The sequence below is a fragment of the Stylophora pistillata genome, chromosome 1 (genome assembly GCF_964205215.1).
Source record: "Stylophora pistillata chromosome 1, jaStyPist1.2, whole genome shotgun sequence".
In the NCBI taxonomy this organism is placed as follows: domain Eukaryota; kingdom Metazoa; phylum Cnidaria; class Anthozoa; order Scleractinia; family Pocilloporidae; genus Stylophora; species Stylophora pistillata.
The window spans coordinates 9,170,322-9,452,274 of NC_142519.1; the positions used below are offsets into that span (position 1 = coordinate 9,170,322).

The 281,953-nt window shown below is 38.7% G+C and overlaps 23 protein-coding genes, 2 long non-coding RNA genes, 2 other non-coding genes and 3 pseudogenes across 48 annotated transcripts in view; 20 read left to right on the top strand and 10 right to left on the bottom strand.

The window, feature by feature from the left end:
• Window positions 1-9,946, bottom strand: part of LOC111326743 (gamma-aminobutyric acid type B receptor subunit 1) — a 20,728-nt gene extending 10,782 nt beyond the window's left edge. The window contains exons 1-4 of the mRNA XM_088734571.1: window positions 9,818-9,946; window positions 7,099-7,165; window positions 6,650-6,684; window positions 1,165-4,086 (exon numbers count right to left, since the gene is read on the bottom strand). The gene's annotated coding sequence lies outside the window, so the exon portion shown is untranslated. The remainder of the gene's footprint in view (window positions 1-1,164; window positions 4,087-6,649; window positions 6,685-7,098; window positions 7,166-9,817) is intronic.
• Window positions 9,947-19,859: 9,913 nt separating this feature from the next.
• LOC111326738 (uncharacterized) lies at window positions 19,860-22,376 on the top strand. 4 transcript variants are annotated; one of them, XM_088734594.1, is made up of 4 exons: window positions 19,880-19,935; window positions 20,026-20,085; window positions 21,281-21,308; window positions 21,417-22,376. In XM_088734594.1, exons 2-4 carry the CDS (start codon window positions 20,075-20,077, stop codon window positions 22,245-22,247), a joined length of 870 nt encoding a protein of 289 aa, XP_088590720.1. In that variant the 5' UTR covers window positions 19,880-19,935; window positions 20,026-20,074; the 3' UTR covers window positions 22,248-22,376. The 4 variants fall into 4 exon arrangements, with proteins under 4 accessions (XP_022786545.2, XP_088590723.1, XP_088590714.1 ...); XM_022930810.2 differs by having other exon boundaries at window positions 19,860-19,935; window positions 21,281-22,376; XM_088734597.1 differs by having other exon boundaries at window positions 19,876-20,085; window positions 21,287-21,308.
• A 158-nt stretch (window positions 22,377-22,534) lies between these two features.
• On the top strand, window positions 22,535-61,573 carry LOC111326703 (small subunit processome component 20 homolog). 4 transcript variants are annotated; one of them, XM_088734573.1, is made up of 40 exons: window positions 22,535-23,160; window positions 24,559-24,856; window positions 25,046-25,294; window positions 29,530-30,044; window positions 30,945-31,151; window positions 31,934-32,153; window positions 32,745-33,042; window positions 33,738-33,999; window positions 34,642-35,130; window positions 35,450-35,616; window positions 36,047-36,249; window positions 36,712-36,852; window positions 37,414-37,697; window positions 38,203-38,983; window positions 39,475-39,609; window positions 40,142-40,413; window positions 40,983-41,062; window positions 41,777-42,042; window positions 42,544-42,683; window positions 43,270-43,426; window positions 43,734-43,832; window positions 50,797-50,964; window positions 51,606-51,772; window positions 52,262-52,409; window positions 52,615-52,731; window positions 53,032-53,202; window positions 53,684-53,815; window positions 54,621-54,731; window positions 54,941-55,020; window positions 55,112-55,181; window positions 55,439-55,558; window positions 55,751-55,813; window positions 55,996-56,127; window positions 56,351-56,513; window positions 57,372-57,535; window positions 57,625-57,696; window positions 57,933-58,133; window positions 59,223-59,349; window positions 59,740-59,885; window positions 61,221-61,573. In XM_088734573.1, exons 1-40 carry the CDS (start codon window positions 22,652-22,654, stop codon window positions 61,353-61,355), a joined length of 8,259 nt encoding a protein of 2,752 aa, XP_088590699.1. In that variant the 5' UTR covers window positions 22,535-22,651; the 3' UTR covers window positions 61,356-61,573. The 4 variants fall into 4 exon arrangements, with proteins under 4 accessions (XP_088590699.1, XP_088590701.1, XP_088590700.1 ...); XM_088734575.1 differs by having other exon boundaries at window positions 36,050-36,249; XM_088734574.1 differs by having other exon boundaries at window positions 32,748-33,042.
• Window positions 43,842-48,175, top strand: LOC111326704 (QRFP-like peptide receptor). The gene has a single exon (XM_022930759.2). The coding sequence runs from the start codon at window positions 46,403-46,405 to the stop codon at window positions 47,519-47,521; it is 1,119 nt and encodes a 372-aa protein (XP_022786494.2). The 5' UTR covers window positions 43,842-46,402; the 3' UTR covers window positions 47,522-48,175.
• A 429-nt stretch (window positions 61,574-62,002) lies between the features above and the next one.
• LOC111326705 (adenosine receptor A2a) lies at window positions 62,003-63,782 on the bottom strand. The gene has a single exon (XM_022930760.2). It carries the CDS (start codon window positions 63,137-63,139, stop codon window positions 62,123-62,125), a length of 1,017 nt encoding a protein of 338 aa, XP_022786495.1. The 5' UTR covers window positions 63,140-63,782; the 3' UTR covers window positions 62,003-62,122.
• Window positions 63,783-64,047: 265 nt separating this feature from the next.
• LOC148741148 (uncharacterized) lies at window positions 64,048-64,537 on the bottom strand. The gene is made up of 2 exons (XR_015992101.1): window positions 64,421-64,537; window positions 64,048-64,252 (listed from the first exon to the last, which is right to left on the bottom strand). It is a non-coding gene; the product is annotated as an uncharacterized LOC148741148 (long non-coding RNA).
• Window positions 64,538-64,541: 4 nt separating this feature from the next.
• On the top strand, window positions 64,542-66,003 carry LOC111326706 (bifunctional arginine demethylase and lysyl-hydroxylase JMJD6-A). Its single transcript, XM_088734606.1, has one exon. It carries the CDS (start codon window positions 64,630-64,632, stop codon window positions 65,698-65,700), a length of 1,071 nt encoding a protein of 356 aa, XP_088590732.1. The 5' UTR covers window positions 64,542-64,629; the 3' UTR covers window positions 65,701-66,003.
• Window positions 66,004-67,808: 1,805 nt separating this feature from the next.
• LOC111326701 (inositol 1,4,5-triphosphate receptor associated 2) lies at window positions 67,809-93,401 on the top strand. Its single transcript, XM_088734577.1, has 39 exons — window positions 67,809-68,165; window positions 68,336-68,494; window positions 70,095-70,216; window positions 70,851-70,902; window positions 71,482-71,530; window positions 72,378-72,447; window positions 73,077-73,161; window positions 73,773-73,843; window positions 73,950-74,014; window positions 74,218-74,270; window positions 74,720-74,770; window positions 75,422-75,499; window positions 75,723-75,779; window positions 76,537-76,587; window positions 77,028-77,092; window positions 77,300-77,417; window positions 78,129-78,317; window positions 78,559-78,654; window positions 79,224-79,312; window positions 79,635-79,672; window positions 80,257-80,344; window positions 80,917-81,001; window positions 81,187-81,221; window positions 81,701-81,740; window positions 82,260-82,306; window positions 82,850-82,890; window positions 82,972-83,054; window positions 84,056-84,157; window positions 84,818-84,913; window positions 86,525-87,189; window positions 87,925-87,952; window positions 88,192-88,263; window positions 89,034-89,102; window positions 89,327-89,362; window positions 89,821-89,916; window positions 90,658-90,826; window positions 91,267-91,316; window positions 91,607-92,049; window positions 92,387-93,401. The coding sequence occupies exons 1-39, from the start codon at window positions 68,151-68,153 to the stop codon at window positions 92,598-92,600; spliced, it is 4,032 nt and encodes a 1,343-aa protein (XP_088590703.1). The 5' UTR covers window positions 67,809-68,150; the 3' UTR covers window positions 92,601-93,401.
• Window positions 92,923-107,702, bottom strand: LOC111326750 (cartilage intermediate layer protein 1). Its single transcript, XM_022930826.2, has 13 exons — window positions 107,539-107,702; window positions 105,417-105,459; window positions 104,438-104,668; window positions 103,444-103,568; window positions 102,635-102,821; window positions 101,385-102,059; window positions 101,144-101,167; window positions 99,984-100,157; window positions 99,340-99,615; window positions 98,878-98,983; window positions 98,258-98,415; window positions 96,694-96,984; window positions 92,923-96,273 (listed from the first exon to the last, which is right to left on the bottom strand). Exons 1-13 carry the CDS (start codon window positions 107,587-107,589, stop codon window positions 94,592-94,594), a joined length of 4,023 nt encoding a protein of 1,340 aa, XP_022786561.2. The 5' UTR covers window positions 107,590-107,702; the 3' UTR covers window positions 92,923-94,591.
• A 6,814-nt stretch (window positions 107,703-114,516) lies between these two features.
• LOC111326735 (kelch-like protein 12) lies at window positions 114,517-117,470 on the bottom strand. The gene has a single exon (XM_022930807.2). The coding sequence runs from the start codon at window positions 117,333-117,335 to the stop codon at window positions 115,599-115,601; it is 1,737 nt and encodes a 578-aa protein (XP_022786542.2). The 5' UTR covers window positions 117,336-117,470; the 3' UTR covers window positions 114,517-115,598.
• A 5-nt stretch (window positions 117,471-117,475) lies between these two features.
• On the top strand, window positions 117,476-121,633 carry LOC111326753 (small nuclear ribonucleoprotein E). The gene is made up of 5 exons (XM_022930829.2): window positions 117,476-117,628; window positions 119,512-119,538; window positions 119,739-119,801; window positions 120,220-120,298; window positions 120,886-121,633. Exons 1-5 carry the CDS (start codon window positions 117,581-117,583, stop codon window positions 120,942-120,944), a joined length of 276 nt encoding a protein of 91 aa, XP_022786564.1. The 5' UTR covers window positions 117,476-117,580; the 3' UTR covers window positions 120,945-121,633.
• Window positions 121,634-126,664: 5,031 nt separating this feature from the next.
• Window positions 126,665-129,460, top strand: LOC111326755 (nucleoside diphosphate kinase 5). The gene is made up of 5 exons (XM_022930831.2): window positions 126,665-126,893; window positions 127,140-127,345; window positions 128,076-128,176; window positions 128,307-128,425; window positions 128,757-129,460. Exons 1-5 carry the CDS (start codon window positions 126,750-126,752, stop codon window positions 128,844-128,846), a joined length of 660 nt encoding a protein of 219 aa, XP_022786566.1. The 5' UTR covers window positions 126,665-126,749; the 3' UTR covers window positions 128,847-129,460.
• Window positions 128,654-131,723, bottom strand: LOC111326754 (uncharacterized). The gene has a single exon (XM_022930830.2). It carries the CDS (start codon window positions 131,066-131,068, stop codon window positions 130,316-130,318), a length of 753 nt encoding a protein of 250 aa, XP_022786565.2. The 5' UTR covers window positions 131,069-131,723; the 3' UTR covers window positions 128,654-130,315.
• Window positions 131,724-133,246: 1,523 nt separating this feature from the next.
• LOC111326716 (uncharacterized) lies at window positions 133,247-153,576 on the bottom strand. Its single transcript, XM_088734631.1, has 22 exons — window positions 152,348-153,576; window positions 151,835-151,906; window positions 151,176-151,668; window positions 149,247-149,407; window positions 147,719-148,004; window positions 147,320-147,428; window positions 146,125-146,523; window positions 145,201-145,293; window positions 144,391-144,471; window positions 143,747-143,969; window positions 143,309-143,471; window positions 142,751-143,024; window positions 142,249-142,433; window positions 141,906-142,123; window positions 141,133-141,380; window positions 140,573-140,782; window positions 138,752-138,818; window positions 138,369-138,449; window positions 137,219-137,302; window positions 135,201-136,006; window positions 134,586-134,784; window positions 133,247-133,973 (listed from the first exon to the last, which is right to left on the bottom strand). Exons 1-22 carry the CDS (start codon window positions 153,093-153,095, stop codon window positions 133,327-133,329), a joined length of 5,847 nt encoding a protein of 1,948 aa, XP_088590757.1. The 5' UTR covers window positions 153,096-153,576; the 3' UTR covers window positions 133,247-133,326.
• Trnaq-cug (transfer RNA glutamine (anticodon CUG)) lies at window positions 149,982-150,053 on the top strand. The gene has a single exon. It is a non-coding gene; the product is annotated as a tRNA-Gln (tRNA).
• On the top strand, window positions 150,752-150,823 carry Trnag-ucc (transfer RNA glycine (anticodon UCC)). Its single transcript has one exon. It is a non-coding gene; the product is annotated as a tRNA-Gly (tRNA).
• An 823-nt stretch (window positions 153,577-154,399) lies between the features above and the next one.
• On the top strand, window positions 154,400-172,786 carry LOC111326720 (shaker-related potassium channel tsha2). Of its 7 annotated transcripts, none has more exons than XM_088734661.1 (2): window positions 154,400-154,844; window positions 169,928-172,786. In XM_088734661.1, the coding sequence occupies exons 1-2, from the start codon at window positions 154,832-154,834 to the stop codon at window positions 171,646-171,648; spliced, it is 1,734 nt and encodes a 577-aa protein (XP_088590787.1). In that variant the 5' UTR covers window positions 154,400-154,831; the 3' UTR covers window positions 171,649-172,786. The 7 variants fall into 7 exon arrangements, with proteins under 7 accessions (XP_088590787.1, XP_088590775.1, XP_022786512.2 ...); XM_088734649.1 differs by lacking the exon at window positions 154,400-154,844 and adding an exon at window positions 158,424-158,469; XM_022930777.2 differs by lacking the exon at window positions 154,400-154,844 and adding an exon at window positions 161,150-161,306.
• On the bottom strand, window positions 156,121-161,078 carry LOC148741149 (uncharacterized). Its single transcript, XR_015992124.1, has 3 exons — window positions 160,364-161,078; window positions 157,414-158,462; window positions 156,121-156,377 (listed from the first exon to the last, which is right to left on the bottom strand). It is a non-coding gene; the product is annotated as an uncharacterized LOC148741149 (long non-coding RNA).
• Window positions 172,787-173,483: 697 nt separating the features above from the next.
• Window positions 173,484-184,815, bottom strand: LOC111326722 (protein lin-54 homolog). Its single transcript, XM_088734679.1, has 15 exons — window positions 184,657-184,815; window positions 182,924-183,212; window positions 181,471-181,973; window positions 180,964-181,131; window positions 179,740-179,831; window positions 179,463-179,537; window positions 179,055-179,157; window positions 178,406-178,459; window positions 177,681-177,708; window positions 177,537-177,589; window positions 177,224-177,323; window positions 176,460-176,559; window positions 175,842-175,923; window positions 174,771-174,864; window positions 173,484-173,937 (listed from the first exon to the last, which is right to left on the bottom strand). The coding sequence occupies exons 2-15, from the start codon at window positions 183,195-183,197 to the stop codon at window positions 173,933-173,935; spliced, it is 1,731 nt and encodes a 576-aa protein (XP_088590805.1). The 5' UTR covers window positions 183,198-183,212; window positions 184,657-184,815; the 3' UTR covers window positions 173,484-173,932.
• An 81-nt stretch (window positions 184,816-184,896) lies between these two features.
• LOC111326764 (peroxiredoxin-like 2A) lies at window positions 184,897-189,734 on the top strand (annotated as a pseudogene). 2 transcript variants are annotated; one of them, XR_015992123.1, is made up of 6 exons: window positions 184,918-185,054; window positions 185,579-185,694; window positions 186,227-186,472; window positions 186,751-186,885; window positions 188,197-188,239; window positions 188,888-189,734. The product of XR_015992123.1 is annotated as a peroxiredoxin-like 2A, transcript variant X2 (transcript). The 2 variants fall into 2 exon arrangements; XR_015992119.1 differs by lacking the exon at window positions 185,579-185,694 and having other exon boundaries at window positions 184,897-185,054.
• A 656-nt stretch (window positions 189,735-190,390) lies between these two features.
• On the top strand, window positions 190,391-201,359 carry LOC111326760 (actin-related protein 6). Its single transcript, XM_022930838.2, has 15 exons — window positions 190,391-190,492; window positions 190,577-190,763; window positions 190,954-191,016; window positions 191,659-191,719; window positions 194,048-194,186; window positions 195,380-195,436; window positions 195,834-195,873; window positions 196,638-196,696; window positions 197,097-197,175; window positions 197,639-197,683; window positions 197,795-197,858; window positions 198,490-198,549; window positions 199,208-199,283; window positions 200,172-200,234; window positions 200,688-201,359. The coding sequence occupies exons 1-15, from the start codon at window positions 190,422-190,424 to the stop codon at window positions 200,818-200,820; spliced, it is 1,197 nt and encodes a 398-aa protein (XP_022786573.2). The 5' UTR covers window positions 190,391-190,421; the 3' UTR covers window positions 200,821-201,359.
• Window positions 201,360-201,495: 136 nt separating this feature from the next.
• On the top strand, window positions 201,496-203,955 carry LOC111326717 (uncharacterized). The gene is made up of 2 exons (XM_088734862.1): window positions 201,496-203,542; window positions 203,661-203,955. The coding sequence occupies exon 1, from the start codon at window positions 202,332-202,334 to the stop codon at window positions 203,496-203,498; it is 1,167 nt and encodes a 388-aa protein (XP_088590988.1). The 5' UTR covers window positions 201,496-202,331; the 3' UTR covers window positions 203,499-203,542; window positions 203,661-203,955.
• Window positions 203,956-205,670: 1,715 nt separating this feature from the next.
• LOC111318828 (uncharacterized) lies at window positions 205,671-220,416 on the top strand. The gene is made up of 18 exons (XM_088734823.1): window positions 205,671-205,829; window positions 206,016-206,374; window positions 206,731-206,895; window positions 207,138-207,245; window positions 207,395-207,520; window positions 207,856-207,952; window positions 208,487-208,705; window positions 209,006-209,385; window positions 209,684-209,851; window positions 210,533-210,643; window positions 211,268-211,384; window positions 211,575-211,665; window positions 212,030-212,404; window positions 212,821-212,931; window positions 214,922-215,032; window positions 215,553-215,663; window positions 216,007-216,098; window positions 218,304-220,416. Exons 1-18 carry the CDS (start codon window positions 205,757-205,759, stop codon window positions 218,958-218,960), a joined length of 3,471 nt encoding a protein of 1,156 aa, XP_088590949.1. The 5' UTR covers window positions 205,671-205,756; the 3' UTR covers window positions 218,961-220,416.
• A 125-nt stretch (window positions 220,417-220,541) lies between these two features.
• Window positions 220,542-225,929, top strand: LOC148741150 (uncharacterized). 2 transcript variants are annotated; one of them, XM_088734912.1, is made up of 4 exons: window positions 220,542-222,606; window positions 223,587-224,203; window positions 224,839-224,995; window positions 225,309-225,929. In XM_088734912.1, the coding sequence occupies exons 2-4, from the start codon at window positions 224,116-224,118 to the stop codon at window positions 225,919-225,921; spliced, it is 858 nt and encodes a 285-aa protein (XP_088591038.1). In that variant the 5' UTR covers window positions 220,542-222,606; window positions 223,587-224,115; the 3' UTR covers window positions 225,922-225,929. The 2 variants fall into 2 exon arrangements, with proteins under 2 accessions (XP_088591038.1, XP_088591035.1); XM_088734909.1 differs by having other exon boundaries at window positions 224,129-224,203.
• Window positions 225,930-226,144: 215 nt separating this feature from the next.
• On the top strand, window positions 226,145-228,587 carry LOC148741151 (uncharacterized). Its single transcript, XM_088734839.1, has 2 exons — window positions 226,145-226,277; window positions 226,636-228,587. The coding sequence occupies exons 1-2, from the start codon at window positions 226,156-226,158 to the stop codon at window positions 227,918-227,920; spliced, it is 1,407 nt and encodes a 468-aa protein (XP_088590965.1). The 5' UTR covers window positions 226,145-226,155; the 3' UTR covers window positions 227,921-228,587.
• A 162-nt stretch (window positions 228,588-228,749) lies between these two features.
• LOC148741152 (uncharacterized) lies at window positions 228,750-230,163 on the bottom strand. Its single transcript, XM_088734843.1, has 2 exons — window positions 229,966-230,163; window positions 228,750-229,826 (listed from the first exon to the last, which is right to left on the bottom strand). Exons 1-2 carry the CDS (start codon window positions 230,137-230,139, stop codon window positions 228,750-228,752), a joined length of 1,251 nt encoding a protein of 416 aa, XP_088590969.1. The 5' UTR covers window positions 230,140-230,163.
• Window positions 230,164-246,943: 16,780 nt separating this feature from the next.
• On the top strand, window positions 246,944-255,273 carry LOC111346614 (uncharacterized; annotated as a pseudogene). Its single transcript, XR_015992146.1, has 13 exons — window positions 246,944-247,098; window positions 247,293-247,654; window positions 248,110-248,274; window positions 248,487-248,594; window positions 248,739-248,864; window positions 249,588-249,684; window positions 250,247-250,465; window positions 250,763-251,142; window positions 251,667-251,834; window positions 252,051-252,161; window positions 252,837-252,952; window positions 253,155-253,245; window positions 255,226-255,273. The product of XR_015992146.1 is annotated as an uncharacterized LOC111346614 (transcript).
• On the top strand, window positions 253,159-261,486 carry LOC148741153 (uncharacterized). 5 transcript variants are annotated; one of them, XM_088734872.1, is made up of 5 exons: window positions 255,478-255,618; window positions 256,071-256,181; window positions 256,771-256,881; window positions 258,193-258,284; window positions 259,068-261,486. In XM_088734872.1, the coding sequence occupies exons 1-5, from the start codon at window positions 255,567-255,569 to the stop codon at window positions 259,716-259,718; spliced, it is 1,017 nt and encodes a 338-aa protein (XP_088590998.1). In that variant the 5' UTR covers window positions 255,478-255,566; the 3' UTR covers window positions 259,719-261,486. The 5 variants fall into 5 exon arrangements, with proteins under 5 accessions (XP_088591013.1, XP_088590998.1, XP_088591016.1 ...); XM_088734890.1 differs by lacking the exon at window positions 255,478-255,618 and adding an exon at window positions 257,722-257,963 and having other exon boundaries at window positions 256,164-256,181; XM_088734894.1 differs by lacking the exon at window positions 255,478-255,618 and adding an exon at window positions 257,722-257,920 and having other exon boundaries at window positions 256,164-256,181.
• Window positions 261,487-261,554: 68 nt separating this feature from the next.
• Window positions 261,555-262,342, top strand: LOC148741154 (uncharacterized; annotated as a pseudogene).
• A 589-nt stretch (window positions 262,343-262,931) lies between these two features.
• Window positions 262,932-281,275, top strand: LOC111346613 (uncharacterized). Of its 2 annotated transcripts, XM_088734810.1 has the most exons (18): window positions 262,933-263,154; window positions 263,342-263,700; window positions 264,207-264,371; window positions 264,625-264,732; window positions 264,883-265,008; window positions 268,597-268,693; window positions 269,128-269,346; window positions 269,773-270,152; window positions 271,571-271,738; window positions 271,949-272,059; window positions 272,622-272,738; window positions 272,940-273,030; window positions 273,402-273,776; window positions 274,193-274,303; window positions 276,481-276,591; window positions 277,113-277,223; window positions 277,567-277,658; window positions 279,835-281,275. In XM_088734810.1, exons 1-18 carry the CDS (start codon window positions 262,956-262,958, stop codon window positions 280,489-280,491), a joined length of 3,597 nt encoding a protein of 1,198 aa, XP_088590936.1. In that variant the 5' UTR covers window positions 262,933-262,955; the 3' UTR covers window positions 280,492-281,275. The 2 variants fall into 2 exon arrangements, with proteins under 2 accessions (XP_088590941.1, XP_088590936.1); XM_088734815.1 differs by lacking the exon at window positions 269,128-269,346 and having other exon boundaries at window positions 262,932-263,154.
• The last annotated feature ends 678 nt before the right edge of the window (window positions 281,276-281,953 follow it).

Below are 281,953 nucleotides of genomic sequence, written 5' to 3' on the forward strand. Positions count from 1 at the left end.
GTGAGAGGCTACTCATTCCAGAACAATGGCAATTCAAATTGGACTCCATATTTGCATTCGGTGTATAATATAGAATTTTCTAGACGAGACAGAAAGACCTTGTCAATACATTCGATACTAATATTACTTAATCATCAGTAATGGTTTTTGCGAAATTGAAAGCTATTCTCAATAGTATCACGAATTTTCTATCAACAAGTACACAAATATGCATGTTCACACATTTTAAATTTTGAATCATGGTTAAAATTTCAACCCCACACATGTCGAAAAAGTCGTGGAAATATCGGTAGGCAATATCCAGTTAAGAGCTGGAAAATCAAAAATAACCTGATTTTAGCGGCTGCCATGCTCCTTGGCACTTGCTTTACGTGCACGGAAAGGGAAATGATATTTTTTCGAAGAGTTTTTTCAACTGGAAAAAATTTATACTTGAAATAATATGGAAGCTGTAAAATGCGTTCTGTTTGTCCATGAATTTAAGTACGAGCTGTTAAGAAGTTTCTACGACGGCATACAGAGTCAAAACGTTGAGTTTAGTCATTGATGTGATTTGCTGTGTCACATCGTAGTTCCCACAGTTATGTATTTATGTATTTACGAATATTTATACAGGGTAGCCCAGTTTAGCAGATAGCTAGTTTAAATGGGGCCCTGTGAACACCCACCCATCCCACCGCAGGGGAGGACATCCACCACACAGTAGTTCTCGTGAGTGGGAAATTAAAGGTTTAGACAAAACAAAACAGATAAATTATTTATAATCAGACCCAAGTGCATCTAAGGCTAGCCGGCTTTCATAAAAGCAGAGATCATTAAGGTGAATTATGGAGTTCGCCTGGTTTTATTCTAACGATCTTACTGGGTATCTTTTGTAATGACAGCCAATCAGTTCTGCACGAAAAAACGGATTTACATCATATTTGCGCAGTGCAAATCTGGGCAAATTTGGTGCAAACATATATAGCAAATACAGAGCAATGGTGGTAAATGCCACATTTGCTCATACATTTGGTACCCGGTGCAAATGTATGGGCAAATGTGGCATTTACCACCCTCGCTTTATATTTGCTATATGTTTGCACCAAATTTTTTTAGATTTGCACTGAGCAAATATGGTGAAAATCCATTTTTTCGTGCAGCGGCCGCATTTGCATGACTCACCTGCGCTCCAAGACTCCTCTAATGGAAATTGGCGTTGCTTTATAAAGTTAGGATTGACGCGGGTAAAATTGTGTGATTCTTGAGTTATGGCAGTAGTAGTTTTGTTATCAATGGAGTATTTAAAGTAGAACATCAGACGCTGTGAAATATATACCCGAGTTGCTAAAAGAGAAAGTTATTATCGAAGTCAAAGCACAATCAAGATCAAAAGCACTTAAAGTGTCTATAGCCCTCTCAATATTATATCAAACTCTGAGCAGAAAATTGATTATTTGCTTTGCTACAATTTTCAGAGTTTATGAATATTAATTTCCGATCACAAACAGGTTTCTTGGGATAAGGCGGTGTGGAAATCCGAATTTTACCACCCGTTTCCTTTCACGTACAGTTTATAACTTCACAAAAACGTTCGTGTCATGTACGCTTTCTCATAAGGGATCAAAATACTCCCACAGGAAACGTTTTAATATTGCTTAAGCGGGAAAATGATTCGTGAGTCCTTGCCTCTTATCAACTGCGTCAAAAATGGGTTGTTGTGACTGTTCCGGAGGGCTGAAATAAACTCGTTTATGGTCGAAAATAAGTGGAAAAAAAAAGTGGTGGTATAGGCTGTTTGAATGCGAAAATTCTGATGACGTCATAAGCATATCATGTAGCCATAACCATCATTGACTTTCTGTAGAATGAAATAGTTGTTGTTTTTCCTTCTTCTCCTTTCCGTATAATCTTCTCCGCCCGATTTCTTTGTTCTACCAATTACAAACAACTTTATGGAAAGATTGTGCTCAAAGCTTTCTTTCTGGGAGACTCTAGTAGTTACTTACGATGCATCTCTTTCAGCCCAAGAGCGTACCGGGTACCCAAACAAGATGTAGACTTGTCGGAGGGAGTAATGGAAAAACTTTCAAGGAAACATTTATGTAAAGTTTTAATGCTTTTCCATGACCACTAATGCGTTAATTAATAAATAGACATCACAACAACTCGGGCATCGAATCGAGTATCGTTTCAGCCAATGGTGAGTAAACCCAAGGGCTCAGCCAAAAAAAGATGTATTGCCGAAGGCTTCTAAATTTGCTACACTCGTAAGAGTTTGCTTTCTTCAAAAATGCCTGTAGATAAATTATACCTCATGTATTTTGAAAGGTTCATCATTAGTGTTATCGGAAAAAAGAGTTATCTATCTAATTTGGAAGCTTTTACCCACCGAATATTATATTTTTAAAAATAATATCCTACCTTTCGTTCCGATTTAAACTTTTGATTGACAGCCTAAATCTTCTTTGCTAATTTAATAGGTTTGTTTGATGGCGTTGGGAGACCAACGAGGTGTTTGAAAAAAGGTAAAAATTCTAATTTCTCCCATGGAGTACCGCACCGAAAACGTCATGTACTTATTTGCAACTTATAAATTATTGAATTTCATTCTAGAAATTTAGGTGTAGAAGATGTGATGAAATTCAAAGTCAAACAAAAAAAAAGCAGACTTGAACACAAATTTGAGGAAAGTGTATAATGAGGGACAGATGTTTTTGATGTCATCTCTTAGAGAAAAGCGATCCGCGTTTACGTCAGAAAAACATATTTTCGCAAATAATATATATTGATGACAGCTCTGTTTCAACCTTTAAAAATATTGCTTTCTTATATAGTCAATCTGAAACGCAATGCAATTAAGCTTTTAAAGGAGTCTTTAGAAGAAGAACCTTGTCGAATTCTCTTCATTCTTTAAACGTGGCAGGTCAGGCTTTAAAATGTAAAAAGAACGTCAGCTTGCATGGTTATTTTTCGTATTTGGACGTAATCTGGAAATTAGTTGACTCTATAGTTGTGCGACGTTACCTTAGATTGCCAATTTTACCAGGCCATCATAGAAAATGAATTCCTGAATTTAACGATCGCTAGTTTATACGTATACTAGACCAGAAAACTTACCTTTATAAACCCCAATTTTAAACCAAAAAATCCAACGAGTATAAATGAAATATTGGGGATTGAAAGCACGCATGCACTTTGTCTGCTGGTTCTACTTCTCCCTGCTCCTCGTTTGGTCGTACTTTTACTCAGTTTGTTTCTCCTAGCATTGTTCGGTTGCTGCTGTTTGCGTTGCCCGGTTGACATATAGGCATCTCAGGTGAGGTGTAAAATTAAAGCTTTCACGTTATGAAATATTAGTTCGGATAAGATAAACGCACATGCAAATAAGCGTGACGTTCATTAGATTTTATTGCTACTACCCGGACAAGTGGCTCAAATTTAATAGGAAGTTTTGAGTCGAATTTCCGTTCAAGTAAATAGTCTTTGCAGAAAATTAGCGAACTCCTGTCAATCAAACAGAAACAATTGACAATGGAAACGGAAAATACAATCACTTTAATCAGAGAATAACCAGCATTTCCCATTTTACAGAGAGGTGAAGCCGTCTTTTTCGTGAATTTACGTCAAGGCAGAGTAATTGATCTGGTGTGGAAACGCTAGTAATATGAGACGAATACCGTGTACCAAATACATCAATCAGATGTTTGAGGTCTACAAAGCCTGGTAATGATTTACAGGCTGGTTCTTGAATTCGGCAATCTTAATCCCTAAATTTGTTCATTATGTATTGAGGAAGGAAATCCGTTTGCTCTTAACTTAAAACTTGCTTATCGCAAAATGAAAATAACACAACGAGCGTTGTGCTTATTTACTACGTACCGGTCAATAACTGGGAACATTTAAAGTGAGGGTTGGTCATTTGCATGATAGACTAAGAAAAGAAACTTGGTTACTTTGAGCCTGCGTGCTACAAGGGTGTGAGTCGTGACCATTTGACTATATATGTTTGGTCATTAAACTATTTTTCTGGTTTCTGAGTTATTTATACGTCTTACCTAAGCCTGCCTTAAAGTGTTTGGTTTGTTTCTCAAAATTGACCAGCTCCTGCGAGTGAAATGGACAAGGTAATTAACTTGAAAACTCAGTTTTGATACATCAAAAATATTGAGAGAAGAACGATTTACAAGACAATAAACGGCTGGGCGGACCCTGATTGTCTTGTCTATTGTGTTGTCATAATTCGCATAGCTTTTACTTTTGAAGGGTGCACGTTCTATCGAGAAATTCGTGACTATTAGAAATATCTTGTATTCTAGAATATTAATGTTTCGTGTTAACCTTATTTTGTATGAGATAGTTTTAGTTGAGAGCGAAGTTTGCGCAGAAGAGAAAGCTTTTCGATGGTACGTGTTTAGCGAAGTTCGTTGAATAGAAGTTTTTCAGAGAATTTCTAAGTTCAATTCGTGATATTTATTAGAAAATTGGAAGTCTGAGAATTAAAAGTCTGAGGAAGTCTTTGTACTTATCAATGAAGCGTGCAAACTTCTGTAAATTTACTTCCACGGGTATCTCGTATTTATCATTGCTACCGCTTGTGTGTGAGCCAAATTCAAACCCCTTGTCTTTCACCCGGTGTTTATCCGAAACAATTAATCGACTGAAAGGATTTATCAATCTCCTTTCAAAAACTCACCTCAATAAGCTCATGCTTCTTGTAACACAGGATATTTACATCTTTGTTAAATTTAGTTCTTACAAAGGCAACAACTGAACCCAGTCACAAACTTAGATAAGACGAAGTAAAACAGTTATTGCACCTGCCGTTGCCATGTGCAAATAATAATAAATGGCTTGTTCCCGCCTTGAAAGAGTGAAATTTGTCATAGATTCAAATGATATCTCTAAATGAATCACTATTATAAAAACAAACGCTAACGTATCAACGAGGTTTTTTTTTATATTTCTTAATTCAATAGTACCTGCCCTCGGTGGCTTAAACGTGTTTTCCATCTGTTATTTGGTAAAGGCAAAAATCCAAAAACGATAGCTAGGTGAGAGGTTGACTTAATTCATCAACAAACTGTTGATGTTTGTTGTTTGATTTATCATCTACGGGTTTATGTCGAATTAATTTGATGGCCTGCTCCCAGTTGGCTTGTTAGCTCAATTGGTAGAGCGCTGCACTAGTATCGCAGAGGTCAGTGGTTCGAATCCCGTACAGGCCTGAAATTTTTTTCAGGTCTGATTTTCACTATTGCTCAAATAGTGCTTTACTGCGAAGGATCGTTCACATATACGTCTCATAACCGCAGTTCATACATATGTTTCATACGTTTGTTGTTGTTAAACTGAATATTCCATCTCTTAGTGAATTTTCAGTCAAATATAGAGTTAAACGATAAGAATAGCGCATTTGAACGATACCCTGGCCAAAAATACCAGACAAGTCACTCTAACACTCTACAAAATGCATTAAATTTTAAATGCTTTAAAGGCTTTTCAAAGGCGAGAGCGGCAAAAGCTTGTAAATTGATAATGTCAAGCCCTTGAAGTAGGATCCTGTTATAACAAATACTTTCAATGAGTTATCCTCTGCCTAGAAACATTTTTTTTTTGCTGATATCATGCTCTAAGTAAAGGAAGTTATTTTGCTTTTTAGCTTTGTTGTTAAGCTAGTAAGCATTTAAGACCAGATGAAATCATTTTGCTTTGAAGTATATATCCGATGAAAATAATAAGTGAACATGTATTATTTTTCACTTATCTGTTATGGCCTTGTCTATCAACTGCATCCTTAAACTGTGTTAACTGACAGTTAGCAGTTGCTCTGTAGGGAAGCCGGAGGATGAACCGAAGTAAACATGGCTCTTACAAGTATCTTTAGCTTGTCCTTTTTAATATCAGCTTCTTATCTCTAATTCAGTGAATTCAAGAGGTTCTTGGTTAGAGATTGGTAGAGATGGTCCAATCAGATAGTCGGCGTGTTCGAAAGTAAATTTTACCACAATTGGCAATAATGTCGCAATCTGATTGGCCAATCTGCCGTTGTCGATAACAGTACAGACAAAGCTGCTCACGTCAACTTGTCTTAGTCACGCACTGAAAGAATCGTTTTATTTGACGTGGAAGTTGTGGTAATACAAATTGACAGTGGTTTAGCGTGTACTCACTCACGAGACAAGTTTGATTGTGAACATAAATCCGACAACGAAAAAATTACATTCTACAGTTAAACGATTTACAACTGTTTCGAGATGAATATATTTGGGTTGTTTTTAATGACCGTTTGTCTGATAAAAATGAAACCGGTTTGTCAGTTTTAGAAATTAGCTTTTTTAATTTGAGATGTAGGAAATTAGAACATTAAATTTATTCGATGGTCACCCAACAAGTATTTTCATGGAAAATTTTTTGATTTAAGTGCAGCAAAAATCTGGGCGAAGGGCAAAGATACTACCCAGCGTTTAAACCGCTTACAAAACGCTTTGTTTTTCAGACGAAGGAAAATCTTTCCGTTTCATTCATTTACGTGCGGGTTTCTTCAGTAACTCGTATACCAAATTCTCCGAATATTTTGTTCCGTAAAAAGATAGAGTCAATTTTATTCATTGAAAATGAAACCATGAAAGCAATAAAATGCAGAAATTAAAAAACACGAACAGCTCACCTTTGAAAACAGAACATAACCTCTTTCGTCAGATCCTGATGGTGTGATTAATGAAAACAAAAGACAAAGTATGAAAATGAAATGATACTTTCCCAGACAAACAAACATGAACGCAAATAGCTGGTGTAAGGACGTTTTACTTACACGGTTGGTCAGAAGAAATCATCAAAATATGAAATAAAAAAAAACCCAAGATGAAAGAAAAATTGTATCTCAAGTTGCTCATAAGATTAATCAAATAACGTACGGGATCTTCTTAGTTCAATCATCACAGAAGTGATGGGCATGTAGTTTCTCCTTACCATATCAACATACCATACAGCAATCAAAATGGTGAGGGTAAACAGACTCATCATTCAGAGGGTGTCATTTCTGTGATCAGTAAGTTTCAAAACAAAACATTTTAACGCATAACTTGTCGTTTCTTAGATGAATTTTTAGCTGCTCACCTTTGAAATCGGAAAGATGTCTGGATAGTTAGGACACCAAAATCAAGAAAATGATTTCAAATTTTTCCTGCAAATTAACCAAGAATGCAAAGAGATAGTGTAAGACTGAATGAGAAAATTGTCAGTAAAAAAAAAGGGATCATCGTAAAAACCCAAGAAGGATGGAATTACCCATAAGATATATCAACAAATACTGCATTATGTCGCATATCGTTGCTAAGAGTTTGGTGGTTTAAATTGCACTTTGTCCGCCGGATTTTTTCAAACATTCAACTTAGAATTACAGATGTGAGAAACGTGTTGGTCCTCTTTCCAATCTGAAACATATTATTCAGTCAACAAGGGGAGAGAATGCTTATCAGCTGAGGCTGTTTTTATACAACACAAAAGTTCTCTCTATTTACTAACAAGGTAACGTGATGGAACTACAAGGAAGAATTTCTGATGAGATCACGAATTCAAAGGGTTACTGAAAATGATGCAGACCTTAAATATTTTGCAATCAAATCAAAAATATATTCGAATTGGAAGGTCTGCACATACATCATCAGATTTTGTGAAATAAGAACTCTTTTATCTCCGAATCTCCTTAAATTTTAACCTGAAATAATTTTTTTACAGCGGTGAAATAATAATTGTAACTAGATATAGTTTTTCATAAGCTAGCCTTTTTAAAAATAAACGCGCTTCCTAACTCAGTATTTGAGTGATGAGACCGAAAGCCGGAAGAAAGAAAGATAAAGGCGAGAACAGACAGCTACTTTCGTTCGGTTAGAAAATATCCGTCACCTTAAAAGTCTGAGACAAGAAATGAAAAACTGCAGTTAATAATCTTTTGGTCTGAGATAACTCGACATGACTTTCCAGTTCGTCCATGAGGTGCACTGAACAACATTCTGGCGCTACTCTTTTTACATAAGAATTCGTCATTTATTCTTGAATTTGATTTCCGTTGCACCTGATTTGAGGAGGCGAAAAAGGGAAAGGACTGTAAGCTACTGTTTTCTTTATTTCTGCTGCTTTACCTTGAACAAGGAAGTGTTTCTTGTTCAATTAGTGTTCCGATCATATGAATGAGGAAGCCAGGAGTACTGAAGAAACTGAAATAACGCCGCTTTCCTTGCATGCGAAACAGAGATGAATGGCAATTAAAAGTGTAACAAAAAGCTTGATCAATGAAACAAAAAATCTTTTAAAAACCTAATACAGAATTACTTCGCTTTCCACATTCCCCGTAATTTAAGTAAAAAACATGGCATCTTTGTTCTTTTTAAACCAGAATTTCCCGTTCATGCATCTTGTGTCTGCTTTTACTCTTTCACTCTCAGACTCTGACACTTAAGAATTGATTAACGTGCAATTTCTCCCTATAATAGCCTTATATTCTTTAGCTAACAATTTTGGAGAAGAACGAAACTTATCAGCTGGACGGTGTTAAATTGACACAACATTTCATTCTCTAAAAACATTTACAGTGACTTTTATAACATTTAAAAAGGAGACTTAGTAAGATCATGGGCCTAAAGGTCTAGAGTTGAGTTAATCATATTGTTTTGGAGACAATGATGAGTTTGAGTCAAGTTTTAACGACAAATATTTGCCAAAACCTAAGATTATTTCGAGGATTAAGCCCTTTGCCTTTGAATTGTTCAGTCCGCAACATGAGAGGGAAAAGATGTTTTCCAGGCAAAACATATTTTTTTACTACTAATCTTTCACAAAAGAAGTTCGTCTTGTTTGATATTCTAGTCGTATGACTGATGAAACCGAAGCTAAGAAACTAAAATGAAACTTTCTCTGCAAAACAAAGATAAACTGATGCAAATAGTTACTGCAAGAAAGAAGTGAAAAAATAAAAAAAAAAAAATTGATGAATCGAAAAGAACAACGGATACCAAGTATAAAGATTTGTAGGAGGAAAAAAAGCCGTTTATAAACCTAAAAATCAATCGCTCTTCATCTTCCCCATAAATTAAGCGCACAAGATAGAGTTACCAAACAGAACAGATTTGCCCGCCTTGATTTAATTTGAAATTTAGCAATACTGTGTGATCTGTGTATACTTTGCGTTTGCATCGAAATTGAAAGGCCTTAAGCTACCAAGGAAGGCCATGACACAACAACATTAGTCGGAACCAAACGAATATTTTATGAGAAGAATCTCTGCTCATGTGATGAACGAGTCCTATCAAAAAATAAATTATTCAATTTCGAATGGCTGTTTTTTTACCCAATTTTTTTACGTTGGGAACACCAACAACGTTTACAGTCTTTCTGAATCTGAACATTTGTTTTGTCGAAGGTAATTGACACCACGACTGAAACACAGTAGGTACATAATGTTTAACATCTGTAAACTTCTCATGACATTTTTTAGCACCGATAAGGCATGTCTATTGGATTGAATCCATACTGGCGTTCTGAGTGTTATCCCACCGCTGGATAGGTTTGAATGAAATGAATTTGACTCAACACGGCAGAAGCACCGATTTTAATGCGCAAGAGATTTTCTCTCCTTAGGATATGAAGAAAATTGTAAAAAAAAAAGAGGGAATTTATTCCTTCTTTGGCAATTCATTTTGTGTCAGTACATGTATTATAATCAATATAGTAATGGTCTATACAAGAGCAGCTCCGATTATAAAGGCGTTGAAATATGTATTGGAAAATTGATGAGAAGTCTCATTAACACATCAGCATAATTAAATATCGCACTTACCACAACTCTAACTATGAGCACTTTGTTGCTTTGAACAGCGACGTAGCCAAACCTCGAATTAGATCAGTAGCATTTGTGATACGTCTATGGTTATAGAGGCGTGGCGAATATCAACCCACCCCAAACGGGACCGATATAGTGTATGCGTTGTGACACAAGCCGGAGAGAGGTTTGCTGGGGATTTGGCACTAGTTATCAGTGCTATATCCCGGACAGACCTTTCGGAGGGTGGCAAAGGGGGGTTTCCAATCACACATCACGCTGAATTTTTCTTTTAAGTCACGCATCAAGGAGAATTTTTTTTTATCAAACACGCGTCACGTAAAAAGAAGTAAGTACGCTAAGCTAGTACTGTAAGATTTCAATCTATCGGATGTATTGTTTAAAATTATATTGCGCTTTCCACCTTTTTTATTCTGGAGTGAATTCCCTTTTACTAGTCATATTGCTATTTGTTAGAAAATTAACGACTTACCTGTTGAAACTAGACGCTAGGAGAGCGTTTACTCGGGCTTCATATCGCAGTAAATAAATAAATAAATAAATATATATCCCCCGTGGGTCAGGGAGAGAGGACGACTGACATTCATACTACCTTATAGATTTCCGACAAAGGGAATGTGCATGGCTCTCAAAGAATGTTATCGTATGAGCTATATCCTGAAGAAAATTATCACTTCTGGTTGTCATCTTTTCAAAATTGATCACCCTTCAAAGAGGACTACTCGACGTAACTACAAACATATACCTCAAATTGTGTGCATATCATCCAGATTCCGAGCGCTGCACCTTCTTTCATGGGGACTTGAACAATCCCAAATCCTCCGACGATACACTGCTATACTTCTATGTCATTTGCAACATGTTAAGATTACTTCCCACCTTCAGAGGCCGAAAATATCGTTTTTTCTTTTATTGGATTAGATCGAAGTTAGAAATCATATCAAACTCACGGGGTACAAATAGTCTCTTACTGAATTTCATGACCACGCCCACTTCATCAGCCCACTCAAATCGAGTGCGATTTTTGGATGTTATATCATCTTGCCCACTCTCTGTATAAAAAGTTAACAATGTACCACCGAAATATCGAACTATAATATCATGGCTTTCCATTTTGTGTATTTTTGTACTACAAAGTAAAGTTTTTCCCTCGTCATTTTCACCTTTTCCTGAGCGGGTCCGTCAAAATTAAGAAGGCGTTCGTGGTCAAAACAAGACCGAGCAAGGAGTCTTGGGCTATTTCTCTCTTACGCAAGCGCAAATTGAAAATGTACCGCCAAAATCAAAGAGAGGAACAAATTTCGTTTGTTTTGATATGTAAATTGTCGAACAAGGAGCAGATTGAACCTCGTGAAATGGCTATTCAAAACAGCCACACCTTCCTCCTTTTGCTCGTTTCCTGTTTTATAAGCGTGAAAGCAGTGGGAGAAGAATCGGGTAGCTCGGAAAGCGCTTCACCATCGTTTACTTACGAGATAAACAAGTAAGATTTGTAAAGTTATTTTCCGAAAGAGTCGGAATAAATACATTTTTTTCAGGTTAGATTGCTGTTTTTAACCCTAAACGTCGTCCAATAAATTTTTGTTGCAGCCTACTAATCTATACAATTTCGAAAGAAAATATTCAGATGCTTCACCGTCCCCGAAGGGGGTTCTGTCCTGGTGTACCGGTTCACAAGGGAATTACCATTGTTCTTGCTTTGTTTAGGAGTTATCGGTTAGCTATTGTGTATTGTTTGGTCTTTTCTATTGGCTCTTGTGAACCGGTACACGAGGACAGAACCCCGAAGGGTCTCCACTCATCGAAGCGTGTACTGTAGCCAATGTAGTGAATTTTCAGTCTCTTGTTGGGTTTGTCAACCTCCGTGACTTCAATATCATACAATTTTGTATCTTTCTCTGTGAAATGACCTTTTTAACAGGGGTGTATGCTGATTATTCGTTGCAGAATCGCTTTGGTTCTCTTATCTCTCTCTTTGGCTTGTCCGCCATTTTGAAAATTTGCTCAGGAGGGCATCTGTGTTAGCGGCCGCGCCAGGCTGGAACCGACAAAAACAAATGTCCATCGCAGTGGGGAAACAGTTTGATATGTTTACCAAACGTTTGCAAAAAGGAAAATTTTAAAACCTCAAAAAGCATTCGACTTATTTAGGAAAACGTCTTTTCAAATAAAAGTTAATAAATCAGGAGGGTGTCATAATCTCGTTTATCATCTTAGGGGCAAAATTACTGAATTGTGATTGGTCAAGACAGAGGGCATTTTTTCTTAATTTTCGTATTTTCCCCGGGCAAAATTACTTGAAAATGATTGGCTAAAATTCGCTTAGCAACGGCTGCCAAGGCAAAGAAATATCTGTTTGTTTTGTAACAATGGCGTTCCGTTTTGCGCGAGATCAGTAAGAAAACATTTTGCCCCTTATATCATAAACAAGTAATCACATGGTTCCTCGTAAAATTAAGGATTAATATCACTTGTGTTTTGGGAAGTTGCAGAAATTGCCCGAGTCGCGCAGCGACTCGGGCAATTTCAGCAACTTCCGAAAACACGCGTGATATTAATCTTTAATGCTATTCGGCCCCATGCGATTACCTATACAAATGGGCGAACCCCCATTCACGGCAATTTCATGTCCTTTGCATATTTTGTTTACATCGCGCACATGACAAAATTAACACGTGAAAGTTCTCTGCTGGTAGAAAGTCTTTCCTCATTGATAAAAAAACAGAAATAAAAATTATAGAGGAGCCCCTTGGCAAAGAAAAAGAAAATAACAGGCCCAAAGAAGAGAGAGATGGCATCATTTTTTCTGGAAAAAAAACCAGTCCTGGCACACCTCTCCGCACTGGCATCTGAATTACGAAAAACGAAGTCGCCATCAAATCTACATTTGTCGTACATATGGTTAAAAACGAAGTTCCCTTTCAATAGGCAAGTATCGGCCTTAATACAAAACATGAGCAATCGCCTCGATTCACAAAAAAAATGAAATCATGAATAAACCTACCCGTGAAAATTCATTTCAGGGATAAGGGTATTACTTAAGCTGTCTGTCGATTTACTGTTTTGATTTTAGTAGTTTCTCCAGCTTTACCTTTTTCGCCGCGGGTTTTTTCTTTGCCGATTTTGCCCATTACTTAACGTTCAAAAGAGCTAGATAAAAGAACATAATTGCTATGCGATACTTTTCCCGGGAAAATCTGAATGCATTGGCATTGACGCAAGGAGGTTCCGTCTTCTCATTGGTTCGCAGTTTCAGGCGGCGAGATAATCTCTTGGTGTGGCCCTAGTTGTTTACAAACCTTTAGGAGTTAAAATCTCGCATTTGATTTTGAGAGGAATACATCCCCCTTGAGAAAATCTATAGGGTATGTAGGTTTGACCGATTTTCGTGAAATTTTGCCAAAACATTCCGCGGATAATGACAAACGAAAGCGTGTCTGGAAATTTTGATAATTGAAATATTTTTCACTTTGTGTCCATTTACGCAACACGTTTCGCATATTGTAGGCTACTCTAACTTTAGATGCGGATATCTAGACAACCAGTCAGAATAACGGAAAAGCCTGCTACACTTTTGTTGATTGATGCCTCGTAAATAGGACTGTGCAGCCATTTTGCTCGTGCTCCGGGATCCGAAACCCGATAAATTCAATAAAAAGACCCTTGGTATTATTACGCCTTACTGGATACTGGTACTTCCTAAATGAAAAAAATCGCCTAAATTATATTTTTCATTGTCAACTGCATTTATTAAGCTTTGTTTTGATGTATAGTTTGTTAGGGTTTTCTTGAAACTAGCGCGCGTATGAAATTTTTCCCGAAGGACACCCGCGAAGGTAGGAGGTAACCTTAAAATGGGCTGATATACCGACCATTTGTCAATAAACTTGTACATTATCCCGATAGCGTAACGTTGTCTTTGTCCACGAAGTTTTCATCGGTTGCTCCAGAGAAGACGAGAAACTAATGATTTAAATTAATCGTCTGTTTGTTTCTTTCGTGGTATCCTGAGTACCGATATAACGACCTCATGTAATCCATCTTCTGAGTCATGATAACAATCACACCTGGGGAACAATATGCAAATTCATTAGAGGACACTGACGGTACTTGTGGGAAACTGGGGATGAGAATCACAAGCTTTCCCTGAAAGGTTTGCCGCTGTCCCCAACTTTTGCTCAAAGATCTTGATATGAAAACCGACATTTTTGTTTGAGTACATTGAATTAAGGACTCTCAAACGCTCCCCAAACAAAACCACCAGCTAAGCACAGTAGCTATTAGGAGATCGCATGTAAAACTACTTATTCATTACACAACAAATTTCCTAGCAAGCTCAAGTTAATGCTTCAATAGCGTCTTGTTCTTCTGATTTTGTCTCCAAATCTACGCAGGCAGGAAATATATTGTCAGACCGCACATTTAAATCATCAACGACGGTGGTTTTACAGTCTTGTGAATCTTACCGTGATCAGGATTTTAAAGCGCAGTAAAACTTAATTCCTTGATTTGGCACAGTTTTAATTTTTTTTGTCATCACTCTACGATATTTGTTTCTGTTAAAAGATACAGATCCTAAGAAATGGTGGGCACAGTGCAGACGTATTTGCGGCATGGGAAAAACACCATCTGACTTATCTAACAAGCTATTAATTGATAAGCCTTTTACTGATAATAATATTAAACGCCTCGCAAACGTCATCAATCAAGCCTTTACGCCCACAACCCTGAGGATTTTCGGCCATGGATACATTCCTGATGACTATCACGTTAGCACATATGGTTATGAGGCTCCGACTATTTCACTTGAACAGTGTTTTAAATGGCTTAGCACAGTTGTCGCCTCTAAAGCTAGCAGGAGGCCTATATGACATCCCAACTGGGTTTTACGTGAGTTTGCTCTTGAACTCAGTGTTCAGCCAGTTTTTTCGATTTTAAATACATTCTTCATTACTGGCTCTATGCCTGAAATTTGGAAATGCGCTAACGTCACTCCTCTAGCTAAAGTAAACAACATAGAGGATATCGAGAAAGACCTATTTTGCTTACCCTACCTTATCGAAAATTGCAGAACATTTTGTTGTCCAAGAGCATGTGAAGCCTGCTGTTCTGAAAAGGCTACGCTCAGACCAGTTTGGATGTATCCCGGGTTCCTCTACTACGCATGCCGCCTTAATTGGCATGTTCATAATTGGACTCGCGCTCTTGATGGAACTGGGAACTGTGTAAGGGCCTTTATTCTAGATTACAAGAAGGCGTTCAACTTGATAGATCATAGTCTGATACAATGAATATATGAAGTTCATATCTTTTGAACTGCGGTATTAAATACGTATGATGCACGATCCTTCGCAGTAGATAGCGCTATTTATGCAATAGCGAAAACCTGATTTTCGCTATTGCATAAATAGCGCTATCTACTGCGAAGGATCGTGCATCATACGTATTTAATACCGTGGTTCAAAATATATGAACTTCATATATTCATTGTATCTGATTTATCATCACGGGTTTATTACGAATCAACTTAACGGCCTGCACCCAGTTGGCTTGTTAGCTCAATTGGTAGAGCGCTGCACTAGTATCGCAGAGGTCAGTGGTTCGAATCCCGTACAGGCCTGATTTTTTTCAGGTCTGATTTTCGCTATTGCATAAATGGCGCTATCTACTGCGAAGGATCGTGCATCATACGTAGATCATAGTCTGTTGATGACCAAGCTTTTGCGATATGATATTAACCCTTACATCATGAATTGGACTGTATCCTTTCTCTCCAAAAGGCAGCAAAGAGTCAAACTAGGGAACGGCTGCTTTTCCGAATGGCGTTCAGTTCGTGCAGGGGCTCCTCAGAGTACCAAACTGGGCCCCAGGCTGTTCCTCGTTATGCTAAACGATCTTAGTGCAGATACCTCGAACGGTCTTTTTAAGTACGTGGACGATACTACAGTCTACGAGATAGTGGAGAAAAAAGGGTCTAGCCATGCACAGTCCATCCTCGATGAGGTACCTACATAGTAAATGTAATGAGCTAAGAATAACTTTCGCGCACTCTCCGACAAATTATGAACTTGTGGAAATCGCTAGTTGTAAAGTTCACACTGAGTACAAGTAGTTAGGTTGTTGGGCGTTTATGTTCAAGAAGACCTTAAGTCGAATTCTTATGTATGAGAAATGACAAAAAAAGCTGCCAAACGCCTGTGTTTTTCAGCGCAACTAAAGCTTGCAAAAGTTCCACTTGAAGAATTAGCCTCAGTTCTATGTTGCTTGCATCCAATCTGTTTTACTTTATGGTTGTCAGGTTTTTCATTTTAGTCTTCCACGATATCTAACCTTAAGTTTTGAACGAATACAGAAACGTGCTCTTAGGATAATTTTCGGTTACGAAGTGCATTACGCAGATGCCCTGGTACGTTCAGGCCTCGTTACGTTAGAGCAAAGAAGGACGGAACTATGTAAAAAAAACTTTTCAACAAAATTGTAGATAACCCCCCTTGATGTCCTGCACCCTCTTATTCCTTTCAACGAGAAACCAACTAAGGACCTCAGGAATGCTAGACCGTGCCGTGTAAATAATTTGAATATATCAACAAAGTTGAAATGGTAAATTGGTCACCGTTACGATTATGAAAGCTGACGTTTCGAGCGTTAGCCCTTCGTCGGAGCTAATAGAGGAATTGTGGGTTGTGTGTGCTTTTAAAGGCAACGAGAAAAACACGAATAAATTAGTGGAATGAAAAGCGTTCGTTGATCCTTGTGGGACTTAGACTGCCGGTTTGAAAGATGAGCTACCGTCTAAAGCCATGTAAGACCAGTCTGAGGTATCGTGACAGTTCTTTTTTAGTACTTCAACTGCGCTAATCCTAAAATTTTATATTCGTAGTCGTAGGATTCTTATTGCATGCAAGTAATTATATTTATATAATTTCCTCCTCTATGCATCGTAAACCTTAGCAATTCAGTCCATGCTGCCATTAAGGTATTGAATAAACCATTCTTCTTCAGTTCCCTTCTTCCTCTTTCGTCAATTTATCTGGCTTTTTGAATAAAAGTTGTCTTTGTTTGTTGTTATTTCTTATATGGATTACTTTTAATGCTACGGTTGGCGCTTTTAAAGTTACTAAACAACTGGCCAGCTAAGGTCACGCAATAATAAAAGGAGAGAAAGCAGATTGTTAAAGTTGGTAGCTCCACGGAGCCTTCTTATTTGATTGCCAAACTCGCATCATGGTGGTCCCCGGTGTTCCTTGTGTAACTGAGGTAATTGTCGAGACAAGCACTATCTTTTCGCAGCCTCCGCTCATTTCATTCAAACGCGACAAAAACATAGGCAATGTTTTGGTCAGAAGTTCTTTTCAGACTAATGACCAACCACGCACTTTTAAATGCGCTCGTGCACGCTGCAAAACGTGTCCTTTCATTCACAACACTGATAAAATATCGGGACCTAAACGACCATTAAGATCACCGATCACTTCACGTGCACCTCCGCCAATGTAATCTATTGCATAACTTGCACTTATCGCAAAAAGATATACATCGGCAAAACAGGCAGAAGACTAGGTGACCGATTCCGAGAACACCTTCGAGACGTGGAAAGGAATGACAAGGACACATCGAAACCAGTCGCTAGACATTTTAATTTACCTAACCATTCTAAGCAACATATGGCAATCTACGGTCTTTCCTTGCACTTAGGTGGCACGGAAAGCCGTAAAAATCTTGAACAAAAGTTCATCTTTCAAACCGGCAGTCTAAATCCCACAGGGATCAACGAACGCTTTTCATTCCACTAATTTATTCATGTTTTTCTCGTTGCCATGTTCCCACCAATAACGTAGCTCCATTTTCTGCCTTTAAAAGCACACACAACCCACAATTCCTCTATTCGCTCCGACGAAGGGCTAACGCTCGAAACGTCAGCTTTTTGTAATCATTACGGTGGCCAATTTACCATTTCAACTTTGTTGATATATCCAAATTATTTCGTCACTCCCACCGACGCAGCCCCAAACAGTTTCTTTCGAAACTATCAGCCTTTATTCATGAGGTAATTGTCTTTTGTCTTTGAGAAGACTAAAATACTGCCTTTTGTTTTAGAAAGCTTAGGAAATAAGAATGCCTCACAAGCTCCCCCTCTCACAGTTGACAGACATACACACCATTCAGTAATGGTAGGCCTACGGCTAAAAGGTGTCCAGCGTTTTTAGTACGGATCAGTCCACGAATTCTATGACTTTAATTTGAAAGCGTTGAAAACTTGGAAAACGACTGGAATTTCTCAGACGTTGAAAGAATTCAGCAAGCTTCCTGATCATGAGCAGAACTTCGATGAAATGGCACTCAACAACAAGCAAATAGCCATGAGCGGAACTATTTTTTCACTGGAAAGGAAGGAAACTCTTTATTCGTGCTATTTCAATATGTTACTACAGATTATAAAAGTCAGAATATATAAAAAGCAGTGAATTACATCAATAATCAAAAGTAAAATGTGCACAGTGACCAAAGTAGCATAGCTTTCGAGTTGGCCACTGTCACGTATAATTAACTGGCGTATCTTAACATTTACACAAGACTTACTTTAGGCAGGGGTCGCACTTAACGCTTTTGGTTCATGTTTACATTGGACATAAAATCTGTCATCGCGTGCTTGCGACAAGTGCGACCCTTTTGTCGCAACCAGACATAACTATGTACGAAGGACCTAACGATAAAAAAAGCCGATGTCTTGCCTCGAGACAGGCCATATCTCGTCTTATCGCCTTAAAATAACAATTTTTGTTTTTCTTCCGTCGCAACGTCGATCAAATCTGAAATACTAGCAAAACTTTTTCGCAATTCTGCAAAGACAACACGTGTGCACAGCTAGCTATCGGTTCAATATTTTAGTCGCAGGTTTTCTCGGCACACGTTTTATCTGGTCCCTATGGCGAATTTCAACCCAGACCAATTTACAAATTTGCACTATTCACCTGATTTTTTTCAGTATGGGAATGGCTTCTTTTCACCCTTTGGCTCGCAGATATTTTCCCATTTTTTTCGCATCCGTCGACGTCGGTTTAAAGCGGCAAGAGCCAACCTTTGCCGTTGGCGAGTGTTGTACAATGCGTACAAATCAGTAAGGTTTTGTACATTGAACAAATTAAACAGAGAATGAAGAAATGTCGCTAATAAAACTAGCACCAGCTTCATGTCTACAAAGTTTTATTTGGTGCTCTTTTTTCACGCGTGAAATATCAAGAGTTGACAGTCTGGTTTCAAATATCAATTATGTCGCACAAGTGCGACCTCCACGACTCCCGTGGTGTAAATGTCGCGACATATTTGTAGGACAACTTATGAAGTGACATAAAAAAAAATAAGGCCAAAGTGCGACCCCTGCCTTACTTTAATTCTTTATTTACACTAACCAAGGTATTTATACGCAATTAGTATTATAAACAAAGAGAATAGAGAAGTGAGTAAATAAGTAAATAAATAACTAAATAAAAATTTAATTAAGTTGAAAGAAGGAGAATTAATTTTTTTTTTAATATTGAATCAAAAGAACAAAGAATAAGAACAAAGAAACTAAAGTAAACGAAAAAGCGCTGGCTATCTTTGGATTTTTTTTTCATTTTGAAGGTTTTGTTTACACGCGTGCCAACAAAAAGATTTCGGTTTCATAAATGGCTGCCGGATTAATATTCTTTTGTTTAAATTTAAATTAACCCTTCTGGCCTCGTTCTCCAGTACAAAATTCAAAAGATTACTCTATCTCAAGCGAGGCCAGAAGGGCTAATTTAAATTTAAACAAAAGAATATTAATCCGGCAGCCATTTATGAAAGTGGTCTATGACTTCGACTTGCATTGGCATCCAGTTTTCGTGCAGCTTTGTTACGATCTTTCTGGTAAGAAATTTTTGAAGAATTCAACGATTGTCTTGGTTTATAGCAGATCAAAGCTTACCACTGACAGGAATCTCACCAAGGTTACGTAACGCTTCTTGAAAAAGGGGTAACGCAATTCGAGTGATTGATATGTCACGCCTGAGGTCCTGCTTTTAAATAATGCAAATTATTCTGATTGCATAAGTCGTAAGTTTCTTTCAAATGAGATGGAAAAGAAATAGCTGGTCTGTACTATCCATAAATACTCTCGTTGATTTTTTTAAGAACCGACGATGTGACTTTTGTCGATATTACTGACATTTTTAATTTCACAGCTTCACATCGAACGATTACCTTCCATCTTCGGGATTGGCTTTGTGAAAAATGAACTCGCAGTAAGTACGGGTAATCGTTATTGTTATTTTCTGTCATGCTTTATTTCATTAGATCTGAGTTTTCGCTGCAGTGTAGACATTCTATTAAGGAATTTTTCGTGTCTGGCTAGCTTTTTATTTACCGTTTCGTCGGTCGAATTAAGTGCAGTAAATCTGTGTTACATGTCAGATATTCAAGCACCGAACTGGCGTTGTGCAACGTTAACAAACGCCGATATTATTGGAAAATCTTTCGCTAACGGTAAGCTGAAAGGAATCAGAGAATACAACTTTTGTAGACTATGAAAAATCGTTCCCCAATTTGATGATTTTACGCCATGTTATGATGTACTCCACGCAACCGCACTCATTTCATCTCATCGACTTCTGTCTTGGTAGAGCGTCAACAATGATTTCTATGTACAAATATTCTTTGCAATATTACCTGTGTTATCAAAATACCATAAAATTTGCCTATTTGTTCCTACAAGCAAGACGGGATTCGAAGCTATTTGATGTACTTTTCGATCCTCGAAATGCATAATTGAAACTGCTTTGTTGTAATTTTTTAAATAAGATTCACCTACATAAACCAATAAAACAATTTTTTAAAATTTAAGATCTTTAATAACGCTCTTGAATTAATGTAGCTAGTCGTTCAAGGTCTGGTCCATTAACATTTCTTTCAAGCGAACGAATAGTTTAAGCTTATCGCAACTCGCTAACTTTATTTTTATTTAAACACTATGAACGTGGCAGGTACTTTGCAGTCTGTTGTGTATTTCACTAGTCACGCGCATATCGTTTCTTAATATCGAAATTTCAACAAGTCAATTGTACTTGCTTCTTGTTTAGATCTTTTAATAGCGAAATTTTCGGGAAAAATTTATCGTTTGGACCTTGGAATTTTGATTTGTGCGGTGCGAAATATTTTCGGAAAAAGTTAACGGCTGCTGTGTCCACATGCAAATCTCGTTCTCATAGCAAGAGAGACCCTGGGAGCGAGTATGTCATCGTATGCGAACTTAGTCCTAACGATGTACAACCCTCCCTCGACTCTTTGTCTTACCAATCTAACATTACGAGGATTCTCCTACTTTGAAGGAATTTGGCTTGATAAAGAAAAACGACCCAAGATTCTTTTACGTAGATCTAATAATTAGCGTTGTTGCCAGTTGTGCCAGACGTGGATTGATTTTTTTTTCTGTTTTGTAAGTTGCAGAAATTCACCTTGGAGGACACATGTGAGGCTTTCCTTTGCCATTTTAGTTTGTGCCGTGATAGTATTTTTGTTTGCTTCAAATATCGTAACTGGAGGACTGGATGATGATTCACGGCTTTTGTTCCATCAGATTATTCAGGACAATGTTACGAGAAGCCAACACAGAACTTTCAGCGAGGAAGCGCCCCTGCGCCTAATTTCTTACAATTTATGGTGCGACTTTTTGAAGCCTCATGTGATGTGGGACGTCTCCGAAAGAATTGAGGGTCTTGCAGAAGGCATTAAAGATTTTGACGTTGCACTCATTCAGGAGGCTTACATCTTGAATACAGGAGTGGCTGTTGTCTCAAAATGCGCATCACTTATGGTTAAAGCGATGGAAAAGCGTGGATTTCATTACAGGACGTCGATTGCAGATTTTTTAGCGCCTTATGTAGGACAAAGTGGTGGTATTGTCATCTTTAGTCGGATCCAGCTAATAAATGCAACGTCAACACGATACCGCCACTATTCAGCCGCTCAAGTGGCAGACTTCAGGGGATTTGTCATAGGCGAGTTTTTACACAAATCTCAGCATCTTTACATCATAAACACCCACTTAGACCCTCATGGAGTTGATGCCAGAGTTTCGCAAGCGAAGGAAATCGCCGAAGCCGTCCAAAACTTCAAGACAGGGTCGCACATCGTTCTGGCTGGAGACTTCAATATTGACAATCATCATCCCACCGTTAGTGACAGCAGCGAGGAGTATAAGAAGCTGTTAGAAACTATGCGTATGGCTGGCCTACAGTCTGTTTTTCAAGTTAGAATGGAAACTAGCATCGAACACGGAAACTTTGATGCAATTTTCACCAGCTCTAATTTCGAGGTGGTGAAGAAAGAAATCGTAAAGCTGAGGACGAAAAGAAACGTGTTGGTTTCAGATCATTTTGGACTCGCGGTAGAATTAAAACTTCTATGAAAAATTCTCGTGGATTAGCTTTATTTCAACATACTTGCATTAGATCATTTATCCATTTAATTTGCGCTATATAAATAATAAAGTTATCACTATGTACTTTAAAGTAAAGAACGTTTTAATTTTTTTTAATCCATCCTTTATCTTTCCGGACTTTTGTTTGCAAAAAATAAAATTGCCCCTTCCCCAACCGTATTTATCTCGTGAGTCGTAGGCCGTCGGCAAATTGGCCAGCGGTGAACTGGAGAAAAAGAAAAACACTGGGTTCTAATTTTAATCATTGGAATCCAGTCTCTCTCGGAAAAAAGTCAACATGGCCGTTCAATGTGGAAGTCACATGGCGATTATTTCATAGAGGTTTATTGGTTTCAGACGGTGATTCTTGGTCTTTAAACAAATCAAAAATCATGGTTAGGAGAAAAGAAACAAATACGCACAGGTTTAAGGGATTTTCCGATCGTATTGCAGCTATAAAAATCGATGTCACTCACCGAATCCAAAGAAGTACTGAGATCCCAGAGGATGAAGACACGTTCTTTTATGAAGGGCTTGCTAAATGGACGGAGCTAAACTGCACTTTACACTTCCAAGAATTTTCTTCGGAGGTAAAAAAATATGCTCATAGTCTAGCTCAGCTTGTTCACCACAAGAACGAAGTCATAGAGCTGCTAAAAACTCATCTACAAGTGAATGGAAGTCTCGCTTTGGAGCCCCTCTTGGATCTGGTCGTTCAGGTGGCCAGAGACTTGCAGAGCGACTTCTATCCTTACTTCAGTAGTTTCTTTAATGTATTTATATCACTACTGAACCGATGTTGGCAAGATACTCACGTACTGGAGTGTATATTTACGACTCTGAGCTATCTTTTTAAGTTTCTTTGGAGGTATATGGTAAAAGACATTCAAGATGTCCTCAGGTAAGTGACGACTACTGTATAGGGTGGTTCTGCTTACTGAAAACATCAGTTCTGTTAGCCATTGTTTAATGTATGTGAACCATTCTGGTCAGCTTTTATAGAATCGAAAAACACTTATAAATCTAAGTTCGTTTAGGCGTAGTTTGTTGAACAATTTTTTTCTTCTGAGTTCTAAACCTGATTTCAATCGATTAACTAATTCACTATAGTCAGTGAGAGTAAAAATACAAATGAATAAAGGGTGATAGTTTCTAAAGAAACTGTTTGGGGCTGCGTCGATGGGGGTAACGAAGTAATATAGATATATCAACAAAGTTGAAATGGTAAATTGGCCACTGTAATGATTACAAAAGCTGACATTTCGAGCGTTAGCCCTTCGTCGGAGCGAATAGAGGAATTGTGGGTTGTGTGTGCTTTTAAAGTCTTTCCAGTTTCATTCCTGTTTGTGGGATCAGAGTGTCATATGAGAAAAATTTCCAGCCTAATTATTAGCTTGCCAATAAAAACATTGGTGAGATGAGATCTCAGAAATGTAAAGCCATGTGTGTAGCTCAGACAAATCTGTAAATGGTCAGCCAGCAGGTTCTTAGCAGTCATTTTAACACTTGCTAGTGTAATTTGATAGCTCTGAGTGATTATTGATGCCTATTATTTTCCCTGTTATGTGTTTTACTTGTTTATGTTGACCATAATTATGGATCAATGTGATGCATTTTTCAAATGAATAAAGGCTGATAGTTTCGAAAGAAACTGTTTGGGGCTGTGTTGGTGCGAGTAACGAAATAATTTGTATATATCAACAAAGTCAAAATGGTAAATTGGCCACCGTAACGATTACAAAAGCTGACGTTTTGAGTGTTAGCCCTTCGTCGGAGCGAATAGAGGAATTGTGGGTTGTGTGTGCTTTTAAAGGCAGAAAATGGAGCTATGTTATTGGTGGGAACATGGCAACAAGAAAAACATGAATAAATTAGTGGAATGAAAAGCGTTCGTTGATCCCTGTGGGATTTAGACTGCCTGTTTGAAAGATGAGCTTTTGTTCAAGATTTTTTATGGCTTTCCGTTCTACCTAAGTGCAAGGAAAGACCGCAGATTGCCATATGTTGCTTAGAATGATTAGGTAAATTAAAATGTCTAGCAACTGGTTTCGATGTGATCCCACAGGGATCAACAAACGCTTTTCATTCCACTAATTTATTCATGTTTTTCTTGTTGCCATGTTCCCACCAATAACGTAGCTCCATTTTCTGCCTTTAAAAGTGCACACAACCCACAATTCCTCTATTCGCTCTGATAAAGGGCTAACGCTTGAAACGTCAGCTTTTGTAATCGTTACCGAGGCCAATTTACCATTTCAACTTTGTTGATATATCCAAATTATTATGATGCATTTTTCAGTTTGTACAGTCCACTACTTATGGGTGAACAAAAGAACTACATCCGGCAGTTCGCAGCAGAGAGTTTTTCATTCCTCATGAGAAAAAGCAGAGACTTGAGCAAACTCTTTGACATAATATTTAGCACACTTGAAGTACAGCCAGACTTATGCCAAGGACTTGGATTCTTGTGTTTTGAAATGATGAAAGGAGTCAAAAGACAGCTTCATTCCACCACAGATTCTGTTTTACCTGTCTTGCTTTCAAAAACTGGAGTATTTCAAAGCAAGTCAGTTGACACTAGTTTGAAATGGGAACTGGTAGGTACAGCTAAACTTCAAAATAAAAGGTGGTTTGTTAGGTCTTTATTTGAAGGAAATCTATGCTGTCAACTCTCTTCGAAATTTTGGCATTAGAGGACCAAACTTGCTGTAAACCTCTTATCTTCATGTAGGAAATCATGTGATTGATTGAATCTTTTGTCCTCTCTCTTCTTTTCTCCTGGACAGGTCTATCAGTCAGTTGTGCACATGCTTGACAGAATGGCACAATACACTGTAAAGGAACATTGCCAGGTTGTGGAAAAATCTATGGTTCTGGAGTTGGAAAGGCTGTGGAGCATTTGGAATGAGAAACGGTTGAATATTGATCAAGGAGGGTCCCTGAAGAATCACATAAGTTTCATTCTACAGCTGACTAATGTTTGGGTTTCCTACAAGTCTGGTAGTTTGATTTCTGACCCAATAAAGATATGTAATGTAAGTACATATAATTGTAATGCCATGTCATTTTCTTGTGTTGCAAGGCAAGCCACCTATGGATTTAGGTAATCACATTGTACAGTACAGCTCAGAGGTACTTGGCCAATGCAAATGCAAAACCTTTGCAAGTTTTTATTAGCAAATTGTCAGGAGAAACTTCACAAAATGCTGGAAGGCTACTTGAGATGGCTTGGCATCCCATCCAAAAGGACTAGCAGTATAACTGTTGCTTACAATGTGCACAGTTCTGCTGAGAGATAAGGGAGCCAAAATGCTCAAGCAGAATACTCCTATTGTACCTGTAGTGGTATTCCCATACAGTGTACAGGTATGCACGTATACTATAATATATTTATACTTGTACCTGCCACTGGTATGTATGAGCTAGCCAATTGTTTTCTATATTGTGCAGTAGTCATTGTTGTTTTCACTGGGCATACATACATACATACATACATACATACATACATACATACATACATACATACATACATACATAAACTTTATTTATCCTCGGATTTTAGATTAGCTTATAAGCTAGTATCTCCGATCCTAATTACTACTTTAAAATTACAGCAAGAACAGGTTAAAAGATAAAAATAATTCATAATATAATAATATAATAATCGTTAATATAATAATATGTGATATAAATGTAATATTAACAGAAATTGTGCACTGACAGTTTGCTCTTAAATTCGCTATAGTCTACAGTCTTTCTAAAGTGGTCAGGGAGGGAGTTCCAATACTTAACAGATGAATAGCTAAAAGAATTTAGACCATATGTGGTTGTAAACGGCTTAGGAAGTGATAAAATATTCGTGCCCCTTAGGGAGTAAGCAGTAGATCTTAGCTTGATTAGTTGTTTCAGATAGCACGCATATTTACCAAGATGGAGACAGTTGAATATACAAATCATCATATTTTGTATCCTCCTGTTGGCTAAACCACACACCTGCCTTGTCTAAAAGATCATCGTAGTTCGAGTCCCAGTCCTTTAAAACAAATCTTAAAATACGTCTATTTAAGGTGTCCAGTTTAACAGAGTCCTCTGAGTTACAAAAGTGCCATATCATTGAACAGTAGTGAAAATTGGGTAACATAAACGTTTTATAAAGGCGAAGCATATTTTCGGTAGAAATAAGTTTGCCAAATCTTTTGAGGACCTGAACTGATTATTTATTTTTTTTACATACAGAGGATATGTGTTCCTTGAGGTTAAGTTCATTATCAAGAATTATTCCAAAAAGTGTAAGGCATCTTGTGGTTGAGAAGGAGAAAGGGTAATCGGTTTTGCCAAGAACCATCCCTTGGTGTTTAGTGGGGTTGGCTTTCATCCCATTGTCTTCGAACCATTTGTTTGCTATTTGTACATCATGATTGATCTGCTGTTCCAAGGCTACTGGGTCTACGTCAGATGTGTGCAGTTGGCAGTCATCAGCATATGTGTTTAGTTTTACAGACTTAATGTGAAAGATGAGGTCATTGAGGAACATGTTGAAAAACATGGGTCCCAGGACGCTGCCTTGGGGCACGCCACGCTTCACGCTCATCCAATCCGAATAAGTATCACCAATTTTCACTTGCTGCATTCTATCCATCAAGTAGTCACCGATAAGGGCACAGCTGGATTCATGCAAACCATACACTTTCAGTTTTGCCAGTAGCAAAGCATGAGGTACAGTGTCGAAAGCTTTTGACAAATCCATTGATATAACCGCCACGATCTCTTTATTATCTAGACTACGCCTCCAGCCCTCAGTCATCCTAAGCAAAGATGTCTCACAGCTATGGTGCCTTCTGTACGCAGATACGTATTCAGACAATATGTTTTGGTAAAAGTCGCGCATTTGAGCTGAAAGCAACCTCTTGAAAACATTATTAAGCGCAGGTAGAACGGTCACTGGTCGGTAATTGCTTTTATTCAGTTCATTGTCCTTTTTAAATAAAGGAGCAACTTGACCTAATTTCCAGCGCGACGGATACTGTCCTGTCCTGATCGAGTGATTCATTATTGCAGCAATAGGACCAGCAATCGCGTTGGCAGACTCTTTTACCAGTCGCGGTGGTATTCTGTCATGACCACCGGTTTTGCGGGAGTTGATTTTGAGTAACAACGTTTCCACTTGGGTTTTATTAGTATATTGAAAAGCAAATTTGTTTCTCACAGCAAGCTGTTCATTGTTGTCGAAAATCGCCTGAATGCTAGGGTGCGCAACCAACTCTTTTCCATAACTCTGTTCAGTTATCTCTGGCACGCCGTCCGCGATGTTGACAAAATAACTATTAAAAAGCTCCGCCATTTGTTTTTTGTCTGTTATCACGACATCATGTTCTTTTAATATTATGTCATTTGCTTGCGTGCTTTTCCTTGAATGCAAAAATGGGCGGTATGTGTCCCGAAACTCCCTTGGGTTTTCCGACTCACTTTTCTTGTCGAAGAAAGTTTTAATAGCTTTACGTCTTAGAGAAGTGCAGATGTTCCTTTGTCTCTTGTACAGTTCATAATTAGTATCAGTTCTTTCGCGGATGAAACGTTTCCACAAACGGTTTTTCTGACGAATGGCTTTGCGCCATTGTTCATTCATAAAGGGAACTTGATTTCCCCTTATGCGGACCTGTTTCAAAGGTGTGTGCTCATCAAGAATGTCCTCGTATAGACAATCAAACACGTAGAGTTTATCGTTGACGTCATCAAACATTTCAGCTATTTGGAAAGGAACATTATGCAAATCATGTAGAAAATGCTGTTTATCAAAATTCTTAAGGCTTCTGAATTGTATTTTGCGAGATCGTATTCTCGGTTCCGATGCCCTGAGCATGGCAAACACAAGAGAGTGATCGCTTATGTCAACATGGACTATGCCCGATGACTGTATTTTTCTCAAGTTGTCAGTGAGAAAAAGGTCCAGTAGGGTTTCTGATGTCTTGGTAATACGGGTGGCTTCATGTATCATATTCTTTAAGTCGGAAATATCAAGTAGGTAGGGCATTTCCAGTGTAGTTAAAACTGGGACTTCAAGAGAAGCTGGGAATTAGTTAGGGCTGGATACACCATATGCCTTTCTTAGATGTACACATGTTGCTTTATGACACATCTGCTTTCATGTGGAATGTGAGAGTGTCTTTTTGTGTTGTTTTGTTTTTATATTTTTTTTTGACTACTGCCTTTTATGGAGGCAAAGCCATGATGTTGTCCTGTTGAGTGAGTGTAACAATAGTGTATTTTCAGTTCTTGCTATGACACCACAAAAGATGATAAACATCTCAAAATAATTTCACTGCAGTGTCTGAAGAAAGACTTTTCCTCTCAGAAATATCTAAACAGGTTTGATCTGCACACAGTGGATACTTTGAAGAAAAATTGTATTTATTTGAAAAGAGAACACCTTACCATTTCAATCAGCATCAAATGCTCAAAAGAGCTGTGAATTTGTGAAGGGGGGAAAGGTCCAAAATATGATACCTTGAGTTTACAGTGACCCACAACATGGATTGTCTTGTTGTATGAAACAAAGTCTCACAAAAATGGAATTGCAATGAAATTATTATAAGAAAATAATTTATAATTAACTGGAAAAATCAAAGTTAAAATGAAAAGGAACCTAGTTTATTTATTTATATATTAACTTTGCCAAAAAACAACACTCGAGATGAAAAAGAAAAAAAGAAAGAAAAGAAAAACTGACAGTCAATAAAAAAAAAAAGGCAGGGACGCTGCAACAGCGTAGCCAATTACAACAGGCCCAGCAGGCCTAGTTAATCATTATTGGAGCCTAATTGATAAGGAACTAGCGAGATTTTGGGATTAGAGTGTTTTAATATTCCGGCTTCACATTTAGGATTAGTAGGGGCTTTGGAATCGGTTGTGAACTAGCAAGATTTTAGGAGTAGAACTTTTAATATCCTTCGCATTATTCTTCACATTTCTATTGTTAATTTCTTTTTTTTTATCTTCTCCTTCTTTAAAGTTTTTTTTTTTTTAGAAAAAAAAACCATTGTTATCATTATTATGATTATTATTGGTAATACGATTATTTGTTACCATTTAATTATTGGTAGAGTGTGAATTAGTCACTATGTTCTTGAATCATCTTTCCCTTGTGAAACAAGACTGACTCCTAAATGTGTGGAAATTATGTGGCAGCAGTAGTCATATGCAGTCTTAACTGCTTATTTTCATTTCAGGTTGTCCATACTGTGATTCTTATTTCCATCCATGTCTTTTCTAGGTTGTTCTGATGATGATTGTTCAGGATTTCATGTCAGATGACATTGCCTCTCCATTGTTTGAACTTATATCAACACTTCTGCAAACATCCTTCACAGATATCTCCAGAGAGAGACACCAGAAACAACTGACGTTGAAAGTTTTTAAGACGATAGACAGTCAAGAACAATTGTTTATGTTTTGTAGACGTTTGTTAAAGTGGGAACATTTCCAGAGAGATGTGTTACCTTCTTTGTTGAACTTTTGTCAAGAAGAGCTGATGAAAGGTTCATCTAAAATTCAAGATATTTTACTTATTCTTACAGAGGTCATCTTTCAAAATGCTTCTGCAGATAGTAGTGGACTTGATTTGGCAAGCTTGAAAGGGTTGCTTTTTTTTCCAAAATGTGGCACCAGGCAAGGTGCAAAGATTTTGACAACCATTGTTGATGCCTTATCAATAGACAACAACACTGCTGTAGATAAAAGCAAGCTTTCCTTAACATGGAGTTCTCTTGTGTGCATTCCCTGCATAAGGTATGGCTATTCAGATCTAGATACTTTTACCAGCTTTGTTTATTAGTGAGGTAAGGTCAGACAAACAACCTTGGAAAATTGTAAACAAATTAATAATTTACAGATTAGTCCCTCAGTGGTGTCAATTGTTTTTCATTGTTGGGAAAAGTTTAACACTTCTGGGTTTTTTAATCCTTGTCTGAACTTAGCACAGCTTGATTTTTTCTGCTAGATCAGTGGATAAGTGGGTGAATAAAACAAGAGCTGAAGAGAGCATGCAGTGCAGTACACTGTGTGAATGTGAATTCAAGGGTGGTGGGGTGGGGAGGGGGTGAGGGTTCTTACAAAATTAACAAATGGTAAACACCACAGCGTGCACTATTGAGTTATGGATGCACGTGGGAGGTTGCAAAGCATGAAAGAAGCGTAAGAGTCATGTGAAGCGATAGCTGAGAGTGACCCTAGCTTCTTGAGTGCTTAGCAAACCTCCCAAGTGCATTCATAACTCAATAGTGTACACTGTGGCATTTACCATTTGTTTTATAACATGACATTGATACACTGTAGCAAAAGAGTTTTCTAGTCTTTGCATTTGGTCACGTCAGCAGCGTACACCCATGGGCAAGTGGTGGATGCTGAACTGACCAATCAGGGCTCGCGCTTTACTTTGGTTATGTTATAATGTACTTTGTAGCTCCTCCCATACCTAAGAATGTCCATAAAGTATCAAACAATGTAGTTGTGGTCAGACTATCCTACATTTACTCCAAGTCAAAACATTCTTTCAGAAATACAATGTTGGTTTGCAAGCTTTTTCATTGTAAGACCTTTGTGCTGTAGAGATGAACTCCATCTGATAGACTGTAGTCCAGTATTTAATGACTGTTTCGTTGAGGTGACAACCTTGTTCTTGCTGTTTAGTCCCTTAGATGTTGTTCAGTGTTGTGACAAGTTCTTGAGTTTCATTCGCATCTTCAGTAAAGACTTGCTGGCAAATGTGAGTGCAGAGGGCACTGCACAGCGCTTGAGTGTTTTAGGACAGGCAATTCAGTCGTACAGTTTAATTGTGGCTGATGCAGAGGACATTGGGAAGAATTTGACCTTGGAGTTCATAGAAACACTTCTCAGGTAAACGTTACTTGTCCTCCCAAATCCCTGCCGTATTGTAGTATTGTATTTTTGTTCTTTAGTACATCCATATACTTCTACATGTGGTTTGAAAGAGATAATGGAGCCTAATATTCACCGCCATAAGTAAGGACGTATGTTTAAAATATGGATCTATCAACAAAGTTGAAATGGTAAAATGGCCACCGTAACGATTACAAAAGCTGACGTTTCGAGCTTTAGCCCTTCGTCGGAGCGAATAGAGGAATTGTGGGTTGTGTGTGCTTTTAAAGGCAGAAAATGGAGCTACGTGATTGGTGAGAACATGGCAACGAGAAAAACACGAGTAAATTAGTGGAATTTATTCGCTTTTCATTCCACTAATTTATTCGTATTTTTCTCGTTGCCATGTTCCCACCAATCCCTTAGCTCCATTTTCTGCCTTTAAAAGCACACACAACCCACAATTCCTCTATTCGCTTCGACGAAGGGCTAACGCTCGAAACGTCGGCCAATTTACCATTGGTAAAACGGTGGCCAATTTACCATTTCAACTTTGTTGATATATCCTAATTTCGTTGCCCCCACTGACGCAGCCCCAAACAGTTTCTTTAGAAACTATCAGCCTTTATGTTTAAAATGCACTAGTTAACATAGCACATTCAGGCCCAGGCTTGTGCATTTGTTTTAAATTGTATTTTCTCTGGGATATTCCAATTCTTGACTTGTATATTTGTTGATCCCCGGTATGTTTTGAATTATAAGACTATGAAGTACCTTCTAACCAGTGGCTCTTTGTCCAGATCATGGCCCAACAATGTTCACATTCTGCAAGCTTGTCACAAACTTACAGCAGCCTTGACGCAGCATGGCCTGGAAAGGATCCTAGTTGAACAAAATCTTCAGCAGATATTTCCTTACCTCCGGCTCAATCTGTGCTCTTCAAGTCACCTTGTGCGTCTTCTCACTCTTAAGATTTTGGCAAGTTTTGAGCAGCTTGAAAGGAGTTCATCAAGCAACAAGGTTCAGTACCCCATCAACATTTGATGAATATCATTTTAGTACCTATAGCTAGCTGTTTTACTTTAACTCTTGAAAGGTCCTGTCAGAAGCATGCTACAACTCTGTAATTGGAGAGGGATTGTGGGTGAATAATCTTTCGATAGACAGAAGAGCATTTAATCCAGTGAAAGTAGGGATAAAAGTGTACGTACTCCCAGTGACTGAGTCGAAGGGTTTTGAGGACAAGTTTCCCAAAAGGCATCTCGCCCGAAGTCACTAGCGAGATACTCTGGTTTCGGGCGAGATGACTTTCGGGCGACTGGACCGGTAACTAGATGTAGACGTACACCTGTAACCTCATAATATGTTGGGACGTTTTTTCTTGAATAAATTATTACCTTAAATTACAAGGAAATCGTGAAACAGTAGTAAAGTAGGTAGAGAAAACAACAACAAGGTGAACGCAGACAATTAAGGAACAAGGTTGATTGACAGTGGAGACGGTGAACAGTGGTTTCCCATAGCGAACTTGAATAATCTTTCAACGGCAACAAGTATGTGCGTCCCACAAAGAACTTCTGTTTTTCTTTTCGTTTGCTCCCTGACTCTTAGAAGCCCTCGTTATTTAAAATGTGTCTCGCCTCTGAGGAACTTCCAACACGTTTGGAAACGTACAGAGACAAGCTGGTGTGTCTGCAGAAAATCCGTTTCTCCTCGGCGTTTTACGATGAGCTGGCAGATTTCTACAGAGATGCTGCTGTGCTTTACTTGTGCGGAATGCTTTCTGTGAACTTCAGTCCCCTATGGGATCCAGTGATCGACATTATATCAAGTTTTGCTCAAGGCTCGAATGTAAAACACTTCTGGAGAATATACAGTGAGCTGCTTCACACAGCGTCTGACCAAACAGGTGCGTGTTTTACGTACAGTGTAGAATTGCAGGTGTATTTTTATTGAACCTTTAACTCTCTGTGAAGTTGTCGTTTTGTGGCAAGATTTTTGTGTCAAGACGGTGAATTACGTCTGGTGACGTTAGATGAGAGCTAATGACGGTGATTGATGTGTACTAAAGGTAAAGTATGTTTTTTAACGATGAAACATGTATGATGAATGATAAGTGAATGATGTTTAGTGACGTTCAATGATGTTTAGGGACGTTTAATGATGTTCAGTGCTAATGAATGACGTCTAATGGCGGTATGTAATGTGACGATGCGCGATGTCTAATAAAGGTGAATAATTTGTAGTGAGGGTGATAGATGTGCAATAACAGTAAATCGAGTCAAGTGACGGTGAATGGTAACGAATGATAATGAATGATGGCTTGTGACGTTGTAAGATGCAAAGTTGCGCTCTTGTGGCAGTGCGTGGTGTGAGATAACTGTGATTTATGTCTAGTGACGGCGTTTGGTCTGTGATGATAAGGAATGATGTCCAGTGCGTTTAAAGATGCCAAGTGACGCTTAGTGAGGTGTTTAGAGAGAAAAAAATGTTCTTTTCCTTCTTGACTCTGCAGTCTCTCTGTACTTTCCCTTCACTGAGCTTCCTCTGCCTATGTACATGTACATTGTAACAACGATAACAACGAAATAATTTACTTTTCAGAAGAAAAGCTTGAAGAAGAAATGGTTACAGGTAGCAGTGAACAACTAGAAATTGAGAATGGTGAACAAGAGGACAGTAATTCGAAGAAGTGCCTTGATGAAATATTTGAGAACCACAACAAGGCCTCACTGGGTTCACGAGAGGAGAACAGAGGAGAGCCTGTTAACTTCCGTCATCTGCTGTGGAAAGCAATGGCTTCATTTCCGGAAGTCGCCGAGCGGAAGTCACGGGATGTGGTACCGCTGTTTCTTCGATTTGTTAGGTAAATACTTCTTTTTTCAGAGAAGGATGAAGAATGAATCTAGTGGGTGGCAGTTCATCAATTGTTTTCAGTCTCGACGATTATTTTGGGTGGTCGTATATTTCAGTTGTTTATAAGCTACAGGTAATCAATGATTTTAGATAAATTGTTCCAGAGTTTCACTTAGAGTTTCTCCTGTCTTCTCTGAACCCACAGAAATAAACTTCGTTTCATGATGCCCTATCGATGGTGTAGAACTGTTTTCATAGAATTTAACTGGTCTGGACCCTGACTTCGGTCACTATCTATACATCGAATGGGTCCGTCCTAAGAACTAACCGAGCTAGTTTCGCCGAACTTGCCCTTTTCATTTTAGTACCCCGAGTCATATGAAATACTCGCAAAATACACAGGAGCTAAAGGTCCGGTTTATACATGTAGTAGACAAAGTTGCCAAAGACTGAATCCTAATCCTTTTGGCAATGAATACACGAAGGACAACATAACTCGTGCACACTGGCTGGTAAAAAATGGGCTTTCGCTTTCTGTTTTTAGCAGGAAGAACCAGTTTAACCAAACAGCACATTTAGTCCCTTATGCAAGTGTCCGTTTTTGCTGTATTGTAAGACTTATTAAGTTGGTTTATTTTCCGCTCTATCACAGCAACGAATATTTTGTGGCGATGGAAAACGTTGCTCCTTTGCAAGACATCCGAGTTCAGCACCTTTCTGAACCACCAGGCACCGCGGCAGAGTTTGATCGGACAGACTCCATGGAGACGGAAGCAAATCTCACTAATTCCGAACCACAAGGAAATTTGCACAAAAAGAGACACAAGGCAGCCACAAAGTCTCTTTGTATTCATCTGAGCCTCTTCACAGCTTTCAAGAACCCGAAAGCTCTTTTCAAAGAACCCCAGTTGAGGGAGTTTTACTTGAGATTCTTAACTCACAGGGAGGCTGAAGTACAAAAGCTTGCAGTGCAGTGCCTGTGGACTTATAAGTTTGATTATCTTGAGCCATACAAAGAGGCTATCGAGCGCTTATTAGGCGATGAGAACTTTCGTGATGAGATGGCACACTTTTCAGTGGACGAGGATAGCGGCATTGTGATGAAAAGTCATCGAGAAGGACTAATGCCAGTTCTTATAAGGTTCGTAGTTTCAAGTTTTGGTAGCCAAATGCTTATGTTTCGCTTTTCGTTTAAAGCCATGGTGTGTACGCACCGTTTACTCTTAACCACCCGTCAGGGAATTTCGCTCTTTTTCCCCTGTCGAAGAGCCACACTTGTTGACAACAGTAAATATTTAATGATGAATCTCACGTTGATAACAAAACATGCGCTGTTTTTTCCCTCTGAAGCTGCAAAACAGCTTTAGTCACTATATCTCATGTATTTTACGGTAGGCGATACTTTTTACGCGCTCTTTTTAGCAAACGCTTGACTGCGACACGCTTTTTCTCATACCCAGGCTCTTGTACGGCAAGATGCAAAGACTGACTGGTACAGGAAGTGGCGGACGAGCAGGCGTGGGAGTGAGGCGAGCTGTCGTGCTGAGGTTCCTGGCGTCTTGTCCTCAGCAAGAGATAAAAATTTTCATGGACCTGATTTTTGCTCCATTTAAACACCTTTGTAGTGGTAAATAGATCGAATCTCTTTATCATAGGCCTAGATGTAGGTGGCTTTATGTATTTACCAGACCTGCTCATGTCGCAAGTTTTGGTCTGAAGATGAGCTTATTGGTTCTACTCCTTTGTCGCACTAAGGTGGGAAAAAAATTTGTTTTGGCGAAGGGCAAGCTTTTGAAAATTCGCTACGGTAGTGTATCGACATTTATTGTGTAGTTATTTATGAAATACCAGAACTCCTGTTTCAAAATCATGATATCTTCCCCACGCAATTTACTGTTTCAATATCTGCTATCTGTTCTCTTTTGACTGATAGTCAAGTCGGCGTTCGATATTATAGTCTCTTTCAACTTTAAAATAGCTTGGCATTTCGCCAAGATTGCCCCAACATATCAAAATATTTCCAGAGTTACTTGTTTACTTTTGATTGTTTATTTCAGAAGATGATGCAAGTGCGATTGTTACCGTGTCAACAGAACTCTCGCGTGTTGTTCCTCTAAAGAAACAGCAAGGTTTTCTGGGAATGGTGTCACAAATCCTGGATAAACTGGGTAACCTGGCGACGTCATTTCTTCCTTCCATTCTGAAAATTATCCTCTCGCTGCTCTCGACGTGTGTATTTGCTCTGGAACATCGTGAAAAGGTTTGTTGCCCCTAGGGAATAAAGGAAACAATGTGTAGTTTCTAGCAAGGAAGTTGCTTCTTGGGGGTAAAGACGCTCTTGAATAAGGGTATAAAACCGTTAAACTACACTTACGTTGATCTCTGGCAGTAAGCACTCTTGCCAGTTTGCGTGACAATTTGATTCCGTGTTGCCAGCCGAACTTTGAAGCCTATTTTGTAGCGTTTTGATCCATATGTTTAAAAGAAATACCAAAGATAGCTAAGTATGCGGCAAGTAATCAGTTTTCAGTGAGGAAGCCATTCCAAAACTATCGAGAAGCACTTTACCCTCAATCGAACCCAGTTCCCTCTCCATTCATGACCATTCTGCCACTTTCTGAATCTGCATCACTTGGCGCTGCCTTAAGATAGTTTACTAATACAGTTTATAAGGGGCCAGGTATACAAGTTTTTTTCTCACTTAGCTTTTCCTATCTTTTAGGTACAACCATCGTTTATCTCGCAGCTGAAAACAATTCGACAGATGGCCATCATGCGCTTGACGGAATTTTTTGAATCTATGGCCGATTATGACTTCAAACCCATTTGTGATGCGTTATTCTCGTCTGCCGTATGGCCTCAGGTAGAGTCTTGCTCAAGGCACAAATAAAATGCTATTGACTTCGCACTTTTTAAATGTTTGGGGGGAGGGGCACTTCAGCATTGGTTTTCTCTTGCGCTTCATATCTGTAGTTTCACCCCTTTGCAAGTTCGACTCCCATTACGTAGAGTTCGCCCCCAAATATTTTAATTCCTCTCTTTACGATAGAGTATGTCCCTTTACTAACAAAGCATAATTTATGAACTTCATATTCATAATATAACTTCACATTCATAATATATGAACTTCATATATTCATTGTATCTAAAGCATAATTTATCGCCATCAAAATGCAAATTGATTATGAAACTACGGGAAAGTTCGCTTTGCTAAGTCATGCGCGACTGCACAAGGAATTCGAAGCCTTTATAAGACACCGGCCTTTATTGAAGTGGTTTGACGTCATTCCCACTAGTCCCTTCTCTAACGTGAGCTGGAAAACCGGTCGGTTGTAGGAAACCTCAAAGCTTGATGCAGTCAGTTTTCAAGCGGACTACAGGGCGTACAAATTGACAGTTTCTACAACATCGATTTCTTTTTCAGATAGAGAAATTAAATCAAGAGAGCATTCAACACCCAACTCCATTGCTCAAGCTCTTATTCGCTTGGTCCAAGAGTAATCGTTTGTTTCCCTTGCTGTCAAGAAAACCAGTCGAGAAGCCCCACCTTTCCATCATGTCATGTGTGTTTGCGTGTCTACGCGTCCCGTCAGTATCAGCAGAAGTAGTTGCCATGGTAATGGAAATGACGGACAATCTTCTTGTCGCTAGACAACCAGATGCGGATGATGAAGAGAGTGATTTGATGGATTGTGGCTCTGAAGTGGGGTGAGATCGATATTATTAGTCAGTTTTTATTATTTTAATCTTTCTGACCAACCTATCCTAGCGTACGGAACAGTCTCTTCTTTTTTCCTTTCTCCACACGCGCGAAACGCTAGCTGAAAATTTTTCCTGAAGGAAAAAAGCGAGAGGGCACACTTCTCATTTTTTGTGTGTGTGTGTGTTTTTTTGGCTCGTGCCCACAGAAGACTCTCGCTTAGGTAAAGGGAAACCAAAAAGACTGCTACCCGGGGCTAAAACTAGTTTCGCAAAACAGGTCTCTTGTGGGTTTTAGAATAACTCAATGGCTTTGTCAAAGTGAGTTAGTACCGGAATCATTTTCAGCAAGAAGTTAACCAATTGAATGAAAAAAAATCAACTGCTTTAACTTTTTAAGCTGGAAATTTGCTCCTTACTCCAAGCATTTCCTACTACGGCTAACTTTCTACTAAATCTTTGTGCCGGTTTGGAGTCAAGTGTAGCTTTAACCTCCTCCACTTCCCTCTTTCAGAAAACTTTCGAGCTACGAGTTTGTCGAAAGAAGGCCCAGTTACGGAACACTGTTGGTTCTCCCACACCTCTCGGTGCTCTTGGAATATTTGAGCCGATCCGTACAACAAGCCATCGACAGTTCTAAAGTAAAGAATCGAGGAAAAGATATGCTTCCCCAAAGAGAGCTTTCAGTGTTGTCTAAAATAAGTCCGTTTGTGAAAGACGCCAACGAATCTTGTATTCTGATAGAGGTGCTTCTGCCTTTCATGAGTAGCTATCAAAAAGAAGAGACGGCAAACAATATTCTAAAAACTGTTAAAAGTCTTTTGGCGAACGTTGGCACTTCAAGAAACTTTGTTTCGTCGTTATCGAAGCTTTTCTCGCAAATAAACGTTCGTAGTACGAGGCAGTGTCTATGTGAATTGTTCCTTGAACTGGGTAACATCGATTCAACTTTCTCTTCCGAGAGTTGCGACATTCTTGCTGATTTAAACTCCTGGAATCCTCAACGCCTCGAGGAGCCTGATTATGATAGAAGACTCACCGGCTTTGCAAATGCAAAGCGTTTGATTGGACAAGATGCCCTGAAAACTGAGGAGATTTTACCAATACTACACAACTGCATTTACTTTGTTTTATGCAGCGATGATATGTCTATTAGAGACAGTGCTGGCAGCTGTATGAGCTGCATCATTCATAATGTTGTCCAGCGGAGTGGAGTAGACGATGAGCGATTTCATGGTCTTATTATCAAGTGTCTGCTACCCGCTCTCAAAAGGGTTCTTGCATCAAAGAAAGAGGTAGATTGGTTGAACTTTCTCACTTGTTATTTTTGAAACCATGGGAAACACAGTGGTGTTATGGTTAGCGCACTGTATTCCAGTCGACAGATCTTTCGCAGGTTGGAGCTATGAACGGTGTCCTTGTCCTCGTACGTTTTCTGGGCTAGACCCTTTACTCGCGCTCTATTCCTCTCTCTCCCCCTCTACCCCCCTCCCCCAGAATTTTGGGCTGTCAGTAAAAGTAAGTTAAAGTGAAGAAGTTCTATAAAAACAGGAATGGGGAAATCTAACACGGATTAGCATCCCTTCCACTGTCAATATTAGTAGTCATAGTTGCTATGGAAAGTACGTTAAATTCTAGTATTGTGGGCTGCCAGGCTTGTTTGGAAGACCTAGCTATTATTTAAAATCTAATTCTTCATAATTTTTTTCAACAATTTTCTTTCTTTTAATATTAACAGTAAGTATCCAACTGAAACTAAACGTTTAATGTAATTCTCTGTCCTTAGCTTGCCAGAAACGAATTTCTAAGCGTACTTTCAACGATGGTCCGTCAATTTGAACACGATTCCTTCTCAGACCTTAAGGTTCTCTTGGACGATGATCTCGAGAAAGACTTTTTTGAAAACATCAAACACATTCAGGTGAGGGAAAATGTAAAGTAGGACCTCTCCACTTGGACACCTATTTTGAGTCCTCGGCATGCACTAAACGAAGGACACATTCCTTGTTGTTTCGGACTGTTTTCTTATCCTCAGATTCGTTTTGGTGTATAGTACGTTATGTCTCACATCAATTGAAAGATTACAAGGAACAGACCATTTTAAATGAAATTTGGGACGTGTGTGCACTGTGTATCAAAACCTTTTTGCTTACCTTTCGTTTAGAATCTCGTTGAGGACTGGCATTCTGTGAGAGTGTTTTGATTTTGAAAGGAGGGATGAGCAGTAATTGCTATGAACTCATCTTCGCTTCTGTATCTTTGGCATTCGAGAGATCCAGGGATAAAACAAATGACATTACAGTTCGGTCTTTGAGAGAGTAAGTGTTCAAGAGCAGAACACTGAAATCTATTTCTGATTTGAACTGAAAATTGAGGGGGAAAGGCTTATTTAAAGGTGAAAATGATCTGTTGAGATTTGAAGATGTATTGCTGCCGTGTTTCTTGTTTTTCAGCTTCATCGTCGTATTCGTGCCCTACGTCGCCTGCAGTCACATTGTCAGCAGCATAGCCTCAGAACCACAACCCTAACAGCTTTCCTGTTGCCATTAGTAACACACTGTGTTTTTGATCACACCGCTGCGAAGGAGCATAATCTTGTGACCGAGGCTGTCACCACTATTGGAACAATATCGGCCAGTTTACCCTGGTCCAAGTATAGCTCCCTCCTAAGACACTATCTGAAACTGTTACCTGTTGAAAAAACTTTTCAGAAAGTGATTGTCAGGTAAGCAGTGTATATTTTAGGATTTATGTCATTATCTCTTAGCAGCAACGCACGTATCCCTCACCTGACCCAACAACAGTCAACTGAGGTTAACAAGTGAGGTCTAATGTTGGCTCAGGGGAGGGGAGGAGAGGGGAGGGGAGGGGAGGAAAGAGGAGGGGAGGAGAGGGGAGGGGAGGGGAGGAGAGAGGAGGAGAGGGGAGGAGAGGGGAGGGGAGGAGAGAGGAGGAGAGGGGAGGGGAGGAGAGGGGAGGAGAGGGGGAGGGGAGGGGAGGAAAGAGGAGGGGAGGAGAGGGGAGAGGAGGAGAGGGGAGGGGAGGAGAGGGGAGGAGAGGGGAGGAGAGGGGGAGGGGAGGGGTATGTCCACACTCTCTCAGATACTAACATTGGACTATATTTTCATACATAAAAACCATTCGAAAATAAGTTGTCTTTTGTCAAAGGATGTAAGTCTTTAATCACATGATTTTATTGATAAGGGAAAGAACTTAGGAATGTGACGTCAAAGATGATAATAATTGATTTGCCATAGGTGCATCAAAATATTTATGTTAGATATCTTTTTGCAGGATTGTGGTGATCATTCTGAACAATTTTCACTTTGACCTCAGTGGTGTTCCGAAACAGTTGGAGACAGAACTTTCGAAAGGTGTGTTAATCAACAGAAGTTGTAACAGTACAATGTTTCGTATTTTAAACTTGCTTTTCGGTAAGAGTTAACAAACAGCAACTTAAAAATAATTTGGATATATCAACAAAGTTAAAATGGTAAATTGGCCACCGTAACGATATACAAAAGCTGACGTTTCGAGCGTTAGCCCTTCGTCGGAGCGAATAGAGGAATTATTCAAAGCACACACAACCCACAATTCCTCTATTTGCTCCGACGAAGGGCTAACGCTCGAAACGTCAGCTTTTGTAATCGTTACGGTGGCCAATTTACCATTTTAACTTTGTTGATTTATCCAAACTATTTCGTTACCCCCACCGACGCAGCCCCAAACAGTTTCTTTAGAAACTATCAGCCTTTATTCATTTTTAGCAACTTAAAAAGTTGAGGCGCTCGAGGAACTTAAAATACATAAAAACTGGTCTCATTTTTGTTGGCCTACACGTTGGAATCCTTGTGCTTTAGAAAAAACGACAAATTAATACAACAACATAAAGAAGCAACTTTGTGGTATTTTCATTTCCATCGACTTTTAGATTACTATAAACTCTTGCCTAAAACAGTTTTCTTGAGCATACTTTGAATCCTCATGGGTTGTTCAGGGTATTTACAAAATTTCTCCATTCTCTATTCTTCTAATCTTCATTTATTTTATTCGTTTGACACCAACTGCTTCTACCTTGGTTGCTGTAGAAAGAAATAAAACCGCTGAAAGAATAAAAACCAACCTCGAAGATGAAAAAACCGGACCTGGTAGAAGTAAGGAAGTGGATGATGGAGATAGTGCTGTTAATAATGATGACGATGATAAAGAAGGAGAAGACGACGATATCGGTGAAGCAGAAGACACAGGAAAGAATGGAACACTAGATCTCTCCAAAGAAGAACTTGCTATGCGTATCTACAACACAATTACCTCCAGTATATTACCTCAATTGCAAAAATGTGTGACCAAAAAGGTGAGGATGTAGTCGTGAAGCCGCGATAATACACGCATAAGGCCGAAAGTAGTTTAATTGCCCTGCTTTCTTTAAATAAACAAACAAACAAACAAACAAACAAAAAACAAGTCAGAGGCAAAAGTAAATCCCACCATCAATGTTAATATTGAAGAGCTTTCTCTACTTTGAGGACGAACTTCTTTCTTGCTCCACGGGTTGGACTGTTATTTTGAACGTCTTCCTCCCAACTTGCCTGAGAAAAAAGAAATCGTTGTCTCCCGTGATGATTCAAATTCGACCAGCCCCGCTTCATCGAAAGATGTCAAGATATGTGCTCGGTAATGAAATATAGAGGGATTTTTTTTCGTCTTGTCACGAGCGTGGGAAAAAGATACAGAGATTTTCGGCGAGTAATGCCTCATAAGGTTTGTAAAGAAGTTTAAAAAAGGAGTTTGCCTGAAGGAGCGCGTCTTTTCGTCATCTACAAACGTAACCGTATAATTTCGTTTCATTACTTAGAACAAGTCGGCTAATTTTCACCGACTGAGTCATCAGAAGGCTGAAGACGAAGAGGATATATTACGTGTTCCTGTCATTCTCGCAATCATTAAACTACTTCAATCCTTACCTGAGCATGCGCTGCACTTACATCTGCCCGGGTGAGTAAATAAACAATGTGCTCTTGAGTTCATCTTTCTCTCGCATTGTTCGTTCGGCGTTCTCCTTCCGTTCGGTCGGTTGATCGGTCGGTCGTTCGGTCTGTTCGGTAGGTCGGTCGGTCGGTCGGTCGGTTGGACAGTCGGTCGGTCGGTCGGTCGTTCGGTCTGTTCGGTAGGTCGGTCGGTCGGTCGGTCGGTTGGACAGTCGGTCGGTCGTTCGGTCTGTTCGGTAGGTCGGTCGGTCGGTTGGACAGTCGGTCGGTCGGTCGGTCGTTCGGTCTGTTCGGTGGGTCGGTCGGTCGGTCGGTTGGACAGTCGGTCGGTCGGTCGGTCGTTCGTTGATTTGTCTTTCCATTCCTTCGTCCATATGTTTGTCTGTTCAATCGATCGTGTCATTATTCCTCCGAAGTAACTTTTTCATTTCGTTCATCGCTCCTTGGTACTATCAACCTTTTATTCTTCACACTTTCATAACCTTATAATTTTGCGTCTTCCTCAATTATCTTTACTTTTCTACTGTGTGTGGTTTATTTCGGAGTTTAGCCAGTTCTTTGTTGCTAAGACTTGCTGTCTTTTCTTCTTGTAGACTCCTTCTCCGTGTTTGTCACACATTGAGGAGCAGAGCACGGGAGGTCCGTGATGCAGCGCGGGATACGCTTTCAAAAATCACCATTTCTCTTGGAACCCAGTACTTCCCTTTCGTACTAAAGGAGCTCAGGAGTTCATTGACAAGGGGATACCAGGTAAGCCATGATTCATACACAGATTCTGTTTCACACTGTTTACTTGTTTGAAGAGATATACGTGGGAGAGCATACGTAGGGTGTTGTAACGGGAGAACCGGAGAACATGAAGAGTAAAAATTGGACGAGAGCCAACAAACTCCACGCTAGTTATGAAGATTGATGACAGGTCTCAGCGAGCATCACTTCGCCATTATTGCCGTTGCTGTTTTTGTTGTTTGTTTGTTTGTTTTTTTGTTGTTGTTGTTCTTTTTTTTTCTATCAATAATCGTAGAAAAAAGATATTAATATCCAATTTTTTTTTCAGCTCCATGTACTCGGTTTCACCATTCATACATTACTGGACAAAATGAGCGACAATCTGGCAGCTGGAGAACTGGACACGTGTCTTCCAGGATTAGTGGAGGTGACACATGGTTTCTTTCGTTATTCAGCTTTAAGGACGCTATCCCTTTTGAGATCTCTATCTTACATTTAACTTTTGTTTATGTTTTATCTTAAAACTGCTCAAATCGAGGGTGCAAATGCTAGTTTCTCTATAGGGTCCAGCTTGAGTCACATGTGTGTAAAGACTCACTAGTCTGAAATCCGGCTGCTAAAAGGCGTGCATTTGGCAAAAAGACTGGAGTATTTAGAATACTCAGCATTTTTTCACCTTCTTTTAACTCTCAGAATTGACCAATCAATGATTTCTCCGCACAATTTCAATACATTTTCAAACAGACGAGTGGTGAGAAAATAAGAAGTCTCAAAAATATGAAAATCTGTCGATTAAACATCAATTTATCAAACGTAGAATAGTCACTAACGAAAATTTCGATAGAGATCTTGGTATCAAAATAGTGAGGTGAGGTTGAAGAAGACCTCACTGATGTTCGATCTCTAGTTACCGCGGTCTGTTGCGATTTCAAGAAAATCGTTTTGTTTTAGACTGGCGTGACCTATACTGACTTCCATGTTAACGTTAATTTAATCCCTAAATCATTTATATTTTTTAGTGCGCTAAATCTTAAAAGGACTATCTTCGCTGAAAAATCAGATCATTACTTGTTCAAAGTTGGCTGATTTTCTTGAGAGAGGACTAAATATTGCGTTTGACCGAAACCTTTCTTGATGAGACGTTTTCCAGAGGCATTTTTTGTTTTAGTTCGTGTCCAAACATGCTGTAATCTTCTTCAGGGAAACCTCCGGCAATTAGAGTTAACTCGCTTTTACTCAAGATTCTGCCCTGGCGGCGACTCCGTTTACAGTTACGCGATTAAATTGCGGTTAAAACTAAAACACAAAGTTACAAAATAAAGCTAGAGAAAAGAAAGAATTTTACGAATGATAGTTACATTTGTTATTATGTTTTTTCGGAAGCACTTGTGAGATTTGCTAGAACGAACTACTTCCTCCAATGAGTGAAACGAACTAGCTGAAAAATTTTCTCTATGAACTGAAAACAAATAATGGTAGCTTCAAATACTAATACGCATTAATTTCCCGACATTTTTCGCCGATGAACGGTCCACACGGGCGATAAAACATCATAACGACATTCTTAAACGAAACAACGTACAAAGGAAAAACAAAAGAAAACTGCAAGCGCTAATGAACAGAATGGACTTGTGTTTGGATCCTACACAGGGAGTGCTGAGATATGCTATATTTTGAGCTGCAATATGTATTTCGTACATTTGCGTTTACCTGTTAAAGGAAAGGCAAAACTTTTTTTATTTAATTCCTGCAGCTTGTTTGAAGTTTACATCTCATTTTAGACATTATGTCAGTGTTCGAGATAAAAGTAATGTCGGCGAAGAATGAGAAAACTCAAGTGAATAGCTATCCGTTGACGTGAAGTGATCTGTGATGTCGAACTTTGCAGCTGCAGCTTAACTTAATATCACATCTTTTGAGACTATTGTTATTCTTTTTTTGTTTAAAGAAATTGTTTAGCGTCGCCGAGTATTACTGCTAACGAGGTATGTTGGCCAATTGTTGGAAGAGTTTTTCAAACTGCTGCCGGAGTTTATTTGTCTTTTTATGAAGCCATGATTACAATTCAGAGGAAAAATTGTCCAATTTTACACCATTAAGCTTTTATTCACAAGGCGACGTGTTTACTGAAGGGCTTTGAATGTCACCGGTAGTCAACAAACCCTTTTCATCATCTTTCTTTTACAACTAAATCCTTACAACATGGTGTCAAAGACAGTTTACTCACATAAGTGAAGAATTTTGTTCAACATTGCGCTTCTTAAAATTTCAAACATTTCCAGTGATTTTGAACAAAGAACTCTGCTGATTTGTGTTTCTGGAATGCTTTTCGAAGAATTCCGTCACCTGTCTAAATATTCATCAGCTGCCCATAGTGTTTAACAGTCACACGATTTGACGTTTCCCGTTCCGGAGTTCAAGTCGGATTACGCCTCCTCAAAAAGTATTACTTTTTGAAACCGTAAGCCAGAGAAGAAGCTGTTTCTGTCAGGATTATTTCACCAGAAACCCTGAAACTTGTCTCTTTGGAAAGCTGTTTAGGAGATGATGGAACTATTCTGAGGTTTTCCGTGCAATTTCAAGTTAGCAGAGTTTTTAAACAAATTGGATTTCAATGTTTTGGAGAATTTCGGATATTTATTATTAGTGCGCCATTATTCCCCGGTCTTCTGTAACTATAGTGATCAAGACCCATCTGCAGAACGCTTTACTAGATGTGTGAAGGCATCGATGCAATAATCAGCAGAAATTAAACGGATGTTACTACACACCCGAAGGCTCAGAATTTCGGTCTTCTGCGGTTTTACGCTCTGTATCTCTAGCTCTCGCGCTAAACAAATCTGCGTTGAAAGAGGCAGTGTCAATCTTCCGTTGGCAGCTTTGGGACGTTTACGAACTTACGTTTTCTACCCCTAAATCCAGGATAGAAGTATTAGACAGAAGAGGATTGCCACTTTTCTGTTCTGCAAGTCAAGATTTTCTTTTGAAAAGAAAAAAATGTCAAATGCAGCAAACGCTACAAATCTTTTCTGTGGCGCAGATACCTCCACATTGTCTCTGGTAGCTCAAGTGTCATTGTATGTTATAGTAATGCTGGTATCATTGATCGGGAACTCCCTTGTTTTCGCCGTCGTTTTGAAGAACCGCAGAATGCGAACGCCGGTAAATTTCTTTGTCATTAACATGGCTGCTGCGGACATTCTCATAACGGTCTTCTACATGCCCAGGATGATTTCACGCATTTTTCTCGGCTCTGAATGGGGAATAAGCGGCGGCCTCGGACATTTTCTTTGCAAAATTGCTCCGATAACCCAAGAACTTTCTGCATCAGTTTCTGTCTTAACTCTCATTGTGATGGCTGTGGATCGGTTCTTTGCTGTTTTGTTTCCTTTAAAACGAATCATCACTAACCTGGTCGCGAAGGCGTCTATCGCGTTGGTGTGGATAATCGCCGCGGCCGTCCGCTCGCCGATGTTCTACGCTTTACGCCTCACGCAAAGGGAGGACGGCAAAACGTTCTGTGTACTTCAAATGGAATCTCAAACGGCGTCGGATTTTTACTCAAAGTTCGCATTTGTTCTGTTCTATGTAATCCCCTTGTTTGTTCTTACTGTACTTTACAGCGCTATACTGGTGACTCTCAAGAAGCAGAAGCTCGTGGGAGAAGATTTAACAAATACACAGAAAAGATACAAGAATCGTTTGAAACGAACACGGAAAGTGATGAACATGGTGTTTACTATCGTGTTTGTTTTTGCATTTGGCTGGTGCCTTCACTTCTTCTTTCCGATCCTTTCAAATCGTTACGGTTTAAAGGTGTGCAAGTTAGTGTTTCCAGCTTTCTTTTTGGGGCATGCCACTAGTGCAATTAATCCCTGCATCTACCTGATTTTTATAGAAAATTATCGGCGCGGCTTCCGCGAGATTTTAAATCCTCTTTGTCTAACGTGCTTTAACCGAGTGATTCTGAACTCAAGAGTTGGGACACAGGATTGTACCGATTTTACTGTGAGACGCAGGGAAAGTCACAATGAGAGTTTCACTCTAGGTACACTGGATTGTGAACGCACAGTAAGGTCAAGAACGGTCCAAGTTCTTCCAGCATCCACTTCTTAGCTTGACAGAGCAACACTTCTATGGCCAGTTGCTTAAACAGAGTTAGGCTGTTTATCTCTTAAAACTACACGATAGCTAGATCGGATTTAGCCAAGGATCGTAGCTAAACAATAGTTTTGTTAACAGGGTAAAAAAAAAAAAAAAAAAAGCCTGTGCACTGGAGAAACCTCTGTTTTCCCCAATTATGATCAAGAAATTTCCAAGTTCCACACTTGTCTGAACCGTCTCCCAAGTTGGAATTCGTTCCAGTAACCTGCTCTTATTACTCTACCTTGAGTCCTTTTGCGGTTATAAGAAATATCCTGTATAAACGAGAAATTTATTTCTGTTATTTTTTCGTTTGTGGAACGGTTTAATGATATTTGATGATAAGAAGAAAAGCGAACGGAATCAAAGGTACATTTTCCGCCCGCGTTTTATGTATAGACGTAGCTCTAAACATATCTAACCTATTACCAATACGTTTTCGATGCTCACTTTTTTCAGTTCCACTTTAGGACTTTGTCACTGTACGTGTAAATCAATGAGTGAAACCTTTCAGGTTAAAGGCAGTCACGCCGAAAAATGGAAAAATATAGTAGAAACACAAATTTGAGAAGCATCGCCGCAAAATGTAATGCTAACATAGAATGTAATAAAGTTTTTAAGCCAAAATGCAATTGTTTTTGGAAACAAAATTCAATATCTTTTCTAATCCAAAAATGTAATGAAATATTTAACGCAAAATGCTATTAGCTTTGAGAACAACATTCAATAACTTCTGTTACGCAAATATGCAATGAAGTGCTTAACGCAAAATTTCGTGGGAAATGTTCTCTGATGCACACTGATTAAAAATGTAATAACTCGCGAAGAACATAGATGTTAGCAGAAATCAGTTTCACGGCTCAACGTGAATGGAGTAATGAACGTTCAGGTTTTGTCTCTCGAGGGATTGATGCGATTTTGTCGTATTTCATCATTGCAGCGCTAGTTAAGTCTGTGGACTTTCTAGTGGAATCACAATTGAACAAAATCTCGCATTCTGATTGGTTAACGAAGCGAGGTATTTAGCGTGGAATTGCGAGTTGAAAACGAAGCTAAGTGATATTGTTTCGCATCTCTGGGTTCAAGCTCAGGATAAAAACAAACAATATTATTGCTGTTTCTTTTTTTCTCACTTTTACTAAATCATGCGATTCAAGGAAAACGTTTTACCTGATTCGTGAATTCCGCGTTAAATTGCACTTAAAAACCGATATCTCGCTCATCGCTTCGCGATTCATGCGATATCCGTTTCCGCGTGTAATTTAAAGCGGAGTATACGCATGTACGTGTCATATGACTGGAACAGATAGATCGCTACAACGTTGAAAGAGTATGATTTTTCAAGTCTTGTATTTGGTCTTGAGTAGGATGTTATTTGTGGTTATGTTGAGTTACTGTGAAATGGGGCAAAGTGAATGATAAATGATGAAATTTGTACCAAATACATTTTAATGCTAAGTGGTATTGCAATAAGTTGGAATGTAATCTTTATAGCAATTCAAACTCGACCATATGAAAGGTTGATTGATAATATCTTCATCTTTTGACTACTTCTTTGAAGAAATCTAACTAAGCACAGGAATGAGAAAGGATAAAAGAGAAGATAGCACTGCCTGTTCCCAGTTTTTTGAAACAGTGACAAGATCCAGAACTTTCTAAATGTCTTAGTTTTTGTTGATTGCTCGCCCTCTCACCCCAGCCTCAACTCCTCCAATGCAAAAGTATGCATGCTTTGTGTACTTAATTTTGCTGTGGACCTCTGATTTTCGTTCTTTGACTGTTTGAACCGACTTGCATCATATTTTACTTTATAATCCTGTGTTATTAAAGTTATTAAATTAGCGTCGAATACTTCGTCGATGTTATTGTAATTGCCCATTTCCGAATTACCTTTGACCTCTTTTTGAAAGCGAGTACTGGTGCTCATCCTTTTAAATGGTTATAAGTTTTCACTCGCACGCAAATTAAACCCATTTCCGTACGAATGGCTCAGCACCAGGCCCCATTTTGTAAAAGAGGCCAAAAGTAATTCGGAAATGGCCCATTTTGCGATAGTATTGTGCTCTAGCATTATCAATCACTTCGTGACAATTTTCATATTTTGTGGCGTAGTACCAGCAGCCGTTCTCTAAAAAATAATGAAATTGAAACTTAGGTAATACACGTGATTGATGTTTGTGGAAATTGAGTGTCCAGTTTACATCGCTGGTCCATGTTTTGTTACATCGCAAGACCTGTTTCATGAGCATTTACCTGCTTCGGCAATGAGTAGTTTTATCAAGCAGTGTTGACCTGGAATCAGTTACGTTCTTTTTGTTCTTTGGTACAAAACACGCCCTCTGATTGGATGATGCACTTGTCAATTTTCAGTACATACATGATATTTAGCCTGCTCCGTCGCTGTCGAGGAAACGGTGTTGCGTCAGTAAACACTTAGGTAAAATGGGATTCTGCGGGGATACAATAGTTGGTTTCTTTAGATATCAAGAGTGATAAGGTTTTTGATTGTGAACCAGTGCATGTAATACCCGGAGAAACATTTATTTCCTTCAATTATCTTACTCATAAGAAATGAAGAAATCTCTAGGTCCATTATTTGTCCAAGACCTCCGCCCAAGTTGAAGAAAAATTTCTGTTAAAGTGTCGAAAGTATTAAAGTTTTGCGTTGGTTTTGTTTTCTTTTGCTTTGTGATTAGTCCAGAAAGGTCCCAGCGCCCTCTCAACCAGTCATTTAAAAAGCTGACTTGGTCACTTGAGTTTTCCAGTTCTTCAAGCGGTTTGCTTACTTTTACCCTTGCGTTTTCATTGGCGTATGATAATGTTCACCCTTGTTCTTATACTGGTTGCTGTGAGTACTTGAGTTTTGGTTTTTCGAAACTCATCTGAAAACTGCTCCTTTCAGCCTACAAAACTGCTTGGCTTTGGAGTAGAAATACACCTGAAGGGTACCGCTGACTGCCTTAGGTTGGTATGCAAGGCTTTTAGCGAGACTGGTAATGATCCTAAACAGAAGGAACTTCAAGCTTTCATTCCGCGAGTTCAATAAAGATTGAGAGTCGTTGAAAACTCTCTCTTTATCTCTCTCTCCCTCTGTTATAATCATGCCTTTGGTTTTGCTGATCACTGATATATTTTGCTTAGTTTTGCAAAGCTAAGGGGAAAACTGGACAAATAGTCAAAATATTTACTATGTTAGATTTGGTACTGATAGTTCTTTTTTATGTTTTCTTTCTCTTTTTTTCTCAAAGGTGCTCATTGAGGATTTGTTCGGAGAAGTTGCTAAAGAGCGTGAGGTGGAAAAGATTGTCAACAAACTTCCTGAAGCAAAAACATGCAAAAGTTTTGACACTTTTGAGATGCTTGCAAAATTTGCTGGAACTCGGTCGCTGACTCTTTTAATATCCCCTTTGAAAGAAGTGGGTGAAACCTTTTTGCTTTTGGTTTGGTGTATCTTAAATTAGTTACTTTATGATATTTTTAGTGACTTTTTGCAGCGCATAAATGTACCTTCAACTTGAAGAATTCTAAAACAATGAAGCTCTTAGAGAAGTAATGACACAAAAGAGGGCTATTAGAAGTCAGTTATGGTCAAGGATAGCTATACGAATGGTGAAGAGTAAACCGTTGACCCCTGAAAATGACTAGCAGCCAGTATCTTCTCACAAAATCATGCTCTTATCACGTTTTAAGGTCACGAGAATACAGGTATGATCCCAAACTAAAGCAGCTCTTGATTGTTCAACAAATTCTCCTTTCTAGCAAATTAAGAAATGTATTGGGAAATTCAAATTCAGATGATTCGTATCCCCTTTATGTCGGTTCGTACCCAACCCGCGCAATTCCGAAGTGACAGTTACGGTTTTGTAAGATTTTTTCTCTTGGTTCTGAGCGTAGTGGAAGTCAAATTGTACTAAGAACGAAGAAGTGGCACACAAAGAGCTGTTCCCAACAGAGAATATTCAAACTGTTGTTAGGGTGTATAGTGTTAAACGGATCGTAACATTACCGAACAATCAACTCGAATTTGATGAAATGCCTGGTGGTTGATTTTTTTTAGGTTCTTGACTCCACTCAAATTCACAAAACTGCTCGTCGAGCAGAAGAAGTCCTCCGAAGAATCAGTGTTGGACTGCAAGCGAACGGAAGCATCACTCCGCAGATACTCCTTATGTTTATTCACGGAATAACTGGTGAAAATGTGCGGTTGCTGAAAAAGAAGCAAGAGTGAGTGATAGAAACAGTTCAGTATTAGTGTAGAGAGCTTAAGGAAGTGAAATCTCTCTTTTTCTTTTATTTTGTTTTATTATTATTTTTTTTTTTGGGGGGGGGGGGAAGGGAAAGGGAAAAAAATCTCTGTCGAACGAACCTAATAGGCATGCAAAGCCTTTGCAAGCTCGTTAAGTCGTTTAAAGGATTCGCTTCTTATGAATGTCATAGATTACGTACGTGAAAGTCTGCTTGACTCTTTAACTCTAATACGTCTTTAACTGTAACTTTTCCTTACAATATTAATTCATTATTGTAGAAAAACATGACGACAAAAGAGAAACTTGACAGCCAGATGGTGTCATCTAGATTAAGCAACAAATTCTTTGTCTAATTTACAAGGAAATCCTGTAGCAGCCAGATTTTGCTCAGCGGAAGGCTCCTCACTGACCTCAGTTGAAAAGTTTTTTTATCTGTGAAGCTCATTTTTTGATTTTTCAAATGTAGGGAGAAGAAAGCAACTTCAACACCAGCCGATCCCAGGCTCCACTCGAGTAGCTCGTTGTTGCTACCACCCAACCCTGTTCGTGGAGGAAATGTCCCTCAGAACAGCAACAAGACAAATCATCACATTCTGGTTGAGTTTGGCCTTCAGGTGAGTGAAGCAAGCTGTGTTAGTCTCAGCCAGCGAAAGAGGTGATTGAAGTCTGTAAAATTATATGTTTACGCGAGGCTTTACCGTGAAGTTATTTAATTTAATGCAGAGCGTCCGATCTTTGACAAATATGATTGATTTCATTTTGGAAATAAAGACGAAGTGTAAATAGGAAGATCCCCCCTGCTTCTTTTCAATCTTCTAGTTGCTGTATACGCTGCTTAAACACGGAAAACTCTCGCCCTCAGACCAGGAACATCAACAAATGTTGGATCCTTTTGTGTTGCTTATTACGGACTGCCTCAAATCCAAATACAACAAGGTACAGTTTGTCGTCTTTATGGAACGCAGAAACGTGTTTATGCTCATTGTCCTGTTAGTTTCCGTGCACAGTTAATAGATGAGCAACGACACCTATCACTATCTTTGAATTTTCGCTGTAAAGGAGAAGTCTATTTCACTTTTTCCTTCTTGCATCTTTTTCTCTATCTGCTATGCTGAGGGACGTTTTCGGACCCTTTCCATTGCTTAAAATGCCTAAAATTTAACTTGGTGCATATTAACAAATTCAGAGACTTACTTTTTCGCTGTAATCCTCTGATCAACTATATTTTATATCCAGGTTGTAACGATCTCTCTCCGATGTGTTAGCTGGCTCGTTAAGTTTCCACTGCCGTCGTTGAACAAGCATGTTCCCACAGTGGGAAAACTCCTCTTCAACATACTCAAAAACTATGCAAAAGCAGGTGCAAAAGTTGGAGAGAACTTTGAAATGCTCCTCTCGGCATTTAAGGTAAGTACGAATGTGTGCAATAATATTTAGGTTCTTTCTTATGAAAAATGTACTCAGAGGTTACTTTGCCATCAGACGAAAAGGTTAAAATACCCGTATGGCTCAGTAAAGTAAGCATCAATGTACCGAATATATATCAGCATTGAACAAGGAAAACATATTTTATTTTTTTAAAGATACGTTGTAGGGAGAAAAATATTATGATCACAAATCCTCTTGGAGTGCATTTTTGCGAGTCCAGATCAATAAAACGATACCTTGTTTTAAAAACCTTTGGGGTGGTTATTGAAAAATATAACTTTTCTCCCGACTACTTCAACTTTTAGACTTGCTTTGAGTTGCCCTACCGATTTTGTTTGTTGGATGATGACTTGTACGTTGTAAGTTTTTGAATGGAGGATTAGTGATACAAATCAATTGTTGCCTTTGTTGTGGTTTTTTTTACACATCCTTACAGTCGCATTTATATTGTCATTTCCAGGCCATGACCGTTATCATACGGGACTTCAAGCAATTTACAGTCGCTGAGAAGCACCTGCAGGTGTTGCTGGGATTTGTGGAGGAAGACATTCACGATCACACCAAGCAAGGAACAGCTTTTCCCCTTCTTAAGGTGAGTATATATATCTTATTAACCAAGCGCGAGGGCCGTACTGGGAGAATATCGGCCCGAGGTCTTGACAGTACGGACCGAGCGCAGCGAAGTCCGTAAAAAAAGAAGGCCGAGGGCCGATATTCTTTCAGTACGGTCCCGAGCAAGCTTGGTTAATAAGAGATTTATTATACGACTGAAGTTCAAAGGGACACAAGTGCGGTATCATTCGGGACCATTCGGGACAGTGCCCGGTCCAATACTGGAGAATATTGGACCGGCAATACAGCATTTTGAATGGTTGATTTTAGTTGGCCCTCTGACTGCCCGAGTCGTGTAATAATTTATCTTATTACACGACTCGGGAAGTCAGAGGGCCAATAACTAAAATCAACCAATCAAAATGCTCTATTGCCGGTCAATATTCTCTCAGTATTGGACCGGGCACTGTCCCGAATGGTCCCGAATGATACCGCACTTGTGTCCCTTTGAACTTCAGTCGTGTAATAAATCTCTTATTAACCAAGCTTTCTCGGGACCGTACTGGAAGAATATCGGCCCTCGTTCTTTTTTGTACGGACCTCGCTGCGCTCGGTCCGTACTGTCAAGACCTCGGGCTGATATTCTCCCAGTACGGCCCTCGCGCTTGGTTAATAAGATATATTTATTTTGAGGGTTTCTCTTGTAAACGTACAAACACTGTACTCATTAACATCGTGAGTGAGTGACCCTGATGAACACCACCTGACATTCTTTAATACAATTAAAACGCAGTTTCTCAGGAAGATTGTTTTTTTGTTTATTTATTTATTTGTTGTTTTCGCAGGCGATTCTCTCCAGAAAGCTCATTGTTCCTGAAATCTACGACGTCATGTGGAAGGTTGGGCAGCTGTCCATCACCGGTAGTTCACCTTCTGTTCAGCTTCAGTCTAGACAGGTAATTCCTGGATATTTACTCAACCACTTTGTTGCCTACCTACCTACCTTCCTACCGTAAATATTGTTAATTTATCATAGTGTTATGAAATAGAAGAAGGCCGCACCTTCTCACGGATAGTTTCTTGTGGACACTTCATCTGTTGTCGTTGTTATTGTTGTTGAAAGTTTTATCAATAGGTGTTTGCAATCCTAAATTTTGCTTTACAGGTCATGCTACAGTTTCTCCTTGATTACCCGCTGGGGACCAAACTACAAAGATATCTAGAGTTTTATGTTTCTCAGCTGAGGTAAGTACCACAGTTTTGAACTCTGAGCCAGGTCACCTAACACAGTTTCCCCTAATCTTGTACTTCTGAATTTCTCTTAATTTCACTCTAGCTATGAATACGAAACTGGTCGGGAATCGGCGCTGGAGATGTTGGAATCTATGTTTTCTTCTTTTCCTAAGGTGAGATGATAAAAACTCCATCGAACAAATAACTAGTTAGGGTAGTCTAACCAGTAATCCTTGCTTTTGGCAAAAAGGCAAAGCTCAGTCTGTGGGGAACAACATATTCCCAAACATAGATAAACAGTACCTTACACTTTCGTTTGTTTGGCCTAAGGGTAGTGGTATATTTATCTTCTTTTCCATCTTGTACGAATGATACCGTTTCAAGATGCATCCCTTATGCCTAAGTCAATAGTTGTTCTTTTCTTTTTCAGTCAATCTTGTTTGACTACGCTGGTTTTTTCTTTGTACCGCTGTCCTCCCGCCTGGTCAACGATGACTCAGCCAGTTGCCGTAAGCTGACTGCACTTGCTATCAAGTCACTTCTTGGGAAGGTACTCTCCCCTTTGAGATAACAATGTCCTTAGTATATGTCTGTGTAGTCCCAGATAAGTAAGATTCGTTAGCAGAAAGATTACTTATTCAAGCCTTAATCTCTCCATTAAAGGAATTCTTTTCACGGTTTGCTGTTCTTTGAAAAGTTAACTCAAGCCACTTTACGTGACATTTTCACTTTGTTTCCTAAGCTTGACGCCGATCAGCGACAGAAGCTATTTTCCATTGTACTCTTATGGTTCAAAGATAAAAAGGTAAAATAGGGCAGTTTAAGTACGGTTATGTTCCGCGGCCGTTCTTAGCATTTCTTCCTGCTGTGACATCATGGAAAGATTTATTTATCATTCATTAATTTACTGAAAGAAACCTCATTTTATTGTTGCTCATAGCATATAAATTAAGACTTTTCCAACCGCAGTGTTTTTCTGTTTTGTAGATCGCTCTTCACCGTCTTGCTGCTCAAGTTAGTGGTCTGTTTGTTGAGGTGGAAGAAAAAGGCTTTGAGAAAAGACTTGGATCTCTGTTACCACTTGTTAGCTCTCTTATAGCTCCAGATCAGTTTGAAAAGGTAGCTACATTTTTTTGCAGAAAACCTACTTCTCGTGTATGAGCTTCCAAGTTCCGCTTTTTATCCTTTACTCTCTCTCCTAGAGGCGCAACTATGTCTGCCGCATCGGTCGCGGTTCCAGATTTAGTTTTAAATTCCCCCTACCCCCTCCCCCCATTTAAAATTACTTTCCACACAACTTTTATAATTACTCGCTAGAATGGTTATTCTTTCCCCTTTTTAGGAGGAGCGTGCTGAGGAAGGCGAGGAACTTGACACTTCCGAGGGTCTCCACCGGGTCAAGGATCACCTCCTTTTTAATACTCTCTCGTTTTTGGCGAAGGTTATTCAACATTGTCAAGTCAATAAGAATCCGAGCAGACAACAGGATATGACGAAAATATGGGGTGAGTAGTGTCTCTCAACAGAATGCATGATATACTATTCTTATACGACTCGGGCATTCAGAGGGCCAATAACTAAAATCAACCAATCAAAATGCTGTATTGCCGGTCAATATTTTCTCAGTATTGGACCGAATGGTCTCTAATGATCCCGAATGATACCGCACTTGTGTCCCATTGAACTTCAGTCGTATAATAAATCTCTTATTAACCAAGCTTGCTCGGGACCGTACTGGAAGAATATCGGCCCTCGGTCTTTTTTGTACGGACCGAGCGCAGCTCGGTCCCTACTGTCAAAACCTCGGGCCGATATTCTCCCAGAACGGCCCTCGCGCTTGGTTAATAAGATATATTTATTACTGGCCTGACAGCAAGAAATTATGGCAACGACAAACGTCACAAGTGAAGTGTAATTTGACTCACTTCTCCTGTAACCTTTTGATAAACCCTGTAGACAAATAACGAAAAAACAAAAATGGACTAAGGGAATCATTTTAATTGTTGTGCACAAACGACTGAAAGCAGACAGCAAGGAGTTAATTTTTTTCTGTTTGCCTTTTAACCTCACTTTCGTTCGTGAAATATAACATGCAGTCCGCGAATGTCCCCTTGGACTCTCCCGTCTCTGGGTAGTTGTGCCTCGTTTACCAAAGCAAACTTACTCAGGCACATCCTGGACGAGGTTCCTCATGAACAATTGAGGGAGGGGCTGGTAAATGGTTTGGATTTTGAATGAAAATTCGTTATCAGTAGGTGACCACCGACGTGAAAACTCTCATAAGCTTACCAAAGCTAACTTGTTTATATATTGTAGTATGTCTAGCTATATCCTTATCTATCTGTTTTGTTCTATCTAAACAGAATCTGTAGAAGTGCACCTGCTTCATCCTCACTCTTGGGTACGACTGGTGTCCAGTCGATTATTTGGTCTGTTACTTGCCGCGTGGAAACCCGAGGACCTGGTAACTGCTTATCAGAGGGGAAGTTCGTTAAACTCTTATCTAACAAATGATCTACCGGGAAAGGTAATTGGAACTCTAGCATTTGAAACATCTTTTGAATTTTTGCATTTTTTTTTTTATTATCATGTAACTATGTTTCCTTCCTCCTGTAGGTATCCAAGCTTTGCGATGACTTCTGCACTCAACTTCACTCTCCGCTCTTGGAAAACGAGTTAGGAGAGCAGGTAAAGTGAATTTCTGCCGCCGGCAGTCTGGAAAAGTCCCCCGCACAGTGTTGTAAAGCGCATTAGAGCATTTATATGGAAATGCGCTATAGAAATCGATGTATATTATTTTTATTATTATTATTATTATTATTATTATTATTATTATTATTTCTCGTTACATTTTTCTGTTCCACGCTTAACATTTTATCCATACATGGAAGAATAAATTTATTGTTATGGTTTCGCCTTAACAGATTGTCAAAAACTTGGTATTCCTGGCCAAAACACTGCAACTCTTGGAGCTTAAAAACGACGGGGGAGGTGAAAATGGACAAGAAAACGAAGAATGCATCAGCGCTGGTGATAGAACCTCTTTCTCGCTGGCAATCCTTCTCAGTAACATGAACAAGCTTGCAACTCAAGAAGCCTCTCAAACCCCAAAACAGACACAAAAGGTTAGTATGAAGAAAAGTTTCTCGTTTTATTGATGTAAAGCAGTAGTATAGTTTTGCCGGTCTGTGTTTTCTTTTCTTGGTAAGCGAGTTTTAAAACTATGGTAAGGTGGGTTTTTCATTCCGTTGGTAAAGAGGTTTTGTCGAAGAAGGAGCGATTTAGAAAAGCATTTGACGATAAAAAAATTGCGATGAAGTATTTCTAAAACTATAAAAATACATCAGTAAAAAAAGGCTTAAAAAAGCTAGTCGACGACGTTTCGACGTTCACACAACGTCATTATCAAGTCAAGAAGAATGTGAGTTGAAGAGGCTTAAAGAATTAAATAACAATAGGTACTGATTTAAAACATTAAAACAATTAATAACTGAAAAAAAAAAACCAAAAAACTAAACAAAAGTTTTGCACGCATGGAGTCCGCTTGCACGTTCAACTTCAGTTTGAGTTTCTTGATAAAGAGCATTCCAAATACCAAGCAATCAGACCTAGTTTGACAATTTCTAAGAATCTTAAAAGAGGCATTTCTCAAGACCGCCTCTACCGAGCGCCCTAGTGTAATGTTTGCCAATGGCCGAATTCTTGTGTTCAGTAACGCGTTGAAGTAGGTGTCGGGACGTTTAGCAGACATAATCTACATCGCACAGATGCAGAGGGGTTTGTTCCCAACAAACAACAGGGTGGCTTATTTCTTCATGTGACCTATCAAACCTAACCATTTTCGCTCCCATGCAAGAAGAATATGGTGTAATATGGTGGGCGGGATTGTGGTATTCACCCCAAAATTCTTCGAATTAATTGGGATACATCCCCTCCAGATCGCTCAAGACAGACATAAAATGGTAGAGAATGAGCTAGACCTTTGCAAAGAGCAGCGAAGGATTCAAATCTCAACTGTTTGCGTTCTACTTTCAGTCGTTTAAACACTTTTTATAGCCTAAGTAAGCTTAGCATATAAAAAGTTTCATACGGCCGTTTTGTTGTGGCTGGAAACATCCACCGTGAACTCACTTAAGTTTTCTTTTTTCTGTTTGGTAGTTAGAAGAAGCTGGTTAGGGCTCATCCATTCGCTGGTGTTGTTGATTAATTTTCAGAGATCCTGTGTTTTGAGATGGCTCGCTGCAGTGTCTATAAATTTAGGAAAAGATGCCATTGAATCACATCTAGTGGATATCCTAGGTCCAGTTTACCGAGAGTTGGAATTAGTCACTAGTTATAAAGGTAACTGGCTCGCTGGTAATCGTTTACATCATTGAGTCCAAGGCATAACTATCTACCGCGAAGTTTTCAAACATTTTGCAACTTTCAAAGTGATGTTCAATGCAAATTAAGAACGTGAAACAATGAGAAATGTGATTCCTTAAGGGAGATTTGCCAACCCTACAATTTGCGAGTTTGCGTTGGAGCGATCTTTCACTGAGACACATTGAAGTTTTTTTTTTTTTGCGACGAAGGCCAATATTCCCAGTGGAGGAACTTTGTAGTAGATTGTCAAAGAAATCTAGGATTGCAGTGGTTTTGCTTTACTTTGACTTGTGTTTGGTCCCTAAAACCCGCGCCAGTTTCTCAACCGATTGGATGCATAACTGCATATCTCATTCCTTTCTACAGATTCCGATTTGGTGAAACTTGCTCAGGAAGTGCTGGAACTCATCAAAAGTCTTGTCGAACGGGAAACATTCTCGTGGGCCTACGCCAATCTTCAGCAAACCGCCACCGAAGCGCGGGAAACGAGAAAGAGAAAGACTGCGCTTGAGGTAAGTTGCGCGAGGAAAATTTACTACTTTACAAACTTATTGAGAAACGCGTGAATTTTGTCTTTTCTTTTCCTTTGATGGACCCGTTTCCGTGTGATGTGCAGTTAAGTCAAATTCAAATGAGCAGATACAACAAAACAGAGGCGAACGACGACGAGTTTGAATGCAAGAGTGGCATGATATTTGCATTGATCTCTAATGGTAATTGAAATGAGTGGAGTGCAATTTGTATAGGTAATCACATGATTTCGAGTGCAATTCGGAATAAATAAGCACAAGTAAAAATTTTTTGAGACTCACAAAATTGCATGAGCCCGTAGGGCGAGTGCAATTTGTGGTCTTTGAAAAAATTTACAATTTTTTATTTTTCCCAAATTGCACGAGAAAATCATGCTATTACGTATTAATAATCTACATGAAAAAATAAGAGGAAGCTTCTCATAACTATGCAGTAGAAAAGCGCGCGCATCACGTGCAAAAATAGTTTATTCAAACCCTGCAAGTGACATTGACCTTGACATTGACCAATCATTCTGACCAATCAGAATGTCTGGTTTGTTTCTTTCTTTGCACTGAATTAACCCTCTTCTGCACTGAATTAACTCTCTTCTGCACTGAATTAACTGAAAGCTGCATTCATCTTAACCAATCAGAGCTGAGAAGTGTTTTCTTGTATATTATTAGGGCTGAAATCATACGCGTGATTTGAAAACACAAGTATGATTTCAGACCAAAATTGCACGACACGAGGTTCAATCACCACTTTATTGCATCCATTTTGAAATCGCCCAAATACAGGACTTGGTCAATTCAAATATTTCATTGATGCAGTACTGAGCCGGTTTTGAAATGAAAAGCGGAACCGAAAATGCTTTTACATCTTTTTTATGCAAAACAGAAAGACTTTGATGTTATATGTCAAAAACTCAGTCAAGCGTAAAATAATGCGATTTAGAGCAAAAAATGGTGCGATTCGTGAATAAATCGCACAAATTAGAGCCAATCAGATTACAGGGACCACCAGTGATTTCAAAATGCACGTAATAAAGTGGAAAACAAAGACGTAATTATCTTTGGTCAGAATATCTCATTTTTATTGTGAGCTCGGATTTGTCATATTCACATCTTTTTCTTATTCGCTTTAAATTCGTACATTTCTCTAATATTCGGTAATATTCCAATGAATAGTGAAACATTTACACCAGGATGTAAATAGTGAAATTGTAACTTCAGCTAAAAGCATCAAAGCAGTTGGACATTTCTCTGTCTCAAAATATCATGCTCTCTACTCATCTATTGATTTATATTTACATCTTCATTATTTTGGTTTTTTAGGCAGTGGCCGATCCAGTAAAGAGTGCTCGTAGAAAGCTTAAGAAGAATTTGGCGAAGAAGGTGACAAGGAAAAGGAAAATTGATGCTCACAAGCCGGAAAGGAAGATAAAAGCGCCCCGAATGCAGGAACTTTGACTCGTACAAACGCAGCATTATTTTTTACCTTGCGCGGACCCATGAGCTGCAAGCTCCTTGCCAATTACTGAAACAAAATCATTTTAAAATTTGACGAAATCATTTCATGTCATATAGTTTTGCGGTCAAGTGTTTCAGAAATTACTGTAGCTCTGCTGTCACATAAAATGAATTAAATAAAACGCCTGTCCGCAGGTTGTCAGTTTGCTAAAAGAAAACCTCATTAGTTCGATGCAGCTGGAATTTAGCACTATCTTTGTTTTCCTTGCGTTGATTTAATTTTCGCCAATTTCAAGTTAACATTTATTATTGGGAGATGGGTTAAACTTGATATCCGTAAAACAGTGCTCGATACATATGGTAGAGCGAGTATAACGTGTTTTAGGCAGAAAAAATCAATCAACTACATTTCATCCTGCAGACCTATTTCGTGGTTGCCCACTCATTATTATTCTGAGATGTGTAGATTCATGCGTTTTTAAGTTTTTCGCGATTCTTGCAAACAACAACTGAACGGAAAACGAAACACAATCAATGTCTTCGTTTTGTCAGTTGTCTTCGTCAAATTATTCATACTATGATAACCACTATTATTGTTACCTTAAAAATTGTTTTAATAATTACATTTCTCTATTTCTCCCCCCCCCCCCCCCCTTTTTTTTTGTGGTTTCATAAAATGTCGGAAATTTTAAACCAAGACTTGCATTAGAATCGGAAGCTGGAGGACAGTTCCCAGCTTTTGGTCAGTTATTGCTTATTCTACCTCGCTACAATTTTGTATCGAAGCTCTGGTTCCGTTTGAATCTTTTCTTGATCTTAGTGCAACCCTGAAAAATCCTTTCAACAAAACATTTCCACACTTGCTTGTACTTCTCGAGTCGCCAACAAAACATAAAGGGATTCATAACAGAGTTCAAATAAGTAAATGTTGACTCCAATACCATCGCCGAGATTAACACCTTTGGTTCAGAGTAACAAGGGATACAGAAATACACTAAGCCTGTCAACACACAAAATGGGGTTATGACGAACAGCGATGCAGCAATTACAATCATTAATCTTTTCGCAAGATTCATTTCTTTATCGGTGAAACTTCTATGACAGACTCGTACGCTGTTGCCCATGATCCTCCTTTTCCACAGTTTGTTGTATTTATAAAGTTGATACAGAATAAAAATGTATAGATCAAAAGTGATATTTAGAAGGACTACCATTTGAATCCCAAATACAAGGCTTATTATGAAGAACTTGTTTTCAAACAAGAAGGCTGCGATTCCAAAGCAGATAAAGTAACACCACACAAGAAACAATGCCTGGTTGACTCGTCGACAGGTAATGATGGCTTTGTACCTCAGAGGCGTTACAACTGCGCAAAACCTGTCCATCGACAAAAGCATAAGATGTGCCAGCGATGCTCCGACTAGGGTAGTTCCAAGGGAATTTGTTACGTGTAATGGAAACGCGAGCTTTTTATCGACGGCTATTGTCAAAATCCAGTATGCGTTGAGCGGGGACAAAACCAAACCAACAAATAAGTCGGCGACAGCCATCGATTGAAGAATGAAATTCGAAGGTGATGAGCGCAACTTTCTCAATGGATCTTTCCATACTGCAAAGACCACAAACGCATTCCCAAAGGTGATTAGAGGCGACATTGCGCATAAAATGATACCTTGAATCCAAGCCAAAATAACTACTAAATTCTGTTGATTCTTGAGAAGTATGTTTGCTGCAGCGTTGCCGCTTAAGTGCCAGAAGTCAGTGTGGTTGAATATTGACGCCATATATTTTTTTCTATGTTACAGTTTTGATCTGGACGTGAAGGTGATTCATTTCAATTGATTCCGCCTTAGTTTGCATCGAGAAAGGGGAAACGCGTGTTTTAAAGGGGCACCCAATTACAGATAAAGCAATCAAGGTTTCGCTTTTTGTTTACTTAGAGTTGTTTTAACTACAAGCCCAATTTAGTAGTCTATAGGTAATTTGTTCAAGAGAGAATCCGTGACAGCTTACGACAATAATCAGACACCAGTTTTTGTACTTGGGCAAATTCCACTTTTCTGACCATTACGTTAAGTTGTCCTGGCCTCGATTCAGTATACTTTCTATTCGTAGACGCGCATTCATCACAAAAGATTATGCCAATTTTGCCAGTTGCACTTAAAATCACCGGATATTAATTGTTCAGGCGGAGGACATTCAGGAAATTAAAACTCCCTCGGTTGAATTTTAATTTATAAAGGGGGTAAGTTTCTAAAGAAACTGTGGTGCTACGTCGGTGGTAATTTGGTAATATCAACTAAGTTGATAACAAGGTAATTTGGTAATATCAACTAAGTTGAAATTGTAAAGTTGGCCACCGTAAAGAGTTAAAAGCTGGCGTTTCGAGCGTTAGCCCTTCGTCACTAAAAAGCTAACGCTCGAAACGGCTGCCTTTTAGCTCTTTACGGTGGCCAATTTACAATTTCAACTCAGTTGATATTACCAAATTACCTTGAATTTTAATTTACCTTATGTTCAATATATAAAAAAACAAAACAAAACAAAACAAAACAAAACAAAACAAGCCAATCAGCTCCTCTGAGGAATAGGGGCTTATAAGTACGCCATCATGGCGACGTGGGTTCAGTTTATATTAAAATTTTTCATTAAGAAGGAAGGATCTAGAACACCAAAAAGAAATAACAGCAAATGCTTAAAAAGCCGTGTATTATGTCACTGAATGCCAGAAAGAGAAGAGCAAACCTCACGCTCTTTTTTTCCTCAACTTCAAACTCACCGGACTTGACGGATATGTTCGTTCTGCCTTTTCATCAGGAACAGCTGGTTTTAGAATTTCTTAGTTAAACATGTGGTTCAAGAACTTTTCCGGATTCTGTGCGGCAAACACAATTCACCTGCAATGGCAAAAAACATTGAAGGATTTATGGTGAATTCGCCTCATTGCAAGTTCGCCCCCTATCACCTTTGCGAGTTCATGAAGTAGTTCGCCCCCTCCGTTACCAACTCGTTTTACTTTAGGAGGTGAACTTGCAAAAGTGATATTGGGCGAATTCATCAGTTACCTTATGGATGTCCAAGGACGGTTTTGTATGAATTGTGATGGCTAGGTACACCCTGTGACGGTTACAGATGTCTACTGTACGGTTGCTCAGGATCAGGAGTGACTGGCGACGGCGAATGGGGGACAACCGAGAAAGCCTGGACAAGATTGTTATTTCTTCCAGTCTCTTCTCGCGAATTTGGACTGCAATGGCGGACGACTGTATCAAACATGAGACGGTATCGCAAACTCTATCATTTACTCAGGAATTTCGACCGTGTAAAAGTGAAAGTGCGCCCTCACTTAAAAATGAAAGAATGCTATGAAGTTTCACAACACAGGAAAGAAGTAGCGTCGATAGTCGAGGGATTACGCTTTATTTGGAGCGCTAACAAGTTCAAATGCAATGTGGATAACATCTTCACGAACGACGTTTCTTTGAAAGAATTTCGGGATCGCTTTGAAAAAGGTAATATTCCAGTGGTGATAAGTGAACGTCATGGTGATCATGCTAATTTACCACGGTATTCTTTCCCAGCTTCGGTACGATTGTACAGTTTCTTCAAGCTATTTAAAGATAGATACTTTGAATGTGGGGAAGATAGCGATGGTTATTCAATAGAGATCAAATTGAAAGATTTTCTTACCTACACGAGACGATGCAAAGACCGATTTCCGCTATATATTTTTGATGCTTGGATACCCCACTGGAAAGGTGCACCAAGGAAACGAATTTTGATCGAAAAATTGTTTCAGAAACCCAGGTTTTTCAAACAGGATTATATGGCGTGCCTGAGGAAAGAAGAACGCCCGCCTTGGAAGTGGTTGTTGATAGGTCCGAAGTATTCAGGAACGGTAGTTCATGTTGATCCTCTTGGGACGAGTGCGTGGAACAGACTGTTATTCGGAGAGAAACTTTGGCTTTTTTTTCCACCAGAAACACCAGCTGACATGCTTAAAGGGAATCAAAATGGCTCATGCTGTGAAGAAGCTAGTGATTGGCTCATAAATATCTACCCCAGAATGCAAAGCAACTCCTGGTCCCAGGAATATAAACCATTGGTCACACTTCAATACCCTGGAGATGTTATTTTTGTCCCTGCTGGATGGTGGCATGTTGTACTTAATTTAAGAACCAGTGTAGCAGTGACCCAAAATTTTGTTAGTAAGGATAATTTTACAGTGGCGTGGGAACTTACTTCCAAGGAAAAGCCAGATCTAGCATTACTCTGGTCAGAAGCTCTACTGAAGTGTAACCCAGCAAGTGTTACACCATTCCAATTGAGTTCAGATTTGATATGATTCTAATTGATGTCATATTGCTGTATGGGAATTTCGATATATGGGGGAGGGGGGTGTTTTGAGAAGTTCAGGGGTGCACTCCTTATTTGGTGTTGTCCATTTCCACAAATGTGAAGTTGTTAACAAACATGGAATCTGTTAGTCCCCTTTAGAAGCTTTTAATTTCTTCTGAAATCATACTATACTGAAATGTACATGCTGCAAGTTAACACAAGAAGGAGTCAAGACTGTTATAAACAGGATTATTGTTTTATATCCATGGCATGAAAATGGATTTTCAATAAAGGCCCATCGAGTCTCTTATGTCAAGTCACATCTCTTTTATAGGCAACAGATTATTTCTGCTTGCTTGTGTGTTTCCCCATTTCATTTTATTCAGGATGTTTGCTAAAGAATTTGAGTGCCCTTGCAAATAATTATTTCTTGGAGAGCAATGTTCCTTTAGAATATTCTATACCTACTATAGGATTTTTGATTCAAAGGTGAAAATTGTTTTTATATGAGTAGATCATCCTGAGAAGATCTTAAGATTTCTGAAAAATTCAAGACATTCTAAGGAGTTTCCAACACAACCTTGTAATGCTTTTGGAGATTTAAGGGAAATGAGGACTGTCGACAAAGCCAGGTGTTTCTTTGGATTGTTGCAAGCTTGTTGCTTTGCACAACCAAAAAATCATTTAAAAAAGATAACAGCCAAGAGGTGTTAGTAGTACAAGAATTTTAATCAGGTATGAGAAACTGGAGAACAGACATGAGTCTGTAAAGGAGCCCTGGTCTGCATGATATCGGCAGTCAACTGTCTGTGGACAGGCATTACACTTACTCCAAAGTTCTCAAAGCTGACAGGTGTACATTAAACTGGATTTTATAAGTCCTGGATTAGAGATCAGTTGGAAAGTGTGTTGCAGGCTCCAGGCTTCATTAACTGCATCCTGAGCTTTACATTTTTGCAAACAATATATTACAAAGAAACTGATACCATTTAGGTTAGGCACTTTCTTTTGACAGGAGGAGATAATTAACTTGAAAAAAGAAAATCTTTCTAAATGTTTTGTCCTGACTCAGATGAGATATGATATTTGCAATCTAGATGAAAACAAGGCAATGAAATGTATTTTGGATATATCAACAAAGTTGAAATGGTAAATTGGCCACCGTAACGATTACAAAAGCTGACGTTTCGAGCGTTAGCCCTTTGTCCATTTCAACTTTGTTGATATATCCAAATTATTCTGTTACCCCCACCGACGCAGCCCCAAACAGTTTCTTTCGAAACTATCAGCCTTTATTCAATGAAATGTATTGCAAACTACTGGTGTAGGAAAAAAACCTAGCAAAGTACCAGTTTTTGGAACACAAGCCAAAATTCTTTGAAAACAATGTCTTGGATTTACCTCATATCACCTGCCTCACTAAAATCGTTTCAGGTGAGCGGTAACCACTCATGAAGGAGAATTTGAAGTTGTCACATCCATCCCAGGGGAAGAGCATAGACATGTAGCTGCCTACAGAGACAGAGCCATTGTTTATGAAGTATGCAGAGTCAATGATGCTAAATATATATAATCATGTTCCATGAAAACTTAAGCCGTGATTAGATGATTTTTTTTCAAAGTTTGTCATGTTTGTTACCACCAACATATAAATTACTTCAGAGAAAAAATAATTCTTTAATATTATCAGTTTGCATATTTAACTGGTTAGAGTATATTTTCAAGAAAATGTTATTTTCATATATATGCTTTCTTCGAATTATATATTGGCTCAATGTTAATCAACAACACATGAAGTCATTTCTTGATATGAGATTTAATTGTTTGTAGCGAGTGTTGAAGAGATATTATACCTTTACATACATATAATTTTTTATATGTCTAATAATAGATATATATTTTTTTCCAGTGTGACGTAATCTGTGGTCACGGGTCGTTTATATGAGCAACGTAATCAGCATCGCGCTTAAGACGCGGTCGAGGCTTAGCTTCGACGAAGTGTGAGCGCCAACTGCGGCAAAAGTAAGCGCTGGAAAGACAGACATCTATTCGCGCGCTTTCTACGTTCAAGATAGTTACCATATTTGGTGATGTAGACAATCAAATGCCAAATTTGGCACGAGTCAACAAATGGCGCGCTTTCCTTTAGTTTTGTTTAACTTTCGTCTTTGTTCGTTTGCCTTTAAGGACGAGTTATTCGTATTGTATTTTTTTTTTCGGTCCAAAATGTCAAGGTTCTCCAATAGTTTAGCAGATACCTTTTTAAACCACAAACAAGAAACACCTCGGACCAAGAAACTAGAATTGAAAGGCATTGCCGTGACAACGCTGGGACACAAGTGCGGTGTAACTGCATGCATTGAAGAGATCGCCTAAAGCCAATTTTATTATTACCGATAAACAGATAAACATCAGCAGTGATATTCCCAATAGTATCTGTTAAATGCCTTCCAATTCATGATGGACACAGCGGTAAGATAGTGTATTGGGTTGCGGTGAAAAACCTCAATTTAGCTTGATTTTTTCCAACTCACTTAGCTCGCCGTAGGTTGTTTCGCAGTTTCGTTTGCTTCTCTAGAGTGAGAAGGTATCCCTTGGTTGCAATAATGGTTTTTTTTGTTTTTACGGTTTCCTATTTCCAGGGGCCAGAAAAGGACGATGACCCGTCTAAGATTTCCGACGATGCCGATGCTGTTCTCGATAATTTTTTCTACGATTGTGACAAGGATAATACGGGTCGAGTTTCCGTATCGAAACTTATCGAATATCTCCGTAACGCAATTTCCAGTGGCACCGAAGAGGTATTTAACGTCCCGTAATAATATTTTCGTTATCTTTTACCGCAAATTACGGTAATTTATGTACTGATGATGAGTTCAACGTTTTGAAAATTTCAGTTAAAATTTGAAATAGTCCCCAAAGCTCGGTACAATTCTTTATCACACCTACACGCAAAATGTCTTCCGCTTTTCAATCTGTTCGTTGATTTTCACCATCTTAGTTTTATTCAAGGGTTACAAATTCCTCGGTAGCAGCGTTTGAATTGTTCCGCAAAAGTCTTTTTAAACCTAGCTGAACACGAACAGCTCGATTTTGTCTGTTTTCAGTACGTTTTGCTAAAGTTCCGAGGGCTGTTACGGTCGGGAGATGCGTTTCATATTTAACCGTCCATTTGTTTACCTGTGGTAAATTTAATTTAACATATCTTTGTAGCTCGACAATCATGCGATAAGCAGATTACGTTTCTGCTCAACCAACTGGAGAGTACAGTACTCTTGAAACTGCAATATAATATTTTGCTACTGTTTTTTAAGCATATGTTTGTAATGCATCCAAAATCAATAATCATAGTGTTCAATCTAATTTCTAAATATGTGCGAGCTTGTATTTATTTACATATCAACTGGAAAGAAGTCAGCGAGATGTTCAAACGAGGAGGCTATGTTTATGCAAGAAAAAGCTACCGATTACTAATTACTTATATGATAGCAGTTTGTGTCGATAAGTTGTTTTTACAAGTCCTAATTTTCTTCGAGAACGTAGATTGTTATAACACTTGAATCCTACACAGCTGTCCTGTCTCTCGACACGTACAATGTACAATGCCTTAAACATTTCGTAAGAAACCTTTTTGTCTTCATGAATTACCGTTTAGTTGTATGGTAACACTAATGCATTATTAACTGTAATATGGCGGTGAAGATCGAAATTTAAACATTACCTTCTCAAGGGTTCGTGCTACAGATCACATGCAAAATACTAGTTAACATGCAAATGCTAACTTCCATCTGATTGAAATGACATTTGAAAATTGATGGTACTGTCCAGTTGGTCTCGTAATGTTTTGATGGCTCCATGCAGCAGATGCTGAAGGCAAATTTGATAAAATTTTTCAAACAAATAAGGTGCAAAGATGACTTGTGCAGTCTGCTTTCCAAGATTTAAATTTCCAAGTGCAACTAAAACCTTGGTGCCAGACATCTTGTTTTTACTTATTAAAACCATATATGTCATTAGATAACTAATGAATGTATTTTGCCAAAAGGGCAAAGTTTTGGTTGTGTCTTTATAAGCTATAACTGTGTTTATAATTATTTTAAAAACAATTTTCTTGAATTAATTGTTTTCTTAATCCATGTGATCACAACACTGTTAAATGCTTCAGTGGTTGTTCTGCCTGATTACTTTGTAGACAGCCCAAATCAAACTGATTGCTCGCTACAAGAGCTGTAAATCTTGTGAACAAAAATATGACATAATGATGGGCAGGTATTTTCTTGCTTTAATTATTAGCTAGGAATAATATCGTGGCCAATATTTCTCCACATGTGCACAACACACTGGTGGTTTCTACAAGGAAGTTGCCTACATTTACTGAGAAATTTTCATTTCCCTTGATAGTTTGCAGGTAGTCTGGATGATTTGTCACTAATTTTGGATCCAGATGGAAAGGATATGGAAATTGGTTTGACTTCTTTCCAAGAGGGCATCAAAGAGTGGATTTCTGAGATTAGAAGACAAAGGTTTGAGGAGGTTCTTTGATTGTATAGATGTAATTGTGTGCACACAATACTGTAATCTAGACCGGAGACAATTTAAGCTGATACAGCTGTATTATACAAGGCATCCTTGCCTCTAAATTGTGAATCCAGTTAGGCTGTATCAGATGTCTACATCAGCAGTGATGTTACTAAGTTTTAGTTTTCAATACAATAGAGGTTTACACCTGGATTGTTATGCCATGCCCAGAAAATTGATAAGGTCAATAACGACTGCAAAGGGTTGTAAAATTTTGTAACTTTAGGAAAAAAATCAATTGAGTGAATCCTTTTTAATTTCATTAAATATACAAACATAATTTTTTATGTGTAAAATTGCATTGAGAGGGTGTTTTCATTTAGATGTACAAAAACTTTCATATATTTAGCCATTCAGTCTCAGTGCACTAGAGGTTTACTTCACATTAAATTTCAGGTCAAAATGATTGCAAACTAATCAAAATCACTCAAGGCATGTCATATGTAAAGTCCTTACAGTCAAGGACAGAAATACAAGTCAAATTAGTTTGGAATAATTTTACTTAGTTTTGAATATTTATAAATTACAATGTGTAAACTTTTTAAGTCTTGAATTTTTATTTTCCTTGGTATTCCCTAGCTATGTAAATGCTGATGATGAATGCCCCTCTCCTGTTGCTGTAAACTGTATGGTAAGTTACATCAAGATTTCATGTGGTTTTTATAAAGATTTGCAGATTTAAACTTAACTTTATAATATTTTACTTTGATTGTGTGTCGTGCACCTTTGTATTTTGTATTTATTTTTTCCTCCATTTCAACAGACTAGAGTCTAATGAATAATTACAAGTGAGATAAGAGGATAGAGAAGGGCATAATATAGCAAGCTAGTTAGATGAAATCAGTTTTCTTGTTCAGAGTGCTCAAGGGCAAAAAAACTTTCACTGAAGTCAATAATTTTGCTTAATGGTTTTTTGTTTGGTTTCCCGCTTAAAGTTTAGAAAAATTATTCAGTCCAGCAAAATACAGACTGAGGAATGTATATGCAATCTTTTGCAGGATCTGTATCTTATTTGGTGACTTAATTGGTTGTTTACTACTAATAGAAAACTTCAAGATAATGGATGGAAAATGCAAACAGCTTATAATTATACAGCGTTGTTGGGTTATACAGAGATTCAGCTTTGAATATGAGTAAACAGCATGCTGGAGATGTAGTCAGCCCCCATTATTTTGGTGGGCAATATAGTAATTTTTTTTTTGTTTCTAAGGATTCACCAGAGGCAAGATCTTATGGCAGCCCCAAGAGATTCAATCATGGTAGGTGATATTTGTTGTTCCTACTACATGGAAAAATGTTTCCTGATATGGCAATCTTTAAACTAACCTACTCCGAATTTAGGGTTTTCACTATTTTTCTCCACCAGGAGAGAGGTAGTTTTCTAAAAAGTAAAATTTACAGTATCTGATAATTGATTTTCAAGAACTCTAAGTATTTTTAGGGGGCAATATTAGTGCTACATGTATAAAAAAATGCAGATTTAACTTGACACATACTACTGACACTACAAAAGCTCAAACTCCCAGTCCACAAATCCATAGATCTGTCCATAACCTTTTGCAGTTTCAAATAATATTTTTTTAGCATTTTTATGCACTCTAAAGTCTTTAGTCTATATATATCCTTGTTTAAAAAATGTACTAACATGTGAAAGAAAGTGATCCTATTTAGTTGTAGTCTTAGAGAGGGCAAAAAAGAGGGAAAAAACCCTTTGGAACACCAGGGCAAGTAGATTCTCATGCTGCATAGGCAAATCTTCTCCTCCTTCTGCCCCATGGAGGTGGACTTGGGCATGCAAGCCACAATTTAGTTAACCCTTACACTTCCAAGATCTGATTGTTTATTCTCCCCTCTAGCTGCTATGCATTTCCTTGCAAATGAGTGGCAAGAATTTGGTGTCTGATCAAGATAATTTGTACCTGATAAGTTCGAGTATTCTCATTACCTGTGTGTGGGATACTCGTTATGAATATCGTATGGAAAAGTTACATCTCAATCACTTTTGGGAATAAAGGGTTAAATCTTAATGTCAAGCTGGATTTAATTTGTTTAGTCTATAGTGTTAATCATGGTAACTGATGTTTTTACTTCAAAATTTGAATAAAGTACCAGATATACCAAATGCTAGTTCAGACAGTGTCGAGGGCCTTGGAGGAACTTCTCCCGTCAAAGACTGGTTAGTTTTCACTATTTAACAATTATTCGCGGAAGGTGAGGTGAATATCGTTGAATAATCCCCGAGATGAAGTCAAGGAGATTATTCGACAATATTCACCAAACCTGAGGCGAATAATTGTTTTAGTATAATTTCAGAGCTGAACAACAGAGAAATTTCTAAAATCATAACATTTTAGTAACATTTATTAACATTTTATTTTAACATTTTATACAAACCGCGTGGAGTGGTTTATATAGCGTCATATAAGGAACCGCTCGACCAATCAGATTGCTGGAAACTCTTTGCTCAGCTCTGAAATTATACTAATCACAGATAGGGATTGGTAATTAGTACAAATTCACCAACTAAATGAGCCATCATATGGTTACTTAAGAGGTTATTTTTGACTTGATGTTTTGACTTTGTTGCCAAGGGGTTTTGGTATGTCACATCTATAGGCAAAGCAGATCTGAATATTTTTCCACTTTTTTTGACCAACATCATTACTTTTCTTGGACTTCTAAATTATTTGAAATTGGTAAGGAAATTGGTTGAGGCACTTACTGCTTGTACATGTAGTGTGTGGATTTTTGCCAGGCCTGTAATATGATTAATGACATTTTCTAAATGATAATGTTTTTTTGCAGGGATAGTGAATTGATGAGCACCATTGAAACTCTTCAGCTTAATAATAAGCGTCTCATTGAACAGCAAAGTGCCATACAGGCACAGGTAATTTTGAGATAATCAATCAACTTTTCAATGTTGTTGGATTTCTATTTTGCTTGAAATATTCTGAATATTTTATGATTCAAATCTTTCTGGTTAACCTACTTCCTCACATAAAGAGGAAGTGGGTATTGGAGTACCTAGGACCTCTCTCTATGTTCAGCCAGCCCCCAGGTAAAATACTTGAAATGCACCTATAGCAGCTGTAACCCAGCTGTAAGTCCCCATTCCAGGTAACAATGATTGAGTCAGTTGAAGAATATAAGAAGTTTAAGAAGTTGGTGTGGGATAAGCTGGGGAACACCCTCAAAACAACTGCTACATTGTCATTAACCTCTCATTACTGCTAAGAAACAACTGCTACCAAACTGTTCAAGATCCTGTAGATCTAGTTATTTGAAAATTGTCAACATGCCATATGAACCTGCAGTTCTGTGATTGACTGCTGAATGGAGGTGTCTGCTATACTCAGTTTTGTAGTTGCCAACTTTGTTGAACTGTCATTTGAATAACTAAAAAATTTATAAACTAGTTGATTTTCTTGTTCTCTAGTAGCAAGGTAAGAGATCTGAGACAAAGAAAATATGGCTGACACTCTTTCCTCTCTTTTCAAGATGGAGAACACAGAAGAAGGAAACAACCTACTTATGGCAGAAGTTGAGAGTCTAAGGAAGCAACTGAGAAGGTACAGTGAACTGCTGGGCATCTTCATAGAGAAAATGTGTAGATAACTAATTGTTGTGATTAAATATGATGGTAAAGGTAAAATTGGCTTTATTTTTCCAATTTAGTGCTCAGCTTACCATCGAAAAGAATAAAGGGAAGGAGAAGGAAAATGCTGAGTTGAGGCAAGCAGGTGTGTTACATGTAGGAATTTTACTTAATATGACATGAAACATTTATTTTTAGAGTTGACAGTGGAAAGGTTACATTGGTCTACCTGCATTGTTACTTACTAGGTATTGTTTGAGTTCTGTACTCAGTTATAGTTCAATCTGTAAATGTTTTGATATGTAAAGGATGTTGATAAAACTATGCATTTTTCCATTGTCTCACCAGTTGCTGATGCCATGGAAGCAAATCAATGTCTGCAAACAAAAATTACACAGCTGGTTAGTGCAATCCTAACCACTGCAATCAGGACTTAATCTCTTTAATATAAACAGACATCACTAGTGTTCTGCTCTGAAAGTCTTGACTAACATGTGTGTTTGCCCAATTCAGCCAATGTCGATACATCAATGTTCAGAACTGCACTAAGCCAGTGATTTGAGCTACGTACATTCTCACCATATTGTTATGGCTGAGAAGAAAAATGGAGGTTGGCCTTTGGATTTTTTACATACATCACATATACCCACACCAACTGTTCTATAATTATATTAATTCAGAGCTGATACAATGTGCAGCACATCTCCATTCGTGAAGGGTTCAAGGAGTGCCTAAGATATTTTCAATCACTTATTTGTTTCCATAGAAGTATGTTAGAATATCCAAGTACCTTTTTCTATTTATAAGTTTCTGAAATGTTCCTGCTCACCCTTTTTTTAATTTTCATCAGGAAAAAGAGCGGACCCTACATGAAAGCAATCTAAAGAACATAGATGAAAAGGTAACTATTGGTTTTTACATATGTCATGTGAATTTGTTAGTTATAAGTAATTTGCACATTGTTAGGGTGTCTACCAAAATTTCTGCCACATTCAAGAAGAAAACCACTGTAAGTTGAGTAAAGGTGAACTAATGTTTTGTAAAGGAAACCAATATCCTCCGACCAAAGTCTTTATTGGTGCATAATTGTACATAATATTTCACCTTGTGTCACATACATGTACAATTAACAGAGCTCAGCTCAGGGGTAATTAATTGACTACCATTTATTTTTTCTAAAGATTTGTACATTGTACAGGTGGAAGAACAATAGGACACTTAGTCCCCTACCAGGTTCATCCACCTAAACCCAACCCACCCATCCCACCCCGGGGAAGGACATCCATCACACAGTAATCTCGTGCATGGCAAATTAACGTCTCCTACCCCTCCTGCAAGAGATGGGACCTCCATTTATTTGTTCCTATCCAAGAAGACTAGAATATCTAACCATTTCTTGATGTTATAGAAAGGCAGCAAATTCTTCTCAATTATTTTAAGACCTTGAGTGTTGGTCTGGCTGGGGCTCGATCCCTTGACCTCCTACACAACACTCGAGCGCTCTATCCATTGAGCTAACTGAGAGGCGGTTTTAATTTATTTTACTTTTTAGCTCCTTGAAACTCAGGCACAAGTAGAACTTCTTGAAGAAGAAAGAAAGAGACTTGTTAATGATCTAGCAGAGCAAAAGGTACAATTGTAGCATGTTCATTTTTGAGTATTTGATTATTTTTAAGTTGGGAAATTTCTCATCAGTTAGATATGCACCTTTAGAATCTACCTTCTGCTCACATTAAAGTAATATTTTAAATTGTCTTTTTGAACCAAAATGATCAAAACAAATGATTCATGACTGGTATCTGTGCCTGTATATTGCAACACAATGTTGTTATCTCAATTATTTGTCTCGACAGCAATATTGTACTGATCTTGAAGAAATTCAAGGAGTTAAGAATGACATGATTGCAAAGGTATTTTTGGTATTTCTCTAGTTCTTTGCCTGAATTAATGCTCAGCTTGTTTTGGTGAAGGATTTCTTTTTTTTATGGTTGCATGGTGTAAGATGTGTGGTGGTGATTACCTCACAAACATTTAAAGTGGTGGAAGCAGGTTCCCCAGTTAATGTACAGCTTTGATGCTTAAGAAAACAAAGGAAATATGATTGCAGTAAAACAAATAAAAAAATTTGCTCAAGGGTGCTTGTATTTTGGTGATTCAGGTGTAAGTATTTTGGATAGTTATATGTTTACCTATTATAATAACAAATATTGGGTAAGATTGCACAAGGGTAAATTAGAAAAATGAATGGGTGTGCTTGTTAACTATTTTAGGTGGGCTAGTCTGATATATCCACTAATGTTGGCTCAACATATGTGCCAATTAAATTACTGACTGATAATGTACTTGCAGCAGTTGATAAGTTTATTTTCAGAACTGATCTTTGAACCAATTGGTGTATCTATTTGGTCACGTCTTTGTATGGCTTGCATAAATGTATACATTTACATCTAGTACTAAATGGGGGGAGAATTAACCAACATTTTCCATTATCGGTCAACTTTCTGGTTTTCAGTAAGAAAAAACACCCCATCTTGACTATTCTAGCTGTGGATCAACTCTGATCCTGAATTATCAACAGACATTCAGCTGATTATCACCAAGCATCAAGTGCATGTTAGGCAGTATGCCCATTGTGAACATTATCTTGTATCTCTCTTATTCCTTTAGGAGTCTTCAACAAATTCTCAAATGATGGCAGGTTTTGCATCACAAAATGAGGTATGGGATAAATATATTTATTAAAAACTGGATCATTGTATAATGCAATTCAAGACTTTTTATTGACTTAACCATTATGGTATATGAGCCAATATGCCATAATCTACAATTATGATAAGCATATGCATTGGGTTAAAATTAAAAGGGAGCTAAAAAATTTAAGACTTGGTAAGATTTGTCTAATATCTTGGGGGCATTTTTAATAAAACAATTATTCCACTCGCGTCTGTTGGATGTGAGATGATTATAGCCAACTCAGCGCTAAGTGCCTCGGCTATCTATCATCTCATATCCAACGCGCGCTCATGGAATAATTGTTAAATATTGAACAGGAAGTAATAATAGTCATAACTAAGAACCTTTTGTTGATATGGAAATCAAGGCCACTTTACTGTCTTAAATTTACAGAATCTTTTTTTTTTTTTTAATCTTTTCTCCAGGCCTTAAAAAGGGAGAAAGGCAGATTAGAACATCGTGTTTTGGAACTTGAGGACAACCTGCTTAGGTATAACCTTGATTTAACAACTCTTAGGAGCCTTTTGACAATTTTATTTTATGGTCAAAGTGCCAAGAGGCTTCTTCCCAGACCCAACCTGTTCCAAGTTAATTGTAAACAAATTATTTTTCATCTTCAATCAAAAGCTCACATCCTATTTATAGAAGTATAAGTGCTGAAGTGGAATGTCATTTTGACAATTTTGCCTTTTTACAGACTTAAAAGGAGTGAATTATCAGCAGAAAAGAACAGTTTGGTTCAAAATGGACCAGCAGCGAGCAGCACGCCATTTGTGCGCCAGTCCTCTCTGCAGCAGGAGATCCTGGACCAGGAGGTCTAGTGTGTGCATTAATTTAGATACTCTACTGTATGAGTGATAGGGAATGCCTATCCAGCAATCTGGTTTGTGTATCATATGTATCTACTGGTACTCTGTTTAAAATGTCTAAATTATCAGGACATGAGTCAATTATAAAAATAATAGTCATCATGATACAAGTAAGGTAATGATCACTGCTGGTGAGCTGCTGCAAGAAAATTTGCAGCAAGAAGCTGGCATAGTTTTTGGCCTCTCTTCTGTAACTTTTGTTATTGCAGGCCCGTTAATTATACAAGGTTAATTTTTTTATTAGCAGGTCATCCACAGGTCAAAATTACTGATTTATTTTGTTTTATTGCAAATAAACATGGTATGATTACGGCATACTATGATAATTTTCAATTGGTTGACTAAAGTAATTAATCCTTCAAGGCATTAATGTTGCTTTGGAAAGAATGAAGATGCAGGAGCAGTTTGTATTGATGTAAATCGTTATTTTTATCGTAGACTAGTGAAACTATAGGTCTTCCTTCTTCAATGGTGGGCAGTGGACTCAGTTTAAATGACAGTCTTCATGTCGATGATATAGACACGTCTCTGACTGACTTGAATTAAATCTTAATTAATCCTTGTAATTAATCCTTCATGGCATTTAAATGTTGCTTTGGAAAGAATGAAGATGCAGGAGCAGTTTGTATTGATGTAAATCGTTATTTTTTATCGTAGACTAGTGAAACTATAGGTCTTCCTTCTCCAATGGTGGGCAGTGGACTCAGTTTAAATGACAGTCTTCATGTCGATGATATAGACACGTCTCTGACTGACTTGAATCAGTCATGGATGTCTGGAGTATCGCTTGATTCAACTGGAACAACTGCTTCTTTTGAGAAATACAGTCTTACTGCAAGACAGCTGGTATGTGTGTCAGCATTTGTGTCTTCATGCTCATTACAAAACCCACTGTAAATAAACGTTTGCCGTTTTCCAAGTTTCTTCGATTATTAATCGTCCATTAGATCAAAAGATTCACAAGATTAGCTTCTCCCTGACCACAACCTTAACCCTAACCCCACACTTCAGCAGAGTTAAACGCTAGAAATTTGCACAAAATAGTTTAAAATTACCGTATGTATTTTTTTGTCTGTACTGATTTAAGGCCGGTGAATTCAATTTAAAGAAAGAAAAAACCTTACAACATCTCGATGAGCTGACAGCACTGAACAGAAGTGTGGATGTTAGAGAAAAGCGGGAGGTACACATTGAAATTGCTTTTTCATCAAGCATTACAGTACTGTAATTCAAATAAAAAAAATGCCCGAGGACAACGATTTCTTTTAGAGCATGCAATAAAATTAGTGTAAACTTTCATAATACAAAGTGTGAAAGGTATACTCCCTGTTTATCAACATCAAGTTCTTTAAGTAACATTAAACCTAGGTTTGTGAATGGTTTATTGAATGTAGGCTGAAAGTTGAGTCATCTGAAGTGAGCGGGCATATAGATACACCATGCCGGCATAGTAGTAAATTGTAAGGAAAAATAAACCTCTGAGATCTGTGATGTCCTTTACATGTATTTCCTATCGCTAAAATAATGCCTTTGTTAGAACGCAACTCAGTCTGCTGTACTAAAAATTTTAAAGGATCTCTTTTTTACTCTGGTGCTAAATTCGAACTAGTCAGTTTTGTGAAGAAAGGTGTTTTTTTGTCCTGTCCAACCCAGTTATTGTCTAGCAGTTCTTGAATCAAAACCAAGGAGAAAATGAAACGATGATAATAAAAAAAAATATGTCCAACTCCACTTTCCTTTTTAAACTGTTAGATTATAAGAGAACACCTTGCACGAGAGATGGATACATTTGCAGAAAAAACATCTTCTCTTTATATGAAGAAAAAAGCCGCAGAAAAGAGGTACATTCTAGTGAGTTAGGCCTCAACTGGTAAAAATTCCTGTTTAGTGCAGATCAATGTACATCCTTGAATAGATCGTTTTCGCGTGACATCAAATTCCCATCTTTATTTATCTCTTTTGATGACGTCATCTCTTGATTTCATCTTCTGAAAGGATATCAATGAAACATTTACTGCGTCCCGTGGTTTCATCTGCCAAACATTTTATATTCCTTTGCTGGAGCTTTTTAAGTCTCTGTATAAAAAGTTTAAGGACACTGTTGCTGGAGCTACTGCTGCACTTGTTAACCCTCGTACATTCTTGCTGTCTTTTTAACTTCAGGACTGTTAAACTTCTTGCCATTGTGAAAAAGCTGAAAGGTATGTACAGTGTTTGTGAGCTCGAGAAGAAAAAAGAAACTTATTGGCGAGTGTGAGTGCATGGTGTTGCTATTTAATTTAGCACTGTCCTTGTAGTCAACTGATTACGCCGTCAACCTTTATATTTCAAGGTTTTGGTTAATTGCCTAGGTTTAAGGCAGATCATAGAAGATCAAACTTGTTTAGGATTAAAAAAAAATGAAAGAAATAAAAAAATCCTTGTCCCCAACAAGGGTTCGTACGGCTCTTAAAAAAACCTGGTAGCGCTCATGGAATTCTTCATTAACTTTTTCTAAACCTTGAAAGTTGTAGAATATGAGTATGGATAGTGTGGGGTATGAAAACTGACCGAGAGTAACATTTGAGAACAACAAACCGAGAATTGCTGTGATTGAGTGACCGTTTTTACGTTTATCTTTAAAACCACCTTCATCGTAGGTGATAGAAAATGTGCAAATAAAAGTTCCTGAATTGTTGTGAATTTTTAAGGCTGGAGTGGTAGTCTTGGTTAACTTTTTTCGGTGCTTAAACTTTATATCCTAGATTTTTGTTTTTTTAACGTAGCTTCTGCTTTTAACTCGCAGAGGAGAACAAAGAGTTTCTCGAAGAACGTAACGAGGCACATCAAAAGCTGCGGCAGTTGGCTCTCCTAAATGACGAAAACAGTGCAAAGTAGGTGTATTCTGTTCTCAGAGCAGTTTTCAATGGGTTCGAAAGTAGTCAAGGTTGCATTGGTTTTGCATTGCTGGTCCACCGCACTCGTTCCATCTTTTCAACCCGCCAGTTGCAAAACTCTAACACTGGTCGTCACCTGGCCACTTATGTTTTCACGCATTTGATCCCTACTTGTGTTTACTTTGGGAAGTCATTGGCTTCCTCTGGTATTTTCCTTTGTGCTCATTGGTCGGGTTAATTACTTTGGGCGTAGTTTTACGCCACAATTAAAAGGAACTCTGACCTCAGGATGTCAGTCTGTAACTTTCACATGCTGACCGGGCCCATTGATCTCTGATTGTATATGCAACCACCGCGAATTTTAGAGCCAAATGTCCATTCATAGATTAGATTTTACACAAACCTTTTATAAGCTTTCTACGTTAAGTTTGATGGAGAAAACTAAGCTTTCTGCATCACTAGTTCAAAGATGTCAGGATAGGTTTTTAATCCTGTCGTCGCATAAACATGTACATGTATGGTACGCCATCTTACATATGTCCGTAAGTGGTTTTCACTTTTTTTTTCAGGCTTTTAGAACTTGAGGGGAAACATGAACAGGATAGGAAAACGGTTACAGAACAGAATGAAAAGCTGGAATCTCTTGAGCAGCAGGTACACGATGCTGTGCGTTTCTTGTACTTTTTTCTTTAATTTTAAAGACAAGATTCGTAACAACGATGTCTCTGAGGACATAGGTACAGGTCATGCACTGCAACATCGGTTTGTCAGTTCCTTCGTGATCCGTATAATCTAATGCTGAAAGCATGTTTATCTTACTTTGGTATTTCCCCCCATAGCTATCAACCGTCAGCTTGGATTTCTTCAAGGCCAGGTAGGTTATGTTTTCGTTTTTTAAAGCATGAGCCTTGGAGACTTTCAAATAAAATGGATGATACGGTACAACCTATGTACGTTTCTCAACTGGTAGATGTAGTTGTTTCTTCGTTATTAGAGGGCAGTGGTTTCAATAAAATATGGCACAAATGGATAGTTTAGAATGGAAGGCGGGTATTTTTTGAAGGCCTGGAGAGCCTCTTGTTCCTAGGGAGGTCAGGGCTCCCTGGGAAACTTTGAAGATTTAGACTCATGCAGTTACACTTTCCTACTTTTTTGAGGTCTATTTCAATTTGTGTTGCTTTTTTGTTCCCCGGAGTCAACCAATTTGTATAAATTTGAAGAGGATTATAGAAGGGGTACAGTGACATCTGTGAGAGGCTAGAAGCGGGTATCTAGCGCATTACAAGCAGGCAGATCTACCCGCGACCCCGTAGGGCTAACTTTTCTTAGTTAAGGGTTTTTTCCTTTTCACAGGGTTGAGAAGGAAAGTCTTTCAAGATGTCTTGAAAATGAGGTGAATTGCTCATAAATCATAACTTTTCTGTGTTACTGTATATATGTTGTGATTCATATTTTTTGCAAGGTTCAAAATTGTTCGTACCAGTCTGACTTTTTACTTTGCTTTAGTTTATGATACTGAATATTAAACAAAGAATAAAGCTAATTCTGATTTTAAAAGTGTTCAAGCAAGAAAAATTTCATCACAGCACATATTTTACTGTGAAAATATGATTGAAGCTGACTTCCACAAGTTGGCGGGTGACAATGAAACTAGTTATAAGGGGAAATCCGTAAACTTCTGCTATTCTTTTTTAATAGTTTTTTACAATTTAGATAAGGTTTTTATTAGTTTTGTAAGTTTGATAAGGGTCTTATTGTAGTTTATTATCTGATGTAATTTTTATATTCTATAATTGTTATGCGCATTTGATCATATGCAAATGCAATTTGCGTACTACAAATATTAAACTCTTATTATTCAAGTGATATAATTTCCTACATTTTTCTTGTTTTGTTGTTTATTTTTTTTAAGAAACGTGTTACCACAAGACTTGAAGATAAAGTTGGGCAACTTGAAAAGTAAGGTCTTGATTCTTGTCTTCAGCTTACAGAATTACTTATTGAGTGGGTGAGCCAGTTACTGATAACAGCTTGTAAGTCCAGCTGGTATCGTTTATCGCAGGGCTCGACACTAACGGTAGCCAACTAACCACAGACTAGTAGAAATTCAGTTTTGGTAGTGGTTTTCGATTTCCACTGGCCAGTTTGGCTTGTAAACAAACTGAAATTGTTGTAACATTTAAGTTGTCACTTGCCGCTTGGCTGGTAAGTTGAAAGGTTGGCGTGGAGCCCTGTATCGCATCGCATATATGCAGGAAATACATTATTCTGCTTAACCCTGTACACCTCGACATCAGTATACAAATTCTCCACACTTATCTCTAATCATTACCTGTGTTATTAACAAAGAGAATTTACAGTTAAACAATCAAAAAGCTTTTTAAGTTAGCGATAATTTCCTTTATTCTCGTGACCTTACTGAGTGGTACAGAGGATAAATTAGATAAGATCACTCTGAATTGTTAAGTGGTTGGTACACCTTGTTGTGGTTTTTATTTTCAGAAATCAAGATGAGTTGGAAAGCCAGCAAACAAATCTGCTAGGTAGGACGGTTTTTTTTTTTTCTAAATAGTGGCAACAGTTAGAAGTGTTTTCCAAGGGTGGTTGTATTTTCATTTCTTTAGTACAAATAAAGGAGCTGGAAAGCGAATTGGTGAAAGCAACGTCGCAGCTTAGTATGGAGAAAAGAAGAACGTCGTCATTAGAGGTTAGTTTTGGTCTGTATACAACTCTTTATTCGCTAGAAAAAAGTCATTTAAAGCCGGTTTCCTTATCTCATTATGTCTGAGTAATTTTCTGGCTCCAATGCCCTGTTTTTGTGCAATGGGATCTATTGTTCACATTTTTATTACAGTCCTAATGAATGTTCTAGAATTTCTTGCGCTTGGAATGACTAACGATTGGTCAAGAACCCATCGTTTATTGCACTGATAAACCCATGGGGATTTCATACAAACAAAATACCCACACTTTTTATCGGGTTCTTGGCATAACCCACGCGCGATTTGTGTTGGACACTCGAAAGGTTTAGCTTTCGGCTCGGTACTTTACAAACGTTCTCGTTATCTCCAAAGAACCCGCAAGGGTTTTTTTGCTGGAAAAGGGATAGAAAGTGCAGTCTAAGTGGATCATAGGAACTTCCCCCAGCGTCACAACGCTCGACATGGGCGCGTGCGCGTTAAATTTTATGACATCAATATTGATGAAAATGACGGCGAATCTCCCTATCTGCGCGTGTGGTCTCCAACCGCTGCAATAATAGCTCAACGATACATTTTCTTTCGCAGAAAAAATCGCGTAGCTTGCTCTAGTTAAACCAAAACATTCCCAGGGTAAGAATGGAAAGTATTTGGTAGTGAAGTTCTCTCCAAACCAGCTCATCGTGTTCTAATTATTCTCGTTTTCTTATACAAAAACTCCTATGCATCTAGCTCCACCATCAGCGTAACTTATTATATTAGTAACCTGAAGTCATGATGAAATACCACAACAGCACCCTAAGATCCCCAGACCTTTGCAACGAAAATGCCTCCTTACTGCGTATAGTTCGACTGGGGCTCCTATGTCTTTTGTGTCGTAGTTTTTATGATCTTTTAGAATGCTGACAATGGAATATTAAGTCGATTGTTACGTCGTTTTCTTCACCCGAAATTATTTTGGTCAGTAGCGAGTCGTTTAGTTGTCTTGAAATTCTTCATTCACAAACAGGAATCCATTCAGATGTCAATTTCAAGACACTCAGATGAGCTGAAGGACATTTTTGAAGCAATTCCTCATTCAGATTCAGAGCTTTTCAATAGAAGTAGACAGGTAACCATAGCTGATGTCTCATTGACAACAAGCGTCGTTTAATTAATTCAGAACTTCTTACAAAAAAAAAATTCACGTTTGGGCTTCAAAATTCTACTTAAACAATAGTGTTTCTGTCGAGGAACTATCGGCTGATATTTGCCCCGCGGAAATTTGATGTTCTTAAAACAAATATGCTAGTTTTAAGAACATCAAATTTCCAAGGGGGAACTATCAGACCGATAGTTCCGAGACATAAACACTATTGTTTTTACTGTTTACCACTAAATTTTCTTCCGCGCCTACAGCTTGTCACAAATGTCAATAATTCGCAACCGTACCTTGGCTAAATAATACGTTATACCTGTCAGAATTGAAAAGTCACTGTTTTTCCGATCTGCCTAACTTCGCGGCCGTCAAACTATTCAAAACTTTTCACGGATGAGTACTATCAATCCAGGTATTTTCCGCGGACGGGCACTATCCATCCGGGTATTTTCCGCGGGCGGGCACTATGGGCTGGTAGTGTCTCTCCACGGATGAACACTATCGCGTCACGTAATCGATTTAAACCAATAAGAACCGGAGAAAATTTAGTGGTGAACTATAACGTGTTATTTTTTCATTCTCAGGCTCTATATGTTGTCTTAACCGCGGCATATGTCACCTATTTGTTTTTAGTCACCTCGCTGTTCTTCCCCGTGTATCACCAGCTACATGGTGAGAACAAGACTGTACGATTTTGTTTCAAAGTGTGATGGAAGCAAACGGATGCAGGTATTTCATGGTCAATTTGTATTTACAATGTAAAATATCTTTGCTGTTACTTCTCTCAATGAGGTTCGTATTTCCGGACGACTCTAGCTTCAAGATTGTTCGGTTTAATCAACTTGATAATGTAACGTGAACATCGAAAAGAGTTTCTAAAGCTGACATTTCGAGCATTAGCCCTTCGTGAGAACGAATGGCTTCAGTTTGTAACGATTTTGAGACAGAAGACGTCATGATTTCTTCCCCGCAAATCGAACCAATTAGCTTCCACGAGCCTTTCGGTTGCTTTTTAGCTTTTGCTAGTATTTTTTTTTAAGTAGGCTCAATAGAGTTAAAGCCTCTCAATCAATCAATCAATTAATAATCTTTATTTGTACACGATAAGTATTTAAAGCGACACTTCGCTTGTGAGGTCGTGTCTAAATAATTAAGTAAGATAACTAATGAATTAGAGAATAAATAGGATATACACCAGCTAAAATCATATCGCTACTTACTACTTACAAGTCTAAAACGGTAAAAGCTTAAAATTCTAAAAACAAGGTGTTACTCTAATATCGTCTAATTATTAACACTAATTATACTTAAAATCTTCCTCCCTTCTGGTTAATGTTTGAGGGGAGATACAGTCAAAATCAAGGTGTGTAGCAAAGCCTTAGATCGTCTTGCCATAATCGCATAGTTCTTAACGTTGTCTATATCGTCATTAAGTTGAGGAACCAACGTGTTCCAAACTATTGCTCCTCGACGAGCTACAGAGTTCCTCATGTAGTAGGTGTTAAAACGAGGGACATCAATTTTAGGTTAGGAACTACTAGGTCGACGGGAACGTTTTAACTTTTAGGTTTCTGCAGTGCTTGGCAAGAAGCCTGAAGGAGATGTCCATCGCTTTAGTCTCTTGTTTTGTCTTTTTCTTACACTTTATCTTCTCTTTGCGAAGAACTTTAACACCTCACTTATTTGTCTGTTAATATGTGCTCACAAATTTTTGCCATGTTGTACATGTGCATTTTGGTATGATTTTGTTGTCTTGAAGTTTCTGTTTGTTATTTTTATTTTGGTTACAATGAAATATATGAAGTTCATATATTTTGAACTGCGGTATTAGATACGTATGATCCACGATCCTCGCAGTAGATAGCGCTATTTAAGCAATAGCGAAAATCAGACCTGAAAAAAATCAGGCCTGTACGAGATTCGAACCACTGACCTCTGCGATACTAGTGCAGCGCTCTACCAATTGAGCTAACAAGCCAACTGGGAGCAGGCCGTTAAGTTGATTCGTAATAAACCCGTGAAAGTGATAAATCAGATACAATTAAATATAATTGTATAATACCGCAGTTCAAAATATATGAACTTCATATATTTCATTGTATCACATTTATCACTTTTACGGGTTTATTACGAATCAACTTAACGGCCAGCTCCCAGTTGGCTTGTTAGCTCAATTGGTAGAGCGCTGCACTAGTATCGCAGAGGTCAGTGGTTCGAATCCCGTACAGGCCTGATTTTTTTTCAGGTCTGATTTTCGCTATTTTGCTTGTTTTCTCTCTGCTTGGATTACGTATATGATTTGATGGATACGTTTGATTTCCTTTGCATCCACCCCTCTAGGGCGTCGGAAGCGACTATCCAGATCAGGAGACCACAAAAACTCTTCAAAAAGAAGAAGCTCTTGAAACTTTTGAGGATAACGACTTATTTAGGTTGCGATCGCCGTCTTTATCAAGTGACTCATTAAGCCCACAAATTGATAGACACGAGTCAGACGATACGTGTGAATCGCCCAGCGGTAAATTTGTACAACTTGTCGAAAATGACGATCGAGAATTATTAACAACGAGTTGTCAAACAGACCTTAAGGAATTGGTATCAACGGGTTCGCAAACAGAACTTCTGAGAGAACTTCAGAGGTTCGAGAGGGAACTTGGTGTTGTTGATAAAGGAACATGTACTGAAGAAGATCATTTTGAAAATGAGAAGCAACGGCGACGGAGATCAGGGATCATAGAATCTCCAGGCCCAGAAGTAAGAACGTTAGGAACAACACCTAAGTCTAGTGAAGAGACTCCAACTAAAATCACAGGGGGGGATTCTAGTTCTGGCAAAGCAACTCTGTCAGTGGAAAAAGACAAGACGGCTACAAACTTATGGAGAAAGAAACTCTCTGTTGCGTTTAAAATCCCAGAAGAGTTTGATTATGAAAGTGCAACAAGCGCGGCGCTCGAAAATTCAGTCGGAGGTAATAATTTTGTGGATGGAGTGTCTCTTCGTGTGAGGTAAGTTTGTTCTGATCCTACGTATAGCGACTTTCTTGAATGAATACTTGAGGTGTTTCCTCAGAAAAAAAAACTATCGAACAAATATTTTGAAAATTCCCTTAGATGTTCGCCACCAATCTCTGTTTCGAAAGATGTAATAAAAAGATAGGTCGCCGTGCTCGTTTTAAAGATATGGTGGGCAAAACGTATCCAATTGATGCCTGTACTGGCACTTATCACGTGCACCATGTCAGTCGGTTCATGGTACGTTCTGCAGTAGCTGGAAGCAAGGGTTTCTAAAGTAACACTTGAAAAGAACTTGAAAGGTAGGAACTCTCGAGCGTATGGAGCAATTCGATGTTAAAATGTTAAAATGTCACGCAATTTTAAACTACAAGTTTTAAACGATTATATTTTTATAATTTCTCCGACTCAAAGGGGATAATTTGTACACCAGAATTATGTAACAAAAATGTAGGTCACCTCGTTCGTTCAAGAGCTAAAGGCTATCGAACCTCTTTTCCTGGTGTAAAGATCGAAAAACAATACCGCGTTCTCGGAATGCGCGCGCGCTTATTCGCCTGATTACGCGATTTTTAAGCGCATTACAGGATGTGCAGTGTAATACTGAGGTATCACCTTAACGCAATAATTACGTAGTTATGAAGTCATTACGCATTTCCCTAACTGACTTGTGCTTATTTCTATTTTTGTGATGATGGCGTGTTTCTTATTTGAACTTTGCGTCTCCAGGCCAGCCCTCAATGATAAGGAGATTGAGGTAAGTCTCACACTCGTTAAATATTAAATAGAATTTCAGAGCTTCCTACTTGAAATGCTTCTTTGACTGACTCGCAACGCCATCCAGTGGATGGAGGGTATTTAAAGTTCATTCAAGACCCGAGAAAACACAACTAATCAATGAGAATAAAACCTTTAGTTTCGATTATTTCGTGGTTGCTTTTTCGGTATTTGTTTAGTTAGTGGAAGTATACTAACGAGACTCTTTTTGGTAATCAGAAACAGTTCAAGACTCTGGTGCTAGCTTTCCAAACAGATCACGATACTCTGAATCGACGATTGGAGGTTCAGGTGAATTTTTTTGTCTTGTTATAATGGAAGGTATTTCATTCTTGTTTGTTCTTTTTTGAAAACTTTGCAGGAGACTACATGTGGACTGCTCTTTTCCCTTCTCTCTTTTGCCGTCCTAGTGAGTTCATGAGCAAGGATGGAGAGCAAACGCAGTATTTCCATTTAAATGGAAAAGGAGGGGGGCTGTAATCTGAAAGAATTTTTTCGAGCACAACACTCTATCTTGGCTCGCTTTTTTATCTTTGAAATCACCTCTCGCCCAAAGCTCACGTCCCTTATCGATGGAGGAAGAGCGGTCTAACCTTTTTAGGGCTAAAAAGTTGAAAATACCCTGCTAACCAATGTGTAGCTTAAGGGGATGTCTCCATCCCTAAAAAAATGTAAGTATCAGTGATTGATCTGCCACAGATCCATGGGAAATCATTGCTGACAGGGAAGGGGGCTTGGTCGAGGATTGAAAGGGAGTATCAGGGCTCGACACTTACGGTAGCCACAGACTATTAGAAATTCAGTTTTGCATAGTGCTTTTCGATTTTCACTGGCCAGTTTGGCTATTAAACAAACTAAAATTGTTTTAACATCTATGTTTTCACCAGCCACTTGGCTAGTAAGTTGAAAAGTTAGTGTCGAGCCCTGGGTATATTTGGTTGATAAATGTTGCCTCGGCAGATTTGGTTCACCAGTGATGCTAAAGTGCATTGGTAAAAGCCTGTATCAATACTTTCTTATACATGTATTTTTTAACACAACCAATGCTTTTATCTGTATAGGCGCGTGCCAGAGAAATCGCAGAATCCAACATGAACAAAGAGCTACAGAGTATGTCTAACTCACTCAAGGTAATAAAATAATATGTTTAGACGGCTTCCTGTTTTTAAAAACTAAAGAATTTTACCTTCTTCTCTAACATCCTTTGATATCATTCAGGTATTTTCTCCCTCGAAATCTCAACCGATTTTCTTGATATTTTAAAGGCTAAATGAAACGTATTTATTTGTGCATGTATCGCTGTAACAGGATCCACGTTCTGACTTGCTATTGCTTTTTGTTTTGTTAACAAAAGGAATTTGAGCAACTGTGTTTCACTAAGGATATGCAGGTACGATGGCTTTTATTTGATTCTTTTTAGCTGGGTCTTAAGATCTGAGAGCCATTCTTCGACCTGATGACCATACGTTTGTTGGTTGACTAAAGCTGAGAATTTGGTGTCAGATCAAGACAGTGCCACGACATCAATTGTTAACTTTTTCAGTTGGTGTTACTTGTCTGTTTGGTAATTTATCGAACCTGAGTGGAGGAAAGATCAATTGAACACTCCTTGGAGTAAAATTATGCGCGTAAACTAACACGGAGGATGTTCCATTGGTAGCGTAACCAGTGCTTGTAGGAGTTGGTATAATTTTAACACCAGTTCAGGTTGCAGTACGATCAAAAAAGTATTCAAATGATAGATGCATATTTGCCCCGAAGTGGAATTCATCCCGGTTTTATAGAACTAGCCATGTATGGTTTCATCAGTTTGATATATGCCCTGAATTTTATCAAATTCCTCAACAGGATATGTTGTCACTTTTAAAGACTCACTTAGAGATAATAAAGAAATCTTCGCAAAGAATTATTACTCAAACAGAACAACATGGCTGTGTGAAACAGGTCAGTGACGACTCGCGGAAGTTTGGATGTTCTTCTTCTTGCATATAACCATGCAAGTAGCCTTTCGACACTTTTGCCTAAATTCAGTTTGTAGGTCGAGGGTGCTAACCATAGACAAGAACCATTCGTTCATATAATGGAGCAACGTCATTGGAGTGTCTAACGTAATCCGTGACTACTTTGGCTTTTCTCTACTTTTGTTCGCTCTGTTATTGACCCAGAAAACTCGCACGCGCCACTTTCTCAATAAGTTAGAATTAAAATTAAAACCATTAGCGACTTGATCAGTCCCTCTCCTGCGCTTCAGAAAAGTAATTCGTTTTTACTTTGAGTTCTCTAGGCTCCTTGTGTCCATGTGATATTTCATTTGATCTGATTGGTTGTTTTCATTACTCGATTTTTGTTGTGTGACACTCAATCGAAATACGCTCTATTGTGCTTAAATTTTGTATGTTTGAACCTGGCAGAGGGGAAACGCTGTGCTGATCGTACCAAACTCCAAGGAAAATACACAACAAAGTTCAAAACCTGTATCCAGATACTAATTAATTAACAAAACCAAGAAAGGGTAGAGACCCCTTTGTCCTCTCTAGAAATAACGTAAACCAAAAGTCACCTAAACCAGTTGATTTCCTGTACATGCATCTCTTATTTTCTATGACGGTCAAGTTCATTCTTAAAAAGTAGTTTCCAGACCTTTTAAGAGCAGAGTTTTTAATCGCTTTACTTTTGGATGTGCAGGAGGCTCGTATGTCATCTGGAGTGGAGGTCATGATATGTCATGCTGAGAACTTGACTCGTCACTTGGAGCGAGTACGAGAGGACCTCAATGAACTTCGTATGAAGGAACGGCTGGTTGCTGACGAGAGTGCTTCACCTGGAACTTTAGCAAATGGTCCTACACGACTTGGTAATAGATAATGGAGTTAGAACCTTGAACTGTTTTGTACTTGCACTTAGATTCTGATTTCATTTTTATGATAATGAAACTTTCAACAAGTTATGGCGTTGTTTACAACGTGAACTACAAGACTTGAAGATTCCTTGACACCGATATCAGTACACAAACTGGACTTAACTTGAGCTGCTTGCTTTGTGTGGAACATTTAGTCATTGCTGTTATTTGTCCCTATTGTATTCACGAGTTTCTTGATTTATTTACGTTGAAATGCTTATATTTAGTAGTATCACCCGGTTATTCAATTTAAATTTTAATTAGTTTAAATTCTCATATGAACACGGGTAAAAATTTTCTGGTCAAATCCTTGTTCGCTTCCTCTTCATTTATTTTGTTTATTTATGCTTCATCATTTCTCCGTTTATTTGTCTGTTTCTCACTTGATTTTAAAGGTATAGATTCCCAAACGGTTAGCAGTCCTTCATCTCCACTTCCTCACCAAGTAAGAATTTTTCTTACCAAAATCTGACTCTATTTATTTACGTTATTTTCGTCTTCTTTTCCTACCTTTTTCTCTCCGTGAAGGTAATATAAATTGATACATTTTTATTTTCGTTTGCTTATGCTTCTCTCCGATTTGCTTTATACTCATCTCAAGAACTTATCTTTATTTTCTGTATTTTTTGTTTTGTTGCCCTCTTACCATCATGACAAAAATTATTTAGCAATCTTTGTTTGTTTTCCCAGCTGTCACATTCCTCACCAAAATAAAAATTTAATTCTATTTCCTAGTCTGAAGCAGGAGGCGATGGTACTAAACAGAACAGCCTTCTCAATTTTGTCATGGCCTTTCACACTACATCGATGCGGGCAAAAGAAGCTCTCCGAAGCTTCCGACGTCGCACGGAGGCCAGCAGACAAGAACGGGAAGCTTCTGCATCCCCCGTGCGCCAGACTGAAGAGCCGTCAGGGAAGAAAATGGATTCGTCTCTGACAGAAAGTATGCCAGAAGCTGAATCCAGTGGCACTCCGGTAGTAGTTGTGAGTGACTCCGAAGGAGAAAACGACAACATAAACACGGAAGTAAAGGAAGGAAGACATGATGAACATGAAGATGAGATGGTTTCTGTCGATCACCCGGCAGAGTCTGAAGGGAATGACCAAATAAAAGATGCTAGTGAAAACGAAAGTGAAAGTGACGTATTAGACTCAGAAGTCAATTCATTTCAAGAAACGTAAGTCAATACTCTTGTTTCTGTCTCGCTGTGCAGTTTTTCTATGTGTTTCTGACCTAATATTATTTATAGATCTGTGGAGAAGCTCTCCATGCGGTCTCCATCCAGAGAGAGAGCAAGCTCTTCTGAACAAGCATGGTTGGATCGTTTACGAAGTAAAGCAGTTCATGATCAGAAAATTAGACTTTTGTTTGGGTTTTCAAACTGGTGAAAAATTTTAAGTTTTTATTTCTGGTGTCGTAATTCTGGCTTCATTAAGAAAGATATTCACCGCCATGAATTAGGTTTTGAGGCTCATAACAAATTTTTAACTTTTACTTCTCCAACTCATTTTCAGATCTAAAAGGCCCAGTGTGTGTTGGAGATTTTTATCAGCTGCCTTCAGATTTACTACTTTTGTCGTCATCTTCCTGTTAATTATATTTATTGGAGTAACTATCTTCGTTAAAACGGATATAGTTGTAATAGAAAGAGACTTTGTTATGTCAAGAATACGTAAACTTTTGGATCCGTTCATTGAAGTAGTTTATCATGAAGTTCCTCCTCAATGAGAAGTTATCTTCAAGTTACCTTTAATCATTTAATGAAATGAAAAAAGAACCATTGTATTTATTATTTGATATAGTTTATATAGTTGTGTTGGATACAAAGAACAATGGTTTTCTATGAGAAAAGGAATATTTGTTTGGTTAAATCAGCAAAGCTGGGAATCATGTAAAGTTACTCAATAAAGTGTTGCAAAAAAGGGGACTAATTGGAAAATCAAGAAGGAAAACGGCCTTCAAAGGATGTCATGTACGTTACAGTCGTACATTATTCACTCGGCATTTCTGTAATGAAAATTTACGCCACCTCTTACTCATTCACACTTGGTAAAGAAACGAATTTTTATTGTAATATGCTTAAATTACGTGATTCCGCCGAACGTATTGTTAGCAGTCTACTGATGAAAATATCACTAACGTACACGATGAATCGAAACCAATCGCGCGCGTAAGAAAAGGAATATATGATGCCAGACACGTTTCTGATACAAATTAAATTTGGGTTAACTCAGCAGCAGTAGGCATATTTTGAGGGGTGCCACATATTTTAGCCTGCCAATTACTTGTAAGTTGTAACTTTCAGTGACTTTAAAAAAACATTTAATTTCAATTCACCCACATAAAACACTGTTTCATGTTTCACATACCATAAGAAGTTGCGAGATACGTTTAAACATTCACGCCGTTTTCCATATCCTATAAAGATAGTTTAAGATTTTTCATTATTATATTTATCACATCGACTTTTCCATTCCAATTCACCGCTATTTGCGATATAACTGAATAAAAAATAGATGAATCGTGGGGTTTGAAAAGTGTGCTTGGTTAATAATAATTAATTGTCTAACGGATAGGACGATGGGGTGAGTGAATTTTCCTTCCCTACCAAAACTTCGTCGAAGGACTGACGTCATACCGAGAGGTAACCAGACAGCGGTTTTCCAAAAAAAAAAAAAGCGGAAAGCCGGCATTTTCAAATTAATCGTCTTATGCAACTGTTACTCGTTTCACATTTAGTACTTCATCCACAATCTCGCGCTCTTACAAAACGTAAATGAGGTGAAAAAAATATTTAGGCAAAATTGACCACGCTACACTGAAAAGGCCGTATTAAAAGTAAACTTTCCTGCTTGCCGAAAACCAGAGGGACTTTATTGAGTTGCTTTGGTTCCCAAAACCTTTTTCTTTTTTTTTTTTTTAATGCTAGAATTTCTTTTCAATCGCATGCAAGCTGTCGTTACGTTAAGAGGAATACCCCTCCATATTAGGGTTAGAACTTTCTACGCTCGTTCAATCGAAAATTTGTAATAATTGAATGTGGAAAGGTTTAACTGATGCATAGATCAATGCTTTCAGACTTAAGAGCAAGAATAGAGTAGCTTTTGACAATATCCTCTTGTTTTTAGAGGCCAATTTGAGCATCTCAGGGGGCGGGCTCTCCGTTGGCTCATTAGGGAGCTTTAGCAACGAGAACGGCAGAAAACAATAGGCTTAGTTAATTAGCAAAAACAATCGCCCTGCACGTGCGTTTAACATTTTGGTACATTTCTTTACCGTTCTTGGCAAAACAACAACGTGAAATAACCAAATTTTAGGTTTTCTCGAGAAAGTGAACGCATGACGGTTAATTTTTCTTTCTTTTTTCTTACTTTAACGCCGTTCGTAGTGATACAGTCCCTGAATATGAATAGTTCGCCAGCATTTTCCAAGTGAAACACATCGGAATAATCTCGAAAGAGTTACAAAAACGAAAACGTCGTTGCCAAAGCTCCCTATTAGGTTAAATGAAGGGACGCTGCCACGAGGGAATGGTGGACTGATAAGAGTCACCCCCAACTACTGAAAGAGATTATTTTTGGCAAAAAAAAAAATACACACGATACTAGAAGTAGTACTTAATGAAGAAAAAATTATTAATTTTCTGGAATTCTTCTAGTCTTTCATTGAATTTTTTTTTTTAGTGGAAAATTTAGACAGAGCCTTGGGTAAGTGTTTTACTAGTTGCAAGTAAACTTAACTGCGAAAAATTTTATCCTACTCCTGTCTACTATTCGCTTTTTAAGGCAGTTAGTTTCGAAGTCGCTTATGAGACTTGCCGTGTTGCACCGTGGGCACGTGAACATCCCCAGAGAACTCCCAGATAGTTCGTCGTCAGTTGGAGTTAAAGCCTTTGCCACGTTTGGTGCTAAACCGCTGTTTCTATTCTCGTCTAAAACATCTTGAACTCGGCTTCTTCGGCATTCTCCGGTCAACACTGTGAAGCGAATCAATGTTGCATCGCGTTCAGGACATCTGTGTTCTATGCAAGCTGCATATAAATTGCTGTTGACTCTTTCGGTCTGTTTGGTGGCTTTCCCGTACAGTGTTTGCTCATCTTCGGAATAACTCTCTGCCGTTACCAAGGTACTCGTTGTTCCGGAAGTCAAGATTTTTAAATAGCATCTTCTCCTATTGGATGCACGTCTAAATCGTTGTTGGAAAGGAGGCTGCGGAATATACCTCTGGTTAAAAACTTGTCTGTTGCTTTGGCTTTGAAATGAGAAGTAACTCTGCCCACTACTCCAACAAGAGCTAGCTTGAGCTTTTTGGTACACAGGGCCGTTGAGTGGTCGCGCACCAGGAGTAAATTTGATTCTTCGGTTATCTACTATGGAAGCACCCGCTTCAGGAGGGAGAGCAGCCACTTCGCGCGCAACAGGCAGTAAAGGCACTCCGTCCTCCTCAACCTCCATGTAACCATCGCTGTTACACTGGGTTGAGATGCATCGGTAGCCATTTGAGCCAGTTGGCCTCATTAAGTACCCTTGAATCGCTTGTCCACGAGGATTAACGAAAATACTAGTGACTTTCGCACTTGGCACTCCTGTTCCATCCTGTCTGGCAGCTCTAACCTTTGCAAAACATCTGTCATAACTCAAATCGAGATTGTAAGCATTTTGAACATTCTCTGGTGTTATTACTCCAGAAAATGCCCTGGACCGTAAGTTTCTCTTTCTACGCTTGGCACTCTCGCTGTTTCGTTCAAGTTGGCCAGCGTCCATCCATCGACCAGTTTTCTGGTCCAGCCACCACAGATGTGGTAAGGGAGTAGATTCATTAAAGGTCTCTCCAGTTATTTGTTCTATGTCGATATTAATATGAAGATCCTTGGTGAGGCCAAGGTTGTTGTTATTTTCGTCCTGCACCTTTATTTTGAAAAGGCCGTACGTTCTGAGTAACTGTTCTTCGCCATCTTCGTCGACAGTAGTAAAGTCACCTTGAGATTCTAGAATGTCTCGCTCACTTCTGGGATCACTGAACTGCACTTTGACTTTCGCTTTACCTTTTTGGGGGTTTCCATCTTTGTCAATCAAGCTATTGGCTGGTATGACAACTTCTGCCTCTGCATCTCCAACAAGGGGTACTACCTTTTCTTGTTCGGGATCAAATTCAATGGGTTTCGCTTCAGGACGAAGATGAATTTTGTGAAATGTTGTTGTGCCCTTTTGGAAAGGTAACATAACTGTTGTTTCCTCGTACTCCTCCGTGTAATCTCGAAACGTTACTACTAACCGCTTTGCAGCCTTGGTAACAGTCAGTTGAAATGTTCCGTCGAAGTCGGAGAAGGCAACAACTGTATCATTAACCAGAATGTCGCAATATTCCACTGGTGTCTCATCTGGTCCTCCCACCACCACTCCTGCAATATTCAAATAAAACGACAATTAAGTCAAATTGCTACCTACACTGGTACTTTGAAATAACATGTTGCACTTCACGAAGTATTGCCGGTGTTGCATGCGTTATAAAAAGGGAAACTGCTAGATTTGGTACATGATAATTTTTTTTTTCAAATAGCAACTGTTCACCGATGTGGATATAGCTAGTGGTGAATATATACCGAGCTGCGACGCAGCGAGGTAATTATCCACTGCTAGCCACCGACACAGAGGTGAATAGTTGTTTCAGTATATTCTAACACCGTGAAATTATATTTTCTTTCTTTCAAAGGAAACCTATTTTCATGATTGCCAGAAACTCCAAATGACCTCAGTATCTAGCTAGCGTATCTTATGATATTGTACGATGGACTATAAAGATGCTGAAACCCGTGCAATACCTTTCACAATGGTATCTCCTTCCTTGCAAATGTCACATCTGCAACTCACAACGCTTTGAACTGTGAACTCTCCTTGACCACAGCGAACGGTGGTTTCAGTCACGTCACCAGCCTGACAACAGTGCTCTTCTTCCTCACAAGACTGTTTGGGGGGCACATCAGCTCGAATACAAGGGCTGTTGTTGCACTTTCCAAGGTTTACCTTGCTTTTACCGTTGAGATCTGTACACCCATCGGGAAGGTTTATGTAATAATCGGATGGTGTAGAGTTGCAGGTATTCATGTCTGTATCTGATGTAAAGACAAATTCTTAATATGTAATACAAATATCATAGGAAATGACCCTTTGAACTAAATTGGAAATGACCCTTAAATCAGATTGAAACAAACACATCATTAATCGAAAGTTGATTTCCCTTTCAGAGATCAAAACCCTTGCTAAAACTCGAGACATGTTAAAATTAGAAAATAAGAGGTAATGGTAAAATACTGCGTCAGATCATTTCACCAGAAATTCATCTCAAAGAGTGATTGCTTTCTGTCTTTCGCAATGCTGAAAGCATGAAAAATTTTTAAGCTGACTGAAATTTTCATTTTTCAAAGATTTGTGAACTTGTGCATGCTAAGAGAGTTGTCATCAAGTTAAATCCCAAGGAAGAAGCGGCTCCACGAAACTCACATAGCTAAAGCCAAAACTTAGTCGATTGTGTGGAACAAACTGATTTTTTCGGAACGTATGACTTCAATTTTAAAGAGTTTTGGTTAACTTGTTTACTACTGTAGGGAGCTCCACTGGCGCATTAGTAACATCATACGTTTTAAAGAATTGATAATTTGGTAGAGATCTGGGTGGCTTTTAAATCCTGAAGAAACGCCCTTTGAGCAAAAAAAGGGAGGAAATGGGAGAATTCGAAAAAGTAAACGTTAATAATAACAATAATCCAAATTGGTTAGAATCCCGTACAGGCCTGATTTTTTTCAGGTCTGATTTTCGCTATTACATAAATAGCGCTCTCTACTGCGAGGATCGTGCATCATACGTATCTACAACCGCAGTTCAAAATATATGAAGTTCATAAATTCATTTTATCTGATTTATCATCACGGGTTTATTACGAATCAACTCGACGGCCTGTTCCCAGTTGGCTTGTTGGCTCAATTGGTAGAGCGCTGCACTAGTATCGCAGAGGTCAGTGGATCGAATCCCGTACAGGCCTGATTTTTTCCAGGTCTGATTTTCGCTATTGCATAAATAGCGCTCTCTACTGCGAGGATCGTGCACCATACGTATCTATAACCGCAGTTCAAAATATATGAACTTTCATATATTCATTGTATATGATTTATCATCACGGGTTTATTACGAATCAACTTAACGGCCTGCTTCCAGTTGGCTTGTTAGCTCAATTGGTAGAGCGCTGCACTAGTATCGCAGAGGTCAGTGGTTCGAATCCCGTACAGGCCTGATTTTTTTCAGGTCTGATTTTCGCTATTGCATAAATAGCGCTCTTTACTTTGAGGATCGTGCATCATACGTAATAATCCAAATGTAAAACACACTTACCGAAAACTGTTAATGTCGCAGACTCAGAAAATTCTGCGCCGAATTGATTTACTGCTCGACATCTGAAATTTCCGGCCATCTGCTTTCCCACCTTTCGCAACAGTAACGTTTCTTTGTTATTAAATTCGTCTGAGTCTAAGATGTTTTCATTTCGAAACCTACAAATCCAACGAAATATTTAGTGTATATTGAATTAATCAATTTTTCATTGTTTTGTAAAACCTCCTTTGCTGTTTTGTTCTCTCCATAGGAAACTTGCGTCTTCAATAAGTCGTTTGGTTTGCGTCGACAAAAGCTTCAAACGACCCGTTTCAGTACGTTTTAGCTATGACTCAAACTTGCTCTAATTTGTGATCAGGAACAATTTATTCAAAAGCGAAATATTTTCCAAGAAGAGGCCAGCATAGTCAGTTAACGTGCACATAGTGGACCTCTTAAAGTCCCAAAAGCCCTAAAATCACTGACAAAGATGAAAGAGAAAATTTTCCTATGAATGCTAAAGGAGGACGGAAGAGTTGCCTCAATTTCTTACGAAGTAACCCGGTATTACATTCTTGTGGTTACCATTTGCAAATTTCTTGATTAAGCATAAACCGCGTTTTTTCAAATACATTGCTTACCATTCTATGACTGGAGGTGGATTTCCTTCCACGCGGCAACAAAATGCGACATCTTGTCCAACAAAACGTCTTCTGTCTTCTGGGTGAGCTGTTACTGTCGGGTGAACTGTTAAGTAGAGTATGCCAAGATTAACAACATGAAGAGAAAATGATACGCTCTACATTCTTCGCACAAATGAAATAACTTATTACACTCAGTCTGGTGTTTCGGTCGTGCAAGGAAAGTTTCAAAGACATTTCGCAAGGCCAAAGCGGAATCTTGGTTTAACAACCCTGTTTAGGTTATCGGTCAAAATAATCGCACAGGACCTTAGATCTTTTGTCGCAAATTTTACCAATAAAGGTGTTCCTCGATTGCCTTAGAATTTTCTGTACGGCAATATTCAGTCATTATGACCATAAGTAAACCCGGCCATGCATATTCCAGCAACGTTAATCTACTTTGAATAACAAAAGAAATACCTGCGTTTTCCATCTTGATTTTAATGGTGGACTTGGGGTCTGTTATGCGAAAAGTCTGGGGGACGTATCCATGCTTGATAATCAAAATGACTTTTACTTTGTCGAAGCAGAATGCACTGACTTCGAAGAAGCCATTTTCTTGAGTGCGACCCAATATCTTATACGGAGACTCGGCAAGTGATACATTGGCTCCAGCCAGAGGTGCGTCTCGTTTTGTTAAAACCCGTCCCTTCAAAGTACCTTCTCTATCTACTGGACACTTTCTTTTCCTTTGATCTGAAATATTCAGTATTTTCGCGTTTACTTTTTTCTTCATCAGAGGGACCTAGCTTCAGTGCATAGTGGTCCTTGTGAGTAACATGATTGGAAAAACCTGGTATCTTTTAAGAATTAATGATTTGTAAAGCTTGCGACTGGACCGCCGAACAAACTTTAAACCAGCATGTTATAAAATTAATTGTGAACAGACTGAAAATACGAGGATGATTGTATGATGACCGTCAAATAAATCAAGAGTTAAAAGTGATTTTCGTGAAAAGCTAACAACCGATTTTATTCCTATTCATAAAAAAAGTATTAAAATAGCTGCTATTCTTTGAAATTATTGACTTTGTTGACTGAAAAAAGATCAAGGAATCCCACACCTGGACACTTCCAGTCCGCGCATGTGTTTTCCTGCCGAGGTTTGCCGGCACACCAGCCGTTCTTGAGAAGCTTTCCATTGGCTTTGTCAGTACAAACACGAGTTCTACTTTGTCGACCCTCTCCACAAGAACGCGAGCAGTCAGTCCATGAGGACCAGCGGCTCCATTTACCATCTAAGAAGAAAGATAACTTGTTATGTGACAGACTTCATGCTTAAAGGTATATGAACTTTTTTAAAAGGCACCTGCATCTCAGTATTCTTTGAGACCAGAGGAATTCTGTTTTATTCTTCATTTGTAGTGAGAAGATAAGTGATATTCAGTTAAATATTTGTTCTTGTTAACCGAGCGGGAGGTCTGTATGGGAGAATCTGAAGTTACCGAGGTCGCCAGTACAGACCGAACGCAGTGAGGTCTGTACCAGTGACCGAGGTCAAGATTCTCCCTTACAGACCGATCTAGCTCTGTTAATAAGATGTTTATTATATGGCTGTCTTATATGCCAATTTTTTATATTCTTTGTACCTTTTTTTCTAGACCGGTCTAGATGCCGGTCTAGATGGGGAAATCTAGACCGCTCTCAATATTGACTTCAGCCAATCAAATTCGAGAATTCGGTAGTTCCCAGTCTTTGTGAGACACAGCCATATAATAATTAAGAAATAAACTAAAACCAAAGAAAATTTCTTCCAAGCCAGCCGTGGTCTTGCTGTCTCCCACTCTTATCCCTTGTTCTCCTGGCTGCGTGATTTACCTGCGTGATTTACCTGTGCGATTTACCGGCGTGATTTACCTGCTTGATTTACCTGCGTGATTTACCTGCGTGATTTACCTGCGTGATTTACCTGCGTGATTTACATGCGTGATTTACCGGCATGATTTACCTGCGTGATTTACCTGCCTGATTTACCTGCGTGATTTACCTGCGTGATTTACCTGCGTGATTTACTTGCGTGATTTACCTGCGTGATTTACCTGCGTGATTTACCTGCGTGATTTACCTGCGTGATTTACCTGCGTGGTTTACCTGCGTGATTTACCTACGTGATTTACCTGCGGGATTTACCTGCGTGATTTACCTGCTTGGCTACTTTGGTCACCGATCACATTCCCTGCGTTTCAACAAAAATGAATTAAAAAAAATGCTAAATGCTACTCACCAGTATCGACGGACACCATCCAGTCTGTGAAAGTGAGGTATGTCATGGAAAAAATGAGAGAAACAAAGACATTTTAAAGACCTTGTGTAAACAAAGCACTAAATTTACAGGATGAAGAACGATCACGTAAAAGAGCTTTATAGCATACTCGAAAAAACTTGTTACCACTAGTTGTTTCTAGTCTGCTTTTTGTATTTTTACTAAACATAGTCAATCTTCTTTATAAGTATTAATACTTTACCTGGACATTCTCCATTGGAACAATTTCTTGTTTGATGATGGTTTCCAACACAACGCTCTCGTTGTAGTCTCTGTCCTGTACTGGGTAAAATGCAAGTCCCAGTTCGTCTTTGTCGGCCGCTTCCACATGTGACTGAGCAATCAGTCCAGGGTGACCAACGCCACTTTCCTGGACATACTCCATTGGAACAGTTTCTTGTTTGATGATGGTTTCCAACACACCGCTCTCGTTGTAGTCTCTGTCCTGTACTGGGTAAAATGCAAGTCCCAGTTCGTCTCTGCTGACCGCCTCCACATGTGACTGAACAGTCAGTCCAAGGTGACCAACGCCACTGCCCTGGACACACTTCATTTGAACAGTTTCTTGTTTCATGATCGTTTCCAACACACAGCTCTCTTTGTAGTCTCTGCCCTGTACTGGGTGAAATACAAGTCCCTGTTCGGCTTTGCTTACCACCTCCACATGTGACTGAGCAGTCAGTCCAGGGTGACCAACGCCACAGGCCTGGACACTCTCTATTGAAACATTTTCTAATTTGATGATGTTTCCCAACGCACAACTTGCGTCGCAGTATCTGTCCTGTACTTGGTAAGATACAAGTCCCCGTTCGTCTTTGCCGACCACCTCCACACGTGACTGAGCAGTCAGTCCAGGGCTGCCAACGCCACTGTCCTCCTGGTAAAAAGTTCAATATCACAAAAACGGAATTCTAGACAGCACCACTTAATTTAAATTAACACTCGGAACCGTTCGCGACATATCTTCTTGGATTCATAAAAACTGTATGAGGAAAATGAACCAATTTTCTCCACTGTATGGAAGAAACTAGTTCATAGTAGAATACGCATTATCAAAGACGCGAATGGTTGAGATGCTACACTTTGGAACCTCAAAATTGGGGCAATGTTATAATTTAATCTTGAAATGAGCTAAATCAAACACACTTTTTGACTGCTTTTTACCTATGATCTATTGGAGGACAAATGCGTAACATGACTTCGCCACATCAGTGACACACTGGCCGCTCCTCTGAGCCAATTTTGTGTTTTTACCATATCTTGACGTGATCTGTGACCTATTACTTGATATGAAACCTATTTGTCAAATATGCGGTTCAATGGTGGAGATTATATTCGTGATTTCTGAGGCATTCACTGTTAACGATAGCTGCAGCATACTTTACAGAATAACCGTTGTATAGGTGGACAACGATAAGAGAAGGAGGTGAAAGGAATAAGCCTGATATGTACCTTCCGTTTTGAAGCCAGTGTACCATTCTTGTCTGTTTATCCCTGGGGTCCCGTCAGTATCACATGATCTAATGAGCCCCGCAATGCATGCAGAATTTAAAAACGTTTTCTCGTGGAAAATTCTTGATAATTCGTCTTCAGTGAGCAAACCGTTTCTATCCTCGTCAAAGTACCGGTCAAAGTTACGCTGAAAAAGAAAACTGTGATTTAGTTTGCATGTACAATAACTCTTGTCCGTCAAGAATGAAGCATTTATTTGACGTATCCTTGGTACTGATTGCCTTAGCAACATAATAAACCTTGAAAAGCAACAAACGTTTTGATCTACAACCTACAAAGAATGAACAAAGGTTCAAAATATGTAGACTAGAAATAATGTGTTGGGATCTACGAGTAAATTGATAGAATACCATTGGAGGATACAGTTTTAAAACTGTGAAGAAAAAAAAAACAGGCATAGTTGAGACAATTTAATTGAAAACGAAACTGAATCAGGAGGGGACACAAACCCGTGACAACTAAAAAATTCAATGCCTTTGAAAAAACTCGCTGAGTAACCATAAAAGACTCCATGACGAGGCGAGCACATATGAAATTTGCTCTGATGGACAACTCAAGTAATGAAGGGTTTTTTAGTTTATATTTCATAGATTTTCAAAGGGTAGACAATATTTAGTCATACTATGCATCACTCTCTCAACTAGACTACTCTGGGCTTTCTTAGAAACTGAAAATAAAAGTGTGACACGTACGTCAATTTATCAGTTGGAAGATTGGCATAACCATAAATAGCCTCAATTTCTCTTTACCTTGGCAAGTAGGAGCCTTTGAACTACAGAAAATGCCCTGCTTCCCTGGTACGTCACGAAAAGTCTTTGTAACCACTTGTCTTGAAAATTGATTATTTGTGATTTGGGGCAAACTGATAAAGCCTCTGGAAGATAGACAAATGGCACCTGTGATATGTGATATGAATATACCGTGCCTGGGAATCATGAAGAGGTAACGACGAGAGAGTGAACAAACCCATTCACGTGATTTATTCCAAGAAAGTGCGCTGTTGATGTACTAAACGACAGAAAGGTAATAGGAGGCGCAGTGGCCCCAGCTGTGACAAACGCGCTGTACCATATTTTAGGGGGGTGAAGAGGGCTACTCCTGCCTGGACCATTATGTCGTTTTCCATGAAATTTTCTAACGTCTCCCATTTCACCTTTGAGAACGTGAAAAAAAATAGCAATACCAAAACGATAGTAACTATCTATCTACATCTTGCGAGCGAGGCGTGCCAGCCAGCCCTAAAAGGCGATAGATCAATGATTACTGTCCCAAAATAGACTAAGGTTCTACACTATCTAAGAAAAAAAACTAACGTTTATTCTTGTACAGTTTTGTGAAGCAGGTGTAGAAGGTGCAATAGGCAGTAGGTGTAGTAGGTGCAGTTTGGTGTAGTTTAATGTGGTAGGTGTAATTTGGTGTAGTAGTATAGATGGTGCAATAGGCAGTGGGTGTAATAGGTGTAGAAAGTGTAGTTTGGTGTAGCAGGTGTTGTAGGTGTAGTTTGGTGTATTGGTGCAGTTGGCAGTTGGTGTAGAAGGTGCAGATTGGTGTAGTTTGGTATAGCAGGTGCAGCAAGTGTAGTAGGTGTAAAAGGTACAGTTGGCAGTCATATTCATATCACGCAAACCTTGTCAGGGGATGCCATATGAAATGAGATAATTTTAATGAAAGGCTACCATAAAAAATTCACACTTCATAAAAATCCTCAAAATAGAGCCGAAAAATAATTTGACCTTTACGTACCTTGTTCAGTGCAGTTCCCTTGATGCTTTACTTTAATATACATTTCATTTGCACATGCAAACTTATGTAACTCACAGATATTTGGAAATTCCACATGGTACACGCTGCAAACAGGGCGATGTACACTTGAACAGTTTATTGGACACGTGCACTCTGGGGTGATCACTTCACCGACCTTACTTTCCACACACATCATTCCCTTGTTGCAGACAGTCTGCGCACACGTACTCGCTAAAAACCAAAACAAGGTAAAATCTCAAAGAAGAAAATCATAAGCGAAGAAAGTGATAACTTTTAATTCGTCAGCTAACGAGAGAAACGTGAAGCTTCATTTATAACGTTATATCAGAGTTTGATTGACTCTCTGAGTGCTATAGGCAACGTCACCACAGTGGCCAGTGTGACTACAAACATCGTTTTCGATAGGGTACAGACCACGCTAATCCACTGTCGATTTATTTTTTACCACAATCATATCGACATCAAACAAAACGATTATTTCAATGCATGACTCGTTGTGTGACTCGTTGACGAGAATAGCGTTGTCTGTGCTCTTATCGACAACGGCGGATTAGCCAATCAGATTGCGACATTACTGTCATGTGGTCAAACTGGTTTTAGACGGTGTCGCGACAGAAAATCCAAAGCCCATCATTGACCTTTCAGAAAGGGCTGGTCGTGAGAATTTCACCTAAATAACAGTTCTCGTAAGAACGCGCATCACAGGACGCCATTTCTTCCTAGAGTTCCGTAGGCTTGAAAAACTTTCAGTTTTAACGCACATTATCCCGGCAAGACTTTGAAAGTATAACCTGTCGACTTCAAAGTCCTTCAACCGGTTCATGGTAACAATGTACACGATCTACATGTACAAGAGCACGAAAAATTTTATAAACTTTTGTGGCCATAAATACTGAGTTTGAACAAAGTTCTTTGTCTACAAAGACAATGGATGAAGATATGCAAATTATTCGTTTACCGTTTGTGGACCCATCGCCTTTGCTTTCCGATGCACTCAACACCTATGGGGAAAAGAGAGCACTTTAACAAAAAAAAAAAAAAAGAAAGTGATTTCATGGAACTCAATTACAGCTCAAACATCTTGGATCCTTACTAGTTCATATCATTTATATATTTCCTAAAGAGTATCAGTGGAATAGTAAAACGATTATTTCACTGTCATGATTGAACACTCCATAATTAGAGCAGTTCATTTGCTTGGTGCTCCAGCGTTACCGGAAGTCACAACCGAAGTTCATCTTCGGTCTAGATATAACGGAAGAGATGCTATTAATTTACTTCTATAATCCAAACGTGACCTTTTTAGATCCGTTTTGACCGAAATCAGCGAAACCGACTGATGTTTCAGACTTTGCAACTCATCGCACAGTCAAAGAGGAAGACAGACTACAAATTTAACAACTGATGTCATAGATTACTATACTTTGGCCAGAGCTGAAGGGAGTCAATTACTTAAATGCGTATATTCACCGCGAAATAAGCATTGTTTGATAACCGAACTATACCAAACATTTGCAGTTTACTTTTATTATTAGGAATCACCAATACTTGTGTGTCGATTTATTCGTTGGGATGGATGAAGAACCTGATTCTTTCTTCATGATCCGAGGTTTGTGAATGTATTTAGTCTTCCAAGACTGCGGTTTCGTTCTCTATAGTTATTTCATTTTTCATTTTGCATCGTTTATCCCTTATTGAATTCACCTTTGTATTTGTTTGCACGAAATTATGTTAAAGTAGAATGTTCAATTTACTGTAATATAGTATTATAGTGTAATAGACATCAGTGTCGATCAGGACGCATGCTTTTGTATTTTTTTCTCTAAAGTCATAGATTTCTCGTTGTATATTATGTTTGAGTTTAGCGTTTTTTAAAACTCATTTTTAATTCTTGAAATCTTTATAAAAAATGTTGCTAAGAATGACAAGCTAAACATCGAAAAATGACAAAAAAGCCATGATGAAGCTCCAAGTCATTTTGATCTTCTCTTCTCCAGTCATGAGGTGCATTTTACTTCGACAACATCAATTGAGTTTCAATGGTTTTCCTGTTCAAAGGTTTAGAAAATAGATTAATGATGATTCTGCTGTTTATTCGGAAAACCACTCGGGGAAGAATTTGTACATGCACAACTTTTAAAGCGAAGAAATTATAGGAGACTTATAATGAGTTTCTGTTATGAGGTATTTGTCAAAAATGAGGGATATCGTACAGTCTACTCAGATAGGAGCTTTCGAAAAGGTAAAAGACTTGAAGACAAATTCATCAGACCAGTTTAGGTTTTCCGTCAATTTTCAAGTCGGTCTTTAGTGGTTCACATCTTTCAGTGTTATGATTATGGCAAGGCGTCAACAATTTCCTTGCCATGCTTTCTCACGAATTTCCTTCGATGTTCGCGAAAGATGAAAGCAAAATGTATTTCCGTTACTGCATGACCAGTGACAGGAACTGAAAATGCAACAATTCAGGCAAAGAAATGCTTTACTTCCTTTTAATTCGGAGCGAGGTAGCCAAAACCCTCGAAACATCCTACTATGAGAAAAATGGCCCCTTGAGGTTCCTTATAAGCTAGCGTTTTTACTTCACTTTATCATTCTTTTCTTTGTAAGACTACTGCTCTTCGTTTCAGTTTTCATTTAGAATTAAGAAGACATATATTAAATTCTTATCACCATTTAAACAAGAAAATCCACATATCTCAATTTGTTGCTCTCCTGAGACATCTCAACCCACTCTCCTATAAGACTAGCCTCATTCTTGAGGATTTTAACGTTCAATCTTTCCAAAATAGTTCAATTTTCTCGTCTCTTCAGTTCGGATGCAAGAAAGAAAACATTTTATATCGGCACGATGGTTAGCTGAACATGAAATTTTGACTGTATAGCTTATATCTAAAATCTCATCAATCAGCAAGAGCGCTCCCACCTTTACATTAATAGGAATTATGCAATGGCTTCAACTAGAACAGGAAAGCAGCTAAAACGGGACATTTTTCAACAAAATGTTTTAAAATGGTCTGATAATATAATAAACAAGACGCTTACTGCCGCAAAGAGACTAAATTGTAATGGCGACTCACCGCTAAAGCAACTAGAGCTACAAGTCTCGAAAGCACCGCTCGCCTAGACATCTAGAATTGTTGGGGTAAAATGAAGTCCACTCTAAGTTACAATACTTTAAAATGCGTGTACTTTAGCTTAAGAAGTCCGAATTTAACAGGTTGTGTCCTCAGACCAACGAGGTATGCTTTTCGTTTAGCGATTGGCCAAAACAGGTTTTAAGAATAAACGGCTTTTACCTGATATGAATCGGCACCTCAGGTTTATATTCTCAAATCTTGTTTTACTGTCAGAAGGTTTTTTCATTAAAACGCGTTTTGGCGACGTTTCAAAGTTCCTGGATGATAATCTGTTTCGTGTTGAAAGGCTCGGAGGGTCACGTGCCGTTTGTCACTTAGGCAAAGAGAGATTTTTGCAATATTCCGTTATGGTGAGCGACAATTGAAGTGTGTGGAGGTATTGTTTTTGTATTACTTTTGTACTACTTTATTATTTTCGCTGAGAATTCCACCCATCCAAGATGAAAAAGGTGTATAAAAAGTTGCGTCGTAAACGTCTTAATTAAGTAAACAGCTTTTTTCCTCAGAGGAAGCCTGCATTACCTAAAATAGTAAGAAATTTTGTTTATCTTGTTAATTCCCCAAAGCCAATAATGTAAATCTCTCTCAACAAAAACACTTAAAGCTTTGGTCGGCTGGAAATAGCTTGAACAAGTATTAGGTAACAGTTTGGAATGATAGAGGCATTTTTATTGCATAACAATAACTTTATCTGGAAACTGCAAATACTTTTTGAAGAACAGCATATTAAAGTGTTAACTGTGAAAGTATTCAATACAATACTAAACATTAACATTTTGTAGTTTTTCCGCTCATCAATGATCGAGCAACTTATCTTTGGTTAATTTTTTAATGATCTAGTCTCCTAATAAAGCAGGACTAACAGTGATTTCGTCTGCCTCGTGTAAATACAAGAAGTGTGATTCCTGCATGTTTTGAAAACACCTTACAGCTTAGTTTTTGTGGTATCGTATCATTTCAAACTTCTCCATGTCTCAGATTGAAAACTGAAATAAAAGAGCTTATAATTCAGGGTAGTTTAGTTGAGGAAGGAAATGCGCCATGCCTACTTGAGTGCTTAATATTAAACCATTCTTCGATTCTCAACAAGGTTCATAACAAAAAAGCAAAGCTATTTACTTATTCATGTATTAAATATGATTCCTTTCCACAGAGAAATCGAGAGTATAAATCAAGACAGTGACACACGTTACATGTGGTTTAAAATGGCTGAAAACGATCAAATAAAGATTGAGATGAACCTCTACGACATAGGGTTATCCAAGAAGAGAAAACAAGCCTTTTCAAGTTTACTCCACGGGAACCAGTACACACTGATATAAATTGCAAAAGATATAGTTAAAACAAATAGTAGAAGTGGACCTAGGCGAGATTCATTTCGAGAAAACAAGCCTGTTCAAGTTTACTTCACGAGAATCAGTACATACTGATATAAATTACAAAAGATATAGTTAAAACAAATAGCAGAGGTAGACCTAGGCGAGATCCATTTCGAAAATTTAAAAGTTATTCGTGGAAACAATACAGACTTCTCGTAACGTACAAAATATAGTTAAGGGATCTTCCATTTGGGAAATGTCTCGGGTCGCATGAACTCTTTCAGTCTTTTAATAAAAGGAGAGAGTGGCAGATTTTTAGTCTGGAATAGATCTTGTTGAGTAATTCATTACGTGTATTCATCGTACACATACATATTTACTACATGATATAAAGTAATAGGGGAAAAGAAGTAAGCTGCTGTTTATGAAGGGAACTTAGAGAGTCGCATTGTAAAGATAATGAGTTGAAAACTTCTCGTAAGTTAATTTAAACTCAGACTTGTATTACCCGGTATCCAAGCTACCCAGTATCCACAGTCAGTAACAGATAATTATGTAGTTTTATTCTTGGAGAATTCATGGACATCATATCGCTCAGGAGTAATTATCGCAACATCACAGTACAAGAGAACTGAGAAACGTACCTGCAAATCAAAAGCAAGTGATGAAAGAATCGTTCCTTGTATGTACTGATTAGGTACAGTGAGGAAGTAGGGTATTCAGTGATACATTTTTTGTATCCAATAGGCGCATATATAGAAATTGCCTTTCAAAAGGAATATTCAGGAGATAGGTCTCGAAAGTTTCCATGAAATCTATTTAATGAGTTGATAAATTGCGATTCAACCGGGAAGAATTAAGATGGTTTGAAGGAAGAAATTGAATAAGAGCTCGAAACTTCAGATTTAGAAACTCATTACAGTGGCCAATTTACACTATTAACTCAGTTGATAAAATCAAATTGTATCTTGCAATACCTCGTACCGACGCAGCACCACACTTTCTTTAGAAACTTACCCCGTTTGAGGAGAATCTAAGTAATGCAGATGTATATCATGAGCTGTAAACTCAAGGACTAAGATTCTTCCTTCCGACTTTTCGTTGCCAGGCCATAACTAATTATTTCCTAAGCTAAAGAACTGAGTTTCCTTTAATTTACTAGCGAGGGAAAGAATGATTTGCAGCGCTAAAATCTCGTGAATGATTGAAGATACACACTGCAGTAAACACGAGACAGAGCTGAAAGGAATATGTAAGACTCGCGTGCAGATCTACCTATAACTGAGCGTTCGGGAGCCACGCTGTCTTTATTTCGCTCTGTGAAGAGCATAGGGCGGTCGCAATAGTTTCTTTAAAGGGAAAAATAACTACACTAGAGTCGGGTGATCTCTGCTGGTGTGCAGTGAAGGTGTAATTTTCCGTCATTTTCAATCGTGTTTTAAATAAGTATAAGATCACAAGCAACCAAGAACTGAAGTCATAGGCATGACAAGAACGTTAACATATTTGAGGAACTGACCATAACAGTAATCAGGAGAACCATTCTCTTAAAAGGAATTGATTTGCGGAACATTTTCTGATTCTTCTTATGAAATTCTGCTCCTGTGATCTAAGCTATATTTTCTCCGCGAAAAAACCGTGCACAACTCCTGCAAATACGAAACAGCTCATGGCCGCATTCTATTTGCCAAATGAATTGGGGGTGGAGACCTTCTCCTAAACCGGCTCTGATTAATCTTGTGATATTTTAAACCCGGCATGTATGGGATTTATCATGTTTTTTTTTCCTGCCTTGTATCCACTGCTTAATACCATAGGACAGGCTAGTTTCCAAGGTACAGTGTGTCAGTCACGAAACCACGGCGTAGTATTGTCTTTGATGTAATTAGAGTACCTCGCAATGTTTTTAGAATTTCGTGAAACCAGCTAATAAACCGCAAGTTTCTTTATTTTTATTAGAGATCAAACGAATATTGTCTTTACTCCTTTTGGGAACACGAAATATATTTAAGTCATTGTTTGAGTTGGAAGGCTGAAACTGCAGTAGTATCTGTAATTTTTCAGTTGGGTTTGACAGGTTCATGGAACTCATTGACATATTGTCCCAAAAAATGAGTAATTTCTCCATCCAATTTCAAAATATCATCTTGCAACTTGAAAATAAGTAGCTCCTACATCCTGCTATCCTACTAAGTCGTGGAACAAAACACGATTAAGCCCGTTTGGAAGGTGTCACTGGATACCATATTCAAGACAATTCAAGAGCTGAAAGGCAACCAGATACTCGACACGATGTTCCTCATTTCGTTAGAGCGTCCAAACTCTACAAATTTTTTCTTTTTCTGTGTAAAAAAACTCAGAGAAAACAAGAAGGTCCAGTTTGACTTTCTTTGTCCTGTAAAAGTAAATCAAGCCGACTAACCGCCAACAGTTAACCTCAAAAGTAATGCTTTCTTTTAAACTCTTAAGAGAAGATGTCACCAAAGATCAGACAAATTCATAAATCACCGGCAACAGTCAAAAGATCGAATTGGCTCATATTCTAGTATTAGGTAGGCCTATGGGTAAAACAAACCGAGACATATATAGTTTAACAACAACAAACATATGAAACATATGAGTGAACTGCGGTTATGAGACGTATATAAGAACGATCCTTCGCAGTAAAGCGTTGTTCGATTTATCATCTACGGGTTTATATCGAATTAATTTGATGGCCTGCTCCCAGTTGGCTTGTTAGCTCAATTGGTAGAGCGCTGCACTAGTATCGCAGAGGTCAGTGGTTCGAATCCCGTACAGGCCTGAAATTTTTTTCAGGTCTGATTTCCACTATTGCTCAAATAGTGCTTTACTGCGAAGGATCGTTCTTATATACGACATATATAGTTTGTTGAAAAATTCTTTTGTTTTCGAGAAAATTGAAAAAACTCAATTTACGCATAATTAGCGTCATTCGAAGGTCGAATTTAACCCATTTTTGGAGGCCTTGCATGTACTTGTAAAAGCAGTGAAAAAACTTACCTATTCCACAGACAAAGTCTCCCCTATGTTTCTACTAAAAAGTTGAATCACTATTTAAATTTGAAATAAAATACGGATTTTTGTATTTATTTACTTAAGTGCCATTTGAAAAGTAGGGTAGCTTCAAAAAATTATTTTTATATGTGCTAAGTGAAATAAACGTTTGATATGTAAAATACGAGAAGAAGAAATGATAAACTTACCATTTGTAGAGTTATTTTTCTGGGGTTTTTGTGCTGCTATGCATACGAGGGCTTTAAATCCATAGAAATTTCGCTCTTCGGCGAAGTCGGCGACATAAAAGAAAAGACCGACTTTGTTTACCATTTACAGTCATTGGTAATAATGAATGCTTGAGTGATATGAAAAACGTCTTCAAAGTACTTGCGATACGATAGAAGTTGTTTTTGTTTTCTCTGAAAGCATTCATTTTGTAGAAATGAGTAGCCTACATGGTTGTCACTGCGTGACTTACGTGTCATGCAATTGTCAGATCTATATTCCTATTAAGCAGGTGGTTCGAAATTTCTTCACTCAAAAAGTTGCAGGATAATTTTTTTATGAAATCCACATAAGAGGAATGAGAATTTTTGTGTTCAGACAAAAATTCGTATTCTTTTGGACTTGTTACTACTTATAGGCAATTTGCAATAAAACGTAACTTAATTTCATCTGATAAACTTAGTGCGCAACTAGTAAACAACTGAGTTTAAACATTTTGAAGAATGGAAATTTGTTGTTCATTTGAATTTCTTGTTGTGGATGATTGGGGCTACAATCCGAAAGAAAGAAAAGGGGATAGGCGAAGAGCACCGTTACTGTCGTGTGACAAGGAAACAGCTGGGCATTTGGCTCATTTTTCATTCACTAGTGTGTTCACCCAATACGACTTGACATTGAGTACAGCAGCTGTTTTCGAACGACCCAACAATGTTGATATTTGGAAAATATGCCCACTTCATCGCTCAAGACTCGGTCTTGGCTGGACTCGAGGGAAAAATACTAAATGCAGAGTGCCAGTAAATATTTCCAGGCGTACCATGGAGTAGTCTGTGATGTCGAGCGATGTTAAATCTGTAGCGTGTCAGGTCTGGTATCCATTTTTCAGATCCGGCATTGAAACTTTTTTTATCTACCATAAGGGACAGCACTTGTCGCATTTTAGACTAGTGATTTGCATCCTAGTTAGAACACTCACAAAGAGCTTCAAGCAAAGTGTACTCAGCAAAGTGTAGTCAGCCAAATGCTCTGCTGTTTCCTTGTCACACGACAGCAAAGGTACCGTATTCGCCTTTCCCCTTTTCTGTCTTTTGGATTGTAGCCCCAATCATCCACAACAAGAGATTCAAATGAACAACAAATTTTCTCGAAAGTAAAAGAATTTTTCAACAAACTATATGTCTTGGCTTGTTTTACCTATAGGCCTACCTAATAGTAGAATAAGAGCCAATTCGATTTTTTTGATTGTTGCCGGTGAATGTTTGATTTTTCGTGACAACCTCTCTCAACTCTTCAAGTGATGAACTCCCACAAGTCATGCACTTGTCACAATTTTGATGCATTACTTAGCAATCGGGTCATTATTCAGAATATATAAACTGGTCAGTAAGAGGATGTTCTCTCAAGTGAAATTAACAACACCAGATCCTTTCGACTCGTGTCAACCCTTTCTTACAATTAAAACCAAAATGTGGAATCCGCACAAAGAATATACCCCTTATGAACTTGTATTGCACAATATATTAACTGACTCGCCAGGAATAATTATTTTGTGGTATTCATGTATGCAGATTAAGATGCATTCATTTGAAGTTTAGTGTAGCTCGGAGTAAGTTTTAGTTTTGTTTAATAAAGTGTGTATTATAAACAACTGTATTGCAGAGTACCATGAGGAAACACCCTTTACCCCCAAACATCATTATGCATATTCTCCATACTGTTCTCTATAGTTTTCCTAAGGTGCTGACAAGAAGAATTTAGCAAACGATCAAGAGCTTCTTTAGTTGTTGATCATTTCCGGTACACTCTTGACCTTAATGTGTGATTCAGGGGTGATATTATGTTAGGAGAAATTAGATTTTGGTCACTCTTAAGTGGTCAAAGGGCTAGAGGAAATGCATTTAAAGGGGATCGTTAAAAATAAGAAATCAGGAGTTAGTGAAGAGTTTTTTGGTGTAAGAGAACACTTTTAAGTGGTCAAAATGTTGTGGACTCAGGAGGAGCTGCCAAGTGAGATCTCAACAAATTTTGACCACTGTGATGACAAATATCGCTGTTCATAAGAATACAGACCCTGCTAAACCACCGTTGATTTGTTTTTTACAAAAATATCAATGTCAAATAAAATGATTATTTCAGTGTGTGACATGTTGCGTGACACATTAACGCAAGCAGCTTTCTTTGTCTGTACTCTTACTGACAATGACAAATTGGCCAATCAGATTGCAACATCACTGACAATTGTGGTAAGAATTTGATTTTTCTTTTTTTGTTTGCTAACTACTCTTGGATGCTGATAAATCTGAGGATAGAGCTTTCATAAATTTACCAGTTAATTAGATGATAAGACCTGGAACAGTTCTATGGATAAATAAATTTCATTAGCACAAATTAAACTATTGCCAACTAAATCCAGAGGTATCTTCTCAAGAAAGATACACCAGTCCTAAACCAATAATTTACTGGTTATGTGAGCTAAACAAATACAATAATGTGAGCAGTAATACTAATGATGGTAAAAGTAATAACTATACAGTAATAATAATATTAATAGTGGAGGCGTGGTGGCCTCATGGTTGGTGCGCTTGACTCCGGATCAAGTGGTCCGGGTTCGAGCCCCGGCCGGGACATTGTGTTGTGTTCTTAGGCAAGACACTTTACTCTCACAGTGCCTCTCTTCACCCAGGTGTATAAATGGGTATTGGCAATTTAATGCTGGGGGTAACCCTGCGATGGACTGGCATCCCATCCAGGGGGGAGTAGAAATACTCCTAGTCACTTCATGCTACAGAAACCAGAGTTAAGCACCGCCCTAATGGGCCACTGGGCTCATAAACAGACTTTACCTTTTACCTAATAATATTAATAATACTCTTACTGATCATAATGCTTATAAATGCATGAATACTTTAAAATTCTCTCCCATGTGATCTTTTCTACACATTTGATCTCTGCAGACTCATTTAAAAATAGTTGGGTCCTTTTTTCTTGGGGTTCCTAATGTTAAAATTGTTTTTGGTCATGTGGCAAGAAATTGATATTGGCCTGTGGGTATGATTGAGGTTTTCTGAACATAAACAGTCTGGTAAAGTAAAACCAATGCAAGGTCATATTATTTTTAAAGCTCAATTAAAAACTGCTCTTACTATCAGGTCTCATTGTAAACTTCAGACGCACTTATTCTGCCTAATTGAAAACTCAATCAGAAAAAGCTTTTGTGGATCATGATAAGAATAAGAAAAAACATTGCAGCAAGACAAGTTTTAAGCTGGACGTAGATGGTCTCTAAAGAAATTCATCAATTGAGAACAACAATAAAATTTCAATGATCATAGCAACTTTCAGTGGAAGTTTTACAACTGCATTAAGGGAGCCCTACTCTCCAGAATGTTAAAAGTATCTTGAGACCTCAGTTTTTTTTTTAAATCATTCCTTGTCAGTTCAATCGGTAACCATCTGCAAATCTTGCAAAAAGTCCCTTTTAACACAAAAGGAGCAGCATCGCAAATATTTTGCTTCCCATGGAATAGTGATGTCTGTATTCCACACACCCTGTTCAATATCATACCTGTCAATCATTTTTCTTTTTTCTAAATCTACATTGGATCCACCCACACCTCCAAAGACATAAATTTTCTTTCCTACAATGGCAGCTCCTGCAAAATACCTTGGGACATGCATTGGAGCAATAGATTGCCATTGGTCAGATGTTGTGGAGTAAACTTCACAAGTTGAAAGAGCAACACGCACAGTACATTCCCCACCCATCACAAAAATTGATGATTTGTATGACACAGCACATGTTCCACCCCTCGGGTGGGTCATAGGGGAAATATCTGTCCATATGTCCAGTTCTGGGTCATACTTCTCTGCAGAGTTCAGATATTCACCATTCCCAGCTCTCATCCCACCAATAGCATACAGGAACTGCCCATCACCTATGGCACAAGTGACTTCACGTGGAACATTTAAGTCTGTTCCCAGAGTCCAGATGTTCATGGAAGGGATGTAAATTTGCAGTGTTCCTCTGTGGCCCCTCGAAGCACCAATAACATAGAGACAGTTTCCTAAGAATGCAACTGCTGGAAATAAAACTTCTTTTAACATTGAGGACATAGTTTCCCATCTGTTTGTCTTTAAATCAAACTTTTCTAGAGCTTTTGACACTATGCCATTTCTTTCTCCTCCAACTGTATACAGCTCTGATTTATATTCAGCTAATCCATGCCAGTTAATCTGGTTTGGAAAATGTTTCATTTCAAACCAGTTGTCTTCTTCTGGTACATAACAGCGGACTAAAGTTGATTGAGTGTCGCTGCTTCTTATTAAACCACTAATGGCAACAACAACATCAATTTCTGGCTGAAGACATTTTCTTGGATTTTGAAGTGACACACAACCAGATGAATGATTTCTCTTCATGGCATTCTCAACTAGTTTTACACAAGAAGAGTCACCTTGAACAAGTGAATTTGTGATTACTTGCGACTGAAGGTACTCATGTGACATTGAGCCAAATCGAATGCATGTCAGTAATTTAGGAAAATAAACTTCTCGTTCACTTTGATGGTAACTAATCCAAGTTATGAGGCTCTCGTACACTGCTTCTTCGTTTTCAACACAAATATCATCACTAGAAATCATATGTGTGATCTGTTCGATATCAAGTTTAAGGAAATCCTGAGATTGCGTGACTTCTTGAAAATGTTTGTCAATAAACACACGGCACGCTTGAGAGAGTTTTGTGCAGTTATAACGTTCAGCTAAGTCAAAGTAATATAAACAATTGGACACATTGACGTTAGCAACTAACCTTGCAGATGCTCCCAACTTCACCTCTGGGATAAGTAAGTAATCAGCTGTAATGAAAAGTTCCTCAGCATTGGATTGCGTGACTTCAATGGTGCCAGCATAGAAGTAAGTTAGCAACGGTTCTAGTGCGTTTGCTGTGACTTTCATCTGCGATAAATCTACATAATCAGTTCCTTTTTCCTTCATATCACTTGTGAAAAGTTTATAAAAGTAAGGACAGCCAGCAGCAAGGACGTTTCGGTGAGCAAGAAAGGTTCTCTCAGCTGTGACGAGAGTGATATCGCACAGCACTTTCTGTTGTCTAAAATCGTCCAGTTTCGCCACCAAATCCACACAGTACTGCAATTTATCCGTTGCTTTAGTCATTCTCAGTTCATTAGAAGAGAAGACCACTCTTCGACGAATTTCAAACACATGGAAAAATCATAGAAAAATATAGACAGGTTGCTCAGCGCCGGTCGCCATCTTGAAAGAAAAAGACCGAGATGCCTGGTGACGAGGAGAGACGTTTCTCAACGTTCTCCCAGAGCTCTTTGCAGTCACGTTTTCCGCCATCTTAAGTTACTTTGCGGCAATCTGTTTGAGTATTTTCCCCACCGAAACGATCCAAAATGGCGTATAAAGGACAGAAAGTGCAAAAAGTCATGGTACAACCTATTGTATCCTTTATATATTTAAGCAAAATCTTTCAGTATTGATTATGTGAAGTGTTGAACTGGCGAAAGATCGGAACACGTGCTCCCATTTGACATAAAGAAGCTTTATGTCTGTCTCGAGCAGTATTGCCAAGATCTATGGACTATTTAATCCTTAGCGCCTTATAATTACATGAATGAAACAGGACGTATATTATATGATCTGCTTTCACTGTTTAAGCAACGAGGGCACGTAGTACACTATGTGAGGTGTCGTCGGTTGAGGCTGATTCAGTATTGTCGTTGATGTGGGATAACACAGGTTTACTGGCTTTTGACGACTTGCCATTGTTGGTTGATTATCCATTATTTCTATATCGCTGCAAAGGCTGTTGAATTTAACGTGTTTGTTTGGTTGATATCGATACCCATGTCCATGTCAACTATGCTATGAGTTCATCAGTACAACAGTTGTGATCAGAACGTAAGCACCTACTAGTGATTGAATAATTACTCACTCGGAGCATGATTGGTTCGGTATAAACTTGTGGTGGGAAATCCTATGAACCAATGTTAAGTATACTGAACCTCCAATTGAGATGTCTGGGCTAGTTGCTCTGGGTCATTGAGGGTAAAACTACAGAATGCAGGGCCACTTATTTCAATTTTATTTAATAACTATACATCCTTTTGTGTTCTGCCTTGTCCTTTGAAGCATACAGACAAGGTGGACCCCAGTGGCCCTGTAGTCTGCAGTTGCTCTGCAGTGAGCCCTGTTCGTGGGCAAGAGAGGTGACTCTTGCAATGCCTATCTTTGCTCAGTATCTCTAACATGTAATAGAGTATCTACATGTAGTTCACATACGATTTGCATATTTGGTCAAAGAACTTGTCCTCCATGTGATAAATTGTATTAGTAGGCTACCAGTAAATATGGTAAGTTTGGTTTTATAAACTGAGTTGATAACGTAAATGTGGCCACTGTAAAGAGTTTCAAAGCTGACATTCAAATGTAGCCCTTCATCAGAGCAGTGACATAATGAAACTCGAAAAACGATGCCAAAAAGTCAGCTTTGAAACTCTTAACGATGGCCAATTTACATGATCAACTCCATTGATAAAACCAAAATTACATAAAAAGATGTTTTTCATCTAGTCATGAGTGTGGGACAATGAAAAATGCTGATTCCCCACGAGGAATCAAACCTCAGACCTTTGGACTCTGTGCTGTAATGCTCTACCACAGATCCACAGAGACTCTATAGTGAGCAAGGCCCATTTCCAAGTTCATATTTGACATGCATCGCATCTTTCTATATTTCTTTTCCAAGCTCAAAAACTTACCATTTTTCTTATAATTTCTTTACAAAACCAAAATGACCTTGTTAGTCCCACTGATGCAACAGCACAATCTCTTTAGAAACTTACACTCTTTACCAGTATATTTTCAAAGAAGCTGGGTGAATTGTTGGGGGTTAACTGGTAATGGGTTAGAATCCCATGCAGGGAAGAATCTTAATCCCGGATAGATATGCACTGGAAACAGAGATAAGCTGAGGGTCTTGTGGGTCCTTGGCTTATTGTACATTTTCTTGACCTTACCTTTTGAAATTAGTGAGGGAACAGAATCAAATGCATTTAGTTTTTACCATGATTTATTCTGCAGTCTATTGTACACATTCTCTAAACTGTGATTAATGTAAGTTACCAGTATTGTCTGGATATTTTACTAGTTTATGGTAAGAGGAAATAAAGTTGTTACCTTTGTCCTTTGTTTTCCCTGTACACTCTGTAAGAATATCAATTAACATGTGCAAGACCTTTATTCTGGCAAAATACATGTAATTAGCTTTCTCAAATTTCAAGTATGAATTTCTTGGTATTTTTCTTAACTTTCTACCTATCAGAACTTGATATTTAGGTATTTGCAAAATGTAAGTATCATTTGTTTGTGTTTTGTATTTGTATGTACTCATGACGTGGTTGTACTTAAAAAAAAGATTTTTGCATAGTGCCTTTTAAAACGCTAAAATCCTTTCTACGTTTAGAGTATTGATGGTCATTTGAACCGTAATCTTTTTTTATTTATTGAATTGTATTTGATGTTTATTACATGTTTCCTGTTATTTATCAGAGATCACGAATTCAGATTTGGCTGTATGAGCAAGTGAACATGAGGATTGAGGGCCATATCATTGTACGTATCCAATTAACACATTTCCGTACTTGATTCTACACAAAATATATAATTTTTGCATGATGCTTGTATTATATTTAAAAAAAAAAGGTATAAAAACAATCTTAATTATACCTAGTTGCTGTTTAAAAGATCTTCTGTTTTGTAATGAACCAAACTAATTTTTTGAGTCTTTTATCTGCAACATTGTAGAAGCAAGGCTCTCTTTGGAAATCTAATGGTTTCTTTTTTTTTTTCAATTTCTTTGTTTGACTACTTCTAATCAATATACTGTGAATGTTTTTCTTTTTTGTGTAAGAAACTTGTAACCATTTTAGTGAACTGAAATTAAAAGAAACTGATTGGTATTTTGTCATTGTGAATGCAGAGGAGTTCTTAAAAGAAAAGGAATTGGTTATACTTTGAAATCTTTTTACAGGGTTTTGATGAGTACATGAATCTTGTTTTGGATGATGCAGAAGAAGTACATCTCAAGACCAAGAAAAGGAGACCACTTGGTAATAACTTTGTTTCTTGAAATGCTTTTAAAATTGAGTTACCATAAAATGCCACAAATGTTGTGTTTCAAAGAAAAATTTCAACCTCAAATAGTATACAATAGGTTTTAAGGTTAGGGCTTTCTATGTTGGCTCATGTATCCTTAACTTTTTTGGGATTGGTCAGTGAACAATTTACCTTTTAAAGTTAAATCAAAGTGGTTTTGGTTTTCCTGGTTTTATTCCTTCCATTGCTTGAAAGTGAACTGTTTCTTAATTGTGCACTAGCTCACTGATCCCTTTACCCTTTGAATTCCACCACCCCCCCCCCCCCCTCCCCTTATAAATTTTGATGGCCCTCCAAAGAATCTGACTAATTCCCTTCTGGTGAACAAGGCTGTGGTCTAGCAGTGCCCGGTGGCCCCTGGCGCCTTATTTTTGCTCTTGCGCGACTCAGGAATTTTAGTTTTTTCATACAAAGCATATGCTGGGCACCCTGGATTTCACAGTTTCAGAGCACTGGGCTCCATTCAATTTCCTTAGAGCACAACCTTGAAATAGGGAAATCTGTTTTAATTCGCTTTTTTCGGTCTTGCCTCCATTTTCAGGAAGGATATTGTTGAAGGGAGACAATATTACCCTTCTCATGAATACAGAAGCCAGCTGATGAGTGCCTTGGCTATGCATCACTGAGCTCTGTGATCAAGAACGTTTTTGTAGTAGTAGTAACTCCATGTGGAATGTGCCTCTTTGATATCCACATGGTTTAATATTTCTTGTAGTCTTGAAACTAGTAACACTATTGAAAGAGCGTGTAACTTTTGTTAAGAACTTTGAATGGAACTGTTGTACATAGGAGTGACGACTGATTTTTATTTGTTTGAGTATGGATTACTGTTGCTACGTTGTTCTCTATAATTGACCAATCACACCCAAAATGCAGTTGCCTTTCTATATTTGTTTTAAAATTAATTCCAGTATGTTTCCTTTGCCATGTCTCGACCTGCTTCAATATTACTTGAAAAGTTCATGGTTTTACCTACCCTTAGTGGAAAAAAAAAATGTAATGAGTCGTTTTTTATGCTTAAACCCTCTTGCCAAACAATTGTTCAAAAGCTGAAAGCTGTTAACTGTGATATCCAATATTGGCTTATAATGGAAAGTGAGATATTTGTTGCTTGTCAATGTTTCTGTCCTAGCGCATTTGGGCAGTATCTTTATTAGATAAAAAAAAAAAAAAAAAAACTGGCAAAACGCAAGTTGGGGAAAGTAAACATGTAACAACTAGCCTGGTTGCATAATTAACCATAACCTTTTCCTTTAATATTGAAATAAAATGATGACTAACTCTTTTGATATCGGTGTCATAATTTTACTGCGTCGGAACGAACAATAAGAGTGAAAAACGTGTATCAGGGAAGGTTGCTTTATGATCCTCTCCAAATTGGTAATGGTAGAGATATTTTTCCCGCCTATCTCAACATTTTGACTTTATTTCTGTCGTTGCTACAGTGCAATACGTACGATGGGTGATGGCATACAGATAGTTGGACTTTTCGCTACCCTTAAGACAAGTTAATTCACGCGTAATTAACCGCACTACGGTATCAAACCGCGCTTAATTACGTTGAGAAACAACACCAGTTGGTAAGTTACCAACAATCTTATAGTCACTGATGTGCCAATGATTTACGTCATCCGGCTCCGCAATCAGAAACGTGGCTTTACACCATCCCTCACATTGACAAAGACGACTCACAACGACAGCAACTTAAGATTAATGTAACATTCTTGACTCATGTTTCGCGCACACATTTACAGCATCTACGTCTCCGTTTTCAGATTAAAACTTCAGTAACGACGTGTGATTAATTAGTCCGCGCTAGCTTCACTTCACTCACTTCAAGAGTTGTTAGATCGCCATGCCACCAGATCTGATGGAGGAATCCCCGTTTTTCGCTTTTTGTTATCTGTATCTCTTGAAAAGTAATATCCGCATGTGCTTTTACCACTTGTACTGAAAGGCGCTAACCTGTTTACTTGTTTTGTCCAGAGCTCGGCCAGTTTTTGAACTGGAATACCAGTTTTTTTTTGCGAGTTTCGTCCGTTGCCTGCCTTTGTCGAGATCTCGGTGATTGAACTGGTGAAATATTTTGAAGCTGCTTCTTTCAGATCGTTAGAAATGTACCGCGAGTGAGGAGCTTGTGTGAGAATACCGGGCTGTTGATTCCATAAAGCGACCCGACAACAAACTTTGGTTGGCAACCAGACAGCTTTGAAGTCCTTTCGGCATTCTTCGCACTTCGAGCTTTGTCCAAATAACTGTCCAGTATTAGGCATTATGCCCTGCACCAAAGGGTGTCAATTCAATCAGATCCAAAAAAAAAACGTTACCCGGCAAATCCAACCCAACCTTTCTGTCTGTCGCTGTTCAATCGATTCTCACAGTCGCAAACTCCAGTTGGTGCTCGCGATGTCGAACGCAAAACGTAATTAGGAGTCAATGTACTGACGTCATAATTGTTTTAACTAACCAATCTTTGGATGTGATAGTACTGATTGGAATAATTAGGCGATTGCCGCGTGACAAGATTTGAAAGTGATCTCAATATAGTTCATTTTCGAGCCAGAAATGTCAATGGCGACTGAGAAACACACCGATAATGCCGGCCTCAGTTAGAGCTTTCCTACTGTTTTTGGTGTAAATGAAATGGAAAGGTTTGAACAACGCTCTTGATATAATCTTCCCGGTAAAGACTTATTTTCCCTCCAGATTTAAAAAGAACAAAGTGTTGATGGTTTTTGTTTTGTTTCTTTTGTAAGGGTTAAGGCTCATTAATCCATCCCATGGAAATGCAGTTGAATGTCAGGCGCCATTATTCGCACGAAAACAAACTCTTTCACATCATGCCAGCTTGACTGAACAAATGAACTATTATAAGCATGCTCAGAAACAACATGATGATCTTCAAGTCACTGAGTTCCTCTTCATTTTCTTTTGCGTCGTCTAAAACTGTCACACGAATATTTTGAGCGTCGAAGGAAGGGATATGCAGGAATAGGGACCTTAAGCAGTCAGGACGGCAACGCCAAGGAAGACTTCGATTAAAAAATGAATTTCTACTCTTGGTTAGAATTTCAAAAATGGCTGCAGGAGCTTACTGCCTCATACGGCGCCACAGCTCAAATTCAGCATGACGTATAAAAGTAGCGTTGAGTTCCAAATAGAAATTAAAATAATTTGCTGTCGCGGTTTCGGTTCGCAGACGACGCAAATTCTGGCGATTTCATGTTGTTGTTTTGCATAGGACAGCTAGGAAATGTACAAAGTTTCAAAACGTACGTGCTGAGCTATTGTTCTGCAAATTAGATCTCTTGTTTTTCCACGTCCTCGTTGCCGTCGTCGTCGTGGTTGCTTAAAGTGCACCTAAACCCAAAAAATTTTTTATCGCTTAACGAAATAAGCGTATCCTTTGGAGTATTTCTGTGCAAAAAATTTTTTTTTGCTCAAATCTTCAATTTTCTGTGCCCAGTCAAAATACGGAAAATCGGCCGCCATCTTGCCCCACGACCGAGTTTAAAGAGGAATGGCTCTAGCAGGTAATGTGACGTCAAATCGAGAACACGAAAGTCTGCATTTCACACATTTTTACTTGTTAGGGAAGGTTGTAGTCAATATTGTCCGAAAATATGCCGACTAAGTGTGTTGTAGAAGGATGTAGCAACGTGCGAAATTTGCAAGAGAGTATCGCGCTTCATACATTCCTCATATAACACACCTAGTCGGCATATTTCGGACAATAGGGACTTTAAGAAACGGCGACGGCGACGCCAAGGAAGATTTCGATTAAAAAATGAATTTCTACTCTTAGTTAGGATTTCAAAAATGGCTGCGGGAACTTACTGTCTCATACAGCGCCACAGCTTAACTTTAGCATGACGTGTAAAGTAGCCGTTGAGTTCCAAATGAAAATTAAAATAATCTGCCATCGCGGTTTCGGTTCGCAGACGACGCAAATTTTGGCGATTTCAGGTTGTTGTTTTGCATAGGACGGCTAAGAAATGTACAAAGTTTCAAAACGCACCTGCTGAGCTATTGTTCTGCCAATTAGATCTCTTGTTTTTCTACGTCCTCGTTGCCGTCGCCGTCGCGGTTTCTTATGGTCTCTAATATCGTCGACAACCTTCCCAAACAAGTGACAATGTGTGAAATGCAGACTTTCGTGTTCTCGATTTGATGTGACATTGCCCGCTAGAGCCATTTCTCTTTAAACTCGGTCGTGGGGCAAGATGGCGGCCGATTTTCCGTATTTTGACTGGGCACAGAAAATTAAAGATTTCAGCAAATTAAAAAATTTTTGCACAGAAATACTCCAAATAATAAGCTTATTTCGTTAAGCGAAAAAAAATTTTTGGGTTTAGGTGCACTTTAAGGTCCCCAATGATTGCCTTAAACCGGCTGAATCTTTGGCATTTGAAGGATGCAGCAGTGGCAAAAAACAAATCAAATTGTGCGTTTACTTATGTGTTCAAGAAAAGTAAATTGTAAAAATTCAAATTTTCCTTATGATTTAAATTCTACAAGTGGTAATTACCGCTGCACATAGGATGACATGGACGAATATATAGGGGTGGAGGTGTTCTTCTGGCAGTACTGCATAAGTATTAATTTGGTCTCCATTCGAAGGATGGATCTAAAACTAGATTCTTTGGGAACTCTATTCCGCGAGATTCAACAAAAGACGAGGGATAGTGTGTCGTTTGGAGTTGTTTATCGTCCAACCGGTGCTAATATGGATTTATCTCTTTCCTTTCGAAATTGCCTTAACAAGATCAGCAGGACTCGGTTTTCCTCAGTGATATTGGCTGGTGATTTCAACTTTCCGAACATTGACTGACACAGTCTCACCAACATTGAGTGATCCTCTTACTTTAGACTCACTTCTGTTCAATTGTGAATGACCATTTTTTGTCTCAAAGCAATTTTGCTCCTACTCGGACTGTTAATGGCACAGCCAATATTTTGGACCTGATATTGACAACTTCTCCAAGATTGATATCGAATATTCAAGTGATCCATGATGGTTTTGTATCTGACCATCATCCTGTGTTGTTTGACATTAAGTTGCAACGTGGTCGTTCTTGTAAATCTTCTCCAAGAAAAGTTTATGCTTTTTAGAAAGCGAATCTTGAAGATCTGAATAAGCTCTTTCACTGGATACCAGGGAACTGTGCCTTTTTGGAAGATGATGTGAACTCTGCTGCTGTTAACGTCACTGACTTGATTTTGGCAGCTGCTGTGACTCCTAAGTTTGTAGTTAAAAAGAAGCTAAATCCTCCATGGATAATACTTAGGTTGGTAAAAAAGAAGAGAAAGTTGTGGGGTAGGTAAAAATCTGAGCCCTCAATCCAACTTCGTGGGAGATTTAAACAACTTAGATCCGAAACTAAGAAACTTAAAGGGAGTAATTATCGCGAATATCTTGTTAAATTGTCCGAATCACCATTGGGATTAAGGATAATCCTAAGCGTTTTTGGTCGTTTCACTCCATCAAAACCAAATCTAGGAGACTACCTGAGTCGGTTTTTTATGAGGGAGTCAGTACTAGAAAACCATCTGAGCAAGCAAATTTATTTAATTTCCCTTTCCATTCAGTCTTTTCCAAATCCTATGATTTGGTACACGGGGATTTCATTCCTATCTGTTGTTGGGACGTGTCAAGAAAGGATAATTCATACTGTTATATATGACCCGGTGCTTCAATATTTGCATGATTCCCATCATGACTTTCTGAGAGGGAGGTCTACTATTTCTCAATTAGTTTTAGTACACGACGATTGGGCCGAATTCTTGGATAATCAAGGGTAAGTTGTTTTTGCATTTCTGGATTTTTCTAAGGCTTAAACACGAAGGCGCGCTGTAAAAGGAGCCTTAGGTCCCACTGGACCATTTGTCAATCAACCGTCGTGTGATGTAGAACTCTTAGAGTCAAGTCAGCTTGAGCTACAGCTACTCCAAAACAGTGAACAGCGGGCGCATTCCTCAAAATTGTTTTATGTCTTCATCCCAATACAAGAATTTTTGAGATTTGTATTTCCTTTCTCCAATGGAAACTGTCTTTATTTGGGGCGGTAAATTTGAGATCGAAGTAGGTGGTTCGCACGTTACCTCATGCCACCATGCTGGTGGAAGTAAACAATAGATATCTCATTAGCTCCTTTTGTTCGTCTACCAGCATTTAAATTTGACCCGCACACGTCAACGGTGAGTGACAAATGAACCTAGGTCCTCCCCAGCCTGGGTCTTCCCAGGAAGACTTCATTATTTAGCGCGCCTTCTTGAATTCACAAGGTCAGCGGTGTCATGCTTGATTGGTAACCATGACAGCACGATAACTTTCGCTGCCATTTTGGTTTTGCTTCTTCGCAGGCTTAGCTAGAGCGCGTACTTCACAATTTTTTACACCTAAATATGCCAGACGGTGAAAAGCCCGTGATACCTCCTGCTCCTGCAATACACATCGAGCGAACGCTAGCGTTATTTAAGCCAGACGCTGTTCACAAGAGCGATGAAATCGAAGAAATTATACTTCAACATGGTTTCACCATTTTACAGGTACTAATGTATGAACCATGTTTTCTATTTTCTAGCAAATTGTGAGAGGTTAGTGGGTATCACAGTGACTGTTACTTTGCGAGTTTCATATTCTTCGAACCTGAAGTAATGTGTGATAAGACCTTGAGTTTCACTATGACTACCTTCGAGCAAAACTGTATCCAGTAAAAAATTAGTAAACCCTTTTAATTAATTTATCGCAATTGTTGTACTGTGTCCAATGCAACTATGTTTGATACCGAATAGAAAAGAAGAGTGCATATGACACCTGAACAGACTAGTGATTTCTACGCCGAACACTATGGTAAAATGTTCTTCCCAAGTCTTGTGGCATATATGAGCAGTGGACCAATTTTAGCACTTGTCTTGGCAAGGCAATCTGCAATTGCTTTTTGGAGACAGCTGATTGGACCAACAAATACGCAAAAAGCAAGAGATCAGGCGCCAGAAAGGTGACAAACTATTCAATATACCATTTATTTCCAGATTTTAATCCTAATGCAAAGCTCCTATTTTTTAAGAATTGATTGGTTTTTAAATGGTCAAAGTACAATCCTTTTAGAGTCCCTAGAAGGATACAAAAACGTGAACACACTTTCATAATGATTAGGAACATTTTGAACATGCAAAATGTATCTCGTGTTCCCTATGTTCCTTTTCTCATCACTTGTCTCGTTGATTTTGTTTTAATTTGATATTTTAAGGAGAAATTCGCTTTGTCTCACAGGAATTCAAGGTCTAAGCTCTGAGAATGTGCTCTCTTAGTTCACTCCTGAGAATAACAGGTCGTGGATTAGGTTCCTTCTTAGTGCTGACAAGGGAAATTTAAGAAATAATTCTCTACATAGTTATAGACTTTTTTCAGTTTGTTGTTTATGTCAAGCCAAAATGATTTCTGCATGGGAGGCTAAAATGTAGTAATCTCAGAAAATAATCAGTGTTTTTGTTTGAGATTTTTACTCTGTAAAATAATAAGTCTATTTTTCTGAACATACTTGCTCCTATCTTTGACAGTCCTGAAATATTTAGCAAAAGAAAGGCATGAAACTTTTTTCCTTCAGTCTAATGTATATGATAATGACTGTTTTGTTACATCTTTTTTGTAAGGGACATAGACATTAATCTTTACAGACTTAAAAGCCAAATTTGCTTATAATAAGAACATAATTTTTCCTTTTTTAGTTTGAGAGCCATCTATGGTACAGACAGCACCAAAAATGCTCTTCATGGAAGTGACAGCTATTCAAGTGCAGAGAGGGAAATACACTTTTTCTTTCCTGATAGTAAGTGAATGGAAAATTAGTTGTTAAACAATGTACAGCCACAACTTCTCAAAAATATCTACTTTTTCCCCTTCTTTAAGCATCCTTGATTACTGTGTTGAATTGATTTTCTGGCTGTTAAACCTCATAGGTGTTGTAGAACCAATTTCAACCGGACAAGCAGCAAAAGACTACCTCACAAGTACTGTAACCCCAACTTTACTTAAAGGACTCACAGAGCTATGCAAGATGAAGCCTGCTGACCCAATCGTAAGATCTTCCATATACCTACATTGCTTTGTTTTAAGTCTGTAAAAAATCCATTTTGAATGTTACAAAAAATCTTGCAGAAAGGCTGAAGCAGCTGCAAAAGGGGGGAATGGGACAAGGGAGAAATACTAGCTCCCACCTTGAAAATTATTGGTGTTATTTGGATGCAAATATCCACTTTTTTCCCTTTCATCCTTAAAGTTGAGAGCAAAAAGAAACAGCCTTCCCTTTTTACAGTCTTCTACATATGTTATTCAGTTTATTGGCTTTTTGTGACCTGCTGAGCTGAAAACTGTTTACTTGAGTTGATGGTTGATTTGTTTGTTGACAGATTTGGTTGGCAGATTGGTTAGTGGTGAACAATCCAAACAAACCAAGAGTTCAAGAAGAAGGTTACACTGTTGAAGAACCAGATGACTAACTCTCACATGTTTGACTTGAGCAGCTTCTTACAAATTCACAAGCTGTAAATATGCTGTTTTCAAATAATAAGGAAAATTTAAACAAAGATTACAATCAGTTTGAAATTTTCTTCATGGTACAGCTGTTATGTTATGTTTTATTAAGTATATGTACATACAAATAGAGTCTACTCTCTTTAAAATAGTGTCTTTTTTAAGAGTTTTCTATGAAGCAGCTTACAAATTCAGCTGTTCTTGAATATTTATCATTGTTCTTATTTGTTTAGGAGCAATGTCATTACAGCAGTTATTTGTTGTTTATTTGGTGTATATTGCTCATCATGAGATAGTTATTCTTAAACCATAAACTTTAGATTGAATTTTGAATGTCATGATGAAACTGAGTTGTTCTTGTTCAGGTGATGTTTTTAGTCACCATGTGGTTTCAGCGAGTTTGAAGTCGAGTTAATGTTGGGAACAACATTTTCACAGAAAGAATAGTTACATAATTGTGAAAGTTTTGCACCTCATTAACATAGCTTACATTCAGTCATTAAGATACACAGTACAAATGTATGCAGGTGTATTGAAAATCCAATTTTTTTAGGAGCTACAATAAATTTGAACTGAATCACTCTTTTGGAGAATCACTGATCTTAGGGCAATGTAAAAAACAAAATCTAATAGAAGACAAGGAAAAAAAATTGAAGGGAACACCTAGAGCTGACCTTTAAACCAAGACTAGCCTCAGAGTTAGTTGCTGTACTCTATGAACTTATTCTGAAGACGAAGTCCTGTTTTATAGTTTGATTAGGGGTTTAATCATCCTCGGAGACCAAGGGGCTGTGAGTCGATTTCAAGTTAGGGCGGAAGAGCTTGAAATCGACTCACAGCCCCTGGGTCTCCGAGGATGGGGTTTAATAAAGAATAGAAGCATACTGCAAAGTACTTATACAGTGCCAATTGTCTAAATTGGTAATTTATCAATAGAAAAGTAGACAGGTACTTTAGAGGGGTATTACATCGGTAAACTTTCCCTGAAAATTTAGGTGCTCTTGCAGGAGAACTGCATATCGAGTTTCAACCCGGTTCCTGACCACTGGTGAGCATTTTTACCCTAGTAGTCAAATAGAGACATTGTAGAGATCGAATTGCTATTCAGACTGTCTGATGCTTTTCGTTTTGTTCCCTTGTACAGTTATAACAGGCTCAAATGACTGGAATCAAATTTCGCTTATGAAAGGTTTTTTTGAAATAATTTACTGTTTGTCCCTTGAACGCCACTTCTGTTAAATGCATCCTGTTTTAAAAAAATATATGCGAGTCATTGTTTTTCACTTCACGGGTAATTTGCTACATTTTGGGCACGGAAAATAAATTAGCATATAATTGGCTTTCTGTTTTCCTTGAGTCACGTTCTTACGAATTTCACTCAAATGGATTAATCAAATTTTGACATAAATCTTTGGTTGTTCCTTTAATTTGATTATTACGATGTCCTTGGCATAAAAACTTCAATAGTAAGTCTCCGTTGATAAACTGTAATTCGAGCCCCATCTTCCATCACCGTAGTAATTTCTTGGTCCTGCGATAAATCTTTCCGCTTTCGATTACTAGCGATGCTTTTGGTCTTTGAGTAGTAATTCTGAACATTCGACAGTTCTTCTTGATGTAACAAATCATTGTATTTATCGCAAGTTTTCCGAAAAGAAGAACAATCCCCTTTCTTTGAGATTAGAGGTAAACTTGTTAATCCTGTCTCCTTGGATTTCACTGAAAGTCGTGAACTGTTTGTTTCGCACTTTTGATTTTCTAAGATTGATTTACATGACAGAAAATCTACAGGCTCTTCGTCTTCGTTGTGAGAGTCGATGAAACATCTATTGACTCGTTTGCTCAAGTTATCCTCTGATGAAAACATCTGTCCAGTAAGTAACTCCTCAGAAGCAATAGGTATCTTAGGAAGACAGAATCCCGAAGAAGTGTCTGGAGGGCGATCTTTGTTGTTGGGTTTTGCTCTTTGTTTTGTATTCGATCTGGAATCCTTCTGTCTTCCTAGGGAACACCTGTAAGGCGTATGACTCAACAAAAAGTTGTTAAAGGCCGTCTGTTTTATCTTCTTATCAAAACAGACGTGTAAACTGCCACGGTTGTTTTTGTCGTCAGTTCTAAAAGGCTGATTGACCGCGAGTTCCACTAAAACTTGTGCCGCTGGAAATCCGTGTGGAGGTTCACGAGTCATGTTCGATCAACGAGTCTATGCAAACAAGATGGGTCATCGCTACATGATCACGTATACATACAAGTCCGACACGCCAGCTATTGTAACAGAATTGCCTCTCCTGTTGCCGCCATCAAAAACAATGCTTTACTTGAATGCGATCAGGCACATGACCTTTAGTTGACACAGGAAATGTTGGTTACTGATCTGTTATGCCGAACGAAGTTTGAATGTCACACATGATCAGTAACAACAAATAAATCTACTCGAAACTTCTTTAGTTTACCCTTTAAATTAAAAGTATTCAAGGTCAAGCTCATAACCTGATAAATGACTCGATACTTGTAGGACAGTCCAGAGAAGCTTTTCGGTTCTGTCCTCGTGTACCGGTTCACAAGAGCCAATACCAAAGACCAAACAATACACAATAGCTAACCGATAACTCCTAAACAAAGAAAGAACAATGGTAATTCCCTTGTGAACCGGTACACCAGGACAGAACCAGCTTTTCGGTTCTGTCCTCGTGTACCGGTTCACAAGAGCCAATACAAAAGACCAAACAATACACAATAGCTAACCGATGACTCCTAAACAAAGAAAGAACAATGGTAATTCCCTTGTGAACCGGTACACCAGGACAGAACCAGCTTTTCGAACACTTCAACTCAGGAGCGATGGATGGTTCGCTTTAACAGCTTTAATCAGTTTTGGCCCTCGGCATATCTTTATACAATGGACAAATTGTCAACAAATCCCGTAATTGTCATACCCCTGATGTTTGCCTCAATACCGACATTTCGAACAATAAAACTAATTTAAGTCTATAAAAAAGTAACCAAACAAAAGAGAGCCAATTCTTAAGATAATTACCCGCATTTGATGAAAGGCAGCGCTTCAAGTTCCCGTTTCTTTGTTTCATAATTCCCGGTCGGTTCCTAGTGGCGTAACTAACGACCTCACTGTCAATTTTTGCGGACGGTCAGTTATGAGATTTATTTACCATCTCTTTAATTTACATAGTTTGCATTTTGAGGTTTCAATTTTATGCACGAGGTCTTTAAAGTTTCAACAAAGAAGAAACTAAGCAAAGAGATTGACCCCAACGTCGCTGCTAATGAAAATCTTCCAGGGCTATTTGTACAATGTTTGCCAACAGCAAAAAGTTTTCCAGAGCTTTCATGTGAACAAATGCCGTCACAAGTTGACTTGCACATGCATCGAATTGAATACCGTGGTGAAATGGCCTTGTCACGGACGCTCTTAAATTTTGAAATTTTTTGGCCCGGCATCTAAGAAACTCTCTTCATATGAAGAAAAGTTTTCCTGAGTCAGAAAATCACCCTCCCAGCTGTGTCAACTTTAGCGAGTGTTTATATTAGAAAAAAGTTGGTCCCTTTGCCTTAGCCCGAGCCAAGAGCTGGCCGAGTCAATTTAATCGATTTTTATTTTTGCGGTTGTGACCCTTTCTGTTCAGTTCTGCTTCCCTGTCATGGATCGTTTTATAGGCTTTATATTCTTCTTTCGACATATCCTTCACGGGTTTTCCGGAGACTGTTAATTCGACTGGTCCAGAGTAGTTAGTGTCATGTAATTTCATTACGTTGGCGTTGAAGTCGGTGGCATTGAACTCACACAGGCCTTTTTATCCCTTGAAGCATGCAGCCAATAATCGACTCCACACAAAAAGAGCCCCAAGACTACTTCTTTACCGATCTTGATCGATCGAGCCATGGCGACAGCGCTCGCGCATGCTCCGATTGTCTCGCCTTGACCGAGAGAACCTGGCTGGGATAGCGAAAGTGTTTAGATGCCAAAAGTTGACGCGACCAGAAGAGTAAGCCTACCATCGAAAAAGGATTACCCTAGCCGAGCCAACGTTTTGTTCTTCATGTAAATGGTTCGCCAAGTTTTGTACGGAAATATAGGAGAATTTGGCTCGCTCAGAGGGGGGTAGCCCGCCGTAGGCAAGTCACCCTTCTATCTATCCGCCAAATAAGCAGAGGCCTTACCCGAAAGTGAGGCTACGAGGTAACCATCAATTAAAACCATAGGTGTGAGAAATTGACGAGGATAACACAATTACAGTTCCGGTGGAATTAGTGATATCGGGTTCTTTTCTAACCGACAACGGTTTGCAATCTATTTCCGCACTTTAAGGATGACACTTCGCCCATAGATTCAGGCATTGACGAATGTTCCCATTTTTCTTGCTGCCTTTATTGAAATCATAACATTCAACGAGATGCTCTTTTCTCTCCCGTTACATGTAAAAAAAAAATTCAGCGCCTTCGGTGATGTCCTCCTAATCTCCAAATGGGAGGAAGATGAAATTCATCAAGATCGCGCAAGAGAGTATCACGTGTTAAGTCACGCGCTTGATCGTAAAATGTCGAACACCTTCCAGAGCTTTCGCCCGATTTTATTGACGTCATTGCGCCGTTATTGATCATTCTCATAGTGGAAGAGCTAGAGATAAGGACAGAAAAAGGAGTGGCAGTGTTGAGAGGCTGTGGGACGTCAGTGAAACTCTCAGGTAACAAGTTTCCATTTTCATCCAGGAATTTTTTCTTGATGATATTTTTGTTGTTAATGTAGTCAATGAGTCCTGCCAGGAAGTCCTTACGTTTTTTACTGTTCAAACTGTTCACAGCTTGGAATAAAGTAAGTTGCTTTTCAGCAAACGGCTTCACTTTACAATGCGAAAGTGGAGGGACACTTTTTGATTTTGGAACTTTGGATTTTGATTTCTGCTTTTTCTCTTCTAGCCGATAGTGCTCCTCAAGTTGCACTGGTTTACCGGATAGTTCAGAAAGACTGCTAGCTCTTTCTTTTTGGCAGGCTTCACTTTTTGAGGACGGTAGCGGTGTTCCCGCCCGCCATGTCAATTCCATTATTCCAAAATGACTTTCTCCCTCCCTTTTCATCCCTGAAAATGGATGACAATGACACAAAATGTTAAAAATCACTTTCTGCTCAAGTTTCCGATTGAATTAATTGGATATCCCATTTTAGCGTCTTGGGCACAAAGAATATTACTGTGGCATTCTTGCACCTTTTATTCAGTACATCAATCATTTGGCTTCAATGCATCTTTGACTAACCTCGATTCCATGGCCTTTCTCAACCCTGGCCTTTTCCCTTATTAGGGGGAGGGGGGTGCCCCCAACCCCAAGGGAAGGAAAAGACTAAGGGAACGAGGTTGTCTCTTTGACCTAAGAAGGCCTGGGTGGTAGTTTGTAGAGTAAAAACCCGGGAGAGCGTAAAAAGCCTTTAAAAGGAACAACATCAACAAATTTACCAAAAGGGTTTATTTGCAAACCGTTTGGACTTCTCAGTGACTGTTATCAATGATATTTAGACAATTTAATCCGAATAGTTAATGATTTAGAAAGCGAATTGTATAGTCGTGCCTGTTTATGTTGCGACCAAACATGATGTTGAAACTCTTCTCTGAATGGTAGATTTAAGAATCGATAAAAACCAGTAATCTTAGAAGCGGAAATTTAGATAAATGACACTACAAAAAAGGACAACTTACCAGTATGAACAGACAACCTGTGAGGAAGCGGTATAACTACAAACTCTTGCGTTTCCTTTAAGGTCCGAAGCTTTGAATCACTCAATGCTTTGGCTCTTATCAGTGTGGAGTTGAGCAGTCGCTGTCCGTGATTGCCTGGACCCAAACGATGATGAAGTGACGCCTGTTCAAATATCGGTTGAGCATGCTCGTCCGTTTTCTAATGAATGAAAATCAAGTTACTCTTTTTTCTCATAAAGAGTTTCTTTTCTGAAAGTATTCGGACTCGACCGTTCAAAATCAAATCTAAAACCAGTTGCGACTTTCATTGGTCACTTCGGTTGTCTCGCGCTTTAGTGTTTGGTTTTGATTTCAAGATACTCAGTCGAAACTGATGTTCTTTACAATGTGATATTACACTGCTGCTATACAGAAAGTTTGATTTTCTCGATTATAACTGATACTTCTAGGCCTTGAGTCATCTTGATCAACAAAAGAGCAGAGCAACCGACCAAACGAAACTGTTACAGTAGATCTAACCGTGATTTTCTTATTCCCTTTGGCTCAATAACTGCGATTTGGCCTTTAACTACTGGTTGTAAATTTCAGTGTCCCAATGGAGTTATGGAAACTCACCTTTCTTGAAAAACTTATCTCATGAGTCTGCGAGATCGTCTTATTCATAGTTAGACTCGATGTTTCCATTCCAGATGTGTGAGTTGTTTCATGCACTTTTATCTCGGGCTCCAGGATAGCGCAAAACCACAGTAAATGCTCAAGCAGACTTGTAAATGATTTGGCCATTTTGACTTCACTTGATGAAAACAACTCATCATTTTCTAAGCATTTTTTCAATTTCTCAAATACCTCTAGCCTTGTTTCTTGTAGATCGTCATGATATTCTGCAGGCAGCCTTCCAAGGCCATTGATGACAACATAGTCTCCTTTCCGCGTGAAGCTCAGCAGTTCGGATTGGAAGAGTCCTCGCATGCTCACCATCATTTCTTGTTTAGTCTTTGCCGCCTTGCGTGCTAAAGTCGTCAGAGTATCCACCAATGGAGGCAAATTACAACAGGTTTCCAATAAGTCACCAACACTGTAATATGATTGGATTGTATTGTCGTCCATTGAAATCTGTTTTGCTATGATCCGTTTCGTCCGCTTCAGCTTGAGTAAAAGCAGTTTAGCACTCGACTGATTTACTCCCATGGTCTTACCAATTACTGTAAGGATCCCTGTTAGAGTTAAATATTGTGTATGGCCTTCCCGATGAAAAAGAGTTTGTCTTTTTTGATCCTTGGGTTCCATTCTTGATTGCAATTCAGTGGTGCGCTGACTCAATCCACGGGAAGATGTTTTACTCTGTGTCCTGTGACTCATTCTCTGAGATGGTGCTCTACACTGTGTTTTGTGATCTTTTTGTATGCTTCGTCCTATTGTCACTGTTAGGTTAAAAAACCAAATTGAACGTATGAAATATGAGTAAACACATAACTGAATAAACCAATAGAGGCCGTTTTTCCTCTTCGTGATATTTCATGATAGAAGGGTCATTTCGACTCATAGAGGTATTATTTAAGTTTTTTTCTCGCGATTTCCTCAAAGCTTTTAAAGTTTCCCTTGTTTGGGACTAAATAGAAGCAAGGTTTTCCCGTGTATTGAAAGATAGCAAAAGGCACAACATAAAATAAGAGGAATCAGGAAAAAAGATCTCTTATGGAATTTTATTCATTTACAGATCCAGCTCAAAAAAACAGTTACTCCCGAGAAATTAGAGCAGTTTTTTCTCCCATTCATCTTGGAAAGTGAGATCCTTTGCTTTTCAGAGTATCAGGGGTTAGCAAAGACAACAAAAGAAATATAGTGTGCAGGGTACATACTTTAATTTTTCAAAGACACTGATAGTTCTAAATACGCACGTGGAAACGTAATGATGTTTGTCGGCAATGAGAGGCATACCAATCGTTCATTGGGCGCCAAAACAGCTAAAGATGATACTAGGGACCTTAAGAAACCACCGCGGCGACGGCAACGAGGACGTGGAAAAACAAGAGATCTAATTGGCAGAACAATAGCTCAGCACGTGCATTTTGAAGCTTTGTACATTTCTTAGCCGTCTTCTGCAAAACAACAACGTGACAACATTAGGGACCTTAAGCAGTCACGACGGCAACGCCAAGGAAGACTTCGATTAAAAAATGAATTTCTACTCTTAGTTAGAATTTTAAAAATGGCTGCAGGAGCTTACTGTCTCATACGACGCCACAGCTGAACTTCAGCATGACGTATAAAAGCAGCGTTGAGTTCCAAATGGAAATTAAAATAATTTGCCGTCGCAGTTTCGGTTCGCAGACGAGGCAAATTTTGGCGATTTCACGTTGTTGTTTTGCATAGGACGGCTAAGAAATGTACAAAGTTTCAAAATGCACGTGCTGGGCTATTGTTCTGCCAATTAGATCTCTTGTTTTTCCACGTCCTCGTTGCCGTCGCCGTCGTGGTTGCTTAAGGTCCCTATTGAAGCGGTTACCGGCACTGAAATAGGGGCAACTGACCATGTGCTTCTCAACTGAAGCAAAAAAATGTGAATAATGCTTACTCGGTTTTGCTTTGGAAATGTGTAAGCTTTGAAATGAAAAATTTAATTCCACTCTTACTCATTGTATCTCTTCCGCTGAATCTCCCGCTTGTAGCAGCGGGAATATGAATTCCTCCTTCTTTTGAGAATGGTGAGAACCAATCTGAAATAAGAAAAGGGTGTAAAAGGCAGAATCCGAACTAAGCCTTTTTTTAGGTCAAAGAGCAAATAAGCGGAATTTCCTTTCTCCCTTCCCCCGTCCAAGAAAAAGACACTGACTAAAAATACAGCCAAACATAAAATAATAATGTATATGAGAACGATCCTTCATATGTTGTCACATATGAAACATATGTGTGAACTGCGGTTATGAGACGGTTATATGTTTCATATGTTTGTTGTTGTTTGATTTATCATCTACGGGTTTATGTCGAATTAATTTGATGGCCTGCTCCCAGTTGGCTTGTTAGCTCAATTGGTAGAGCGCTGCACTAGTATCGCAGAGGTCAGTGGTTCGAATCCCGTACAGGCCTGAAATTTTTTTCAGGTCTGATTTTCACTATTGCTCAAATAGTGCTTTACTGCGAAGGATCGTTCTCATATACGTCTCATAACCGCAGTTCACACATATGTTTCATATGTTTGTTGTTGTTTGATTTATCATCCACGGGTTTATATCGAATTAATTTGATGGCCTGCTCCCAGTTGGCTTGTTAGCTCAATTGGTAGAGCGCTGCACTAGTATCGCAGAGGTCAGTGGTTCGAATCCCGTACAGGCCTGAAATTTTTTTCAGGTCTGATTTTCACTATTGCTCAAATAGTGCTTTACTGCGAAGGATCGTTCTCATATACGTCTCATAACCGCAGTTCACACATATGTTTCATATGTTTGTTGTTGTTTGATAAAATAATAATAATAATAATGAAAATAATAACAATTCTAATAATGATGATGATCTAAGAATAAGATAGGAATATCAGAGTGCGCCAATTCACGTCAGAAGATTGAAAACCCAATTAACGCATGAAGCAAAAGGACGAAAACAACCGTTTCTGATTTCTCTCTCTGAAGCTAGTAAACGCTGTTATGAAAATTTGGATATATCAACAAAGTTGAAATGGTAAATTGGCCACCGTAACGATTACAAAAGCTGACGTTTCGAGCGTTAGCCCTTCGCCGGAGCGAAGCCTTTATTCAGCTGGTATGAAAAGTTGAATTCCAGATTTACCTAATATGCTGATCTGAGTAATTTTTCCCCCACGACTGAATTGCTTGCTTGTAGAAGCGAGAATATCACTTCCTTCCTTATCTGAGAATGAATAGTACAAACATATAAAACTCACGTTTCTTTTGTCACAGAGAAAGTAAGCACGGCTCCGACTAAAGTGAGAAAAAGTGATTTAGACTGAGCCAATTCAAACCAGTGCATTGAAAAATCAATCAAATTAAGTTGAATTCAAGCCTTTAATTTACATTTTGCGTTAGGAATATTTATGTAATCCTTTGTATTTACAGTCTCTTCATTAATTTATCTATAAGAATGGTTGGTGTGATAAACTCTTCCAATGGCATTGGACCAAACAGAACTCAATAAACTTAATTCAACAATACCTCTCTGCATTTCGTCATCGTCCTTGCGCGATTCTTGATCTGGTTGCTGCGAAGAAACACTGGCCCCCTGGAAGAAAAAAAAAAAAACGAACAAGCCAATATTTCAAGTTATATTACAAGCAGAAGTAGCGAATATATGTGGAACCAACGCGTAATTAACTACGTTCTCCGAGTACATCAAGCAAAGGCTTTATCTTTTTCAATTCTTGAGTAAAAAAGGAAAGTAAAATAAGCATAGGGAAGAACGAAGCCGTTCATCGCCTGTGCCAGGTTATCGAGCGAAGCGAGAACGAGTAACGTAGCTGGCGAGTGAAAAATGGCGGTTCTTAGAAAAAGTGAAAAACATTGCGTTCTGCAACAGTTTCCTTGACAACCACGACGATCTCTTGTCGTTCGCCCGTTCTTTCGCCCATTTCGTAGGACAAGCGTGCTGGCTCGTGTAGAGCGATAGGCGATAGAATGTTACACATTTCCTTTATTTTTAATTTACATAATCTTCAGCGTCTCAATAGGCCTTTTGCAGCTAGAGATCACGTGCTTAGATACCGCATAGCAACACCATACTGGAGAGCAAGCACTCCAGTGACACAGTATAGAGGTCACAGAGGTCTGCATTCAAACAAAGAATACAGCGGATAACAGGTCAAAAGGTATCCCAATTCGAGAAATCCAGTAAGAAGTAATCAACAGCTTCCCCGGAGTGTATCAGCAGCAAAATCCCACCAAAATTCGTTTTTCGCTGATACACTCCAAGGAAACTGTTGATTAAAACTTAAAAGATTTCTCGAATTGGGATACCCTTTAACTTGTTATCCGCTGTATTCTTTGTTTGAATGCAGACCTCTGTGATCTCTGTTTTCTCTGAGATCACTGGAGTGCTTGCTCTCCAGTATGGCGCTGCTATGCGGTATCTAAGCACGTGATATCTAACTGCAAAAGGCCTATGAAACATATGTATGAACTGCGGTTATGAAACGTATATATGCACGATCCTTCGCAGTAAAGCACTATTTGAGCAATAGTGAAAATCCGACCTGAAAAAAATTTCAGGCCTGTACGAGATTCGAACCACTGACCTCTGCGATACTAGTGCAGCGCTCTACCAATTGAGCTAACAAGCCAACTGGGAGCAGGCCATCAAATTAATTCGACATAAACCCGTAGATGATAAATTAAACAACAACAAACATATGAAACATATGTATGAACTGCGATTGCTCAAATAGTGCTTTACTGCGAAGGATCGTGCATATATACGTTTCATAACCGCAGTTCATACATATGTTTCATATGTTTGTTGTTGTTTGATTTATCATCTACGGGTTTATGTCAAATTAATTTGATGGCTTGCTCCCAGTTGGCTTGTTAGCTCAATTGGTAGAGCGCTGCACTAGTATCGCAGAGGTCAGTGGTTCGAATCCCGTACAGGCCTGAAATTTTTTTCAGGTCTGATTTTCACTATTGCTCAAATAGTGCTTTACTGCGAAGGATCGTGCATATATATGCAAAAGGCCTATTGTAACTCGAATTGAATTGGCATGGTCGGAGACGAGAAATAATTCCATTTCGTTTCTCTATGATATCGTGCCTTACGTTTTCTTTCGATCTTAAATCCTAATTAGACCAACAAGTTTAAAGAGGTATCTCTAATAAACAGCAGGACTGCTGCACAAAAGTTAAGCCATCACCTTGTTTCCTGTTCAAGCGATTGGGAGGTTTACTTGGAAACCGAGCAAAACGATCTCTAACGCCTCTATCCTAATTCTAATACTAGGCACTATCTAAAGTTCGTTGGAAACATGGTCGGCACAGGACACCTACCCCAATCAATGAGTTCTTCACAACATCTTTTGCTCTTTCCGGAGCTTGGCTGTGCGTGATGTCTGGTCTAAATGACTCCATGTTCTGTAACAACTTGCATCCTAATGCCGAATCCGCTAAAATAGCCTTAAATTTGTCTGTTTCCTCTAAAGACGGTGATCTGTCGAGTATACCGTGTCGCCTGGGAGGAGCGCCTCTTAGTCGATATTTCTGTGGGAAGTGTAAAGCAATTAAAACAGTTTTTTTTTTTTCATTCACACAAAAACAGACGATACCTAGCATAGATTAAACAATGATAGAATAATACACTATTGACAAACACTTGAAGGTTATTTTACGTGTATTGGTAATTTATAGTTGAAATAGGCCTTCCAAAGAATTGTTTTGCAGGCGCACAAATAAACAGATAGAGTCAGACTTAACTTCGACGAAAGGCTGACAATCAGTACTTCAGCTTTTCAAAATTCTTTACGGTCTTTGTCAATGGCTAATATGTAATCAGCTCAAAACAGACAGACTACAACTTATCAATGTCAACTAATGAGGCGAAGTTTACATACCATTGTCTCTGGGTGCTTGAATTTGGCCTTAAAGGGTTTTCTCCTTAATGTTGTTCTAAGATCACTGAAGGAGGAGGCTTTTTCGTCCTCTTCCTCCACAACTGTTACGTTTCCCTCTTTTCTGTATTTGCCTAGTTTCAGTCTATCAGCCAGTTCAAGCAACACGGCGTTGTCGTTGCATGGCAGGTGGAAATGAACCACCCCCGTGTTTATTAATAGGCGGCAAAGCCCTTCCTTAGTTTCCACATCTGCAGAGGATGGGAAGAAAGATTCCTTCCGTAAACTGCCAGATATGTTACCGGAATAACCACATTGCTGTTGAACCTCCTTGCCACTGTGGCCTAGATGATTACGTAATAGCGCTAGAATCAGCGCCGAAAAGTTCGAGCTGGAAAATTCGAGCTGGAAAATTTGATAAGGTAGAACCTTGCTCTCTCTGTGCGTCTCTTTTAAATACTTTTACCAAATCAGACATCATAAAATACGAAGGTATGGCAACCAGCCAGAGTCATAACTCTTTCCCGAAGTTTAAATCCAAAAAAGGAATACACCTCTGCTTCAGAAGAGTCTCCACGCGCAAAACGTTACCGGGTTCCACATCTTGAATTATTTGTCAAATAATAATGGTTTTCGAAGCACCAATACTATAGAGTAGATAACTCGAACATCCGCGGTTAAAAAATATTACCTACAGTAGACACTAGTCCATAGCTGTTGCCTTCTTATGTTTCATTTTAATGGTAAGTGATATTTTGTTTTCTTCCTTAAAATACCTGTGAGATCTTTAAGAACTTTTGTTGCCTCCTCTCGGGTGTCCCTGTCATCATCTACGAGTCTGCGCACTAAGGAAAGATACGCATCATCGCGGTGAACGTTTAATTGACCTAGAGCCCAGACTGCTGCCCGACGGATCGATGGATCCTCATTAGAAGTCATTCGTATGAACTGTCTTTGTATTTCGTTCATCTTTTCCTCGGGAATTCCAAACTCTCTTTGGAAAAAATATGTTGCATTAATAGATGACAAATGATGGCCGCAAGTCTGTAGCGATTGGCGACGCGATCTTTTCAAATCTTGTCGCGGCCACAGAGGTCTTCATGTTCTTATGGCCCTTACCTCTCAATGTTCTGAAATTCCTTACAGATGTCTTTAATGTTCTTTAGACGATTCTCTTTCTTCAGAGCGCTCAGCATGTTGTCTAAAACTGTATCTACAGTGGGACTTGTCCATTTCTGCAACGTTGGATACCAATCCTTGCCTCGGATGCGAGAAAGCAAATGCGTATTGGATGTGGTCTCAAGCTGGGGAAATTCGAACAGTAATCTAAGGTATGTCGTTTACCAAAAGGGTTAGGAAAATGGAAGAGTGGGTAGATCATCAGCAAAGGAAACAGCGAGGTAGGATAAAGGGTTGAATGGAGTAAAACCGAAATATCGAAACAGAAAAACGTAAATCAGAATTTGCATCGTCGTCTTGATAATTGCGCTAAGACGACACTAATCACTAATTTTCATCACCTCTTTAAACTACATTTAATAACAGAATAATGTGACAGCATCAATGCATAAGAAAAAAATTTCTTCGCTAAATTCTGGGTTTTTTCAATTCGATTCCTAACCCTCGTGACGCTGTCCACGCTATCAGTTTCGCTGGAAGGATACCCGGATACATCTACGTCAGTTTCCTCTTCATCACTCTCCTGAACAAAAATTTCTGGTGATTCTTGAATCTCCATAGGTGAGCACACAGGATTGCTTTCTGGACTCGTCTCTGGACTCTGGTTGGATTCTTCCTGTTCTACTACTTCCTGTTCCTCATCCTCATCTTCATCTTCTTCCTCTTTGATTTCCTCCTCTTCGTCCTCCTCCTCAACAACTGTCAGTGGCTCTTCACTGGCAGCGTAAAACAAAAATTAAGGAGGAAAACTGAACGACATTTGTTGTAACGGTTTCAATGATTCTGTAGGTTTTGACTCCTCGTTTCATATAGAATGAAAATTTAACGCGGTATATCCTTGGATTAGCCATGATAGGACTTATGCACGTTGTCAGGATAAAGGAACAACATGAAAACTACTTTCCATCATGATGCGCTATTGTTACTTACGAAAAGGCGATAGATAAGTAGGCTTAGTTGCCCATTACATTGGTTTGGGGCTAATTATGTCGGAGAATACCTGGTTGATGTTCCTGTTTGAGGCCTTGGATCTAAACGACGCCCTAACTTGGATCCTTTCCGCCTTTTAGCCTTGCCTGCCTCTTTTTTCCTCTTATAGCTTTCTTCGATCTCTTTTTGTTTGACAAGTGATTCTTGCAATGATTTCCAGAGGTTCCAAAAGTCTTCAGGAGAAAAGTTCAGAGAAAAATTACCCTTGCTCACACTGTCATTTAATTCAGGTCCCTAAAGAGTATCAGAGATTACACAATTCGTAGTTTGTCAGTTTCATGTTCTGTTGCTTTTTTTTCCCCTTCGCTTCATCGCAATATGCGGTTATTCTTTTGATCGAACTTCGTGATTGCTTTAAGAGTTCCTAAATACGTCATACCACATCTACTCCCGCCAAAGGTACGCAGAGAATATGCGATCGACAAATTAAGCATTAATAATGTCTCACCGGAGGTTTTAAGGTCCTCGGCTCCCTCCTCATCTTTTTTCTCTTCCGCCTCCACATCACTTTTTTCATGTCTTTTGACGAACTTGCGAACAACCGAGTTTGGGATGAAGCCGTCGGGAGCACATGGCCAGTATCTTTTAGGGGTCTCTTTCTTGACAGGTAACGGCTCTGGCGATTGCAAATTTTGACTATCCTCTATTTTGGCTGGCTCATCCTGCTTTTCCTGCAATAAAAAAGAGCTGCATTCAATGAAGCCACCTAATAATTTCTGTATTTCGTTTTGGAGAGGATGGGGAATGAAGCTGACCGGCGAAGTCACGAATGGTTTTAGTTTTCAATCTGATTAAGTGGAACAGAGCCCGAAATTTATGGACTAATCAATGCATTGGCATTCACAGGAAGCAGTTATTTAAAAACCACGTTTTTCCAGGCAAGCTTACGACTTTTAATCATGATTTAAATCAAAGATGACATATTTTTGAGACACTGACTCGCAAAAGCATTTTCTTCCTCGTCGGTAGTAACCCAAAGGCATGCATCACGCCGCCAAAGTTGATTCTGTGTCAGAAAAACAAGAACTTACCTCTCAGTAACGTTCACTCGTGTAGGAGTGAACTTTTAAACTTGTAAACTTTTACACTTACCAGAATGCTGTTTGCCATTTTCTTCAGTGATTTTTTAGACGAAATTTTGGATAACCGCCTTAGAGCCATCATTACGTGAATCTTAACAAAGGAACAGAAACATTTGAGTTATATCTTAAGTTGATTTTCTTCGATGTACATATTAAATTCACCCAAAATGTAAGGCAATAACCTCAAAATATTGGTTTGGGGAGATCTACAACGACCAAGGGAGGAGAAATAAAGTAACTAACTTGATCATTTAGGTGCATTTTTCAAGATGAACAAACTGTAATGTGCATAGCTCTCTGAAGCACTTACAACCTCAGCCGAAGGAAGAAGCGTTACTCAGTGGGCCAGTTCGACCAGCATATCTTTATTATATGGGGTTATTACTTAGCCCATGATTAGTCTCTCCAGAAGTTAAACAAGGCAAATGTCATATGAGAGTAAATCAATTACTATCCCCACACGACTTCTTGGAGATAGCGCAGAAGCAAATAATCAATTTTATTAGAAATGAAAGCAGTTCAACTGTTATAAGAGGTTTAATTTGTATATTTTTAAGGAACGATAAACACAGAGGATAGAGAATTTTGCCCTGGGTAAAAATAAGAGGTCATAAGGCATAATAATGAATAAATACTTAACCATAATACTCATGTAAAAAAAAAAAAACAGCATGTGAAGTTTTGTCAAAAAATGCAAGGCATGGTACATACATACATACATACATACATACATACATAAGCTTTATTTATACACGGTATCAATTTCATATAAAATGGTAAACACTTGAATAATTTTTTACTTCTCGTAGTGTTCCCTTACCTTAGTAGATAGCCTCCTAGATTGTCTTTTCTGCTGGAACAGGCCCTGTCCCGCATCTTTATCTTGTTTTTTTTTTACAATCACAGGTTCTTTCTACAAGAAGTTCGACATATTTGTTCCTTACTGTTGGTCGCATTACGTAAAAAATATCACCTCGTTTAAGACAACACAATCTATTATGGTTGTTGTGCGGTTGTCTTGGTCTGTCGTAAGAATCTGTTTTGTTGGAGACTGTTATATTTGTCGGTGATTTCTCCACAAAATGAGACATTTAGATAATCGGCGAGTCCCTCAGAAGTATGGGAAACCATAAAAAAAAAAAAGGTCACAATTTTCTGCATTCCCCCCCCCCCCCTCCCAAATTTGTCACGGTTTCAGTTTCACTGGGAATTTCAGCAAAGTCTGACATTGTGCCGGAGTCATTTCCACCGTATGATAACTTGTAAAAAAATGATTACAGATCAAATAGGAGAAAATCCTCTTAAAGGAAACAGGTAGCCTTACAGTCAAGAATTAGAACGTATTTCATACACAGTGAGATTTACACTGTGAGGTAATATCGTTCGTGTCTCTGACTGGACGAGCGATGTATTTTCACAGTCATTTGCCTCCAATCATTGAAATGTGTCGATCAATAACATAAATCTCAGTATGTATGAAATAAATACATCATCTGAGGCGGATCCAGGGGTGGTTCGGGTGGTTCGGTCGAACCCCCTAAATTTTCCCTCAAAATACTGGAAATCATGTTTCCGAAGACCTAATTTTCAAAATCTCCCGGGGGAGCATGCCCTCAGACAATTCTCCGAACTCCCCTTGACTAAATCTTGGATCCGACCCAGATCATGCCATGGAAAGTGCTCGAACGATTTTTATCCACTCGTTACGATGCATCAAAAAAACACACTCGTTTGCTGCGCTCACTCGTTCGGGATTTTTCCTCTTCTTGGGTCTCTTTATTTCTGTAAATTCTAGTGGCTTTCGTTTGTTGGCTTCGAGATGCATTCGTGGAACACGCTGGGGATCGTACCAAAATTTCAATAGATCATCGAACTGCACCTGATCCTCAAAAGGGTCATCATCAAAGTTCATTCGGGACAAAATTTCCAAATATGAGAGTGGTAAATAGTTCAAAATAGTAACCAGGCTGATATGAGATTGAAAACCCACTAAAATGTCGCCTCGTGAATTTGCAAAGCACACCCCGCATAGTGAGTCGTCAAAACACATCTCTCGTACAAGCTGATTATCGGTGTTCCATATCTTGACGTATTGATCTTCACTGGATGTTGCAAATAAACCAAGCGTCGAACAACAAGACAGCTGTTGGATAAGAGAAATGTACATATGTCGGTAAAGTGGCTTAGGTTTAAGTCGATATCACTGAGACATTCAGCTCCGACAATCTCATCACTTATGCATGTGTTTGACACTGTGGGCCAACTATGGTAAGAGCAAACACCGCTCAGGGAAAGGTATTAATAGGAGCGAGAGCAGAAGTTCTATAACTTAAAGAAGAATATAAAGCTGGTTTGTACGAAATTATTTGAACCTATGCCCTCTGCAATACCGATGCAGTGCTCTACCAACTGAGCTTACAAGCCAACTGGGAGCTGGTCATTATGTTGGTCAGTTGACCACAGTTCAAATATATGATTTCATATATTCACAAACATTGACTCATCACTTCACGGGTTTATTAAAAACCAACATAATGACCAGCTCCCAGTTGGCTTGTAAGCTCAGTTGGTAGAGCACTGCACCGGTATCGCAGAGGTCAAGAGTTCAAATCCCGTACGGGCCTGAATTTTTTTCAGGCCTTATTTCCACTATTACGTAAGCAGGGTTTATTACTGGTAGGATCGCTTTCATACATTTTATGAAACCGGAGTACACATATATGATTTTCATATGATGTTCAAAATAAAACTGGTTATTACCACAACTAGCCTTTGGATTGGGTTCTAGGTCACATTTAGTTACTCCTTGCCGTCTAGAGTATTGTAAAACTTTACAATACTGAGAGCCACCCATGCTGTAAATTTCCTAACAAGAATACTAGACATCAGTTTCCGCTCGGAATTCAGTTCTTCTTATCAAAATTATTTTTATATCTTACCCCGTTGATGAGTGCAGAGTGTCCTTCATCTTTGGAATGCATTAGGAATTCATGGGACTTTTTAGAAGTGTTAAAAAGGCTGATTTTCCTTTTTTCGTCGGCCTGTACTCTAGAAAGGTAACCAAACAAAAGAAAAATTTACACAGGCTGTTTGCAAGTCACGTTAAAGTAAACTTTCTAGCTAAATTCTTTGTTTATTTTCAAGTGGGATATTGAGCTTGAGTAAGTATCTTTCTAAGAATCTGTCTACATTCTTAAAGGAAAGAGGCTCATGAGAAAAAAATACACTTTTCGTTTTGTTGTAACTATCACTTTGCACCTATTGTTTTAAAGCAATTACAGGAATTCTTTGTATCATTTCCCTCTACATCAATCCCAAAAAATTGAAATGAAATCAACCTGCACATGATAACATTGTTATCAGTCGTTGCTAAGCATAAAGTGTTGCCTGCCATGGCAAGATCTCTTGGGGCCTGCAGCAATTTCACAAGTGCAACTTGTAGAATGGAAACTTGATTCCTTTCCAGGTGGATAAGCTGCCATATTTTGACCGTGCAGTCGGTACCGCATGAAATCAGGTGATCACGAGACGCAAGGCTATCGCGTGACTCGGTGCAAGAGGCAGAAACTCTTAAGAAAGTAATCGGGCTTCGGTGGGCTTGAATTTTCTCTCTCATGTAAACATCTAATCGACAAGAAAATGAAGCATCACACACTGATTACACCGACGAGTAACTTTAAGGATTTTTATTGTCCATATGAGGGTGAGGACGCAAGCTTCACAAACAAATAAGTACGATGGACGATCCTCGCAGTAGATAGCGCTATTTAGGCAATGGCGAAAATCAGACCTGAAAAAAAAAATCAGGTCGGTACGGGATTCGAACCACTGACCTCTGCGATACTAGTGCAGCGCTCTACCAATTGAGCTAACACTGAGAGCAGGCCGTTACTTAACGGCCTGCGGTCAGTGGTTCGAATCCCGTACAGACCTGATTTTTTTTTTCAGGTCTGATTTTCGCTATTGCCTAAATAGCGCTATCTACTGCGAGGATCGTCCATCATACGTATCTAATACCGCAGTTAAAAAATATATGAACTTCATATATTCATTGTATCTCACAAACAAATAAGATGGCAAGTTTGCTCAGTAGCTTTCAGTATTCCAGAAGTTTATCGGTAGGATTGGGAAGTCTTAGCTTTGACCCGGTGGGATCGGATTTTTTTCTTCGTCTTCCACCCACGCGAAGTTTAGGAACTTCCTTTATTTGGTTATATGACAAACTAATCCGGAATCATTCAAGTTCATTCATCGCTGAACCACGTGAGTTGGTGCGTTCCTCACTCACAATTGATTCATTCACTCAAAAAGGTGTCTGTAGAGTACTGAATATCCTGCGTCATTGAACATTCAAACAATCTGTTCCACCCTTTGACTGGCAAAAGCATCAACAAAAGATGATTCAAATCTGTTAAAAAAACCAGACTTTATCTGTACATTGAATAAAGGCTGATATTTTCTAAAAAAACTGTTTGAGGCTGCGTCGGTGGTGGTAACGAAATAATTCGAATATATCAACAAAGTTGAAATGGTAAATTGGCCACCGTTACGATTATAAAAGCTGACGTTTCGAGCGTTAGCCCTTCGTCGGAGCGAAGGGCTAACGCTCTACGAAAGGCTAACGCTCGCTCCGACGAAGGGCTAACACTCGAAACGTCAGCTTTTATAATCGTAACGGTAGCCAATTTACCATTTCAACTTTGTTGATATATTCAAATTATTTATCTGTACATTGATTGCAGACGATCACTTTCACTCGCAATATAATTCTCTTGAAGAATGAATCGACATGAAAGAGGTGAACAAGATACATAGTTAGACCGCCTAATAAAATATTTCAGTCCAAACTTTTGTTTACTGTTTTACCTTTGCCGCTTATGAGTGATATCTGTCCATTGAAATGTCCTGCGAAGAGTAGCCCTGACTGCAAAGGTAGTTCATTTTCATGAAGGGCAAACTCAGCATTAACCAGGGCTAGGCTGCAGACTCCTTCATCAGGGCTATCGGGCATCCACAACTGGTGTGCACTGGGGAGAGAGACAGCCCTCGTTCAGCTACATTCAGTACTAAAAGTCTTTTGTTGGACCGTCAGGAACAGCGCGCGTTGTCAAAACTTTATTTGTTTTGACTGTCAATCTTCCCTTTTTTCTTTTCTATTATTAAGACGCAATCATATGATTTCTCGTGTTGTTTGAATTAAACGAGCACTTGTAAATTTTCTTTTTTGTTGGTATGAAAATTTTTATCGTGCTTAGTTATACAAAATTACACTTGAGATCTTATGATGATCCACACAACAAGGGAAAATAAGTTGAATGAAAAACTCTGTTCCTGGATTAAGTAGCTTGCATAGAACTCTTTTCCTCTAATTCTCTCATCTCGTAAAAAATCAAGCAAACCATGGGGAAAATTTCACTTTCTAAATTCTGAAAACTTCTTAAGCATTTTCAAACCTGGGCACCATGTGCAACAAAATAAGGAAAAAAAAAATGATTGAAATCAGGCGGGCTCAGAAGGGTCAATGGCAACAAAGCGCAAGTATTCATTTCAGTTTAGAAGAACAATTTGTATGAATTCCTGGTATCATCTTCCATGCGGACAGGTCCCATGGTGTAATGGTTAGCACTCTGGACTCTGAATCCAGCGATCCGAGTTCAAATCTCGGTGGGACCTGTGTTGGTTTGTCTCTTTTGTTTAGATTCGATTGATCTGAAATGATGATCAACATGCAAGTAAGGCAACAATTTTTTTTTCTTGCCCTATCCGGCACTGGCAAGTTTCGTCTTTAAACCTTGAATAAGGCATTGATAATTCTTTTAAAAAAATCTTGCATGTTTAGGTCCATACTGGTGGTATAGCGCTGAGTATAGATTCCCAACAAGCAGTTAACCCGGATTCGATTCCCGGCCAACATAGCGATTTAATCTAAAGATAACATGAATTTTGATTTAAATTTTGTTTGATTTTAGGTCCTCCAAATCTATAACGACCTGTGCGACCCTTATGTTCACCTTAAATTAGTGAACATGAAACAGGCTTGTTTTAGAATTTTATTTTCCTTATTACTTTGCTTCGAAACCAATCGAAGACTGAATTTCATGCATTTCAGGAATCCTGCCGGCTGATCAACAGTTATACATTTTTATTTTTCACCTTTCGATTCGTTATCAATGTCTTGTCGATATTTAAAACCACTTTACTTTGAACGTTTTCATCGTTCAACTATGAGTTCCGTGCGTTCGATTTCCATCTCAAGCTTTGTGTCTTCGCATTCATTTTATATGATGCAGGTGTTTTTTTATCTACTTAACTGCGTAACCTGTTACGTGGACTAGCATACTAGCTGTATTTTCGTTTAGTGAACGTGAACAGCGTCGGTGGTATAGTGGTGAGCATAGCTGCCTTCCAAGCAGTTGACCCGGGTTCGATTCCCGGCCGACGCAGCTACTTTTTCCTTACAAAGCAAGAATTTCTAAGTCATTTTTGTCGAAGTTAGGTTCTCCACCTTTGTGTCCTTGATGTTGTCCCTTGCGTTTTTTAGGGATATTGACCCAGAACTTCATAGTTTTGCTTTCCTGTGATTCAGGAGGTAGATATAGATATGAGGAGATTTTCATCAGCAACCAATTATAAAGCGCGAAATATTCAGTTCATTGTGTACGAGCATTCATATTCCCGAAAATATCTCTACGAAGTTTCCATATCAATTTCTTCTAAGCATTAAGGACGTTGAGAGGTTTTGGTGCAGCGCTTAGTTATGACGATTTTTCAATACTAAAAATTTCTTTGCATTACCAACACGGGTTTGTGTCACTCTCGAATACCAACACTTCTCTGGTTCCTAGCACGAGGTAAATCTTCTCTTGTCTAGGATCATGAGCAACGTCCACCACATCAGTTGCCATGGTTGTCATGGGCAGGAGAGTTGTAAGCTCGTACCCATGAACTGGAGATACCAACCGCACTCCACCATCCTCAGCATGAACTAACACCCGAGAGGGGTACCCTGGGGATTTTATTCTAGTGCATTTTCTAATCCTCGAACTCAGAGCAGTAAAAAGACTGTGAAATAAGTTGAGACTCCATATTTTGATGTGATGGTGCGAGTGATAGTACAGTAGGTCGTCACTGAGTAGTTTCATATTGATCACCTCTTCACCTGTTTCCAATTTGAAAGTTTGTGCGCATGTATCGAAGTTCCATACTCTGATGGTTCTGTCCAAGGAACTAGACAGTAAGAGAGGTTTTCTTGGGTGAACTAGGAGCTTTGTGACCTCAGAAGTGTGTCCTATATTGTAAAGTGGGAAATATTATTGATTTAAAACTTGTGCTGAGAACAGAGCTTCTTCAAGATTAACAGGGACAGAGTGTCATTATGGTTGATGCCAGTTGATCTATTGTTATGATGTTATAGACTGGACTGAAAATATACGTCGTTTGTGATTTTAACTCACCTAGAAACTGAGTTACCAAAGGAAAACCGTTAAGGCTGGTGCTCCAGGCTCGAATTGATCCATTTTTGTCACCTAAAGAAAATATCGTAGGTAATAGACAGCGACAGATCGTTAGCTACATGATCTTCCCTTGTGGAGAGATAAGGCAAGTCATTATGCTACAAGAACAAAAATTGGCCGAGATGTGTGAAAAATCAACCTCTCAGCTCGATGAATTAACTTCATGTCAATATTAAATCTTTGCACCATAGGGTGAAACAACTTTAAGAAACAAACTGAACCGCAATGGAGACTCGAACAGTGAAAACAAAACAGAGTGTTCAGTGATTCTTGACGACACGAAACTGGGATAGTAACTTACTAGATCAATGAAGAAAGAAATGACCGGCAGGGGAATAGAATGAACCTGTAAACAGATTTAAGTGTGTTCATCTGAGGGGTAGTTGATTAGCATACATCTGTAACGACCTATTGTGTTAATGAAGACAGTCGTCCGTCATGCCATCCTCCTACCTGTGATAAAGAAACTGGCAGGGTTGTAAAACACACAAGTGGTGAAGGAAAAGTCACATTTCTTTTGAAAAAAACATCTCTCTGTGTTTTTGTGAAGATCTATCATGGATATCCTCACATCAGATATCGCCAATATCTGCTTAGACATATTATCAATCGTCAGTGACATGACCCAGTCAAACGGCTTGAAAGAACAGCTTATTAACTGGCCGGGAATTAAGGGATCTTTTTGACCAACAGAGAACTTCCATGTCATTATTCCGCCGGCGACTCCAGTGACGATTTCATCTCTTATCTCATTGTAAGCTAGGCTGAGAACTGTTTTGTTTACCGATGTGGTAGATACAGGGCAAAATTTAGCGCTAAAGACTCTGATGGACAAATCATTGCAATACGTGATATAAACCCATCTTCTTTGGGAAAACAAAATATGCAAAAACTTGAGATCTGTGGAGACTGATTTGATGCCATCTGCTAAATTTCCTGGCTGTTTTTCCTTCGAAAATTTCCAGATGTTTATTTCGTTTTTCTTTCCGACACCGTGATGAGATATAAAGCTGTGTCCAGTCCCGTTTTTAACGTGTCTTACGACTCGCAAGCGTTCAGGATTCCAGAGATGCTTCTGTAATTGGAGTCCATAAGGAATGCTTACACAGAAGGGCGCGTCAGTTTGGTTTGATACAATGTCCTCGATCTGCGAGAAGACGTCGGTCCATGGAGGAATCTTAGATTTAGATATAACTGTCATTGTGCAATCAAGGATGTTCAAGAAAGCAGCGTACAGCGTTCACTTTTTATGTTATCCTTTAAGTGCTTGTGGGGCCCTCACTGCTTGCTCTTTTCGTTGGGTAAACAATTTTAACAACGAACTATAAATGCAAAACATCTGGAAAATTTACCCGGGGATGTTTGACGCTAACAGTTGAAACATGAAGGTGGAAGCCATTCAGCATTGTATACGCAACATTCTAATTGACGCGAGGGCAACTGTGATCTATACCGGCATTGGGTTCGAGTCCGTGCGCGTGCTTGCGTGAGACAGTGCATGCTTTCTCTCTATTCTGATAACAAAATTGAAAATTTTCTAAGATATACACGAATGTCATTTTCTGCAGATGTTATACAAGACCAGGACAGGTTTCGAGCTCGCCTAAAATGACTTAATTTAATTATGAAACTTTATTGCTGATTACTTTTTCGAATGTACTTTTTCAAAATGCAATTGGGAATCGCTATTTCTTTGAACTGAGGTTTGGAAAACTATTACACCAGGGTAACACGTAGCTTCGCTCCATCGCAAATTCCTCACCTAAGAGTTCGTTCTAGTCCCGAAGAGTGCGCCCCCTCTCTCAATGTGTGAAAAAATTTCGCAAATTCAGATCATCACACCAACTAAAATCGTTATATACCTCGGCAGTATTTCGTTTCAATCATATTTCTCTTTCACCTCTACTTTGATCGTGGAAAGAAAACTTAAAGAAATTCCCAAAATCAGTATCACCATTCAAACAACCTCATTGCTCTTTTTTATTCTCCAAGCACAGTACAAATTGTTCCCTCCTAAAGAAAAGGCGAAGTTTCTGAAAGAAAAAAAAGGAAAGAAAAAAACAATCATTGTGGTGGTGCGACAGTAAAGGGCATTACGAGATAAGTTAACTGGTTTTATAACTGAGCTGGTAACGCAAATTGGCCTTTGCTTGACCTAACGCCCGAAACGTCAGCATCAGAAATTCACTATCTTTATAAACTTAGTTGATAAAACCAAATTGTGTTGTTCCCTCCTGACTCCATTTACAGCCAGGAAATGATTTTAAAGGGCGGACTTTGCAAGAATTAAATATGTTTTAGCGAGCTTTCCTTGCTCGGAATTTAATTTTATCTGAAAGCTGCTTCAGCGATGCTGAACGTGACGCACATTTAATAGAGACTCTAAAATTTTCCTATCAAATGGGTGCAGAAGCCAATCAGATTATTTCGAAATGATAACTACGTTAATATGACATTTCCTGAACTGTTTACAACGATTTCTGATCTGTGGTCTAAATACCAAACCGACATCTTCCAAAGTGAAGAAAACGTGGCCAGTGGCTGTTAGAGCATTTAATGCCACTAAATGGCGAAATATTTCAAAATGAAAAGTTATGAGGTAGCGTAGGACGCTTTAAGTATTCAGTGGAAGTAATCTTCGGGAGTTAAGGAACTGAGTGGGTGAGTGTGGGAAGGCAATTCGACTGAAACACGCACGCTCATTCCTTGGCGGGTAAACATGTTTACTCACTCAGCTAATTGCTTTGCTTCCCATGCGCAGTTTGTAAGGAATTTCCTATACTTCGCACAACTCGAATTTTTGTTAACTCTACTTGCTTGCAAAGGACAAACATTCAGGAGGAATTATTGACAGCCAAGTGGGTCGAAAGTTACCAAGACTTAATACTCTGCCTCCCAATCAAGTTAAAAGGCTGATAAACAGGAAGTAAAGAGTCTATGGAAGTGAAAGGTAAGATACTGACAAACATATTTAGACACTTATTCAAGATGTAGACCAACTATACATACAAATGTACAAATAAAACATAAAAAATGATGTACATCTTGAGAAGAGAATTATGAGGTCAATCCTATCTCAGAGCGCCAAGATAACTGACAACGGAGAAACTTGAAATTCAGACAAAACACATTATGAAGAGATAACTGAGCCGCCTTGTTAAAAGCGATTAAAGTGAACGTCGCTTCAAGACTCCAAAATCAATGCATTCTTAAAACAAATCTATTCTTTAGTAATTAAACTTGACTTGTGTATTATGTAAGGGAAATTTAAGCTTACTCGTTTTCGGCGGAAATGGTCTATCATATCATAGGTGATTCACGATACAATCTATAACTTTCGTGCCAGATTTCAAAGTTTCCATGTGTAAAAAAAAAAACAATGTTAGTTTATATTCTTGCTAATTCATCTACGGGAAAAAAGTGTTCGGGCGAGTGTCACTTGTGTTGGAGTTCATTTCCAACATTTTCTTATAATCTTATTTAAGAAAAAAGTGATTTCATTTTGAAGGTCGGAAATGATTCATTGTTTAACTTGTCCGGTATGGCAGACAATTGCCTTTTGGAACTTTGAATTGAGATTATAGTTGCTAAGGATTGCGCTTGCTATTATTCAATCTAATGATTAAATGACTAAAATGACTAAAATGACTGCAATGAAACTGCAATCTGTTTGCCTGACTTCTTCGTAGATTTGACGCTCAAACTTGTCTGACGCGATATGCAAATTGTCAGCTCATTCCCTAGTAATAATTTGTAGCTATGAGTTAATTCTAGACCGGTAAAAGTGAGACAGAATAATGCAATAAATAGGTCAATACGGTAACCTATGATACAACTAGAGCAAAAGCTTGAAGTTTATACTTTCAAAGTAATTACGACATTTAAAAAATCAGTGTTCTGGATTGGTCATCTAGAGCTAATACTATTTAACTAATGGTTTTTATAAATGATTCAATTATCAGATAAGCTAGGGAAAGATTGTCGACGATTCAGGAGATCTTTGCTGGGGGTCTGGCACTAGACCCCTTGGCAGATTCGCGGGTTCGTATTGCTCAAGGCCTCATATTTTCCTGCGGGCGAAGAAAGCTTGTGCCGAAGCGCTAATGATGAGGGTCTGGTCGTTTATGACGAAGGCCTGCTCACTGGTACACAGCGGTCAAATGATTGCACATGAGTACTTAGATGTACAACTTGTTATTGTAAACATGGAGAATTTAGGTGAGACGTAGTTTTTCGCAGTTTTAGGGGAAATTTCGAAGTTTCTAAGGCCGAGACATATACACAATATTGTTTTGGGTCTTTTAGACTTAACCCACTTTATGTTAGTTTACACACTCGTATTTTTTTGTTTACACTTTCTACGGTGGCGCGATGAACTCGTCCGTAAACTTGGCCGTGCTGGCTTGCTGTAGTCATTCTTTGTTGTGTTCATGGTGGAGTTGCCGGTAAACACCGAAGGAACTTTATGATGAAAAAGGAAGAACTACAAGAAAACAAGATATTTGTGACGATAGCAGATCTATGTTTACAGTGGACACTGTGTGTAGCATGAGTAGTAGAAAGGTTCTGTCATTTACCTTCGGCATTACCGAAACGAAGGCTTCGCTTTTAAAACAGTTTGGATATCTCATAAAATAAGACCAAGATTTAATCTTTCTCTAAAATCCTTCTCTCATTTGTCTCACGCTTTGGATTATATAGGAATTTAACCTTTTCTTCCTCACTTTACGCTAAACACGCGTTCGGAAAAAACTGTTTTTGAAACTCTCGTGCATACGCAGTGCTTGACCGCTGTGTTGCTCATTGTTTGTATGGTAAGGCGAGCCCCAACATCTGCACCTTACAAAGCGAGCACAGCTACGGGCGTGTTAGAATCTGTATTAAAATTCAGCATTATGGAGAAGTGGGATGAAAATAAGAAGATATGTAGCCGTCTGGTTTAGTAAAACGAAAATTAAAAAGCAAGGGACTGAGGGATCTCTCTATTTTGAAGAGTGAAGGGCTGAAAGAAGAGGGCGGGGAAGTACATCTATTCGGAAACTACTTAGCCCTTAGTTTTCAAGCAAAAGACAGACATTACCCCTCGGCTGGAATGAGGCATGTAATATTGATGAAATTGTGATCCGGTGGTGGATAACGCCGATGCAGGCAATTTTTGAAATAGTAGGGTAAGCAGTTTAACTATGGAATTTGAGCGCCAATCGCCGTGAGCTTTATGCGATTGATGATTTTTAAGGAGGCGTTAGATTTACAGATGACGACCGCTAAACCAAAGGAATAGCCAGCGTAAAGCACCGAAAACTAAGCATGAGTCTACTCCTAAAGTAGAAAGATGCAATCGCATTCTAGTGATAACTGACCTAATGGGAATATATCGCGGCAATTATCAGCGCTGGCAAGTTTCCAGTAGGATCAGGTGCTGTGACTTCAAAACGCATTAATTTACTGTAGTAATCATCACTATACGGTTCAGAGTTTGGGCGTATAATGCATAACAGCGGATTGCTGCATTCATTTACCTTGAATGTGCCAATGGCAGTGAGTGCTTCACTGAAATGTTCCGAAGTCGTCGCGCCACGACGATTATTTAATTTTGTCCCCTTTGCCTTGAGAGCGGTGCGAGCTTTCAATTCTGTATCACTAGTCTTCATCATGCCAATTAATAAAGACAATTAAAGTTGGTGTGAAATTCCTTGAACTATTTGGTGAACACTCTGATTTCAACACCACCATTAATGGAACTGAATACTTAAGTAAAAAATGAAAATAAAAAACGCGTTAAAAGGATAAGACAAACATTAGATTTGTGGAACATGCTAAGAATTCAAGTTAGCATAAAGTGCGAAACGATAAATTCAAGAAATTTTCAATTTTTCTTGAAGGTTTTTGGGACATCGGAGTTGATACGTAAGTTACTACTTTTTACCTTTGCATCATGTCTTTTCATAGCTAATTGCGATCTTTAGAGACCATAAGTTGTCCAACAAAGAGACAGTAAGACCAATTTACTCAGAGATACACATGCAGCAGATGAACTATGGTAATTTTTAACCGTCGGGAAATTTGAGTACCTGGGCAAGAAATTTTGTAGCAGTGGAATGTTATACAATGTTTAGGTGAGTTCAGTTGACCACTTGCGATATCTCACTTAGGACGATGAATTACGCAATTCTGTCAACAGAGACGGATATTATTGGTTAAACATGTCCTATGAGTTTCATAATTGTGAAATAATTTCTTAGATGTAACCGGCGTGATTCCAACTGCGAGATCAACTGCCCGTCTTAGTTATCTTTAGTGTTGGTTCATCACCGCGACAAGTTCATGCATTTACTAGCGAGCCATAATCCGATGCGTAGCCTTTGAGGAACTCGTCAGTTCGTTGTATGTTCTAGAAAAGGTCTTTCTGTCATCATAATTACCTCAGGACGCACAAGCAGTTAGGAATAATTGTCGCTGGCAACAAAGTTATCTCGAAGCTATCTGGAGTTAAAGCCTGGCCGCCGCCGACGGTGGGCGTTTTGAGAGACTTGAAAGACTGACAATGACAAGTGAAGAATCTGAGAAACTGAAAGGTAAAATAGCCATACGTTAGAAAAATTCAGAAGAGGTATGCTTTAGAATCCAATTTTTTTGGGGAGGGTGGGGGGGGGGGGGATTTTCCTAATTGATCTAATTAAGGTAAATTATTACTGTAAGCTACCTGTCAAAGATCCATCAAGTGACACTTAGCCCCATTTTCCTACGTACGCAAATCCCACGCATTGTCTACGCGAATGAAGAACACGTAGTAAGGCGAGTATAAAGACAAGGCCAATGGTGTTATCGACGAAATAATCACTGTAATGTTTTTCGCCCTTTTCATATCCGAACTGAGTGATGATTGGGTCCTCACTTGTGTACTACTGGAGGCTTCATCCTTTTTTGGTGTCGTCTTAAACTCGGGTTTATCATGCCCGTAGATTACAATTCGATCGATAACGTTTAGGTCCGGATGTTATTGTTGCGATAGCGAGTATAAAGACAAGCTCAGTTTCTTTGCCTGTCCGTTAATCTGGTGAGAAAAGCGGCGGGTGCTGTTTAAAAGTGGATCAGTACATTCACTCAAAAGTGGCGAGTGCTTTTTAAAAGTGGATAAGTTCATTTAGCGCCTCTCCTCAGGTAAACAACACTTTTTCCATATAAGCGTCATTATATCCTACTATGGGCAAAGTAAACTAGTTTAAAAGCTTAAGTTCAATTGCTCTAGACGACGGGCATTTCCTTTTTGGGACGTATTGTAAACAAAAAATTAAAAGTGACACAACTGTTAAGTAGAACTACGATTGATTTTCTTCAATTAGGCGATTTGTCACTGAAACGTGGAAACATGGCGGAACTTCGCGATCTCAAACATTATCTTATGTAAAACTTCTCAGCCCATCATTCTGTTTCTAAGGCCACGTTCTCAGTAGAGCTGATCAACCAAACACTGAGTAACACAGGAACACATGGCAAATACGTTATCCAAGGTTATCCAAAAATTAAGTGGTTTTCTAAGCAACAGCGTAGAAGAATCAACTGAGGTTTTTTGTTTTGTTTTGTTTTTTTTTTTATCAAATGACAAGATAGGCGTAAAGTTAGGTGCTGTTGAGGTGAAGCCCTTTCTGGCTGTATGACAAATGATTTCCCTGTATGGTTCGTTTTGTTGTTAGCTTGAGCTGCACTTTTTTTCTGGCTACCTTCACTCTTAGAGTTTGCTCTTGGTTGAGTCTCGAATTGGTCTATCGGCATTTACTGAACGGTAGCAGAATTCAGTGAAAAGTGTAGGACTGAGTTTGCTTGCCAAGGGACAGACCTTTCAGTTTACTTATGAAACAAAACGTTTGAAGCCTCGCTAGCACCTAAACAATGGTTGCTAGTATGTGACTTGGATCCGTCACCCAAAAGCTTTTCGGTTCAAGTAGAGAAGTCTCTGTTTGGTCCCTGAACCGAAACGAGGCACACGTTAGTCAGCCTATGTGGTTAAATATACTGACCAAAACGAATTTTATTGTGATGAATTTGCCACTTATTACAGTTCACTCCTGATAAGAGTGAGGTCAGTGTATAGCTCAGAGTTGATAGTGTTGTGTGATCTCTCTGGCGAGAGTAGTCCTGAAAACGAGCTAGAGGGCTGTTGGTAACAAAGACTAACATGTCGCCAACTTGAGCGAAAGCCATCATCAACTACTTGTTTTTCTCCATCAAACGCCTTTGAGTTTTCTGCATCTGATCTGTTCGATCATCCTCTCTCATCTGAGTGGTACACGCTGATACCAATCAGAGAGATTTGTTTCTTACGAATGAGAACGTTATATAATTCTACAAGTTACATCGTTACGTAACTAAAAGCGGTCGTTCTAACAATAGTCTAATCAGCTCATTCATCACTGGATTTTACTATTTATACCCACACCGCAGATAAAAGCGCAATGACCAAGAACCTACCGTCTCCCACACTAGCGCCGCACTCAGAAATTTATGCTAACCCGTCCACGTGTCGCGTCAGGCGTTTCTTGAAACTTTTCTTGAGAATTGAAGCATGACTTAAAGGGTTAGCAAAATGTTCGGTGTAACTGACCAAAAGGTTCCAGAAAATAACCATTTGATGGTTTGTAAACTGCAGTTGCCTAACGAAGCCTTGTTATCTTCTTTGAGCAATCAATCAAGTGGATAAACGTCTTACAACTTACAACTTCCTGTGGCTCTCTATATCTATTCTTTGTTGCAGCTTGAAATAGTAATTGTTTTTCACCTTCAGAGATCAGCCATCCTTTTATTTCACAAGGTGTTTTTAAACAACCAAATTGGAGTGCTATTGAATGTACAAGGCTGGATTTGTTATGAATGAGTTGTGCTCATGACCCAGAAACTCGATTGAAATGCGTTATATAACCTGGCCCTCTTCTAAGCAATCCTCCTCAGATGTTTATGTCTGTGAATAACACTTTCCACTTGGAAAGTTTCAAGTTTAATTCAATGAAGCCAGCAAAGGTGTCTCGCCAATTGACATCGCGTAATGGTTATGGTTTTCCAAGTGATTTGGTGACAGGGCAAGTCTCTTTGCCACTCCATGTGTGAGCTGGCTTCCCGCAAAGGAAACCTGCTGGCGGGTTGATTTGATAGAAAATGATGATTGACAGATTTTTAGTGACCTTAATGAGTGGGTTGTCCGTCACAACTCGCACAAAATTTGTTTCAGTCATGTTTGTTTATTAATTAGAAAAACGGACTGCCTGAGGTTAACGGGTAACACTTTCAGGGCATAAGCTCATCACTCAAGTGAATGGTCTTATCGCTGTGCATATTAACGTTGCGATGTTTTCCCGCACGTACGTCCGCCAAAAGAGAAAGATGTCGCAAACAGACGGACGAATTGCAAACGTAATCGGTAAGACGTATGATTCCATCTATTACCGCCTTGAAATGATCAATTTTCGAGCACACATGATCGTATAAACCAATGGGGCCTCATAAGCGTATACACGTAAAATCTACATCTGTTCTCGTGTTTCGAGGTAGGCTGAAGAGTTTTTGCTGGCGCTAATCAAATCGTATGGATAACTCGGCAAAGCAAAGCCTTCTGCGCAGAGTCTAGGGTCATCTAAGTTGTAGTAAGGCACTAGGAACTGTTCAAAATTAAGTTACAAACAACGTAGAATACAGGGGTTTTCTTTATTACGAAGCATTTTGGCTACAGAGCTCAATTGCACACGCTCAGGTAAAGAGGAGTGTTCTTGATCCATCCTCGGAGATATTCAATGTCGTTAATTCGATGGAGCCTTTCATGGGTCACTCTTTCATTTCCACGCTTCTCTCTTCATCTAAGGATCAGCTAATTTGGTTCCGAAGCGATAAGAAATGAAACCGGTCTAACTGACAGAAAAGTGACCAAATTGAGTCATTCTCAGTCGGCATCGCACGGCGACTCTGTAGGCGAGCCAGACAAGGTATAGGTGTAAAGCTGTTTCGTCTCCAGTAAATAGATGCCGATAGTGACTTACTCTCGTCTCATCAAATCGCTCTTGTCATCGACGAGACGTAGATGGAGGGACCGATTTTCGGCAAGGAAACGAATTAGAATTCAAATTCTCCCACGAGGCTGATCGTCACGATTTACTGTTTCAATTCCAGCGAGACTCAAGCTTTCCCCCCTTTCTTTTCATTTATTTCTTTATAGAGTTTAGCTTTCTAGAGTGAGGAATCCATCCTTCCAGTTTCTCTAATCATTTAGAAACGTAATCTTCCGTATGTTATGATACAGCACAAGAGAGAGTTTGGTCGTCGGTTCGTTTCCCCTGGCGCCAAGCAACTGTATCTAATGACTAAATGATCACTGTTACTAATCAGTGTTATGTATAAACATGTACGTTTTGAATGCGAGCATAAAGCGGGGCCTTCACTTATTGTATTCCATTCAGTGGTGTTGAGATTTGTTCCTTCCGCCATATCATGTTGGTAACGAGCAGACATTTGCCTTCTTGATTAGATGTTACTAAAAGATATTAATGTCGTCCTGTCTGAATTGAAATGCGAACAACCGTGCTCTGTTAAAAAAAAAAAAAAAAAAAAAAAAAAATCTTCATGTGTTCGAGCCCACCCTGCATGCAGGGAGCAAAGCCCGCCCTCCTCTCGCGAGTTTTTTTCAGGAGGCATTTGCAGGGAAAAAGTATTCGCTACATCATAATAGGTAGAAGAGGTTAATTGTGAGAGCCGGTTTTACTGAAAGGAAGCTTCACGGTCTGCGTCACTTGTCAAGGGAACGTGTTGAAATGAAAGGTTAAATACGGGAGCTCGTTGGTAAGGAGCCGACCATTTAACTCTTGAGGGGAGGGGGGTTGGGTGATTTTGAAAAAAATTTTCCTGCAAGCGCCTGTTGGAAGAAAAAAATTGCATGCAGCCCAAATGCAACAGAAAAAAAAAGAGTATTTATAACGGAAAAATATCCTGCACAGCAGATTGCTAGAAAAAAGATTTCTTGATGACCAGAAATCACCCACTCCCCCTCAAAAGTTAAATGGTCGGCCCCTAAGAGTTTTTTTTTTCAAGCCGTAACTCTGATAAGCTTTGCCCAAGACATTGTTTTGTTCGATAGGTCACTTCAATAAAAAAAAAAAATAATTGTTTACAGCATGACACTGACAGGGAAAACCAACCTCGATGCAAAGACTGCCTAATGCTACAATTTATTATTGTTCGGCATGGTTGCACCGCATTATCAAGTGCTCAACTGATAAACTTTTCTCAAGAAGCTGAAGTTTTTTTTCCATGTCTCTTAAAGAAAAACCTCTATTAAGCATAGCAGAAAACCTATCACAAGATAGTTGCTGATGCAAAGGCTACCTTATGTTATGTATTATTATTGTTCGACATTGTTCCACTCCGTTATCAAGTGCTCATTTGATAAATCAAAAGCCAGGGTCTTTGTTTACTCATAGCGTGCCTTTTTCTTGATCCTAGAAAAGTTTTGAAACTCATAAAGCTACAGATTCTTATCTTTGATTTTTATATTCAGCGTATTTTTGAGAATGCTAAGCTGCGGTTCCAATCTTTCATATGGTAGCCAAAGATTGCCTTCACCTTATAGTACTTCATTAATAAGCCCATCGCTTACAGAATCAATTTTGAAACGGAATGCACTGAGAAATATTGCATGCAATGGATGAAGATGAGTTATCTTACTTTGTTTTTTGGATTTGCTTTCAAACAGCAGAAGAAATGTCCGCGCAATTGGAAATTAGAAAATTCATTGACCTCGCGACCGTTATGTCTCATGTGATGAAACTGAGCGTGAATAAGTTATCATCTAATAACAAAGCCATCGAGACCTTGCCTAGGTTTAAAACAAAGGCCAGACATGGTCATGTGCTGTGATTTTTCGAGTGGTGTTTGCTTCATTCACGGGCTTCACAGAAACAGTTCGAATTAAATATTAGTTAGTTAAATGTATTCTTCTTTCAAGAGGTTTCACAACACGATACAAAAACCCACTGCAACGGACAAGATCGCAACCAACTGCTGCGATGAAAACAAAAACTACATCTACAGACTCACAAAAGGCCTATTCAATTTTTAGACAACAAATAAGTCCACTGGGGTCTCACTAGAAATCCACAGAGGCATAGCTATTGGAAGTCGGCTCAGTAAAGCTCTTTGCAATGAAGAACAAAACGGTCTCGCAATTAGCTGCGCGAAGTTCTAAACATTTTGTACTGGGCTCATTAGTACTTGAAGCTCATGCAAGTAGCTGAGATAGCGTCTCCAGTATTCGTTTAGTTCACAGCCCAGGTACTCGAGATTTCAGTGAAAACCGGAAACACATCATCGAAGGCTTTCGCGAGTCCTTATAAGTCCTGGTGAGTACTGAAAACAGTTTTCACTTCGAGAAAAGATGGTTCTAACCTGTTCGACGCCCTTCGCTTACTTTGACCACTACAAAGTCAGATCAAAATCAGTGTGAAACTATTTACGCCGGCCCGCATGCATCTGATCTATACACAACATCATAGCCGGTGTAATCTTGAATCTGCTGTTGAAAAGTTTAGAGCTAGCCTAAGAGCTTAAATGCTAGCTGTTGTTGATATGTCAGTTATCGATGTCGAGCTCCACTTTGAGTCAATGCGCTTTAATTTTCTCATTACAAATCGCCAAATGGCCGTTTCTTCTGGGAAAAATATTACACCTTGACATTCAGATCGTTGCCTACCGCCGAGAAACTAGTAATTTTAATCGGAATCTGTTGTCGAGCGTAACCGTTTCGCGGATGAGTGGTCATTCATGTGACTACCAACTCTCTTGTTCCACTGCAGAGATGTGGTGAACGGGAAAAAAAAAAAATTTAATGGGAAACTGGTGTCGGTAAAGAGCACAATCGTGAATAAATGCGTAAATTCTAGAGTCTTTTGTACTGTTAAGTGTACAATTTGCTCCCAATTGAGAAAAAAAGCAGTCAAGAGGCGTGGAATAACTCGCTTATCTGCTGATTTCGTAAAGAAATGGATGAGAAAGGTAGAATCTCATACTAGCAAAACATGATGCGTGCGTTGAATTTCGTTGTCAGTAAGCAGACACGTGCTGTATGTAAATACCGCAGCCTTAAGCTTTTGAATTTATGCCAATACTGATTCAAAGAAGCAAAAAACAGGTAAGGTGAATAAGAAATAAATTGCTGACGACTTTCAATATTCAAGCTCAACTTCCAAAATATCGGGCAAGGGTGGGCTGTCCATTTTAACCCGCAGGCTGTTTTCGTCAAAATAACACAATACCGCATTATTGCATTGCATGAGTAAAATAGCACGTAATTAAATGGATTAGGAGGCTAAACCCCTTACTTTCGATATTATTCTAATGACCGGTGTTAAGTTTTGAAATATTTTCTCTCGATGAAGCTTCGGTTAATCCTTTTACTCTCAGAAAGACTGTAAATGGATATCATGTATTAGTTTTTCAAGAATAAGAGTCATGAGGAGAAAAAAATATTTACGAGAGAATATTACTCTAGAACACTTGTGAAAACTGTTCTAAAAATTGTTTAACTACGTTTCGAAGTTAACTCATTATCGAGTCAAAAGTGAAATAGATAAAGCGATAAAACCGCATAGAGAAGTACTTTATACCTGTGCGCATAGTGTCCAAAGGTAAAATAAAGGTAAAATAATGACTAAGTGTCTTGTAGAGAGTTCGGCGCGAATCGAGTCAGACTAGGTGTTCAACGAAGTTCTTTTCGAAGATCAGACAGTCAATAATAATTAATAATAATTAAAAATTTGTAACGCGCCTTTTCCATGCAGACGCTCGAAATGTCAGCTTTTATAATCGTAACGGTGGCCAATTTACCATTTCAACTTTGTTGATATATTTAATTTAAATTATTTCGTTACCCCCACTGACGCAGCTCCAAACAGTTTCTTTAGAAACTATCATCCTTTTTCCATGCAGATATGATTAAGCTTACGTTTAAACTTATTTTCTAATGTGCTTCATAAATCCGGCCTTGGGTAATCCACTTTCGCCACTTTTGGACGCATCTACTGAATTGAGAAATTGAATGAACCTAATGCACTACAAAGTTGATTGAGTAAGCACTTTGGTTCGTCAGTGATGTCAACGAGGAACAATGAGCCAGTCGCCAGTGCATAAATAACGGCAGGTATTTCGTCATTCCAAGGGCTGATCTCAAAGAATCAAGTCTTAAGTACAACAGTTCGGGTCTTAAACTCCAAAGCTAAAAAAGGAAAGTAAAAAAACTTAAAGGAATCGGGAATTAAAAAGGTAAAATAGCCTGTGGAACTTACTCGACGGCCAAGACTTTGGAAATAATTGATTTAAACAAACAAAAGTGCTTGATTGTTTCACCAATTTTTTCTAAGCTTTCGCAGCTGAATCTTGCGATTTTCTTAACGCAGTGGGATAAGAACTCCACCCCTTCCCCCTTTCCCGGACGCTAGACGAGATGGCGTGGAATCCAGCGGCACAAGGTTAATAACATGTATTCGTGTTTCTATATCATCACATTCGGCGGCCTTTCTGATTGATCTGTTCTGTTAGGAGACGGCGCCGGCTATCTTTAGTTTCTTGACATATTTCCGACGCTGGCTATAGATTTTAAAGAACTGGTGAAACCATTAAGTCAACAAGTAATTCAAAGCTGTATCGAAACATGTTAACGGTCCCTGCGAAATGCAACCAATGTCAGTTAAAGATAAGGGTTGCATGCAATTGATTTTTGATATCTGTTATCTGGATTTCCGGTGTCTACTGTTTGGATGGAAGCAGTCGCCGACCAAGTTTACTTTATTTTTCCGACTGCAAAGAATTTTGTTTTCGAAACATGTTTGCAATAATTAAAATTTTTCAGTCAGCACTACGGTTATTACCCAAAAGTCATTGCATTTAAAGGCAAGTTAGAGTTTTATGCCTCCACTCTGCACTTACTGTCATAGAGTAACTGGGGCGTGAAAAGAAACATCATTGACATCCAGTTGAAATGTTCTGTTAGTGTGTATGAATTCAAATGATAACCTGAGAAGCTTCAAACGCCAGTTCCTTTAGCTTGGTGGTATGCAGTGTTACTTGAACCAAGGTTGGTAGATTTTAGTATTTTCATTGGGCCTCAAGGGCTATCTGCCGGTAGCTGTTTGTTTTGTAGACTTTTCTCCGAGCCTAACATCAGTGTATAAATGACTAATTTGGAAGGTATCAGCTATTTAATCATTGCCTGTAAGATCGGGTCAATAAAAGGTTTGGCTTTGAAGATTTACTCATGGATCACAGTTTTACTGTAGTCTAAAACAGACCATGAAACCAAATGCCCACCCACTATGTCAAAGTGGAGTGGAAGGTCGACATTCTGGGTGACGTTTTCCGAAGCGTGTTTCTGTTAAGGGCTGTTCTATTAGTTTGCCCTCTGAACTGATCGTCATATTTCAGAAGCGATCAACCAAAATAAGTCGCATCTTCCGATCATCTCGAATCTAAGGCAGGATTTTTCCATCACTTGGTACAAAGAATATTTTCATCCCGCATTGAGTACCATTTGAGACCATTAATTGCGACTGACTTGCTTCCTGTAAGAAAATCTTTTCCATTGGAGAGATTGTTGAAATTGGCTGATTTTAACCGTGAAACTCATAAGCAACACTCAACTTCATAAACAAATACCAACGAGTGAACGTACTTCATTGTATGGCCGTCTCAATCTTTTTTGTAATAATAAAAGCAAAATATAAATAACTTTCACAGTTCAAGAATTCAGTGATTGATGGCATGACATTTTGCTTTTAACAGTAACAAAACTGTCAGACACGAAAAGCGTTCCTTCAACTGGTTCAAGGGCCTTTAATTTTAGTTCAAACAAAATGTTTATGTCTCACGATTCCATAGTTCTCTTTTCCCAGACCGTGTTCAAAAATACTTCTCTATAAAGGCTACAATCAGGAACACCTATTTAGAAGTTATCAAGCTGCGAATGTACGTGAGCAACGAGCCGTAGCACCCTAAGTATCATAAGTTATAATCTATTGTGTTTTCATGAGATCGAAGATTCTAGAAGGAATTTGCGGCGATGCGCATCGTGCTGTGGGCTTGATATTGATAAAGAAGGCATTCAACACATGAAATCTAATCGGGTAGTCGAGCTACTAAAGTCGATAAATAACAAATAGCTCAATGCAGTTTGGTGTTAAATCGCAATGAGTGTATGTTATTTCTCCGCAGAATCGAACAGAATATCTTTTTTGTTACTCCGAGAGAAGTACGTAAAGCTAGTAGGTGGTCTTGAAAGCATTTGTTTACTGAGCTATCGGGCATGGAAGTGAGGCACTAGCAGCACAGCATTGTTACTGTACAGCTAGCAGGCTGGAAAGAATTACATTCGCCATTTTCCAGTTAAATTCATTTTCAAAAGAGTGTTACACTTGTAGACGTTGTAAATATGTGTACGACGATATCGCAAATTTTTAATGAGGAACAATTCCATGAACACGAGTTTTTTTTTTAATCTATATGAAGTTAAACCAATATCTGATGGCCTTGAAGGGTTGGCTGAATTTCACATAAATTGTTTTATGATTTAAAGATGCACGCATAACTTCTTTGATGTCGTAGAACGTACGAAACAATTTGTTTTTAAGAGCAGTTTTTCTTACCCTGGTGTTAAAAAGGCGAACTGCGTATCGATTTAACGGAAAATAGACACACATCAGGGACATAAAGTTAGGATCATCTACTTTAAGTTTATTTTAATGGTATTTCGTCGTTTTCAGATTAAATAACTCATACTGCAAGAAATGGAGCTATTGTCGTTCGATTGCGCGTACGTGACTAATCAATGAATTTCTTAAATCATTTGATGTCTTTTTTATTCGAACGTTCTTATCGCAGATAAATAAACGAAATTGATGTCGAAGCATGTTGTTTCCTTAAGCCTAGGACGGAAGAGTCTACAGGAACAATAATAATCGATTTTAAGGTTGATTAGTCAAGGTATCGAAACCTAAGAACGTTTACTTGTGCACACGAAAGACAGCAGTAACATAACAAATAATTGGATTGAAGTTCTTATAGAGGTAATTATATTCTGCATCGACTCTTACTTTGAGAGCCTGCTAACAGAAAGATCATCCAGTCGATTTCCTTTGTCAACCCGAATACAAATAACGTGGCCGGATACAGATTACTCCGTTTCCAAAATATCTTTACTGACACGAAAAGAAAAGGATTGACGGTCCAGAACACAAATTAAAAGAGAGCATTCATCTCCACTGTAAAAAAAAGAGAGCATTTGTTTACCTTTATTAAATGACCTTACATGTCTCGAATCTTTCGTAGCCATCAGACTGATGTCACAATGTCCAAATCATGAAGAGGAGTTGAGAATTTTAACACCCGATGGCGAATTAAGGGCTGACTTACTTGGCCCGTTAGTTAAAGCCGAGCATTTGTGAATTAAATGAAAGCAGTAATCTTGTTGAATCGTCTGGCCAATATTCTCTTTTGTTAATGGGTAATTTTTTTTTTCGCTATTTATTCCAAATGCGTTTAATTGACTGGCCTCTAATGACAAGTGGCCTGGCCTTCGAGCCGGAATCTAGATCCGCTTCGAACGTAAATAAGCGCTCCAACTGTCACTTAAAGAAATGGACAGCACACTACAAGCCAGTAAAATTATCAGATTCATCCGGGTTAATATTTAAACTGTGCTGTTTGTGTCAACTTGGCTGAAGCGGTGCATGTTATCGGAATGATAACAGATTCTTTCTGATTAACGCATGAGTGCTTGAGTTTTGATCAGTACACTCGGCGGTGAGTAAAATATGTATCGTCTGTGGTCGAATTGTGGAGTTTCCGTGCTCGCCGTTAGACAGTAATGCACAATGCCAATATCCAACTAGGTACGGGCGTCAAGTGGTAAATATATACCCCCAAGAAACCTTGGAGACCTGTTGCTTTACATTTGAGGAGCGGTGTTGGTTATTCATATTCATGGCGTACGATTTGTTTTGTTTACAGGAGAAATGGGAGCAAGCTTGAGTACACATGGAGCAATCACGTTACGATTGAAGAAGAGAGACATAACAACTCGAGCTGCCCCTGAAAAAGGCGCTGAAAGCAACGATGAAATCTCTGGGGAGGGTAGCGAAGTTAAAAACTCTTCAGGCCATGGCAAGCATGACTCGCCATCCAAACATCGTCGAATTGTACTGAACGTGTCAGGATTCCGATACATGACTTACGCCAAAACATTGGAAAGGTTTCCCACCACCCTTCTAGGAAATAGAGAGAAACGGAAACAGTTTTACGACGAAGAACGCGATGAGTACTTCTTTGATCGGAACATTCAAGTGTTTGAATTAATTTTGTATTTCTATCAATCCAATGGCCGATTGGTCTGCCCTCCAGAGCTGGCTCCGGAGATTTTATTGGAAGAGGTGGAGTTTTTCGAACTTGGAGAGCAAGCTGTTAATGCGGTTAAGGATATTCTGAACGAAGATGAACCACCAGAGAAAGCGCTAGTGATTCCAAAGAACAAAGCGCAACAGTTAGTGTGGCGTCTATTCGAGTATCCCGATTCCAGCAAAGCGGCTCGAGTGTTGGCGCTGTTGTCTGTTTCAGTAATCGTGGCTTCGATAGTCGTTTTGTGTATAGAAACACTTCCTGAATTTATCGTTCAGTCAGCTGAAGGGATTGACGCAAATGACACGGCAAAGTTACAAGAAATTAGAGAACACAACAAGTTGGCGACGTCGGTAAAGAACGTTTTCGGGCAGCTTGAAATTGCATTCATTAGCTGGTTTACACTTGAATATTTGGTACGACTACTGGCTAGTCCAGAGAAATGGATGTTCGTTCGTTCCTTTCTAAATGTGATCGATTTACTCGCTATATTGCCATTTTACGTGGAACTAGGACTTAAAAACAGCAGCGAGCAGACATTTTCACTGGCCTTTCTCCGAATTTTAAGACTTGTTCGAGTGTTCCGTATCTTTAAGCTCTCGCGTCATTCAAGCGGACTCCAAATTCTCGGACTAACGTTACGGAAGAGTCTGCGAGAGCTTGGACTACTGATATTTTTCTTAGTAATCGGTGTAGTAATATTCTCAAGTATGGTTTACTACGCAGAGAGTGGTGATGAAGAAACATTTTTCCGAAGTATCCCGGATGCATTCTGGTGGGCTCTTGTTACCATGACGACTGTGGGTTATGGAGATATGTATCCCAAGTCAGTGTGGGGAAAGCTTGTTGGATCTGGTTGTGCACTGTGCGGTGTGCTTGCGATTGCTCTTCCTGTACCAGTTATTGTCTCGAATTTCGACGCTATTTATAAAAAGTACAGAAATCGGAAGTTGAAGCAGCAAGGTCTGCAAGATGCAGACGACGACTCCAAATCCAGAAAATTGAGTGTAATGTTCGGTTCTCGCAAGACGTCGGAAGCTGTCATGAACAACTCGGATAATCGAGACTCGCGTGGAATCGAGCTCAAGACACTTAACGAGATTGACTATTTGGAAAACGAAATGAATGATGACAAACGAAATGGAAATGTCGTGCAGCGAGAAGAAGAGAAGGAAGAAGGCTCAGAACATTCTTCGCAGCCAAGCTTGACAAATGGAACGAAGAAGAAATCTCACGATAAAGACGTTGATCGGGATCCCGAAAACCCTTCGGAGTTTCTCTCACTGCTCGAAGAGGAAGAATCGTCGTTCTCAAAGCTTGATCAGACCAATGTTTGACACGGACTGAAGAACTTCCAAGTTGGCAAGTCGAGCAGGATCGATGGTCATGTAAGTGTCATGAAGAGGAACCATCTCTGGTAAGTCAAGCAGGATCCAGAGTCATGCACGTGTCTTGAAGAGTAACCATCCCAGGCAATTTGATCTTGTTTCTTCAACAAGACCAGACTCGTCACCACAGTTAGCGCTGACTAGACGACCAAAGGGTCAAAAGGACTCACCTTGGAACATTCCACTTTTGTCATGTCTCGTGTATCCAATTTTCGCTGACATTTTACAGAATAATGAACCTCTGCTTGCTTGGGATAGCTAAAAAAATTAACTTCAGGTGGGCATAAAGAAAAACAGCAACAAAAACATCAAAAGACTGTGAGAAATGCGACATCTAATGGTTACCTCTCCGGGATAATTGGAACAAAATTGGAATTTCTTATTTGTAATTTGTTGAGTTGAAAGCTATGTCATACAAGATCAGCCAAACTAATGAACACTTCCGCTGAAGTTGAATTAAGCTTGTCATCGAAATTTAGCAATTATCGGAAGATCTCGAAGTGTCAAGGTCAAATTTTGTACTAAAGATAGTAGTTTTGAAACAATTCCTTTTTTTATAATTAAGAAGTGAGAAATGTTTATTTTTCTATTTATAAACAACAACGGCAATTTTGTAAATTTTTGCTTGAGGTTTCCAATAAGTTTACAATGTTGTGCAATATTTGCTTCGCGTGTAGCGTACTGCTCTTTGGAGAAGCTGGATGTTTTTCTGTCGAACAAAGACATTTAATGAACGTTGGAGATAAGTTTTTTGGTGTCGTTGCACTGTAATTTTAAGTGTGACTAAATTGCTCAAAGAAAAGATTACAAATCACTTCGAACTACTTGCGAGTGATCATTTTGATTGTACAAATAATTTATGAAGTATATTTGTAGCACGGAAACCGAAGAACACTATTCTTGGTTCTGTCCTCGTGTACCGGTTCACAAGAGCCGTTACAAAAGACCGAACAATACAGCTAACCAATGACTCCTAAACAAAGAAAGAACAATGGTAATTCCCTTGTGAACCGGTACACCAGGGCAGAACCCTATTTTTCAATTATGGAAGTTGCAAAGTTCTTAATTAAACTGCAGTGTTGACAGACTTCAGTTGTTGTTTTTGTTAGTATAAGAATTTGCGGCGGAATTGCGGCTGGATCACAAGATTGCGCCACATGTTCAAGCGGCGAACACGTCACGCTAACATGAGTTCGCGTGGAGCGTGGGGATTGAGCAAAAATGGAGAGTAGAGTCAGTTTCGTCGCCACAACATAGCAAGTAATTCTACTCCATAATCGCAACAATGCAAACATTTGACTTTGAATACATTTTTAATTCAAAAACCTCGGTCTGTTTTCCAAGTTGCTCGCGTTTGCGCCAACAACGGGATCTGAGGACCTGCTCAGGCTATCGCGTTCTGGAAGGCAGTCGCAAGTGGAAGTTGTAAGTTTTTCTTATATAATCCCTCAGCTAGCATCATCGCGACCTACTTAGTTCAACCAAAAACAACAACTGCACGACTGTTTACAGGCGGGATAACGAAAAGCTCCCCAAACCCCACTTCCCAGTTTTCATCCAGCTATCCACTTCAGCCCTTCCCGATGACTCAAACGGGCGTGCGAGGACGCTGGAAAAAATTGACGGGCGGATTTACACGCGGGTATGATCTTCTTCAGCAAGCGCTCTACTATTCTACTCGTTCGGGCAAAGTGACGTCAGGGTACCCCAACGAGCCCTCTCAATTATTCTGCAAAAATCGCGACAAAACCGACAAAAAACTAAGAAGGAAAAGGCTTTCCATATCTATTAACAGGCTTTTATTCTTGGATGGACAACAACAAACAACAGTGAATTGAGTTGAAATGCACATGACGTACAAAGATGATCCGTTACAATCACCAACCAACGCCTACTCTTAAAAATTATCTAACGTCCCAGACGTTTCCTTGTAATTTTCGTGTCTGCGGGTTTTTCCTCAGAGGTCCCACGAGTGTCCCGCACGACACGCGCACCACAAGGATAGCAAGTTTAGTCAACACAGCATTATATTTACACTGCGCGTTAAAAATTGTTAACCGGCGAAAAATGTTTCAAACTTTCTATTTACACTACTATAGGTAAATGCTAAAAATTCAGACGACGACGTCCACTTTCCAGAGCCGGAAATAGACGATAATAAAATCCGCATATAGACGATAAGTTATAGGGTAATCCCTGCACGCAGGATTGGCTGCACTACCAGGAACAGGAATCACTCTGTCAAGAAAATTGAGTGCAAAGAACGACAATCAAAACATACCAATTAAACGACACCAACAGTACAAGATGAGCATTGACGTATCATGTTCGTCAAATGTTTCTCAAATGGACAGCAGGGATGACGCAGTGGAGAGCACTCGCCTCCCACCACTGTGGCCCGGGTTCGATTCCCGGAGCTGGCGTCACATGTGGGTTAATTTAATTTAATTTAGTCCATTTTCGCTGCATTAAGTTTTGCAGTGGGGAAGGACTAGAAAGGAACAGAGGAACCATTTTGTGCTAGTCCACCCTCCCACCCAGTCCACCCTCCCATCCTTCCCATCCCATCCCACCCCAGGGGAGGACATCCATTACACAGTAATCTCGTATGTAGGAAATTAACGTCTCCTACCCCAACCCTGCAGGAGACGGGACCTCCATTTATTCGTCCCAATCCGAGAGGACTAGAATATCTAACCATTTCTTGATGTTATAGAAAGGTAACAAATTCTTCTCAATTATTTTAAGACCCGGAGTGTTAGTCCGGCCGGGGCTCGAACCCTCGACCTCCCGCACAACATTCCAGCGCTCTATCCATTGAGCTAACCGGGAGGCGGGTTGAGTTTGTTGTTGGTTCTCGTCCTTGCTCCGAGGGTTTTTCTCCGGGTGCTCCGGTTTTCCTCCCTCCGCAAAAACCAACATTCCAAATTCCAATTCGATCTGGAAACAGTGGACAAGAAGAGCCACCGAGTAAAATGTCCATTGCTAAATCATTATTATTTATTATTCAGTAGTGAGAATCACATGGTAGCTCACAAAGCTTTGTCACAGGACAAGCCAAACAAACCCACCTTTCGTCCCATTTGCCGTGTGGATAATCTGCAGCAAGCACCGGCCAAATTCTTCAAGAATCGTCTTTTCTATCTCTGCCTGGGACTGTCCCATCTGATGGTAAAAACACAAAAGTCCACCAATTATTCAGGTGAAGGTTACAGAGAAAGGGAGGAGAGGGTGAGCAAAGGAATTGTCCTGAGAGTATAGAGAGGATGAATCGACGAGACTGATGCGGTTCCACAAAGGCCGCATCATATGCATCTCGCATGTTGTTTGAAAATGTTTGTAGAGAGCACAAAGACGCTGCAGGGTATGTTCTGGTATGCAAAAAATTGCGAAACGGGATCGGAATTTTCTGATATTCTTGGATGTGAGTGATTCAATTGTAACTTCATATGGAATGCCTTTGAGGTGAAATAGGTCTTTTCGCTAGTTTGTTTCTCCCTTGTTTACGGAAAAAGTGAGTTTCGAACTTCCTTTCGTGTTGCCTAAAGATTTGTCTAAGCCATGGTCCTGTGTTCGATAAGCCTGCTACAGAAACATTTTATAAAATATTTAAGATAGCACGCGCGCTCTGAGAAATATTTAATGAAGCCAATAAAGGGCTTTATCGTCTTTTATTTTATGGCTGCGTCTCACAAGGACTGGGAACTACCGAATTCACGAATTTGATTGGCTGAAATCAATATTGAAAGCGGTCTAGATTTTTCCATCTAGACCGGCATCTAGACCGGTCTAGAAAAAAAAAGGTACAAAGAATATAAAAAATTGGCATATAAGACACAGCCATATAATAAACATCTTATTGACAGAGCTAGGTCGGTCTTTATGGGAGAATCTTGACCTCAGTCGCTGGTACAGACCTCACTGCGTTTGGTCAGTACTGGCGACCTCGGTCAAGATTCTCCCATACAGACCTCCCGCTCGGTTAATAAGAACTAAGTACTAATAGGGGCTCGGGGTCACGTTGCACAATCACCGTTGACTAAAATAGTGACAGCATACACCACTTCGAATCTTCCCTTGCAAACTGATTACACGTTCACACTTAAATGAGAACACGAAAATAAAGAAGGCGGTTAAAGTACATTTTCCGCCTCTGAGGCTTGCTCCAGGAGACACTGGCAGGTTGCTTGTACCACTTCATCTGTTACAAACGAGAAGGGAAGTCTGAAAATAAAACAACAAGAGAAACACATGAGATTCCTCCAGAAAGGATAAGTTCCCTGGATTTCATTTAAAATATAAATTTACATCTCATATAACATAACAGTGTGTGCACTAAAATCCAGGCCAACCACACACAAAAAAAAAATTGAGAGGATTTCTTTGACACATTGCATGAACTAATTTAAGGGTGACACTCTTCTCTGCTTCTTTTGTTTTTATATATTTTTTTAACATGTAAATCAGCCAACGACCTTGTAGAAACTATGTGCACCCGATAGAGATTTCACTTTAAACTCCCACGACCAGTAAGCAAGTGGAAGTTCTTGCAAACCCACGCCTTCAACTTTCAATTGACCAATACCATGCTGGTACATACATCATCACTATACGAGCAAGATGAGATTCCCCGCCAGTTGATTATCTGAATTTGAAAATTTTAGAATCTATTGTTACAAAGCTGGCCTCTGATTAGGTGGCTCTAGTTTAAGGAGAAGCACTTTATCCTCTGGCGCACTCAAGTTAAGCTTAAAACTGACCTTTCTCCAGAGTTTGTTAAGAAAGTTGGGCGGGACGGGAGGTCTTCTATTTGAGACTCCAACTTAGTCCTGGCAGCATTCTGTTGCTTCACACGAACCTCTGGAAAAAACCCAATTACAAAAGTGGAGTTAACTTTGTCATCTATGTCGACAAAAGTGACCAAACCAACCCCATCTAAAATCCCTACATGTACACTATATATATCTTTATATATGTCCTTTAAAAACGTGTGCATGTTTTTCTTTGGCTTGCACATTCCCATATTAAAATGAATATGCGAAGTTGAGTCACAGTTAAAACCTAGTTGCTACTAAAAAAAAAAAATCACATGCTAGTAAGCCTCACTTTCCCCTAGCCCATTCTTATTTTAGAACCCTGTGGAGGACTTGCCTAGGAGAACTTTACTCATAAGGAAAGTCAGTTTGTTCTGGTCAAATGGGTAGGTGATTTTATTGCCTCCTATTATCTTCTCTACAATGTCATTAATTCAATCCTTCTCATGCCCTTTGGCACAGGAGGCATTAAAATACAACTTGTGAGAATTTCAGTTACATGACTTTAAAGACAGTTACATGTATCCAACATAAGGATAGCAATTAAAAAAAAAAAACCATGAAACTGAGAAGCATGGCAATTTTCAAATTGGGACTTGCAAAGTTAATTAGCAAATCAAAATAACCTCTTCTGATTAAATTTTCAAAAACACTTGATCAGGGTAACAACTGTTAGAATTAAAAGCCTCACAAATGGAATGTTTTCTTACCAGCAGCATCTGCCAAGTGCATGAGAGTTTTTCTCTCAGGACTTTCCTCAAAATTTTTACATCCTGTGCATTTACAAAGATTCGTACATAAAATCTTGGCCTGTAAAATATTAACACAAAAGGGTTAAATTACAATCTAAACAGGTTGTATTGTAATTACTAAAGATTGATAAAACTAACTAATCCTAAGTCAATAAAACTGCTTCTCCTATGAAAAAATTGGTATCCTCTTTGCAACTTATGGTCAATATTGTACATATGGAAGTGCAGACTTTGAATGCAGATCTTTCTTAAATAAAAAAAATATGCATACCTCATAGCATTCACAGTAGTTCTTGAGGCATCCTGAACGCTTACAATGGCAACCTATGTGAAACAATTAAGTTCATAAGATAACAATATGAACCACTTGTGAAGTAAACTACAACAGCAGAACAAACCTGTCAAAACATCTCACCTTTGTTATGCCGTCTATCAGAATCACCCTGAAAATTTAAAGAGATTACATGTAGTTTAGGGAACTTGTCTTAGAATGACACATTAGCTCATGCACGGAGGACTGCAGCTTTACACTCTTATCTAGGTGCACTAAATGGAGTACAAATTGCATGTGGGTCAAGTTCAAACATCTCAGAACATAATATGATTATTTGAACAATTGGTTATTTTGTATAGTAATGCTATGCAAGCGTTACACAAGATATGTTACAAACAGGCTGGTTAACCGCTTTTCTATTGGCTTCCCTTTTCCCACCTTGTGAGAAATGCATTTATGAAATAGAGCAGTTAGATAATTATAAATAATTTGATGCTGTACTGCTGAGTATTTTTTTCTTGTTTTCACTTCCTGTTTGTATTTTGACTTGCTCTGCTAGCTCATCTAATTATGGTACAACTTGTGAAAACACTTGGAGATATTACACACCAAAATATTTAATAAGAGATAAATATTTCCTACAAGTAGTAAAACAGCTCAGATGTCAGCATGGTATAACCTCTAGCAAATAAGACTCATATTCACAAGAAGGATTTTGAAATAAACAAGGTTTATAATGTCTACATCAACCATGACACATTGTGAATCATTGATAAAAAGTGAAAAAAATCTTCAATCAAACATAACAATTCCTACTGATACAAAGACCAACTTTGAGCATTAAACATAAGGAATGAAGCCCTTACCCTTCCTTTTCCAATTTTTGGGTGAAAAGCTTGAGGATTTCTCTCTAAACAAGCCTGAAACATATACAGTGTTTAAAGTTAGAGGGACATGTTAATATAACTGGGATGCTTTTGTGCTGATTATCACAAAGAGACAAAAAGGTACACACAAAAAAAAAAAGGAAGTAAAGCTTAGACAGGGGTTTCATCAAGAGCTGGGCACTGGGCAAATTGATCGGTTTTGAGGATGGTTTTGCCCACCTGGTTTGACAATCTGGAGGAAAGTTTATCTTATAAAGAAGTTCAGTTCAAAAAGTTTAGCCTGCCTGTGAAAACCAGTTGCCCTCCTGCTGAAAACATTAATAAAACCCCTGTTAGATCACTCTGTCCATGTGCAACTTACTACTACAAAGGACAAGATCAACAGTTTCCTTAAAAACTAATTTAAATGTTACTTCTAGAGAAATGTTTGTGCAGCATCAGCAGGCATACGTGGCAAATCCTTCCTCACATATTTCAGCATAGTAGAGGTAAACTAAGAAGCTGCTGTATTGTTTTTAAAGAGGTTAATGTTTGTTGCATCAGTACTTCCTGGAACATAGTGGAGATTGGTGGGTTCTATTTATGTCTATAGGATAAGATTGGGGTACATGTAGATGTTTGCTCAAACCTTAATGGCCTTGCTCCTCTCCTTTTCATGGTCCATATTGTTACAGCAATTGACACAATTGCAATTGCTGCAGAATTCTCCATTTGCAAAACAATCACAGTACCTAACAGAATCATACACATAGCAGAAAGGGTGAACTCTGGTAACCATGAGGTCAATATTAACTTGTACAATGTAAGTAGATATTTTACAATTAAACTGGAGGGAAGACCCTCTGGTAGGAAAAAAGGTGTCAAGTTTTCATTGAAACTTCTTACAAATAATACCCGTTAATAATCATGCTACGGCATTGTTCACTTGCTTATAAGAATCCAAGACCACATATGCATCCAATACTTTCTACAAGTTCTTCCAATCTTATTTACAAGTGTCAGTAAGGACTCTATATTGGAATCGTACAGCACTTACAATTTAAGACATTGTGACTTTGTGCAGTTACAAGGCTTGCGAGGTCTGTTGGGAGGTGATGATTCAGGAGAACTCCTACAAGTAAATAAAGGCAAACCAAACACCACCATGATACAAGAGACATCTATTCATGACAAATGACTTATCTGCATCAAAATTTCTGAATCAATGCAAAACAAAGGCAGGGCTCTAGCTGTTGAACAAATATTGCTCCCTTAAGTCACTTCTGCTGTACCCAGTAATTGTCACAATGAAATCCAGCAGTTGACATACTTACCCATTTACAGTCATTCCTCCCTGAGCTTGAGTATTTAAGGCATTAGCCTGTAAAGGTACTGCAATAGGAAAACCTCCAGAAGCAAGAGCTTGCTGAAAATCAAAAGGAAAACAATACAAAACCAGTTTGAGAAGAGAGAGTCTTTTGTGCTGCGAGTCCTGATTCAACAACGGGATTATTTACTTATTTATTAAAAAATACTTAAAGAGGGAGCCCCACTCAACATAGCAGTTTTCAGTGAGGCCCTCAAAATTAACAATGTATAAAATAAGTAATCACTTAATTCATAAGTAAAACTCACAGTGGAAATTATGAAATATCTAAAATATGACATGAACAGAAAATAATAAAATTGATGTGCAAGAGATGACACACTAAAGGAACCTAGTAAGATTCAAAATATTTAAGCAATGAAATTTTAAAAGCATCATAGGGTCTAGACATCACATGTCTTCTGGAAGGGAATTCCAGTCCGTCAATGTACTATTAAAGGATCTGAGTAGACCTCAGTTCGTGTTTGATCTCATAGATCTAATAATTTCCTTGGAGCGAGTGTTATGGCTATGATTGATTTTGACTCTTCCTTAATCCTTTCACTCCTAAGATCTCATTGGAAATTCTCTCTATTGCCTGCCGCACCATTATTATGATATTAGTTTAAAGAATGTGGTTTCAGACTGACTAATAATTCCCATAATCGATGTTTTTCTTTATTCTCATTGCCTTTCTGGATGATTTTGTGTTGAAATTGTGAGGTGAAATTCTGTCCTGCTCCCTTTTGCGAGTAAAAGAGTTAAAAATTACTCCTAGAGATGTTTACTATGCTAATCCACTTTGGTTTACCCACCTCCCCCCTGCCCTTGAATCAGTCTATGGGATTCTAAAAAAGTTTTCTGGGACCAATTTTTCCACCTAGGTGGATATAGCCTCTGTGAAAATGAAGTGTTTCACCCACAGATAAAGTGCTTTGACCTTTGTCAGAGATTGATTCAATACCTCAATAGCCCATTTCTGAATTACCCTTGGCCTCATTTTCAAAACGAGTCCTGGTGCTCATCCTTTCATATCATTATAAATTTTCATTCACATGCAAATTAAACTCATTTTCACAAGAATGATTGAGTACCAGGCCTCATTCTGAAAAAGAAGCCAAAAGTAATTCAGAAATGGCCTACTGAAGCAGCTAATTGTCTGTATGGACACAAGCCTTTCTCTCGCACATACCTGAGGAAGATAAACTACCCCGCCACTAATTACACCATGGGGAAACTGAAGGCTGCCTGAGGCTCCTGCGGTTGTTATCTGTGGTATTGTAGAGGGTAGGGCTGGCACAATGAGTCTTTGTTGCTGAGCCCCACTGCCTACTTGTGTCTGGACTGGCTTTGGTGCCAGCTGACAAAAGAATAAAAAAAAAAAAAGGAAAGCAAACAGTATTCACCACTACAATCATAATCACCACATTTCACCTTACTCATCTACAAATAATGGTCACAAAATGTCTAATGGTCTTAAAATGTGTCCATACATTTCTCTTAAAATTCCACTGAAAAGCCAGAACAAAGCACTAAAAAGTGTAAATATTGAGAAGGCAGAAAAATGGAACCACAATATTTTTTATGAATGCACCATTACTTTAGTTTAAGGCATGATATAAATGATTTAACAAGCTTGCAAATTACACTATCAGTAACCTAGGACACAACCTTTTTTTTTTAACTAAATATGATCTACCTGCTGAGGAACTTGCGCAGTCTTCTCCACGGCAGGAGCAATATTTCTTACTTGCACGGTAGGTGTTGTTAATTGTACAGCCTGTCCAGTTGGAACTGCTGATACCATGTTCACTTTAGGAGCAATGTGCCGCACACCAGAGACAGATCCAGCGGGGGCAGCTATTGTGAACTGAGGGGCTGTGCCTGTTTGTACCTTTGACAAAGATGTAGTTGCAACACTAATGGGAACCAATTTTTGGAATTGCACTGGAATAGTTTGCTTGCTTGGAGAACCTCCTGTTTTAGGCGCAATATGTTGTTTATTTGGAAATGGCTGTACATGAACCAAGGTACATGTTATGTTGCCAGCAGAGCTAGAGTTTGTCTGTCCACCTGTAAGTGCTGTACCTCCCCTTGATATGGGTGTCAGCTTGATGGGACTACCAGAGATAACAACTAAGGGAGGCTTTGACTGGGCAGCCGTTGTAATAGTTCGTGCTGCTGTGGTTGCTATGGTAGTGGCTGTGAAAAAAGGGCAATAGTCCATTTTGCAGTTGCATGCTTTGTTGCCAAGACTTTGAACAGGAATGAGGCTAAGGGTAACCTTGTTATGATACAGACTTTGCTGCTTTTCAAATGTAAATTACTTTGTTATCATGCTAACTAGATACTGGTCCCCATCACCTATCACAACAAGATCACCTTCAGCCTCACTCCAGATCAAAGACTTGGCAACTAAGTAAACAATCATAAAATGGCTTACTATAGATTAAAAAGTCAATGCTATTTTCCAATGTACATTTAATTACACTGTAACTATTTCAAATTTGATTTGTATTTCTCCTTTTTTCAGGTTATAGTGATGAATGTGGGGAGACGACAAATAAATACCACAAAGGTTGGACCATGATGCATGCTGTATAATTTGTGAGTTGCCTTTAGTCTATTTTCAAAATTTAACACAATCTCTGTAGTTGGTTCTCTGAATGATCAAAGAAGTGACACCAAAAATTACCAATAGATTGTTATTTCCAATTTCACTGATATCTTTTTATCAGTTTGCTTATGGAGTTATGAAAAATATTCTCAAAAAATGTATTTAATGCCCATCACTGTTTGATGCACTCTGGAGTGAGCCAAGGATACAGGGTCTTCTGCACATGTTGAGGCTTACAGGGAAACTTTCTCTTCTTGAGAGATACTGTGAAATTGTTTTTCAATTTTCCTCCCTTCCCTCCACCCCCCCTATAAACTTGCAAAGTTGAAAGACATTCTTGAAATAAGATTTAGAAGAAAAGCCAAACAAATTTTTCAAGCTAAACCAAGCAAAAATTATTGGTTGTTTGTTTGCTTTTCTTTTCATCACCAGTACTGCTCGCCCTTGTTTTCCAGGCTTGAATCACTGTGATGTTCCTTGCTCATGGTAATTGCGTGACAAAAATTTAGATTTCTCTCTGAAAAATCACACTGACCTTGAGTAACAGCACATTGTTGCTTCTGAACTTCTGGTTTAGGTTGTATGAAAAATATTTGAGGTTCTGGTGCAGGCACAGTTGCTGCAGGTCCTGCCCTGGTTGCCACCATTCCTGAAGGTATGGTTACCACACCTGTGGTTTTTGCAGTTGCATTCTGTGCTGCTGTTGTGATATTGGTAGTGGACGCTGTTGTCGTTGCTGTTGTGGTCGATAGTGGTGTCGGATATGCATCATCAATAGGTTCTTGCTTAACTGTAATTATTTTCTCCATAAAAGATGAAATTCCCTAATTGAGAAAACAATTAAACAAAACACTACTATTAGCATGTTAATCTGTTGTTAGAGTAGGCTTTCAACAAAAAACATTAGAAAAGCTGAAGCAAAAGGGACACTGATTTATAACCACTAGCAAAATTAATTGCTCAAACATACTGAAACATACTTTCAGTGATGTTAAGTTATTTTTACCAATTTGCAAAAAATATATAAGAAGTTCAAAAACTCCTGAAATTCGTTACTTAACTGACTCAGAATAACATGAGCTGGGAATAATTTGTTGTTCCCATAAATTACATAAAAGAGGACTACCTCTAACAACTACAAAAGTCATAAAATTTAACTGGATGTCAGTAAATACGTTCAGGAAAGAGACTCGCGTTGGATAAGGTTTCTGGAAGAAATGTAACAATAGTATCTGATTTGATCCTAACCAAAGATCGTGATACTAGTTATAGAGAAAGTCAATGTCATCTTTCACTGCAAGACTAATGGAGAAGTGTTCATTTCGGCATGAATAAGGTAATCTATCGAGTTACAGTGTTTACCCACAATATAGAGAAAGGTCGGAGCAGCGAATTATTAAATTCGTCCCCTGACCTTGGATGAACTACCTATCCCCTAAATCCATTTTGCTAGAGTTTGCACATCGTGGAAAATCAAATTTACCCGTCATGTTCAAAGTGCAAGGCAAGTTTGAGATACAAAACATACAGACTTTATTGGACCCTTTCGAATAAAGTTCTAACACGTACTAACAAGCTAATCGAAAGCTTACGATTGTTTACTGAACATAGGGCAAAATATCAACTACAATTATACGATATCATTCTTTAACATCAGTCAGTTTACGTAGTTTCCCACTTCTGAAGTAGAAGTTAGAAGCATTTTAGGCACATCACGAAGTTTTACATCGAAATAGTCCGTATTTCACAGCAGCATTTAAAGAATGGGAGACATTTCATTAAAATCCCACCATGCGAAAATCGAAACTTTCCGTTCGATCCCCATATAATTTTAGCAAACAGTCGACGTGTTTGATACCCATACTTATCAATAATATCAAACTTCGAAAAAGTGGCCATAAGTTCATTTTATTGCAGTTAAAGACGCAACGGAAAACGGACAGCAAATGCAATCAAAAGAACCCACCACAAAGGGAATAAGAATAATCCATTGCAGGCTTAAAAGTTTACAATTAAAACATAAATTTTTGCGGCGTTGTAGGAGGCACCCTGACACTTGAAATTTACGCAAACACTAAAGCGATTATTATGAAAACTAAATTAAGATAAAACGATGAGTTAAAAGTCAGGGGTAGAAATCTAACATCATGATCGCGAAAGAAACGCAAGACTTCGTCCACCGGCCATGGTCGCCAAGAGAAACAGTGCCGATTCTTTCGCGATGGGCAGTCCTTCGAGAGACATGGCCCCTAAACAACCCCTAATTACCTGTAAGATGCATCGATCTCAAACAGTGTCCAAAACAAGCCTCCTTTGCAAGCCAAAATCCCATGAAAACAGCGTAGTAAAGAAACTCAATTTACACCAGTCCTCGGACATCTTGTTGTTCAAAATCACGCGCTTTTGCCAGCTAAAGAAATCATCCCATAATGCATCGGTGTTAAGTGTGTGCTGATTGGACAGAAAGACAAAAGCTCAGGATTTTAGACGTTTTTATTGGTTCTTTGTTTACGAAGGAATTTCGTGGGCCTGTCGATTTTTCGAAGTCTGAAACTAATGGCGGTCTTCCTGCGTGTGACCTGGAGGGAAGATTAAAATTATCTGCACTTCACCGACGAATTAGATCCTGACATGTACAGTGGCTAACAGCATAAGGTTTTTCAAAGGTATTTTGTCATGTCATGTTAAGTGATCCAGCTGAAGAAGGCAAAAATGAGAGAGAGCCAAATGATTCTCAGCTTAGCGCAGATTCAGAACTTAATTATTATTCAAGCAAAATGGTCCTCCACGTTTGATATTACTCAGACGTTATTGTCGATATCTTATTGCACACCTATATTTGCAATTATGAAAATTTTATCACAATAGCAAGGTCTTTCGAAGGAAATCTTAGTCGATTTTTTTTATTCTCATGGAACTGAATCGAGGGGGTGTGGTTGTTTGTGTTTGGGGCAGTTCAGAGGGGTTATATGTTACGTAAGCCGGAGCAAGGGAGGCAGTTCGAAATTATTCTTTTCTCTGAGTCAGCACAGTAATCCTACTTGCATGAAAAATGGGCCAGCTAGATTAAGCGAGTTACCTTTAATTTCTCTTTACGAAAGTGACTTGCATGGTTGTCTAGCCCAATGTGAATTGTGACCCTTAAAAATAGGCAAAGAAGCACCACTTTCATAACCATTGCATTCCACAGATGTGCTGTGGCACCAGAAGTAGACTCAGACCTGCAAATTTCCTTTCGATTCAGCATCAGACTTCTTCTTGTCCTAAACTTTGCACTGACTTTGCAGAACGTGGATAATTAGCTGAGTGAGGGAGTTATTGTTTTGATCTGGCTTTCTATCAGACCTTTCTTTACTAAGTCCAGTACCAGGCTCTATACCTTGGTCTTGCACCTGACGGTTCCAGTACTTTGTCATTCTAAGTCACCAGGTGGTTTACTAAAATTCACTTGTTTCTACAAAGCCATGTTAATGCTGTTTTGGAAAAGCTGATTTTGGTTGTGTTTTCATTCAAGATTGAGATATTAATAGCTTTGAAATTCAGACAATTGAGGTGTCAGGGAAAGACACAGAATGGATTTTAGGTGAAGACCCTAGAATTTTACTCTGGGTCTGTAAAGTTAACAAAACTTTGGAGAAACAGGCCCTTAGCCCTTTTTATCTGGAAAGTTTGTCAGACTAGAAACCTCTCCCATCCCTCTCTCTAAAGACTTCCAATGCTTTTGTGGTAATTTTGAATTGCTGTGTTTCCAGACGAATGCTCAAATAACACTAGGCCATGAACATTGTTTTTTAATCTAGATCACTTCGGATAATTCATAATTTTTTGTTGATTACAGGCCGCTTTGTTTACCAAGATGGCCTGGCTGCTTGGTGCAGGTGGGATAGCGGCTCTTGCAAGTTATGTCTATTCTAACTGGGACTGGTACAAAAACAGTGCACGGCCTGATTTAGCTTACTTAAAAGCCATTAAACTCAAGACTTTAGACGGATCAGGAAAAGAAGTGATGGCATCTGACCTTTGGCAGAATGGTGGAGCAGTCATAATGGTGGTGCGACGGCCAGGATGACAATTGTGCAGAGAGGTTAAATATTCTTCTTTTCAAAATGTTATGTACAAGTGAAGATTTATGGTTGCAGCATGCATGTGTTGAGAAGTAAAGTCCTCCAGTATAACAAAATAGCCTTAAAGGATGCTTGTGATTTGGGCTTTTTATTTGGATTATTTTAGAGTGAAAGGTTTCTGGGTTTTTTTTTTTTTAGCAATAGCACCCTCCAATGATACACAATATGCACTTATAAGAGATATATTGCACTTGATTTTTGCTTTTTCATGTCAGTATCTGTATTGATATTTCCTTAGGAAGCTTTAGAGCTGTCCTCTCTGAAACCTGAGCTGAACCAGAGGGGTGTAAACCTTGTGGGTGTGGTTCATGAAGAAATGGGAGTAAAACAGTTTCAACCATACCTAAATTCTACAATTTACCTTGATAAAGAGGTAAACTAAGACAGTTAGACCTGCATCTTATTGTAATTATTGTTTAATTATTATTTATTTTTTAATAATTGAACTTTTTTAATTTTAAGTTTTTTAGGTAAATAGTCCTTTAATGTATATAGATATGCTTATATATCTAGTTTATAGATCATTAATTTTTTTTGTTTATATAGAGTATTTTTCTAACATTAAGTTGTCAAGTGTTTTTAACATGAGCCACCAGCTTAGATTAGGCAACTACTTCCTGCATTATTGACTTTAAATAAATTATTATTATTATTATTATTATTGTTATTATTATCTGTTGTTATTATTATTGTTATTATTATCATTAATTTTTTTTTGTTTATATAGAGTATTTTTCTAACATTAAGTTGTCAAGTGTTTTTAACATGAGCCACCAGCTTAGAAGATTAGGCAACTGCTTCCTGCATTATTGACTTTAAATAAATTATTATTATTATTATTGTTATTATTATCTGTCAAATGAAATGATGTAGTGGGTGTAAAATAACATTTTTTTGAATGCACCTTTTGTGTCTTACCATCAGGCCTTTTTCGATATTTTAAAGTTCAAACTTGGCTCCAAGGCTTGGGGGAATAAAATAAAGGAAATGACATGGAGGTTTAGAGATAAAAAGTTAATTTCTTGTTTTTTCACCCCCAGCCTCCGAGCCATGTTAGAATTTTAACATACAGAAAATGGCTTATTAAAAGTGATGTTTGTGGAGGGTTATGAAGTGGAAAGAGGCTCATAAGATGAACCTATGAAGAATTACATGGCTAAAACATTCTTCCAAGTTTCTTTTTAAAATTGAGCTGAGGGTTTCCTAAGAAATTTTCTAAAAAATTCCTAAAAAATTGTCCTAAAAAATTTTATAATTATTTATAATTTATAATTTTTATTTATAATTTATATTTATAATTTTATAACCTTAGCATATTCTTAATTTTAGTACTTTAATCTTTAAGTTAGTGCTTTATATGCTTCTTTACATCTACATTGCAAATTATTATTATTATTTTTTTTATCTAATCTAAATGTATTTTTAGTCTGAGGACCCCCCCGGAAAACCACTCAATGTGATGGGAGTATCCTCTTTAAATATAATTTATTATTATTATAATTATTATTAAATGATCAACGATTTTTTCCGTTTTAATTTTCCTTGATAAAAAGAGAAATCTTGACTTGGTATACTCTACATAGGTGGAGAAGATTATGTTGAATTTACATGTCTGCTGCTAAATGTGATCCAGTTCATAGCTTTAACCAATTCTTGAAATGGTGTCCTATTTTTCTTACCTCAGAAAAAGTTTTATGGTCCCGAGCAAAGGTGGATGTTTCTTAGTGGTAAGTTTGTCTGTTGTGCTCAGTTTACAGCCAGACAAGGAGTTTGTTCATTCACTGAGTTTCAGGTTATCTACTGCATGAAACAGCCAGTATATATTGGAGTACAGTTGAACGTCTCCACAATGGCCACATTGAGGACATAAGAAGTGGGGGTTGTAGAGAGGTTGTAGAGAGGTTTAAATAAATGTATGGACAGCCAGGTGGGACCAATAAAAAGTAGCCTTTGTGGAGAGGTGGCCATTAGTGGAGGCTTGATTGTAGTTGGAATTAATCCAAATTAACTTGAATTCATGTAAAGAACAAGCATTTTCAATGGGTGTTCTATAAAATGTAGTATTCAACCCTATCACACCAAGAAATCGTTTCTAGAATATCGTTTGAGCAGGAGTGATGAGAGTAACCCAAACATGTTAACCAGGGGATTATCATTTGATCAGACACCAAAATCTCAGAACAAAATTTATATAAAATGTGTGACAGACAGAAATGAGAATTTTCATCAAGGTATTAGGGTTGATAAATTTCATGATGTAACATATTTACTGAAAGTACACAGTCCCAAACATACAAGGCATTGTCTTAAGACCAAGAACTTTATGAGTCACGTTTAGTCACAGTTTTGGCAAGAAAACTTTCTGTATTTTTCAGGTTTTTTACGACCAAGTGTGTGGAAATCATTATTTCGAGCCAGAGGGAAGGGAATTGAGGGCAACCTGAAAGGAGAAGGACGGCTCCTGGGTGGTGTGTTTGTGGTAGGACCTGGAGAGCAAGGCATATTACTTGATCATAAAGAAAAAGAGTTTGGTGACAAAGCTGACCTTCAAGCTGTTAGAGATGCAGTTTTGAAAATAAATTCAAATAATTAGTTACATGAACTGTCATTAATAAGTATTAATGTATTTATTTGAGAGCAACTAGAAGGATTATTTTGTAGAATAGTTTGTGATTTGTCATTGTGGAAAATAACACTTTCCAAAGAGAAATAATTTTATAGTCATTTGTCTGATGATGTAGTCACTGCAGATGTGGATCCCAACATTTCAAATGCGAACAACTTGACGGATATATTTTTTTAGATAATCAATTGTGATCACATATTTGTTAGATGAAAAGCTACCCTGCCCATGTTATTTTTTACCACTACTGTTGTTTTCTTTCAAAAGTTCCCCTCCTTCCACCCTACCTTGGGAACCACATAATTTTCTTGTATGTGATTTATTGTGAATCAAGAGTGATCAACCTAGCTATGTATTGTTATGAAAATTTGTTAATGAAGATGAAGCAAGTGACAGAAGATTGGAAACTTAAAAAACCCTCTTGGTGATCTTCATTGGTCTTGCTTATGACAGCTAAGATTCAATTGACATTTTGTTATGATCTTAGCTAGATGTTATTGCTTTGCAAGTGATGAAGTCACAAAAGAGGCAATTTTGTTAGTAACATGGTGATAATTTAGAAATGGTACAGAAGAAATAAAATATGAAAATTTTCTTTATATGTCTTTCATCTGTGCTTCATTATTAAATAAATGCTTTTCCTCTTTTTCTCTGACAAGATCCATGGAAATACTCCACTCACAGAGCTGCTACACTTCAGCAACTCTTTTCTAGTTACTTCTCCCCTCTAGATTGAGTTCGGATTTTTAGTCCTGATCCTCTACCCAACCTAGACGCTTTGTAGGTAATGTTTCTCTAATTGCACTACAAGCCTGTTTTTCAAGATAGAGCAGGCTTATGATAGCAGGTTGGATATGTTCAGACATGAGTTTGAAAAAGATTGTTTTATGATAAGTGGATGTGAGGTAATAGAAGATCGCTACCATACTCATTTCTTTAACGGCTGTTGACATATATGATTTTCATATATAATTATTCACAAACGACCTGTCACCTCACAGGTTTATTATGAACCAACATAATGATCAGCTCCCAATTGGCTTGTTAACTCAGTTGGTAGAGCACTGCGTTTCTGTTTTAAACCTCCAGTAGTTATACCAATAGTTTTCTTGAGTGCTTGTTTTGTAAGAGTTTCCAACTCTCAGTCATCTTATTGACTGATGCATGACAACAATTCATTTTGGGTGGTCTCAGCATGAAAATCCACCTGAATTATATTATTCATACCCGGTGCCACTCCTTGTTCGCCATCCGGGGAGCCCTGGAGGGAAGGCAGGAAATCCAAGATGGTGGTTCTGGTGCTAGATAATGGCGCCAGTTCAGCGAAAGTCGGATTTAACACAGCTGATAGTCCAAGGTATGGAATCAACCGCACTTAAACATTGAGAAATAACTTAACCTTGCTTACGAAAACTTAATGGTGCTTGGTTTCTCTTTTCAGGCTTATACCGAACTGTATTTTCAAAGCGAAGAGCGAAAGAAGAAAGTTGTTTATTGGCGATCAACTCGAAGAGTGTAAAGATTATTCCGGATTATTTTACCTTCTACCTTTTCAAAAGGGCTTCTTAGTGAACTGGGATGTAGAGAAGCAGATATGGGATTACATGTATGGTAAAGAGGTTATGAAGGTAGTTTGACCTAGATTTGATCTGTAAAGTGAGCGTGTTTTTGTTTGATGATGTTCCTGGAGGTTCACAGAATTTTTCTCAACTAATGTCACAAATAACTCGTAGCTGAAACGAATGTTAAGAAAGAAATTTGTATTTTTCATTCCTTTGTTATTGACACATTGTAATTTAACTTTATGTCGTTTTCTAGGTTGATTTTCCTGAAACAACCATTCTGATGACTGAACCGCACTTTAACTTTACCTCTATCAAGGTGGGTTCAATTACAGTGCAGGAAAAGGTTGAAAAGAGTTATTTGTTATTTATTTTGTTTATTTGTTTTATTTTATGTAGTATGAGGCTTAGTAATGCAAGGGTAATTGTACATGTGAAGAACAGCTCCCTGAAAAAACCTGACAGATAACTGACAGGCCACTGACAGGTATTTCAGTTGGCTGACAGTCCCCCAACAGGTTTTTTCACATAGTTTTTCTACACAGTTACAGTGAAAAAAAGCTGTAGTTAGTTTAGAACACCCAATGAAGGCTCAAAACAGTGGTTAGTTCAGGGACTCTTCTATGTCATTAGTTTTCTGGCATTCTCATATCACATGGGTGTCTGTTATGTCATCATTTCCATGTACTTATTTTGGCTGAAACCTTTATATCAAATATAACTGCATATCATCATTAATGTATTATTATTCATTTATTCTAGTTTAGCTTATTCCTTTTTACTACATTTTAATCACTCGAAGATATTAGCTTACAGCTAATCTTAAATTCGAGGTAAATAAAGTTTATGTATGTATGTATGCATGTGTACAATCCAAGTGATGATTAAAATAGCTCGGAGGATGCAGATATTTGTGCATGGTTCATGTACATGAATGTAACATGTCTTGGTTACTCACTAGGATGCTACAGATGAAATTTTGTTTGAAGAATATAATTTCAAAGCCCTGTGCCGAATATCAGGTAAGTCGCTTTGTAGAGATTGGTGTAGTCATATCACATTTGTTGTTATCAGTGCCTGAAATACTCAAATACTTAACCCTTTAACTCCCAGAAAAGATCAGCATGTAACTTCACCCTACTATATCCATACCTTGTTCAGCAAACTTGTGATGAGAATACTCAAACATATCAAGTAGAAGTTTGTGGAGGTGTGGTGGCCTCATGGTTGGTGCACTTGACTCTGGATCAAGTGGTCCGGGTTCAAGCCCTGGCCGGGGACATTGTGTTGTGTTCTTAGGCAAGACACTTTACTCTCACAGTGCCTCTCTTCACCCAGGTGTATTAAATGGGTACCAGCAAACTTAATGCTGGGGGTAACTCTGTGATGGAGTAGCATCCCATCCAGGGGGGAGTAGAAATACTCCTAGTCGCTTCATGCTACAGAAACCGGAGTTAAGCACCAACCTGACGGGCCACTGGCTTGTAAACAGACTTTACCTTTACCTCAGGTAGAGGTTATCTTGATTTAAAATCAAATTCTCATAACTGATTTACTACTGGAGAGGAGAATTAACAATCAGGCTCCGATTGTTCAAAGGGCGGATAACGCTATCCAACGGATAAATCGCTATCCAGTGGATAAGTGTTACCAAAACGTACTGTGCTATCCACTGGATAGAGATTTATCCAGTGTATAGCATTATCCATCTTTCGAACAACCGGGACCTGATCTTTGGAGTTAAGTGTTAATGCACCAATGTTGATGAAATTAATGTTGATAAAATTCATGAAATAAGGTTATTTCTTTTATTTGGTTATACCAGCTAAGTTGAAATTGTAAATTGGCCATCGTAAAGAGTTAAAAAGCTGGTGTTTCAAGCATTAGTCCTTAGTCAGAGTGAAGAACAAAGGGCTAATGCTCGAAGGTCAGCTTTTTCACTCTTTATGGTGGGCAATTTACAATTTCAACTTGGTTGATATAACCAAATTACCTTGTTACCCCCACCGATGTAGCACCACAGTTTCTTTTAATTAGAAACTGACCCCCTTTATTGATTTCTTTTATGTTTAGGAATAATTTTGTGTGCTTGTTATGTTTGTCAGTATTTTCACCCTCATGATGCATTGAAAGGATTGTTTTTGGAAGAGAGCACTGTCTTATAGTCTAACATATACAATTTTAACAACAACAAACATATGAAACATATGTGTGAACTGCGGTTATGAGACGTATATGAGAACGATTCTTCGCAGTAAAGCACTATTTGAGCAATAGTGAAAATCAGACCTGAAAAAAATTTCAGGCCTGTACGGGATTCGAACCACTGACCTCTGCGATACTAGTGCAGCGCTCTACCAATTGAGCTAACAAGCCAACTGGGAGCAGGCCATCAAATTAATTCGATATAAACCCGTAGATGATAAATCAAACAACAACAAACATATGAAACATATGTGTGAACTGCGGTTATGAGACGTATATGAGAACGATTCTTCGCAGTAAAGCACTATTTGAGCAATAGTGAAAATCAGACCTGAAAAAAATTTCAGGCCTGTACGGGATTCGAACCACTGACCTCTGCGATACTAGTGCAGCGCTCTACCAATTGAGCTAACAAGCCATATACGTCTCATAACCGCAGTTCACACATATGTTTCATATGTTTGTTGTTGTTTGATTTATCATCTACGGGTTTATATCGAATTAATTTGATGGCCTGCTCCCAGTTGGCTTGTTAGCTCAATTGGTAGAGCGCTGCACTAGTATCGCAGAGGTCAGTGGTTCGAATCCCGTACAGGCCTGAAATTTTTTTCAGGTCTGATTTTCACTATTGCTCAAATAGTGCTTTACTGCGAAGAATCGTTCTCATATACATATACAATTTTATTGAGATGGGCCAATCTGTACTGTTGATAAAAAGTCATGCAACACAATGGACGATATAATTATCTTAAAAGATTACTAAATAATCATGGCATGCACAAATTTGTAATTAAAATAGCTTTAGGGTAGGTATGATAAACAATTATTCTACCAGCATGCATTGGATGCGAGATGGTAGATAGCTAATGAGGCCCATAGGGCCGAGTTGGCTCTTATCATCTTATATCCAACAAGCATGAGTGGAATAATTGTTTAATTAAAAATGCCACAGAATGTAAATAAATTTTCCCGAATTTATTTTGTAAGAACAAACAGGATGTTAGATGTACAAAAACACTTTTGGGTTAACTCGTCTTCATGACCAGTGAAGGCTGAGCCAATGAAAACTCTTGAACTGCACTATCTAATCATCCAGGTTTGATAATGGTTATTACTAACTTTTATTATCTGTTCTTTATTCCAAGCTGCCCAATTGAGTGCCTTCAAATGTCACAAAGAAGAAGTAGACAAACGTCTTATATGCCTGGTTGTAGATACTGGATATTCATTTACACACATTGTGCCTGTTGTCAATGGAAAAATATTAAAGAAAGGCATAAAAAGGTGTGTTGCATTCAAGGAGAGCTTGTGTTTGGCCTTCTTGCTCAAAATATGTGAAGACAGTGATATTACAATGATCTACTTGTAATGTCAACATAAGGTGACATTTTGAGCATTAATGCTCAAAGCATCAACTGTAGAATCTCTTAAAGTGCACCTACACCCAAAAATTTTTTTTCGCTTAACGAAGTAAGCTTATTTTTTTGAGTATTTCTGCGCAAAAATTTTTTTATTTGCTCAAATCTTCAATTTTCTATGCCCAGTCAAAATACGGAAAATCGGCCGCCATCTTGCCCCACGACCGAGTTTAAAGAGGAATGGCTCTAGTGGGTAATGTGACGTCAAATCGAGAACACGAAAGTCTGCTTTTCACACATTTTCACTTGTTTGGGAAGGTTGTAGTCGATAATTGTCCGAAAATATGCCGACTAAGTGTGCTGTAGAAGGATGTAGCAACGTGCGAAATTTGGAAGAGGGTATCGCGCTCCATACAATCTTCATACAACACACCTAGTAGGCATATTTCGGACGATATCGACGACAATCTTCCCAAACAAGTGAAAATGTGTGAGATGCAGACTTTCGTGTTCTCGATTTGACGTCACATTACCCGCTAGAGCCATTCTTCTTTAAACTCGGTCGTGGGGCAAGATGGCGGCCGATTTTCCGTATTTTGACTGGGCATAGAAAATTGAAGATTTGAGCAAATAAAAAAATTTTTGCGCAGAAATACTCAAAAAAATAAGCTTACTTCGTTAAGCGAAAAAAATTTTTTGAGTGTAGGTGCACTTTAACAACTCATTGATAAAACGGATACTCATAAAACCAAATTATCATAGTTTCTTTCTTGAACATCCTCTATTTATAATTTTTAGATCACGATATATGTATATGTCAACCTTGGCTGAAGGATTATTGCTCTGAAAGAGATGAGAAAAGATACTTGAAATTATACTTGATATGTAAAAAAAAAAAATACATTTGCTCAAACAAAAAATTATGAATTACCAATGAAGCAGAAAAATTGTCCTGGTTGACATCTTTTCTTCTTGCTGAAAGTGATACTGCAATGAGAAGATTAAATAAATGTAACAGACGTAACAAACTAACTTACACAAGGAAGATAGAAATTTCATACCTTCTTTTTTTACTTTTTGATTACTAAAATGTATTCACAACTCTGCTCTTTGTTGTAGGATTAATGTTGGTGGAAAACTGTTGACTAACCACCTAAAGGAAATCTTATCTTACAGGTAAACAAAAGATCTTTAAATTAGGATTTATGTTTAGAGGACTTGAATCTTGATATAGACACCTTGAGGATATTTCCTGTGAAGGTGTCACTTTTCTAGGGATGATTTCATTCTGAGGTGGTGATCGAGAACCACATTTGCACGTTGCCTTTCAGATGGACTGATTATCAGAGAAGACATTTACGCATGCCTATCTGTCTTAGTCAAACAGTCTGGCTTCATCCCAAAACAACTGCTAAGTGCATAATTAACATGGTAGTGGAACAGCTTTTCACTGATCTCACTTCACTTTAACCTCACCTCAGTATTGAGTTTTAGGCGAGACTCCCATTTAGGAAGGAGAGGGAATCTTACTCAAAGTTATGAACATAATATTTTACATATTTTCAACTTATAGGCAACTGCATGTGTTAGATGAAACATATGTCATTAATCAGGTAGGGAAGTTTCTATGTAAGTAGGAATCCTATTTGACAGACATGTAAAAGTGACTGTTTGCTGCATATTGAGTTCTTTAATTGTAACTTACAGTTCTAGGAAATTTTATTGAACTTAGTACTCAGTTAAGGCTATAGTGATGATCACAAGTGTAGCTGAAGAAAGACAAATTCAGTTGGATTGTTAGTGCTGTGCAACCGAGCTGTATTTAGGAACTTTAAGTTTAGATCAGGGTTATTTTACAGTTCTAGGAAATTTTATTGAACTTAGTACTCAGTTAAGGCTATAGTGATGATCACAAGTGTAGCTGAAGAAAGACAAATTCAGTTGGATTGTTAGTGCTGTGCAACCGAGCTGTATTTAGGAACTTTAAGTTTAGATCAGGGTTAAACAATTGTTTTCTACAAAAAATTGTATGTGATTTACTATGGGATTGTTAGTGCTCTGCAGCTGAGCTGTATTTAGGAACTTTCAGTCTGAATCAGGGTTAAATAATTGTTTTCTATTAATTAAAATTAATTATATGTAGTTTATAGTTGATCAATTTATTGCTTAATAGTTTATCAAAAGTGATAGTGAGTTGATGGTAGACCTGTAATTAGCTGACTATTGGCCATCCTACTAACAGGATATTTACTGAGATATTGACCGAGGGTGCCAACACCTCATGGGACCTGTCATCCCTAAATTATGGTTCAGAAATGAGCTATAACACTATAACTGTAGCCTTTACACTTTCTAACTGTTGACTTTTCTTTCCTAGGTTAAAGAGGACACTTGTTATGTATCAGATGACTTTTATAGAGATATGAATATCTCTAGGTACTTAATAAGTTGCTTGCAAAGTGAGGAAGTAGAAAAATGAATGAATACTTCTTAGTTTGCAGATTCTCACAGCTATCGACATATAATTTGAATTGTGTTGTCGTTAAACGGTGTTATCCTTGTTTAAAAATCCTATCTTTTTTAATATGTAAGGGTATAACCGTCAATCAGTTTTAAAGTGGAAATCTCATTGGTTAGGTTTGTTTTAGAGAAGCATCCAAAAATACAGTGTACTAATTAAAATGGTTTTCTGAACAGTACTTCCACAAGGCAAATGCATGAAACAGTTTAAGAGAATCTTAACTCAATTATTTTCCAAGTAAAACCAAAAGTTTAATTTTGTTTAGACAAAGGAATCAATCATATATGTACATCTCCATTTCCATGTTTCCTGTAGGCTCAAAGGTGCCAAAAACACAGTTGTGAGGGATTATGTGTTGCCTGACTATACCCATTTGAAGCGAGGCTATGTTAAGGTCAGTCTTTCTTCTTCACAAACAACTTTTAGGGTAACACTGAACTTGAGGTGTTGATCATCACTTACAAAGTTGTGGCTAAGTCGTCTAGGCAAACTTTTGACCCCTTTTTGTCCAGAAAACTGATAATTTGATGAGAAACAACCTGGCATGCTCTTAAATGAAAATCTAACTGTAAAAGCACGTCTACTCCTCCGCTTAGTTATTCACATAAGTAGTTCAATATTGTATCCTAGTGTGTAAATACGATCAAATTGGGCTTCTTCTCAGTTAAAAATAAATCTGTGGCCCAACATTTTACATTTATTTAAAGTCACTTAACCTGTCTGTGACCACAATTCTTTTAAGTACTTTGTAGCTTTCAAAACAATTATTTGTAGGCTCCATTTTAAATTTGGTAAGGATAATATGTACTGCATGGGGATTGTTAAGCAGTAATTTTAATAAAGTGTTATTGTCTCAGTCAGCAACAGAAATGTGGCTTGGAACTAGGAAAGAAAATGAGCAGGTTTGTATAATTAGAATTCTTATCAATTATCTGTTTTCATTTAGGAAAATTGAGGTGCCCTTGATGTACATGTAATTGATTCTATGCTTTTGCTTTACATGTAAACTGTAGATCTTACGAATGAACAATGAAAGATTTGCTGTTCCAGAGTTGTTGTTTCATCCGTCAGATATAGGTAAAATAATTTGAAATATTCATAATTGTAATTGTTGGTTATTTATAGAAGAATAGTTGCCAATTTTCAGTTCTCTATCAGTGTTATCAATGATGCTTTAGTTTCAATGATATCTTGTGCACCGGTTCGTCAGCATATAATGAAGATGTTTGGATTCTTGCAAGTTCATGCTTTTAATTTCTGTTTGAAAAAAAATTTTCTATGGGATACAGCTGTATTTGCAGATATTGGTGTCAATGATAACAAGGCCAGTATACACAGTCAGCCAATAGAGTGTAAAATAATTTGGGCTCAAGAATGATGCAATTTGCAATGTGCTCTTTCTTATAAATTGGATTTTGGTAAAGTGTTTTACATTTGGTTATCATTTCTTTTTCTTTTACACAAACCATTTACCACTCTACAACAACAGTTCCCAGCTCCGAAATTTTGATCTTCAATGAAATTGCAGACCAACGCCATGTATAAAATTCCCTGTGCAAATTGTTCCTGGTGTCATATTGGGGAAACCAGAAGGGCCTTTAATACCCGAAAAAAAGAACATTTGAGAAATATCAAAACTGCGGCCAAAAGTTCTAGAATTCCTGGCTATGGTGCTTCAATATTTTCACAAATTTCTTTTTCCATTTAGGAATCCATGAAATGGGAATACCAGAAGCAATAATTCATTCGATAGAACAATTGCCAGTGGGTAAGTGAGTCAACATCACAATCATTTGAACAAATACAGTTTTATGCTGTTATAGCAATTGCTCACGCAAGGAGAGAGCTCTGCTGGCTTTCATTTTACCTCATTCCCTCTTGCATTTATACTCATTCACTCTGTTAGTTAAGTGAGGAATCAGTCAATTACACATTGAATCTCTTCGTCAGTCAACAATTGATCAATCTTCTGAGAACTAGTTTAGTTGGGAGATGCCACTGGTAAGCTGATGTGAACATTTTGTATTGATTTATAGACTCGCTTGGAAAGAAATCCAAATTATATACAAGTCAGAGAAAGTAACTACAACCTTAAGTCAACAATTATTACAAAATATTTGAAAGACAATGCCCCCTTGGAGTGGTCATGTAAACCTGGATAATCATTACAAGGGAGTTTGCCTTCATGGTTTGCTCTAACTGATGTAAACCACCTTTTTTTTTCATTCATGTTTTTCTTCTATGTATTCTTAGCTTGTTGGTATGGTATTTTGCTTCCCCAGAAAACATAATGTTGCTAGATCTTTTTAATCATTATCGGTTGACACCACAAGCCTGAACGTTTGTTAGTTTACTTGAAAATTACAAGTTAATCACATTTCTGCAAGTTGCAATCAACACTTTTTTATTTCCTGGATTATTTTCAGAAATGCAGCCTCATTGTTATATGAACATACTTTTGACTGGAGGATGTTCACTGTTCCCAGGAATGAAAGAAAGAGTGTAATGAATAAATTTTGGTTTGGTTTAAATAGTGCAGTTGTGGCCAAATTGATTCTGTTTGTGTGTGTTTCATGGCTATTTGTGTTGGTCATGACTAGCTCTCCATAGTTTCTGTAAACATACCACAAGAGTAATGATTACGAAAATAATAACTGTCTTCAAATTTATGTCAATGACTCAAGAAGTTGCGCACTAACTATTTTTAGTATAATTTCAGAGCTGAGCAAAGAGTTTCCAGCAATCTGAGTGGTCGAGCGGTTCCTTATATGACGCTATATAAACCGCTCCACGCGGTTTATATAAAATGTTAAAATAAAATGTTAATAAATGTTACTAAAATGTTATGATTTTAGAAATTTCTCTGTTGTTCAGCTCTGAAATTATACCAAAACAATTATTCGCCTCAGGTTCGGTGAATATATATAGATCTTATTAACCAAGCGCGAGGGCCGTACTGGGAGAATATCGGCCCGAGGTCTTGACAGTACGGACCGAGCGCAAGCTTATACGACTGAAGTTCAAAGGGACACAAGTGCGGTATCATTCGGGACCATTCGGGACAGTGCCCGGTCCAATACTTAGAGAATATTGACCGGCAATAGAGCATTTTGATTGGTTGATTTTAGTTATTGGCCCTCTGACTGCCCAAGACGTGTAATAATGTCGAATAATCCCCTCGACTTCGTCTCGGGGATTATTCGACGATATTCACCTCACCTTCGGCGAATAATTGTTAAATAGACGACACTGTACGCTGAACACTATTGTTGTAAAAAGATTCATTATTGATGAAAGTTAACGTACAGTTATGATTAGAATCAAGATTGTTTCAGTGATGCAAAGAAAGATTGTGACATTTAAGCAATAATTTCTCTCCTTTTGGTTTAGTTTCTCCGAGGTTCGATCACTTGCTCCTTGTGATGTAGACGTTGCTGTTTATTGCCCATCAAAGTAAGGCTTTGCACAGAATTTTTTAAATCCTGCGATTTATGTTACATTTACGTTAGTACCGGAGAAGTTTACAGATATTTATTTTGTAAAGAAATAGTTAAAAAGAAAGCAATGCTAAACTAAGGTTTGAAGTTTTACCCGGTTTTGCATTAGCTTTGTTTTACTGCGCTTTGTGTTTGGTCCAGAAAATTCGATCCTGTCAGCCAATCACATCCAAACTGAAAACTGAAATCAATCGCAGCATTTTAGTTGTTTTGAATTTTTGTGCTGGGAATTGTTCCCAAGAAAATTTCTTTGAGCCCTCGTTGGACTTGGTAAAATTGTTTTTGTTTTTCCTGCACGCCATTTGTGCGTAATGCACTATACGAGGTGCTTCGGGGCTAATGTAGGATTCCAAGTACATCTGCGCCATGGTTTTTATTTTTTTAACCGTTAACTTTTTGTTTCATCTAGGCCTGTAACACATGCTTGGGATGGTGGAGTTGCTCTGTCGAAGACCGACATGTTTGCTAGTAAGATGTGTGTGACTAAAGCCGAGTACGACGAACACGGAAAGAACATCTGCAGAGAAAAATTCGATTCTTGATTCTGCTGTATTTGTCATTTTAGATCTTTCTCGTCAATTGCTGTTGCATATCAACTACTAGAGAGATAGTTGGAAGCCTGAGAGAACCATGTGATTCACTTTTTGGGGCTTTCAGAGTAAGTCGCTCTGTAACTGATTTTGCGATATGGTACGTTATCAAGCAAAGTTAGGACGATTTGAAATTATTGACGAAGTGAAAGAACTCTTCGTACCTATGTCAAAAGCCACATTTTCTGACTTCATGGGAGCAGAATACTCCAGTTCCTCGGCTCTGTACATATAGTCGTACAGATTCATTCCAGGAGCACGTTCAAACGCTGTACCGCCGCCATGCTTGACCGCCTCTGGAAAGGCCAGCATGGTACACGGAAGGCAAGGCATGATGGTCGAAATAGCGGTTATTGGTGGCTAATTTTACAAGGCTAAGTCACTTTTGTTGGCATCTAGCAGGAACAGTTGTGCACGTTTTTATACCTATGATCTCATAGTTGGAACAGGAAAGGACGTTATGGAGGCTCAATAAAGTCCTAACGCCACAATTTGGGTACTTTGTGTCTTTTTTTCAGTCTTTAGTAATTTGCAGATCTCTACTCTAAAATTCTTCCGGTGTCTAAACAAGGAACTTTTGCCTTTTACTTGCCATTTGCACACTGACTAGATTGTCTGAATAGAGATTATGTTTTGGAGAAAACAAGTTTTCGAAGTTTATCAAGGGTTCCCTCATGTGCCTTTCCTCAATTTTTTTTTCTCTATTTCGGCTGTGTCCTTTGATTTCCACATTAAATGGGATTGTTTTTTGACTGATTTGGAAACGCCTGGTTCTTTTTACCTCTTACTTCCACTCCCCTCTGGCTCTTTTCGTAGTATTTATCACTCACGAGAAAAAATCGCAGATCATTTTTATTACGTTTCTTCAGTTATAATATTTATGTGCAATATTTGATATGCCGGTGGAATGATGTTCAGTCGAAGTTACACAGCACCAACTAAAAATGAGTAACTGCGGTCAAATGTGATATCACGACTCGTCTACTCGGCCCACTTGGTGAAAATTGTACGAAATGTGAACTTAGGACAATAGCTACTAAGGGGACTGTAACAAGTATGGTTTATCATGTCATTATACTCGCAAAGAAAAGCACATTTTCTCGGGAATAAGTACAAAAATATGTAAGATTTTATGGGATCGATAATGGAAAGATTTGTATATCTCTCCACAAAAAAGATGTACTCGACACACCAAATGAATCTAGAGTTGCTTGAATGATATTAAGGATATATTTGTTGAGAACATTTTAAGACGGATTTGGATGCTACGTGCAAAACGGGGGATTTGTCATTTATTTCTGTTGGTGGTACGTGTATGCCCCGTTCTCATTTCACGTTGGGAATATGGAATGCAGTTTGAACATGTCACACAACATGTTCCCCCGGAACTTTCTCTTGAATGTTGCGTGACGAGCCCTGTCGACATCCGCTGGACGGGGACTCCGATGTAAGGAATAAAGAATATGGCTGAAGGAACTTTCGCAGAAGAGAAACTTATTTCATCCATGTTCTCAGGAATATGGAAAAGCCGCTGCTTAAGTGTTGTGGTGTCATTAGGTGTTCCAGAATTGTTGTGTAACTCAATCACTCCTGTTAACGTTCAAGAGATCGCAGAGCGAACCGGTTGCCACACAGACGAGAAGATCTACAAGGTTTTGAGAACCATGGCTCAGTGGGGAATAGGAGAGGAACTAAGCGAGAAACACTTTAAGGCCAATCGAGCCATGGAGTTACTGAGAAGAGACAAAGGACCAAGTCTTGGCCATATGGTTGACTACTATGGAAGCGATGAAGTTTGGGCCGCCATGTTGGCCTTTCCAGAGGCAGTCAAGTATGGCGATACAGCGTTTGAACGTGCTCATGGAATGAATCTGTACGACTACATGTACAGAGCTGGGAAACTGGAGTATTCTGTTCCCACAAAGTCAGAAAACATGGCTTCTGACATGGGTACGAACCAGAGGAGGTTAGAATTCGCACAGAATTACGATCGAGCAATGAGCATGTTGTCCCAGATGGAGTTAGACAGTGCGCAGCCAAGCTTAACTACCGTGTACCCCTGGGTTAAGTGCAAACGAATTATGGACATCGGGGGAGGAGAGGGTCAATTCTTGTCTCAAATTCTCAAAGTTCCAGGCTGTGAACATATTAAAGGAGTATTACTTGACTTTCCCGATGTAGTCGAGCGAGCCAAATTGTTCCTAACCAGAGAAAATATAGCAGACAACAGAGTGACTTTACTGAAAGGAGACATCTTGGATGGCATTCCGAACTGCAAAGAGGTAGATACAATCATTGTCAAAAATTTCCTTGTAATTTTTACAGAAGACGGGATGGTGAAAGTTTTGGAAAACTGTCGTCAAGTTCTTGCTAGACGTGGCAGATTTATTATCGTTAACAGTTGCAACCCTGAAGCCAGAGATACGGAGCATAATGTTACCAAAACTGGTTTACAGCAGGGTTTTCGTGGCATACACATCATGACGATGAGTAAGATGGGACATTTTAGAACGAAGAGTGAGTGGCTGAACTTGATTGACAGGTTGTGCAGTAGAGTGGCTTTTCAACTGAACGCAGTCTATGAGACCGGAGATGGTCCTACAATGTTTGAACTGTTAAAATGCGAATAGATGATCGTTTTTGTTTTTGGCAACACAAGAGTTGATGCTTTAAGGTTTGTCGTTTAATCTGCAGTTCTGTTTTTTATTTTTCGATGAAAAAAAAATTAACATACATTTCTTTTTCATGTGTTTTCACTTAAACCGAAAGAATGATGTGATATTTTTACTCAGGGAACACTGAAGCAGTCATAAATTAGAGGAGGGTGAAAGTACAACTTAACTATGGCGGATGATGTGAAAGTGCTTTGAAAAATAGAAAGTTGAGTTTCACAAGATTTCTCTGAATACTAATGGTTGATAAGAAATCTGCTTTCTTTCTGGAGGACACCGTGTGAGACGAAAGACATTCTTCCATTCCAGGTAGAGTTACAGTCCTGCAATAATTTTCCATAACATGTTTATTTTCCAAGTACTTTCTACCCCTATACCGTTAAAATGAATTCATATTAGAAATTGATCTAAAGTATCTCCAAGTATTTTTTTCTTATTTGCAGCTAGATTTTATACCATGATATGGCTTTGGTCGGTTTGTAGGAGTAAAAAAAAAATGCTGGATTGTAACGGGTTTTTTTTTTAACCAGACCATAGGACTTACTGCGAATGTTTTATTTTCGGATGATTTTGTACCATTAACACGTGCATGTACGAGTAAGAAAATTGCTTGGTCTAAGTATTATCAGTTTTTATTAGTTCGTAGGAGTTTTAAAATTAAAAGATAGGTATTGATGTCATATTTGTCTCCAAGACAAAAAACAAACAAACAAACAAACGGGTTGGTGTTGGTAATCGTCCCGGTTTGCAGTATTCTCTACCGGTTTCTCCAGTCAATTCTGCTACGACCTTTGATTTCCACATTGAATGGAATTGTTCTACAAATGGAAACATGGACCTGGTCCAGTTTTGCTGTAGAGTGGCTTTTCATATGAATGCAGTCCATGAGACTGCACATGGCCACACATTGTTCGAGTTGATAAAATGCGATTAAACCACTGTCTTTTTTACATATTAACCGTATTGTTCCTTTGGTTACAATAAATTTATGAAGTTCATATATTTTGAACTGCGGTATTAGATACGTATGATGCACGATCCTCGCAGTAGAGAGCGCTATTTATGCAATAGCGAAAATCAGACCTGAAAAAAATCAGGCCTGTACGGGATTCGAACCACTGACCTCTGCGATACTAGTGCAGCGCTCTATTACGAATCAACTTAACGGCATGCTCCCAGTTGGCTTGTTAGCTCATTTGGTAGAGCGCTGCACTAGTATCGCAGAGGTCAGTGGTTCGAATCCCGTACAGGCCTGGTTTTTTTCAGGTCTGATTTTCGCTATTGCTTAAATAGCGCTCTCTACTGCGAGGATCGTGCATCATACGTATTGTTCCTTTATTTCGCAATAATGGATTAAGAAAAAAAAAGTTTAATCTGGCTTCGATTTGTTGTCTTTGAACACAAGCTGAGAATAATGAGCACGATTTAGAAGCGCACTTAGTCATCCTAGCTCGAAGATTAAAAGAGGTCATCTATAAGAAGTAAATGAAAAAAACTTTTAGAGTTATGTCTATCAATTTACCAAACGCAAATTGGGTCATAAACCGCTAAAGTAAACACCACGAAATGAGGTGAAGCATTGCAATTCTGGAAGATACAGGTGTGAGCTCCATCACGATTCAATATCATGTCCCCACGTCTATAGATGAAAAAAAGAATTGAACACAGATTGCTGTTACTGTATATGTTGCAAATGAGAAGGCAGAACATGAAGTTGAGTATAAGATGTTTATCACCTCGAGGCCTTGCTAAATGCTGGCAGAAATCCACCATAGAAAATTATTAATCAGGCGAAGCATGTGCCGGATACGTGATGCGCCAACTAAAGCATTTAAGCGGATAACCTCCAAGGTCCTAAAAAGCCTTTTCTTGCCTCAGACCTCTCCCTCAGGTGCCTGGTCCTTTCGGCCTAATTCTCAGAAATTGGACACGCCACTTTCTTTGATCCTAACCGATCAAAACAGAGATTCTCAAGGGTAACACAAAAATTTGAAGCGTTCTGATACTCTTTTTTCCTTATACTTATGCCGTTGATTAAAAATTACTTTCTCTCAAACTTATGAGCGGAAAGAAGTATGGAGAAATTTTTTCTTCAACCGACGGTAGAATGAATGTAAAGGTAATGTGAAACATTCGCTAGAAGCACAAAGCGTCCGTGAAGCGCACGAGCTTTCAGTAACACTGCTCCTTCCAATGGTTTCTCTTTAATCCGCAAAATGAGGGTGTTTCCAGGATCTCTCTTATTGGCGGTGCTTTTGGTTGTATGTGAAATTGCCTTTATGGTTGAAGGTAAGAGGAACTACTCTAAAAATTATTAGGTTCTCCAATCATTTTCTGGCGAGATTAGAGATAGAAGCATTGGATCGAAAGTAAGACTGGAATGCAAGCGCTAAAAATTAGATGGGATACCTTTGCATTTGCGAAGGGATCTTGATAAGTTTTACTTTAAATGCTATTGTTTCATTAATTGTTTAGGACAAACTCTGGTCCAAGATGGAAAGATCAACTTCACTGCGTCATATCCTGACTTGCTTTATTGCGCGAACGTGCAGTTTCCTCGTGCATTCTCCAGCTCGAGAAATGTACGGGTAATAACGTCAATCAGCTATGAGTCCAACGCTCGCAGCGTACACGACTCGGCTGTTGTGTGGACGTCAGACGTGACAAAGAGCAGTTTTCGCGTATGTATATTGGAGTCGGGACCTGGAACAAATGGATCCGCCGTCGTGAACTGGATTGCATTTCGAAGCGCTCCTTCTGGAATGTTGGACGGCACCGCCTCCTTCAGCGCATTTACCAGTGGAACAAAATGTGAAAGAGTTACCTTTGCTCAGGTAGTTTCCCAGAAAAGAACATTATTTCTTAAAATAAAGAAGGGATTCGCAGAAAATGTGTGAAACATAGGTGTATTAAGTTGTTTTAAAGAGGAGGGGCATAACCCAGTTTTTAAGATTACTGGTCTGGTATCTGTTAGTGTGTCCTCATTAAAACTGCGGGACTATTTTGTAAATCCGTGTCATTTGATTTCATACGTTTGTTTTCTTAGCCCTCAAACACTTGCGACAAGTTGTCGCTTACCTTAATAGATTGCTGACAGTTCGCTAACAGTTCGTAAGGTCAAATCTAAACGTGATTTGTATCATGCAAGTCCGAGTTCGGGACAACTTTTTCCTCTGCATTCTTTTTACAGCGATTTGCGTCAATTCCAAAAGTTCTGGCTACAGTACGTCACTCTGTCAGTGACAAGCCGCAGGACGCTATGAATGTATGGATTGAAGAACTCAAGGCCGATTATTTCAGAGTGTGCCTTAGGGAAGTGAAAACATTTGATGGAAAGCATCAGAATTTAAAAGTGGCAAGTTTGACCAGAATAGTTTTACTCTATAGAAACATATGTAGAAATGTTTTGGTTTTGTTTATGGAATGGTTTTCTCCGTACAAATGCTGAAGAAATACGAATCAGGAACTTTTAGCTTGATTATGGGATAAGTGTGTCAAGCCTTCAAACTTCTGTCCACCTGAACAAGAGCAGTTTTCCACTTTTGAACGGTTGTTTTCAGCCGAATTGTTCAAAACTGACTGCCCTTTTACTCCTAGGACTGGCTGGCATTTACACACAGTGGCGTTCAACTCACATTTCAAGGAAAATTGTTGTTTGAAAATGGCGGAGCTCCTCAGGCGCAAGACAATTTTGCCTTTTGCAAGGTGAGTCAAGGATCCATTTTCTGTAGGGTAACACAAGAACACCTCTCAAGTGACAGGGAGACAGCAATTTAAGCCAAGTAATATCAGTGTTTGATATTCGCTCTGTTCTTTATTACTCAATTCTATTGATGTTAACTTTTTCTTTACAGGTACACAATTTTACCAAAGAGTTTTATGCACCCCCTGTAGTCATAGTAACAGTCAATCATCTTTACGATAGCAAGAATGTATATTCCATCAAGCCAGAGAACAATGTTCTTAATACTTGGATTGAGGTAAAGTGTTACAACTCAGCCCTCTATGAACACAACTTTTCTTTAGATCATTTTAAAGACCATTTTTGCCACAGAATTCTTTCATGTTCAGAGTTTGAACCCCCAGACCTTACCTGAGATACAAGCCTGATACATTTCACTTTTAAATACTCAACTGATCACAATACATCTAATGCCTACCATTATAACCTCGTTTTTTAAGCCAAGAACCTTTTATTCTTTATTAACTCGATCAAACTCTCTACTTCAGTTTCTAGATATCTTACAGAATCACAGATATCAAAGTATTTTCCACTGTCACTGCCAATCATTCGATTGATGTTTCTTTACAACAGGGAATAACGATCTCATCGTTCCGTGTTTGTGTAAAAGACTTGGCTGGAATGGAAAGTCAACACGACCCTGTTACCGTTGATTACGCCGTTGTAGGAGGTAGAGATAATTCATTCAGGCCATGTCGCATATGCTAAGTTATCAGGTGGAATGGAATTGCTGCGTAGGTAGGAGAGAAAAGCGAATAAATTATTAACTGCTTTAAGAGGAGCCATAATTGCCTATTTGATACAGTGCAAAATTACAGCACTTAACATAAAGGTAATTACATTATATATATATAATACAGTTTGTTCTCCATTTATAAGACTTTGTTACTTGCGAAATCCTCTCTAAAGCACTTCTTTCAGTTGTGTTACAATGCTCAACACGACTAACAAAACAGTATTAAGTAAAATAAAGGAAGTAAAAACTGATCAAACTTGATAATCTGTTATCAGGCCACTTTCTAGTTGCAAACAAATCAAGATTCAATTTCTTGCTTGGATAAAATCAGGAGTTCCTAATGTTGCCTTAGATGAGCGTTGTGATGTTTGATGTCAGTTCCTACAAGAAATTTCCAAAATATTAAAGAAAAGGCTTGCATTTGTTAAGTGTTGTAGTTCAAATCTTGTTGTTATTTGTATTTTGTAGATCTTGATCCTTGCATCAATGTTTCCTGTAATTATTTTGCTGTCTGCAAGGCATTTGGACCCAAAGACGCCAGGTGCATATGCGTGGATAATTGTCCATCGTACGACGAGCCCGTGTGTTCATCCAATGGAACAACATACGATAACGAGTGCATCTTTCAGAGAGAAATGTGCCGCTTAAAGGCTAATTTTACTCTGTATCATCCGGGAGACTGTACAGGTAATTCGAGTTGAAGCGAAGACAATGTCTCCATTTGAAAGCAGATTTTAAGGCGATAACTGAGAGAAATATTATAGCGCAAACTAGTTTCAAAAGAAAAACAATTTTGACAACAGTTTATAAAATAAAGTTTTCAAAACAGTTAACAAGCAGTTTTGGTTGTCAAATATCGAATTTACCGATGCGAAAACATTTTATAGGCTCTATCTTCAAGCTCATGTTTTTACTTTCTATTGGCACCTTTTTCATGTCCTTGAATATGACAAGATGTTTAAAATTATTTTAATTTCTTCCCTGTAGGTTTCCCTTCACAAAAAGGTCGTCATCGTCTTCATCATCATCCAAGTTGGGCTGAGGCAGTTTGTGAACAGGTCCCACTGGTTCCTTACATCTTCTATCCCGACAAACCTATTCACATACAAGTATCTGTTAATCACAACAACTTCTCGGATCCCTCCTATGTCCACGAGGCCGTTGTTGCCTGGGTCGAGAATATAATGGAAAACAATTTTACGGTTTGTGTCACTCAGGCTGGGAGAAATGAGAAGAAAAATGGAAAGACATTCGCGTCAGTTGACTGGTTAGCATACCAGGGGGCCCCTGACGGGGGAGTGTCGGGTGAAATGGACATGCCGATATGGTGGACTGGAACGAGCTGCCGTACAGTTTCGCTGCCTTCGGTTAGTTGGCTACTCCTTGCAATAATGATTTTTTTTTATTATTTTTAGCTTTCCGCTGTCACCTTTTCTTTAATTATTTAGAATCGCAGTGTTAACGACGATATTGTCATAGAACTGTATCCGAGAAAAATATCAACTATATATACCGTATTCTGTCAAACTAACCTCTAAATTAACTGCTAGCGCTTTGTCCGCTTCGTCGAGGAACCCTTACTGATATAGACTGATAAAATAAGAAAGAAAAGCAAACAAACAAACCTATGCATGTGTTATTATTCCTGAATCAATGTTTCTGCAGAGAAAGTTTAAATCAATTCCAACCGTCTTTGTGACGACTGACCATGAAAGGCGGGGAGTGAAGCACGATGCGTCTACTGTCTGGGTAGAAGATTTGACGACAACTTCCTTCAAGATCTGTGTCAGGGAGTTACAGAACTTTGATGGAGCTCACCAAAGCATCCATGTAGTAAGCAATTTTCAGCTTTTCACGAAGTTGCATCATGTTTCATAATTTCAGGAAAACCTTTCTTTCAGCTTTTTTCTCTTAAAGTTGGTTAAAAATCTATTTAATCCCGATGGCGAGTATTTCTCTTACAAAGCACAGGCAGCCCAAGCTCACTACTAGAAAAGCGGACGTGACTCTTACAGTGTTGCGCAACGTTTTATATTTATAAAGGTTTGTATGGGATGTCATCGGTTTGCCTTAAAAGAGAGAAAAAATGTCTTGTTTTGAAATAAAATGGACTTACCTTACTGCCTTGTTGTTTTCTTTGTTGATTACCAGCGTCTCAGGCCATTTTGAAGCATTTTCGGTGAGTTAGCGCTATTTGGTGTTCAACTGCTAAAATAAAGTTGTACACCAAAATAGCGCTAACTCGCCGAAAACGCTTCAAAATGGCCTGAGACGCTGGTAATCAACAAAGAAAACAACAAGGCAATAAGGTAAGTCCATTTAATTTCAAAACAAGACATTTTTTTTCTCTTTTAAGACAAGCCGATAACATCCCATACAAACCTTTATAAATATAAAACGCTGCGCAACACTGTAAGAGTCAAGTCCGCTTTTCTAGTAGTGAGCTTGGGCTGCCTGTGATCAAAGATGAATTTGTTCTCTTCTTATCTGGTTTTGCCTTTGTTTTTGTAAAAGGACTGGATGGCATTTGAAGAGCTTCATCAACCCTTGTTTATGGAGCATGGCTCATTATACTTTACAAACGGGAAAAAACCATCCAAAGAGTTTAACTATGCTTTTTGCGAGGTATGTTTGGTTCACATGACTTATATTGACACTTTTTCAATTGTACTCTCTCAACCATTTTACTCACTCACACACGATGCACACACACACTCACTTAATTGTGAAGTGAACTCACTTACTAAATCATTAACTTAATCACTCACTCACTCACTCACTCAAGCGTTCATTCGAACACTTAACCATTCAGTCACTCAGTCGGCACTCGGTCATATACACGCACACTCAATCACCCACTCATTTACTCAATGTTGATAACTTACCTACTCACTTACACACTCGATTAGCCAATCACTACTTATCTTTTAACGACTTTTCATGATCTGTTTACTAGAATTTGATATGAAACACACCCACCAATCCACGAGCCATCACTAAGGCTTTTTTACCTTTCAAAGCTCATGAAAGCCATCTACCCGACATACAAAATAAGTACCCCAGAGCAGAGTAACTCGATGGGTTTGCTCATTTCAGTTTTCAATTGCTCTCATGCGATGATTCAACTAATCTTCTAAAGAAAAAGATCTTTTAGAAACATATAAGTATTGTCAGGTGCATTCTTAGCTACTTTGTGTTCAATAGAATTTTTGCTGTTTTGTTTTGTTTTCCTTTAATTACTTTGAATAGGATGTTGTCTTTACGAAGCCCTACAACGACTCCCCAGCCATTCTGGTATCTGCCAACCACTCAACGAATGGAGGAAACCTTAATCCAATATATAACTCCATATCAGCTTGGGCTGAGGCAAGTTATGTCTGATCTTTGCTCAAAATGGTGCAATGTGGGTACAAAAGGATATCAATTTTGAAGTTGACTTTTATCCACTGAACTCTGTAAACAATTCGCTTTGTTTTTACATCACCGCTAAGCTTTTTACGGCTCCCTAACTGTGATCTTCTTAGCCGTTAGATTGCATTCCTCTTTGCCTTTGTAGTACATCAACAAGACTGGCTTCAGAGCATGCGTGAAGGAGTTATTTGTCAACCAACATGATCCTCTCTCAGTTTCATATGCAGTTATGCCAGGTTGGGTACATAGCAAGCTTTGATGATTAAATAAAACAAATCTCTTGCAATTAATCTGACCTAAATTTTTCCTAAACGTGAATTGTTACTCGAAAGGGAGGAAGGTATAAACTAATGTATGAGTATACCAGTAAATAGACGTTTGATGGCTTGTTTCAAACTTTCACCATCAATTTGTTGATGAAACGACTGTTATCGATAAAGACATGATGATGTAGTGAACAAACTAACAATTACTCTATAATTTTATAACAATGATGAACAACACTCTTTCATGCGATAATATTTTTGAACAGAGTTCCAGTGTGCTATGTGTTAAGATATTCAAGTTCAAACGAACTTTTGTTGTCTCTAACTAACTCAGATGTGTGTGAGCCAGGTTGGAGTTTCTACAATGGCTCCTGTTACTACACCAGTGATACTTGTAAGACATGGTCCAAAGCCAGTAGAATCTGCAGAGGCATGGATGCTAACTTACCCGCTATCGAAAGTCAAGAAGAGAATGTCTACATTCAACACAGACACAATGGCGAAAAGGCCTGGATTGGTTTGAATGACATTGCCACAGAGGGATTGTTCACCTGGGTGGATGGGTGTCCAGATAAATTTCGATACTGGGCAGAGAGTCAACCTAATGACTTTCGGGGGGAGGACTGCGTACACAGTCTCGGTCCTAGTCATGGATACATGTGGAATGACGTGGATTGCTCAACTTGTCACCAATATACATGTAAAAAAGGTTCGAAGATATTTTATTACGTGCATATTTTGGCAGCACACTTCCCTAGCCCTATAAATGAGATATGCAACACGGATGGACGAGGAAATTAATTGACTCCCATTTTATCTTTCTGTTTTCCCCTTGCGACTGTGATCTTAATTTAAAGGTGGTTCAAAATGGTGTTAACATTATAAACGACCAATTTTTTCAATGGATTCTGATTTGTTTCTTTGAAAATGGTGTTTAATATAGAATATTCAATCACCTCCTTACAATTTGCGATTATTTTTTTGACGTTTAAGGTTATCATGGCGGCACTTAAAATTAGCATGAATACTGTTTACTGTTTACTTTAGCTTCTCGTAATTCAAAATGAGTATGATTATTCCCCATGAATATTCTTTGTCGCTAATAAAAGCATTTGATATTGCCAGATTATGATGAATGCAGTAGCTCGCCATGTTTGAATGGTGGAACTTGTGTTAACAAGAAAAGAAATTTTACCTGCATCTGCCCTCGCACTCACAAAGGGAGAACTTGTGAAGGTAATATAGATATATTCAGTAGAATTAATAAGAACAGAAAGAAAAAACAAATAACTTTCACCGTGCCTTGAATTACCGGATCAAGATTATGGTATTTTGAACAGTTCATATAATAAAAAGAAGGGATTGTTTGAAAGAAAAAAGGATGGAAGAGGAGCCTGAACAGCTAAGAATTAACTGTTAATCAAGTGAAAATATAAATTTTTAGGAATCTTGTTGCATAGTTTGTCTTAGGAAAGATATCAAGGCCACAAAAAGGTTTTAAGCGATAAAGTTCATGACTCGCAAAATTTTAGCCCTGATGGAAAGGATGGTATTGGGAAAAGCAAATTGGGGATTGTCCTTAGGCCCATCTAGATTGTGGTAGTAAAAGTAGCACAGGCTCGTTTTTAAAAATGATGCTACTTTTTGTTAAAGTATGCTTTTTAAAAAGAAACACAAAACAAGTGCAATTCAGTTATTTATTGTTGATAATTAAAGCATGGTATCTACGTTATTTTGAGTTACATATTTGTTCCGATAAAACATAATTAACTACTCGACTAAATCCCAGACTAGGAACAGTGTATGTGTCAAAACTTAAGATGTTGGCATCACGATTCTCTTCAACACTATTTTGTATAGCTTGTGTAAGCTAGGACTGAGGTAGACTATCTCAAAGTCCGTTTTTGTAGGAGTCAAGTGGGGCGGAATACGGACTTTCCTCACTTGCAGCGCGCCAAACCCAACCGACCAGATTTTAGGTCGGCGGTGTGTCAGGGTGTGTGATAGCAATACTCTCCAATCAGAAACCGTCATGTAATTTGACGTCATTTTCCTGGTAACTTGATCTCCCGCTCCAGTGCGTAGACTGAATCAAAATGAATGTGCGAGAAGCCATAAACTTCGGGTTAAATAAGCTAAATTTCGAAGATATCAGAGAGAATCAACGGAAGGTAGTAGAAGCTTACCTCGGTGGCCGAGATGTTTTGATGTTTTCGCCGACACGATCGGGAAAAAGTCTTACCTTTCATATCGCGCCATTTGCGATAGATTTCTTCAAACATGGCGAAAGAGATGATTATCAGACGGTGTGCCTTGTAATTTTTCATCTGGTTTCGCTAATGAATGACCAAGTGTCTAGCTTACGTGGAAAAGGAATCAAGGCTGTTGTTGTGGGTCCAGAAAGTTCAGAAACCGAAAACAAGGAAGCCTCAGAGGGCAAATACAACCTTGTGTTCGCAAGCCCTGAGGCTTTGTTTGGTAGTCATCGGTCGACGATTCTCACATTGAAACGGCCTCGATACACAGAACGCAAACCGTTTCCTTCGATTTAGGGGAGATATTGACCCGAGAAATAGTTTTGATTGAGGTCAGGTCATCCATCCTGAGTTATGAATTTTCCAGTAATTATAGAACTGTCTATTTTACATGCGAACCGTCCATGACCTCACTACAGTAATTTCCCGCCAACAATATGCAAATTAAATTCGAATCCATGCAGGCGCGACAAGTCGTCTCCTCGCGACTTCGTCGCTCGTTCCTCTGACTTCGTCGCTCGTTTTTCTCAAAGACGAGCATAAAAAGACCACTTGGGGCAAGTCTAGGACTGAGACTGACGCCATCTTTACTTCCGGTGTGCCTTGTTTTCTAGACCTCAAAGAACTACTCAGTTTTGCAATTACCTTCCCGGCCTCAGGTCATTAAAAATTTAAAAATATTATGAACCATGGACTGAACTGAAAAATATCTAATCTTAAAAGCCAAACAAGTCATGATTCTGGTAGTGATCTCTTCAAGAAAAAAGAAAACAAAAAGAAATGCGGTGCAACTTTTATAATAAGTGCAAAACGTATGCTTTGTTTTTCTGGCCAAAAATTGTGCTGGCAGAATCTATAAGGGCCTAGTTGTTCTTTGATTATGCTGTTCTTGTTTGTGTTAAAAAATGTAAAAGTCGCCTTAAATTGATCTAAGTGTTCTCATTCTTGTATAATATTTTCTTGTTTAAAAGAGTTCGACGAATGTTCCAGTAATCCCTGCCTAAACGGTGGAACCTGTACTGATGGGATTAACAATTACACGTGTTCCTGTCCTTCTCCATTTTTTGGACGTCAATGTCAAGGTATGCGTGAGATTTACTGACATGTGCATAGGTGCTTATTTTCTAAACTTACGAAGAAGTACAGGACGAAGGATGTGGACTAAAAATGCTGAAGGAAAAGGTGCTCATTCTTAAAATGTCCCCAATATTTTTCTTTTGTTAAAAGACTGACCTTCTCTTATAACGCTGCAGACTCCTTTCTTTTCTCTCTTCGTCAAAATTTCGCCCAAGTAAACGATGAATAAGCAGTTTTACCTAGTGAAATTCAGGCAGGAATGATAAGGTTTAATAAAATCCTCGGATAACCAGACCCTGACTAACCTTAACCAGCATTGGTAGGTATCATGAAAAACAGAAGCAAATCACCTTTTGCATAATTCATATAATTTTATAAATCCGAGTAGAAGAACCATCGATTCATTGTCCCCAATAAGTTTATAACCACAGAATAATTTACAAATAATAAGATTTTCCAGGAACAAAAATAACTTATTTTTAAAACAAAATAATGAAGGACAAACTCTACAACCTATTTTTTCAGAAACGGATGAATGTAAATCCAATCCATGTCTCAATGGTGGAACATGTGTGGATGGAGTTTACAACTTTACTTGTGTTTGTCCAAGCTTGTACGATGGAAGGCGTTGTGAAGGTACATCACTCCATTCAAATTATCACAGTTGTATGACATAATATTTAAATAGTGTTAATTTTGATGACTGCATAAACCATCTAAAGGGGAATGAAAGGGCAATTTGTAATCGGCTTCTCAGGGTCAATGCAACAGTAGCTATGCTTCAAAGAAATTGCATCGATAATTTTTCCAATATTCAGCGGAATGCTAGCACAGATTAAATAACTGCAAATTAAGTTATCACAAATTACGAATGTTTCATCATAGTTGGTGCCTCTAAACTATTTGTCAATTTTCAAGCACGAAAGTTTGCTACAATGATGCTCCATATTAACCTTTATCTTGCCATTTCTCTTCAAAGCTGTTCCCAGAACATCGTGCAAAAATCTCTTGGCAGCTGGTTACGCCGCAAGTGGATCATACTCTCTGAAAGTTAATAGAAATTCTTTTCAGGTAGAGTGATAGCAATATTAATTCTGTTGGTTGGTGATTAACAAATTATTTTCTTCGTTCCACGTTACAAATTCACCTTTAAACATAGCAAACTTTCCCCTCACCTCTTTGTTTAATATACCCTGACTGGGCGTAAGGTCTAAATGTATGTGAATTTCAGTGAACTCTACATTGTCTTTCTGTCTTCGTCATTTTTATTTACGATATTTCTTCTCTCAACTATCATTCGTTACCAGACTACGTTCGTGACGAGCCTATATCGAGAAAGTGTGACATCTTTCACTTACGAGTTTGTTTTATCTCTCGCTTTATACATAAAAACTTTGTTCATACATGGTAAAGTTGAAATCAATGGTAAATGTCATCTTCCACTTGAGTCTTTTCAATACGACTCTACTTGAACAAAGATCTTGTTTTCTTTGTTGGTTGAATTTTCCATGTTCTCCAGGGAAAACCCGTTTTCGGTTGATTTGGTTAATTACCTTTTTCAACAGGTATCAAAATAGACAGAATTGGTTAAATTAGCATGGGTAGCAACCGCCGAAGAGGAGTGCAGGACTTAGTTATTCTTTGCAAATAAAATTAAAATGGTCACTCGCGCTCTTTCAGTACGCTAGATATGAAAGACGTTGAAGGGTTTAGAGGCGTGCAATTGAGCGAAAAAGCAGTAGAAATCTATTTTAAAGAAGGGAACGCCACGTCCTATTCCCTAAGCTAAGGCTTAGCTTCTTAACGCAACTGAGTCTGCTAACATCTCTTCCCAAGAGTTAAAGCGTTTCAGCCGAAAGAGGTTCTGTCACTCTAAGAAACTCAAAATTCTACAGAAGCTTTCTACTATAAAGTTGTGGGCAATTTCGAGTGATAGAAATACGCCAATCTTGTCCTTCCAGGTTTAATCAGGATACAGGAATCAATTGAGTATTTCCTTCAGCGGAGCTATCCATGTTATCACTTTTTCTAACCCACATTCAATTTGTGACATACATCGCAGTTAATCGTATCACAAACTATGTAAAAGGTTTTCCCTTTTCTGCGTCTCTGAAGAATATTTACATATAGAAACAAAAAAGATAAAGAGAACCTCACCCGTATTTATTTTGATGAATAATCAACTCACCGATTTTGAGGTAATAAGATGTCCACTGATTTTCATAAAAGAGAATTGCATGTTTCGGTATATAACAAAAACGTTTGACTACATAACAGACCCCAAATTAAAAATTTATGGGAATTCCAAAAAAACTCAAATAGAATAAAGTAAAATTAAATCGCGAAGCTTTTGGAAAATTTGAATCCAGTTTTATGCCACAATAAAGAAGAGTGTTAATATAAGTATTTCAAAATCTGACATTTTCGATCAAATCCAGCTCCAAAGTCACTTAGTCGTGCTAAGAAGTAAACGTAGAAGCCAGCTAGCACACGAAAAGCACTCTATAAGGCCTACTCTGGGGCCTTAAGTCGCCGTAACTTTGGGCGACTTTGGGTGATTTAAGGCGACTTAAGCAAAACTGGCATAGAAAACATTGCGAGTTAAAGCGATTTGAGGCGATTTAAGGCGACTTAAGGCGACTTAAAGCGATTTTATTTGACTGAAGCGATAAAATCAAAGTTAGCGACAGTCTCTCCATAAACCTTAAAAAGTATTTACAGCCTCCCTTGCAATAAACACAATATGATTAGAGTGGGGTGAATGGCGTCAACTGGGAAGGGTGGAACGTTCGTAACATTGCGTAACCAATAACGACTTAGGCAACTTAGGCGACTTAAGGCGACTTTAGGCGACTTAAGACAACTTAAGGTCCCAGGGTAGGCCTTCTCTATATGTTTAGAATAAACTGTTGGTCACATCTAGTAAATCATCAATTTTCTATTTTGTATTCCTTGTAATTAATTAAAAGTAACTTGGCATGAATAATAGCCTCCACCCGAATGGAAAATGCTAAGCACATTTTACGTTAAAGGGAAAATCTTTAGTTCCGTCAAAATTCGAATGTACCAGCAAGTTTCACTCTATTGATCTTTATTAACTTCAGATTACAGGGGTGACTAGCTCAGGAATGATTATTAATTGCTGTTTCAGTGCTTTTAAAGTTGCCACTAGCCGTAACTAAATAGATCTTATATAACAAATTAATAATGTGAATTCCTATGGGAAGACACCTTTTTACCTACATCCTGAAGTTATATCCACCCGCTTTTATGCAGGTCTACTGCGATATGACAGGAAGCTCAGGTGGATGGACACTCATTGCTCGGTTTTCAAACGCAGATGGGAAGAATTGGATGAGAGATGACGCATACTGGTGGTACGACATCCTGTCCTCACAGGGGTCCCCCACAAGCGCGTCCACTAACTCTGACATGATATCAGAAGCATTCTGGAAGGTTAAAGGAAGTGAGATTAAAATCACTCGCAATGACGATAGTTCACACTCTGCTCTTCTTCGTACATACAATAACTGCTTTAGTGGAAAAACATTTAGAGGATACATGTCCTCATACGGCAAGTTTAGTTACCGTAATGTTTGGTCCAATAATCAGTGCCTTGGTAGCTGCCCAGTACATTATGGTGGATGGTACCAGTCCACTGTTGGCTTTAGTCAAGCACACTGCAGTGGCAATATTCAAGGAAGCTACCGCATTGGATTCTGGTGTCAGTGGAGCACTGGCGATGGTTCAGTTCTTATGTTTGGAGGAGGAGGAAGGGGATGCAACAGAGCAGATCATGGTATCGGGATCACTGAGAACAACTACGGAGGATTTGAAGAATGGGCGGATAGTGGGGAGATTGATTTTGGAAATGAAGCCAACAACTACAACTCGCCTACTACTTCTTACGCCTTAAATTTATGGATTCGTTAGAAGAAAAAGAACTCATCGCTGATCTTAATCCACGTATGATAACATCACATGAACAAAAAAAATCCTGTTTTTCGGAGGCCTTTTTTAACTAGTTGAGCGAAAAGGAAACTTTACTTGGCCTTTTCCCATTTTGATTATTTAACAATTATTTCATGAGCGTGCATAGATCATGAGATGGTAAACAGCCAGACAGACATGTAACGCCGAGTTGGCTTAAACTAGTCTCGTATCCAACGAGTACGAATGGAATAATTGTTCTTTTGTTCGTTTTTTTTTTGTTTTGTTTTGTTTTCAATTTTCCGCATAGGAATTAGGCTCACAGTTGTCAGTGCCCTGGAGTTGCGTATTATGCGTGATTAAATGTAGACGTTTTCATTAGGACGGATGCATGATGGAAGTTAGATCGATTTACTATGAGGCTTGGTTCCCGGACGACAGAGCAACGCCAGTCACCCGCTTTGGTTGTTATCTGCGTCAGAATTATACTTCCTCTAATCCAGGACTAAATTGCTAATTCTTGGCTACAAAACAGAAAAAAGGTACACCAGATTTTACCCAGTCAGAGCTACTTTTTTTGTAATTATTTTAAGCAAGAACGTTCATGTTACTCTAACTCATGATAATTTTCGTAGCTTAGCTACATTTTGATCATCTCGTTTTGTTTTCACGCAAGTTTCTTCTTTGTTGTGTGCACACGGTGTCTTTATGAAGAACATCAAAGGAGGTAACAGAAAGGCATCTACCATCTAACATCTACCCAAAAAGCCTTTAATAAAGTTTTGTAGTTTCAAAAGCATCCAAAAAATTCTAAGGAAGCACAACACTTGTTATTCACATCGAGCAATCCTTCATTTACTCATACAGTGGGCAAAGCGCGCGACAGAAAATATCATGCAATTAACCAAGTATGAGTGTATTCAAGTTTCTCTCGCACTTTGGGCGAGTAACGTACATAATTATAACACCAGATATGCGGCCAAACAAAATCTTCACAAATTTCAAATAAAAACAAATACTGGCAAGCAAATGATATCATTCATGGCCATTGATCTTTGCCATGAACTGCCACGGGCAAGTTTAAAGACCCAAATCAATTTGCTTTCTCCAAAAGTGTTCAAAACTTTATTCTATATCAGCAATATCAAACCTAAGTTCCGCAAATCAAAAGTGCTAAAACTATCTATCATTCAAATTATCTCAAACGTAAGTCTTCCACAATTCTTTTAGCTTTTAATTTAGTTATCCGTCCCTCTACTCCCAGTTTCTTCTATATGTGAATCTAAAAGAGATGGAGGCTCACTCGATAACCTCGCGGTTTTCTTAGTCTCCATGCACGAACTATAGAACACTGTTACCTTTAATTTTTTACATATGTATCCTTTCCTCTTTTTTTTTTGTGTGTTAATATTGTACCTATAAAACTTGAGTGCTAAATAAAGTAAAGTTGAAGTTGAAAGTTGAAGTAGGGACAGTGTGACAGGTGTTCAGGGATAAATCTTGGAAAATGATCAGACAGTTAAGAAATCCTTCGCCTCCTGGTTAGCTCAATTGGTAGAGCGCGGGACTGTTGTGCGAGAGGTCGGGAGTTCAAATCCGGCCGGACCAACACTCAGGGTCTTTAAATAATTGAGAAGAAAGTGCTGCCTTTGTAATAATATCTGCAAATGGTTAGACTTTCTAGTCTTCTCGGATAGGGACGATAAATGGAGGTCCCGTCTCACAAGCCCTCGTATGTGATAAAAAATTTTTGGGACGTTAAAGAACCCACACACTGTTCGAAAAGAGTAAGGCACGTAGTGACCGGTCTTGTGTTCTATCTTTGTGTAGTGTCTATCAAATTGATGGGGGTACTACGCCTTTGAGTATTGTATAGAAAAGGCTCAATATAAATAATGAATTCATTCAATTCATTCTTACTCGGTTGAATCACAATTTTCCCTTCGAGGTTTGGCGCTTAAATAAAAAATTATTTGATGATGAACACATGATATAAAACAGGAGCTGATAGGGGAAGGAAAATTAATTCTCAATAAATTAATCAATGCCCGATTTATCGCAAATAGCTCTTCAGTTAGAATTGAAAAGTAAAAGTGTTTGAGTTGAAAGTGCCGGTTTCTCGTTGAAGATTCTTTTAAGTATCGAAAAATTTTGATATTATAATTTTTGCATGGTAATTTTAAATGAGAGTGACTGTCTTATTATCTATTGCAAAAGTTCAAAGCCATTTAAAAATTCAGTTTCCACGAGTAACATACTTTTCTACCACAAAAAACCTGTCTTTCGGGGTTAAAAAAGTCAAAATTTCCTCAGGTAATTTATAGCTATTTTCATGAAGTCACGAAGCCCCCTACTAACTCTACTCATGATCCATCAAATACTTTTGCTCGCGCGCAAATGCATCACGTGACTGAATATTCTCCAGCTAAAACCGTGGGATATACGAGGTTGTGATCCATCGAATATTTTTGCTCGCGCGCGGTTGGTTTGTATCATCACACGACCGAATTTTCCCCAGCTAAACCTCACAGGTCACGATTTTCCTCGAGCTTCGCCTTCGGAAAACTGCTCTCTCATCGGAACAGATAATGTTCGCGGACAAATATCCTCGCTACTTTTGCACCAAACAGAGGTTACTGTTTATTTATATTCCAACAAATATTTTTTGCTCGTACGCTTCACGTAACCGAGTATCCCCCAACTAAAACTGAGGGATATCCGAGGATGTAGTTATGTGATTATTATCTTTTATGATTCTGACGTAGACAACGAATGAAGTAAGTAATTGTGGCCCGTTGGTTGACAAAATATTTGAAAGATATTAAACGTAATAGCATCTATTTGGCGCGGAAATATGCAAAGATATTTAAATGCTAATAAACTAGTGGCCCTCATTACAAGATTGAAGTAATAAAAAGTCAAGGCTTACAATAAAGCTATTAAAAATCTACAAAACTATGAAACAATTATAGGAATGCGGCACAATATTTATAAGAAAAAATGATTTAGAAATTGCTGATCTTTAAAAATCCTGTTCCAAAGAGAATTTTTAAAAGTCTTTAGAGTCTCTGCTTTTCTCGTTTGAAGAGGTAGTTTATTCCATTCCCGGAAAGCAGTCACTGTAAACGTTCTTCCACCTTCTGTATTTCGTTTCACTCGAGGACAAGCTATATTAAATTTAGCATATCTAGTTTGCCGTGAATGAGTCTCACTGGTAAGTACTAATAAGTTAGTAAGATAACTAGGCACGCGATCTTGCAAACGCTTGTATATAATACCACACTTGGCTCATTTAGCATTCTCAAAGAAAGGTACCCATTTAAGTATGTTAAATAACTTAACAGAGGGTGCATAACTGTCAGCACCAACGGCCCACGAGTTATTTACTTCATTTGTTATCTACGTCAGAATCATAAAAGATCAATAATTAAATAATCAAATAATTTTCATCTGTGTTCGTATGCGCCTGTACGTTTCTATTTCCACTTTCATTCCTCTTCTGTATTCCATGGCTTGTTAATTAGATTGGGCCTATTTCATTCCAGTATATGGTCTGATGCAGACAGTATGCGGCAGAGAACTGCATTGGTTTTACCAGTGGTCATCTTCTTTATTGTAGGATCAAATGTCTCCTATAGTTCTAACACAGGTAAGTCAACTGATATAGCTCTGAGTCTTTACAATTAGTTACGCTCTTATTCAGGATACCGCTCTTTTGGAGTGTCTTTATTCAATTAATAAAATCATTTATTTTAAAGCGATATTTGTTAAAGCTTCAGTCGAACCTCCCGTAAGCGACAATCCAAAATTTCAAGACTAGGTGATCGCTTACGGGAGGTGGTCACTTACGAGAGTTCATACCATAGTGGGTCAAAATTTCGCCCCCTTAGCAAATGGTACCTACATAGACGCACCCCCATGCGCCAATGCCCATCTAAGCTTATATTATAACTTTTAGTAGCCACAAAAATATGTAAGCTTTCCAAAAATAGAGTTTCATGGTTCGCATCTGATAAACTACCTAAAACAGCGAACAGAACAAATCTCACGGCTGTAGCTAGAAATTGAATCAGAGTCTCCATGCACATGGTTTTTTTTCCACTCAATTACGCAATTCGTGCACCCGTTTTGTCTTGAGAATTCTGAAAACAATTTCCTAATACAGTAGTCCTCTTGTGCGATTAGCCACCAATTATAAGACATTTAAGGTCGTCTCTTTTAAGATTGATAGAGTACAGTCTACTGTATGTGCATTTTTTAATTTTTTAATGTTTTTAGTCATGTGAAATGTCAATTTCGAGAAAAAATGTGGTCTCTCGTACTTCCCAGGGAACCGATAATGTTACAGCACCTCATTATCCAATTAACGTTCTGTTATCTGTCAAGTAGTCACTTACAGGAGATTAAAAACAAAAGGAAATTTCCAAGTTGTAGCTCTAAAAGTGGTCGCGGTCGCTTACGAGAGGTGGTCGCTTACATGAGGTTCCAAATATAATGACTTTACTTGGAAACTTTTGGTATTTTGGAAAACTGGTCGCTAAGGAGGGGTGGTCGCTCACGAGAGGTGGTCACAACCGGAGGTTCGACTGTCTAAAGCTTCTTCATCATCATCCTTATTTGTTTGAGCAGGTTGAGTTTATGGCAGCAATTTTGCTGATGTGGACCTGCTATCTTCCCCACCCATCCTGGTGGAGGACATCCACCACACAGTAACCTCGTACGTGGGAAATGAACGTCTCCTATCCCAGCCCTGCAGGAGACGGGGCCTACGGTTTATTCGTCCTTATCCGAGAAGACTAGAATCTCTATCCATTTCTTGATATTATAGAAAGGTAGCTAATTCTCCTCCATTATTTTAAGACCATGAGTATTGGTCCGGCTGGGGCTTGAACCGTCGACCTCCCGCACAACACAATCCGGCGCTGTAACCAATTGAGCTAACCGGGGCTCTTTTATCCAAGGATCTAATGTGCTAATGGAATTTTCAAAGTTTACTATTTGTCTAAAACCTAAGATAAACAGCCGTCTCGAGAAAGGTAGAATTAACTAAATTTCATGCAAATCACAGTTTTTCGAGAGTTGTTAAACTTTATGGGTGTTGTGTGTACTTTGAAAGTAAAATTCCTGAACTATCTGGTACTATTTATAAAAAAGACAAATGACTTTCTTAGGCATAGCAACGGGGAAAGAAAACAAGGAACAGGAGAAGGAACTCCTTGGTAAAAAGCAGTTTAGAAGAGGAATTGGTGAGTTGTGTTAATCTTTCACAGTGCCTTATCAAGAGTAGTTTTCGGGTGACTGTATTGTAAGATACATTAAAACATAATGTAATACGTGGTACCATCACTGATGAGGGTCGGTCGAGTTAATTTTTAACAAATGGTAAACACCGCAGCGTACACTATTGAGTTATGGATGCACGCGGGAGGTTGTTAAGCACGAAAAAAGCCTAAGAGTCGCGGGAGGTTGCTGAGCACGAAAGAAGCGTAAGAGTCGCGCGAGGCGATAACCGAGAGCGACTCTAGCTTCTTGAGTGCTTAGCAAACCTCCCAAGTACATCCATAACTCAATAGTGTACGCTGTGTTTTGACCATTTGTTTTATAACATAACATTAATACATTGTAGCAAAGAGTTCCCTTTTATTTAACAAATCATACGTGACTAGAGAAAAGCAAGCACTCGCTGGAAAAAATAGTCTTTGCATTTGCTCACGTCAGCAGCGTACACCCATGGGAAAATGGGGACGCTAAATTGACCAATCAGAGCGCGCGCTTTACTTTAGTTATGTTATAATACCAAAGTGAAAAGTGTTTTTGTTTTTGATAATTTGTTGTTTCTGATCCAGTTTGTTTAGTCATTCATTTAAATTTTTTGCCTAAGGTGAGGAGCTTAACAATTTGAAAGACAAAGCAAAACAGGCGAGTTCCGTCTACAGGTGGCTAAAGAGAAACTGGCAAAAACTATTTGTGATCGTCGTTGCCATATTTTCATTGCTGGTAGTGTTGGGGATTTACAGAAGATGTTTCTCTGATTCTGGGTGAGTGCAGGCACTTGATTTCAACACAAACCTGTTTTATACGATTGATTAGTGTTTTAGCACGAAGTTTGTGTCTCGTTGTAGTTGGCTTGCGTAAAGGTAAAAAACTTGGAAGTCATGTGTTCCAAAAACACGGCCTTGTTGAGGTTGATACAGATATAAAAATTAGAGAGAAAAAAAATATATAGGAAAGGTCCTGAAAAGTAGCGTCAAAGGTAGGAGCTCCTGTAAGGTCTAGGATCGTATTAGAAATCGTGAGAAATGCCTTATATGAGCCACAAACCCCAACTTCAGTCCTCCTTTTTATTTCTAGTTCTGGCGGAGACAACGAACAACCAAAAGTAGTCGTCGTAAAAATGCTCGATCAAGATCACAAGGAGAAAGGCACAATAAGGCAGGCAAATGTGATCGAGGAGAGTTCTATCGGAAATGAAAATGATGGAAAGAGGGAAACCAGTTCTGCGCATGGGAATAATAGCACTGGTCACAAAGGAGAGGCTAACAATTCAAAAGTGGCCGAAAAATCGGCCTCAAGAGGCCGAAAAATTTCGATAGAATCGTCTTCGGTTTCAATAACAACCAAAACTAAACAGCACGAGAAGGATAGGGTGCTTACATATCTTCGGAAATTATCTCCAAAACCCGATTTAAATGAGCTCACTTCTCATATATGTGCTCTGGATGGTATTCCTGTTTCTGGATACGCCACATTTCAGCAAACCGATTATTACAAACTCTATCACTATTTCAAACAATATATCTCCAAAGAAAAAAGTGCTAAAGGCCAACTCAGTATGCATCCAATCAGAGTCTGCCAGGGAAGTACGTGTGATGGACCTTTCCCATTCTATGAAAACATAACGCTCGTAAAGAACGTGGTGACGTCACTGATGATGCAATATTATGATGCCTACATAGAGTCCTAAAGTGCTTACGTCACGTTTCCATAGCACCGGAATTCTGTGGTCTAAACAAACCAATATGTCGTTGACCTCGAACACTTCAAGAGCTATAATAGCGCATTTTATCCTCCAATAATAGAAATAAGATAAAGAGAATCAAGATAACCTTTGGCCTTACTATTGAAGAGTATAATAAGCGGACAAAAGCACCTGGTGAGCAATAATTCGAGTCAAAACGCCACGGAGACGAAGTTTGCGATGGGCCAGTGTTTTCATCCAGATTGCAATCACACATCTGAAAGCCACTGCTGCCGATTCTTTTCGTTTCCAGACCAGAAAAAACATAAAACACTCTATGATAAGTGGATATCATTTGTAAGGTGAGTATTTTTCGAAAAATATATATTTCGATGCTGTACCATCGATTAGAAATAGCTGTTCTTTTTTTTATCTCAAACTGATTCACGATTAGCTGTTTCTCTTTCTTGTCTTATTTCTTTTCTCGCGGCTTTGCCTTTCCTTGTCTTCAGTCTTGATCTAAGATTATTTAGTTACTAAAAAACTATATGATAGTTGTGAGTATCAAAGCTTTTACACTAACTAGTATTAAGTAACAAGCTCAGAGAAATACTCGCTTCGCATTCACGTCTTAGACTACAAGGTTAAGCATGTGACCAACTAAACTTTGGGTTTTTTAAGCGCAAGTATAGTAACTGCTTCTGTCTTTTTCTGTTATAGGAGAGGAGATAGAAAGCCCAGCAAACATTCGCGACTTTGCAGTTGTCACTTTAAAGATGGGCGAAAAGAAAATATGCCAACCATCAGTGACAGAAACAGGCACAAGCTGTTTGATAGTTTGGACTTGCTGCCAGGTACAGGACCAACACCTCCCAGTACACCTACCCCCAAGAAAAAACGGAAAGTGTCTGCCGAGCCCACGAAATTACCAACTGTAGCATCTGTGCTTGAAGAGATTAAAGAGAACTCTGAACCATGTTCCACTGAATGCTCACAAGAGGAAAAGACAAGTTCCAAAGAAGCTCTGCTGTCAATAGAGCTTGATATGACTTCAACAGAACTTGCTAAACACAAGGAAGTGTCAAGTTACTATAGTGCACACTACTCTGCTAAGAGCTTGAGCCCTGAGGTGATACGGATGGAGACAGGTCTACCCACTAAGGATGTTTTTGATATTGTTGTGGGATATGTTTCAAGATTCAAGGGTGAAATAAACTATTATGCTGGATGGAAGGTTGAGGCGATCACACTTGAGGACCAGATATTTATCACTCTGATGAAACTGAAACAAAATTATACCAATCTACATTTAGCCCAGTTGTTTTCATGCAGTGTTGCAACTGTTGCTAACATAGTACTAACTTTTGTCCATGTTCTGCATTCTCTCCTGTTCAAAGACATCATGACAACTGTGCCATCTAGAGAAAAGAACAAGATGTGTTTGCCATCTTCTTTCACTGAGTACAGCAGTTGCCGCATTGTGATTGATTGTACAGACATTGAAATTGCTGCACCTAAGCTCATGTCCCAGCAGAATGCTACATATTCCAGCTACAGGGGAATGAACTCTTTCAAAGTCATTATAGGGGTTGCCCCAAATGGAGTTATAACCTATGTTAGTGATCTTTTTCCTGGCTCAGTCAGTGACAAGGTCATGGTTAAAGAGTCTGCGTTTTGTAAACATTTGAGTGCTGGTGATCTTGTTCTGGCAGACAAAGGTTTTCTCATCAGCGATGTAGTTCCAAGAGGTGTTTCAGTGAACATACCACCATTTCTCAACAATGGAAAGTTTACAGAGAGTGAGGCAAGGGCGACAAAATCAATAGCTCGATGTCGCATCCACGTAGAGCGTGCAAATGCAAGACTTAAGAGTTTTCGCATCCTTGGCTTCATCCCAGCATTTTGGAGGTGCCATGCTGACAAGCTATGCCAACTGTGCTCAGCTCTTGTTAATTTGCAGTATCCATTGATCAAGGATGGCTGCGAAGACTTTGAATTTGACTGAATAGAACTTTTTTTCAACTAAATTATAGTACAATGAGTTTTTAATATTATTTTTGTATTACTAGAAGCCCTACTGTAACAGATCAAATGGTATTGACATAGCTTTGGTCAAAAATATGATGTGGTCAGTTTTACATTTTTCTGATATTTATCTCCTTTATGTTCATTAATACAAACTACTATGTGTTCTGTGAAAATAGATTATAATGAAAACCAGTGACATTCTTAAATTGTCATTTCAACTAAATCCAGGTCAGGGGCATGTGACCAGTATGGAATTCTTTCGTCCAGTAGTTCCAAGTGTGAAAGTCGTGCTGGCTTAAAGGTTTTACTTTTGTGTCTGTGAAGCTGGGAGCCTGAGTCCAGGTGTATAAAACTAAAGCCACACTTCAATTAGCTTAAGGGATGGTGAGAGGTAGTCAGAAAAAATAATCTGTGCTGCATGGATTTTGTTTTGGCTCTCTCCCCTTCCCTTTGCATTGCTATGCAAGCCTACTTAAGTGTGGCATAAGTTTTATGTACCTGGGCCCTGTTGAGTAACCAGGATAAGTGTTACCAGCTACCAGTAGCCATTGGTTGCAAAAAAAAAAATTGTTTAAGCTTGCTTTCAGGAAGAATGTAATTTATTATTAAGTTACTATGCTAAATGGAAAAATGTGGGTTCTTTATCTTGTGTCTCTATCTGAGTGTAGAATATGTAATGTTATATTAAGAAATTAATGTATGAAATTTAAAAAAATACCTTTTAACATTAGCTACTGCCTATTTACATTAGCTCCCACTCCCCCCCCCCCCCACTCTGATTATGTCCAGCATCTGTGCACCACTTTTCAAAGTTCTCCCTCGGTAATCTTTGGGAATAGTTGATGAAAGTAAAAATCACTCAAGATAGTAATATTGTGCTCCCAAGATTCATCTCGTTCAATCTTGATAACTACACTATCCTTTGTGGTCCATACAACAAAGTAGCAGAATTTGCGCTTTGTCAGGAACATCTGGCCTTGACACTGATGCCAGTAAACATGTGTGGTAGACAGCGTATAATTCCCTTCCTTCTCCTCCAAGTAAAAGTCTTTGTGCCCACAAGCTTCCTTGATTGTCGCATTTCGATGTGTGTAGGGGCACTTACACTCAATCACCGAGTCGTCTCCCACAAGTCCATCAGGGGAAGCACCCAGAACTCCCGACTCGTGTAGCCAAAGGCCGCTCTGTACAGGTGTAAAGTTTGTGATGTTGGTGAAGGATTTCAGGGCCTCAGTCTCATTGTCCTGTCCCCATGCAATTGCTTTAACTCCACTCAAGTTGTATTCCCCAAGTTGTCGCTTGATAAGAGACGGTGTAACTCTTTTTGCCTGGAGGACGGAGCCAAAATTACTGGCAGTCAGGCGGCCTCTACGAGCTTGGTGCCATGCAGGGCTGTTTCGCTGGCCAGCCGTGAGGGTGCTCACAACATTTATGGTTCTCTCCTCTACTTTGGCATTCTCAATCAAGTACTCTAATTGTTTTTCCTTCGTAGATGCCATAAGGAAACCTTCTGAGTAAATGATATCCTCAATCGTCTTGATCGGGAGAGGGGTAGCAGGTTGTGGTTCGGGACTCAAGATCCAGCAGGTCCCTGTAAATTTGCCATAGCGCTTTAGTTCGCTGTACAGCCACATCCGATCTTCTCGGCTAGGATCGCGCGCCAAAGGGCTGTAATCCTTCTTCTTCGGTGGCGCTGGAAACATCTGGCTTGCAGACTGTACGCTTTCTGCCTTTCGCTTTCGTTTCCATTGGCATTCCAGGTCCGTCCTGCTAAGGTTATGGATGCCATAAATAAATATGGCTGCCGCGTGACTGCACTTGAACTCGCCGCGAGGACACTCGCATTCTGTGTTTTTTATTTCAAGGTTTTCATCGAGATAAATCTGATAAAAAGATAATTCGAAACAGACACGTAAGTTGCAATATATATTCCGCAATATAAACATTAAATTGGAGGTGAAATCGGGGTTGGGAGTTCTTCGAATTGAACATACGTGTTGTGATCCCAAATTGGCAACTTACTGTGACTTTGTAGTCCTTATTTTTCATGCTTGCTTGGACTTCACCTTTGATGACTCCCCTGGAATAAATAAAGCTTTGGACATGGTCGGATTTGAAGTGGTTTTCTCCGCGATCAAGCGATTTCCGCTCTCCAGAAAAGAAAGAAACGAGTGAGCATATCGATAAAGACACCATGTTTGAAGTATGAGTTTAAACTGTTTAGACCAGAAAAAAATGCTGTCATGGCAACGTGACGTCACACTTTAGGACTCTATTCCCACTGCTGATACTGACACCGACTTACCGCTGACTGTATCGCCATAGAGAAGAGCGTATGTGTATCATTTGTAAATTTAAGTAGGAAGGGTCGTTTAACTATAATCAGTTACATCATTACGCGGATGAAAGGGTGCCGCATGAGATGGTTGTAACTGGTTTCTTTCAAGTAAGCCGGTGTTTTATCTCTAAATAGATCTCGTCGGATACTTTTTGTTTCCTTATTCGGTTAACAGGAATAAAAGTTCCATCGATGTTAACCTAGTCTAGACACCGAGGAATTTCGAATAACATATGCAGTTCATAACCGACTGGCTATTATCTGAATGAACCACTGATGTTGTGCTATGGTAATATTGACACAGAACTTGAAATAAAAACGTGTGTAGCAGTTAAACAGTGGTCAGTTACCAATAGCTGGTAGTGAGTGATATATCCTACAGATAACTGGTGAATAGGTTCTAGGGTCTACATAGTATAATAGACTGATGACCATATATAGTGAGGTAGAGTTAGACTGTTAAACAGATAAACAGACAGGCAGATTTAAATAGCAGACAGCTAAACTCCAGCCTTTCCAATAACTATCCGTCAGAAAGTCACACCAAAATTTAATAGACATCTTGGGCTAACGTTTCAGGAAGATTCGAGAGTTTGGAATGGGTCCACTTCCAGATATTCGGCTAAGACACAAGAAAGTGCGGTATAACCTTATTCTAAAATCCCTCAATGGAACATACTCAATTGACCATCGCAGTTGAAAGTGTTTAATTGAAAAAGAAACAAAAAACAATTTTCACACATCAACAACTAAACAAATCACAATAAACCAATTTTCAAGACTGAGTAAAGATCAGAACGGACGTGGAAAAATTTCATTCTTGGAAACGACTGGAAACGACTACTCAAACCCTTCTCTAGTCTCCCACGGTTATCATGGCGGACGATGTGAGCTGGTGATCGATAAAACGGCTGATGCAAAAAGAGCATGAGTTGCACAGATCTGAAGAGAAGTTGCTCGGTGTGCGGAGGTGAGAATTACTTTGTGACAATTTTGTTTAAGGTACGAAGCACATGTGGACAAACTCGTGCTTCGCAGTTCTTTGTTTTATAAAAGATTTTCCTTTGAGACTTAAAGGCCTTTCATACGCACCGGAATGTAAATAAGGTACGCATTTGTCTGCCAAGGTTAGTACCATGTTTTAGTAACACGTCTTTGAGAACAGTGGAGTACCGTAACAATAAGTGATAAAATAGTAAATAAATAAATAGTAAAGAGGATAAGAATGCCAAAAAAGGCTCTACTAGTGGTAAAGGTACCAGTAAGAATAATGTTAGCTCTTTGGCCCTGGCCGACGAGCTTTCCGAAAAGGATACAGCTCCGGCCATGGCTACTCGTAAGAGGCCCGCATCGGACGCTGGTTCTGAGTCAACCCTCCAAGACCCGGATCCAGAACCTCCGGCTACGTCGGCTTTGTCCCGGCGTAAGAAGCTTGCAAAACCATCTGCAACAGCATTGGGTAAGGCTGGCAAGAGGTCCTCGGGCGGTAAGAAGAAGACCTAAGCATGATGGCTTCCCTTTTGTGCTCAGTGATGGCTCTTTCCATCCTTACCTTAAACTGTAATGGTCTGCGGGACCAGTCTAAAAGGTTTGGCTTTCTGCAGTGGTTGCGTTCCCTCCCCGTGAAGGTTGATGTTGTCTGCCTGCAAGAAACTCATTGTGTCACTCTGGCTGAGTGTTCTTTGTGGTTTTCATCGTCCTGCTTTTCGTCTGTGTTGGCTCCTGGTTCTGTTCACTCGTGTGGTTGTGTTATTCTCTATCGTTCTTCTTTATCTCTTCTAAACTCATGGTCTGCCGATGGTCGTTATCTGCAATGTGAATTCTCTCTCTTTGGCAAAGTCTTCCGTGTGGTCTGTGTCTATGCCCCTAACTGCAACCCTGCGCGGAATAAATTTCTTGATGACCTCCATTCGAAAGTCGATCCATCTGTCCCTACTGTGCTTACTGGGGATTTCAACGCCGTCTTTGACCGAGCCCTTGACCGGCGTGGTTCTGAACCTGCAAGTTCATACAGAGACAGTTCCTCTTCGCTGGCCCAGCTTTTCGAGGCATGTTGTGTTATGGATGTGTGGCGTTACCTCCATCCCTCCTCCTCGGGTTTCACCTGGACCAGGTGGGATGGCAGTTTGGCGTCGCGCATTGATCTGTTTGGGGTGCCCTTTGCCTGGCTCCCATCGGTGTCCTCTTGCGCTATGTACTGCTGCCCCTTTTCGGACCACAGTGCAGTAGTGCTGTCTGTCTCTGTTCCCGACGTCGTCCCACCTGGGCCAGGCTACTGGAAACTGAACACATCCATGTTAGATGACCCGGAATATTGCCAGCTCGTTAGGGAAGAGTGGATTTCGTGGCGTCGTACCCTTCCTGGCTTCCCCTCTCTCGCCAAATGGTGGGACCGCGGGAAAGGTCGGATAAAAGGCCTTACCATCAGGTACTGTCGCAAAAAGTCATCTCAAACAACTGCATCGAGGGCTGCCCTCGTTCGCTTGATCGATCATCTTCGGGCCAGGCTGGATGCTGGCATGACCTCCTGCGCGGGCCCTTACCGATCTGCGCTGGCGGATCTGGCAGCTATGTACACCTACGTTGCCAAGGGTGCTCAAGTGCGATCAAGAGTTAAGTGGGTTGAGGAGGGAGAGTCCTCCTCGGCCTATTTCTTCCGCCTGGAAAAAAAGCGGTCTGCCGACCGCCGCATCTCTGCGCTGAGAGAGCCCGGTGGCTCTATTGTTTCTTCTTCTGTTGCTTTGTGTGCCACTCTCGGCTCTTTCTATTCCGACTTATATACGGCTTCTCCTACTGAAACTTTGATCCAATCTTCTCTTTTGGGTAATCTGTCTTCTGTCCTTCCGCGAGATCGGGCTGATAGTTGTGAGGGCCTCCTCACCCCCCTCGAGGTCTATGAGGCTCTCAAGGGCATGAAGCGGAACAAGGCTCTTGGACTGGATGGCCTTCCAGCGGAGTTCTATCTTCGTTTCTGGGACGTAGTCGGTGCTGATCTCGTAGCTGTTCTTAACGACTGTTTTTCCTCCGGTTCTTTGTCTCTCTCTCAGCGTAGAGGTGTGATCTCGTTGTCTTTTAAAAAGGGGGATCGTCTTGATCCAAAGAATTGGCGTCCCATTTCGCTGTTGAATGTCGACTATAAACTGGCATCACGAACCATTGCTGGCCGGCTCCTCCGTGTCATTCACCTGGTCGTGCACCGGGACCAGACGTGTGGAGTGCCGGGTCGGTTCATAGGGGAGAATGTCACCTTTCTCCGTGATGTTGTGAGTTATGCTGAGTCTGCAGGCACCGCGGTTGCAATCTTATCCCTCGACCAAGAAAAGGCCTTCGACCGGGTGGATTGGGGCTTTTTGCGATCTACCCTTGTCACCATGGGTTTCGGCCCCCAATTCATTGCTTGGGTAGACTTGTTCTACAGGCAGGTCCAAAGTGCCATTAATGTAAATGGTCATCTGACACCGTTTTTCGGTCTCTCGCGAGGTGTCCGGCAGGGGTGTCCCCTGTCTCCTCTGCTGTACGTTTTGGTTTCGGAGGTCCTTGCCTGTAGTATTCGTTCCAACCCCCGTATCGTTGGCCTTTCCCTCCCGGGGTGTCTCCCACTATCCCCCATATCTCAGTATGCTGACGACACGTCGTTAATTTTAACATCCGACGATGGGATCAAAGCTGCTCTGGAAGTTTATCATCAGTATGAACGGGCGTCCGGGTCAAAGATCAATTTCGGAAAGTCCAAGGGCCTTTGGTTGGGCGGCTGGCGGGGCCACACGGACTCCCCCGTCCCTTTCGATTGGACACCTTCGAAACTCAAGTTCCTTGGAGTGTTTATCGGTCCTGGTAACCTGGAAGAGGATAATTGGCGCCCGCGCATTTCTGCGGTGGACCATGTTCTCAAATCCTGGCGTTCACGTGTTCTGACCTTTCGCGGCAAGGCTCTCGTTATTAATGCTCTCGCCCTCTCCCGGGTCTGGTATGTGGCGTCACTCATCCACATGCCGGCTTGGGTGGAGACGGAGCTTACTCGACTTGTGTTTTCATTCTTTTGGTCTGGCAAGCGGGAGCTCGTCGCCCGCGCTGCAGTAGTGCAGCCAGCTCTTTTTGGTGGTTTTTCAGTGGTCAGTGTTCGCTTCAAGGTGTGGGCTCTTCTGGGTCAATGGGTGAGGAGGTTTGCCTCCTCTCCCTCCAGTTGGGTCTCACTGATGTCGTTTTGGTTTCAGTCTGTCCTTGGTGTCTCTCCTCTCGTTGCGTTTTCCCGCCCTTTTTCTGTTGACTCTAGAGCCTTGCCACCATTCTACCAGTCTCTGATCCTAGCGTGGCGGAAACTTGATGGGTCTTTTGCCACGTCCAGGGATTGCCTTGTTTATGCTTCTTCGTCTCCTTTGGTCTGTTCCCCTGTTGTCAGCATGTCTTCTAAGTCATGCTATTTGTATCTCCTTTCTGAGAACATGGTCCAGCCCCGTTGTGTGTACAAGTAAGAACTTCAATTCCCTAATCTTGATTGGCCTGCCACGTGGCGTACCCTGTCTATGTTCGACCTGGATCGTCGTGTCACCGACCTTAACTGGAAGATTGCGCATGGCGTTCTGTACACCGCTCGGCGTCTCTCTCTTTTTGGTTTTTCGGTTTCTCCGTTCTGTTTTTGCGGTCCCCAGGTTGAGTCACTTGAGCATCTGTTTTACTATTGTCCGCTTGCTCAGAGTGTTCTCTCCTGGGTCCAGTCTTTGTTGTTCGTTTTCTCCCCTATGAGTCCTGTCATTCTTTTACGTCATGTTCTTTTCGGGTTTATGACGAGTGAATTGATTTCTGTCCCTTGGGGTTTCGTCTACCCTCTTAATGTTTCTAAGTACTGTATTTGGTTGTGTAGGAACGATTACCGGTTCCGTAATGTTCGTCCTGGTGCCGTTGCGGTGATTGCGTCCATTAAAGCCCGCTTGAAGTTTTATCTACCTCTAGCCTTCAGGCGGTGCAAATCTAGCAGACGTCGTCGCTTCTTCCACAGACAGTGGTGCGCTCGTGGCGTTATTGCTTCTGTCTCAGGCAACTCTCTGGTCTTCAATCTTTAGTTCTCCCCCTTCTCCCCCGTGTGTTCCTGTGTCCGTCATGTTGCCTTTTGTGCTGGGTCTCCTTCATTGGTGTACTGCACAGGGGTTTTGTTCCGTCTCAGTCCTGTTGTGTCTGTCATGTAGCCACTTGTGCTGGGTCTCCTTCATTGGTGTACTGCACAGTGGTTCTGTTCTATTCATGTTTTGTCTATTCATGTTTTGTCCATGTTTTTGTTTGCTTTTGTCCCTACTGTTGTAGGTAAGTGTGTCAGCGGGTATGCGTGAGTGTGGTATTTTGGTGCTTTGACTAACCAGTATCACTAATCTGAGCATGGGAGTTTAATCTTTGAAAGTGTGTGATTAACCTGGGAGGTGGGGTTCGATCCCCCAGCGAGTTTGGCGTCCTGGTGGGCCCTCCGTTTATGGCGGTCCCAACCCTCAAGCCCTTGCACTCTGGCGACGGGTTTGGATTAGACATTTAGGTCGGCAGGCATTGCACCGCCCTCACGGGAGCCTGGCCGTCCACCTTACACATAAAAAAACTGCACTGAAGAGGCCCAGAATGCCGAAACCAGTACTGTCTGCAGTTATATATATATATTTATATATATAGATAGAATTTTGTAGGACGGACAACTTCGAGCAAAGAAAGACATATAATCAAATAAAATGTCTAAGAAAGTTTAATAAAATACATTTCAGTCCGAGACTTTCATCAGTTGTAATACCTACATCAGGTATTACAACTGATGAAGGTCTCGGACCGAAACGTATTTTATTAAACTTTCTTAGACTTTTTATTTGAGTATATGTCTTTCTTCGCTCGAAGTTGTCCGTCCCCGTGTACTACAATATTTTTACTATTATTTATCGAGGTTTGGACTGTGAATCCATTTGGATCCTTCTGGCGCGGCGTCACTGTTGGCTCGAGGCCTTTTAACTTCCTATTATATATATATAACCAATTATTACGCTGGAATGCTCTTTATCAACTATCAAAGTGCCCAATAGTTGGACTAGAGCAGTAGATAATATTATCAGCAACGAATTGGGTTATTTGGTCCAAGACATATCTGGTCCAAGACATGTCTTGGACCAAATAACCCAATTCGTTTCTGATAATATCATATATATATATATATATATATATATATATATATATAATATTATATGTTGTGGTAGGAAAAAGACAAGTAAACTACAAGTTCATCCCTACAAGTCTGTTTCGTGGTCGCCCACTCATCAGGGGAAATCCCCTGATGTATTGAGTATTGATGTATTGATGTATTGATGTATTGATGTATTGAGCACTGTTCTACGAAAATCAAGTCACACTTTATATATAATATTATATATATATATATAATATTATATATATATATATAATATCATATAATTATACCTCAAGAATTAGGTTACTTGAACTTTTACTGCAACTCTGAGTTTAAACTCAGAGTTGCAGTAAAAGTTCAAGTAACCTAATTCTTGAGGTATAATTATCCATAGCTCTAGCCTTGCTATTGAGCACTTTTTAGTAGATGATGATCTCATTCAGTACTGTCTGCAGTTAGTTATATATATATATATATATATATATGATGAGGCCCAGAAGGCCGAAACAGTACTGTCTGCAGTTAGTTATATATATATATATATATATATATATATATATATAACTAACTGCAGACAGTACTGTTTCGGCCTTCTGGGCCTCATCAGTGCAGTGCTAATGCTAGGATGGGGGAGAACCGAGACGGTCACCCCAAACGACCCAACCTTTGTGGTATCGTTCAACTAGCTTGTTTCACTTTGCGCCCCTTAATATTAAACGTATTCCAATGTAGCCAAAAGATGCAATTTGTGTTTGTGGGAAAAATATTTTATCATTTGTAACCCGCAGATGGCAAGTTTAAACAAAAGAAATGAGCTGACATCAGGTTGCAGACATGACAGGAAATTCCTGTTAAAGAACGTAACGTTACGATAGCGCGTGCAGTATGTTGCGCGCGCATGTACAAATTGTTTTGTCTTTTAAATTTTGGTGGATTGTAACCGTTATTTCTGGCAGTTGCCTGACGATTGTTTCGCAAGAGGCATGAAACTCAGAGTTGCAGTAAAAGTTCAAGTAACCTAAATCTTGAGGTATAATTGTGAATTGTAGCCAGGACTGTTAAAAAGGGCTCAATACACATTTGTGTAGAGCGGTATATAACATCAAGTAACTAGAAGGAAACACACATGATTCGCTGCAACTCTTAGTTTCGTGCTTTAAGCACTCATCAGGCAGATTAAATCTGCCTGATAAGTGCTTAACCCACGAAACTCAAAGTTGCAGGGAATCATATGTGTTTCCTTCTAATCACTTAATGTTATAAATATATATATTTTGTAATGCTAACACTAATTTGAAATATTTTATCAACTGCACATAGGTTAATACCAGCTGTCTTTATTTAGATTCATCTCATCTATTTTGCAGTTTAAATGAAATTATTATAATTATTATTATTATTATTATTATTATTATTATTATTATGCAGTATACACGTTTAGATGCTAGTGAGCTAAGCAAGATAGGGCGAGAATTCGTAGCCTATCTGCATGACAGGACTGTTAACTATAATAATATCTAATGCTACTTAAATATAAATGATCAATATAAAACAATAAAAGTGTCAATTGGCGCAATACTAAGATGTTTTTTTTAAATGTTCATGATGTACTGTTCAGCTCTTAAAATATCCTTAACTTGAAATGTTCATAAAATACTGTTCATAAAAACCAAATTATAATGTCCTTAAAGTTGTTACGATTTAACCAGTTTAAATGTTCTTGCAATTTTCAGAGTGCTACGTAATACAGCTTTCTACATTCTCAGCAATATTTCTTTATATCTTGTACCAAACATGCCGTTCAATTTCCGTCTCCATATCTTTAGACCATCCTCTAAGTACATCTATAATGACGTTTACTTGTGAGATCTTGTATCCTGGGAGTTGTTTTGTCAGCTCAAGTCTAACTGCTCCATACTTCTTGGTCTTTTCTTTGTCTTTCTTGTCTCTGTTGTTGATCCAAGGGCAGCTCATTTCCACCATAAGTACCTTCTTGTGTTTGTCGTCTATGAAGCGTGCATCCACATGATTAGATCATACATATGTATGATCAGCATATAATGGTACATCCAGTATATTATTATTATTATTATTATTATTATTATTATTATTAATAGGTTCTACCATTGAGCTAACCGCCTCCCGGTTAGCTCAATGGATAGAGCATTAGACTGTTGTGCGGGAGGTCGAGGGTTCGAGCCCCGGCCGGACCAACACTCAGGGTCTTAAAGTAATTGAGAAGAATATGCTACCTTTCTATAACATCAACAAATGATTAGATATTCTAGTCCTCTCGGATAGGGACGAATAAATGGAGGTCCCATCTCCTGCAGGGTTAGGGGTAGGAGACGTTAATTTCCCACGCACGAGATTACTGTGTGATGGATGTCCTCCCCTGGGGTGGGATGGGTGGGTAACAAGACCCCCATTGATACCAGTGTTTACTACACTGAAGAGGCTATCCTATATAAATATAGATGTCTACTTCTATTATTATTATAATTATTATTATATTATGTGCCTGCTGTCCATTTTTTTGCATTACAAATTATATTCTCATCTACCCACAGGTTGGGGTCATCGAGCTTCAACAAAGAAATTATGACATGAAAGAGTGGTACCATACATAAATTAAAGGTCAGTGCTAATCAGAGTCATTTGGATATTTAAATCAAGTGGATACCTCGTTGTGAATACTGAAGAAAATGAGTGCAAATGAACACACAGTTATCCATTCCCCCCTGAGTTGTTCCATAGCAGGTACAGTTGGAGGCTTGATATCACTAATTGTGGGACACCCACTCGACACTATCAAAGTTCGTCTCCAGACCATGGAAGTTCTTGCCGAGAAGAGGAAATTTAGTGGAATGCCGGATTGTGTTATGCAGACTACGAGAAAAGAAGGGGCAGTGGCTTTGTTTAAGAGTCTGACCCCACACATGGTCATGTCTGTGCCAAGCTGGAGTTTGCTATTTTGGGGCTATGGTATGGTAATGGCAACTTCAGAGCAAAGATCGAAACTTTGATAAATTGGGCGCATTTGAATTTTTCAACGCTAGTTTTTTTCAGGTTTATGTGAAGCTGCAGTAATTGTACCTTTTTTCCATGTCAAATGTGAGTTTCAAGTGCAGCAAATTTCTAGTGAAAGCATGAAATACCGGGGTCCATTCTCTCTAGCTTTTCGTATTTTAAAAACAGAAGGTGTTGAAGGGTGTTTAAAGGTCTCTCTGCAAATTTCTTAACTTCCCCCGCGTCAGGGTGCTATTTTGTATCTTACGAATACTTGGTGAGAACCCTTATTCCCCGAGAGACTTTGCGTGATGACGCAGGATCCCTTCCTGTGCTCTTGGCTGCGGGCATCGCTGGGACAATATGGTGGTTAGTGGTCCTTCCAGGCGATGTTTTAGCCAGCCGTATTTGGACTGCTCCTCGGGGGAAGTACCCTCGGGGAGTTCCAGATGCCTTGCGGGAGTTATTTCGTAATGAGGGTGCCTTTGCTTTGAGCAAAGGGATTGTTCCCGTGCTGTTAAGGGCTGCACCTGAGAGTGCTGCTTTATTTTGGAGATGCGAGCTGACTTTGAAAGCCATCAATTGGATGTCAAGGATTTTCGAAACATCCTCAGAATGACTCGTCGCACTGAGGCGTTGGAACGATCACGGCTAACAGTTGCAGACTGCTGAATGAGCTATCATGGTTTGAAGGCACCAAACTAATTCCCAAGGCTAGCAGAAAGGTCAGAAATGTTTAATATAACAATGAACTAAGTATATCGTTGGGAAATTAGAATTATCTTACACAGTCGTGCTAAAAACAGGAAAAGAGGAATAATTGTTGTCTAGGACACTGCATCAGACAACGTAACTTATTTGAGCTCAGAGAATAATTTTTATAGCATTACAGTACATTAAAGAAGCTAGGTCAAAATTTAAAATGACTTTTATTGTCGAGAATTTTGATTTGAAGAATAATAATAATGATGTTTATTAAAATACACATAGTGGCATAAAGACTATGAATTACAATGTGCTTACATAAGTTACAACAAGAAATAAAATTACATTTGTTTCAAAGGGGCTGGGATTACAGGCTATTGATAGATTAATATATCAAGAAAGGAGAGTTTACCATCATTCTCTTTTTCGGAAATGAATTTTATGTTGGGGTGCCATGAATTAATATAATCAAAAAATGACATAGCATCCAGTTCATTGTGGAAGACACAAAGGTGTCGTCAACATAACGCCTATAAAGTAGAAGGCGAGTCGAATGTTTAAAATTATTTAGCCATGTTTCCTCGTGGAAACCAAGAAAAAGACTAGCTAGGATGGGTGCTAACGGAGAATCCGTCCTAGCTAATCTTAATAGACGCTTCCGTTTTACCAGGAAAACAAATAGTTAATTCTACGTCGAACAAGAAAGATTCAGGTACAACAGACACTGTGTCTGCTAGGTGATCACCCATGAGGGAATATAAGTTAAAATTAGTTTTCGGCAACGAAGGAGAAATTCAGTATCCCAATATCATTAAGGAATAAATTGTTAGAGGATTACCCCTCACCAGGAACATAATGCATCTAATAATAATAATAATAATAATAATAATAATAATAACGATGGTTTATTAAGATACACATAGTGGCATAAAGACTGAATTACAATGTGCTTGCATAAGTTACAACAAGAAATAAAATTACATTTGTTTCAAAGGGACTGAGATTACAGGCTTGAGAAAGAGGACCACAAAACAACTTTGAAATTCATACTACGAACAGGGATAAATGCTTCCCCCCCTATCCCCCTCATTATAGCTTCTATGTTTCGGCTACTCCTAAACGAATCAAGATTCTGTCGTTACCGTAGGAAAAGGCACATTAAAGTCGTTAACCTCATCTCCTTCAAGTTGAAAGAGTACCTACATATTAGTATATGTCTTGTGTACATTGAAATTGTTCGCTTAGGCCTTACTCAAAGGAAAAACAATTTCTCCTGGAGAATTGAGCTTGAACAAACGTTCTTTTATCCTGAAAATTTGATGCTTTGAATTTAAATTTCATCTTCAAGAAATTAACGAGTGTCCAATTTATTGCCATTAATTCCTTATAGCTCCAAAATAAAATTGTTTTAGTCGAAAGAGTAACGGTTTTTCGTTGAGGTTTGTTTGTCTTTTAAGTTTGAATAATTTTCATAATACATCTTTGTGTTGCACTTTTATTTGAAATGAATTTGTTTTCATTTACTTAACAACAATTTAAGATTCATTTTTCGTCAGCAGGCATACCTTTAAGTTACATACCTGTCTTTCTTGGTTAAGAAAACCAATTTTCCTAAATGAAAAGTACTCCTTTCAAAACAACAGTTATATCTAGTTTTTTGTAAACTAATTCCATTAAACTTTACTATTTATTTTGTCAAATATAGTCAAATCGCCGCTAACGGACACTCTCGTAAGCGGACAGTTCTTCTTACTGACACTTTTTTCAATTTCCTTCTCGCCTCCCAGTCAAACTCTGTATTTGCACATTCCCGAAAGCGGACGCTCTCTTGTAAGCGGACGAAGACACTTTTAAACGTGAAAACTGGGTTTTTCTCGAGCAGACATTCCATGCATAATAAATGACCGTGGGGATCATTTCTGAACAGTGGGAATTGTTCAAGTTGTTGTTGAAGTTCATTTATTTGTTTAAGCAGGTTGATTAATTGGCAGCTGTAATAGCTGATGTGGACCTGCTGTCCTAACCCACCTATCCCACCCCAGGAGAGGACATCCATCACACAGTAATCTCGTGTGTGGGAAATTAACGTCTCCTGCCCCAGCCCTGCAGGAGACGGGACCTCCATTTATTCGTCCCTATCCGAGAAGACTAGAATATCTAACCATTTCTTGATGTTATAGAAAGGTAGCAAATTTTTCTCAATTATTTTAAGACCTTGAATGTTGGTCCGGCCGGGGCACGAACCCTCGACCTCCCGCACTACAGTCCAGCGCTCTATCCATTGAGCTAACCGGGAGGCGGTTGATCCGGGAGGCGGGAGGCGGAATCTATTTTGTCGCCGGGAAAGCAAGCTGTCAGTTCATTTAACATTAACAAGAGTCGGACATACGACATGACCGTAGTTATTGGTGGCAACACGAGTTAAAAACATAGGCGTGCTACGCACGCAAGAGTAATTTTTTTGGATGAGTGGGTTGGAATAGCACGTTAAGTGAGCGATGTTTGCATTTTTGTCAAAACAAAAGAGCAGTTACTTTCAAAAGATTCGATTCAATGAAAATATTGTTCAATGGAGAGCAATAAAAGCCTCCTAATCTATCTGAAATAAACTCAGACACACGTTATTTATGGTCTATTGCCAATAGTGTCTTGATAACTTGCATTAGTGCCACTCTTACTGTAGTCCTCTGCACATTTGTTGTTTCTCGCGCCCCCCTCCCCCCCCCCCCCGTTACGTGAGGAGACAAAACAGTGGGCTGCCCAAAGGCTAGGACTATGCTCACTACTATTCCTTCGTCAGAAACAAAATCAAAAGTATTCCGTTACAGCTACTTACCTCAAAAATATTCTTCCCTGATGATAATCTTGCTGTGGAAAGCAAACCGAAACTCCTTTTTATCTCCAATAGCCTCTAACCAGTTATTTTGCGGTCTCGTAAAACGCAATTAAAAAAAAAGAAAAAAAGGAAGAGAAAAGAATCATCTTTTGAAGGCTTTCACGTAGGCATAACAAAGTGGGTTCCTTCTTTGTCTTAGAAGTCTTAGAAAACGCAAAGACATGTTATCAAAGCGGCCGATAAGGGCGGCTCAGTCGTTGTTTGGCGCACCGACCTCAACCAAAAAGAAGCTTTGCGCCAACTTTCTGACACCTCTTTTTATCAAAAGGTCGACAAAGACCTCACTGCCAGCAATCAAAACTCCGTCAAGAATACGATCAACCAACTTATAACTAAACAAGAATTTCCGGCCACAGCAAAAAATCTCATCATAACCACCCTAGAACTTCTCGTATTTACTTTTTACCTAAAATTCACAAACCTAACAACCCGGGTCGGCCCATTGTCTCGGCTTCCAGTTGCCCTACCGTACTTATCTCCAGCTATCTAGACAAAATTATGGCTCCCATCGTCAAAACTTTACCATCATATATTAAAGACAGCCAACACGCTCTTCAAATTTTTCGTGACTTTAATTTCCCTGGCCAAAACAAACTTCTTTTCACCATGGATATTACGTCTCTTTACACTGTCATTCCTAATGGCGAAGGCCTTCTGGCCTTTAAACATTTTTTTGATCAACGTACCGATAAGGAACCTAAATCTGAAACACTACTACGCTTAGCCGAACTAGTGCTCACACTCAATTGTTTTTCATTCGGAAACAACTTCTTCAAACAAACCAATGGTGTAGCCATGGGCACCAAAATGGGACCTAGCTATGCCAATCTTTTTGTAGGTTTTATCGAACATCAATTTTTCAGCCAATACAACGGGTCCAAACCTGAACTCTGCGGTCGCTACATCGACGACTGTATCGGCGCTACCTCCTCTACCACAGAGGAGCTCACTCAATTCACTAACCGCACTCAATTCTTTTCACCCGGCTCTTAAATATACCTGGGAAAGTTCTGACAATTCTGTATCCTTTTAGACATCAAAGTTTCAATTGAAGGTAACGGTTTATGCACTAATGTGTAGTACATACCTACAGACTCGCATAATTACTTGTTATATTCGTCTTCGTATCCATCTCACGTTAAGAATTCCATTCCTTTTTCTCAGTTTCTAAGACTTCGTCGTTTATGTAGTGATGACTCTGATTTCCACCACAAATCAGAGTCAATGTGCCAGTTTTTCGACAAACGTGGTTACCCTGTTTCTGTCGTTCAAGCGGGTTACCACCGCGCCCAACTTATTGATCGACATTCAGCACTACAAACGTCCCATAAGGAAGATTCCGACCGCATTCCATTTACTCTCACGTTTCACCCTCACAACCACTCAGTTAAATCCATCATTCTTAAAAACTTTAAATTACTTCAAAACGATCCAGAGACAAGCACTATCTTTTCGCAGCCTCCGCTCATTTCATTCAAACGCGACAAAAACATAGCCAATTTTTTGGTCAGAAGTTCTTTTCAGACTAATGACCAACCAGGCACTTTTATATGCGCTCGTGCACGATGCAAAACGTGTCCTTTCATTCACAACACTGATAAAATATCGGGACCTAAACGATCCATTAAGATCACCGATCACTTCACGTGCACCTCTGCCAATGTAATCTATTGCATAACTTGCACTTATTGCAAAAAGATATACATCGGCGAAACAGGCAGAAGACTTGGTGACCGATTCCGAGAACACCTTCGAGACGTGGAAAGGAATGACAAGGACACATCGAAATCAGTCGCTAGACATTTTAATTTACCTAATCATTCTAAGCAACACATGGCAATCTGCGGTCTTTCCTTACCCTTAGGTAGCATGGAAGCCGTAAAAATCTTGAACAAAAGCTCATCTTTCAAACCGGCAGTCTAAATCCCACAGGGATCAACGAACGCTTTTCATTCCACTAATTTATTCGTGTTTTTCTCGTTGCCATGTTCCCACCAATAACGTAGCTCCATTTTTTGCCTTTAAAAGCACACACAACCCACAGTTCCTCTATTCGCTCCGACGAAGGGCTAACGCTCGAAACGTCAGCTTTTGTAATCGTTACGGTGGCCAATTTACCATTTCAACTTTGTTGATATATCCAAATTATTTCGTTACCCCCACCGACGCAGCCCCAAACAGTTTCTTTAGAAACTATCAGCCTTTAATGCTTTAAGGTTTGTCGTTTATTCTGCAGTTCTGTTTTTTTTTTTGTTTTTTTTTTTCGATGAAAAAAATTAAGACTTTTTTTTCATGTGTTTCCACATAAACCGAAACAATGATGTAATATTTTTACTTAGGGAACAAGCAGTCATAAATTAGAGGAGGGTGAAAATACAACTTAATGATGATGTGAAAGTGCTTTGAAAAATAGAAAGTTGATTTACAAGATTTCTCTGAATACGAATGGTAGCTAATAGATCTGCTTTCTTTCCGGAGGATTCCGTGTGAGACGAAGGACATTCCTCTATTCCAGCGAGAGTAACAGTCCGGTAATAATTTTCCATAACATGCTTATTTTCCAAGTATCATGTTTATGCCCCTATACGATTAAAATGAATTTATACTAGAAATGGATCTAAAGTATTTTCAAGTATTTTTTACTACCCGCGGCCAAATTTCATTTCATGATATGGCTTTTGTCATTTTGTACGAGTGAGCAAAAATGCTGGTTTTGTAAACGGGTTTTTTTAATCAGACCACAGGACTTCCCACGAATGTTTTATTTTCGGATAATTTTGTATCCTTTACCTCATGTAAAAGTGAGAAAGGTGCTCGGTCTAAGTTTTGTCAGTTTTAATCAGTTCGAAGGAGTTTTGAAATAAAAAGATAGGAATTGATGTCATATTTGCCTCCAAGAGAAAAAAATAAATAAACGGGTTGGTGTTGATAATCGTCACGGTTTGCAATATTCTGTACTGGTTTTTTCAGTTTCGGCTACGACCTTTGATTTGAACGGGATTCTTCTAGAAATGAAAATATGCCGACCTGGTCCAGGTTTTACAGTAGAATAGCTTTTCATCTGAATGCAGTTTATGAGACTGCAGATGGCCCTACATTGTTCGAGTTGATATAATGCGACTGATTAGACCACTGTCTTTTTCTTTAATATAACCTCATTGTTCCTTTATTTCGCAGTAATGGATTAAGAAAAAAAAATGTTTATCTGGTTTCTATTTGTTGTCCTTATTTAGTCATCCTAGCTCGAAGATTAAAAACGGTCATTTATAAGAAGTAAATGAAAATAAAGTTTGAGGTTGATGTCTGTCAATTTACCCAACGCAAATTGGATCCTAAGCCGCTAAGTCAATACCATAAAATGAGGTGAAGCAATGCAATTGTGGAAGAAGATACAGCTCCTTTACGATTTGATATTATATGCGGCCTAATTCTATAAATGAATAATAACGATTAAACACACATTGCTATTAACGTATATGTAGCAAATGGGTAAGCAGAACATGGAGTTGAGTATAAGATGTTTATCATCTTTAGTCCTAATTACTAAATTCTTAAGCAGGCGAAGTATTTGCGATACGTGACGTGCTGATTAAAACATTTAAGCGGATAACCTTCAGCGTCTTATCAAGCCTTTCTCAGTCTCAGTCCTCTCCTACAGGTGCCCGTTCCTTCCGATATAACTCTCAAAAATTAAACACGTCACTTTCTCTAATCTTTGCTGATCAAAATAGAGATTCTCAAGGGTAGCACAAAAATTCGAAGCGTCACCCCGATACTCTTTTTTTCTTACTTATGCCTTTGATTAAAACATTACTTTCTCTCAAACTTACACGCGGAAATAAGTATGGAGAAATTGACCCTTTAACCGACGGTAGAATGAATATAAAGGTAACGTGAAACATTTGCTAGAAGCACAAAGGCGGAGTTCGCGATGCACACGAGCTTGGACACTGCTCCTTCCATTGGTCTGTCGCTCAACCGTAAAATGAGGGTGTTTCCAGGGTCTTACTTATTTGCGATGCTCTTGGTTGCATGTGAAATTGCTTTTATGGTTGAAGCTAAGAGGAACTACTCTCAAAATTTGTAGCTCTTCCAATTATTTTCCGGCCAGATGAGGGATAGAAGGATTGGATCGAAAGGGAAGATCGGATTGCAAGCGCCAAACATTAGATGGGATACCTTTGCATTTGCGAAGAGATTCTCAGCATTCACTAAATTCGCTTTAAATGCTATTGTTTCGTTTATTGCTTAGGACAAACTCTGGTCCAAGATGGAAAGATCAACTTCACTGCGTCATATCCTGACTTGCTTTATTGCACGAACGTGCAGTTCCTTCGTGCATTCTCCAGCTCGAGAAATTTACGGGTAATAACGTCAATCAGCTATGAGTCCAACACTCGCAGCGTACACGACTCGGCTGTTGTGTGGACGTCAGACGTGACACAGAGCAGTTTCCGCGTATGTGCATTGGAGTCGGGACCTGGTACAAACGGATCCGCCGTCGTGAACTGGATTGCATTTCGAAGCGTTCCTTCTGGAATGTTGGACGGCACCGCCTCCTTGAGTGCCGTTTACCAGTGGAACAAAATGTGAAAGAGTTACCTTTGCTCAGGTACGCGTATGACCTATTTCAACAAAACTGCCAATAATTCTTCGTGTAGCGCGTAGTCAACTGCTTCACCCATTTTTTCTCGTTTTCTACGAACTATACCCCTGCACCATTCAAAGGCTTTAAAAAGAGAGTTTCCCAGAAAAGAATATTATTTTTTAAAAGAAAGAAGGGATTCGCGGAAAATGTGCGGAATGTGAGCGTATTAAATTGTTCTAAAGAGGAGGGGCTTAACCTGGTAAGGGGTCTGGTATTTGTTGATGTGTTTTTATCCTAACTGCGGAACTATTTTGTAAATCCGTGTCATTTGATTTCATACGTTTGTTTTCTTAGCACTCAAAGATTTGAGACAAGTTGTCGCTTACCTTGCTAAGAGTTCATAAGGTGAAGTCTCAACGTGATTTGTATTATGCAGGCTCAAGTTGAAGAAAACTATTTTCTCTTTATCCTTTTTGCAGCGATTTGTGTCAATTCCAAAAGTACTGGCTGCAGTTCGTCACTCTGTGGGCAACAAGCGACAGGACGCTATGAATGTCTGGATTGAAGAACTCAAGGCCGATTATTTTAGAGAGTGTCTTAGGGAACTGAAAACATTTGATGGAAAGCATCAGAATTTAAAAGTGGCAAGTTTGATTGAATCTGTTTTACTTCATGGAAACATATATAGAAATATTTAGGTTTTGTTCATTGTTTAGTTTTCTCTGGATAAATGTTGAAGGAACAGAATTCAGAAAGTTTCAGATAATGAGGCAAGTGTTTCAGGGCCTTCAAACTTCTGTTAATTTGAATAAGAGCACTTTTGGCGAGTCGTTTTTCTGACTTGATTAACTCCTAGGACTGGCTTGCGTTTACACACAGAGGTGTTCAACTTACATTTCAAGGAAAATTACTATTTGAAAACGGCGGAGCTCCTCGGGAACAAGACAATTTCGCCTTTTGCTGGGTAAGTCGAAGGCTCGATTTCATTTTATGTAACTCAAGACTGAACACTTTTTAGTTGACCCGGAGAAAGAAATTTTAGCCAGCCAAGGAATATCAGAGTTTAATATTTGCTCTGTTTTGTAAAACTAAATTCTATTGTTTACAGATACACAATTTTACCAAAGAGTTTTATGCACCCCCTGTGGTTATAGTAACAGTTAATCATCTGTACGATACCAAGAATGTATATTCCATCAAGCCAGAGAACAATGTTCTTAATACTTGGATTGAGGTACAGTGCTATAACTCATCCCTCTATGAGTATAACTTTCTTTTAGATCATTAACACCATTTTCAACCACAGAAATCTTTGATGCTCAAAGTTTGAACACTTTCTTGAGATACGAGCCTGATAAAATCCACTTCAAAATTATAAGGCAGGGGTCGCACTTACGCTTTTGGTGTTTACATTGGACATAAAATCTGTCATCGCGGGCTTGCGACAAGTGCGACCCTTTTGTCGCAACCAGACATAACTATGTCCGAAGGACCTAAAGATAAAAAAAGCCGATGTCCTGCCTCGAGGCAGGCCATATCTCGTCTTATCGCCTTAAAATAACAGTTTTTGTTTTTCTTCTGTCGCAACGTCGATCAAATCTGAAATACTAGCAAAAATTTGGATTTTCGCAATTCTGCAAAGACAACACGTGTGCACAGCTCGCTATCGGTTTAATATTTTAGTCACAGGTTTTCTCGACACACGTTTTATCTGGTCCCTATGGCGAATTTCAACCCATACCAATTTACAAATTTGCACTATTCACCTGATTATTCTCAGTATGGGAATGGCTTGTTTTCACCCTTTGGCTCGCAGATAGCTCGCAGATATTTTCCCATTTTTTCGCATCCGTCGACATCGGTTTAAAGCGGCAAGAGCCAACATTTGCCGTTGGCGAGTTTTGTACAATGCGTACAAATCAATAAGGTTTTGTACATTGAACAAATTAAACAACAGGAAATAACGATCTCATCGTTGCGTATATGTGTAAAAGACTTGGCAGGAATGGAAAGTCAACAGGACCCTGTTACCGTTGATTACGCCGTCATAGGAGGTAAATAAATCATTAAGGCTATGTGGCATATGCTTTGTTTTTACCCAAACCATTTACCTTTCTTTTACTTTAATAGATGAAATGGAATTTCCGCATAGGTAAGAGTGACAAGCGAATAAATCTCTCAGCTAAGCGTTTTTTTTTTTTAAATAAGGTCTTACGACGAACCATTATCAATACATAATCAAAGCACTTGAAGGTACTTAGAATACGCTTTGTTCTCCGCACTTATGAGACTATGTTACTTTCGAAATTTTTGCCTAAATCCAGTGCGCCTCTTTCAGTTATGTGACAGTGCTTAACACCCTGGCAGAACAGTACTTATTCAATGTTTTGATTAAATGTATTAATAAAAATCACGAGTTCCTATTGTCATCTTAGATGAGCGTTGTGATCTTTTTTTGTTAGTTTTCACAATATACCAACGAAAAGAAAAGACAAACAGCTGTATGATAAAGTGTTTGCATTCAAAACACAGCTGTAGGGCCCACCTACCTGAGGCTTCTAGCACTCATTTTGACGTCAAAAAAGTTCAAATCTTGTTGATATTTGTATTTTCCAGATCTTGATCTCTGCACGAATGTTTCCTGTAATTATTTTGCCGTCTGCAAGGCATTTGGACCCAAAGACGCCAGGTGCATATGCGTGGATAATTGTCCATCGTACGAAGAGCCTGTGTGTTCATCAAATGGAACTACTTACGACAACGAGTGCAGCTTTCAGAAAGAAATGTGTCACTTAAAGGCTAATTTTACCATTTATCATCCGGGTAATTGTACAGGTAATTCGAGTTGACGTGAAGACAAAGTCTCCATTTAAAAGCAGATTTGAAGGCGATAAACTGAGAGAGGGCATACTGGTTGTAAAAGTAAAACAATTTGACAAAAGTTAATGAATTGAATTTTTCAAAACAGTTAAGAAACATTTTGGTTGTCAAATATCAGAATTTACAAAAAATTTGCAAAAACATTTTAAAGATTTTATCCTCAAGCTAACTACTTTTCTTTTCTCTTAGCACCTTTATTACATCCTTGAATGTGGCCGGATGTTGAAAATTATTTTGATTTCTTTCCTCCAGGATTCCCTTCACAGAAAGGTCGTGATCGTCTTCGTCATCACCCAAGCTGGGCTGAGGCAGTTTGCGAACAGGTCCCACTGGTTCCATATGTCTTCTATCCTGACAAACCTGTTCACGTACAAGTATCTGTTAATCACGTCAACTTCTCGGATCCCTCCTATGTCCACGAGGCTGCTGTGGCCTGGGTCGAGGATATAAGAGAAAACAATTTTACAGTTTGTGTTACTCAGGCTGGGAGGAATAAGAAGAATAATCGAAAAACATTCGCGACGGTTGACTGGTTAGCATACCAGGGGGCTCCTGACGGGGGACTGTCAGGTGACATGGACATGTCGACATGGTGGACTGGAACGAGCTGCCGCACAATTTCGCTGCCTCCGGTTGGTTGGCTAATCCTTCCAATAATAAATGTTTTATCTTAACTTTCTATCATCACCTTTGCTTTTCACTGATTTTTCAGAATCGCAGTGTTAAAAAAGATATAGCAATAGAGTCTGAAACTGTATCCGAGAAAAATTTTAACCGGTTCATACTCTGTCAAAGTCAAAACCAACTTCCAAATTAACTGCTTTATCCGATTCGAAGAGGAACCCTTACTGTTGTGCATTCATAAAATAAGAAAGAAAAACAGACAAAAAAATTAGGTAAACTTGTGTTGCAAAGATATCACATCAACATAATTGTCCACTATTCCCACGAAGTAATAAGCATATGTGAGCGTCTGCCCAGGAGTAGAATTTCGATCTAATCTGGTGTACAAACAGCACGATATTGCCTTAAAACATAAGTTTCAGTCGGTAGACTTTAGAATCCCCGAAAGACAGCTGAAAGAGCCAAAGAAATTCTCAGCCTTAGAGCTGTTGTTATCTTTGTATGTGTTAATCCTAAATCAATGTTTCTACAGAAAAAGTTTAAATCAGATCCCACCGTATTTGTGTCGACTGAGAATGAAAAGCGGGGAGTGAAGCACGATGCGTCTACTGTCTGAGTGGAAGATTTGACGACAACTTCCTTCAAGATCTGTGTCAGGGAGTTTCAGAACTTTGATGGAGCTCACCAAAGCATCCATGTGGTAAATATTTTTAAGTTTTGTACGAGCTTGCATAATGTTTCATGACTTTAAGAAAGCCTTTCATTTAATATTTTTCTCTTTGAAGATTGTTAAATATTTTTTTAAGCACGATGGTGAGCTCATCTTCTGCTTTTTTTTCTCTTACCAGTATTTATTCATAAACCAAAGAAGAATTTGTTCAGTTTTCATCATGTTTTGCCTTTGTTTTTGTGAAAGGACTGGATGGCGTTTGAAGAGCTTCATGAACCCTTGTTTATGGAGCACGGCTCATTATACTTTGCAAACGGGATAAAACCATCCAAAGAGTTTAACTATGCTTTTTGCAAGGTATGTTTGGTTCACATGACTTATATTGAGACTTTTTGGATTGTACTCTCTCAACAATTTTACTCACGATGCACACACGCACTCACGCAATTGAGAACTCACGCATTGAATCACTAACTCGATCACCTACTAACTTACTCAGTCGCTCAATCACTCGGTCACTCAGTCTTTTAGTCGCTAACTCAGTTATTCAGTCAACTCACTCAATCACTCAATCACTCAGTCACTTTGTACTCTTAGTCACTTAGTCACTCAGTCACTTAGACACTCAATTGCTTACTTAGTTACTTACACGCACACACAATTACTCACTTGCAGCTCACTTACACAGTCACTTACTCACCGGGTCACTTACGCAGTCACTTACTCACTGGATCAGCCAATCATTATTTTACTTTTAATTTTATTGCCTGAACCCATATTCTAGAATTTCACATAAAATATACCCACATGCTATCGCCTTTGGGCATTTTTTCCGTCTGAAAGTCATGAAAGCCATCCACCAAATATTCAGTTTTTGTGTGCTCTCTTGTAATGAGTTCGTCTCTTTTTCTATAGAAAAACATCTTTTAGAAACATATAAGTATTGTTAGGTGCATCCTTAGCTACTTTGCGTTACATGGATTTTTGGTTACTTTGTTTTGTTTTGTATTGTTTTTTTTCTATTTTGATTAGGACGTTGTCTTTAAGAAGCCCTACAACGACTCCCCAGCCATTCTGGTATCTGCCATCCACTCAACAAATGGAGGAAACCTTAATCCACTGTATAACTCCATATCAGTTTGGCTGAAGTAAGTAATATCTGATATCTTTGCTGAAGTAGTGCTGAAAATAAACGCATGCTTGGTGTTACGTGGGTGTAAAAGGATATCGATTTTTGGAAGTTGACTTTCATTAACTGCACTCTATCAACAATTCAGGTTGTCTCTATACGTCTAGCTTTTGCTTCTTATATCTGCTTCTTATATCTGCTTCTTATATCTGCCTTTGTAGTCTATCAACAAGACTGGCTACCGAGCATGCGTGAAGGAGTTATTTGTGAACCAGCATGATCCTCTCTCAGTTTCATATGCAGTTATGCCAGGTTAGATATATGACGTTTGATACTTAGAAAGATGCAATTATTGTATCCTAGTATATATTTAATCATCATGACCCTGAATTTAACTCAAAGTAAACTGTTATTCGAAAGAAAGGAAGGTCAAATTAATGTATGAACATATAAATAATAGCCTCCATTTGGCGCAAAAATGGGCAAGGACATTAATCCGCAGACATTTTCTGTTCCAAGATGCGAACAGCTCTTAGAGCAAAGCTCGAGGAAAACTGTGAGCTTCGAGGAACAGGTAATGTTCAAGGAAAAATTTACGCACATATTTTCGTTCCAAACGGAGGCTATTGCGTTTAGTGTCCTTCAAATATGGTTCAATGCGTGGGATAAATGTTTGAAAACGGCTTACCTTTACGGCATAGGATATTCACTTTTCAGTGTTCTCTGATAAGACTTTATGAACAAAAAAAGATTTTCCTTCTTCTGTAACAACCACACAATGTTTCTCGTCTTGAATTAAATCGTATGTGCAGAGTTTTGGGTATTGGACAGAAGGTTTGAAAATGGGGAATATCACTTGGGATATATCCCCGGATATCCCTCAGTCAGTTAGGTGAGGATATTCGGTCGCGTGATGCGTTTTGACCAACCACGTGTGAGAAAAAGATATTTGTTGAATTATAAGACATAACATTGATAAATAGACGTTTGATAGCCTATCCCAAAATGCCAACATCAATTTGTAGATGAAACGACTGCTATCGATAGTGACATCATGAATGCAACGTACTATGTACTTATTAACTGCGTGGGAGGGCCGGACGGGAAAACATTAGGCTCGAGGTCATGACGTACAGACCGAGCGCAGCGTGGTGCGTGCCTTATGACCAAGAGCCAAACATTTTCCTGTCTGACCCGACCAACCTCAGTCAATAAGCATTTTATCATATGACCCCTTTTTTAGGTGTCAGAAATTTCAGCCTCAAAAGGACGCGATAGACGGCCACACGCAGTCACACGAAAACAAACAAATTCTGCAAATAAAACTTTTCCTTTATCCTTTCAAGCCAAAACAAGAAACTCCCAATTACTTGAAAAAGGCAACCTCTTTTTCGCATTCCTGTTTTCCTTTATGTTTTCCCAAAAAAGCGATCAGAGGGCAGCAGGGCCGGACGGCTTTTTCCAGACCGGCCCACGTCAACCCGTCCGGCCCTGCACACGTCAGCGTTCACTATACTTTTCTATGGGATTGCGCGAGCGAGGCTAAACGGTTCATATGATAAAAGTTGATAGTTACTCCTTAATTTCAAAACCACAATGAACAACAAGCACGCATTCATACGATAACATATTTAAACAAAATAATTTGGATATATCAACAAAGTTGGAATGGTAAATTGGCCACCTTAACGATTACAAAAACTGACGTTTCGAGCGTTAGCCCTTCGTCGGAGCGAATAGAGGAATTGTGGGTTGTGTTTGCTTTTAAAGGAAGAAAATGGAGCTACGTTATTGGTGGGAACATGGCAACGAGAAAAACACGAATAAATTAGTGGAATGAAAAGCGTTCTTTGATCCCTGTGGGATTTAGACTGCCGGTTTGAAAGATGAGCTTTTGTTCAAGAGTTTTACGGCTTCCATGCTACCTAAGGGTAAGGAAAGACCGCAGATTGCCATATGTTGCTTAGAATGATTAGGTAAATTAAAATGTCTAGCGACTGATTTCGATGTGTCCTTGTCATTCCTTTCCACGTCTCGAAGGTGTTCTCGGAATCGGTTACCTAGTCTTCTGCCTGTTTCGCCGATGTATATCTTTTTGCAATATTTGCAAGTTATGCAATAGATTACATTGGCGAAGGTGCACGTGAAGTGATTGGTGATCTTAATGGATCGTTTAGGTCCGGATATTTTATCAGTGTTGTGAATGAAGCCTTTATATTTGAACAAAGTTTTGCTAGCTTTTAATATATTCGAGTCCATATACGAATTTTGTTGTTTTTCTACTTATTTAAGATGTGTGTGAGCCGGGTTGGAGATTTTACAATGGCTCCTGTTACTACACTAGTGACACTTGTGAGACATGGTCTAACGCTAGTACAATCTGCAGAGGCATGGGTGCTAACTTACCCGCTATTGAAAGTCAGGAAGAGAATGTCTACATTCAACACAGGCACAATGGCGACAAGGCCTGGATCGGTGTAAATGACATTGCCACAGAAGGATTGTTCACGTGGGTGGATGGGTGTCCTGATAAATTCCGTTACTGGGCAGAGGGTCAACCAAACGACTTTCAGGGGGAGGACTGCGTACACTCCCTAGGTCCTAAGGATACACTCCCTAGGTCCTAAGGATACATGTGGAATGACATAGACTGCTCGGCTTGTCAGCAATATACATGTAAAAAAGGTTGGAGGATATGTTTATTACCCGAACCTTTTTTGGCAGTACAGTTCGCTAGACTTATATGTAAGAATTGTTGAAATTGATAGTTTGTAGTTGTTTGCTATATGCAAGAATAATTCTATGGTGGTTCAAAATCATTTAAGTGTTCCAAAGGGCCAATTCTTTGGTATATCAATACTACCTCGCGCATTTCGTTTGCTTCTTTAGATATTGTATTTTTAAAAAGAAATACCAAATTACCTCATAACACGTTTGTGATCATATTTTGCATTTTGAGGTTACCATAACAAAACTTAGGCTTCCTAAGGCGTCCTAACTATTGCCTTACGCATGTGCTTGTAGTTCAAAAACGAATTCGGTGGCCTCTATGAATAACGTTATTAAACTCTTAAACCTAACCCTAAGTAGCTCTTGCTTGTGTACACAAGTACTAAAACCTAGTATTATATTCTCAGATTATGATGAATGCAGTAGCTCTCCATGTTTGAATGGTGGAACTTGTGTGAACAAGAAAAGAAATTTTACCTGCATCTGCCCTCGAACACACAAAGGCAGAATTTGTGATGGTAATTGTAGAACTGAAATCAAATCGTTAAGAATTAAAGGAAAAACAGTGAATTGTCATTTCGTCTATGTTGCTCTGAATAGACCATTATAAAAAGAAGGGATATTATGACGGAAAATGGGCGAAGGAAGAGTTTGAACTACCAAGAAATAAATATTTAACAAATGGTAAACGTCACAGCGTATACTATTGAGTTATGTATGCACTTGGGAGGTTTGCTAAGCACTCAAGAAGCTCACCGAGAGCGACATTGATGCATTGTATTAAAAGAGTTCCCTTTTATTTAACACCGACTAGAAAAAACAAGCACGCGGAAACTAGTCTTTGCAGCCTTCACCCATGGTGAACACCCATCGTGGACACTGAATTGACCAATCAGAGCGCGCGCTTTACTTTGGTTGTGTTATAAATACAAATATAATAAAGATATCTAGGCTTCGACAAGGACTTAAAATCATAAAAAATTTCGCCTTGCTCGGCAAGGATTTCTCGACCATGAAAATAAATGGTTTAAATGGCTTCAGATTGATTTTGCCGTTTGTTCCTATTTCTTAATCTTATCGTTAGCCGATTATTTTCTTTTGTTAAAGAGTTCGACGAATGCTTCAATAGTCCCTGTCTAAATGGTGGAACTTGTACTGATTGGATTAACAACTACACCTGTTCATGCCCCCCTCCTTATTTTGGACGGCAGTGTCAAGGTATGCGTTAGACTAGCGGACATGTACTTGAGTAAACAGCTTTAAATGTTGCGCAAAGTACAAGACAAATATAAGCTAAAACTGCCTAATGTTTGATTACTTTCGTAGCGAATTGATAAGAGTAAATTTTGGATAGCCAAAATAGTGGATCTATTACTATTACCTCACAATACAAACTGTCTACTACTCTCAGTAAATGGTATTTTCTCCGAAAGCTGCAGCGTCCTTTCTATTTCCTACTCTTTGTCAGAATTAGAAGCGAGTACTAAGTACTGGTTTGGCAAACAATCTCAAGTTCAATGACCGTCACGGCAGTTTTTTTTTTTCAAAAACGGTCAATGATCTTACGGAAAAAATTGTTCACATCCATCGACGGTTAATCTACAAATATTTAGTTCTGTTCATTCAATAAATGGCAAGGAAAGTAACTGTAGGCAATCCCGAGCAGGCCCATCTTGCCCGCTCAGTTAACCAGTCGGAACACAGGATTGGCTCATATTGTCCTCGGGCGCTGCCAGCGATGTAATAATTAGTTCTTATTAACCGAGCGGGAGGTCTGTATGGGAGAATCTTGACCGAGGTCGCCAGTACAGACTAAACGCAGTGAGATCTGTACCAGCGACCGTTACTAAGATGTTTATTATATGGCTGTGTCTTATATCCCAATTTTATTATATTCTTTGTACCTTTTTTTTCTAGACCGGTCTAGATGCCGGTTTAGATGGGAAAATCTAGACCGCTTTCAATATTGATTTCAGCCAATCAAATTCGTGAATTCGGTAGTTCCCAGTCCTTGTGAGACACAGCCATAGAATAACAAGTTTACAACCTCTTTTACAGAAACAGACGAATGTAACTCTAGTCCGTGTCTTAACGGTGGAACCTGCGTGGAAGGAGTTCATAACTTTACTTGCGTTTGTTCAAGCTCGTTTTCCGGATGGCGTTGTGAAACGGGCTGACAAGTGATATCTTTGAAATGGCATTGTACGAAGGGGTGTTTCTTCGGAGACCCCGTGAAAAGTGAATGCAAGCGAATTGAGTGAGAGTTTTAAACAGAGTTTTGGGCTTCCCCGAGTTAATGAGTGAGCTTAGCTTTACGCTAGTGATATTTGTGACCGTGAATTCTAATAATCAGACGAAATGCTCGTACAAATTAAAGAAGTTAAATTTCAGTGATTTTATAATGGGAGAAGGATCAGTAAATCACAAAAGTGCCTCACTTACTAGAGATATTAATGGCCAAAAGATTAGACCTTGGAATACAACTAAATACCAATACATTGGCTCTTATGTTGTCGTTTCCTTTTAAAGCTGTTGTCAGAACATCATGCAAAACTCTATTGGCCGCTGGATTTACCTCAAGTGGATCATACTCTTTGAAGATCAATGACTACTCTTTTCAGGTAGAATGAATCAATACCCAGTTGAACCTCTCTATGACACGGGCACCCAAGGGAAAAAATTGTTCGTATAAAGGGGGTGTCCGTTTTAAAAAGGTCCCCACGATAACACCATTTCTAAGTCCTCACTAACAGGCGCTTGCCTGTATTACATTTTACAGTTTTAAGACGCTGTCTACCATGGCACCCAAAACTGTAAATAAAACATTTCTGAAAAACACATATTGTAAATAGAATAAGAAAGACAGTGAGTTTTGAGCTCGGCAAAAAAAATGGAGAAAGATATTTTTCGTCTTGTCACGAGCGTGGGAAAATAAGGGACTGAACCTCAGACTTTTGGATTCCACGCCCCAATGCTCTACCACTGAGTCACAGAGACTCTATGGTAAGCAAGTCCCGTTACGAAGTTCATAGATGACACGCGTCCCGCATACTGCTAGGATCGGCAATTTCGATGGCGTCTGTTGAAGTCGATGGCGTCTGTTGAATGCGATAAGGCGTCATGTTTAGTCATATATATTATTTACTATAGCGATGAAAAATAGTTAGGGTAAACTATTGGTAAAAGGAAAATCTTTATTTCCTTCAAAACTCGAATGTACCAGTAAGTTTCACTGTATTGATCTTTTTTAACTTGTTGTTAGGAATTGCTGTTTCAGTGCTTGTAAAGTTGCCATTAGCCCTAAATGAGTAGATCTTATATAACAAACTAATAAGGTGAATTCCTAACAGGGGAGACACCTTTTTACCTACATCCTAAAGTTATATCCACCCACTTTTATGCAGGTATATTGCGACATGACAGGAAATTCAGGTGGATGGACATTCATTGCTCGGTTTTCAAACACAGACAGGAACAATTGGATGAGAGATGACGCATACTGGTGGTACGACATCCTGTCCTCACAGGGGTCCACCACAAGCACGTCCACTAACTCTGACATGGTATCAGAAGCATTCTGGAAAGTGAAAGGAAGTGAGATTAAAATCACTCGCAGTGACGACAGTTCACACTCTGCTCTTCTTCGTACATACACAAACTGCTTTGGTGGAAAAACATTTAGAGGATACATGTCCTCATATGGAAAGTTTAGTTACCGTAATGTTTGGTCCAATGATCAGTGCCTTGGTAGCTGCCCAGTGCATTATGATGGATCGTACCAGTCCACTGTTGGCTTTAGTCAAGCGCACTGCGGTAGCAATATTCAAGGAAGCTACCGCATTGGATTCTGGTGTCAGTGGGGTCATGGTGATGGTTCAGTTCTTATGTTTGGAGGAGGAGGAAGAGGATGCAACCGAGCAGATCATGGTATCGGGATCACTGAGAACAACTACGGAGGATTTGAAGAATGGTCTGATAGTGGGGAATATGATTTTGGAGGTGACGCCAACAGCTCGCCTACTACTTCTTATGCCTTAAATTTATGGATTCGTTAGAAGAAAAATAATTCATTGTTGATCTTAATCCACGTATGATAACAACACGTAAACAAAAAAGATCAATTTTTAGTAAACTAAAAAGGAAACCTTAGCCTTACACTTAGAAGGCTCTATCTTCTTTGATTATGTAAAAATTATTTCATCAGCACGCGTTGATCATGAGATGGTAAATAGCCAGCGAGGCGCGTAACACCGAGTTGGTTTGAAATAATCTCGTATCCAACAAGCGTGAATTAAGTAATTTTTTTTTTAATCTTCTACCTATGAAATAGGTTAACAATTGTCAATGCCTTGGAGTTGCAGCGGCGCCTGACTCTGCTTTTGCATCTGGGTCCAGCGGTTGGTATGTGTATGGGAGGGGGAGGGGAGACATGCTTTGATGTGATCTTTCACGAGATATTGTCGTTGCGCACCAGGTTGTTGGTCGCAGATCTCATTTACTGAAGCAGATCTACTTACTATTTTTTTCCTATTAATCTTTGAACTTTAAAAACTCTTAAATACCTAAAACTGCTTGTAGTTGATGACTCATGTCTCTATATCAAATACCAAAATTACTTAAAAAACAGAAGAATTTATACCTGTACTGCGATACGAAAATTCCTATAACTAAAAAAAAAAAAAAAGAACTAGAAACAAGTTACAACAGATTTGACCCAATCAGACATTTTTTGTTGGTAAATTGCATTTGAAAGAACGCTTATGTTAATCTAACTTAGAATTCTCGTAGCTTAATTATATTTTGATCATCTCGTGGTTTTTTTTTTAACCAAATTCCTTCCTTGTTGTAATGCACACAGTGTCTTTGTGTAGAACATCCGTCTCACAGAGAGGTATGAGAAAGTCCAAATTGCTACCCAAAAAGCCTTAAAGTTTTGTAGCTTCAAAAGCTTCCTAAAAGTTCTAACGAGGCAGCTTGTTATTTACATTTTTTCCTGCGCGTTGAAAAATATTTGAAGAATAAAATACACAATAGCCTCGTATAATTGTTTTTCGACACTATCTGTTCCTTGAAGCTCGCAGTTTTCGTTGAGCTTCGCTCTTTGCAAAACTGCTCGCATCTCAGAACAGGTAATGTCCGCGGATAAATATCTGTGTATATTTTTGCGCAAAATGGAGGATATTGGCTATATATACTAGAAAATTGAATAGCAGCAGAATATAAGAAGTGCCATATTGAATGGTTTGCCATATAAAATGAGTGGACACTTAACTCAGTCATTACTGATATTTTTTTAGTTCCTCGCTCGAAAAAATAGTACGCAACTCGCGAAATATCTGCTCTCTTATACATTATTAACCCATCGAATAAAAAGTATATTTCTCGAACAAAAAGGACAGTTCTAGCAGAAAAGATTGGTGAGTACAGTATGGTCGTGATCATGAAAGGAATCGAGTAAAGTGAAACAAATAATTAATGAAATAAAGGTGATTATTGTTAAATTTATGAAACTTTGAAATTAACATATAGCGCATTTCCGTTCAATGGCTGCCGCTGGCCATAAAGCTTGAGGAAATTTAAAATAAGTGGGGAGAAAAAGAAATGAGGAAACTGACGCCTCTTATGCTTACTAGGAGACCTGTCAGGGCCAAATAGGACTGAAAAACATTTTGATCCACCAATGTCGGCCGTTTCCCAACATTTGCAATTGAACACCCGCAATCACTGACAACAATTATTCCCTCAGTGAAGTGAAGGTGAATAGTACTTGCTAATTACTTCCGAAATAGCCAACTTGCTCACGCGAAAAGCACTATTTACCTGTGTAGTATATACTAAAGACGATTAGGCTTGTTACATTGTAATTTGGTTTCATCCCGAAATAATAAAATATGGCTTCTGACATGGGAACCAAACAGAGGAGGTTAAAATACGCATAAAATTACGATCGTGCAATGAGCATGTTGTCCCAGATGGAGTTGAACAGTGCGCAGCCAAGCTTAACTACAGTGTCCCCTTGGGTCAAGTGGAAACGAATCATGGACATCGGGGAAGGATAGGGTCAATTCTCGTTCCAAATTCTTAAAGTATCAGGCTGTGAACTTACTTGACTTTCCCGAAATGCAAAGAGGTGGGGTGGATACAATCATTGTCAAAAGTCTCTTTGTAATTTCTACAGAAGACGCGATGGTAAAAGTTTTGGAAAACTGTCGTCAAGTTGCTACACATGGTAGATTATTTATTGTTAACAGCTGCAACCGTGAAGCCAAAGATACGGAGCCTTAATGTAACCAAAACTGGTTTATAGCAAGGTTTACGTGGTATGCACGTCATGACGATGAGTAAGTTGGAAAATTTTAGAACGATGAGTGAGTGGCTGAACTTGATTGACAGGTTGTGCGGTAGAGTGGCTTTTCAACTGAACGAGACTGCGACGGTCCTACATTGTTTGAGCTGTTAAGATTCCACAAGACGATTTTCTACTCTTTTTTTATTTTAAAGAAAACTCTAGTTGCCGTGTTTAAAGTGGGCTTCTTTACTTCAAGTTGATGAACTTAATAAATGAATGGACTTTTGACTTCTGTTTGCCGTCTTTCAACATCGGCTGAGAAATAAAAGCACGATTCAGAAGTGCATTATCCTTTCTCGCAGAACAAAAGAGGTCACTTATTAGATCTTATTAAAAGGAAATTAAATTAGGGGTTAAGGGTGATGTCTATCAATTTACAAAAACACCGATCGGACCCTAAAATTCCGAAGGTGACAGCATTGAATGAGATGAAACAAGACAATTCTTGAAGATATTGATGTGAGCTCCCTTGCGCTTCATTATTATCATATATCCCTACACCTATGGAAGAATAAAACGATTTTAGACACATTACTGTTACTGTATATGTTGCAAATAAAAATGTGGAACAAGGAGTTGGGTGTAAGATGTTCATTACCTCGAGTCCTTGTTATATGCTGGCAAAAATCCAAAATTTGAATCTGTCGAAGCATGTGCGATACATGATCCGCTGACTAGAATTGAATAGAACATTTTTGCGGATAACTTTCAAGGTCTTACCAAGGCTTTTATGGGTCAATCTGCGTATGCAGATACCTGATACTTAATAATTCTCAGAAATTGGACACGTCACTTTCTTTAAACTTTGCTGATCAAAGTAGAGATTCTCAAGAGTAGTACAAAAATTCGAAGTGTGCTGATTCTCTTTTTTCCTTATTTATGCCTTTGATTTAAAAAATCACTTCCTCTCAAACTATTTCGCGGAAAGAAGTATGGAGAAATTATGGCTAAATCAGACGATAGAATGAATATAAAGGTAATGGGAAACATTTGCCAGAAACACAAAGGGTCCGTGAAGCGTACGAGCTTGAACACTGCTCCTTCCAGTTGTCTGTCGTTTAACCGCAAAATGGGGGTGTTTCCAGGATCTCACATATTGGCGGTGCTTCTGGTTGTATGGGAAATTTCCTTTATGGTTGAAGGTAAGAGGAACTACGTAAAAAATCATTAGACTCTCCCATAATTTTCTGGCGAGAAAAGTGATCGAAAGATTGGATCGAAAGTGAAGATTAAATTGGAAGCGTTAAAAATTAGATGGTATACCTTTGCATTTGCGAAGAGATTTTCACTAAATTCACTTTAAATTCTATTGTTTCATTTATTATTTAGGACAAAGTCTGGTCCAAGATGGAAAGATCAACTTCACTGCGTTGTATCCTGACTTGCTTTATTGCACGAACGTGCAGTTCCCTCGTGCATTCTCCAGCTCGAGAAATGTGCGGGTGATCACATCCATCAGCTATGAGTCCAATACTGGCAGCGTACACGACTCTGCTGTTGTGTGGACGTCAGACGTGGCACAGAGCAGTTTTCGCGTATGTGTGTTAGAGTCGGGACCTGGTACAAATGGATCAGCCGTCGTGAACTGGATTGCATTTCGGAGCGCTCCTTCTGGAATTTTGGATGGAACCGCCTCCTTGAGTGCATTTACCAGTGGAACAAAATGTGAAAGAGTTACCTTTGCTCAGGTACGTGTATGACCTATTCAGCTTTAAAGATGCATCGTCTCCGCGACCAAAAAAACAACAGCACAAACTGCTAATTAATAACTCTTCGTGTAGCATGTATTCAACTGCTTTACGCATTGTTTCTCTTTAACTAACTATACCAATGTCAACGTTCAAAAGAGTTTCTTAGAAAAGAGTGCTATTTCTTGGAACAAAAGAGGGATAGGCAGAAAATTTGTGGAAGGTAGATGTATTAAATTCCTGTCGAGACGATGGACGTAATCTGGTTTTAAAAATAGATGATGTGGTACCTGTAAACGTCTCAGCTCTAATTAGCGCTATAATGTAAATCCGTGTTATTTGATTTCATATTTTTTTTTCTCAGCACTCAAGGATTTGTGACAAGTTGTCGCTTACCTTAATAGATATTGCTGAAAGTTTGCTGACATTTCGTAAGGTCAAATCTAAACGTGATTTGTAACAGGTCCGAGTTCAAGAAAACTATTCCCTCTTTATCCTCTTTTCAGCGATTTGCGTCAATTCCAAAAGTGCTGGCTACAGTGCGTCACTCTGTCAGCAACAAGCCGCAGGAAGCTATGAATGTCTGGATTGAAGAACTGAAGGCCGATTACTTTAGAGTGTGCCTTAGGGAAGTTAAGACATTTGATGGAAATCATCAGAATTTAAAAGTGGCAAGTTTCACCAGAGTAGTTTTACTTCATAGAAACATATGTAGAAATATTTTTGTTTTGTTCTTTGAGTGGATTTTGCTGAATAAATGCTGAAGAAACAGGATTCAGGAATTTTTTAAGCGGATTATGAAATAAGTATGTCAGGGCCTTCAAAGAGTTCAAACTTCTGTCAACCCCGGATAAGAGCACTTTCCGCTTTTGAAGGGTTGTCTTCAACCGAATTGTTTAAAATTGACTTCCCTTTTGCTCCTAGGACTGGCTAGCATTTACGCACGGCGGTCTCCAACTCACGTTTCAAGGAAAATTGTTGTTTGAAAATGGCGGAGCTCCTCGGGAACAAGACAATTTTGCCTTTTGCAAGGTAACTCGAAGGCTCGATTTCCTGCAGAGTAACATAAGAACACCTGTCAAGTGACAGGGAGAAAGCAATTAAAGACAAGTAATATAAGCGTTTGATACTCGCTCTGTTCTTCGATTCTCAACACTATTGATGTTAACTTTTTCTTTACAGGTACACAATTTTACCAAAGAGTTTTATGCACCCCCTGTAGTCATAGTAACAGTCAATCATCTTTACGATAGCAAGAATGTATATTCCATCAAGCCAGAGAACAATGTTCTTAATACTTGGATTGAGGTAAAGCGTTACAACTCATCCCTCTATGAACATAACTTTTCTTTAGATCATTGAGACCATTTTTACCTCATCACAGAAGTCTTTGATGCTCAGAGTTTTAACTCCCACTGACCTTACCTGAAATGCAAACCTGATATATACCACTTTAAAATGGTAAAAAATCGCGATATATATATATACATACATACATATATACATATATAAAATCCCCTGATGAGTGGGCAACCACGAAATAGGTCTGTAGGGATGTATATGTAGTTGTTTTTTTTTCGCCTACCACACATTATAACCGCTCTACTATTTGTATCGAGCACTGTTTCACGGACACCAAGTTCAATCCCTCTACACCGCTCCAAGTTTTTGTTGAGCACTCTACGGCAACCCGCAACATGGAAAAATTCAACCTCAGTTACTCTACCAAGAATATTCCGTTACCATCGCGCAACAACTATTTACAACGTCTCATCGAAAAACCCAGCCAATTCTTGAACAGAATGCGCTGGAAGGCCCACTTCTTCCTAAATCCTAACACCTCACCTACATCCAAATAGAACTATCATCTGCCACCCAGACCTATTAACACTCAACAAGCGTAATGAACTCGTCTCTTCCTGCCGACGCAGAAACAAAGCCCTCCTACGCAACAGCTGACTTAACACTTTTCACACTGCATAAACCATGTTAATTAGCAATTAGTAAAGTATATAAACGATGGTATCGCATTATTCTGCCATTAAAATCCCCTGATGAGTGGGCAACCACGAAACAGGTCTGTAGGGATGTATATGTAGTTGTTTTTTTTTCGCCTACCACACATTATTTACATATATCTAACTGTCTGCAGTTAGATATAGCTCTTTGGCATACAAAGCAAAGCTCTGCTTTTATGTCCAAATTGAGCACTGTGGGGTGAGTCATTGCCGCTAACATTGCGCATAGCTCACTAGGCTTTCCTAGTTTGAGCACTCTGGCATGGCTTAGACGATACCACAAATGTGGGATCGTTCGGGGTAACCATATCGGCGCTCCCGCATCTTAGCATCATTTAACTTTTCAAGGTGACAGGGTAGGGAGAGCCTATAACCCCATATGAAACCCAACTAAGGATTTATTAAAGATACACGACCGAAGTCAACTTAGCGGATCACAAAGGAGGATTGTAATGGTCAAGAGGCCAACTCCGATGTAACTTTGTTGGTTTATTAGCTCGACGTTTCGACCGTCGCGGTCTTCCTCAGGAGCATACTAATTACCTGAGCAATATTCAAATTTAAAATTCGTGTCAACAGTAAACATGTCATGACGTAATAATATAAAAATAGAATAGATAACAGCGAAACGTGTCATGGTGTGTAAAATAGATAAACTAAAGTAGTTATAATTCATGTAGTAAACTTATTGATAGTAGGATTGAGTCTAAATATCCAATAATTTTCTCTTGCTTTTCTGATTTCTTGATTTTGACTTCTAACTTTTTCAATAACCGTAAGTTTAAGATGGTCGACTCAACAGTTCTTAAAATTTGTGACAGAGGGTATGTTTTTATGTCCACCCTTGATGTCGCTACGGTGTTGATTGCCACGGTGGTGAATTGGGTGACCTGTCTCGCCTATGTACTGATCGTTACATTTGCTGCATTCTATCAGGTATATCACATTGCTAGTCTTGCATGACGTGTGTTGTTGCAGTGTTATCGTTTCTCCTGTAGTGCTGCTTTTAACTGACCCTGTAAATTGCCCGTATGTTTTGCAGCAGTTGCATCTTATGTCAGCCCTACAGGGCCAGAATCCGGGACTAGTGGATTCAATGGTTTCTGCTTTTTGTGTTTATGAGAAAAATAAATTTTGAGATTTTTGTTAGTTTTGAATGATCGACCACAGATTGTACAGGTAGTGTCAGATGGAACTTGAACGTGTGGATTGCTTATATCGTGTGGGGATTCATCAGTGGAGGGGGTTGTGTCAGCGGCTATCGGCGATCGCAGTCTTTTGTGGGTAAGCATCTGTGTTAAATTACGCCCTTTTCGATAGGCAACGAGAGGTGTTTCTTTGAATATGGCCTGTGTGTTGGACGATGTCTAGAGTATTTGATGGTGCTCCTTGAGGATTTTGTGGATGTTTGGCAGTGCTGGGTTGTAAGTTATTACAAGTGGTACACGGTCAGTGGAGGAAATAGGTTTGCTTGTGAGCGCTTCCTGCCTTGATGTTCTCCTTGCTTTCATGATACATTCCTTAATCAACTTATTCTTGTAACCTCGCTTAAGTAGTATGTTGTGTAGCTCAAGTGCTCGTTTTTCAAAAAACTCGTTGTCGGAGCAGATGCGTCGTAGTCTCAATGCCAAGCTGTATGGGATGGATGTTTTAGTGTGTCGTGGATGACAGCTGGTCCAGTTTAGGTATTGGTGGGTATCAGTAGGTTTTGTGTATAAGTCTGTGCTAAGTTCGCCGTTGTTTTTGATGATGACTTGAACGTCTAGGAAAGGGATGCTTGTAGTTGATGTGGTTTGTTCAAACTTGATGTGTGGGTCAAAGGAGTTACATTTGTTAAAGAAGTTTTTGAGTTTTTCTTCGCCGTGTGCAAGACTAGCAATGTGATATACCTGATAGAATGCAGCAAATGTAACGATCAGTACGTAGGCGAGACAGGTCACCCAATTCACCACCGTGGCAATCAACACCGTAGCGACATCAAGGGTGGACATAAAAACATACCCTCTGTCAGACATTTTAAGAACTGTGGGGTCGACCATCTTAAACTTACGGTTATTGAAAAAGTTAGAAGTCAAAATCAAGAAATCAGAAAAGCAAGAGAGAATTATTGGATATTAAGACTCAATCCTACTATCAATAAGTTTACTACATGAATTATAACTACTTTAATTTATCTATTTTAGACACCGTGACACGTTTCGCTGTTATCTATTCTATTTTTATATTATTACGTCATGACATGTTTACTGTTGACACGAATTTATATTTGAATATTGCTCAGGTAATTAGTATGCTCCTGAGGAAGACCGAGACGGTCGAAACGTCGAGCTAATAAACCAACAAAGCTACATCGGAGTTGGCCTCTTGACCATTACATTTCTGCTCTTATTTACGTTATTTCAAGAGCCCACGATCGCTTCAGTGATCCTCCAGGTAGCGCGTTTGAGACTGATCAGCATTGTTTGTGGGACCCCTTACAAGCTTCTACTTATATATATATATATATATACATATATATAATGTGTGGTAGTCGGAAAAAAACAACTACAGATACATCTGTAGGGATGTATCTGTAGTTGTTTTTTTCAGACTACCACACATTATACCCGCTCTACTATTTGTATCGAGCACTGTTTCACGGACACCAAGCTTAATCCCTCTATATATAAATATATATATATATATATATATATATATATATATATATATATATATAATTCCTACTATATAACCTCGTTTTAAGCCAAGAACCACTTATTCTTCATTAACCCAACCAAACCTCTTTTCTTCAGTTTCTTACATCATTCAGAATCACAGATATTAAAGTACTTTCCACCGTCAGGATTCAACTAATCCAATTGCTGTTTCTTTACAACAGGGAATAACGATCTCATCGTTCCGTGTTTGTGTTAAAGACTTGGCAGGAATGGAAAGTCAACACGACCCTGCAACCGTTGATTACGCCGTTATTGGAGGTAGATAGATCAGTCAGTTACTTAACTTAACTTAACTTAACTTAAAGGTACTTACCATACACTTTGTCCTCCACTTATAAGACTTTTTTACTTGCATAGTTCCACTTAAACCCACTTTTTTCAATTATATTACAATGCGTAACTCGATTAACAGGACAATACTCAGTCAAATAAAGGACTAAGATAATATGAAACTAGTCTCTAGTTACAAAGAAATCAAACTTCAATTTCTTGCTTTTATAGACTCAAGAGTTCTTATGCCGTCTTAGATGAGCGTTGTGATGTTTTAATGTCAGTTCGTGCGGGTAATTTTCACAATATGCGAACGAAAAGAAAAGGCCAATTGACACATGGTCAAGTGTTTACAAGTGCAACACAGCTGTAGGATATCCATAACTGGGGGTTCAAATCTTGTTGATATTTGTATTTCGTAGATCTTGATCCTTGCATCAATGTTTCTTGTAATTATTTTGCCGTCTGCAAGGCATTTGGACCCAAAGACGCCAGGTGCATATGCGTGGATAACTGCCCATCTTACGACGAGCCTGTTTGTTCATCCAATGGAACTACTTACGACAACGAGTGTATCTTCCAAAGAGAAATGTGCCACTTAAAGGCAAATTTTACCCTTTATCATCCGGGTGATTGTACAGGTAACTTAAGTTAAAGACAGTATAGCGCGGGAGGCTTAAGATTTTATGTAATAAAGCAACCTATGGAAGGTCTCACCATTTAAATGTTTTACGTAATCTACAACTTCTGAAAACACCAGGTGGGAAACACTGCAGTAAAGAAAAAGTCTCCTCTTGAAAGTAGATTTTAATGAGACAAACTTAAAGGAAGATTAGAGCGCATACTATACAGTTAAAAAAATAAAACATTTTGACAACAGTTAAAACATTAGTGGTTTCAAAACCATTAACAATCATATGGGTTGTTAGATATCCGGATAAACAAAAGCAGAAACATTTCAAAACTTCTAGCCCTAAAAGGGAGTAATATTTGTTTTCCTTTCGACCCTTTTTTTGCCCTTAAATATATTGAAGATATTGAGCATTGTCGTGATTTATTACCTGTAGGATTCCCTTCACAGAAAGGTCGTCATCGTCTTCGTCACCACCCAAACTGGGCTGAGACAGTGTGTGAACAAGTTTCACTGGTTCCTTATGTCTTTTATCCTGACAAACCTGTTCACATACAAGTATCTGTTAATCACAACAACTTCTCGGATCCCTCCTATGTCCACGAGGCTGTTGTGGCCTGGGTCGAGGATATAAGGGAAGACAATTTTACGGTTTGTGTCACTCAGGCTGGGAGAAATGAGAAGAAAAATGGAAAAACATTCGCGGCAGTTGACTGGTTAGCATACCAAGGGGCCCCTGACGGGGGAGTGTCGGGTGAAATGGACATGCCGACGTGGTGGACTGGAACGAACTGCCGTACAGTTTCGCTACCTACGGTTAGTTGGCCACACCTTGCAACAATAACATTAAAGTTTTTTTTTTAATTTCTCGTTCACTCATTCATTTTTCATTCATTCATTCAGTTTCATTCATTCATTTTTCATTCATTCATTATCACAGTGTAGTGTTTGCGGCGACCAAAAATCTAAATTCTCAAGTTCAAGGGGGCGTCGCTCCAAAACGCGGTAAATGAGGTGTTTGGGGACTATCTTACAGATCGAAATGACAAACTAAAGTTGACTGTTTGCACATTCTTGAAAGGCAATTGACCACGATCTACAATCAACGATGAAAAATCACGATCAATCTCACAATCAATCAATTTATCGATCGTAAACTGAAACAACAATACAACGAAGTTTTATCAATCTATTGAAATGTCGCGGAATACATAATCAAAGAATCGCGTGTAAAAACTGAGCCCCAACGTTGATAACGAGATCAGCAATACAAATAAAACAGAACAAAAGTTTCGATACAAATTAAAAGAACTTTGGTGGCTGGTTAACAGCCCATTGTTCTTATCTAAATAATGGGCGTTCACTCGCATTTGGCACGAATTTGGCCTTTAAATCTTAAATCAACAGAAAATACCGTGCAATATCTGTTTGTATATTGTCGCCCAACACTGAAAAGACTAGACTAGAAAAAACAAAGTTACAAAGGTACTCACATATCGGTCCCGCTTGTGCCAGAGGTTGAGAAAACGAAAGGGCGAAAGTTTACCAAGACTAATCAAAACTTACGCAAAACTGATTAAAGGGACGCCAACATTGCCTTTTATATGCGCGTGGTGACGCTGAAAGGTCCAATTACAAAACCAATACAGAAAAACAGATAAACATTGTTACTATGTGCGTATCTAAGATCATCCTGAAAATAGTGAACTAATCAATAATCAATCAAAAAATGAGCCTTTTGACTTGTGTCCTTAACACACAGTGATAAAGCAGATATAAGTACGGAATCTGTCTTTGTATCAAAGAAAAGTGTACACCTGCCAATCTTCTGTCAAATTGATTTAACTTCCAAATTCATTGTATTCTCAGCTTCGTTCAGAAACATAACTTTGCAGGGATGAACTATGAAAGAAAAATTAAAGAATTATGTTGTAAAAATATCATATCAACGTACAGGCTGGACTGCATTCTCAAGACTTTTAAAGTGAGCATAAGTGTGGGTGTCAATTTTCTAAATTTCCCTGAAGAGATAAATTCTTATCAATCATGGTTCATAACTACCAAGATTCTAAGACAATTCTATACCTTACCACTGAAAGTAAATGCATCAATTTCCCAAGTTTCATGGTTAAAGTTTAGAATTTCCGAAAGACTGTCCACTAATATAACCAAGCAATTCTAAGTCTTAGAGCTTTTGGTGTCTCTCTTTTGAATCTGAGTTAATGCTTTTGCAGAAGAAATTCAAATCAATTCCTACTGTCCTTGTATCTGCTGAGCATGAAAGGCGGGGAGTGAAGCACGATGCGTCCACTGTCTGGGTGGAAGATTTGACGACAACCTCTTTCAAGATCTGTATCAGGGAATTACAGAATTTTGATGGAGCTCACCAAAGCATCCATGTAGTAAGCAATTTTAGACTTTTGACGAAATTGCATCATGTTTCATAGTTTTAGGAAATCCTTTCTTTCAGCTTTTTTTTTTAAGGTTTATTGAAAAGTTATTTAACCACGACGTCGAGCTCGTTTTCTTCCTTTCTCATATTTGTAGTTATTCATAAATGAAACATGAATTGGTTCATTTATTATCTGGTTTTGCCTTTGTTTTTGTAAAAGGACTGGATGGCATTTGAAGAGCTTCATGAACCCCTGTTTATGGAGCATGGCTCATTAGACTTTGAAAACGGGAAAAAACCATCCAAAGAGTTTAACTATGCTTTTTGCGAGGTATGTTTGGTTCACACGACTTGTATTAACACTTTTTCGATTTTACTCTCTCAAAAATTTCACGTACTTACACAGGATGCACACACGCACTCAATCAATTGTGAACTCACTTACTGAATCATTAACTTAATCACTCACTCACTCAAGCGTTCACTCAAACACTTAACCATTCAGTCACTCAGTCGGCACCAGTCACTTGATTGCTCACTCGGTCAAATACACGCACACTCAATCACCTACTCACTGCTGGTCACTTACCTACTCACTTATCTTTTAACGCCTTTTCATGATCTTTAACCCACGAGCTTTCACTAAGGCTTTTTTACCTTCCGAAGTTCATGAAAGCCATCTACCCGGCATACAAAATAAGTGCCGCAGGACAGAGTAACTCAATGAGTTTGCTCGTTTCAGTTTTTTTAGTTGCTCTCGTGCGATGATTCAACTCATCTTCTAAAGAGAAGGATCTTTTAGAAACATAAAGGTATTGTTAGGTGCATTCTTAACTACTTTGTGTTTTATATATTTTTGTTTTGTTTTGTTTTGTTTTAATTATCTTGATTAGGATGTTGTTTTTAAGAAGCCCTACAACGACTCCCCAGCCATTCTGGTATCTGCCAACCACTCAACAAATGGAGGAAACCTTAATCCAATGTATAACTCCGTATCAGCCTGGGCTGAGGCAAGTTATATCTGTTCTTTGCTTAAAATGACACACCCTTAGTATAATGTGGGTGCAAAAGGATATCAATTTTGAAGTTGACAGTTATCAACTGAACTCTATAAACAATCCGCTTTGTTTCTATATTACCGTTATGCTTTTTACGGCTATCTAACTGTGATCTTCTCAGCCGTTAGATTGCATTCCTCTTTGCCTTTGTAGTACATCAACAAGACTGGCTTCAGAGCATGTGTGAAGGAGTTATTTGTGAACCAACATGATCCTCTCTCAGTTTCATATGCAGTTATGCCAGGTTGGGTATATCACGTCTGATACACAGCAAGCTTTGATGATTGCATAAAACAAATCATTTGCCATTATGATCTGAGTTAAATTTTTCCTAAACGTAAATTGTTACTCGAAAGAAACGAAGGTGTAAACTGCTTTATGAATACCCCAGTAAATGAACGTTTGATGGCTTGTTTCAAATTGTCACCATCAATTTGTTGATTAAACGACTGCCATCGATAATATGACATCATGATGTAATAAACAAACTAACAATTACAGAATAATATTTATAACCACGATGAACAACACTCTTTCAAACGACAATATTTAGTATGCTATTTTTTAAGATATTCAAGTTCAAACGAACATTTGTTGTTTCTCTACCTAACGCAGATGCGTGTGAGCCAGGTTGGAGTTTCTACAATGGCTCCTGTTACTACACCAGTGATACTTGTAAGACATGGTCCAAAGCCAATAGAATCTGCAGAGGCATGGGTGCTAACTTGCCCGCTATCGAAAGTCAGGAAGAGAATGTCTACATTCAACACAGACACAATGGTGATAGGGCCTGGATCGGCTTGAATGACATTGCCACAGAGGGATTGTTCTCCTGGGTGGATGGGTGTCCAGATAAATTCCGGTACTGGGCGGAGAGTCAACCTAATGACTTTCGCGGGGAGGACTGCGTACACAGTCTTGGTCCTAGTCATGGATACATGTGGAATGACGTTGATTGCTCAACTTGTCACCAATATACATGTAAAAAAGGTTCGAAGATATTTTATTACGTGCATGTTTTGGCAGCACACTTCCCTAACCCTATAAATGAGATATGCAACAAGGATGGACGAGGAAATTAATTGACTCCCATTTTATCTTTCTGTTTGCCCCTTACGACTGTGATCTTAATTTAAAGGTGGCTCAAAATGGTGTTAACATTATAAACGACCAATTTTTTCAATGGATTGTGATTTGTTCCTTTGAAAATGGTGTTTAATATAGAATATTCAATCACCTCCTTACAATTTGCGAGTATTTTTTTGACGTTTGAGGTTATCATTGCGGCACTTAAAATTAGCATGAATGCTGTTTACTGTTTACTTTAGCTTCTCGTAATTCAAAATGAGTATAATGATCCCCCATGAATATTCTTTGTCGTTAATAAAAGCATTTGATATTGCCAGATTATGATGAATGCAGTAGCTCTCCATGTTTGAACGGTGGAACTTGTGTTAACAAGAAAAGAAATTTTACCTGCATCTGCCCTCGCACTCACAAAGGGAGAACTTGTGAAGGTAATGTAGATATATTCAGTAGAATTAATAAGAACAGAAGGAAAAAACAAATAACTTTCACCGTGCCTTGAATTACCGGATCAAGTTTATGGTATTTTGAACAGATCACATAATAAAAAGAAGAGATTGTTTGAAAGAAAAAAGAATGGAAGAGGAGCCCGAACAGCTAAGAATTAACTGTTAATCAAGTGAAAAAATAAATTTTTAGGAATTCTGTCGCATAGTTTGTCTTAGGAAAGATATCAAGGCTACAAAAAGGTTTTTAAACGATAAAGTTAATAACTCGAAAAATTTTAGCCCTCATGGAAAGGATGGTATTGGCAAAAGCAAATTGGGGATTGTCCTTAGGCCCATCTAGATTGTGGTAGTAAAAGTAGCACAGGCTCGTTTTTAAAAATGATGCTACTTTTTGTTAAAGTATGCTTTTTAAAAAGAAACACAAAACAAGTACAATTCAGTTATTTATTGTTGATAATTAAAGCATGATATCTACGTCATTTTGAGTTACATACTTGCTCTGATAAAATATGTATAATTAACTACTAGACTAAATTCCACACTAGGAACAGTGAATGTGTCAAAACTTAAGATGTTAGCATCACGATTCTCTTCAACGCTATTTTGTATAGCTTGTGTAAGCTAGTAATTTGAATATATCAACAAAGTTAAAATGGTAAATTGGCCACCGTTACGATTATAAAAGCTGACGGTTCGAGCGTTAGCCCTTCGTCGGAGCGAGTATAGGGGAATTGTGGGTTGTTTGTGCTTTTAAAGGCAGAAAGAGGAGCTACGTGATTGGTGGGAGAACGTGGCAACGAGAAAAACATGAATAAATTTGTGGAATGAAAAGCGTTCGTTGATACCTGTGGGATTTAGACTGCCGATTTGAAAGATGAGCTTTTGTTCAAAAGTTTTCCGGTTTTCCGTGCTACCCAAGTGTAAGGAAAGACCGCAGATTGCCATGTGTTGCTTAGAATGGTTAGGTAAATTAAAATGTCTAGCGACTGGTTTCGATGTGTCCTTGTCATTCCTCTCCACGTCGCGAAGATGTTCTCGGAATCGGTCACCTAGTCTTGTGCCTGTTTCGCCGATGTAAATCTTTTTGCAATAAGTGCAAGTTATGCAATGGATTACATTGGCGGAGGTGCACGTGAAGTGACAGTGATCTTAATGGATCGTTTAGGTCTTAAGGGATCGTTTGGGATATTTTCTCAGTGTTGTGAATGAAAGGACACGTTTTGCATCGTGCACGAGCGCATTTAAAAGTGCCTGGTTGGTCATTAGTCTGAAAAGAACTTCTGACCCAAAAATTGCCTATGTTTTTGTCGCGTTTGAATGAAAGTAGCGGAGGCTGCGAAAAGATAGTGCTTGTCTCTGGATTGTTTTGAAGTAATTTAAAGTTTTTAAGAATGATGGATTTAACTGAGTGGTTGTGAGGGTGAAACGTGAGAGTAAATGGAATGCGGTCGGAATCTTTCTTTTGTGACGTTTGTAGTGCTGAATGTCAATCAATAAGCTGGGCGTGGTGGTAACCCGCTTGAACGACAGAATCAGGGTAACCACGTTTATCGAAAAACTGGCAAATTGACTCTGATTTGTGGTGGAAATCAGAGTCATCACTACATAAACGACGAAGTCTTAGAAACTGAGAAAAAGGAATGGAATTCTTAACGTGAGATGGATGCGAAGACGAATACAACAAGTAATTATGCGAGTCTGTAGGTTTGTCATACACACTAGTGCATAAACCGTTGCCTTCAATTGAAACTTTGATGTCTAAAAAGGATAAAGAATTGTCAGAAATTTCCCAGGTATTTTTCAGAGCCGGGTGAAAAGAATTGACTGCGGTTATGAATTGAATCAGCTCCTCTCTGGTAGAGGAGGTGGCGCCGATACAGTCGTCGATGTAGCGACCGTAGGTTTGGAGCCGTTGTATTGGCTGAAAAATCGGTGTTCGACAAAACCAACAAAAATATTGGCATAGCTAGGTCCCATTTTGGTACCCATGGCTACACAATTGGTTTGTTTGAAAAAGTTGTCCCCGAATGAAAAACAATTGAGTGTGAGAACTAGTTGTTCTTTGATTATGCTGTTCTTGATTGTGTTAAAAAATGTAAAAGTCGCCTTAAATTGATCTACGTGTTCTCATTCTTGTATAATATTCTCTTGTTTTAAAGAGTTCGACGAATGTTCCAGTAGTCCCTGCCTAAACGGTGGAACCTGTACTGATAGGATTATCAATTACACGTGTTCCTGTCCTTCTCCTTTTTTTGGTCGTCAATGTCAAGGTATGCGTGAGATTTATTGACCTATGTATTGGTGCTTATTTTCTAAACTTACGAAGAAGTACAGAACGAAGGATGTGGACTAAAAATGCTGAAGGAAAAGGTGCTTATTCTTAAAATGTCCCCAATATTTTTCTTTTGTTAAAAGACTGACCTTCTCTTGTAACGCTGCAGACTCCTTTCTTTTCTCTCCTCGTCAAAATCTCTTCCAAGTAAACGATGAATAAGCAGTTTTACCCAGTGAAATTCAGGCAGGAATGATAAGGTTTAATAAAATCTTCAAATAACCAGACCCTGACTAACCTTAACCAGCATTGGTGGGTATCATGAAAAACAGAAGCAAATCACCTTTTGCATAATTCATATAATTTTATAAATCCCAGTAGAAGAACCATCGATTCATTGTCCCCAATAAGTTTATATCCACAGAAAAATTTACAAATAATAAGATTTTCCAGGAACAATAAGAACTAATTTTTGAAACAAAATAATGAAGGACAAACTCTACAACCTATTTTTTTCAGAAACGGATGAATGTAAATCCAATCCATGTCTCAATGGTGGAACATGTGTGGATGGAGTTTACAACTTTACTTGTGTTTGTCCAAGCTTGTACGATGGAAGGCGATGTGAAGGTACATCACTCCATTCAAATTATCACAGTTGTATGACATGATATTTAAATAGCGTTAATTTTGATGACTGTATAAACCATCTAAAGGGGAATGAAAGGCGAATTTGTAATCGGCTTCTCAGGGTCAATGCAACAGTAGCTTTGCTTCAAAGAAATTACATCGATAATTTTTCCAATATTCAGCGGAATGCTAGCACAAATTCAATAACTGCAAATGAGGTTATCACAAATTACGAATGTTTTATCATAGTTGGTGCCTCTAAACTATTTGTCAATTTTCAAGCACGAAAGTTTGCTACAGTGATGCTCCATATTAACCTTTATCTTGCCATTTCTCTTCAAAGCTGTTGCCAGAACATCGTGCAAAAATCTCTTGGCAGCTGGTTACGCCTCAAGTGGATCATACTCTTTGAAAGTCAATAGAAATTCTTTTCAGGTAGAGTGATAGCAATATCAGTTCTGTGGGTTGGTGTTTAAAAAATTATTTTCTTCGTTCCACGCCACAAATTCACCTTTAAACATATAGCAAACTTTCCCCTCACCTCTTTGTTTGATATACTCTGACTGGGCGCAAGGTCTAAATGCATGTGAATTTCAGTGAACTCTAAATTGTCTTTCTGTCTTCGTCATTTTTTTTTTACGATATTTCTTCTCTCAACTATCATTCGTTACCAGATTACGTTCCTGACGAGCCTGTATCGAGAAAGAGTGTGACATCTTTCACTCACGAGTTTGTTTTATCTCTCGCTTTATACGTAAAAACTTTGTTCATACATGGTAAAGTTGAACTCAATGGTAAATGTCATCTTCCACTTGAGTCTTTTCAATACGACTCTACTTGAACAAAGATCTTGTTCTCTTTGTTGGTTGAATTTTCCATGTTCTCTCGGGAAAACCCGTTTTCGGTTGATTTGGTTAATTACCTTTTTCAACAGGTATCAAAATAGACAGAATTGGTTAAATTAGCATGGGTAGCAACCGCCGAAGAGGAGTGCAGGACTTACTTGTTCTTTGCAAATAAAAATAAAATGGTCACTAGTGCTGTTTCAGTACGCTAGATATGAAAGACGTTGAAGGGTTTAGAGGCGTGCAATTGAGCGAAAAAGCAGTAGAAATCTATTTAAAAGAAGGGAGCGCCACGTCCTATTCCCTAAGCTAAGGCTTAGCTTCTTAACGCAACTGAGTCTGCTAACATCTCTTCCCAAGAGTTAAAGCGTTTCAACCGAAAGAGGTTCTGTCACTCTAAGAAACTCAAAATCTACAGAATCTTTCTACTATAAAGTCGTGGGCAATTTCGAGTGATGGAAATACGCCAATCTTGTCCATCCGGGTTTAATCAGGATACAGGAATCAATTGAGTATTTTCTTCTGCGGAGCTACCTATGTTATCACTTTTACTAACCTACATTCAATTTGTAACATACATCGCAGTTAATCGTATCACAAATTATGTAAAAGGTTTTTCCCTTTTCTGCGTCTCTGAAGAATATTTACATATAGAAACAAAAAAGATAAAGAGAACCTCACCCGTATTTATTTTGATGAATAATCAGCTCACTGATTTTGAGGTAATAAGATGTGCACTGATTTTCATAAAAGAGAATTGTTTGTTTCGGTATATAACAAAAACGTTTGACTACATAACAGACCCCAAAATCAAAGAGAATAAAGTGAAATTAAATCGCGAAGCTTTTGGAAAATTTTAAATCCAGTTTTATGCCACAATAAAGAAGAGTGTTAATATAAGTATTTCAAAATCTGACATTTTCGATCAAATCCAGCTCCCAAAGTCACTTAGTCTTGCTAAGAAGTAAAGGTAGAAGCCAGCTACCACACGAAAAGCACTCTATAAGGCCTACTCTGGGGCCTTAAGTCGCCGTAACTTTGGGCGACTTTGGGTGATTTAAGGCGACTTAAGCAAAATTGGCATAGAAAACATTGCGACTTAAAGCGATTTGAGGCGATTCAAGGCGACTTAAGGCGACTTAAAGCGATTTTATTTGACTGAAGCGATAAAATCAAAGTTAGCGACAGTCTCTCCATGAACCTTAAAAAATATTTACAGCATCCCTTGCAATAAACACAATATGATTAGAGCGGGGTGAATAGGGTCAACTGGGAAGGGTGGAACGTTTGTAACATTGCGTAACCAATAACGACTTAAGGCAACTTAAGGCGACTTTAGGCGACTTAAGACAACTTAGGGTCCCAGAGTAGGCCTTCTCTATTTGTTTAGAATAAACTGTTGGTCACATCTAGTAAATTATCAATTTTCTATTTTGCATTCCTTGTAATTAATTAAAAGTAGCTTGGCATGAATAATAGCCTCCACCCTAATGGAAAATGCTAAGCACATTTTACGTTAAAGGGAATTTCTTTAGTTCCGTCAAAACTCGAATGTACCAGCAAGTTTCACTCTATTGATCTTTATTAACTTCAGATTACAGGGGTGACTAGCTCAGGAATGATTATTAATTGCTGTTTCAGTGCTTTTAAAGTTGCCACTAGCCGTAACTAAATAGATCTTATATAACAAATTAATAATGTGAATTCCTAAGAGAAGACACCTTTTTACCTACATCCTGAAGTTATATCCACCCACTTTTATGCAGGTCTATTGCGATATGACAGGAAGCTCTGGTGGGTGGACACTCATTGCTCGGTTTTCAAACGCAGATGGGAAGAATTGGATGAGAGATGACGCATACTGGTGGTACGACATCCTGTCCTCACGGGGGTCCCCCATAAGCACGTCCACTAACTCTGACATGATATCAGAAGCATTCTGGGAAGTGAAAGGAAGCGAGATTAAAATCACTCGCAGTGACGATAGTTCACACTCTGCTCTTCTTCGTACATACACAAACTGCTTTGGTGGAAAAACATTTAGAGGATACATGTCCTCATATGGAAAGTTTAGTTACCGTAATGTTTGGTCCAATAATCGGTGTCTTGGCAGCTGCCCAGTGCATTATGGTGGATCGTACCAGTCCACTATTGGTTTTAGTCAAGCACTCTGCAATGGCAATATTCAAGGAAGCCACCGCATTGGATTCTGGTGTCAGTGGGATGGTGGTGATGGTTCAGTTCTTATGTTTGGAGGAGGAGGGAGTGGATGCGGCAGAGCGGATCATGGTATCGGGATCACTGAGAACGACTACGGAGGATTTGAAGAATGGTCTCATAGTGGGGAGATTGATTTTGGAGATGAAGCCAACAACCACAACTCGCCTACTACTTCTTATGCCTTCAATTTATGGATTCGTTAGAAGGAAAAGAATTCATTGCTGATCTTAATCCACGTGTGATGACATCACTTGAACAAAAAAAAAAAATCCTGTTTTCCGAAGGCCTTTTTTAACTAGTTGAGCGAAAAGGAACCTAGCCTGGCTCTTTCCCTTTCTGTTTATTTAACAATTATTCCATGAGCGCGCGTTCATCATGAGATGGTAAACAGCCAGAAAGACGCTTAACGCCGAGTTGGTTTTAACTAATTTCGTATCCAACAAGTACGAATAGAATAATTGTTCTTTTTTTTTTCAATTTTCCACACAATAGGCTAACAGATGTCAGTGCCCTAGAGTTGCGTATTATACGTGATTAAATGTAGACGTTTTCATTAGGACGAATGTACGATAGAAAGTTAGATCGATTAACTATGCAACAATTAAGAGGCTTGGAACCCGGGCGACAAAGCAACGTCAGTCGCCTGCTTTTGTTTGTTATTTGCGTCAAAATTATACTTCTTCTAATCCAGGACTAAATTGCAAACTCTTGCAATTGACTACGAAACAGAAAAAAGGTATACCAGATTTTACCCAGTCAGAGCTATTTTTTTTATGTCATTAATTTAAGCAGGAACTTTCATGTTACTCTAACTTATAATTTTCGCAGCTTAGTTATATTTTGATCATCTCGTTTTGTTTTCATGCAAGTTTCTTCTTTGTTGTATGGCACACAGTGTCTTTATGTAGAACATCCGTCTCAAAGGAGGTAACCGAAAGGCCAAATTGCTACCCAAAAAGCCTTTAATAAAGTTTTATAGTTTCAGAAGCATCCAAAAAATTCTAACGAAGCACAACACTTGTTATTCACATCGAGCAATCCTTCATTTACTCATACAGTGGGCAAAGCGCGCGACAGAAAATATCATACAATTAACTAAGTATATGAGCGTAGTCAAGTTTTTCTGGCACTTAAGGACAGTGTGATAGGTCTTCGCAGATAAATCTTGGAAAATGATCAGACAGTTAAGAAATCCTTTGCATTACTAATTATAAGCTGAATCGCAATTTTCCCCTCGAGGTTGACGCTTGAATAAAAAATTATCTGATAATGAACACATGATTTAAAACAAGAGCTGATAGGTAAGGAAAATTAATTCTCAAGAAATTAATCGTTGCCCTATCTATCGCCAATAACTCTTCAATTAGAGTTGAAAAGTAAACGTGTTTGAGTTAAAAGTGCCGGTTTCTCGTTGAAGATTCTTTTAAGTATCGAAGAATTTTTATATCATAATTTTTGCATGGTAATTTTAAATTGGGGTGACTGTCTTATTATCTATTGCAACAGTTCAAAGCCATTTAAAAATTTAGTTTCCATGAGTAATATGCTTTTCTACAACAAAAAACTTGTCTTTCGTGGTTAAAAAAGTCAAAATTCCCGTAGGAAATTTATAACTATTTTCATATAGTCGCGAACCCTCTACTAACTCTACTTATTAAGAGTCTT

Coding starts and splice junctions, on each gene's coding strand:
- LOC111326703 (XM_088734573.1), top strand. CDS start 22,652: ATGGTTAGGAGAAAAGAAACAAATACGCACAGGTTTAAGGGATTTTCC. Junction 36,250..36,711: donor CTCTGGAACATCGTGAAAAG/GTTTGTTGCCCC, acceptor CCTATCTTTTAG/GTACAACCATCGTTTATCTC. Junction 53,203..53,683: donor TGCTCCTCTCGGCATTTAAG/GTAAGTACGAAT, acceptor TGTCATTTCCAG/GCCATGACCGTTATCATACG.
- LOC111326704 (XM_022930759.2), top strand. CDS start 46,403: ATGTCAAATGCAGCAAACGCTACAAATCTTTTCTGTGGCGCAGATACC.
- LOC111326705 (XM_022930760.2), bottom strand. CDS start 63,139: ATGGCGTCAATATTCAACCACACTGACTTCTGGCACTTAAGCGGCAAC.
- LOC111326706 (XM_088734606.1), top strand. CDS start 64,630: ATGAGACGGTATCGCAAACTCTATCATTTACTCAGGAATTTCGACCGT.
- LOC111326701 (XM_088734577.1), top strand. Junction 74,015..74,217: donor TGCTGAGTTGAGGCAAGCAG/GTGTGTTACATG, acceptor TTGTCTCACCAG/TTGCTGATGCCATGGAAGCA. Junction 76,588..77,027: donor GTTTTGCATCACAAAATGAG/GTATGGGATAAA, acceptor TCTTTTCTCCAG/GCCTTAAAAAGGGAGAAAGG.
- LOC111326750 (XM_022930826.2), bottom strand. CDS start 107,589: ATGTCTAGGCGAGCGGTGCTTTCGAGACTTGTAGCTCTAGTTGCTTTA. Junction 104,669..105,416: donor AGGCGATGGGTCCACAAACG/GTAAACGAATAA, acceptor TTTGGTTTTTAG/CGAGTACGTGTGCGCAGACT. Junction 98,416..98,877: donor CCACCTCCAGTCATAGAATG/GTAAGCAATGTA, acceptor TTGGATTTGTAG/GTTTCGAAATGAAAACATCT.
- LOC111326735 (XM_022930807.2), bottom strand. CDS start 117,335: ATGACTAAAGCAACGGATAAATTGCAGTACTGTGTGGATTTGGTGGCG.
- LOC111326753 (XM_022930829.2), top strand. CDS start 117,581: ATGGCGTATAAAGGACAGAAAGTGCAAAAAGTCATGGTACAACCTATT. Junction 117,629..119,511: donor AAGTCATGGTACAACCTATT/GTATCCTTTATA, acceptor TCTACCTATCAG/AACTTGATATTTAGGTATTT. Junction 119,539..119,738: donor TATTTAGGTATTTGCAAAAT/GTAAGTATCATT, acceptor GTTATTTATCAG/AGATCACGAATTCAGATTTG.
- LOC111326755 (XM_022930831.2), top strand. CDS start 126,750: ATGCCAGACGGTGAAAAGCCCGTGATACCTCCTGCTCCTGCAATACAC. Junction 126,894..127,139: donor ATGGTTTCACCATTTTACAG/GTACTAATGTAT, acceptor GATACCGAATAG/AAAAGAAGAGTGCATATGAC. Junction 127,346..128,075: donor AGAGATCAGGCGCCAGAAAG/GTGACAAACTAT, acceptor TTCCTTTTTTAG/TTTGAGAGCCATCTATGGTA.
- LOC111326754 (XM_022930830.2), bottom strand. CDS start 131,068: ATGACTCGTGAACCTCCACACGGATTTCCAGCGGCACAAGTTTTAGTG.
- LOC111326716 (XM_088734631.1), bottom strand. CDS start 153,095: ATGACAGTTATATCTAAATCTAAGATTCCTCCATGGACCGACGTCTTC. Junction 148,005..149,246: donor ATCACTCATAAGCGGCAAAG/GTAAAACAGTAA, acceptor CTTGTCGATTAG/ATGTTTACATGAGAGAGAAA. Junction 143,970..144,390: donor AAATGGCAAACAGCATTCTG/GTAAGTGTAAAA, acceptor TTTTTATTGCAG/GAAAAGCAGGATGAGCCAGC.
- LOC111326720 (XM_022930777.2), top strand. CDS start 161,234: ATGTTTTCCCGCACGTACGTCCGCCAAAAGAGAAAGATGTCGCAAACA. Junction 161,307..169,927: donor ACGAATTGCAAACGTAATCG/GTAAGACGTATG, acceptor TTTTGTTTACAG/GAGAAATGGGAGCAAGCTTG.
- LOC111326722 (XM_088734679.1), bottom strand. CDS start 183,197: ATGGAGAAAATAATTACAGTTAAGCAAGAACCTATTGATGATGCATAT. Junction 177,324..177,536: donor ACTACTGTGAATGCTATGAG/GTATGCATATTT, acceptor AATATTTTACAG/GCCAAGATTTTATGTACGAA. Junction 176,560..177,223: donor GCACTTGGCAGATGCTGCTG/GTAAGAAAACAT, acceptor GGTTTTTTCCAG/AGGTTCGTGTGAAGCAACAG.
- LOC111326760 (XM_022930838.2), top strand. CDS start 190,422: ATGGTGGTTCTGGTGCTAGATAATGGCGCCAGTTCAGCGAAAGTCGGA. Junction 190,493..190,576: donor AACACAGCTGATAGTCCAAG/GTATGGAATCAA, acceptor TTCTCTTTTCAG/GCTTATACCGAACTGTATTT. Junction 199,284..200,171: donor CCAGGAATGAAAGAAAGAGT/GTAATGAATAAA, acceptor CTTTTGGTTTAG/TTTCTCCGAGGTTCGATCAC.
- LOC111326717 (XM_088734862.1), top strand. CDS start 202,332: ATGGCTGAAGGAACTTTCGCAGAAGAGAAACTTATTTCATCCATGTTC.
- LOC111318828 (XM_088734823.1), top strand. CDS start 205,757: ATGAGGGTGTTTCCAGGATCTCTCTTATTGGCGGTGCTTTTGGTTGTA. Junction 208,706..209,005: donor TCATCCGGGAGACTGTACAG/GTAATTCGAGTT, acceptor TCTTCCCTGTAG/GTTTCCCTTCACAAAAAGGT. Junction 211,666..212,029: donor TTCATATGCAGTTATGCCAG/GTTGGGTACATA, acceptor TAACTAACTCAG/ATGTGTGTGAGCCAGGTTGG.
- LOC148741150 (XM_088734909.1), top strand. CDS start 222,525: ATGCGGCAGAGAACTGCATTGGTTTTACCAGTGGTCATCTTCTTTATT. Junction 222,607..224,128: donor CTCCTATAGTTCTAACACAG/GTAAGTCAACTG, acceptor TGACTTTCTTAG/GCATAGCAACGGGGAAAGAA. Junction 224,996..225,308: donor AGATGTTTCTCTGATTCTGG/GTGAGTGCAGGC, acceptor TTTTATTTCTAG/TTCTGGCGGAGACAACGAAC.
- LOC148741151 (XM_088734839.1), top strand. CDS start 226,156: ATGGGCCAGTGTTTTCATCCAGATTGCAATCACACATCTGAAAGCCAC. Junction 226,278..226,635: donor AAGTGGATATCATTTGTAAG/GTGAGTATTTTT, acceptor TTTCTGTTATAG/GAGAGGAGATAGAAAGCCCA.
- LOC148741152 (XM_088734843.1), bottom strand. CDS start 230,139: ATGGTGTCTTTATCGATATGCTCACTCGTTTCTTTCTTTTCTGGAGAG. Junction 229,827..229,965: donor ATAAGGACTACAAAGTCACA/GTAAGTTGCCAA, acceptor TCTTTTTATCAG/ATTTATCTCGATGAAAACCT.
- LOC148741153 (XM_088734872.1), top strand. CDS start 255,567: ATGTGGAATGACATAGACTGCTCGGCTTGTCAGCAATATACATGTAAA. Junction 255,619..256,070: donor GCAATATACATGTAAAAAAG/GTTGGAGGATAT, acceptor TTATATTCTCAG/ATTATGATGAATGCAGTAGC. Junction 256,182..256,770: donor CAAAGGCAGAATTTGTGATG/GTAATTGTAGAA, acceptor CTTTTGTTAAAG/AGTTCGACGAATGCTTCAAT.
- LOC111346613 (XM_088734810.1), top strand. CDS start 262,956: ATGGCTAAATCAGACGATAGAATGAATATAAAGGTAATGGGAAACATT. Junction 270,153..271,570: donor GTACAGTTTCGCTACCTACG/GTTAGTTGGCCA, acceptor ATGCTTTTGCAG/AAGAAATTCAAATCAATTCC. Junction 276,592..277,112: donor TTTTGGTCGTCAATGTCAAG/GTATGCGTGAGA, acceptor TATTTTTTTCAG/AAACGGATGAATGTAAATCC.